General features: G+C 41.1%; 2 protein-coding genes across 3 annotated transcripts; one reads left to right on the top strand and one right to left on the bottom strand.

The window, feature by feature from the left end:
- Positions 1 to 17116: 17116 nt before the first annotated feature.
- DHRS9 (dehydrogenase/reductase 9) lies at positions 17117 to 33710 on the top strand. Of its 2 annotated transcripts, XM_004318249.4 has the most exons (6): positions 17117 to 17246; positions 19148 to 19456; positions 27121 to 27491; positions 28916 to 29174; positions 29514 to 29677; positions 32702 to 33710. In XM_004318249.4, exons 3-6 carry the CDS (start codon positions 27179 to 27181, stop codon positions 32932 to 32934), a joined length of 969 nt encoding a protein of 322 aa, XP_004318297.3. In that variant the 5' UTR covers positions 17117 to 17246; positions 19148 to 19456; positions 27121 to 27178; the 3' UTR covers positions 32935 to 33710. The 2 variants fall into 2 exon arrangements, with proteins under 2 accessions (XP_004318297.3, XP_073663708.1); XM_073807607.1 differs by lacking the exons at positions 17117 to 17246; positions 19148 to 19456 and adding an exon at positions 22010 to 22081.
- A 39330-nt stretch (positions 33711 to 73040) lies between these two features.
- On the bottom strand, positions 73041 to 271236 carry LRP2 (LDL receptor related protein 2). The gene is made up of 79 exons (XM_073806956.1): positions 270600 to 271236; positions 233980 to 234087; positions 231524 to 231646; positions 227894 to 228010; positions 216405 to 216515; positions 215989 to 216099; positions 214432 to 214551; positions 213128 to 213280; positions 211399 to 211518; positions 206241 to 206369; positions 204448 to 204617; positions 200148 to 200371; positions 198050 to 198256; positions 195367 to 195569; positions 193417 to 193557; positions 187120 to 187323; positions 180560 to 180752; positions 178168 to 178293; positions 177352 to 177482; positions 176536 to 176673; positions 175904 to 176185; positions 174627 to 174869; positions 173369 to 173488; positions 172644 to 172760; positions 170767 to 171144; positions 169366 to 169614; positions 168063 to 168274; positions 167001 to 167185; positions 165917 to 166145; positions 164947 to 165121; positions 163185 to 163307; positions 158471 to 158637; positions 157374 to 157517; positions 153032 to 153141; positions 150633 to 150810; positions 148377 to 148590; positions 146994 to 147230; positions 144854 to 145042; positions 142315 to 143235; positions 142017 to 142182; positions 141502 to 141660; positions 139949 to 140235; positions 139033 to 139236; positions 138218 to 138460; positions 134958 to 135083; positions 133696 to 133815; positions 130966 to 131097; positions 129291 to 129492; positions 128042 to 128337; positions 126059 to 126575; positions 122874 to 123026; positions 122196 to 122366; positions 116525 to 116751; positions 115188 to 115365; positions 113931 to 114127; positions 112958 to 113203; positions 112109 to 112237; positions 111045 to 111164; positions 110177 to 110293; positions 109304 to 109420; positions 108306 to 108443; positions 104516 to 104638; positions 100935 to 101063; positions 97359 to 97490; positions 96201 to 96332; positions 94364 to 94507; positions 92466 to 92631; positions 90706 to 90834; positions 89431 to 89651; positions 88478 to 88654; positions 85237 to 85356; positions 83569 to 83659; positions 82802 to 82869; positions 82527 to 82644; positions 81553 to 81682; positions 80405 to 80512; positions 78725 to 78832; positions 75258 to 75329; positions 73041 to 75080 (listed from the first exon to the last, which is right to left on the bottom strand). Exons 1-79 carry the CDS (start codon positions 271234 to 271236, stop codon positions 74919 to 74921), a joined length of 14514 nt encoding a protein of 4837 aa, XP_073663057.1. The 3' UTR covers positions 73041 to 74918.
- Between the last annotated feature and the right edge of the window lie 17122 nt (positions 271237 to 288358).

The following is a 288358-nucleotide window of genomic DNA, read 5'->3' as shown; positions in this document are numbered from 1 at the left end:
AATTATATTGAGGATCATTGTGGGCACTCACTATGGAAGAAAGAAAAGAAGTTACCATTACTTTCATTCCTTGAACCATTTAAGAACAAATTATTGAACATCTATTTGCAAGACACCATGTCAGGTGTTATGCTGATTTCCAACTTGTAAACATTAAGTTAGTGTCCCTGAGAATGTTCAAATCTTAAAGGGAAGATAAGGCTCCACATAAAAAGCAATTAAGGAAAACAAAAAAAGAGGAAACAACATCAAATGTCAAAATGTTCAAAGCATCTCAAGTATTTAAAATGTGACACATCAGTGGGGACAGGAATCATCAGAGAAAGAGTGTCAGAAGAGGGGAAATTTGAGTTATGTCTCAAAGTAGGAGAAGGTCCAGGTCAGAAATAAAGTGTGAGCAAGGTCATAGAACACATGCAGGCAGCATTGAGAAGGACCAGATGTCTACTGAGAGGAGAGACTAGAAAACGGTGTTTTGTTTGTTGGCAACAGTGGCATCTAGTTTGCTTAAATAGGGAAAGACCGGCAAAGAAGGATTTTGATTCCAGCAGGATGCATTGCAGCCAGTCTAAGACTGGAACTTCAGTCCAGGGAAACTTGCACATGTACAACAATGATGGGCTCTTTTGTTTGGTTATTACCACTTTGAAAATCAATATAAATTGCAAAAAGCCAACTTGAATCAGTTAACACATAACTGGCTACGTTTTTGTGGTATGGAGATTAATAGAGAGAAAAATGGCTAGATTAGGGCACCCTTGGGTAGCTCTGTGTTTTTTTTTTTTTTTTTTGCTGTACGCGGGCCTCTCACTGTTGTGGCCTCCCCCGTTGCGGAGCACAGGCTCCGGACGCGCAGGCTCAGCGGCCATGGCTCACGGGCCCAGCCGCTCCGCGGCATGTGGGATCTTCCCGGACCGGGGCACGAACCCGTGTCCCCTGCATCGGCAGGCGGACTCTCAACCACTGCGCCACCAGGGAAGCCCAGCTTTGTGTTTTTAAAGCCAACTGTGTGGAAGTGTACAATTTCTGTTTTTTCTTTTTTCTTTTATTTTTTTGGCTGTGCCATGCAGCTTGCAGGACCTCGGTTCCCCGACCAGGCATCAAACCTGTGCCCCATGCAGTGGAAGTGTGGAGTCCTGACCACTGGACCGCCAGGTAATTCCCCGGAAGGGTAAAATTTCTGTAGTTTAGTTCATTACAGAGGGAGGCAGAATGGTACTGTGAAAAAAGCACAGGTTTATGGAGCCACAAGAACTGGGCTGGTATTCTGGTTCTGCCACTTACTTGCGATGTGATTTAGTTAAGGTAATGAGACTTGTTAATGATACTTGGACTCCTATGAAGTCCAATGGGTCTTGAGTGAAGGAAAATTGGTGGCAGGGGAAGGTGCTCTGCTCCACAAGTCACTCAGGGGCCCAGGCTGACAGAGGTGCTGACATCCTCAACATGTGGCTTTCAAGGTCTCCTTGTACATTGGCATCTAGCCATCACACAAGGGAAGAGAAAATATGGAACATTATGTGTGGACAGTTTCCACAGCCAAACCTGAAAACAACATCCATCACTTCCACTGCATTCCACTGGCCAGGACTCTGTCACATGGTCACATCTACCTGCCAGAGAGACTGGGAGATGACGTCTAGCTGTGAGCACAGGAGATTTGGTTAAAAGCTAGCCAATCTCAAGAGATGGGCTTTGGAATCACAATGATTTGAGTTCACACACTAGCCAAGTGACTTTGGGCAGGTTATTTCATCTCCATTGGCCTTAGTTTCTTCATCTGTAAAATGGGAGTGATGTATAGGGTGATGAAGCCTGTCTGAACTTCCCTGTGCCATAGATCCTGAGCAAATATGCTGCACGTGGGAAAGAAAGTGTTTTGGATCTGGAGGCAGAGTAGTTTCTCCTCCAGCATGGGTATCACCAAGTTGATCTGACTCCTAGAGACAATTCCCTAAGATTAGGAAATTTTTGTTTAGAGTCTAAGATTTTAGTCTATCTGGATGGCACGTGGATGTACACACCAACATCCCCCAAGCCACCGATTAGACATCCTCCTTACTCACATCCTACAGCTGGCTCTGCCATGAAAAATATATGTTTAAAAAAAAATTTTAATGAAGTTTCTCGATCCCATTTTGTCTAGTCAAGGGTGCCCATGATGAGGTATCAATAGTCGTGGAGTAGAAGCCCTTCCCAAGAAGTCAATGAGATCTATGGCTGTGTGGGGATTATTGGAGATCAGTGTGGTAGGATAACACTGTGAACCAGTAATCCATGGATTTTTCCTCTTCTACTTTCTTTTATCTGGTGACTCACTCCCAGGCAGGAAGGGAGGTGAAACTTCTATCTACCTAAATTAGTATTTTCCTAATTTTGTTTTATAGATGTGTAAAAAAGACTAGCAGAAAATACATGAAAATATAAAAGTGATTATCTGTAGGTTATAAAAATGTGAAGGTGGGTGAGTTTTATTTTCTGCCTTGTGCTTTTCTGTGTCTGCTAAATTGGATACAATAAGAGAAAACTATCTCTTTCTGTAATATGCAGGTTATTACATAAAAAGAATAAAGTTCATGACAAATGGTAATGCCTAAAAGGATGCTTCATAAAATTTATACTAATAAGGATTTTTTTAATATATCTAGAGACTCTGGGCACTCTCCAAATACTAGCTGCAGTTCAGTCTTTGCTTTGCTTCCCTAAAGACTTTACCCTCTGCAGAAAAGATAGGGCCTTCATCTGGACATCACAGGCAAGGTTTCTGTGGATTCTAGGTCTTTGTCTTCATTGCAATGTTGGTTTATCCTAATGTAGACCGGCCAGTGTGGTGGTGTCTGAAGCTCCTACTCAGTGGTATGGCCCAATGGTCCCGAACCTGGAGGTAGCCCCAACTCCCTCTGCCCCTGACCCCACTTCTCCCACAAGCTGGTTCTAATCTGAACAGCCCTTGTGATCCCCTTTGGCCCCGTGGACAGTCTGTCCCAACCCTGTGCCATGAATGGCCTTGGCTCCTGGAACTCCTCCAGGCCCTACCTGTTTGACCATTTAGAGTAAAAGACGTGACACATACAACCCTTCATGATGGGCTTCAAATCATGCTTCCTTTAAGATGATCGTGGGAACCAAAGTTAAAAGTAGTGAGTTGAGGGCTTCCCAGGTGGCGCAGTGGTTGAGAGTCCGCCTGTCGGTGCAGGGGACATGGGTTTGTGCCCCGGTCCAGGAAGATCCCACATGCCGCGGAGCGGCTGTACCCGTGAGCCATGGCCACTGGGCCCGCGCATCCGGAGCCTGTGCTCCGCAACGGGAGGGGCCCCAGCAGTGAGAGGCCCGCGTATCGCAAAAAAAAAAAAAAAAAAAGTAGTGAGTTGAGTAACCTCAACATATTTTTAGATGCTTTATGCTCCCCCTTTAGAATTAACAATACCAAATAAGACTGTTTAATCACACTCTTAGCAAGTTGTAGCTTACAATTATCTGAATGAAATATTTTGAACTCCACAGCTATTTATCTTCTTCAGCACTCAGTACTTGGTCAGAATTTCTATTTTTGTTTTCCTCTCTAATGAGGAAAACCAGCCCAAAAATATACACACAGTTGCACACACAGTTATAAAAATTATGAGGGAACATCAATAATTGGAGAAGGGAGAGGAATAGGTGAAATTAATAAAGAAGAAGAAAATCAAAGAGACTCCTGATACAGAATAAAATTCATTAACAAGTGGTTGTGTCTTTGTAGCTGAGTCATCATTTGAACTGTCAAATGAATGTATTTCTCACTGGAGAGGGGCAGGCCTGCCTGAGGCCTTGGATGAATTGGCTTTGCTTGTCTCAGCTTCACGTGGGACACCTCCATTCTTAAAGTGATCTATCAGTCCTGGAAACATTCTTTTGCTGGGGTGGAAGAGGAGGCGGTAAGACATGGGTGGTTGTTCATCATCAGTCACAAGTTCACAGTAATCCATGCCATGTGGTTATAAATAGGGTGTGACAGGTTATCTACTACTCCCTAGCTTAAAGCAAGGCAATTTATTCTTAACTCAACATACATTGGCAACAAGGAACCAGTCTTACCAAATCAGTCCGTCATGCCTTTGGCCAGCAATCCAATAGCCACATATGACCAAGATCCAGTTCTCTACATAAGCTTGTCAATCCAGGTGGATGTTGGTAAACTAGTATTTTTAGCTTTGGGGAGAAAGAGCGAAGACAGACACATTATTTTTATTGCTATGTTGCAAATGGCTGTTGAGGGCTCCTCATTTCCACTCTTACTAACTCTAGGCAATGGCTTATGACACCAGGAAACTTAACTTGTGAAACAGTGCTGTAAAGGTGTGAGCTATCTAGACCTCATTCACTCATTCATGGCTTCTCGCTGACACTTGTCCAGGTGCATGTTTGAGAATGTCACGATTTTAAATAGCAATGATGAAGAGTGATTAAATAGGGGCCCCTGGTCATGAGCATCAAACCTCAAACTGACATACAGCAAAATATAGGACTTGCAGCCAAGTTCAACTTGCATGCAACTCTGACGGAGAAGTAGAGGCAGCTGTCCTAATACTAGAGACTCTCTTCCCATTCAGCCCAGGGGTTTCAGCAGACCTCGTGTCAGAGTCCACGCTCCTCTCTCCTGGGATGCAGTCAGGCATCCTTCCTTTAGACTACAGCCCATCCCACACTAGCTGGTTTGCCACATCCTCACTTCTTTATAGGGTATGGAAGGGTGGTTGCTTGCATTCTCAGGAATTCATTTCAAGATCTCACATGGTCCTTATGGGCATATTCTTTCTTTTTTTTTTAAATTTATGTATTTATTTTGGCTGCGTTGGGTCTTTGTTGCTGCATGTGGACTTTCTCTAGTTGCAGCGAGGGGGGCTACTCTTCATGGCGGTGCGCAGGCTTCTCATCGCGGTGGCTTCTTTTTGTTGCCGAGCACAGGCTCTAGGCGCGGGCTTCAGTAGTTGTGGCGCGTGGACTCTAGAGCTCAGGCTCAGTAGTTGTGGCACACGGGCTTAGTTGCTCTGTGGCATGTAGGATCTTCCCAGACCAGGGCTCAAACCCATGTCCCCTGCACTGGCAGAAGGATTCTTAACCATTGTGCCACCAGGGAAGTCCCCTTATGGGCATATTCTAAGGACAGTCACTAGTTCTTGTTCTTCCTCTGGACTGTTGTATATGCCTTTATTTTTAATATAAATGAATGTGTGTGTAGTGTGTGTATGTGTGTGTGTGCACATGCATGCCAAGCAGAAACAAAACTCACAATGTATCATATTCTAAGTTATGGTATTTCCCTCTAAGTCAGAATTTAAGAAATTTTGTCTGGGGGACTTCCCTAGTGGCACAGTGGTTAAGAATCCGTCTGCCAGTGCAGGAGACACAGGTTCGAGCCCTGGTCTGGGAAGATCCCACATGCCTCGGAGCAACTAAGCCCGTGCGCCACAACTAGTGAGCCTGCACTCTAGAGCCTGTGAGCCACAATTACTGAGCCTGCGTGCCACAACTACTGAAGCCTGCACCTAGAGCCCGTGCTCCACAACAAGAGAAGCTACCGCAATGAGAAGCCCGCGCACCGCAACGAAGAGTAGCCCCCGCTCACCACAACTAGAGAAAGCCTGTGCGCAGCAACGAAGACCCAATGCAGCCTAAATAAATAAATAAAACCTCATTTAGACAACAAAAAAAAAAGAAATTATGTCTGGTGATCATGAGGTGATGACATACTAAAAAATGAAGAGCCACATACTGAGGGCAGCAGGGTGGAGAGATAGAGTCTGGGTCCTGATGATATACTTGAACCACTGAACCAACCTGAAACCAAATACCTCCATATTTCATGTACTGTGAAATCACTGCTCTTATTATTTAAGCCACCATTACTAGGATATTCTTTCATAGGCAGCTAGGTATATGCTAACAGAAACTCTTTACATTCCTAGAAAGCTCCAGAAATTAAATTGCATTATTACTTTTCAAGGAGGGACACAGGTACACAATTTTATACATTCTGAAGATTTCATCATAGAGAATTCAGAAAATGGCACAAGAAAATAAGTAAGAAAAAAAAAGGAAGTGACAACTCAACTAAGTGACTCTGCAATGATTCATCTCAAATCTTCATTCCAACAACTTCTCGTGGCCTCTCTGAGTGATTCCCCCACCTAAGTGATTACTGACTTCCCTCTCTTCCTTCAGCCTGATTCCTGATGTGTCACTGCCAGCTCAGATCCACTGGTAAAACATTAAGCTCTGCTCTTCTCCGTACTTCTACTTCCCGGAACCCTTTCTTCTCATCAGCCTTGTAAAATACCTATACCTGATACAGTCAACCATCCAAGGTGACAATTTGTCCATAACCTCACTGAGAAGGCCCCGGTGCAAATAAATGCTGCCTAGATTAGCCACATCTTGGCATGACCTTGTGATTGAGCTGGTTTCTCCAACCTCTGCTAAGATTTCTACAACTACTTAGAGCCTGAAAAAATAATCAGTTGTGCTCAAACTGGTTGCTGTAAGTAGCTCACAGTTAAGGAAGCTGTGCTGAAGAGTTTGGTGGCCAGTGAGGCATGGTTGTGGCTTTATATCAGTGAGATCATAGGCAAGCCTGGTATTATTGACTATAATGTTTAAGGACCAGTCTTTAACACCTGATTATATTTGGTTTATTATTTGAGTGTTCTTGGACCATGTGTGATCAGACTGGTATCTGAATAAAATAACATAACGTATGATAAAAAATACTTACACCTTTTTCATGCATGAAACCCCATTTATCAATTCTAATATTTCCTATGATACCCTAAGTTTCAGAACATTCATATTTAGCTTTTATAATAAGGCTAAAATTCACAGCAATACTTAAGTTTATACATCTTTCCTCATAATTTCCAACGTTGCTTCTCAATTATCACCTTCAAATCTATAAGCCCCTGAACTACTTATAACTCCCAACACTGAGAAACCATTTCCTCTTGTCTTTACCCTCCTGCTGGATTCACATTTTTCAACTTCCCCTTGCAAGGGCCTGCAGCTGTGTTTTTTGACACAGCTGTTAGATTTTGTCGTAACTCCAATGACCTTTGCTCTCATTTTTATTTTACTCACATCATCATAACATTTCTGATAAATCCCTCTTTATAAACCTATGGCCTTTTGAACTTTTTAAACAATCTAATGGGTTTAAAAGGGGAAAGGTGGGGCAAGGGATAAATTAGGAGTTTGGGATTAACATATACACACTATATATAAAATAAATAACCAACAAGGACCTACTGTATAGCACAGGGAACTATAGTCAAAATTTTGTAATAACCTATAAGGGAAAAGAATCTGTAAAAGAATATTTTTATATATATACATCACTTTGCTGCATACCTGAAATTAACACAACATTGTAAATCAACTTCAATTGTAAATATCTCAATAAAAAAAACCTTTTTTTTTAATCTAATGGGTTTAGCTTCTCTCCTTCATGGTAATTCCTAGGTCAACTTGAGCGTAAAGAAGATTCCTCTCTTGCCCTTGGCTCATCTTGGCATTCAGTTCCTTCATCCCAGAGCAGTCTTTGAACAAAGTACATCATACTCCTGACACATATGAGGGGAAAGGGAAAGTAGGGGTTTACTCCCATTGCTGTAATGTGGACAGGTGCCCAAGAAATACTTAATACTGTTACCCCTTGGGAAAAATCACAATAGGACTGCTTCTGATCCCTAATCCACTCAATCTTTTATTTATTCATTCAACAAATATTCATTTATCAATGACTATTAGCTTAGCATCTCGATAGGCATTATGGATAGAGATGATGAGCAAAACAGGCGTGATCTCATGAAGTTTATAATCCAAAGGAGAACCAATAATAAATAATCACACAAGCATAGAAATGATGATAAAGGTCATAAAGTCTATTAAGGAAATGTTCAAGAGGCTATGGGAGAGTTGAGAACAGGGATTTAACTTAGATTGAGGATTTGGAGGAGGCTGGCCTGAGAAAGAGAGGGTGAAGGGATTGGCCAGGAAAAGAGTAGAAAGAAGAGGACAACAGTTAGGGGAAAATAGTTCATACAAAAGCCCTACGTCAGGAGAGAGCCTGTAGATTTGAATGACTAAAAGGACCCCACTGTGGCTGGAGAGTGATGAGAAAGGGAGAGAGTGGCACGGCCTGTGGCTGGACAGGTGGGTGGAAGGCTAATCACACAGGACCTTGAAAGCCACACTCACGAGTTACGATTCAGCAGAAGAGTAATGGGATCTGATTTTCATTATTAAACATTCACTCATGGCAGGGTGAGTCGAAGGGGGCAAGCATGGAAGCAGAGAAACAGGTAGAAGGCTATGGAGTAATACAGGCAAAATATGATATGGCAGCTTATCTTATGATGCTAATAGTGGAGTTGTCAAGAACTGGCCACTTTTAAGAAATATATATAGGGTTAATTATTACTTATTAATTATCAAAATTAATAGAATTTGTGGGTCAAGAGGAGTGGAGAGTCAAGGATGACTCCAAAATTTCTAGAATAAATGAATAGATGGATAGAACTGTCATTTACTAAGATGGGGAAGAACTGAGGAGAAAAATAATTGTAAGTGTAAGAACTAAGTGTTCAGTTTTTTATAAGTTTATTTTGAGATATTGTGAGATATTAAGGACAACTGTGAATAGCAGTTGGGTCTGGAATTCAGCAAGTAACCATGGACTGGAGATGTTAATTTTGGAGTCTTTGGAGTACCTGCAGTATTTATGAGTTTGGAAGAATATAAAATCCCCTTGGGCTTCCCCGGTGGCGCAGTGGTTGAGAGTCCGCCTGCCGATGCAGGGGACATGGGTTCGTGCCCTGGTCCGGGAAGATCCCACATGCCGCGGAGCAGCTAGGCCCATGAGCCATGGCCGCTGAGCCTGTGCGTCCGGAGCCTGTGCTCTGCAGTGGGAGAGGCCACAACAGTGAGAGGCCCGCATACCGCAAAAAAAAAAAAAAAAAAAAAAATCCCCTTGGAGAGTATAGAATGAAAAAAAATTTTTACAATTGATTCCTGAAGGACTCCATCATTTAAGGTTGGGCCAAAGGAGACTAAAAACTGACTTCTAGAAATGTTGATTAAAAACCAGAAGGGTCTATAGTAGTGGATTCTGTTAACTAAGTTTTCAGATAATCAAGCATCTTTTCAGCATTTATCAGAGAATCAGAAATTGAGCCAGAAAAAAAAAATCCTGCCATTATCCTCTATAATCATCAAAGAAGAAAGTATGTTAGACTGCAAAAGTTGTTTTTTTCACTGTTAACATTTGGCTGCTTATTATTCCAGTCCTTTTCTGTGCACTTAAAATTGATATGCATTTAAAAATAAACTTTATAAATATACACCGTATTTAATTTTATATCATCCTTTTCCACAGCACTGTAACAGTTTCCTATGTTATTACATATTCATCAAAAACAAGGTTTATAAAACCTGCATTATAGTCTCTGATATAGATTTAACACAATCCGTTTAACCACCATGCTCAACATAGATTATCGCACTTTTTTTTTTTTTTTTTTTATTGCGGTACGTCACTGCTGTGGCCTCTCCCGTTGCGGAGCACAGGCTCCGGACGTGCAGGCTCAGCGGCCGTGGCTCACGGGCCCAGCCACTCCGTGGCATGTGGGATCCTCCCGGACCGGGGCACGAACCCGTGTTCCCTGCATCGGCAGGCGGACTCTCAACCACTGCGCCACCAGGGAAGCCTCGATTATCGCACTTTTTAAAAAAGTTTGAATGTACTTTTAAGACGTATGAATGATGACAAGTAGATAAATATTTGATAAATGTTTGGCTGCAAATTTGATTATACCCTTAGGATAATTACTAAAAGGGGAATTACTGAGGCTCAGGACTCAAGCATTTTCAAGGTTCTAGAAATGCATTTTTTTCTTAGGAAAAAACACTGTTCACAGTTGCAGCAACACTGAATATTATCATTAAAACTTTAATTTTAATTACATTTTAATTAAATTTAAGATGTAATAGAAATAATATCTCATTCTGCTGTTTTTTTTTTAATTAAAGTGTAGTTGATTTGCAATATGGTGTTGGTTTCAAGTATACAGCAAGGTGATTCAGTTATGCATATATATATATTCTTTCTCAGATTCTTTTTCATTACAGGTTATTAAAAAGATATTGAATATATTTCCATACGCAATACAGAAAATCCTTGTTGTTTATCTATGTTATTTATAGTAGTGTGTATCTATTAATCCCATACTCTTAATTTATCCCTCCCCCCTACCTTTCCACTTCAGTAACCATGAGTTTGTTTTCTCTGTCTCTGCAGCATTTTATTTTATTTTTTTAATTTAATTTTTTTTATTGGAGTATAAATGCTTTGCAATGTTGTGTTAGTTTCTGCTGTACAATGAAGGGAATCAGCTATATGTATACCTATATCCCCTCCCTCTTGGACCTCCCTCCCACCCCACCTCCCACCCCCTGCCCCATCCCACCCATCTAGGTCGACACAGAGCACCGAGTCTGCTATCCAACTGGAGATATACAAAAGGGATTCAAGCGTCATCCAAGTGGACTGGTAACACCAATGAAGATGGCAGAATAGCGACCACAAGGGGCTTGTCCCTCTCCAGAAACATCAAATTATCTGGCAAAAACTGTAAGGATCAACCTTATTGGAACTCTGGAAAACAGACAAAGCTTTACAGCAACCAAGTAAACATTTAACCAGAAGAAGGCCACTAAAACATAGAGAACTCTGTGGCATTTTAACTTAGCCTTGCCCCGCCCTTCTCCCCACATGGTGGTCTTCAAGATAACAGTTTGAGTTCCAAGTACGAGTACCTGGTACTGGAGGGAGTAGAGAAAACCTTGTTCCCAAGGAATCACGTTTGTTTTGACGTGTCTATGGGTTCCTTGAAGAACAACACAAGAAGCCTGTCTTGCTTCACCTATCTTGGAATGCCCTCAGGGTGGAGGACGTTCCTCGAAAATATTGGCAGCCAAATGAACAAGCTGCTGCCACCTAGGACAAAAATCAACAGTTGAAGCAAACAATAGACGTGACAAAAGGAAGAAAAAGCTGGGGCATAAGATTCTGGGGAATAAAGGCTTTGCAAAACTTCTGAGTATACCAGGGAATCTAGAAAGCCATGCACATGCCCAGGGCATCATGAATGCTCAGAAAAGACTTAGAAAAGACTGTAAGCTTTCACTTTTTTGCTGGGGGCAGGGGCTTATCGCAGCATGCAGGATCTTAGTCCCCCAACCAGGGATCAAACCCATGCCCCCTAGAGTGGAAGCACAGAATCCTAACCACTGGACCGCCAGGGATTTCCCCACTTTTAGCTGAACTTTAGGCTCAGCGTAAGCAGGAAGTGAAGGCTAATTCAGAGTTGTAAATGGCCTGGCTAAGCACTGAGGATTGGCCCAACACAGAGCCAATCTGCAAAGACCTGGAGACAATTTTCTTTTCATTTCTTTTCTTTTTTTCTTGGTTCCAGTCACTTAAAGAAGTCACTATCAAACAACTAGCTGACTACTAAGCTAAAGAAATGGAGACTTCAGAGATCCAACAAAGAATACATTCTTTACAAAAATAGCTTAGAAAAGTCACTAAACAAACAACTACAACCCACAGCAAGGACCAACAACAGATTCTAGGAAGAAGAGTGTTTGATTTTCAGAGTTTTCTGTTTAGAAAGAATAGTTTTCTTTCAACAAAGGGCGCAGGAACAACTGGATATCCACACGCAAAAGAATAAAATTGGACTCCTACCTCACACCAAACACTAAAATTAACTCAAAATAGAACAAAGACCTAAATATAAGAGCAAAAATTATAAAACTTGGAAGAACATATATAAGCAAATCTTCACGACCTCAGTTTTGCTGCGGTGTCTTAAATATGATACCCAAAGCATAAGCAACAAAAGAAAAAATAGAAAAATTAGACTTTATCAAAATTAAAAACTTTTTTGCATCAAAGGACACTATCAAGAGAGTGAGATGACAATCCACAAAATGGGAGAAAATGTTTTCAAATCATATATCTGATATGGATCTAGTATCTAGAATATGTAAAGAACACTTGTAACTCAACAACAAAAAGATAAACAACCCAATTAAAAAGCAGGCAAGGGACTTGAATAGACATTTCTCCAAAGAAGAAACACAAATGGCCAGGTAGTACATGAAAAGATACTCAACATCTTTAGTCATTAGGGAAATGCAAATCAAAATCACAATGAGATACCACTTTACACCCACCAGGCTGGCTAAAATTAAAATGACAGGTAATAAAAAGTTCTCACAGGGGTGTGGAGAAATTAGAACCCTCATACATTGCTAGTGGAAATGTAAAATGGTGAAGCCATTGTAGAAAACAGTTCAGTGCTTCCTCAAAAGTTAAACATAGAATTACCATATGACCCAGAAATTCTACTCCTAGGTATATATATATTTTAAAAAACAATAGACATACAAAAAAAACTGTACAAGGATGTTCATAGTAGCTCTATTTATAATAGCCAAAAGCAACCCAAATATTCATCAACAGATGAATAGTTAGACAAAATGTGTTATAACCATACAATGGAACATTATTTGGCTACAAAAAGGAGTGAAGGGGCTTCCCTGGTGACGCAGTGGTTGAGAGTCTGCCTGGCGATGCAGGAGACACGGGTTCATGCCCCGGTCTGAGAGGATCCCACGTGCCGCGGAGCGGCTGGGTCCGTGAGCCATGGCCAATGGGCCTGTGCGTCCGGAGCCTGTGCTCCGCAGCGGGAGAGGCCACAACAGTGAGAGGCCCGTGTACCAAAAAAAAAAAAAAAAAAGAAACCGCCTGCCAATGCAGGGGACATGGGTTCAAGCCCTGGTCCGGGAAGATCCCACATGCCACGGAGCAATTAAGCCTGTGAGCCACAACTACTGAGCCTGTGCTCTAGAGCCCGTGCTCCACAACAAGCGAAGCCACCACAATGAGAAGCCTGCGCACCGCATCGAAGAGTAGCCAGCACTCCCTACGACTAGAGAAAGCCCGAGCTCAGCAACGAAGACCCAACAGAGCCAATACATAAATAAAAATTTAAAAAATTTTTAAAAATAAAAAGAAATACATGGGCCAGATTGGTTTTCTTGACTAATATCCAAAACACATGAATTGACGTTGGGTGCTGTTGTCTTGCAAATACAGGCTCAATTCCATAACCATAGGGAAAGCATTTGATGCACTTTATAAATAACAATGAGGCATCTTACTTTTTAGACATCATTATGGCAAAAGAACAGAGACAAATTGAAAGCATATTTAGAGTGTAAAACACCTACAGCAAAACTATACCTTCCATTAGGTAAGCAGTCTGTTCTTAACAAGATATTCATCTCAGGCACAGGTTATGAGACTGGAAGCTAATCTAGTATGGCCCCCTCTTCTGTAATGCTTTAATTCAGTTTTGAATTTTCATTCAGGAGAACATTGATAAAATAGATATGTTTAATATCTCAAAGTCAGTCTTTCTTTTTAATTTACGTAATTTCTTTAAAAAATTTGCAAAAAATTTTATATAAATAACAAAGTGTGGTTATATCATGTTTTAAGCTTTCTATAATGGAATATTTCAAGCATACATAAAAGTAGACAAATTAGTATCCTGAAGTCCCACGTACGCATCACCAGCCCAGCCACACTCTCATTCATTCCTCCCACTTCCATAGTATTTTGAAACAATTCCCAGACATCATATTTCATCCACTAACATTTCAGTAATTAACCTAAATGATAAGGACTCCTTTACTGATAACTCTAATACCATCATAATATCTGAAAAATTAACAAAAATTACTTAATGTAATCAACTATCCCAGTTAATTTGTTTATTTTTTGTTTATTTATTTTTGGCTGCATTGGGTCTTCATTGCTGCGCGTGGGCTTTCTCTAGTTGCAGGGAGCGGGGGCTACTCTTTGTTGCAGTGCGTGGGCTTCTCATTGCGGTGGCTTCTCTTGCTGCAGAGCACGGGCTCTAGGCACGCAGGCTTCAGTAATTGTGGCACATGGGCTCAGCAGTTGTGGCACACGGGCTTAGTTGCTCCGCGGCATGTGTGATCTTCCCTGACCAGGGCTCGAACCCGTGTCCCCTGCATTGGCAGGTGTATTCTTAACCACTGCGCCACCAGGGAAGCCTATCCCAGTTAATTTAAATTCCAGTCTCATAAAAATTGCCATAAATAGATTTATTGTTATTTTAAAGTATGTCCCCTCAGGATCCAGATAAGGTCTGCATACTGCAATTGGTTATATCTTTTAAGTCTCCTTTAATCGGTAGATTCCCTCTCCACTATTTTGTGTGTGTTCATTTTTACTGAATAAATCAAGTAGTTTGTCCTTAAGATTCCCTCATTGGTTTATTGATTATAACCCCCAAGATATAGTTTGACTTGTTTCCCCTATTCTCTATATTTCCTATAAATTGGTAATTGGATATAAAGGCTCTATGAGATTCAAGGGGTTTTTGGTGGCGGGGTTGGTGTTTGGTTTTTTGGGTGGTTGGGGATATGGCAGGACTTTTTCCTAGCTGGCACTGTGTTGGGTCATATCATTTTCATTGCAGTCTTTTTTTTTTAAATTATTTATTTAGTTTTGGCTGCGTTGGGTCTTCGCTGCTGCGTGCGGGCTTTCTCTAGTTGCAGTGAGTGGGGGCTACTCTTCTTTGCAGTGTGTGGGCTTCTCATTGCAGTGGATTCCCTTGTTGCAGAGCACAGGCTGTAGGCATGCAGGCTTCAGTAGTTGTGGCACATGGGCTCAGTAGTTGTGGCTCGCGGGCTTTAGAACCCAGGCTCAGTAGCTGTGGCACACGGGCTTAGTTGCTCCGCAGCGTGTGGGATCTTCCTGGACCAGGGCTCGAACCTGTGTTCCCTGCACTAGCAGGGATTCTTAACCACTTTGCCACCAGGAAAGTCCCCAGTGCAGTCTTTTAAAAATATCTTTTCCAGGAATTCCCTGGTGGTCAACTGGTTAGGACTCTGTGCTTTTGAGGGCCTGGGTTCAATCCCTGGTCAGGGAACTCCTGCAAGCCACACAGCACAGCCAAAAAAAAAAATCATATATATATATATATATATATATATATATATATATATATATGTATATATATATATATATACACACATACACACACACACACACACACACACACACATATATATACACATATATATGTATCTTTTCCTTTTTCTCTTGTTTCATCCTCTCTTTGTTTCACCTACACCACCCATCTACAAGTGACCCATATTAACAACCCAGGGCATATCCCTCCATAGTTTCTCCCTGTTCACTTAAATATCTTTACACACGTGCACATAGAGATTCCCTGTCTACTTTACAAAAGTGAGGTCATGGAAAGCCTTCCAAGCCAAGTGGTAGAGCTGTAATTTGTTCTATTTAATGGCTTTAAAATAATATTCCATGTACACATCTACCATGATTTACTCAGCCATCCCACTTTTGGTGGCAATCACTTTGCTCTTTGGCAATCCTGGATCTTGTTGCCACCTCTGGTTCATATGTACATGTATACTGGCTTTGTTTTTTTGGTTTTTTTTTGCAGTACGCGGCCCTCCCACTGTTGTGGCCTCTCCCGCTGCGAAGCACAGGCCCCGGACACGCAGGCTCAGCGGCCATGGCCCACGGGCCCAGCCGCTACGCGGCACATGGGATCCTCCCAGACCGGGGCACGAACCCACGTCCCCCGCATCGGCAGGCAGATTCCCAATCGCTGCGCCACCAGGGAAGCCCCTGGCTTTGTTTTTATAAAATGGATTTCCAGCAGTGGGATTGCTGGGTCAAAAAGTAATATGTATTTTTTATTTTAATAGATGTTTCCAGTTAGCTTTCAAAAAAAGGCTGTAGCGGTTCACATATCCACCAGCCAAGGATGAGATCACCCTTTCTCTGACAATATAAAACAGTCTCAAGGAGCAAAAAATAGTCACAGATGAGAGTCACATGTTGGGAGCCAGCAAGGGGCAGGGGTCATTCAAGGAGAGGAAAAAGCTCTGTGGACTTCCTTCATCAACAATTAATGAGCCAATGGTGAGTGATTCCTCAATAGGAAAGGCCCTACTTATTTATCCTTGCATCTCATGAGCCTAACACAGAGTGGCATAGAACAAACAGCTCAGAAGACCTTAAAACAGGGTCTGAAGACAGTTATCTCTAACTACCAAATGTTGTTTTTAACTCCTCTCCATTTCCTGATCCCAGTGAGTTCTTTCCTACTGGATGGCACTTGTATATCATCAAGCATCTGCTCATAATTTCCTTTGATTCTTTATCATCTCAGTTAAGATTCTGGGAAAAGGAAGTTGTCTTGGAAAGGAAGAAACCAGTAAACTTAGCAAGAGGATCATTCTTAAGCCAGGGGATAAAAAAATGTTTAATGCTCTACGTGTGTTGGTCACACCAGAAGGAGTAACCACCACCCTCCGTGAGAGTCACATTTTTCTTACTAAACCTCCACCCTTATTTCTCGCAAGTCTCCCTGTTGCTGAGAATCCCCAGTGTTTCTGATCTTTTCCCTCCATTCTCACCCACCTTCTCTTGCTCCATGTGCCTCGACGGGACAATGCTCACCAATATGATACTCCTCACCCCACCTTTCAAACCAAGACCTCTTGTTTGAGTAAGTTAAAATGACGTGTGTTCTGCAAATAAGAAGAATCTTTCTTCAAATAATCTACCAAATGTTCCCATGACTCAGTCCCTTATTATTATACCTAAGTATCTTACAGTGTAGGGGAACAAAAGATTAGCCCAGCTTCATCTTACAGCTGGGACAGTCAGGAAATGCCAAATGAATAACAAAGCTCCTGGTTTTGACCAAGCCTGGCTATGCATTTATGAACAGCATTTGCAATTCAGCTCCTCGCATGTCAGAGGCATTGTTGGTGTAGTCGGGGGAACCTTTATAGTGGAAATAAGAGAGCTGCCTGTTGACAAAGGAAGGAGGTAGAAATGACAGCCTGTACTGTTTTTACCAGGAAGCCATAAATCCAATTCATTATTTGTTATTCAGAGAAACGCACTCCACTGAGAGCGACCTTGGAGAGAGGACTATATTATTATGCCAGGAAGGAGGAAGTCAACACGCAAACTCCATAAACAGTCTTTTCTCTCTGGCAACCCTTACAAGAGTGACACCAGCCATACTCCAGGAATTGGATCCCCTACAGCCTGCAGTGCTGGGGTATGTGCTTTTTTCCATTTGACTCCCATTTTAAGAATACCTGTGGCTTGGACCACCCCAGCAGAGTGCCGTGACAAGGAAGTTGATGTATGTCCTCCGAGACAGTGTTGGATCCGGATATTCTCCTTGTGTTTTGGTGTCTGGAAAAGAGTGGAGAAGGCATCTTTGGGCAGAAATCAGAGGGAAATATGGGGGACATACACACTTACAAGAAAAAGGAGAGTCATGTTTAGTGTTTTTTCTATGGCAGTATCTAGACTTACCCCTGTATAATTACAGCCCAAGTATCAACATCGAAATTTACATTTGAATGAAATTCACAATACAATCTCTGTTTTAAAAAGGAACTAGGAAGAAAATGGAATTGCAATTTCATTCTTGATTTTTTACCTCACCTTGGATGACCAGGAGTCTAATGTAGGGAGAGTTCTGAACAAAAAAACACTTTCATATGTTGCCTTATTAAGGAATGGAAATGAAAGAAAGCTTAGCACTTAAGAAGTGAATTTGAATGCAGATATGTTAACAGTCCAGATAAGGCGCTGCTGACAAATGATTTCATTAACTGAACACCTAGATGGGATCATTTGGCAAAGGAAGCAAGTGTTCTAACCCTGGTGCCAGGGCTACTGAAGCTGAACTCCTAAATTGGGTCCACTGGAATTGAGGGATCCAGACACATGGCAAGAATTCTGGTTCTCAACATGCAGATCAGTCAAAACATCTGATTTTTTTTTTAAAGTCTACTTGGGAAAATTTTAAAACAGGGCACCAAACACGATTGCTGAGTCAGCAAAACCTACTGATGTTACAGCCTTTTCTTGGCCCTTTTCCCATCTCTACCCCATGACCACCCAGGTGTCTGTGGCTCTCTCCACCTCTCAGTGACAGTAACTTGCTTGCAGGAAAGGTCAGACAGTAATCATTTATACCTGTCTTCATGAGGATGTAAGTCAATGTATTATCTCTCAAAGAAGATTTCTATTTAAGCCTTACTCTGACATGTGAAATGTCAAAGGGGAAAAACTATATTTGGACATTTTGGACACACTAAATCTTTACCTGAGTAAATTTCAGTTTTGGTGTTTTGTTCTTTTGGAGAAAAAAGATCCCTGTGTAATTTAAAGAGTGATAGCAGTTGTCTAGACTCTACCTAGACAGATATGTTCATTCATCCACTCATCTCAGCTCAACCATAAGAAACTGCGTTTTTCAAAGAAGGGACACAGAAGCCTGGGAAATCTGAGACGTATAGCAACAAATCAGTATATAAAGAGACTGAAACTAAACAATCAGTGGCGTTTGTACCAGCTTGAGTGCCTAGGGTAAAGGTGACAGGCTTGGGGATGGGTGGGGCTGGTGTATCTATTAGCACCTGCAGCCTTGGTACTTTCCATTGCATCCCAGGATATGCCAGGTCAATTGTGATGACCCTAAAACAGACCAACTCTGGGCAGGGAGGGGGCGTCCTTTCCTCTTCCCAGTGGTCTCAGTTCTAGAGACCACTTCAGTAATATCTCCTTGTCATACCTTAAAACACAAATTAAGACTTATAAATAAGTCCACTCTCTCATTTCCTTAAAATGTTTTGATCTCCTTGCTCTCCAATGTATAACAACAACAACAACAAAAGTGGTAAAAATGAATCATCAGATACTGGTTTCCCCTACCTACACTCTTAGGAGGGAAGGAGTACTAAATCAGCAAAGGCGTGTTAACAGGGAGGAAAAAAATAACTAGAGATCATGAACAATAATCATAATTCAAAAATTAAATAATTAAAACAAGGCACTGGGCAAAAGAATGTCTCCATGTTAATTATTTCAGTACTCAGAGTGAAAGTGGTGTTATTGATCATTTGTAATTCCCTTCTAAACGTAATTACCTTTCATTTACTAAAGATACTGCTGATTCCTTTGGAAACACGTGACCCACAACTTCTTGGCTTCCTTCAACCGCAGAAGAGAGATTTAGTCATCACCCCGAGTCACAGCGAGGGTGACTCACAGAGCGAGGAGGGAACCTGAGGACTCCTCACACATTTAAGCACTTTGAGTCTGACAGGAGGCCAGGCACCTCCACACTAAGAGGATCTTCGACGTCAGGGTGGCACAACCCTTCTTTCCCCAGCACAGCGGGCAGATCGGGCAGATCACAAGCAGCCCAGCCAGTCCACACCAGCTTCTGTGTCCCCGTTCATCTTAAATAAGGTAACTGTCATTTATTCCTTCATTTCTCATGTCAGTCTTCAAACTGTTTTGTCTTACAAAATGAATCAAGTTGTCTTTCATGCTGCAGTCAACGGTTGCTATAAAAAAAAAAAAAGTGATATGTTAGGAGGCTGTAATGGGCCCTGGGTCCATCTAACCACAGAAATGATCTCAGTATCCCTCGAGACCTGGCCTTGAACTTCCCCAGGTTTCTCTTTGAATGTTCTTTAGCACCCTAGAGTTACAATTACATTTACATCTAGTGCATCTCTCTGTGCTTATCTGACACCATCTGTGAATCTTATAATTAATTGCAAACTGGAGTGGGAAGAGGCTCCAAAAAGAGTGGGAATCTTAGCTGAGTTTCTGATTGGAACAACAGATCTGCTACCGACTGCAGGTCAGGTCTGTTTGTCTACCTGCTTTGCCAATATTTTCAGATGTCAATTTAGGCAAATATTATATACACACACGCTAGCTGAGTGAGAAAGATGTTGTCTAGTCCAGAAGGAAGCAGGGAAATTCCTCAACCCACATTTGATCGCTGGACGCTGGGATGACAATAATAATATATTTATTCTCCACTTTATGATTCAGGTTGGGATTTTACCTGAAACTCCCAACATACAATGAGAAAGGGAGAAAGTCAGTTTAGTGGCTTCAAGGACAGCCCTTGTTAAAGGCTTTATGATGCAAACGGTAGTGTGGTGTCTCTCTCTCAGCGGGTTGATTTTTAGCAGCTGGGGAAAAAGTTTAAAGAAAACACACTTTTAAATTAAAATTCAATTTAGGGTTGTACAAATAGTTCTGAAATGTCCTGCTACACTATTAGCTCCAGGGTAAGGATTATGTTTTATTTAGCTTAGTAAGTGCTCTAAAAAAAATCCTTGGCTAGATACTGCATAAAATGCAAATTAAATGTTGTATCATCTTTGTTGTACTTTAGACATTCGAAAAGTGTGTCCAATTTTTAGGACAAAGCTCAATATTTAAATGCAAGGAAAGAATTATTATCTCATACATATCAAATGGAGAAAATGGGAATTCGTTCTAAAACCCTTATAAGGCATGTCACCTTCTCAAGGTACTGTCTTTAAAAACTCTGCTTCTGCTCAAAGATAACTGAGACTAAAAGAAATATACTGAAGATCTGAACATGCTTTCTGCATCTCTACATAACATTCTCTCTGTATTCTAAGCTTTCCTTGAAGCTTTGTAACTAAGCTATAATAAAATACAATATACAATGTCTTCCAATTAGCAACTTTTATTCAGCAACATAAGTAAGGTAACCATGGCTTTAACAACAATTCTTAACCTGCCAGTACTGTCAGGAAGCATATGGGCAAAATAATAAACCTAGGAGGGACTGGAAATATTAATTAATTTATTTATTATTATGGATGTTTTTATCAATTATAATTTAAAAGTTTTGAGAGAAAGCTAAAGAAAGAGATACTTTTTTCCTTAGAACTAAAGAATGCAAAACGTAAATTTGTCAGGTCTTCCCTACAAAAGAGTGGGCTGGCACACCTCTGCCAGGAGACTGAATGAGTCTGCAAAGAGGAACACCGCTCTCCATACCTCAATGTCCCACTCCACAGGGCACACTGGGTACCGTGGGCTGCCTCCCTCCTGCAGGAAGCAGGATGCAAGAGGAACATAACTGGTGGAGGAGCTTCTTCATCCCACTGAATGAGGGAACTTACAAGGATAAATACCATCTCAGCCGTATTATCAGGGACATCATAATCATTATCATTTTAATCAGACCCTCAAGGGACCGTTTGTTGCCTTATGTAAGGCTATTTCAGGTAAGGTCCCTCAGCTTCATTTTTAAAAATTTTTTTAGATTTCTGGGTGCCCAACTTGAACATTTTTTTCACAGGAACATCATTCATTAGTCATACGAATTAGTTTGTGTTATTAGGCGCAAGTGTCATTTTTCTTAAAGAAAAGTGCCACAGAAATCTCAGAAAGGGCAGTTAGGTTAAATAGTGACAGAATTCCTTGACTCAATGAAAAGGTAAAAATAAAAAGGAATTTGGTGTCAATTAACCAGGTTTACAATATTTAAACGTACAAAGGACATACACGTCCGGTCAGACTGCTGTCAACACTAAGAAAGCTTGTGCAAGAGAACCTCAGAAAGAAAATATTTTAGAAAACAATTGCTAAATGTTCTCTATTTGATGTATTTTGATAAAAACTTAGTTGTGGATTCAACTCAGGCCACGACTGCAACAAATTGAAAAAAAATAAAGATTCTACAAATCCCTTAACAATCAGTGTGATTGACTAGTCTCAGTATTGCTTTCTAAAACAAAGTCTTTTGTGAAGTTCTGTGGAAATAAAACCAAGTTGTATGGAAAGAATTCTACATTTGTTATAAAAAGTATACCTTGCAATGACATTGAAACGTTAAGACATTATTTTCCGTTTTGTTTCTTTTAAACTGTGTTATTTATTTTTAAAGGGCATAGGAAGATGACTAAGAGAAGTGATATCAAAGGATCTTTTTTTTTTTTTTTTTTTTTTTTTTTTTTTCAAAGGATCTTATTTTAGATATTTTACTAGGAAAAGAAACCCAGAGAGAGAAAATTAAAAGAAGCAGAAGTGGGCAAGGTCAGCAATCGAGTTGCAATATTTTCCTATAGCAGCAGCCAAGCAGTTACTCTTCAGCCCTTCACGTGCAGATGAAAGAAAAAATTAGTTCTCCTTTCTTGGTTCCTTTTGAGGCTTTGTGGCATGGTGGAGAATTCTGATAATGTATTTTCATTTTTCCTATTGACTGATAATGTGTTCATCTCTTTCTATTTTTCTTTTTACACAGTCTAGGAATTGAGATCAAAATTTTAGATCTAGCCGCTCTCTGGCAACCAACCTTATGTATGACATCTACCCTACTTAGCTCACAGAAGTATTCTGACAATTTAATGAGATAAAATTTTATTTGAACACTTTTCAAAAATGTTTAAAGTTATCTAAATTGGAAGTGTGACTAGATGACGATAATAATGATGTTGATGATGCCCTGATGATCTAGAGGGCTCAAAGATGAATCCAATTATCACTAGAACCCTGGTGTTCAAGTGGAAACTTCCTTCTCTCCCTCTCCTCCTTCTTTCCTTCCACATTTATTTACTTAATACCAACTATCCCACAATGCACAGGTGGTGTAGAGAGGTGTACACATAGCCCAGAGTGGCATGGGAATCCAGGTAGCAGTGGAGCAGAGGATTAAAGCATGGATGCTGGGATCGAGTGGCCTGCCTAGCAGTCCCCAGAGCAGCACAATTCTATCTTGAGCCAATTAACATGCATTTCTGAATTTGTTTCCTCATCTATAAAATACAGATCATTTTACTGTAAGGTTTGAATGAGAAAGATATTTCTAGATCCTAGCAGAGCACCTAGAATGTGGTAATACTCAATAAATCACAGAGTTATTATCATTTCTACCTGACTTGGTCAACTGGGAATCCCAAGGACCATGGCTTTCTAGGAGCATCCTCTGAATTCTGTAGTCAGCAGGCCACCCATCTGAAAGGTGCCCCAGAGGAGTCCAGAGAGGTCTAAACTCAAAGGGCTCAGCCAGCATTTAGGCCTCATAAAAGCTGTGAGTGCTCCTTTGGTAATTTGTAAATTCACAAATTGTATCACACATAAATGTGGCTTTGTTCACTGCCTCCTATCCTCCTGATGACAAAAAGGCAATTATTTTTTTGTAAACATAGAAATCGATGCTTACAGCAGCAGGGTATGAATAATATTTATAAATAACAAAACTTTTCTGGTAAGACCATAAAAAAATATGAACTCTTATCAATGTGGCACTACTGAGGAACCAACAACTGAGTTTCCAGAAAAGTTGTTCTGAGGCTGTACAGTTCTGGGCCCCCAAGACAAGGCAGTGCTAGGTCAGTGGTTCTCAAATGGGAGTGCTTTTATCCCCAGGGGCCATCTGGCAATGTCTGGAGACACTTTTGGTTTTTTGGTTGTCACAACTGGGGAGGGGGTCTACTGGCATCTAGACGATAGAGGCCAGGGGTGCTGCTAAACACCCTGTAATACACAGGACAAACCCCATAACAAAGAATTATCTGACCCAAAATTGCAGAAGTACTGAGGTTGAGAACCCAATCCAAAATATGGGCAATGCATAAAGCAGCCCCCTCACAAAGTGAAAGTGGTTGATCCTGCCATACGACAAGGTTCTTCCTGTGTAGCACGCCTAGTCACTTTATTTCACCAAGTACTCTTCAAGGTAGAAGTTATTATCTCCATATTACAGATAGAAAAATGGAGGTGAAGACAATAAAAGTAATTTACCCAAAGGCCTTCTGGTGGTAGAGGAACTGAGACTGAAACTTTACCGGCCTGATTCCAAGGCCTGGGCTCCTAAGCCCTGCTCTAATTGTTTTGTGTGTGTGTGTGTGTGTGTGTGTGTGTGTGTGTGTGTGTGTGTGTGTGTGTGTGTGTGTGAGAGAGACAGACCTTGGTCCTTGCTTTTCCAAATTTTATCTTGGCTTAAGAAAAATTTCCATGACCAGTTCAGAGGCCTTATATTCAGAATTGCACCCATCCTTTTGCACTGCACTGTAGGGGCTGCAGATCTGCTTTCTCTTACTTGGTGCTTGTCCTTGACGAGTCAAGGGGCTCACAGCCCCTGAGTGCTAGAAGGACTATTGCAGACCTAGGTGCTTCTTGCCAAGGGATTTGTACCCCTACCAAGCAGTTTGTGTGAGATAAATTGGAAAACACAACGGATAAGCAAACAACCCAAGCAACTAAAGTCAGTGTCCTGAGTCACTGAATTGCTGTCACCAGAGAACTATGTGGAGGTGACCACACCTGGCAGACTAAGGTTGAAGCAGACCTATTAGTTGCTGTTACTCATTTACTTCTCGGTGGTCAATGAACCAATCAGCCATCAATCAGCTTCTGTGTACAGGTCATGTTCCCAATGACTCTGACCGACCCAGGGTTGTTACTCAGAGGTGGCATCTTGGCTAAAATACTATTAGAGGACAAAGGTATGTGTTGGTTTGTGGCTGACTTGGTCCAATGACCTAGAGGAATGTGAACCTTAGGAACTGAAGAAGACCAGTATTTTGGGATGATAATCTTTGGGGAAAGGACAGGCTTTGCAAAACTCTAGGTCAAGGTTTGCTGTCCTCAAATTCGGGCTGCAGGCTGGGACACCAGCATCTGAAATGACCCTCAGCCCAGAGGGGTAACTAGTGAGGACAACACATTTGAACGTGAGCCCATCCCTAACAACTAAAACCTACTCTCTGTTTGCTTGTTATCAAGGAAAAATTGGTTTGGCTAGGGAAGGAGGAGGTTGAATGGGGTGTAGAGAAGGTGAGGAGAGAAGAGGGAGTTTGACTGCTTTGGTTTGAGTTTTTGTTTTTCTCCAGTGGTTATGAAGGTGAACTTGCCAAAGAGTAGAAGGCAGAAAAGTCAGTGTCCAAGGTCACTAGGTTCTGAAGTCCTGGGTATGAAATAGTTCTTACCTATTCTGTGCATGGAACTCAAAGCAGTCGAACACTTTTCTCAGGAAAAAAAAAAAAAAAGTTTTCTTTTCCTTTGCCAAATTTTTAACTTTTTTGTTTTGAATTAATTTCAAACTTATGGAAAAGTTGAAAGAATAGTACAACCCAGAATCCCCAGATATTGACATTGTACCACATTTACACTCTTATTCTCTCCTTAGAGAACAAATGTGTTCTTAATATATTTGTTTATATACATATTCTTATTATTTCCTAAACTGTTTGAGAGTAAGTTGAAGACATGGTGCTACTTAATCTTTAAATACTTCTGTGTGTATTTCCTAAAAAGCAGGACATTTTCTACATAATCATAGTAAATTATCAAAATTGAGAAATTGATATTCATGCAGTATTATTTATCAGAGCTTACTCAAATTTCACTTGTCAACCTAAAAATGTTCTTTTTGACAAAAGACAAAAATGATTTTCTGGTGCAAGATCACAAGTTGCATGGGGTTGTCACTCCTATTTAGTCTCCATTAATCAGGAACAGTCTTCAGTCCTTCTTTTCCTTCATTCATGCCTTTGACATTTTTGAAGAGTACAGGCCATACATTGTGTGGAATTGAAAGATGTGCCTTATGTATGATTAGCTTTCAGTTATGCACAGAAGTGCTGCTGTGTCCTTCTCAGTGGCTATACCAGGAGGGACATGATGTTGGTTTGTCCCATAACTAGTAGTGTTCATTTTTATCACTTGGTTAAAGTGGTATCTGTCAGGTTTCTCCACTGTGAAATTACTATTGCTCTCTTTTTAATTAGTACAAATCTTATGCAGAGATTCTTTGAGATTCTATGGTTATTGTTTCTCGTCAGAATTTCACCCACTAGTTTAAAATTGCCTAGAACAATTGTCACTATGTCAGTTGCCAAATGATGATTTGCTAATTCCATCATTCGTTTTATACTTATTAACTGGCATATTAATTCTCCTATAAAATGAGGCAGGTAATGTGCCCTCTCTAACTGAGAAAGCTGTTAAGAGGATCAAATGAGACCTATATGTAAATACAGTTCAGAATGCTTCATAAATGTAAGCCATTGTTTTACTATTGCTCACCTTATGCCTGCCATCGGCCAAACACAACGACACAGAAAATTTCCACTCTCTGCTCTAGGGCACGTTAAACCCCATGAGTATTTGCATTTTTCACAAAATTCCCTTGGGAGTTCGGATTGCAATAAAGGCTACAGAATCTATTCAGGGAATATAGTCAACATTTCATTATTTGACAATTATTTATCAAGACCAGGACTTGAACAAAACACTATACTAATTGAATGTATAAACATGAAATTTCCTCAAAATGTCTAAATATGAAATTTTGCAAGAGTTGGTTACACCACCCCACCCTCAAAATTATATATTTTTAATGTATTTATATATTTGAGAAGGGGAAATCCTGCTACATGGACATGATTTGCAACAATGAATAACTCCTACAGAGGGAAGATTGGGAGAAACTATACCAAATTTTTACACCACGATAGTCTAAAAACCTGACTGCTTTAGAAATAGTCACAGCTATATCACAAGAATCAACTAGTTTGCACAAACCTACCATTTACCTCTGACTTATGTTTATCAGTTAGTAATTCTTTTACTCTTTTTTTCTTTCTTTAGCTATAGATCTTTTGGCAGGAAAAAAAGATGAAAGCAGAGCCCAAATTTTCCATGATAAGTGAAGATATATTACACTATTTTTTATCTGAAACAATATGTTCCTTATAAAGCAACAGAAATAAAATTGTGTGTATGTGTGCACATGAGTGTGTGTGTGTACCATTCTATCTCTTTGTATGTTTGTATTCCTTATTAAGGAAAGACATATTTGCATATATATGCAGGAAATAAATGTCTTATCAACCCAATGACCTGTGTCAACTTTGCCATTACTTTTTCTACTACTTGGTTAGTTTTTGCATTACTTTAGAGGAGTGTTTTAGCACTTAAATGGCCATCTTCTCAACCAAATAAGAGTTATTGTATTTTTAACTATCTATTTATCCATTCAAATGCATTAAGATATCTTAAGTTCATCACTCCTGGGTTATAATGCCTTAATGGTTCTAATCTGAGTTTTCTTTCTAATTTTGAACACTCAGGACACCATCTTCTTTTACTGTTCAAGAAAGAAGTGTCTCTGTCATACACGGGGGGGAAATGCTCTTTTGGCTGTTAGCCCTCCTGATCCTTTGTGGTTTTCTATGGCATTATAAAGGACAGCTAAAGATCACAGACATCACTGATAAGTACATTTTCATCACCGGGTGTGACACTGGCTTTGGAAACTTGGCAGCCAGAACTTTTGATAAAAAAGGATTTCATGTAATTGCTGCCTGTCTGACTGAATCAGGATCAACAGCTTTAAAGGAAGAAACCTCAGAAAGGCTCCAAACGGTGCTTCTGGATGTAACTGACCCAGAAAGTGTCAAGAGGACTGCCCAGTGGGTGAAAAACCAAGCAGGGGAGAAAGGTGAGTGATGTGGGGATGGGAAGAATGAAAGGGGTGTTGAGAAGTTACCAAAGCTAAATAAAATGTGTTCTGATTTTAAATAGTTCCTCCAAAAAAATGTTTCCTAAATACCAGCTGTGTACTGGAGAAGACTGGAGAAATTTTAGAATAACCCCCTGAGTAGTTCTAAGTTGCAAGCTCTCTACGTGCATGAGAGACACAGCCCACGTTATCCTAAGTCCCAGTGGGTGAATTTAGAACTGAGATAGAGGTATTAACTTTTCCTGGTCTTTTCCTGTGAACTGTTATTCTAGCCCCCTGCACAGCAAAGAACTTGGGGCTAAAAGCCACAGGAGATCATGGGGGCAATCTCCAAATTGTCAGCTGGATTGGGACCCACTTCTCACTACAAAATGGTTCCAGAGCTCACACATTTTCACTGGGAAAGGAAGAAAATGGTCTGAGGATCTGAGCAAAGGTGTCTTAGATAGTCGTCATAGAGTAGTGAGTCGCTGGACCTCATTCTGCCTTAGATTCTGCAAAGATGGCAGCATTCTGAACTAGAATACTTTTATTGGCTTGGATCAAGTTTGAAATATTCTCATGAATGAAGATATTTGAGTCCACAAAGGAAAAAACAAATGTATGTGATTTTTCTCTATCACATCTTCATCATATAGTTGAGACTCTGAAACTTTCAAAAACAATGGTTTGATGAGGCTCCAGTTATTATTATTATTTTTTTTTGGCTGTACACAGGCCTCTCACTGCTGTGGCCTCTCCCGTGGCGGAGCACAGGCTTTGGAAGCACAGGCCCAACGGCCATGGCTCAGGGGCCGAGCCGCTCCGCGGCATGTGGGATCTTCCCGGACCGGGGCACGAACCTGCGTCCCCTGCATTGGCAGGCGGACTCCCAACCACTGCGCCACCAGGGAAGCCCTCCAGTTATTTTTTAGTGCTTGAATTCCAAACACCTTTAACAATATTAAATGCTCCCCACCATAAAATAAGCCAAGTGAATGACTGGATTTTTACCAAAAATAACTGGGAAATAGATCAATGTTGTTCTTTGTCTATAAAGAACTGTTTATAAATATTCTCTGGCTTTGCCATCTAGCACGGTAGGAAAAATCGACCAATTTACTCACATCTGAGATTAAAAAGCAAAAAGTCTCACTCAGACAGTATCAGTATTTGACATTCAGAAGCAGAAACAGAAGAATTGTGAGATTGGCTTCCAGTCACAGAACTTCAGCCATTTCAGTTTAGCCTCCCACCCTCTGTGCTCTCACTTCCCAAGACAGTAAAGCATTTCAAAGCAGGAAGGAGTATGACTAGGAGCAGGAAATGGCACCATCAGGTAAAGCAAGGGGCTGTATTTCCATCAAGGATGCCCATATAATGCCATCTTCTACCACTCCTCCTTCCCTTCCTCTCTGTTCTAGGTCTCTGGGGTCTGATCAACAATGCTGGTGTTCTCGGCGTGATGGCGCCCACCGACTGGCTGACAGTGGAGGACTACAGAGAACCTATTGAAGTGAACCTGTTTGGACTCATCAGTGTCACGTTAAATATGCTCCCCTTGGTCAAGAAAGCTCGAGGGAGGGTTATCAACGTCTCCAGCATTGGGGGTCGGCTTGCATTCAGCGGAGGGGGTTACGCTCCATCCAAGTATGCAGTAGAAGCCTTCAATGACAGCTTAAGGTAAAGCAAAGATGGGCATATTAGAAAATAATAGGTGCTAACATTCACTGAACATTTATTTATGTACCAGACACTATATGCTTGTCAACTTAATGAGACACTATCTTTTGGGGGAACACTGCCCTGGGGATGGGTCTACCCAGATCCCTTCCCTGTTCTGCCACTAAACCAGCCCTCACGTCACCACCCTGAACTTCAGTTTCCTCATCTGCAAACTGAGAGGGTAGAACAACATGCTCTTTCCCATGCACCCCATTCCATGATTCCATGAAAAGATTCATAAGCAAACATTCTCCAAGTAAGCCTGGATTAAACATCTTCTATGGGCTCTTTTCACAGGCGGGACATGAAAGCTTTTGATGTGCACGTCGCATGCATTGAACCAGGATTGTTCAAAACAGAACTGTCAGATCCAGTAAAGACCACCGAAAGAAAACTCACCATTTGGAAGCATCTGCCTCCAGACATCAAACAACAATACGGAGAAGGCTACATCGAAAAAAGTGAGTTTCTCGGTGGACCCAGGGTTCTCTGGTATTCATTGTCCTAGACAGCTTGAAGGAGACTCAAACATAATTGAAAAAATAAGGTTCTCATGGTAATACACCAATAGAGATCTCAAATATGGATCAGGGATCCTTATTAATTCCAGGGTCATCTCTTGCTCCTCCAAGTGTTTATAAACACTTACTGAGCATTTACTAAGTGCCAAGTTCTATACTAAGTGCCTTATAAATTATATCATTTATTCCTCAAAAGAACTATAGTAGTGAGCAGAGGCTTGGAAAGGGGAAATGTCCTACCCAAGCTTATACAACTCCCCCAGGCCGTGCCTGAACTGGAGCCCACGGTCATCACCTCTACCCAAACCTCCTCTTTTTGGTAATCACCGACCACTCATTCAACATTGTTCAAGGATTTATGGAGGTTACAAAATATAAAGACTCAGACTTTGACCCTTAACTAGCTTACAAGCTAGTTGACAACAAAATGTAAGCAGGTGAGACTGTACAACATGCAAGAAACTTGATCCTTTACTTCTGAGACACAACCCAACAGCCCAGAAGGGGTGCTAGATAGTATGCTGTCTAATTACCAAGAAATTCAGCACAGGATAAAAAGTACTGCTGGTTAAGAAGCCTTTATATGAAAGGTCAGGTTTGAATAAGCCTAAACAGGAAGAAATTATTTGGGTGGAAGTCTTCTGGAGCAGGAATGCATGGGAGATGGAGATGGAAGGAAAAGTAACATAAGTCAGACTGAGTCAGGGATAGAGGAATAATCATAAAGATTGGATAACAATGACGAACACATAGTGAACATTTACTATGTACTTGTCACCATCCTAAGTGCTTTACACAAACTCTTTCCTTTAAAATGCCCAAACAAACCCTCTGAATTTTATAGAAACAGAAACACAGGGATTTAACTTGCCCAAAGTGGCACAGCTAGTAAGTGGAAGAGCTAGATCTAAACCCAGACAGCCTGACTTCGCCATCTATTCTCGGGCCGTGCACTGCAACAGCGAAGAGGCATTGAAGAACTGCTGGAACTTCCTGTATGAAGGACCCACCTCCACGTCAAACGTCATGGCCCTGTTAGTTTATTTGCCATTCCTCGAACACTTACTAAGCTCCTGCTTTGAGCCAAACAGGGCCCCACCTAATTTTGTGTCACTCTAACCCCAGCTGTGACCTTACCTCTTCATCAGCAGGCTTGGTAAGACAGCCAACTGTGGCAAGGTTCAAGGTCAGGAGTTTTCAAGGTGGAGCCAAGAGCCTAGTCAGATCCGCCTGGGGAAGTTTGTAGACTGAGTTCCCCAGCCACCTCACCACACACACACACACACACACACACACACAAACACACACACACACGTCAACTAGAACATCTGGTTTGACAAACCTCCCAGTGCTGATATGTCACTATGTGTAGGGTTACAACCACTGCCATTAAACTCTGTTTCTCACTCACGTACCGCCTCTGAAGGTTCTAAGTAAGTTCGGAAACAAAATCCCTCATTGAAAAGAGCTTTCCCTGTTTGATGTTGACGTTGATACTTTCTAAGTGCCTGTGAATATATCATCAACTTCCATCTCAAAATTATTTTTGACTTGGCCCCTGGGTCAGGTGTCCTTTCTCAGAATTCCCAAAGGCTTAGAGCCCTATTTTGTCCTGGGTGCTCATTAGAGTTTTCTGAGCCAGGACCTCAAGATCAGCCAGACTCAGTTCCAAAGCAGACCACAAATTTAAGCTCACCTTGCTTCATTGCGCAAGGTGGAGTAGTAGGAGTTTAAAATTGACTAAGACTTACGAGCTAGCCTCAATTAGACTCTTTGAACAACTTTTGGCTACTGGCCCTGAAGTAGAAAGAAAGATTTAACACAATAGATTTTCCCTTGAGAAGACACAACGCAAGGTATGTTTTAAGAGCTTAGGAGGAATTCTCCAAGCCATCACCACTCCCTTGATAAAATACCTGCCTCTTTAAAGGTATCTTAGCTCGGGACTTCCCTGGTGGCGCAGTGGTTAAGAATCTGCCTGCCAGTGCAGGGGACATGGGTTTGAGCCCTGGTCTGGGAAGATCCCACATGCCGCGGAGCAACTAAGCCCGTGTGCCATAACTACCGAGGCTGCGCTCTAGAGCCGCAAGCCACAACTACTGAGCCCGTGTGCCACAGCTACTGAGCCCGCGTGCTGCTCTAGCTCACGCCCCTAGAGCCTATGCTCCACAATAAGAGAAGCCACCACAATGAGAGCACGTGCACCACAACAAAGAGTAGCCCCCGCTTGCCGTAAATAGAGAAAGCCCGTGCACAGCAACGAAGACCCAATGTAGCCATAAATAAATAAATAAATTTATTTATTAATTTTTTAAAAAAAGTATCTTAGCTCGTTACTCAAACACTTCATTTACCTGAGAAGCAGGATACCTTTAGCTTCCTGAGTCAGGACTTTGGGAGATAATTCTCTCTTTATTCACTGACTTATAGAGACACATGTTATATGAGTGTATGCACACACAGGCGCAAGCACTTGTGAACACTCACATTTCCTATAAACTTAGTACTCCCGTAAAACAAATACGGAATCAAACTACTAACTTCCTGGGTTCAGGAGTCTCCGAGACTTTGTGAAGTATCTTTCCTACATTGGTTTAAAGTAGCACTTCTCAAAGTTTGGTCCATGGACCAGCGCCATCAGCATCAGCTGGAAACTTGATAGAAGTGCAAATTCTTGGGCTCCACTTCACACTCACTGAGTCAGAAACTAGAGGTGGGACCTGGCTTTTAACAAGCCCTCTAGGAGATTCTGCTTCTCACTCAAGTTTGAGAGCCAGTGGTCTAAAGAAATCACTGTTGCATCCTTTTCTGAGGAATAGATAGAAACCCATCACAAGGGGACCCAGTTATAATGGCAAATTCAAAATAAATTCCCTCACTGCATCCTCTCCTTTGCAACCTAGGCTCACACTCCCCTATTCCTCTTCTTCCACAGAGCAAATGTACTTTTGTCTCTTTTTACAGGTCTAGACAAACTGAAAGGCTCTACATCCCTTGTGAACATGGACCTCTCCCTGGTGGTGGAATGCATGGACCACGCTCTCACAAGTCTCTTCCCTAAAACCCATTATGCTGCTGGAAAAGATGCCAAAACTTTCTGGATTCCTCTGTCTCACATGCCAGCAGTTTTGCAAGACTTTTTATTGTTGAAACAGAAAGTAAAGCTGGCTAATCCCAAGGCAGTGGGACTCAGCTGACCACAAACGCCTGCCCCAGGCTATGAGATTGGCTGATTCCAAGGACACATCTCCTTCTCCATCTCATTCTTTACCTAATCCAACCTGGACTCATTTAGATGATGCTTCTGTTGGTAAAAGAAGAGATCCCACCATCACTGATGATGTCCCAGGGTCCCTTTTCAAACTTTATTTGAAAAGATGGGCAGGTATGACACCTGCCCGACATTTAGGCTTTGCCTGCTTGGTATGATGTAAGGAAAATGGGAAGGCTTTCCCATCCAAAATGATCTCCACGCCTTGCCTGCCCCATGCTTCTAGTCCACAGCACTTAAAAGTAATTCCTGAATGTTAAATATTTGTCCCTTATCAAAACATTGAGAGATAAGTAGAATACTTTCATAAGTGGATTAGGTGTGTTATCTTGTTGAGAGTAAGGTTAGGAATAAGGATTAGAACTCAGTTCTGTGAGCCTTGATGGAGGCAAGAAAAGGAAGGGTAATGAAGCATTATGGAACTGGTATAAGCTAAGGGGCAGCAGAAAAGTACTAGGTAAGACTACAAGTAGGAGGGAAGGAAAAGGAGAAAAGGAATAGGAGGACTGAAAACAAGAAACAAGTGTAAAAGTAGAGGTAGGGAGATTCCAAGACAAGCCTGCCTATCCTAGAGGGAACTACAGAGGACGGACAGCTTCTTCAAGGCCACTGTGAACATTGATGCCCATACAGCTCTCTGTGGAAAGATGGTAACAACAGAGGAACCAGTCATTCCAAAAGAATAAAAATGTAGAGCATGTGTGTCTATTCTGGTTTATTGTAAATATAACAAGACATAGACTATCTGATACAATTACACCTGAGATGGTTGGAAATCCAATATTTGAAGGGGTCTCTGAAGCCCCATGAAAATACAGAGCTAAATTCAAAGACTCTCTTTCATCTACAGTTACAGTGAGAGCAGGTCTGCTCCTGGCTCATACCGTGGTTCTAAATTGGGTTGACTCTGGACCCACCCCCCCATCCAAAAGAAACAGCTACCTAAGCGCCCAGCCCAGTATCACTCACAGAGTTTGGCTGAATATCTACATGAAAAGCCCGAATTGTCAAAATTTAACATTTGTTGCAGATTAATGTAGGATGAAACAGCGGGAGAAATTATCTAGTGTGCATATTTGTGTGTACGCGCATACACACACTGAACTTACAGTGAAGAAACTATTTAATGTCTGCTGCTTGAAACCACGTCACTTAGAAGATATCAGTAATTCAATTCATTTACACTCACCTTTCAGGAAACATCTGCCTATGAGGTAGTTTCCTCCTTTCACATTTGCAACATACTGATGACTTTGCAAAATCAAATTTCCAATGGTGTCAGGTCCACCTGAACATATATTTCATTATTTTGAGAGTAGATACTCTCATCCTTTTCGCATGAAAATGAAGAAAATCACAGCAAGAATCAGACAGAAAAATTCTCGGGCAAAAGTTATCTCAACTATCATCACTACCTACTTATGAACTCATCTCCATCTTGGTCCTAGCCCCAGAGACCGTCCACCTATAGATTCCTGATTTCTTCTGGTTGCAACGAACCACCTGTGGGTTAGGTGACTGTCACTCGGCTTGTCCTTGGAGCTGAAGTTCATCCGCATTGTTTGCTGGGGCTCCTCCTTCTCACCTTGAATTCCTAGATCTTGGCTTCATTTCATTGCTTTAAAAACATCTAGCCTGCTGCTCCCTGACCTTCTGGGCCTCCAGGGCTTTAGAATCTGCAGGAACCTCCTTTGCTGAACTTTCCACCGTGTTGTTGGGCTTACCTAATGGTATTATTTCCTTTGTTTCACCTAGACCTGAGTTCTTTACTCATTTCTCCAAGTAGCTACAATTGGTAACTCCCTGTTTCACCAAACCAAAAAAATGCTGTACTTAAGTGAATGCTCTCAAATATGATATCACCTTAAAATGAAACCAAATATATTCATCCAAGCAACTTCTAAAGTTTTTCAACTAAATGAGAAGGTGGGGGCATTTGGAGTATAAAGGCATAGTCTCAACAAAAGCACAAGACCTGGGGGGGAGGGAGGGACTCAGTGGGGAGGGACATGGGAAGGTCACAGCACCAGGAGTCTGAACTATGGGCTCCTAGACGTCTCTCCATCGCACCATCACTTCTCATATTCTCTGTGCTCTTGGGGAAATACATTTTTATCAATAATATTTTGGTGGACATATGTGCTGGGCTTTCTGCTAAGCACTGGCCTACAGTCAGGAACAAAATGGATATGGTCCCTTCCTTCACAGAGCTTAAGGTAATCCAAAGGCTGAGGCTGCCACTCAGGATGCCTTAGAGGAGCTTCTCCAGGAATCTGTGGTCAAAATGAATTGAGATGTCGTCTTCTGCCACATTGAGCTTGGGAGGTCCTTCCCCACTTAGTTTGGAGGGACCAGGAGAACTTCCCAGATGTTCCCTCTGGTTCGATCTAAAAATCCAGCTGTGTCCGATATAGCTCTATCTGAACAATATATTCAAATCTGGAGTTTCTATCTCCCTCGCCCCACCTACCCTTTCCCAGTCCAGCACCAACTACTGTCAATTTTATCTCCTGAGGAGACCTCAAGTCCATCTACTTCTCTTCATGTCCAGCGCAACCATCTGTTCAAGCTTCCATAATCTCTTATCTCAACTATAGCATATTTACCCTGTGTAGCTTCAATGATTTCTCCTCACTGCAGTCAGATTGTTCAAAATTAAAATCTGATCATGCTGGTCTTCTCCCCTTTCCTAAACCCTTCAGTATGTTCCCATTGCACTTTGACTGGATTAAAATGCATAACATAAACCACGTTGTCCTGGCATGCCTCATGAGCCTCATTTTAGGCTACTATTCTCATTTTGCCATCTCAGGGCCTTTGATCATGCTTCTCCCTAGAACGTTCCGATTTTACCTGCTTATCTAGTTTCCTCATCCTACGATCTCAGCCCCTTCCTCAGGGAAGCGTGTACAATTCCAAAATCTGACCACCATCTTTTCATCCCAACTAGGTTCCCATCTTATACATTCTCACAGCATCCTATAATTTACTTCAGGGCACTTATCACAGTCTGTAATTATGTATTTGTGTGGCTGGTAAGTTAGCTAATATTGGTTTTCCCTATCAATTTTTTTTTCTTAACTTTTCATTGACATTGGCAAATTAAAATAGAATAAATTAACAAGTTGGTTTTTTGTTTGTTTGTTTTGCGGTACGCGGGCCTCTCACTGCTGTGGCCTCTCCCGTTGCAGAGCACAGGCTCCGGACGCACAGGCTCAGCGGCCATGGCTCACGGGCCCAGCCGCTCCGCGGCATGTGGGATCCTCCCGGACCGGGGCACGAACCTGTGTCCCCTGCATCGGCAGGCGGGCTCTCAACCACTGCGCCACCAGGGAAGCCCTAACAAGTATTTTTTCAAAAAAATGTTTTGTACAAAAATACTGTCAAATTTTCCTAAAAGGCTTTCAACACAGTAGTATCTTTTCATGTACTGAATATAACTATTAGCACGGTGTCAAAAATGTTGAAGAGAGAAACAAAATAAAAATCTGTGAAATGTTTGCCACTGATGACATTCCACACCCTATTATTGTCTGTACGTATGGGGGAGGGGGACAGCCACCTTGAGAGTGAACAGTATGACTCTCCCTATCAAATTTTAAGTTCCATGAAATCAGGAACCATGATGATTTGCTTATCTTCGTATTCCCTTGCCTAGCACATTACTGGCACATAGACCAGTGTTGAATAAATATTTGTGGAATAAATTCAGAAATCAGCCTGTATTAGCCGTTCTGACTAAGGCGCCGTCTATCACTTAAGATCAAGTTTGCCAGCCCCATTACTTGTGCTATCAGTGTGTCAGTTCAACAAAATCCTGTAACTTCCTTAAGCCTTTGAGTACTTCCACAAGGGCTCCCTACCTCTGGTTCTGCTATCAGCATTCCCTCAGAGATTAGTCAGTGTTGCCATAGTGATTTCCCATGACCTGTTGATCCAAAGATACTGTGAAGGAGCCTGCGTCTATGTTGAGACTTCCTGGGTCCGGCGGTCACAGAAAAAGAGAACATTAGAAATCATTTTGTCCAGGAAATTCCCTGGCAGTCCAGGGGTTAGGACTGCGTGTTTTCACTGCAGAGGGCCCGGGTTCAATCCCTGCTCAGGGAACTAAGATCCTGCAAGCCGCATGATGTGGCAAAAAAAAAAAAAAAAAATCATTTTGTCCATTTCTCTGACTGTAGGCAGGACATGTCCATGCCATCCAGGCTGAAGAGAATCTCTTCTATTTAAAATCTCTCCAGAAACTCCATAACTTCTGTGGGAAATCCAGCCCAGCATTTAATGAGGAAAACTTTCAGGAGCTTCTAAGAAAAGTGATCAATTTTGGCTCTTCTCCACCCTATTAATCCCAATAATTCTCAAGAACACAAGAGATAACAGTACCATCGGTGTGGAGGAAAGAGCTAAACATTCGTAAAATGAAAAGCTTTTTAATATTTACAAATTATTTGTGACAACTTAATCTTTGCCGCAGTTTATAAGGATAATACTGGCCAAAAGTTTCATGAATTTTTGCATGTTGAAAAATAAGACAATTCTGTTGATACTCAATTCAGACATTCTTCCTCAACTCTGTGATTCATTTTTAAAAAAACAATATGAGTAACATCCATTCTTCTATATGAGGCATTAAAATAGCCAGGGCTCTAATGCAGATTCTGGTTTAGCAAAGTTTCCAAGCTCTTTCTGCACACAGTACCTGCCTAGGAAAAAACCAGATCACAGCTCTTGCCTAATTCATTCCTGGAAATAAATAACACTCCAGCCTGAAACAGGTCATGCAAAGCAACATAACATTCTGTCACATTCTACACCAGCAACTGCCCTGAACAGTTCCATTTGAGTTCCTTTTGAGAAACTGGAGATGGAAAGCATTCTGCTATAGACACACAGCTTAAGCCCTGACAAAAACCATCCAGTCCCATGCCTAGGTAAAATATTTACTCTCAGCCCTCTGGGTCTGTTTTTTCCTCCTAGATATGACAAATAGAACTTGAGCATGATGCCACCCAATTAATGATGGTACCTTTGTTATGGATCAAGTAATCCAAGCAACCTGGCTTCTCACAGGTGTAATAAGAAAAATATAGTAACGGTTATTCAACACTCAGTACATGTCAGGTTCTTAATGCATTTGTACATTGCATGAATGATTTTACCTAACCCTAATCATATCTTAGGTATGGGGGCTTTTTGCTTTTCGTTTATCTTTAATGTGGTAGGAACACAACATTAAATCCACCCTCTTAACAAAGGAAGTGTACAATACGATATTGTAAACTATAGGTACAGTATTGTACAAAAGATCTCAGGAACTCAATCATCTTGCATAAATGAAATTTTACACCAGTTGAACAGCAGCTCCCCTTTTTCCTTTCCCCCCAGTCCCTGGCAACTACCATTCTACCCCCTGCTTCTATGAGTTTGACTATTTTACATGCCTGATATAAGTAGTAACATGCAATATTTGTCTTTTCGTGACTGGTTTCTTACTTTTTTTATATATTTATTTATTTATATTTATTTACTTGTTTGTTTGCACCGGGTCTTAGTTGTGGCAGGTGGGCTCCTTAGTTGTGGCATGAGAACTCTTAGTTGCAGCATGCATGTGGGATATAGTTCCCTGACCAGGGATCAAACCCAGGCCCCCTGCATTGGGAGCATGGAGTCTTCCACTGCTCCACCAGGGAAGTCCCTGTGACTGGTTTATTCCACTTAGCATAATGTCTTTTAGGTTCATCCATGTTGAGGCATATAGAAGGATTTCCTTCTTTGTTAAGGCTGAATAATATTCCAGTGTATGTATATACCACATTTTCTTAATCCATTCATCTGTTGCTCAACATTTAGATTGTTTCCATATTTTGGTTATTTTGAATAGTGCTACTATAAACATGGAAGTGCAAGTATCTCTTTGTGATTCTGATTTCAATTCTTTTGGATAAATGCCCAGAAGTGGGATTTGCTGGATCATATGGTATTTCTATTTTTAATTTTTTGAGGAACCTCCTTAATGTTTTCCATAGCAACTCCACCATTTTACATTCCCATCAACTATGCTTAAGCGTTCCAGTTTCTCTACATCCTCACCAACACTTATCTTTTGTTTTCTTGATAATAGCCATCCTAACAGGTGTAAGGTGACACTTCATTGTGGTTTTGATTTGCATTATTTGATGATTAGTGATTAGTGATATTGAGCATCTTTTCATGTACCTGTTGGTCATCTGCATATCTTCTTTGAAGAAGAGTCTATTCAAGTCCTTTGCCCATTTTTTAATCAGCTTATTTGGTTTTTTGCTATTAAGTTGGAGTAGTTCCTTATATATTTTGGATATTAGGTGTGCTTTTTAGAGACAGAGAAATGAAGTCACAGAGAGGTGAACAATTTGCCCAAGTATGGGCCAGGGTTCAAACCCAAGCAGGCTAATGCCAGAACTCACACTCAGAACCACTGTAGTATATAGAAATTGAGTCTTACAGAGTATTTTTCTAAACTTCAATACTGGGTCTATAGAAACAAAACCTTAATTAAATTAATCTAACATGAGTATTGTCTAGCTGATAATTATTATGCATAAGAGTAATGCATAATTTTGAGCATATATAAATATACACTCTGTTTTGTTTTCCTATATTCTATTTTAAAATTTTTCTCACTGGTGATAAAATAACAAAAGCACTTATACAACATTCCTCAGGTCCTTGAAGTTTTCTAACTGGATTTCTAGATTTCTTTTCTTTCTTTCTCTCTATCTTTTTTTCATTGTTGTCGTTGTTGATTTTATTTATTGTTATTATTGTTGTTAATCATTTCAGGAATTTATATGTAAATACTTTTTTCTAATCTCAATAAAAGCCTCAGATTATCTGTCCTGAACCAAGACCAACTCTTTGAATCTCTTAGCTTTTAAGACCAGAAAAAGGAAAAAGGAACAGCAGACTAAGATACTGCAAATACTATGTCCTTACGGCTGTATTTTTTTCAATGCAGAGAAGTGATGATGTAAGTACCACTGGGATGTGATGAGGCAGACTGTCCTAGTCATTGTGGCTGGCACTAGCCTGGGAAATACTAATGAGAAAAATGAGTGGATCTTAGCTGGGCCAAGGTAAGGTCTTCCTAGTGCTAACACCCTGCAATCAAAGATAATACTAGTAAGGTAGTTGGACATTCTGACTTGGCTGGAAGAGGACATGTAGCTTAGAATGTCTCACAGAGATGTTTCCACTAACGACATTCCCAGTACAACAAGTTTCTGCTCCAATACCACTGGAGAATGGGAAGCTCCCCACCTCTAATTACCTTGTTGACTGGCTCTAGTTAATAGAATGTTCTTTATTATTTTTGAGCCAAAATCTATAACAGTGGAGAGGAAAGAGGAGAGAAAGGTCTGTTATTTCTGCAACCATGCTATTTCTGCAATCATGACAATAATAGTGTGTTCATCGAGTCTTTCAAATGAGCCAAGGTTCACCCAGAGGACTGTTCATGCATTTTCTCTCATGTATAGTCTTTACAACTTTTACACAACACGTACTTTTATTGTCCCATCTTACAAATGAGGAGCCTGATATCCAAATTGCTTTTTTTTAACATCTTTATTGGAGTATAATTGCTTTATAATGGTGTGTTAGTTTCTGCTTTATAACAAAGTGAATCAGCTATACATATACATATATCCCCATATCTCCTCCCTCTTGCGTCTCCCTCCCACCCTCCCTATCCCACCCCTCTAGGTGGTCACAAAGCACTGAGCTGATCTCCCTGTGCTATGCAGCTGCTTCTCACTAGCTATCTATTTTACATTTGGTAGTGTATATATGTCCATGCCACTCTCTCACTTCGTCCCAGCTTACCCTTTCCCCAAGTTGCTTTTAACTCTAACAGTTCCTAAATTCCCTCTTGGTAAAAAAAAAGAGAGAGAGAGAAATCAGACAGTGGATTTAATCCCAAAATGTTTTCTTAAAGTTTTTTTCTGGAACCCTAGAGCCAGCATAAATGAAAAACTCTAAAGTTCTGAGTACTGAAAGCATAAGACTACCTCATGGCCAGTGATTCCCAGGCTCCTCCATGCTCTTGAACCCTTGAAAGAAATGATGGACAAGGGTATGCAGGCTCTTCTCATTTTCCTACTTACTCTCCACCCCTGCTGCTAACACCCCTCTAAGAAATACAGCTGTTTTCATGAGCAGAAATACAAACAGTTATTTCCACACTTTACAAATTCCAATGTTCATTCTGAATGAAATAAAGAGTCTGGTCAGGAATCTCTCCAAACACTCAAGTCTTCTTTATGTCCCCTCCCCCCACTGGCACCTCCTTCCCCTCCAAAGGGAACAGAATCTGATCCTACTTCTGCCCCAGAGAGGAGCACTTTTTACCATCAACTTAGATGAAGACACAGGGGCAGATTTGTCAACACACCAGGGGAAAAACATAAGATAGAATCAGGGTCTCATATGCTCTATGAGATCTAACTGTGGACTAACAAGACAAAATGATAAAGGGAAAGACACAGGGCTCTGCTGTGGTTCCAAAAAACAAGCGTGGGACTCAGAGCCACATTGTGGAAATGACTGATGCATTTTGTGCAATATCAGCTCAAAGTGAGCCAACAGTGTGATGTAATGATATGACGTAACCACCCTCCCCCTTCCCCTCCCCGCACAAGGAGAAAAAAAAAGTAAATGATGCTTTGATCTTTTTTAAACTTTAATTTTACAACATATAGAGTAAGGTTGGTGATGGCTGAAAAATTTTACCATTGCTCTGAGCACTGATGAAAGAAATTAAAGATGATACAAATAGATGGAGAGATATACCACGTTCTTGGATTGGAAGAAACAATACTGTGAAAATGACTATACTACACAAAGCAATCTACAGATTCAGTGCAATCCCTAACAAACTACCACTGGTATTTTTCACAGAACTAGAACAAAAAATTTCACAATTTGTATGGAAACACAAAAGACCCCAAATAGCCAAAGCAATCTTGAGAAAGAAAAACGGATCTGGAGGCTTCAGGCTCCCTGACTTCAGACTATACTACAAAGCTACAGTAATCAAGGCAGTATGGTACTGGCACAAAAACAGAAATATAGATCAATAGAACAGGATAGAAAGCCCAGAGAAAAACCCACGCACATATGGTCACTTTATATTTGATAAAGAAGGGAAGAATATACAATGTAGAAAAGACAGCCTCTTCAATAAGTGGTACTGGGAAAACTGGACAGCTACATGTAAAAAAATGAAATTAGAATGCTCCCTAACACCATACACAAAAATAAACTCAAAATGGATCAAAGACCTAAATGTAAGCCCAGACACTATCAAACTCTTAGAGGAAAACATAGGCAGAACACTCTATGACATAAATCACAGCAAGATCCTTTTGACCCACCTCCTAGAGAAATGGAAATAAAACCAAAAATAAACAAATGGGACCTAATGAAACTTAAAAGCTTTTGCACAGCAAAGGAAACCATAAACAAGATGAAAAGACAACCCTCAGAATGGGAAAACATATTTGCAAATGAAGCAACTGACAAAGGATTAATCTCCAAAATATACAGGCAGCTCATGCAGCTCAATATCAAAAAAACAAACAACCTAATCCAAAAATGGGCAGAAGATCTAAATAGACATTTCTCCAAAGAAGATATACAGATTGCCAACAAACACGTGAAAGGATGTTCAACATCACTAATCATTAGAGAAATGCAAATCAAAACTACAATGAGGTATCACCTCACACCAGTCAGAATGGCCATCATCAAAAAATCTACAAACAATAAATGCTGGAGAGGGTGTGGAGAAAAGGGAACCCTCTCTCACTGTTGGTGGGAATGTAAATTGATACAGCCACTATGGAGAACAGTATGGAGGGTCCTTCAAAAACTAAAAATAGAACTACCATACGACCCAGCAATCCCACTACTGGGCATACACCCTGAGAAAACCGTAATTCAGAGTCATGTACCACAATGTTCATTGCAGCTCTATTTACAATAGCCAGGACATGGAAGCAACCTAGATGTCCACCAACAGATGAATGGATAAAGAAGATATGGCACATATATACAATGGAATATTACTCAGCCATTAAAAGAAATGAAATTGAGTTATTTATAGTGAGGTGGATGGACCTACAGACTGTCATACAGAGTGAAGTAAGTCAGAAAGAGAAAAACAAATACCGCATGTTAACACATATATATGGAATCTAAGGGGAAAAAAGTTCATGAAGAACCTAGGGGTAAGACGGGAATAAAGACACAGACCTACTAGAGCATGTACTTGAGGACATGGGGAGGGGGAAGGGTAAGCTGGGACAAAGTGAGAGAGTGGCATGGACATATATACACTACCAAATGTAAAATAGATAGCTAGTGGGAAGCAGCTGCATAACACAGGGAGATCAGCTCAGTGATTTGTGACCACCTAGAGGGGTGGGATAGGGAGGGTGGGAGGGAGACGCAAGAGGGAGGAGATATGGGGATATATGTATACATATAGCTGATTGACTTTGTTATGAAGCAGAAACTAACACACCATTATAAAGCAATTATAATCCAATAAAGATGTTTAAAAAAAAAAAGAAAGAAATGGTAAAATTGTCCAGAAAAAGATCAAGTCTATGACCTAAAACTCCTTAAACAATAATTTTCAAGTTAACAAAGTAAAGTTGCTGAGAACCTCATACAAATTATCAAGTGGGATTCCGGGAAGTTACAGTAAACTCATTTCACCTTCTACTTTGAAATAGCTATGATTTTCAGTTTGTGAAATCTATGTTTTGATTTTTATGGAATCCTTTATTTTTACATTTCTCATTTCATGATGGGCAGTATCACATAGTTAGCATTATCCAAAATGTAGTAGTATAATGTCATAAGATTTCATTATGTAGCTAGCTAACAAAAATGATTTATAGAATCACTAGATTCTGAAAATAATGAATATAGCAGATACATTTTTCTGTAGAGACCTTAGTGTATTGGGTGTACTTTGAACTGGATTTTTTCACATCTACAGTTCTCTCTCTAATAAATGTCATCAAAACCCAAAAAACAAACAAACAAAAAAGAACATAATGCTATTTATCAACATTAGCAGTTACAGATGGAATCACTAATGCATTAATAAATAAGTCTGAAGGTAAGCTGCTCTTCTGTGAGAGGGTAATTAACTCTTTTAGGAAACCAATTAGAAAACAATACATTCTCTTTGGGGGATATCTAATTCCTAAATAGTGTCTGATTCACTGAGAGTCCATTCCATGTCATCAAGAGTCAAGGGCTCCTAAAAGTTAGACACTGACTGAAACCTTCCTTTTCTTCCTTTATTTCTTATTTTTGTAGATGAGAACCTAGAGACCAGCTTACTGGATTATTGGCTAAATGTAGCAAATGAGGTATTAACAAAGTTGCCCATTCCACTCCAAGAGCTAAACCTCCTGGGCAGCTCCTGTTAAGTAAACTACTTCCCTGATGACTCTTACTTCAAAATGACAGAGAGGGGGCTGTTATGGGTTGAATTGTGTCTCCCTGCAAAAAAGATATGCTGGAGTCCTAACCTCTGGTACCTCCAAACGTGACCTTATTTGGAGATAGGGTCTTTACAGAGGAAATCAACATAAAGTGAGGTCATTAGGGTGGGCCCTCATCCAATATGGCTGGTATCCTTATAAAAAGGGAAACTTGGGGGCTTCCCTGGTGGCACAGTGGTTAAGAATCCGCCTGCCAATGCAGAGGACGCGGGTTCGAAGCCCTGGTCCAGGAAGATCCCACATGCTGCGGAGCAACTAAGCCTGTGCACCACAACTACTGAGCCTGTGCTCTAGAGCCCACGAGGCACAACTACTGAGCCTGTATGCCACAACTACTGAAGCCCACACACCTAGAGCCCATGCTCCACAACAAGAGAAGCCACTGCAATGAGAAGCCCGTGCACCACAATGAAGAGTAGCCCCCGCTCACCGCAACTAGAAAAAGCCCGTGCACAGCAATGAAGACCCAACATAACCAAAAATAAATATTTATTTTTTTTAAAAAAAGGGAAACTTGGACACAGAGACCCACACATATAGAGGGAAAACAATGTAATGTGGAGAGACGCAGGGAGCAGACCACCATCTATAAGCCAAGGACAGAAGCCCGGAACAGATGCTTCCCTCACAGCCTTTGGGAGGAACCAACCCTGACTCCTGGCCTCTAGAACTGCGAGACAATAAATTTCTGTCATCTGTGCCACCCAGTTTGTCCTACTTCATTCCAGAACCATGTGATGGTACTAACATGGCATTGGTTTGGCAGAATCTTGGAGTGAAAGGAATCCTTAGAAACTCACCTGGTCCGGTTTCTTGCCTCTAAGCATCTTTCCCAGGTGAGTACCTTTAAAAACTTGTGACAAATCTGTCCAGAGGTGCTTCACAAGTGGTTAAGGACAAGGACTCTTGGATCAAGATGCTGGAGTCAAAACCAAGCTCTGCCCTTAGCACTGGCTTCACCACTGGCAGGATACTTAATTTCTCTACCTTAGTTTCCTCATCTGTAGACTGGGTGTAACCGTCCCTCAGACAGTTACAAGAATTAAATTAGTGAATGCATGGCAAAGCTTAGCATGGTGCTCAATAAATGTCAGCTATTGTTCATTCTATTGGCACCTTCTCAAATTGGCCTTGGTTCATGGCAGAACTTAGTGTAGGTCAGCCCCAACTCCGCCGGTTATCTGAATGCATTGGCAAGATCAATGTTCTGCCTTTTGTTTTTCCCAATTTTGTAAGTTAAGTGTGATAAGAAGGGATTGGATGCAGAGCAGAGCACTCAGAATAATGTAAGGGAAAAGAATCAAGACCTGTGAGAAAAAAATAGCCACACAAAATATCCTTTGGTCGCCGTTTTCTCAGCACCCACTTCGTGGAGAGTCCCACCCAAGGTTCTGTGACTACAGAGGAAGGGAGTCCAAGATGCAGGACGGAAAAAAAAAAAAGAGGCAGGACGGACCTGGCAAAGCCTTCAGCTACTAGAAGAGTGTTCGAATGGAGAGAGGCGGGGTTGCAAGGCCCTTCAGATCTCTGTTCAAAGAAAAGGGAACAGAGGCCCTGAAAGCAACATTATCTGTCAGAGTCACAACAGAATGGGGCTCAGATAAGAAATGGGCCACTTCTCCTGTGAGAAAGATAAGAGACCTCAAAGAGTGACTCAGTAGAAATCTAAGAGCTCCAACATCATCATCCCTGAAGAGCTGCTGAAATAAGATAACTAAGTTGATGTGATGATGATGGTAATGATGGTACCAAATATTGAGTGGCTACTACATGCACAGCAAGCACTGCGTTAATTGTTTTATATGCATGATTACCTCACTTAATCCTCACACAACAGCCCTTCGAGGCGGTTACAAAGAAGATGAAAGCTCAGATAGGATACTCAACTTCCGCAGCACCTAGAGCTGGTGGGTAGCGGTGAGGCCATCAGCTTCTACGTTGGACAGCCTCTTAGAGGCAGCCCCCTGCAACAGACGCTGCTAAGGGCCCTTCTTGCTCAGTGAGTATATATTTTTAGAACATCCAAGCCACAGCACTGAGTAATTATATCTCTTATCAGTGAAATCGATTTACTTGGTCTTCCATACAGAGTTTGGAACTGTGAAAATGATATCAAAAATAACCACCACATTCATCTTGGTGTAAGAATGGGCTCTCAGACAAAAATCTTCCATGGCATTTGGGTCTGGTATTGATTGCTTTTGCACTATCAGAAACTTGCCGAAATCACTGCTTTTCTCCTGAGTGACATAGCAGCATTTCCGCTTGTACTTTTCTAGCACAGTGTAATGACATGCAGTGGAAACCACAGGAAACTCTGTGGCTGGGTTTTTGTTTGTTTGTTTGTTTGCGGTACGCGGGCCTGTTGAGGCCACTGTTGTGGCCTCTCCCGTTGCGGAGCACAGGCTCCGGATGTGCAGGCTCAGCTGCCATGGCTCACGGGTCCAGCTGCTCCGCGGCATGTGGGATCTTCCCGGACCGGGGCATGAACCTGTGTCCCCTGCATCGGCAGGCGGACTCTCAACCACTGTGCCACCAGGGAAGCCCCATGTGGTTGGGTTTTGAACTTGAGCCATCATGCTCAATCCCAAAAGTCCGACAAGGGTACTGTGGAATAAAAACAAAGCGGGGGGTGTGACATAATTGGGAGGTCCTGTCCTTATTTAGGGGACAAGAGAAACATCATTTAGGGGACCTGACTTAAGGGTCTTGGTTATAAATGTCTCCATCTAAACCCAAACCAAGAGCAAACCAGGGGGACCCCACTTGGGACACCCCTCAACTCCCAGAAGCCGTGTGCTGGAGAGAGGGTACTTGAGGGGATGCTTGCATGTGTAAGTGCTGGTGTATTTCCTAGTTGGCACTGTACTTGGCTCCAAGTAGGTGACAAGCGTTTCCTGAACACGTTCTGTTTTCAGAGCCAAGTTGAGAGCTGCAGAATGTCCTGTTGCAGGATTGCATAGGATCTCCCTCTGCATCTAATCCCTAGATGGTTAAAAGAGCAACTGCGCTTCCATTTCAGCAGGAAGTAAAGTAAGACCACCTGTACTTCTGCAAATTGCCAAGGAAGCTTCCAAAAGGTACAAGCTGAACCCAAAGTCAGTTAAAGCAGAAAGAAAGTGAATGAATAATAGTAGATATACCATTTATGGAAGAATTTTTATGTGAATGTGGGCTACAATGCATTATCAGATATAATCTCAACAGCATTGTGGTAGGTGCTATTATGATGCCTCATTTTATAGACGAGAAAACTGGAGATTTGGGAGAGGTCGAGTGTCATGCCCAAGGGGACACACACACACACACACACACACACACACACACACGCACACCTCTGACTGTCCTGGAAGCCAATCCTGGTTCACCAGACACTTGTGCATGTCTCCATCTCTGCTGCCCCTTCCCCAACATATGGCAAGTTTTCAAAATGACCTATTCATGTGTTCTAATTTAGTCCCCTTTCTTTTAAGTAGTTAAGGCTATAGTCAGAGAAGGTACTCTGTAAAGAGTCCCAATTTACCTCACCTACCTAAGCTAAAAATAATCCCTCTTTCCTCCCTCCATAGTGAAAATGGGAGGCAGAAGAGTATTTTCTGATTAAATCCAGACTCTTCTGTGATAGAAAAGCTGCCCCAAATGAATTAAAGAGAGGAGAAAAATTAGAAGCGAAAAAGATTTGGGATTTGTTATGAAGACGTTCTGATATCACATTGGAGTGGGTCACTAGGAAAATCTATTCACGACTTCTAGTGAAGCCAGAGGCACTATATCAGCAAGACGAGAGTTTTGCTGCCTGGAGATACTATGCCAGAGCCTCCAGGGCGGCTCTAGTGGATTTCCTCATTGGCTGGCAGGCCGGACAAACTTGAAGGCTCAGCTGTGTCTCATAATTGTCAAAGTGCAATGGCCACATCTCAGGTGGAAATGGTTGCATGAGCTATTTCAGGGTCAAGTTTGAAGGAGACTGACTTCTAAAAATCGATTAAAGCAGCCCAAGACAAAAACCCACAAACCTTTATAATATTTTTACAAAGAAATAGTATATGCATGAAGCCAGCCCACATAGCTGTGCGTCAAGTGAATTGGACCCAGGAAGCTGTTTCAAATCTGGGATGAGGGACAGGCATGGGGAAAGGGGGCTGGGGTTTACTGAGAGGCAGCAGGAGTTTCACAAGTGTTGTCTCTGAAATACACTTATTCCTGCCACATTTTGAAGGCGGCTCCATCCAAAGGATTAAGTGCTTAGTCCAAGAAGTTAGGAGTTGAGCTCCAGTCTCTTTAATTCCCAACGTTAAGCTGTTTCCACTGCACGGACCTGGGCCCCTCATGGTGATACTGGGTAAGGATGCGCAGTCAGCTCTTTCTTCAAATGGTGTGGGTGCAGGAACTGCAGCTTCCAGGGGACTGGACAAGCCACTTCCTAACACCAGGCCCCTCCCTACTTCTATTCCTCCCCCCAACACCTCTGGCCCCAGGAAACAAATGGAGACAAATTGAGATTCCCCTCCTAAGTCCCCGTACCTGTGCTCCATTTTTGTTGGGATCAAAGCATGCAAGGCCAATACTGCCACTTGGACACTAGGGGGCTCTTGATGCTCATAAAAATCCCTGGGATTCCCAGGCAGGACCATGCAGTTCCTGTTCGATCTCATTGAGAAGGAACATAATCATTCCTTCTACCCCTAAGAAATATCACTTCTAACGGATTAAACTCTACCGTTTCAAGATGAACTCGTTTCTTTCTTTAATAGCTTTTCCTACTGGAGAAGTCTTCCTTTTAGACCATCTAAATCTGACATGATGTCAATGATGAATATAATAATGTTTTTTTTTAAAACAGGGGATCAAAAATACTACAAGGCATAAAAGAAAAATAACCACCATCTCCAAAGTCCTGCCCATCTCCTGAGCCCACAGCTCACTGTGCTTAACATGTCTTCACGGAGGAAGTGGTGCTGGACGGGTGACGTCAGCCCCTTGGAGAAGCTGTCTTTCTTTTCACCCGGGGAAGCCCAGAAAACAGCAGAAAGAAGGGGAGCGGCAGTGTGTTCTCAGTTCCTGAAGCCCCACGAAGAGGCCCCAGGTGCCCCTGACATACTGAGGCCTTTCGAAGCTGGACTCTTGGCAACAGCCTTTGAAATAACTGAGTGCTGGCGACCCAGGTTTGACATGAATATGCAAATCAGAATATTCAAGTCTCCCATTTCATGCTTTTGGATCCTTTTAAAAATCCAGTCACTAACCGTGACTAACAGAAAAGAAAGGAGAAAGAAAAAGTAGTCTGACCTTTGCTTGTTTTCTCCCACTGACCTCCTTGTGCTGGAGCCAAAGCACTTTTCAGACCAGAGAGAAAGATGGCTGAGGTCTTGACCACTAAGTGCCAAAGACATTTCACCTCCCCTTCTCACAGAAGCTTGGGAATGGATAAATGGGCGCTATGCAGTTCTGTCAATCAACTTCGGTTCTCTATTTTCGTTACTACTAACATGGTTACGAAGCTACTAAAGTTTGCCACAAAGGCCCCATCAACATATTCGGGGAAATCTTTAATGAGTAACGTTTGTAAACTTGCCAGGCTGCTAACTGTGCGTATCATTTCCTTACAGTCCCTCCATCTTGTCACTCTGGTCCCAATAACCACTATGGCCCCCATACTTCTTCCTTTGTTTGCCTGCTCCCCGGAGGAGGGCCTGGAGAGAGGCACTTCAGAGGCAGGCACAGCTCTATAACAAGATGTGACAACGAGTTTGGGAATTTGCCGGGCAAGCATAATTATAAAAAAGAATTTCCATCATTATCCACTGCTTTTCGGAGACACAAACGTGATGGTAAGGCTCTCTCACTCCTCCCTCTCTGAGGACTGGGGCAGGCACACAGCAGGTGCTGACTGATGAACCCAATGGCAAGTCCACCCTGCCCGTGGGGAAAGGGACACATTTCAATAAAGCCCGAATCGGCTGTCATACCAAACCAATATAAACAGCTGAACGGTAAAGAAACAAACAACGAAAAAAATGTTTAGTTCCTAGGAGATGAATTACACCCATGTTCAAAATTCCTGGCACTCTGTGAAAGGAATCAGAGTTTGTAGATGTTTCTTTGCCTCGGTGCTCTTGGGGAGCAGGGGAATTCAAGATTTTGCTGCAGGAGATGTAGGGTGGAGACCAGGCAAAGACTATGTTTTATGTGCTAGTGCAGAACCGGGAAGAAGTGGCCTTAGTATCGCATGGAACGTGACTGCTGCACTAACATGGATGAAAAGAAAGCCTCCAGCACCCACCTCTGCAGGCTGGTAGAAGATTACCGCCATCCCACACCCAACACCCACGCTCCCAACAATGTTCTCCAGCTCCTATAGCCCCTAAGGCTCCTGCTGTTTTTCATAACCCTTTGCCTTTTGTATGAAACACACTTATGCACCTGCTGCTCCTATGGCCACCACCCCTACATGGAACCTTCTCTGAGGTGTCAACGCCTTTTAACATTTCTTGGATTTTATCTCCTTATTGAGATGGGGGCAGGTATTAGGAGTCACATTTTTTAAGAAGGGAAAAAGTGAGGCTCAGGAACCACGAATCACCTTCCAGAGGCACAGAGCATCCGAGCAGCCCTGGAGCGTCAAGATCTCCTGCCAGCCCAGCGGCCGTGGGTATCTCCTAATTGAGCGGATGCACCCCTGTGTTTACTACCCTCGGCCTTTGTCCTTTCGCCTTCCCCGGCAGATCAACTGAATCCCCTCGGGGCCCTAGAGCCTCCACTGGGCAGTGGGCACCAAGCCGCTCTTTTCTGGCTACTCCTCTTGATGGGGTGACACCCAGGGTGGGTGAAGTGGAAACCACTTGCTAAGGTTGGGTTTAGGAGTTACCTTTTAACTTCTCTTATGCAATTTTGTTTCCCCTTCGCCTTACTTACTGAGGATAATTGACACAGGCTGGCATGTTTTTTGAAGCTAACCCAACAGTTTATGATCTGTGAAAAGAGCTGCAATGTTCTAGAGAAACACAACATCAAGATAGCAGCTGGACTCCTGGCTGCATTGGGTCAACCCCTGGTGTCCCATTTCTTTTGTTCTGATCCTTTGACAACAATTCCTAGCATTCTTACTGAGGGCAGGGAGAGGAGAAGGAGGCAGTAAGAAGCGATCTGGCTGCCCTTTGGGTGAAACTCCGTCCAATCAGTTTACCATAGCTAACAAGGGGAGGCAGGGAACTAACTGGAAACAACTCTACCTCATGTACTGTGCTTGGTACCATTAACAGATGGTACCATCTGACCGGCTCCTCCTCTCTCTTCCTCATTAGAGGGAAGGTGGGAGGAGACCCCAAGCTGAGATCCCTTCAAGTAAGTCCCCAGATTTCAAAAGTCGTGTATTCCAGAAGTTTCTTTATACATGTAGCTCCAGTTCTGACAGTAGCCAGGAAGGTTATATTCAGGCAGGGTGAGTGGGGCTCTGCATCTTTTTGGCAGCCAGGAGGCTGTGGATACCAATAGTCCTGCCAACTGCCCTCTTCCCAGCACCCGACATCCCCCGGTGACCAGGTCAGTCCTTGGCTACTGAAGAGTGATCTGGTCACCTTCCCCATTCAGACCTGACATGGCCCTGTCACTGCTCTCCCAGGTGAGGACCCCTCCCACCAGCATGATCAATCTTTGATGGGGTTCCTAAGAAAGGACTTTCTTCTCTGGGCGTCCTTAACACCCCTAGTGTTTCACATCTTCCCTCGGCCTTCTCTGCTCATTTCATGGGCGTCTCTCCCCCCACATGTGCCCCAGGCCCCCTTAGGAACCTGGCTAGGAGAAAATATGAACCCTTTGATGGCCCCTGTCAAGACGTTCCTTGAAAGTCAGCTAGCCTCCGGACCAGCTGGTGCACGGCTCTCTCTTCAAGTGGAATTCTTCCCCCACTAGAACACTTCCTAGCATGTCGAGGATGTTGAAGGGTGTTTGGCCTCCAGTTTGCACCCCTCCAATTTATTCAAGAATTTTCTGCCCTGGGACCGACTGTCAGCCCCAGAATTTGCCTGTGCTCTCCCCAGGGGCCTGTGAGGTCTCTAGTGTGCAAACAGAACTCTCCAATGGCCCCCACCAAAACCAAGCCCTAATTTTTCTGGATTCCAGGACAGAGCACAGAACGAGTTTCACTCTGATACCAAGGCCATTCATCATCTGTTTGGAATTGAGAATGAATTTCTCATAGAAACAATGTGGTGCAGGTCCCTCTCCAGCTAGCAAGGGACTGTGAACCCAAAACGTGGCTCAGCTGTAGAACCAACTGTACTAGGCTCCATTCTAAGAGAGAAGAATATAGAAAAAGGAAAAGGAAAAGGTCTTTCTGCTTTCCTGGCAACTTTCCTAAAACAAACCAAGGCCATTGCATCTTTGGCTCCCTGCCATTTTCCCCCTTCCCCAGCACCTAACAGCCTCTCCTCAAGCATTCCAGGACTCCCGCCATTTGAAATCCTTGGCAGTCCCCCATACCCACCCCAGGCTGGCCCACCCTCAGCAGGCTCCAGGCAACAACACTGGATCTGCTGCCCCAATCCCAGGGTCCCTCTGCATAGGTCTGCCATCTGCTGACTCACTGAAGGAAACCAGCCAATCAACTCGTGATCAGGTGTGAGGGCTGACTGCGCATTGGCGCTCCCGTGAGTATGCACAGGAGCTCCTGGCAGACGTTCAGCTCTGCAAGCATCAGGGTGTAGGGAAGCATCCCCAGCAGAAGAACAGCAGCTGTGTTGCTACAAGCATTGGCCGTAATCCAGGCCCTGTGCTACGTGGTTTGTCAAATATTTCAGCACCAAGAAGAATGACGTGAGCACTTGAACTATAGCACCAATGAAACAAATGTCCCTGTCCTCATGGAGTTTACATTCCCGTGCATTATCTCATTTAGTTTTCATAACAACCTAGGAGCATGCGAAGGTCATACTCCCAATTTCCTCAGTAAAAAACAAACAAACAAACAAAAAACCAAGCCTAAGGTGCCTGGAGATTAAATCACGCACTGCATGAATATGCTGGTTAAGTAATGAAACTAGGACTCCAAGCCAGGCTCCCTGTGATGCCTGAGTCCATGTCTTCAGCAGTGGGCCACCTGGGAGCCAGTGCTCTCCAGCTCCTGCCCCCTCCACAGACCGGGTCCCAAACCCAGGCTCAATGGCCCCGGGCTGTCTGTGCTTTTATCAGCCTCTTCCCTTCCTTGTCTTCTGAACTCACGGACTCTTAAGAGGTCTCACCTTTCCCCCAAGCTGAGGGGAGGGTAGAGGGGACAGGAAGTCTGGGAGCCCTGGCCCATATGTGAACGGGGAGGGTGCGGGCTGTCTTTATGACCACTGCCTCCATGGATCTAATTAGAGGTTTTCTCAAGCCTCCTTGAAGCCACAAGAACCCATAATTGTCAAACGGGTGAGTCATGTTATAGATCGTTCCATCTTGAAATATATATAGGTTGGGTGGGGTACGCGGGCCTCTCACTGCTGTGGCCTCTTCCGTTGCGGACGGAGCACAGGCTCCGGACGCGCAGGCTCAGCGGCCATGGCTCACGGGCCCAGCCGCTCCGCGGCATGTGGGATCTTCCCAGACCGGGGCACGAACCCATTTCCCCTGCATCGGCAGGCGGACTCTCAACCACTGCGCCACCAGGGAAGCCCAGTATTGGTATATTTTACGCAAAAAGAAAAAAAAATTAGAAAATATAAATTTCCTTTGCAATCCAGTATGAAACATGCACACTCACTAGTCAAAGAGCTAAAGAAGCAAGTAGACACCTAGAGGGACCAAGCTCCCCTGAGGTCTGAAAGTAGGCTCACTAACTCAAGGACAGCACAGTCTCACACCCCAGAACTTCCTAGAATTGAATATCTGTTTAGTTCTTTAGGGTGATTCATTGTCCTTCAAAGACAAAAACAAACAAACAAACCCAGGACACACCTCGTCTGCTAACATGTGACCTTAGAGAAACGCCCTTTACATCTACAAGATCAAAATGTCCCTCTTCTGCAAGATAGAACTTTTGGTGCCACCTAGCTCAGTTTTAAGTTCTAGGAAGGCAATTGGGCAACTCCTCCATTTAAAACAGCTATCATATGTGTAGTTCTGTCAGCAAAAGGATTCTGACCCAGAAGGAAGACTCCCATCCCCATCCCTGCCACCCAACCTGGAGGTGCAAGCCCCTTCCCACCCTGCCCCCTCAGCCTCCTTCTCCAAGGACCAACGGCACGCCCCTCAAAGGCTGCCTCTGACAGCTTAGCTGGAGAATAAAACTAAGAAGAGGGAAAGGGAAAGCAAGAAGGTGAGGACAGAGGGAGGAGGGTTAGGAACCTTCCTCCGGTGCTTATTCTTGGGTTGGCTGCTCTGCCAGGAGGTCTGGCAAATGGAGGGCCAGGCCATCTTTGTTTTCAGGCTGATTCATCCTTTGCTGACTGCAACACAGTCCTGGCTGGGAAATTTGTTCTACTTTATTCCATTCTGGCAAATCAAGTATGCAAGGATATGGTGACAGCATCAGATGAAAGTTAAAGACTATCTGGTACTCCTTCCGGATCCCTATTTGGGGCATCTGCACCCATCCCCCAGCTGCTCAGGGCTCAGGACTATGCCCTTTGATGGACTTGCCCTCAGCCAGTGTGCTGCCTCACACAAGCTTATGGGGCTGTGATAGACACTGAATGTTTGTGTCCCTCCAGAATTCATAGGTGGAACCCTAACCCCTAATGTGATGGTATTTGGAGGTGGGGCCTTTGAGAGGTGATTAGGTCATGAGGGTGGAGCCTTCATGAATGAGATTGTACTCTTGTAAAAGACACCTCAGAGAACTCCTTTATCCCTTCTTCCATGTGAGGTCTGTCTATGAAGCAAGAAGTGGGTTCTCACCAGACACTGAACCTGCAAGTGCCTTGATCTTGAACTTCCCCGGCCTCCAGAACTGAAATAAATAAATTTCTATTGTTTATAAGCCACTCAGTCTATGGCATTCTGTTATAGCAGCCTGAACAGACTAAAACAGAATGGTTGGTAGCCAATGCCGAACTGATGGAGAGACCAAAGGCTTGGCCCCACCCTCAATTAGGGATGACTCAGAAGGACCATTCCCAGCTCCAGAGCACCCTATGTCATTGGCTGAGGCCTCCATGGCAACTGCCTCAGAGTTGAGCTTCTCCCTCTCCCCAGCCTGCCTTCGTCCCACTCATCCTTATAGCTGTACACATAGCTTTCCACAGCATTCATGAGGTCCCATAATATTAATATTTAGTTTCGTAAAAGGATAGATCTAAGAATCATTCATATGTATAGGAGAGAGGATAATTTTTTCTAATTCCTTCAACTTATACATTAACTGAGCAGAAAGGTTATCAGTTTGCTATCAATTGGGACCTTTAAAGAAGTTCTGCTACCGCGGACGTCTCTCCAGAATGAATACAGTTATGCTGTCATCTGGCCTTGGGGTCACCCTGCTTGGAGACAGATGGGTATTAGTGGGTGGCACCAGAGCATTCCCTACTTCCCATGAATTACATCAGTGGGGGAAAACCACCTCCTAGCGTCCCGCCTTCAGTGAATCTCTCCAGCCGCCTTCACAAAGGAAAACCACTGGGTTGTGAAATTTCAGAAGCAGATGGGAGCTTAGAGGTCATGCCATCCAGCCCTTCCCAACCCAGAGTCTACAGACTTTTAAAGAGCAAAAATGGAGCTCTTCAAGTTATTTTCAATATTGTTAAAAGCCAAATTAATGGTGTGCTTAGTCTTCAATAGCCTCAGCTAACAGGCTTGTCAATACCTATAAGTCAGTTTATTCATTAGTCCAACAACTCATCGAGCAACTGTTAGGTGCTAGACCCTGAAGATACAGAGGAGAATAAGGCAGTGAGTTGCTGGCCCACACAGACGCTTACACTCTGGAGGGAGAGACAGACAAAACTGAGTAAAAAGATAGACTTACTACATAGAAAATGGTGGCTAAGACTAAGAAAAATAATCCATGATGGGACACAGGAAAACAGAAGGTGGAAACTAGGTGAAATGCACAAGCAGGACCTCACTGAAACTGAGTCAAACTCTAATTTGACTTCACTAATTCAAAATGGAAGACAAGGTAATTGCTACTCAACAAATACACTTCTTTTGATTAATGTTACTTTCAAAGCATGGGTCCCATGTAATTAATTAAAGAGGGTCTTCCTTGATGAAAGACTTTAAAGCAGTGATCTTTTTTTTAAAAAATTAATTTTTTTTCATTTTTTTTGTTGAAGTATAGTTGATTTACAATGTTTCAGGTATACAGCAAAGTGATTCCGTTATACATATATCCATATATACTCTTTTTCACACTCCTTTCCATTATAGGTTATCACAAGGTATTAAATACAGTTCCCTGTGCTATACAGTAAATCCTTGTTGTTCATCTACGTTATATACAGTAGTTTGTATCTGTTAATCTCATATTCCCAATTTATCCCTCCCCCACCTTCCCCTTTGGTAACCATAAGTTTGTTTTCTATGTCTGTGGGTTTCTTTCTGTTTTGTAAACAAGTTCATTTGTGTCACATTTTAGATTCTACATAGAAGCGACATCATATGATATTTGTCTTTGTCTGATTTACTTCACTTAGTATGATAATCTCTAGGTCCATCCATGTTGCTGCAATGGCATTATTTCATTCTTTTTTATGGCTGAGTAATATTTCATTGTATCTATGTACCATATCTTCTTTGTCCATTCATCTGTCAATGGATATTTAGGTTGTAAAGCAGTGATCTTCAATCTCCTTTTAAGAAACACAAAAAGCAGGCAACTTGTTGAGATCACATCGCTAAATTTTGGCCAACCTGGACTGAGACTTGGATCTCTTCCTCCCTGGAACAGGACTCTTTCCATTACATCGTGTCTCAGGTCATAGAGATGAACCAGGAAGCAGTTCTGACCCTGGTTAGAAACGTGCTCTGGGTCAAAGCTCCTGGGTTCAAGACCTGGCTCTGCCACTTCCTGGCTGAACGATCCTGAGCAGGCTGTTTTAATTCCGTGACTCAGTTTCCTCCTCCATAAAATGGGGATGCTAATAACAGTACCTCCCTCAGCTTGGTGCACCCCCTGAACGAGGGCCTCTGTACAGAACAGCATGTGCCAACTGCTCGGCGGACACCAGCTGTCGCAGGCCTAGGCTCCTAGCCAGCCTGGTTCTGTGAGTGGCTCTCCGCAGCCCTGTCTTATACACGAGCACTGGTAAGTTTTTTTTCACATCTTTATTGGGGTATAATTGCTTTACAATGGTGTGTTAGTTTCTGCTTTATAACAAAGTGAATCAGTTATACATATACATATGTTCCCATACGTCTTCCCTCTTGCATCTCCCTCCCTCCCACCCTCCCTATCCCACCCCTCCAGGCGGTCACAAAGCACCGAGCCGATATCCCTGTGCCATGCGGCTGCTTCCCACTAGCTATCTACCTTACGTTTGTTAGTGTGTATATGTCCATGACTCTCTCTCGCCCTGTCACAGCTCACCCTTCCCCCTCCCCATATCCTCAAGTCTGTTCTCCAGTAGGTCTGCGTCTTTATTCCTGTCTTACCCCTAGGTTCTTCATGACATTTTTTTTTCTTAAATTCCATATATATGTGTTAGCATACGGTATTTGTCTTTTTCTTTCTGACTTAACTTCACTCTGTATGACAGACTCTAGGTCTATCTACCTCATTACAAATAGCTCAATTTCGTTTCTTTTTATGGCTGAGTAATATTCCATTGTATATATGGAGCACTGGTAAGTTTTAGGGGCTGAGTGACACGGGAAGGGTGGAGCTTCCCTGCCTACCTCCAGGTGAGCTTTTAGTAATAGCTCATCTCCTCTCAGTCATCTTTCTGGAAGAGCATGAGGTTAACTCTTCAGATGTCTTTTTTTTAAAAATCGGGATATAGTTGCTTTACAATGTTGTGTTAGTTTCTGCTGTACAACAAAGTGAACCAGCTATATGTATACATACATCCCCTCCCTCTTGGACCTCCCTCCCCCCCATCCCACCCTTCCAGGTCATCACAGAACACCGAGCTGAGCTCCCTGTGCTATACAGCAGGTTCCCACTAGCTATCTACTTTACACATGGTAGTGAATATATGTTAATCCCAATCTCCCAATTCACCCCAACCCCCCTTTCCCCCACTGTGTCCACAAGTCCATTCTCTACGTATGCGTCTCTATTCCTCCCCTGCCAATAGGTTCATCTGTACCATTTTTCTGGATTCCACATATATGCTTTAATATACAATATTTGTTTTTCTCTTTCTGACTTACTTCACTCTGTCTGACAGACTGTAGGTCCATCCACGTCTCTACAAATGACCCATTTTCGTTCCTTTTTATGGCTGAGTAGTATTCCATTGTATCTATGTACCACTTCTTCTTTATCCACCTGTCGATGGACATTTAGGTTGCTTCCATGTCCTGGCTATTGTAAATAGTGCTGCTATGAACATTGGGGTGCATGTGTCTTTTTGAATTATGGTTTTCTCAGGGTATATGCCCACACATTTGACCATTCTATTCAATAAGAAGCCATGATGAGTCCCAGGAGCTTAGAAGAAAAAAGTCAAAGTACAAATTTAAATGGCACCTGATCGTGACCAAAGTCACCTGACACACATGAGCTCTGAACCATCCCGCGAGGTACACAGGATACGAACGTGCTCGTGAAATCATGCATCTTTCACTGGAGGCTCAGGATTTGATGGATTTCTTTCTTGCCTTAGCCTTTAACTTTTTTTCACTAATTTCCTTAACTAACATTTATTCAGCACTTATTAAGCGCCAGGTTCAATGTTAGGAGCTATGGAGAGAGGAGTGAAAGATGGTCACTGTCCCTGGCACATTGACACAGGGTTGGAGAGAGAGACAAGAAAAGGGATTATTAAAATGTATACCAGGACTAGAATGGAGGTGAGCTTAGAAGGTCCTGTGAGCGCAGAAAAAGGGTGTGAAACTCACTTGATTAAAGAAAGACACACACCACACACACACACACACACACACACTCACACAGCCTCCCTCCCTGCCCGGGAAATTACAAATAACATTTAGGGTAGGGTTAGCTGTCCTAGCTGTTTGACTCCACCATCCGTTTTGAGACAGAGCTCAGAAAAATCATTTCGCCTGCCTTTCACATTTTTCTGCCTCTTTTGTTTCTCAGAAATAAGAGCCTCACGGTCGGACACAGCAGGAGACACACTAGGAATATTCAGCCTGTCCTGGCAGATTTATTTCTCTGCAGAATAAATCAAGGCGTTGATTAATTATATACTTAAAGGCTAATGATTGCATGAAGAAAAGGTTAATGCTGGATGGCACAGGTGGGCTGGGCTGGCGTGGCCCTTCATAGGGAAAGAAGCCAGCACCCAACTGGGGAAGGAGCACCCAGGAGCCAGTCCAGCCCAAGGAGGTCCCTCATGTGACCAGAGCCCTCTCCTCCAAGGGTTCTTATTAAATCGCATTAGCATTAACTGAAGTCAAGACACTAACCCACAGGGGCCAGAAAGCATTGACCTGCCATCAGTAGAATACAAGTCACTGAAGGCTTCCTTTAGACAGGAAGTTTTGATAGGAGTTTGGAAAGGTTTTTAAGACTAGGAAGCTGTTGGACAGTCAGGGCAGAGTGGGAAGGGGATGGAGAGGGAGTTAAGTCGGGGCTGGGTAGGGCAGGATATTTCCTTGTCTGCCTATGTGAGGACTCAGTGTGGCACAATGGTGTGGAGTGTGGACCCAGGGACTAGACTGAGGTGGGGTCCCGGATCCAACACTTAATACCTATAAGACCTTGTGCAAGTTATTTAACCTCTCTTACCTCAGTCTCCTCATCTGTAAAATGGGGATAATAATAATAATCTACTTCCTAGAGCTGTTGGGAGGATTAAATGAGTTAATACTTGGAAAGTGCTTAGAAAGGGTCCTGGCACATAGGAAAGATACAGTGAAGATACTCTTATAGCTGTTGTTGCTGGACAGTATAGGTCATTAAGGATCCACAGAAATAAAATGGAGGAAGTAAAGGAAAATTTTTCCTAGGTCACGATCTTGTGCCAAAGCATGTTGTATTGTGTTTTGTAATTTACACAAAATTATAGAATTATTTTATAACTATAATTATCAGAATATAATTTCATGATTTTTTTAAAAAACAGCATCTTCCTATCTGTGGTCTCCCTCCGTTTTCTTTTCTTTTTTTAAAAATTTATTTATTTATTTTATTTATTTATTTTGGCTTTGTTGCTGCGCGCGGGCTTTCTCTAATTGCGGCAAGCGGAGGCTACTCTTCATTGCAGTGCGCGGGTTTCTCACTGCGGTGGATTCTCTTGCTGCAGAGCATGGGCTCTAGGCGTGTGGGCTTCAGTAGTTGCAGCACGTGGGCTCACTAGGTGTGGCTCACGGGCTCTAGAGCACAGGCTCAGTAGTTGTGGCGCACGAGCTTAGTTGCTCCGCGGCATGTGGGATCCTCCCGGACCAGGGATCGAACCCGTGTCCCCTGCACTGGCAGGCGGATTCTCAACCACTGCGCCACCAGGGAAGCCCCTCCCTCCATTTACTGATCTGTAAAATGGTACAAATAGTACTTCCAGTATAAATCTTCCAGAATTAAATGAGACACTTCACTTAAAGTGCTCAGGAAATGTTAGCTGTTACTACTTGATACTATTCCTTGGTACCTAGTAGATGCTCATTCAATATTTGTAGAATGAATTAATAAATACTATCCTCATGAGAGCCCTATGGAATTTATCTTCATTTTTTTTTTAGGTAAGAAACAGAAGTTTAGAGAAACTCAACAGTTTTTGCAAGGTCAGTCAGCTAGCTAGGGAAAGAGCCCTGGCTCCAACCCTACTTCACCTTCCCAGATGCCATGGCTGACTCCTAAACCAGGACGTGGGTGGCCATTTGCTTAAGTTATTAACTGGCGGCTTTGCACTATGAACACCCCAGCTCAACCCATTCTGAGAAGTTACTCATGTGGCCAACGTAGGTGACTAGGGCATTTCCTGCTGGCCTGGGCTGAGCTGTGTTTCCTGCTGTCTTTTCACGGGCTCTGACACAGTCAGAATATTAGAAGGAATACCATGCCTCAGTGATTTTCAAAGCCATTACAGGAAGCTTTCTAAGGCCGTCTTGGAAAAACAAACAAACAAAAAAAACAGCTCCAGATGTCAGACCAATGATTAAAAATCCAAATTTAAAATTTTACATTATGTGTATCTTACCACAATTGAAAAATAAATTCAAGTTTAACATTCAAAGAATTGGAAATCATGATTAGTTTATTTTAGTTCTAGGTTCATCTGTTCTTTAATCCAGAGCCCATTTATGGGCCTCGCATCTCATTAGAAGTCTGCAAGATGCCACTGGCTCTTCATAGATGACTTCCTGGTCCTCCAGCCAGCCTTACTCTCTGACTAGGGTCCCTTCATGTACCTTAGGAAACTCCTTATGGACCCGGGGTCCCATGAAAGGCCCCTGCAGCCTTGCCTCTATAAACGAAGTTTGTAGGAGTTTCCTGCAAAAATAAACCCCTCATGGCAACTTTCAGCCCTGAAACTGACAGGCAGGCTTTCAGATACTTCAAAAAAAAAAAAAAAAGATTTTCTAAAATGCATCTCTTTGATAACTCACCTAGAGAGAGACAGCATTTGAGGATAAAAACTAAGAAGTTATAATCGAATCTGTCTTCTTTGAAGTTGCTATAACAGGCTTAGAACTTACAGAAACAGCTGCAGTGATTTTGAATTGAACCAAATTCCAAATGAAGACTGAAGCAGAGAGAAATCGTCGAACTTGAATACTAAAGGAAAACGTAGCGATAACCTTGTCCAACCACTTCACTTTCCAGGTAAAGCTACTAACCAGCAGGGAGGTGAAACGACTTACCCAAGGTCACACGGCCACTTAGAGCTTCACTCTCTCCAGGAGAAGGGCTCCTTGCCCATGTGACTGAGGTCTGTGTCAGCCATTTGCACGAGGCCCTGGGCAAGGGCCAACGACAGAAAAATGGACTCCCCACAACCAAAGTCTAGGCACTACCTCCATAATGTGGGGAACCATTTTCTGTGCAGCAAATAAAGTCTCCATTGCCCTCCACTGAATGAATCTGGTCCCTTGAAGATTTGGAAAATGGTGGCAAAGCACTGTTGCCAAGAACAGCTCGAGGTTGCTTATCCTCTAAATTCTAAATTTGCAAAAAAGATAAAAACTCAACAAACGAAAACCTAGAAGCAATAAATATACAACTGCACTCTTGGAAATAGACTGCATCCTACCTGTCTTGCAGTAAAAGTCGTGTCAGGAAGGTTCAGGATGCTCCAGTCTCCTCCTCTTCCCAGGCCCCCAAAAGGCCTCCTGAGGAATTACAGCCACAATGAGGTTCAGGGAAACTAATAGAACATAATTAAAGTCCCTTGGTGTCTGGAACCATGGAAAGGGATAGAAGAACAAATTCCTCCATCAACCTGTTCTTTAATTCAGCGAAGGGCTGGGTGAGGGACACTGGGAATTTTGTGCAGGGTCCTACCCCTGGATTGTTGGAACAGGAAATGTGGGTCTGTTCCCCATGCTGTGACCTGAATATGCATTTTCCCTTTCTCAGCCTCAGGTTTCCCATCTTTCACATCAGGGGTCTTTATTGCCTTCTCATTACCCTTAAGTGACAATAAAATGAGACCCTACGTTTTATCATCTTCACTCCAGCCTCATTACAGACAAGATCTGTGCATTCTTCCAAAGGCCAGGAGAAAATCTTGACAACCCCCATAACATCCTTCATTTAAAAAAAAAGAAAATTAAAGAAGATTAGCCACTTCTATTTAGATTAGTTCTAACCCTCGCGTCATGTTAAAATCACCAAGGAGCTTTAAAAAATACATCTCCCTTTTTAAAAAAACCTCTTCCTTTCTCTTCCACTCAATAAATGATCATAATCATGGCTACTGCAGATTCAGAGCTTACTTTGTGCCGGGTAGTGGGCTGCATACACTCTTTTTTTCTTTACATCTTTATTGGAGTATAATTGCTTTACAATGGTGTGTCAGCTTCTGCTTTATAACAAAGTGAATCACTTATACATATACATATGTTCCCATATCTCTTCCCACTCGCGTCTCCCTCCCTCCCACCCTCCCTATCCCACCCCTCCAGGCAGTCACAAAGCACAGAGCTGATCTCCCTGTGCTATGCGGCTGCTTCCCACTACTTATATACCTTACGTTTCATAGTGTATATATGTCCATGCCTCTCTCTCATTTTGTCACAGCTTACCCTTCCCCCTCCCCATATCCTCAAGTCCTGTTTCTAGTAGGTCTGTGTCTTTATTCCTGTCTTACCCCTAGGTTCTTCATGACTTTTTTTTTTCTTAAATTCCATATATATGTGTTAGCATACGGTCTTTGTCTTTCTCTTTCTGACTTACTTCACTCAGTATGACAGACTCTAGGTCTATCCACCTCATTACAAATAGCTCAATTTCATTTCTTTTTATGGCTGAGTAATATTCCACTATATATATGTGCCACATATTCTTTATTCATTCCTCTGTTGATGGACATTTAGGTTGCTTCCATGTCCTGGCTATTGTAAATAGTGCTGCAATGAACATTGGGGTGCAAGTGTCTTTTTGAATTATGGTTTTCTCAGGATATATGCCCAGTAATGGGATTGCTGGGTCATATGGTAATTCTATTTTTAGTTTCTTAACTAAAGAAACTGTTCTCCATAGTGGCTGTATCAATTTACATTCCCACCAACAGTGCAAGAGTGTTCCCTTTTCTCCACACCCTCTCCAGCATTTATTGTTTCTAGATTTTTTGATGATGGCCATTCTGACTTGTGTGACATGATATCTTTGTAGTTTTGATTTGCATTTCTCTAATGATTAATGAAGTTGAGCATTCTTTCATGTGTTTGTTGGCAGTCTGTATATCTTCTTTGGGGAAATGTCTATTTAGGTCTTCTGCCCATTTTTGCACTGGATTGTTTGTTTTTTTGTTATTGAGCTGCATGAGCTGCTTATAAATTTTGGAGATTAATCCTTTGTCAGTTGCTTCATTTGCAAATATTTTCTGCTATTCTGAGGATTGTCTTTTCGTCTTGTTTATGGTTTCCTTTGCTGTGCAAAAGCTTTGAAGTTTCATTAGGTCCCATTTGTTTATTTTTGTTTTTATTTCCATTTCTCTAGGAGGTGGGTCAAAAAGGATCTCACTGTGATTTATGTCATAGAGTGTTCTGCCTATGTTTTCCTCTAAGAGTTTGATAGTTTCTGGCCTTACATTTAGGTCTTTAATCCATTTTGAGCTTATTTTTGTGTATGGTGTTAGGGAGTGATCTGATCTCATACTGTTACATGTACCTGTCCACTTTTGCCAGCACCACTTATTGAAGAGGCTGTCCTTTCTCCACTGTACATTTCTGCCTCCTTTATCAAAGATAAGGTGACCATATGTGTGTGGGTTTATCTCTGGGCTTTCTAACCTGTTCCATTGATCTTTCTATTTTTGTGCCAGTACCATGCTGTCTTGACTACTGTAGCTTTGTAGTATAGTCTGAGGTCAGGAAGCCTGATTCCTCCAGCTCCGTTTTTTGTTCTCAAGATTGCTTTGGCTATTCAGGGTGTTTTGTGTTTCCATATAAATTGTGAAATTTTTTGTTCTAGTTCTGTAAAAAATGCCACTGGTAGTTTGATAGGGATTGCATTGAATCTGTAGATTGCTTTGGGTAGTAGAGTCATTTTCACAATGTTGATGCTTCCAATCCAAGAACATGGTATATCTCTCCATCTTTAATTTCTTTCCATATATTTGGGTTTGCATCTTTAATTTCTTTCATCAGTGTCTTATAATTTTCTGTATACAGGTCTTTTGTCTCCTTAGTTAGGTTTATTCCTAGATATTTTATTCTTTTTGTTGCAGTGGTAAATGGGAGTGATTTCTTGATTTCACTTTCAGATTTTTCATCATTAGTGTATAGGAATCAAGAGATTTCTGTGCACTAATTTTGTATCCTGCTACTTTACCAAATTCATTGATTAGCTCTAGTAGTTTTCTAGTAGCATCTTTAGGATCCTCTATGTATAGTATCATGTCATCTGCAAACAGTGACAGCTTTACTTCTTCTTTTCCGATTTGGATTCCTTTTGTTTCTTCTTCTCTGATTGCTGTGGCTAAAACTTCCAAAACTGTTGAATAAGAGTGGTGAGAGTGGGCAACCTTGTCTTGCTCCTGATCTTAGTGGGAATGGTTTCAGTTTTTCACCATTGAGGACAATGTTAGTTGTGGGTTTGTCATATATGGCTTTTATTATGTTGAGGAAAGTTCCCTCTATGCCCACTTTCTGCAGGGTTTTTATCATAAATGGTTGTTGAATTTTGTTGAAAGCTTTCTCTGCATCTATTGAGATGATCATATGGTTTTTCTCCTTCAATTTGTTAATATGGTTTATCACATTGATTGTTTTGTGTATATTGAAGAATCCTTGCATTCCTGGAATAAACCCCACTTGATCATGGTGTATGATCCTTTTAATGTGCTGTTGGATTCTGTTTGCTAGTATTTTGTTGAGGATCTTTGCATCTATGTTCATCAGTGATATTGGCCTGTAGTTTTCTTTCTTTGTGATATCCTTGTCTGGTTTTTGTATCAAGGTGATGGTGGCCTCGTAGAATGAGTTTGGGAATGTTCCTCCCTCTGATATATTTTGGAAGAGTTTCAGAAGGATAGGTGTTAGCTCTTCTCTAAATGTTCGATAGAATTCGCCTGTGAAGCCATCTGGTCCTGGGCTTTTGTTTGTTGGAAGAATTTTAATCACAGTTTCAATTTCAGTGCTTGTGATTTGTCTGTTCATATCTTCTATTTTTTCCTGATTCAGTCTTGGCAGGTTGTGCATTTCTAAGAATTTGTCCATTTCTTCTAGATTGTCCATTTTATTGGCATATAGTGGCTTGTAGTAATCTCTCATGATCCTTTGTATTTCTGCAGTGTCAGTTGTTACTTCTCCTTTTTCATTTCTAATTCTATTGATTTGAGTCTTCTCCCTTTTTTTCTTGATGAGTCTGGCTAATGGTTTATCAATTTTGTTTATCTTCTCAAAGAACTAGCTTTTACTTTTATTGATCTTTGCTATCATTTCCTTCATTTCTTTTTCATTTATTTCTGATCTGATTTTTATGATTTCTTTCCTTCTGCTAACTTTGGGGTTTTTTTGTTCTTCTTTCTCTAATTGCTTTAGGTGCAAGGTTAGATTGTTTATTCGAGATGTTTCCTGTTTCTTAAGGTAGGATTGTATTGCTATAAACTTCCCTCTTAGAACTGCTTTTGCTGCATCCCATACATTTTGGGTTGTCGTGTCTCCATTGTCATTTGTTTCTAGGTATTTTTTTATTTCCTCTTTGATTTCTTCAGTGATCACTGCGTTATTAAGTAGTGTATTGTTTAGCCTCCATGTGTTTGTATTTTTTACAGATCTTTTCCTGTAATTGATATCTAGTCTCATAGCGTTGTTGTCAAAAAAGATACTTGAAACAATTTCAATGTTCTTAAATTTACCAAGGCTTGACTTGTGACCCAAGATATGATCTATCCTGGAGAATGTTCCACAAGCACTTGAGAAAAATGTGTATTCTGTTGGTTTTGGATGGAATGTCCTATAAATACCAATTAAGTCCATCTTGTTTAACGTATCATTTAAAGCTTGTGTTTCCTTATTTATTTTCATTTTGGATGATCTGTCCATTGGTGAAAGTGGGGTGTTAAAATCCCCTACTATGAATGTGTTACTGTAGATTTCCCCTTTTATGGCTGTTAGTATTTGTCTTATGTATTGAGGTGCTCCTATGTTGGGTGCATAAATATTTACAATTGTTATATCTTCTTCTTGGATCGATCCCTTGTTCTTTATGTAGTGTCCTTCTTTTGTCTCTTGTAATAGTCTTTATTTAAAGTCTATTTTGTCTGCTATGAGAATTGCTACTCCAGCTTTCTTTTGGTTTCCATTTGCATGAAATATCTTTTTCCATCCGCTTACTTTCAGTCTGTATGTGTCTCTAGGTCTGAAGTGAGTCTCTTGTAGACAGCAAATATATGGGTCTTGTTTTTGTATCCATTCAGCCAATCTGTGTCTTTTGGTGGGAGCATTTAGTCCGTTTACATTTAAGGTAATTATTGATATGTATGTTCCTAATCCCATTTTCTTGATTGTTTTGGGTTCGTTATTGTAGGTCTTTTCCTTCTCTTGTGTTTCTTGCCTAGAGAAGTTCCTTTAGCAGTTGTTGTAAAGCTGGTTTGGTAGTGCTGAACTCTCTCAGCTTTTGCTTGTCTGTAAAGGTTTTAATTTCTCCATCAAATCTGAATGAGATCCTTGCTGGGTAATCTTGGTGGCAGGTTTTCCCCTTTCATCACTTTAAATATGTCCTGCCAGTCCCTTCTGGCTTGCAGAGTTTCTGCTGAAAGATCAGCTGTTAACCTTATGGGGATTCCCTTGTGTGTTATTTGTTGTTATTCCCTTGCTGCTTTTAATATGTTTTCTTTGTATTTAATTTTTGACAGTTTGATTAATATGTGTCTTGGCATATTTCTCCTTGGATTTATCCTTTATGAGACTCTCTGTTCTTCCTGAACTTGATTAACTATTTCCTTTCCCATATTAGGGAAGTTTTCAACTATAATCTCTTCAAATATTTTCTCAGCCCCTTTCTTTTTCTCTTCTTCTTCTGGAACCCCTATAATTCGAATGTTGGTGCATTTAATGTTGTCCCAGAGGTCTCTGAGACTGTCCTCAGTTCTTTTCATTCTTTTTTCTTTATTCTCTTCTGCAGTAGTTATTTCCACTATTTTATCTTCCAGGTCACTTATCCGTTCTTCTGCCTCAGTTATTCTGCTACTGATCCCGTCTAGAGTATTTTTACTTTCATTTATTGTGTTGTTCATTGTTGTTTGTTTCATCTTTAGTTCTTCTAGGTCCTTTTTAAATGTTTCTTGCATTTTGTCTATTCTATTTCCAAGATTTTGGATCATCTTTACTATCATTATTCTGAATTCTTTTTCAGGTAGAGTGCCTATTTCCTCTTCATTTGTTAGGTCTGGTGGGATTTATCTTGCTCCTTCATCTGCTGTGTGTTTTTCTGTCTTCTCATTTTGCTCATCTTACTGTGTTTGGGGTCTCCTTTTTGAGGCTGCAGACTCGTAGTTCCTGTTGTTTTTGGTGTCTGTCCCCAGTGGCTAAGGTTGGTTCAGTGGGTTGTGTAGGCTTCCTGGTGGAGGGGACTAGTGCCTGTGTTCTGGTGGATGAGGCTGGATCTTGTCTTTCTGGTGGGCAGGTCCACGTCTGGTGGTGTGTTTTGGGGTGTCTGTGGACTTATTATGATTTTAGGCAGCCTCTCTGCTAATGGGTGGGGTTGTGTTCCTGTCTTGCTAGTTGTTTGGCATAGAGTGTCCAGCACTGTAGCTTGCTGGTCGTTGAGTGAAGCTGGGTGCTGGTGTTGAGATGGAGATCTCTGGGAGATTTTTGCCGTTTGATATGTGGAGCTGGGAGGTCTCTTGTGGACCAGTGTCCTGAAGTTGGCTCTCCCACCTCAGAGGAACAGCACTGACTCCTGGCTGTAGCACCAAGAGCCTTTCATCCACACGGCTCACAATAAAAGGGAGAAAAAGTAGAAAGAAAGAATTAGTAGAAGTAGAAAGAAAGAAAGAAAGAAAGAAAGAAAGGAGGGAGGGAGGGAGGAAGGAAGGAAGGAAGGAAGGAGGGAAGGAAGGAAAAAAAGAAAGAAAGACGATAAAGTAAAATAAAATAAAGTAAGATAAAACATAATTGTTATTAAAATAAAAAAATAATTAAGAAAAAAAAACAGAAAAAAACGGATGGATAGAACCCTAGGACAAATGGTGGAAGCAAAGCTATACAGCATAAATCTTGCTCTCAAAGACCACTTCCTCAATTTGGGATGATTCGTTGTCTATTCATGTATGCCACAGACATCAAGTTGATTGTGGAGCTTTAATCCGCTGCTTCTGAGGCTGTTGGGAGAGATTTCCCTTTCTCTTCTTTGTTCTCACAGCTCCCAGGGGCTCAGCTTTGGATTTGGCCCCACCTCTGCGTGTAGGTTCGCCGGAGGGCGTCTGTTCTTCGCTCAGACAGGACGGGGTTAAAGGAGCCGCTGATTCGCGGGCTCTGGCTCACTCAGGCCGGGAGGAGGGAGGGGCACAGAGTGCGCCGCGAGTCTGCGGCGGCAGAGGCCAGCAAGACGTTGCACCAGCCTGAGACGCGCCGTGCGTTCTTCCGGGGAAGTTGTCCCTGGATCCCGGGACCCTGGCAGTGGCGGGCTGCACTGGCTCCCCGGAAGGGAGGTGTGGAGAGTGACCTGTGCTCGCACACAGGCTTCTTGGTGGCAGCAGCAGCAGCCTTAGCGTCTCATGCCCGTCTCTGGGGTCCGCGCTTTTAGCCGCAGCTCGCGCTCGTCTCTGGAGCTCCTTTAGGCAGCGCTCTTAATCCCCTCCCCTCGCGCACCAGGAAACAAAGAGGGAAGAAAAAGTCTCTTGCCTCTTCGGCAGGTCCAGACTTTTCCCCGGACTCCCTCCCGGCTAGCCGTGGTGCACTAGCCCCCTCAGGCTGTGTTCACAAGGCCAACCCCAGTCCTCTCCCTGCGCTCCGACCGAAGCCGGAGCCTCAGCTCGCAGCCCCGCCCGCCCCGGCGGATGAGCAGACGAGCCTCTCGGGCTGGTGAGTGCTGGTCGGCCCTGATCCTCTGTGTGGGAATCTCTTCGCTTTGCCCTCCGCACCCCTGTTGCTGTGCTCTCCTCCGCGGCTCCGAAGCTTCCCCCCTCCACCACCCGCAGTCTCCGCCCGCGAAGCGGCTTCCTATTGTGTGGAAAACTTTCCTCCTTCACGGCTCCCTCCCACTGGTGCAGGTCCCGTCCCTATCCTTTTGTCTCTGTTTATTCTTTTCTGTTTTGCTCTACCCAGGTACGTGGGGGGTTTCTTGCCTTTTGGGAGGTCTGAGGTCTTCTGCCAGCGTTCAGTAGGTGTTCTGTAGGAGTTGTTCCACGTGTAAATGTATTTCTGGTGTATCTGTGGGGAGGAAGGTGATCTCCGGGTCTTACTCTTCCGCCATCTTCCCGGAAGCACTGCATACACTCTTTACATATGTTTTCACACTGGCCGTTCACAGCCCACCTCTCTATTTCATAGAAGGTGCAGCTGAGCTTCGGAGATTAGCAGCAGGCGCGTGACCCAGCTCCCGCGATGAAAGTAATTGGCTGGGAAACTGTGCTCTTGGCAAATGACTGTCATTAGGGGACTAATTATCAGAGGAACAGAAATATGAGCCCTTCCTCTCTGGTCTGCGTAAGGTGGGGACAGCATTCTATGACTGGTGATATTGTTAGCTAGGAGAACTCAATGACGTCGAATAGTTTCTAGAGACCTGTTTACTTTGTCTCCTATCACTTATTCCAGAATATCATGGACACAAAGTGAATGCAGAAGCTTGATTGATTTTCACACGAAATGCTCTGAATTCACTTCCAGGAAGAGGCACAGAATTGGTGTCACTAAAAGCCCTCAGCAAGGCCGGTAAAATTCAGGAGTTGACACACCCAGGTGATTTTTTTTTTTTTTTTTGATCCCCACCTTGCGATGGCCGTGGTTAGGGCCACCAGCAGAACGAGGCAATGCTCTCCAGAGCTGGCCTTCCTTTCCCAGGCTTTTCAGACCTTTCATATACGTCCAACCTCTTTTCATTGTAAATCAACTATACGCCAATATAAAATAAAAATTAAATTAAAAAAAAAGAAACACATAATCATATGTTATCCTCAGTATGACTGTGTGGCTTGTGACCTTGATGAATGCAGAGGGGAAGACTGAAGAGAGGCTGAGAGTTCAAAGGACGACCCAGGGCTACAGGCTGTGAGGCCAGGGCTCTCTCCAGAATGTGCAACTCTAACCAGCTTCCTCAGACTACTCCTTAACCCCAGGGCCTAACTAGCTCTCATCTTTGAGCCAGCCTGAGATACTCCACCTCAAAAATCAAATAATAGTGATCTTTTCCCAATTCAGGAAAAAAAAAAAAAGTTAATGGATGGAATTCTCCACTAAAAGTTCTCCTCTCACATATTTTCCTTAAACTCATGGTCTCTTATGTCTATATGTTTGCAACTGAATGCTGGTAAGAACACAGGCTAGTGAGTGAGTGAGTGAATCAATGAATGAAGGAAGAAAGGAATAAATAGTAAAAAAAAAAAAAATCAATGGGAAGCCCTGGACAGGTGACCAGTGTGATTTGACAGCTTCCTATGGACACACCTGCTCATGGTTGTGATCTTACACTGTGCAGTAATACACTTCTGCTAGTAAAATTGTTCCTGCTTCATGTGATGAGATGCTGAATAACATCAGCTTTTTCATCCTCTAAACAGCACCCTGTCTCCAGGTTACCCCCACCAACCTTGCACAACTTCCCACCAGCTGCTCCGACTGGAGAGAGTAAAGCAGGGGCAGGACCTGGGCTGGGAGAGCCGACCAGGCAGGGGCAACCCTCCCACTGACGCTCTGACCCGCAAGTGCCAGCTCACACGGGAGAGAACAGAAACGCAGCAGCAGGCTTTCTGATTCCTTTCTGGGGAGACCCACAAATGAAGCTAAGCAGGGAACTAATTCTCGTTCCTTAAATTCCCCAGAATAATTTCTTATTGCGCTTAAGGCCTGAGACAAATATCAAAGCTGGAAATCACAACCAGTTTTGAGCTCCCTTTTACTCTTGACTTCACACTTCATGGACTGATACGTCTCACGCACCGCACCCCACTGGAGCCCGAATCCCAGGGTGAACAAAACCCTCTCCAGCCGTGACCGTGCTCGCTGCTCTCCCATCACAGTTAGATCCGAAATGGGAAACTGGCTGAGGGCCTAGGGTGTGAGGAAGGAAAAAGGTAGGGGGAAATGGGTGACTCTGAAAGGCAATTAAGGGGACCGCCCGACCAGAGTTCAGGTGGAAACCTAGTTTGTTTTCTTTTTTTAAGATTTTTTTGATGTGGATCATTTTTAAAGTCTTTATTGAATTTGTTACAGTATTGCTTCTGTTTCATGTTTTTTGATTTTTTAGCCACGAGGCATGTGGGAATCTTAGCTCCCCGACCAGGGATCGAACCCGCACCCCCTGCATTGGAAGGTGAAGTCTCGACCACCGGACCGCCAGGGAAGTCCCAGAAACCTACAGTTTACTCTCCTGAGCTCACCCCGCCAGGCCTGTTAGGGCTGTGTGAGCTGTGGATTCCTCCTCCTCTTCCCCCCCACCCCCCCCAAACCCTGGGCATTCCTGGTTCCCCAGCTGCCTAGCACTCAAAGCCCAAAGCTCTCTGCACAGCAAAATACAACTGATTCGGGCTTCCCTGGTGGCGCAGTGGTTGAGAGTCCGCCTGCCGATGCAGGGGACACGGGTTCGTGCCCCGGTCCGGGAAGATCCGCGTCTGGGCCCGTGAGCCATGGCCGCTGAGCCTGCGTGTCTGGAGCCTGTGCTCCGCAACGGGAGAGGCCACAACAGTGAGAGGCCCGCGTACCAAAAAAAAAAAAAAAAAAAAAATACAACTGATTCATGACCCGGGCTTATGAAACACACAGAACAAGTCTGATAAAATACACATTTATTAGAAATTTTTCAGCAGCATCATTTCCATTTGCTTTCTAATCAAAGTACACGTCAAAGTAATTTACAATAAGCACTCAAAATATGAACAAAAAATATTTTGAGAACTCGGGAATAAAATCATCAGTAGTACATGTTTCACCCATCCATCCATCCATCCATTCATACACTCATTCATTCATTGTTTTAAAGATGTGCCATATTAGCACAGAAAGCCAGGAATCCTACCTACTTAGTGTGGAAACTGTGTGTTCCTGCCACGGTTCCCGCTGTGGAGACTACAGCCGCTATTCAAGAGGAGGGCTACGCTCCTCAAAATGAACGATTTTGCCAAGGACCTAAAAAAGGCTCAATAAGAACGGTTTCCCTTTCTATTCATGTTCAACTGAGGAAATAAATAGTATAAGGAAATTTTCACACACAGAAACACAAACCCAGCTGAGGCTTTGCTTAACCGGTATTTGTTTTGCACCTTCCTTTATGAAGACACAGATTTACTTTCAGTTAATTCAGCTCCTGAGCTCCAGTTTCTAGGGTAGGTGACCACCTGAGATGCCAGGCAAGGGTGTCAATCACCCTATGGTCCATCAAATGAAATTTCATGCGATTAGATACAAACTCTTTGCAGGACACTTACACTTAATGACATGGGACTTTCTCAGACATTAAAATAAAAGTGTTGGCTTGGCGGCGAGCCAAGGAGACGCACAGGAGACAGTGTTCTGGTTAGACAACGCAAACATGCACAAGGGTGGGACTGAATTGCTTTTCTACCTACTGCGTTATCTGCATCTCTATCATTACGCTATTCATCAGGTTACATATAATACTGAACATTAAGTGCTGATGTGTGAAAACGGACCCAGGAGTGGCCTGGATTCCCTTCCTTGATAATTCTATAGGGACTATGAATGGTGCCTCCTCTTTTGACATGTCTAAAGGCCCCAAGTCAATTCCTTTCTTCAATGGATCATTTTCTTTTTTTTAATTAATTTATTTTATTTTTGGCTGCGTTGGGTCTTCGTTACTGTGCGTGGGCTTTCTCTAGTTGCGGCGAGCAGGGGCTACTCTTCATTGCAGTGCACGGGTTTCTCATTGCGGTGGCCTCTCCCGTTGCGGAGCACGGGCTGTAGGCGCGTGGGTTCAGTAGTTGTGGCGCACGGGCTTAGTTGCTCCGCGGCATGTGGGATCTTCCCGGACCAGGGCTCGAACCCGTGTCCCCTGCATTGGCAGGCGGATTCTCAACCACTGTGCCACCAGGGAAGTCCCAATGGATCATTTAATGTAATGATCACCAACCAATTCAGCAATTCAACCAATTTCCAGGGCCTCCAGGAAACGGAGGTCTCAAAACTGAAGAACCCAATTCCAATTCAGCAGATACTTTCATTAGCAAATTTAATGATGTGATAATCTTTCCAAAATTTACAAATATACAATATATTTATAGCATTACCTTCAGATAGCTTCAGTGCAAAGATATACATATAGTACATTGTGATAATTATTTGTAAAAATATGAGATGAGTAAAAAAGACACACAAGGTATTGTTTCCACAAATATTTCCAACTACAGGAGTACAGGGGAAAAAATATCTTTTTAATAAAGTACTGAATGTTAATTTTTTTCATCTGTTTGTAAAAAATATATGTGCAAAAGTGTGTTTCTAATTATTCCCTAAATAGCTGGCACAGCTATGCCTCAGAGTCTTCTCTAACGAGATTTGCGGTGTCTTTAAATGTGTCTTCTGTTGCACTGTAGGTTGGACTTGGGCCTTTCTTCCAAGAAATCTTATCAGGGGGAGAAGGTGATGGAGGTGGGGTCACAGCAGCACCAACCTTTGGTTCACTCTCCATCTAAGGCCACAAAGAAACAGGAATCAGCCATTTATTCCCCCGACGTGATGGGAAATGGTTTTGTGTGAAGAAGACAAATCTTGGCCAATTTGCTCAGAATCATCTGAGTGTATGCCTGATTTAGCAAGTTAATACTAAGAAAGAATGCCTGGGCTGAGAAAAATTGTTAAAAATTACCTCGGAATAGAATGGATTTTCAAAGTTGGCATTTTGTTTCGGTTTTCGTTTGAAGATATTCCACTTTGTTGCCTAAGTGAAAAGAGGAAAGAGAAAACCTTCAGTAATGGAATTTTTTGGTGGGTTTCTTCCTTCTGCTTAGGTTTTAAAATTTCTTCTTACAGAGGGAGAAAGCAATTTGGGACCTGGGACCATGTGACCTGGCCCATGCAGTAAGTTGTTCAGTTCTTCCTCGGCTGGGCCCTGAACAGTAACTGAAACTCTTTGGGCTCTTTTTATCTAATAATTTCAAAAAAAATTCTTGATCTGAAGTGTACAGTTTACAGAATCTGTGCCCAGAGTATCTAGAAGCTTTGACAGAGCCAGGCAAGAGATTTCTTCAGGGGCTGCCCGAAAATTTAAGGAACAAGCCAGATTGTAACTCCCATTTCCTAAAACGATGTCTTGATCCTCGGTCAACTCAAACATGTTCTGTCTCGCTCCATCATTTCCTCCTGTAATCAATAATAATAATGGCAACAAAAACAACTAACATTTATTGAGTGCTTACTATGTGTCGCGGACTATTCCAAGAGCTTTACAAGTTTCTGATGTAATCTTCCCAAGGACTCTGTGAGGTAGATGCTCTTTTGCAGAGGAGGAAAGGCAGTCACAGCAAACTTACTTAACTAAATGGTAGATAGAGGAGTAGGCAGGGCCTCCAGGAAATGGAGGTCTCAAAACTGAAGAACCCAAAGAGAAATCACCCCAGTCTATGATAAGTGGCCCCTGTCTGGCTGAAAAGCTGCCTGTGGCAGCAGTGCTGGCCACGGCCCTGCTGCCAGATGTAAGGAGACAAGAGAACAGGAGATGAGGAAACAGCCTCCTCCCACAGAGCTAAGGTAGCCCATGTGTTTTATTGATTGTCTCTTGCTCTGTGAAAGTAGGCGGCCAACATGTGAAGGAGTGGGGAGCATGTGAATACAGGAGAAGTAGAAGAAGCCATTCACCCACATTTAAGTGAGCACCTGCTTGGCACAAGGGCAAGATGGAGACACTCAGGTCAGAGCCCGGCCTCTGGAAACCTACACTTCAATAGGGAAGGCCAAAACTCATTGCTTCGGTATGGAATGGCCACATGGAGCTGAGTAACTACTAACAAGAGAAGTGTGGGTGATTTTCATTGTCATCTCCTTGGGAAATCCAATGCATGTCGACACGACTTTTGAAAATGACAGGACTAAGCCACAGGACTTCACGTTCTTTGAGTCCTTTGAGCAGATTTATTGATGAAAGAGAAAACTGTGAGCCTCTCTGGCATATTAAGGTCAACCTAGGGTCATCCTAACCAAAGGCTTCTACTGCTTTAAGCCTCCCTGGCTGTTCTCTCAGTTCCCAAAGGCAAAGGTCATAGAAAAATCTCTGGATGTACCATGGAGGACAGACCTTAGAGGGTCTCAGCCTCAACTGATTAAAAAAAAGGAAGAAGAGCCAATGTACTGCAAAGATGGAGATGCGAAAGAAAAGGACTATAATTGGTAAACATTCGCTCTCACTTGAAAGACTCTCTCAGTGTTTTTGTTTGTTTGTTTTTTTGTTTTGGGGGTTTTATTGTTGTTGTTTTTTTTGCGGTACGCGGGCCTCTCACTGCTGTGGCCTCTCCCGCTGCGGAGCACAGGCTCCAGACGCGCAGGCTCAGCGGCCATGGCTCAGGGGCCTAGCCGCTCCGCAGCATGTGGGATCCTCCTGGACCGGGGCACGAACCCGTGTCCCCTGCATCGGCAGGCGGACTCTCAACCACTGCGCCACCAGGGAAGCCCGTCTCTCAGTGTTTTTGATGACTGATGTGCAGGTCAGAGGTTGCAGCATCTCCATCACACTCCCCTTCCTGCTCAGCTGGGAGAGAACTCTGCCTAGGGAAGATCACTAGACTCGAAATGGACTGAGAAAAAATGTTGAGAATATAAAATAGATCTGGCACTGCTGTGGAGTTGAGTCAGACTTGGAGAACCAAATATGTGACATTCAAGTATTCTGGTGTCTGTGGAAAATTAGTGTTCGAAATAAACTTTTCAATGTAGCTTAAGGAAAAAAAAAATTCAGTCCCTTGAAAATATGAAATATGCAAAATATGAAACTGGAAATTCCTTTCTAAGACAACATTCATGTGTGTGTGTGTGTGTGTGTGTGTGTGAGAGAAGGAATTAGTAAATGGAATATGAAAAGGTGGACAAAGTGACCTTTGTTATAAGCTCTCCTCATTAGCATCAATTTAGTTCAACTTCTATTTTGACGCTAACAAGCAGAACAGGATCCAATTTGTGAGGTGCTGAAAATCCAACATGACTTTGCAGATACCAATTTTGCTTATAGACTATGCAATTTGAGAATAGGGATTGTAAAAAGTGGTAAGATTTCTAACTACCTTTGGGCTTTTGTTTCTTTATATTACTTCACAGAAGTCATAGAACCTTAAAACTGAGACATTCCAGATCCTATTGTTCTCAACTGGGAGAGCATGTTCGGGGGGCCAGGGGCTGGGGAGGGAGTGATTTCTGGGATCACAATGCATTGGGTAAAACACTACTGGCACTTAGTGGACAGGGGCCAGGAATATTAAAATGTCCTGCAATGTATAGGATAGTTTTGTACCAAAAAGAACTGCCCCTCCCAATAAGCCAATAGTGCCCCCAATGAGAAACATTAAGACTCTAGTGCTCAGAGGTAAAATAGTTGCCCAGAATCAAACAGCTATATCTGAGATAGCTTCCTATGTGTCTGTTAGAACTAATGATATATTATCTATTATGTTTTGTATCAAGTTTATTTACTGAATTTCTCTCTGTAGACAAGATAGTTTACAAATTTCAAAGGCCCTGCAAACAAGATAGAGAAGCTCCATCTAGTGGACTTCTTTTCTTTTAATCTTCTGTATTAAACACTGTGCCCGGCACATTGAGGGCAGTAATGTTCGCTGGATGGTTAGATGGAAGATGGACAGACAGATAGATGAAGAGAGTGTAAATCAGTGCCATCTAGTGGTCAACATTGGTAACAAGAGTAGAGCTAAAAACAACATACATTATTAAGGGAACAAAGATATACACTGTAGAAAAATTGTATTGCACGGGAAAGGAAAAGGTCCTCTATGTGCATCACTGACACAGTGAGGTCTTTATTCATACTAAGTTGTTATCTCAAATTAAACGCCTCTGATTTGAAGAGGCTGCGTCCAGAAGTCAGCTGCCCTCCTTTTCTGCTTTACCTCCCATGTCACAAGGAACATCATTACCAACGCAGTGCTAGAATGTAGCTTTACTCAGTGGAAAGTCTTTCAGTTTATGATAAAATTATCTTTACTAACTGCCGATACATCTTGGGCTTTATGAGCCTATCAGGGTCTCTCTAGTTTGCCTAGGATTAATAAACCCAGCAATTCCAAAGTCCTTCCCAAATCCCATATCATTTCAGTAGTCAGTCACTGTTACCTGAGTTTCATCAGCACTTGGGGAAGTTGGCTTTGTGTCTGGAGCTAATTCAGCAGGGTTTATGGCACTTCCATAGTTTTCGTTATACACGTTTCCAGATTCGGTTACCTGTGTGCATGTTGAAGGCCATTATTCAGTTTTGAAAGAATTTTTGCTATAAAGTTTCTTATCAGCTCTTTGGTTCTGTTTATCACCTTGCTCTCCCACAAACATGAACAGGCACCATATTATGTGAGACCAACCCTGTGGTCCAGGAATAAACACCACTCTCGTCTCCCCAAAATCAGGAGCACCAACTACTAAGTTGTCTATCTGATGCCTTAATCTTGGGAGGCAAATACACCCATCAATGGTCACACTCTCATGTAGTAATAGCAACTTCTACGGTGTTCTCTAGGGCCCCTTACTCCCACTGTTGACCATAGTTTTGGATAAAGGATACTCTGGTTGTATATTGGCAGCCAAATCCTAATAGAACAGTACGAATTATTTCCAAACGCATTACGTTTGGATATTTAGAATAAAATTATTAATTTCAGAGGACTGCTTAAAAGAGGTTGAATTTTTAAAACAAGAGGCATAATGACATTAATACCCCTCTAGATATTTTCTGTAACATTCATGTGATTCCGAGGTTCCCTCTTAAAGCACAAATTACCATGGATATATAATTAATAAGTTACAGGGTAGAAATTCACCCCTTTTCCTATATTTCTACATTCACCACTTTATTTCTTCTCTAACTTGGAAATGTATTGGTAAACATGGCTTCGTTTTATTTCAAGGGACAATGCCAAAAATCTATTTTATCATGTGATTAAAGCTTTGCTATCTGGATATTAAAGGATCAGGCAAAATGCTTTCAAGATTCAAATATTGCTGATCTCAAGAAAGTTATTCATAAAATACACATTTCTGTCTTAACATTAAAATGTACTATACCTTGTGAGTTCAAAAGAAGTTCAGGTGTTAACGGTGAAACTGTATTTTGCCGAGGCCCTAGCTGTTTTGACAAAGGAAAGACAGGCTACCTAACAGTTGACAGGCACCGGCAGTGACGCTGGGGCTATTGATCCAGCCCTCATGAAGAGTTCTGTTCCTTCATCCATACGTCTATCTCATCTCCCTGTTCCTCTAAAAGACGAGTGAGTAATAGGGCCTCATCAAAGGAAATTTACGTATCTGCCTATCAACTTCGAAGACCTTTGTACTTTCCAGAAAAGTATGACAAGGGCAAGCAGGGAGGTCACCTCAAATCACACCCTTGTGATACCAGTGAGAACCCAGAGAGTGTGCCCAGTACCCCAAACCTCTGTATAATGACCTGACGACCATCCACTCATTCAGTTCACAGATATTTACAGAGAGCCCGTGTGTGTGTGTCAGGCACGGTGTTTGCCGAGCCTCTGAACATGCACTCAGACCTCCCGCTCTGACCACTCAGGATGAAAAGGCTCTTGGTCTGGGTGCCAAAGAATGGCTGCCCAAACCCAGGATTCTGACTGTCTTCAGGCCTTCTGTCCTTGGGTCAGTCCTGTTACTGCAGGGAGTGAGGCTGAGGAAGCGACCAGTGTGCTTCCTTCCATGGAGGGAGGGTTGGGAGGACCCTAAAGGCACATTATTCCAAAGAACAAGATCCAGCAACAGCCAAACCTGACAGCACGGACTGTGATTTCTCACCGGGGTTGTTGTTGGCTGAGCCACTTTGACAGCAGTGTCCCTGGAGGTGTATGTCGGGTTTTCAAATATTATGGGCGGCTTCCCCAGGTCCATGGCAAAATGTTCACTCTGATGGAGGGAAAGAAAAAAGAAAAAAAAAAAAAAGATCATACCGTGCTGATCTGATTCATACACAGAGGAGGATGTGCTCTTCACACCTGGAGGGACGCTAGGTGCTACGTCCAACTGACCCAGAAAGAACTTGCCCCCCCACCTCCAACAAAAGCCAACGGAGACACAAGGCCTCCACGAGGCAAACTGTTATGTAAAGTAATGTAAATGCACTAACTCCTCAGGTCAGGAGAACAGAAACCCTCTTCCCTTATCCGAGTTCTCTATGGCTCCTTAAGGCAAATAACTCACTTGGTGATTGGCTTTGGACATAGAGAAAAGGGTGGGGGTCTGGAAGAGGAGCAAAGAGAAGAGGGAGAGGGGGAAAGAAGACAGGAGGGATAATATTGTACCTTTAGGCAGGAACAAAAAGGAAAGATTGGTGGGGAGGCGGAATACTGGGAATGATTTCCCAACACTGACGGTAGACTTCAGAGTGGATACTAGTCCATTCATAAAGTATTTGGTCCTCACAGGAGGGATTATTTTACAGATGGGGACAGAGTGATCAAGCTCCATCCCTACTATTACATACCTAGCAGGTGGCAGAGTTGTGATTTGAACCAACCACTGACTCTAAAACCACTGTTTATCCCAACACTACACACTGGTGGGAAAATATGTGAGACTAGGAAACATGTTATTTCCCTGCCTCTTCCTTTAAACATACAAAAAGTCATCGAATAAAAACAGAATATCATGGTCCCTCTCCCCTGTTTCCCAAAAAACATAGATTGTTTAAGACTCCAATTAAACTTAAAACTGTTCATGATTCCAGTTCAACCTTGTGGCTTAGATCAGGGGTTAATTTCAATTTCATTACTAATGTTTTTAGACACATTTCTACAACAAACCTAATGTTTCCTAACTTGGTATAGTGAGGGGGCATACAGTATTTCATTTTTTTCTAGGTGAATTTTATTCTTTATAAAAAGTGTTTCTTTGATAAAACAGTAAAAATGATAACCTTCAAATAGTCACTTTGAAACCAAACTCACCATCGCCATTGATCTGTCAATAGCAGACTCGGGCCCCAAACCAGATACTCCAATATCCATGTTAACGTCATCCCCTGATCTGAAGGTCACCCCATTTCCATTTTCAGAGGATTTGCTAAGACTGCTTAAGCTGAAAAGAAGTAATCAGTGTCTTATTATTTTTAAAAAACAATCGTTTGCACTAGGATTCTTTCTTTGTACCTTTTCCTAGCTCTTCCTTAAATGAAAGGCTCGATTCCCACTTCCCATTTACACATCACGTATGGGAATAAATTCCCTTAGTGACCTGGAAATGTTCGAGCACATTCCCGAATGCTTGAGAATGAGGAGAGGACCAGCTGGGCACTTGCAGAAAGAAAGCCTGGTGGGCTTCCCTGGTGGCGCAGTGGTTGGGAGTCCGCCTGCCAATGCAGGGGACATGGGTTCAAGCCCTGGTCTGGGAGGATCCCACATGCTGTGGAGCAACTGGGCCCGTGAGCCACAACTACTGAGCCCACGTGCCACAGCTACTGAAGCCCGCATGCCTAGAGCCCGTGCTCCACAACAGGGGAAGCCACCGTGATGAGAAGCCTGCACACTGCAGCGAGGAGCGGCCCCTGCTCGCCACAACTAGAGAAAGCCCGCACGCAGCAACGAAGACCCAACGCAGCCAAAAATAAATAAATAAATAAATATATTAAAAAAAAAAAAAAAAAAGAAAGCCTGGTCCCTCAAACAGCCGACGCCGTTCTCCAGTGTAACCTCAACGTACAACCCTTTAGACTCTAAAATGTGGTTTGTACTCAGGCTTCAGAGAAGCAATCAGTTAAGACATTGTGATCTGAAGTGACTGCTTTAAGTTCAGTATTTTTTGTTTCCGCAGAATAGGTGAACAGCCTAGGATGCTTTTTTAACTTAAAAGAAAAACTAAATTATTTACGTGGTTGCAGATCACACAGACGTCTAAAATCAATGTTCCACCTAATGAAACTGACCTTGACAGCTTGGGCAGAGAAGGCAAAAGGGAGCCAGTTTTCCTATAGTGGAAAAATCCTAAAGTCGCTAAAGCTCCAATTATGATGATCAGGATGATTGTCAACAGCACGGCCGCTGCTGTCAAAGAGGGAAGAAGAAGCAAACATATGAACATGAGGAGAAGGAAAAGAGCCAGCAGTCTTAGCAATAGGGACTGGAGTTAAACAGAATATAGACAACACTCAGTTTAGTTACCATGATGCATTCCCATGTCCCTCGTATCCTTAAAACTTACTTGTTCCGGGAGGAATGCCTTTTGAAAGCCCTATTTCACAATATTCTCCCACGTAGGCACTAGGACATCTGAAAGGAAAAGAAGAATCATTCACAAGCTGTTGATTTCTTGGGCTCTGATTGTAATCTGACTGTGGAAATTCACTTTTGAGGGAATACCTGTGGCATCTACAGAATCAGCCTCAACAAATAAACCTATTGGTGTCTTCTCTAATCTATGGAATTCCTCCTTGGAGAGTGGAACTGGAAACCTTCATTGTGTTCTTTCCTTTGACGTGCTTTCATTAAATATCATCTTGCTCCATGTTAAGAGCTCTCTTGATAATTCTCTGCTCTCCAAATCTTCAGCCCAGTCTCTGCCCCTCGTGAGCGCCTAGCACTGTAACAGCTCTGCTGACAGTTGCTCTCCCACAATCCAATTATAATTAGTAATCTGAGGTGAGTAGGAAAATGAGGTTGTCACTTCTCTAACTCCTCGCTCCCCAAAGCGTGGCCCACAGTTCTGTGGCATCTCCCCGGGAGCTTGTCAGAAATGCAGAATCCCTGTAAATGAGATGGGCATTTTTTTCCAGAGCCCCAGGTGATTCTCACGCACATTATAGTTTGCGAAGCACTGCCTTAGCTCTCTGTGGACTCCCCCATTGGAGGGCAAGCTGGTTATGATGTGAAAATTAGCGAACTGGCAAGGTTCTTGTACTTGTTTTATTGGCTACTTTGAGGTCTCAAATTGCCCCCAGAAGATGCAAGACCTACAGCATTCAGACTTACTTGCATTTGGGGAGGTCATTCTCGTCAAAATAGCAGTTTCCTCCGTTCATACACCTGCATGGAGGGGGCATGATGATAGGACTTTCGATCGCTGCAGAAAGGGAAAGCCACGCAGGTGTTAGTCAGCGGCGCTCAGCAGAGACCCCTACCATGCAAACCTGCTTCAGCCCAGGGCTGGAGTGGGGAACCCATGTGGTGGGGCAGCTAATTAGTCTCCCTTTTAAATGTCACCTTCCCCTTAAGTCAGATGAATTTCTTTATCAATAAGGTCTTGGGGAGTAACATACATTTGGTAGGGAAAAAAAGGCAGTTATATAGCATCTCCCCCCCCCCCCCCCCCCCCCCGCAAAACAGTGGTGAGATACTAGACTCCAGAATATATACTAATAGTTAAAAAGAACATTGTGGTAAAGGAAATCTCTCAGGACATTGACGTTTTCTTTTGAAGTTTTCAGAATTCTTCTCTTTGAACCTAGTTAAAATCAAGAATTCAACTTAGGCACACCCCGAAACTTCCACTAAAGGCTCCGAAGCATCAGCAATCCATTCATCAATAAACGGACACGTAGACAGATAAACAGACGCTTAATGGACAGCTGGTTGGAGATCTCCTCATTTTTTAACACCTTCAAAATTGCCCTTGCTAAAGATTGTAATCTTGCCAATATTGCCCCAGTAGCATTGGGATAAGAGCGGGGATAGGGGAAGGGGAAGGGGAGGGGGCAGTTTTTACTTGCTGAGTTCGTGCTCTAAACCTGCCAACTTTTCAGCCTGGTTGGGAAGTCAACAGGAGGTGCCTTGTTTAACCGCTTGCGCCTCCTGGTGGCAGAACATGGTTACGCCTCTTCATTTCCCCATCAGCTAAAGCAGGGGGAAGGGCCCAAGGATGTGAGCCATAAAATGGGCCACTAGTGAATTGCAGGATGATTTTCTAACACCCTTATCAAGCATTGGATACTAGTTAGGGACACTAACTAGTTACTCCCTATGGCTTATTAACTCCTTAATTTAAAAGAGGCACTGAAGAAAGGTCTTGCCAAGAATAGATCATCTATAGCATTTGGGATGAGAATTAAACCACTGTTTACTTCCTTCCTTCCTTCCAGCTTCCATCTCCCAAGAGCATAAGGTACATTTTAAAACGTGGCCCTTTTTCAGTTGTCCAAACTTTGAAATGAGCATGTGGGAAAACCAGTGAACCTCCTCTAGGCCTCCCCTCTGTACTGGATAAGCGCCCCCGTCCCACCTCAGGAGCCTGGTTCTCCACCTTGAGGAGCTCCCGTTAAGACTGAATAGATTCAGGGGCGATTGGGATCCAGTATGGGGTGGAGAAAGGAGGAAGAGGCCTTATAGGAAACTCACTCTTCAAAATGTCTTTATAGACAACACAACAGTCGATTTAGGGGCACTGGATCTAAATCTCTGCAGATCTTGGCAAATAATTCTCAGAAATCATTGGAACACCAGATCTGTTTGGCCCCTGAAGTCCCACTCAGCTCTGTTCATATTTTCCACATCTCCCATCCCTCTTTCTAGCCAGCCCCACTCTATTCTGCAAGAGGCCAGTAAACAGGGATTCTTCATACTCCTGAAAAAGGTGAAGCAGGGTAAGGGAACCTACTAACGAAGGCAAAGGAGCTCTCCCAGGCCCCCAGGCAGTGTCCCTACCTGCATCACACTCGGTGACGCTTCCTTCTATAAATCTGGAGCCTTGGGGACAGGCACAGGTGTATCCCTCAGGTCTCAGAAGGCAAAGGTGGCTGCAGACCTTTTTACAGCGGTTGGGCACTGGGAAGCAGAAGAGAACAGTGGTTAGTTTCCAAGGAGGGAACGAATACCCCAACCAAGGACATGCCCATACACTGAGTTGTGGCCAGGTGACCTCAGAGCCCAGGCAGCATACCAACACCTTTAAGCCGCGTGCCACCTGGCAACTCACGCTCCTTTACGCTACCTTCCCCTGCCACCCCACCAAAGTGCCACAGTCCCTCCCCGTGCTCTCCATCCCACTGCTGTACCCCTCCCATTTTCTTCTGGCAGCATTTATCTCCCCTATGGCTCTGGCAGGTTTGGAAGATAGGTGTCTGTCTGGTTCACTGCATGACCTCAAAAACCAATCAGCACTAAGCAATTTGAGATATTTCTAAAAGGTCAGTAAGACCCCATTATTACATCAAGATTTGTCATCACCCAAATTTGGATAGATCATAAAGTGTGGTCCAGCCAAAGCATACATTGGATGTGATTTCCACCCCTGCTCTCCACGGAGAACTTCCTTCTGGGCTGCAGTTTCATTATTTGCAAGATTAGGGAATTTAGAGCTATGATTATCAGAATCACCTGGGAGCTATTCACAATGATTGATGCCCTGTCACAGAAATCCAGATTTAAATCGCTCTGGGATGGAACTCAAGTATTACCATTAAAAGCGCCTCAGGTAATTCTGAAACTAGCTTAGCATATATTATGATTTATCCAAGGATTAGGTCGTCTCTAAATTCTTTCTCAGACTAACATTCTATAATCCTGATTCTCTGTCATGCAAAAACGTGACCATGGACGAGGCATGGCTGTAAAAAGCCTCACTGAAAACCTGTCCCATGGGCTTCCCTGGTGGCGCAGTGGTTGGGGGGTCCGCCTGCCGATGCGGGGGACACGGGTTCGTGCCCCGGTCCGCGAAGATCCCACATGCCGCGGAGCGGCTGGGCCCGTGAGCCATGGCCGCTGAGCCTGCGCGTCCGGAGCCTGTGCTCCGCAGCGGGAGGGGCCACAGCAGTGAGAGGCCCGCGTGCCGCAAAGAAAACAACAACAACAACACAAAAAACCTGTCCCATGACCATTTCTTCAGCTCTCTAGAGCACGCTTTCAAATTTTAATGTCGTACAAATAACCTGGGGAATCGGATTCAAGAGGGCTGGGGTAGGCCTGAGGGTCTGCACTTCCAACTGGCCCCCGTATTGTACCAATGCTCCTGGTCCCTGGCCCACCCTTTGAGTAGAGCAGGGATTCTCACAATGTTGTTCCTGACCCAGCAACATCAGCATCACCTGGGAACTTGTCAGAAATGCAAATTCTTAGGCCACCTCAGGCCTATTAAGTCAGAAACCCCTCAGGTGGGACCCAGCAAGGCGTGTTCAACAAGCCCTCTAGACGTTTCTGACACGTGCTAAATTGGAGAGCTATTGGTCCAGAGTAAATGCTAATCTGGCACAGCTGGGCTGAGCCTCTGGCCTACTCATCAATCAACACTTTGCAAAGGAGGCTCAGAGTATCAGCTGGCTGAGATGCTTTTCAGGGAAAGTCTCCAGATTTTCCTCTGTCTGACCCCTGGGCTGTCCTCTCTACAGGGGCCAGAGGGGGCTCCGCAGGTATACTGGGCTCTCCCCTCCTGCCCTTGAAACTGCCAAACATAAGAGCTGCAGGAGCATTTAGGACACAAGAGCTATTATATCAGTGGGGTCTGGAATGTTTTGGAGAAGGTCTGAAGAAGGGTGATCACTACCAGCAACACAAGGGGGCTAATCCCTAGAAAAGGCATTTGCCGCCAGTGTAATCTCCTGGGAGCCTCCGTTCTGCACTTCAGTTTGTCAAGACTGATTCAGGCTCTCAGAGTATCAGAGAACTCGGGGGACCTCAGGCTCCACATCTGTTTCACATGCAGGGATCGGAAGGGAGGTGACTTGTCAAAGGCCACACAGCCACAGAATGCAATCTGGAATTGGGTACACTGATAGCTGGACCAGAACAGAAAGGTGCTGAGCTTTTGGGTGAATGGCATTGAGTTTAAAAAACATTTCTGGGTTTAAAGCTTATCCGCTGGTTGTGTAACTTGGGCGCACCAGTTACTAAATCTTTCCTATTGTCAGTTTCCTTACTTGTGAGATGAAAATTAAACCTCTTTATAAGTTTGGGAGAAGATTAATTGAAGAAGCAGATGTCTGGGTTAATCCTGAAGAGAGAATCTGACATACAGAACTTAATAAAAGTCTATTTCCTTTCCTCACTTCAAAAATGTCCTTTCCCCACTATACATTATTGATACTCTCTAAAATAGACAACTGATGGGAACATACTGTATAGCACAGGGAACTCTACCTAATACACTGTGGTAACCTAAATGGGAAGGAAGTCCAAAAGGGAGGGGATATCTGTATGAGGATGGCTGATTCATTTTGTTGTGCAGTGGAGGCTAACACAACATGGTAAAGCAACCATACTCCAATAAAAATTAATTTTAAAAAAAGGAAGATATTTCCCAAAAAAAGATTTGATAGAATATTTTGATATATAATTACCTATGTCTGAAATAAAAATCATTAAAGACATCAGTGAATAAAAATGTGCCCACGGGAAAAAGATAACGTCCTTTCCCTTTCACATTATTCCACACAATGATGAAGGATGAATGAGAACACAGGTAACCTGAGGAAGCAGGACCAAGAACTCAGAAAATGAGAAAGAAGGGAGGATGTAGAAATGCATCCTTTAAGCTTTAAACTAAGGCTCGCATAGCTCAGGATGACTTGACTAGCCCGGCCTTGCAATTGCTAGAGTGGGTAAGACTTCTGATGTCCACGAAGCCTATTACGTGACTTGGCAACCCAACTCACATTTAGCAGGGGATCTGACACCTACTGGATTCTGTGGCCTAAGAGTACAACCCCACAACTCCAAGCAGCAACAAGGACTGAAGTATTTTTACTCCATATCTGCTGGTGGTGTGCATCATTTCATTCGACCTCCAATTTTATCTTCTTTGGTCAAAATGGTTAAAATACACACAGACACAGACACACACACACACACACACACACACATGTTTCAGGCACAGGGAGATCAGCCTATTATTATCCACCACCATTTTCCAAAAGAAATATAGCCATTAATTTGAAATAAAGTTGGTGACTACCTGACTGATTATATCTCCATTGATGGAATATTCGAACTTGCGTGAGCCAAGGGTTCACTATCAGCAATTTCTCTTTCTCGTCTCGCCCAAATTTATCTTGGATCCATACTTCTCCCTTATCCTTAGATGTCCAGTATAACTGGCTCTCGAAGATGTCCAGACTATAAGGGGTCATTGCTGTTCACCCACAGGGGAAAAGCAAAACAAAACAAGGTTACTGAAAAGAAGATACCTGAGTCCCACTTTTATGTCAGAAGTCAAACCGCTTGGATCAATCTCTTAGGCAACACCTTAAAATTCCAGCAACATTCAGGCAGACTCTCTGTACACACGACCATGAAAGTGTGCTGCACCAGGAGATCAAGATGACAGAAATTAAAATAGATCAATGCCTACCGAATGACACCAATTATAGGGGACTCGCTCACTTTCAAGTTGCTGATTTGATTTTATTTTTAGAAAACAATCTGTAGGGCAGAGATCTTTTTTTTTCTATGAACATAAGACACCACTTATCAGAAAAACCTGTTACGTGCTGGATTGTAGTAGTTCTGTAGAGTCTAGATAAGAAAACAAAATGCTTCTCTCCTAGATGTTTCCAGTTGTGCATAAAAATCAATCTAGCACATTAAAAACTAATGTACCTAGAAGTGGTTAGACACGGATTACCATTGGAACACATGATGGCCATCTCTATCAGAGCAACCCAACAAGAAACGGTTATTTCAACATCTGCTGCTGACAGCAAGTGTTTTTAATTATACAAAAAGGACTTAATAATTGCTAATAGATTCATTTGCATTTAAATCAGCAGCTGGGAGCTGGGCAGAGTGGTATCTAATAAACTATAAAAAGCATCTCCTAAGATTAGGGTTCCTTCTTACGAAAATGGGCAAAGAGACTGGAAATACATTAATTATTTAATATATGAAATTCTAAGTGAAATTTCTAACCTGCAATTGCAACAATTCTCCTATCGGTCCCATCATATTTGATGGTTTCAATATTGTCCTCCTTGAGGTCACTCCAGTAGATCCGGTCACCATTCACATAATCTATACAAAGGCCGGTTGGCCAACCGAGGTCCTCCTGAACCAGGACTTTCCGACGCTGCCCATCCATCCAAGCAGACTCGATTTTAGGTTCTTTGCCCCAGTCAGTCCAGTACATAAACCTGTAACAGAAGGTTTCCTCATGGCAGCATTTCATCTAGTGGAGAAATCAACTGGTTTTCAAAGAGCCTTGGGTCCTAAATGATGCTATTTTTATACTTTACACAGGACAGGGAGAAAAAGGGGGGAGCCTGTGCATCTGTGATCTATCCTTCCTGAGAACTGCATTTTCCCAATAGAAACTGGCCAGCCCTGTCCAAAGATATGTATCCAGACCTTTTAAAATATATAATCACAAAAGCTGTTCATTCTTCAAAAAATATTTCTTGAATGCCTGCTGTGTGAGAAGCTACTATCCTGTATTTGGAACGTATCAGGGAACACAACAGATTCCTTCCCTCATGGAGCTTACATTCTAACTCTTTGAAAAGGTATTACTTTGCATGCAATTAATACTTAATTGTAGAAGAACTGAGCAGACCAGGGACTGTACCCTTTAAACATCTAGAAAGGATCAGGCAGGCAAGATAAATGGGTGGAACAGGGCAGTTATGAATGTAGGGTGATGGGCAAACACCGCATCAAGCAAAGCCCTGTCTAAGAGTTCCAGGCAATACCGTGTCAAGGAAGGCATACCTACCTAACTTTACCAGTTCTTCTGATTTTTCAAGCCAAAAATACAAATATTTATTTTTAATTTAAATGTTATCTACTAAGTTTACAAAAAAAAAAAATCTTAAAGCTCTGTGAAGTTCAAGTCCAATAAGTGTATGGGCCATATTTAGCCCATCAGCCACCACTTTGCAATGTCTAGTCTAAACCAATCATCAGGTGTTGCTCAATCCTTAAATTCTGTTGAGAAATGTGTGGGTTTTAGACAAACTGGGCTGTGGAAAAAGTGTGGCCTTCCCCTGACACAGTGTCCATCTTCTGAAGCCTGTTTTGTCCTAAGTGATCTTTAGGGCATATTATAATTCTTGAAAATAGTCATAGGTGCCACTCAAAAAAGTCCAAGGACAATTTCAGTACAATTAGGAAAAGATAATTGAAGATATAATTTTTTGGAGAATCTAGTGGAAAATATCTAGAACATTAAGGACTCCTTCAAGTACTTACCCTAGTTTGGGATTCACAACTATTGCAGCTGGTTGATCCAGTTGAGTGGAAATCAGCCACTTTCTGTACCTTCCATCAAGTTCAGCCACCTCGATCCGCTGACTCCTGGCATCTGACCAGTAAATATGCCTGAATTTAGAGAGACAAAGTTAAACAACTGAAAAGTCTAGACTGGACTTCTGGGGAAGAGGTGTGAAGATGAGAGCATTTAGTTTGGAAGTTCTGGCCAACAAGACAGCTACTCAGACACCAGTGATGATGAGAGCACAGCCTCCCTCTCCCAGGAACGCCCCAATCTCTACAGCCAAGGGGACATCTGTAGAAAGTTACAAGTGATGGGGTGTCGGATGAAGGGGATATTCAGCCAAAGCAGCTGTATCAGCCAGGATTGGTAATGATGATGAACCTCACATCCGGCACTATCATGAGACAATTGCTTCTAGATAGGAGTTGTGAGACACTGTTGGCCTTTCATTCTGACTGCCTGTGAGTTGGCTTCTTCCTCAGCCAAGAACCCATTGGAATCACTAGGAATCTGGCATCAGCTCCAAGGATGAGTGGAAATAGCCATCCAAAATAACAAACCCAGCAAAGCCATCCTGCTCTTATTCCATCCCTAAGGCTTCAGGTCTCAGTCTCTAACAAGGAGAAAGAGTTCCAGCAGTTGCTTACATTTACTCATTCATTAAGGCTGAGAAGAGGTAAAATTTCAAACAAGAAGACAGATCTTGGTTGGTTGGTTTGAAGAAGGAAGTGGTTGGTTTGAAGAAGGAAGCGCGAAAGCCTAGAGTTTCCAGTTCATGACTCTCTGAGGTCTTGTTTCCTGACAGAAGTTGCTGAAATGAGTCTCCTGTTACGCTGCAGGCACAGTGGGACCTACTTAACTTCTGCAGAGATGCTCAAGTCTTCCAAGAGCACCAGACAAGTGAGCGAAAAGGTGAAAATTAATTAATACTACAAAGGATTCTCTGTTCTCCCAGAGTGCAGCAAACATTTTCCTTTATTAGTTCATTTCAAGGACATAAGAGGTTCTACAAATGCTTGAATTCTGATTGTAATGTAATTACTTTCCCACAAACGTCATTCCAACCCAAGGCTCTTCCTTGAAGAAGGAGCTTATTAATTCTTCCACATCAGTTTGCCTCTCATGCATGTATCTGACGACAAACCTACTTAAGGTTCTTATTTAGGTATCGTCCAAAATGTCTGGCTCTGGTCCCTGAAGTTCTAGAAGGTGTAGAAGAGCAGATCAAAGCTAACAGCTCTATTAACTCAAACCCAAAGATTAAACAGGGAAGTCAAATTTCCAATCTGTTCAGACAACATAGCCTCCTGAAAACACAACATGTGGATTGTTCCTCCTCAAAAAAATACCATAAAGAAACATGTTTCATCTCAACTGCTTTGCTGGTAGAATGTAAGGCTGTCCCATTTCTTCACAAAATGAACAGCGTTGCCATACTGAAAGTTCATTTTGGAATCCAGAACTCTGTTGGCAAGAATGCTCTCCTAGATAAAATATAAAATCTTGACCTTGGGGCTTTCCCAAAATTTTCATGGCACACATAGAATATAGGAAGTGAAGATGTTTATATGACACAATGGGGAAGCCGAGGTAGTTGCTGAGGCTACAGGAAGCCCAGGCATCACCCAGCTGCCCCTGAGGCTGAGTGTGCCCATAATCTGGGCCAGTTTAACTCATGTGCCATGGTGAGCAGAGGGGAGCTCTGGCCAGGAAAATAGAATGAGGCTAAACTTACCTTCCAACCCAGTCCACTGCTAATCCATCTGGCTGCACTATGTATTTCAGATCCAGGTTAATTTCCTTCACAGGATTATTGCTGCCAGATTCAAAGTTGGGGATGTAGGCACGTTTGATAGCACCAAAATTAGAGCCATGCCCTAGCACAGTGTAATATACAACACCTGCGGAGGCAAGACACACAGGTGAGTTTCCTGTTAGGAGCACCAGGTAAGGGAGGAACTGGGTCTAATCAGGTGAAGTACTGTTCATTCATTGACACATCTACCTCTTCGGTGTTCCTATAATACTAATAATTCAATTTAACCAGTATGATCAAACCTCAAAATGTATCATACTTGAGCTATTAGCTACAAATGCTTCAACTGATAACTTATTGATACTTAGTCCTCTCTATTTGAAGGTAATCCATTAAAATATATTTCAGCCTATTTACCCCCATTAGGATCACGTTCTAGTTTCCAAAACAGAACATATAGATAAACCAGGGCCAAATTGTTAAGAGTTTGAGTCCATACTAGCAATAAAGGAGCTGTATAGATGAGAAGTCTTATTTTATGTATAGACTAAAGGATACTGGACAGCAGGCATTTTAAAAAGCATAGGAAGAAGGAGACGCAAGGGGGAGGGGATATGGGGATATATGTATACGTATAGCTGATTCACTTTGCTATACAGCAGAAACTAACACAACATTGTAAAGCAATTATACTCCGATAAAGATGTTAAAAAAAAAAAGCATAGGAAGACTGACTTTCAAGGCACATACTTTCCTAGGTATGAACCATTCTTTTTTTTATTTTTTAAGATTTTTTTTTGATGTGGACCACTTTTAAAGTCTTTACTGAATTTATTATGATACTGCTTCTGTTTTATGTTTTGGTTTTTTGGCCGCGAGGCATGTGGGATCTTAGCTCCCTGACCAGGGATCAAACCCATACCCCCTGCACTGGAAAGCGAAGTTTTAACCACTGGACCGCCAGGGAAGCTCCCTGAACCATTCTTGAAAATTTCATTGTATTGTATAATGAAATGTGAAAACACAACAGCAATAAATCTTACATAGTTAGTTTGCAAAGCATTTTCATATCTGTCATCTCACTTGGTTTTACAAACAACTCTCAGAGGGAGGCAGGCCGAACAAGATTACTGCTTTTATTTTACAGATAAGAAATGGAGATCCAGAGAATTGTTACAATTATTTAAGGTCATAAAGCTAGTAGATGAGGGAGACAGGCGTAGAACACAAGTTTTCCTGCCCCACTACCGTCTCCCACACGCCAGAGCCATGAGAGACTCCACAGTAAGCATCATTCATTTTTCCTTCATTGAACACCCACCACACACACTGTACTAGATCCTGGGTCAGATGCCAGGCATGTAGAGGTGAATTCAATTAAGTCTCTGTCTCCAAAGAGCACACAGTTAAGATGTAGGGAGAAAAATACGCGGACAATTAGCTGTAATTCAACATAACATGTGCTTTAGTAGAAGCGTGTATAAAATGCTACAGGCTCCCAGAACTGTGCCAGGAGGGATTATCAAAGACATCAGAGGGGAGGTGACTTTGAACTGAGTCTTTGAGTAGAAATTTTCCAAGCGTACAACGGTGGGGAAGGCAAGGGCAAAGACAAGGAGATAGTAAACAAAGGGACATGAGGTGATCCTGAAAGGATAGTCCCCAGAAATGGGAGAAGGTTCCATGAGAAGGTGGGAAACACTGGCTGGGACGCACGGCCACAGCTAAATTGTCTGGAGCACGCTGGGCGGGGGGAGCATCCTCTTCCACTGAGGCAACAACATTCACTCATGAGAAATAAATTCCCCAAAGTTCAACACTTTATAATTCAATGTATTCAACTGCTATCAGTGACCAATGCCACAGTTCATACTCACTGAGGCCTGTGCCCTCTGGATCCCAGTCGTAATCCATAGCCTGAATGCGTTCCTGGTCTTCAAGGTACTCTGAGAACTTCTCAGATGAGAGATTGTATTTTCGAATTCGCACGTTTTCGGGCAGTAGCAGCAAAGGAGGGTAACCTGTAAACACATGAAGGGCTGATTAATCTGTTTGAATGCTACCTGAACTTTTGTTTATAACAGTAGGATATAAAACAGCAGATATCCTCCCTGCCCTTAAAAAACAAAACAAAACAAAAACGAATTTTTCTAGAAATTGATCTCTGTTAATGAATAGAGCGGACCATCAACGGGGTTGCAAAATCTGTGACTGTCGACATCCTTGTCTCCATTTCAGGTAGAAAGCTAACATTTCTGTTAGGGATATTATCAGTTCTTTATCTTTGGGCAACAGTTTAAAGCTAAGCAAAGACTGAGACCCCTGGATAGCTACTTCTTTTTCACTGATTTTTTTTTTCAATGACAGTAAAACAGACCAGATTGTAGACATTCAGTCTCACAGAAGAAATACAATATGTAGAGTCATACTAAAAGTTTACCCGGAAGTCCTCATTTCCCATTCTTTACTGACAGATTTTAATGATTCTTTTAGCAGGCAATCAGCTCTATGACCCAATTTAGCTTCTAGCTAATGACAAAAAACAGCTTGTTCTTGGTTTAAAAAAAGTTTTCTTTACTTCAAGCAGCTATGGAAATGGTGACTCATTCCAAGAGGCACTGCCTGGAATTTGTAAAATTTAATTGACTTGCATAATGTCAGTCGAATCTAACTTAAGTAACTTTTGAAAGTTCATTTTATATATTTCCTTTATCTTGACATAATGTTTTATATAAATATTCTAATTTATTTCAGTCATCTCGTTAGTTAAGAGTTAAACATTTTCTAATTTGCTGCTTAACTACCACACCAACTGTTCAAATGCCTTTATCCTAGTTTTCCTTCAGTGTCAAAAATGCTTGGAGGGTAAAATATTTAAGTATGCTAGTCAAATGGGTGCTTTAAAAGCCCAATTTGTATGAAGAAATTGAAAAGCCATTTCACCCTTCATTTGCAAAATAAAAATGCTATTTTCTTATCAAGTCCTTAAACTCATTTACAAACTTTAAATTCAAATCTATAAGATCATAAAGACCCCTTAACCGAGATATGCTGATTTAGATCAGACCTCTGGAAATCTGGACTATGATACTTCTGACTTTTATTGTCATTTCTATCTAGTATTTATTACTGCTTTCACTCAGGCCTGATTCTCAAATATTGGCATTAACCTAAAATGTAGAGCTAATGATTGAAGTCGCAAATAAGCCAGATGCTTTCTGTCTGTCATCAGTAGTCCATGAACAATAAAAAGACATTTCTCAACAGAATGTCCCTGATTTGCCCCAACTGACTGCGACCCATTGAATGGAATGTTTTTTGTGACCCGCGTTGGATTACTGGGCCTCAAACCTTGACCTCAGTGGACTGGGAGCTTTTGGTGACCACCATCCTACAGGGAAGCACTTGTTGTTTGAATCCTCTGGAGAGTGACATCTTGTCCACTTTCTGAAGTTTTTATCCAGGTGGACCAGAGGCTAAATCCAGAATAATAGGTAACCCCTGACTCTTGTTTTAACTCCTATGTATTTGTTGGGGGGCTGTAGTTAGTGTTTTAATTTGGCAGGGGAGGAGAGAGGAGAAGAGGGTGGATGGGTGTTGGAAGAGAAGTAGCTGGTGAATTTACAAAATAAGACTCTAAAGTTTATTTCCTGGTACACTGTACTCATCAGCATTGCTGAGTACATCAGTTAATCCCGAGGTCAATCGTCCTACCGTCAGCTGCACACCGTCCTCCGTGGCTGTCAGTCACGGACCTGAACCCTTCGGCGCAGGAACACTCGTAACTTCCTTTGGTGTTGAGGCAGTTCTGGGGACAAACTCCAAATTGCTCACATTCGTTGACGTCTGTAGGCAAAATAAAACCAAGTGGGCAACATCTGCTCCCACCCATTCCTTAGAGACCCTGCTTCTGTTTAAAGCCATATTCACGAGCAATAAGGATGAGAAGGGTGCAGATGAACATAAGCGATGATGCCAATGTGTGCGGAACACTGACCAAGTTTCAGACACCGTTTCACATGCTTTTCATGTTTTTTCCTCATTTAATCTTTCAACAAGACTCTCTGAGGTAGGGACTATTATTGAACCCAAAACCCCAAAGACCAGATTTAAACGGAAGCAGTCTGACTCTGTACAACAACAGAATAAGATTTTCCCTTTGGGGAAGCAGCTGTTGTGCTGTTGATGTTTGGTACCACTTCCCTCCTGCTAATTGGCTTCAGAAAGGGAAGTCATTGATTGGTTTTTTCGATTGAGGTCTTAAGCTTCAGCCCTTAAAAGAACGATTCTAATCATCTGCGTGTGGCACATCGTGAGATAGGCACAGTAAATTCAAATGATCAAATACACCTAAAATCATACTTGATATTTACCATTCTTGATAAGCTCCCTGAGGACTCCGCACCTGGGAACTCATTTCCGTCTGACGTAAGGAGGTATGTAATACATACGTGTTGTTTGAAGAAAGTAAGGCTTGTGTTGTATAGCTGATTCACTTTGTTATACGGCAGAAACTAACACAACATTGTAAAGCAATTATACTCCAGTAAAGATGTTAAAAAGAAAAAAAAGAAAATTTGATCTCAGACACTGGTACAGTAAGTAGCCATCATCACTCAGGTCTTCATTAATCATATCAGTTTCACAGACATTACTGAAGATGAGCTATGGCCCGATGCTCTGCAAGGCACCAGTAAGATAGCCTGGGGAAAAAGCAACTGGCATCCTTGAGTCATGGTCCTAGCTCATGAGCTAGGACCATGAGCTTAGCCCCACGAAGGGAATTAAACCATGTTTAGTAAAAAGGAATGAATGGAGAATCTAAAAAGTACAAGGTTCTCCCTAATAGGAAGTGGAGGAAATATACTCTACCTTCACAGGAGTTTCTGTCAAAACTACTGGCTTCGAACCCAGGTCTACAGGAGCAGATGAATCCTCCTTCACTTAATTGGGTACAGTTGTGTTCACATAGATTTTCAGCACATGACCTCTCTTTTCCTGTATCTGAAAAACAAAATCCCAGCATTACAAATGAAAAGTACAAAGCACATCAGCCACAAATGAAGAGTCAAGTGGTGTATCAGAAGAACACCTACAGATAGCCAATTATAGAACACCTTGAGAGGACCCCGTTCCATAAGCTTTGCAGAGTACCAGAGACCTCTGTATAGGGATATCTGATAATGGCTTGAAAACCATTTGTACAAATACATGTAATGTCAGATCCTTGAGGCAATTTTCCGATTATACTCAGCACTGCCAGGCTCATTCTCAGAGCATCCAGTTCTGGACAGAATCACAGCCAGGGACTCTTTACAACTGTAACCACCTGCTCCACTATCTTAATATTATATAATTATATTTATATATAAATAATGTTTACATATAAATAGATACATCTCAAATGTGTGTATACATGTATATATATACACACACGTATAAATAAAAGACACTGATACAGGTATCTCCTGACTCAATTCTTTTAAATAAAAATAGATTTGTATCTATTTGTCTTCTATAGTAGGCAATGAAGTGAACTTAGCCACTTCTCAGGGTCCCTCAAGGCAGGGGTCCCCCACCCTCAGGCCGCAGACCACTACTGGTCCACAGCCTGTTAGGAACAGGGCCGCACAGCAGGCAGTGAGCAGCGAGTGAGCAAGCGAAGCTTCATCTGCCGCTCCCCACTGCTCCCCATCGCTCCCCACTGCTCCCCATCGCTCCCCATCGATCCCCACTGCTCCCCATCGCTCCCCACCGCTCCCCACTATTTCCCATCGCTCCCCATCGCTCCCCATTGCTCGCATTACCGCCTGAACCATCACCCCACCTCCAGCTCCCATCCGTGGAAAAATTGTCTTCCTGGTGCCAAAAGGTTGGGGACCGCTGCCTTAAGGTACAATGACCATGGGTATATGTGGTTTGAATAAACTAAAAACATTCAGTTTCAAAAACACAAAATAAAGCACAATAACCTTCAATGGAATGCTGCCCTTGGATTTCATACTGGAAAGCTTTATGCGTGAAACTCTTATAATAAAGGTCTACTCTGAGCTCTTAACAATGACACATTGCTAAATAGGTCTGTTCAGATTTTCTATTTCTTCCTGAGGCAGTTTTAGCATTTTTTGTCTAAGAATTTATCCATTTCACCTAAGTTGTCTAATGCGTTGGCATGAAGTTTCTCATAGTATTTCTCTATTACCTTTTAAATTTCTGTAAGGTGGGTAAGTAATGTCTCCACAGCATTGCTCAATAAATGTGACCCTATTTTTATCAACATGAATAGCCTTGAGCCAGTCACATAACCTCTCTGAGTCTCAAGTGCACCATGAGGCTCTGTGATTTCCTCCCCAGCTCTAAAATCTACAATGTGATTAGGGATCCCAGGAGGTAAAAATTTCTGGACCAAGTGTTCCCTTGAGTGAGTTATACTCTTGTGAAGCAAGAGTCTTTAACGAGAGCAGAACCCTCTAACATTATGAGATTCATCCTCAAATGTAAAGACCTTCCTGTAACTTTTTTCATTTGAAAACAATCACCATTTTAATTCATAATACAAGAGATCTCCCCCAACCCAGATATATGACACTCTATTTCGGAAGTAGACACTCTATTTTCCATTTTATGAAGAAGGAATAAGAACTACCAGACAGAGAAATAGCAGGTCAATCTATCTCTGTAATCACATAAACAATATTTGCAACCTGAGGTTAACTTCTTTTCTTTATCCCTCAATGGTGTGAGCAAAATGTTAATGTCTTTCCTTTCATGATTTTAAAATGTTTTTAAAAAAGAAAACACATGTCCAAAACACTTCAGTGATCCTGTTTAAAAGAAAAGGAGGAGGAAGAGGAGAAGAAAGGAAAAGAAAAGGAAAGCAAGTGGATTAGGAGCATCAAAGAACTGGTGTTTTAAATAAGAATTCTATGTCTTAGTCAAATTAGCCCACTGCAGTAAGACTGAATTCCATATCACAGATCCGCTTAATATCTGAAAAGAAATGCTGCTTCCATACCATATTAATGCCTGTGATACCTATTTCCTTTAAATAAACCCTGCTTTTAATTAAATGTCATTTGAATTAAAAGTACTGAGGTTAATTTTAAGGCTTTTAATTGGCACAGGTAACTAAAAGAGAAACCAATGTTTGACCTGAGCCTAACTTGGAAATATTCCAAAGTCCTGGAACCATTCACATATCAGTCTCTAGGCAGCAGAACCCAAATCTACCTTCGGGTTTTACAAATTCCATCATGTTTACGCTTTTTAAATATTTAATCAAGTCACATTATTATGTCAAAAACTCCAGGCCCCATTGAGAAAGTGTGTGAAACGAATGGCAAATCAACTCAATATGGCTGATTCTTCATCTCCTTTTGTAACCCACACAGGAGACAATTTGCCAGGAAATCTTTGGGGCGCCTCAGAAAAAGGCGATTAAAGCCCACAAAATGGAAAGCATGTGCAGCTAACTAAGGTGACTAAGTCCAGACTTGTAGGGTTTGAAGAACTCCCTCCTTTTTCCTAAGAAGAAATCGAGGCCTGACGAAGTCAGTGTGTACTCCAAGTGGCACAGCTGGTTGCAGAGGAGCTAGAAGCCGGCTCTTCCAGACTGCAGTCCCAGGACTGTTCAAATTCTGCCTCTGCCACTCTGTGTGACCTCAAGCAAGTTACTTAAGCTCTCTGAGCTTTATTATATCGTTAGACATAATAGCAGTAATCCCCTGGAGCTATCTTGAGTGACAAATTAGAGAATGTATGTGAAAGCATACATAAATAAATGCTATAAAGGACTACCAAAGTGCGAATAATTAGCATGCCCTTCCAAGATTTCCATCACAATATTAAGCTAGAATCATCCCCTGATTGCATACATCACCCTTTCCCTACACAAAATCCTCTCTTAAAAATAAGTGGTCCTTCCAAGGTCCCCTGTGACATCTCCATTCTCACCGACCACTCTTCCCCTATGTGCCAAAGATACTGCATTTGGCTTAAGATGAAAAAATGTACAAACTAAGAAACAAAATTAATAGCTTCAAGGTGCTGAGAGGCACCTAACGAACTGGGAAGAGGATACGCCCTGCAGTTAAACAGATCAGAGTTCAAATCCTGACTCAGTTTCTTAATGACAGGAAGACATAGCCAATTTATTTAACCTGTAAGCTGGTTTCCTCACTCGTATAAAAGAGAGAAACAGAAAGACAGACCATACCTAACTCACAGGATTGTTACAGGGATGAAATGAAATAATCCATGTACTGTTTAGCACAATGTCTGGTATTGAATAAGTGTTCAATAACAGGTGGCTATGGGCTTGACTGCAGTTCAGAACACAATGTGTAAGTTAAAGAGAAACACGGTTATCGTCTACTTTATGTTATTGCATGCTTCCAGTAGGTTAACCTGAGTTACTACAATGAAGTATAAAAATAAGTATTTACTTACTGCATCCCGTCTCATCAAAATGGTCACCACAGTCATTGACATCATCACATACCAGGTGCTGTGAAATGCAACGTCCATTGCTACACTTAAATTCATCTGCTGTACAAGGTCTAGGAGTCGGTTCTACACCTAAAATTTAAGAATAAGATAAAGTCAAAACTTTTTCTTCTGTGAAACATGACGCTTCCTTCTGTGGCAGAGGCAGTATCTCCACAAATAAGCTCATGCGCTTCCCTACAATTCCTCATCTCCCTTGCAGTTAGGTTGGGACCATGTGTCTAGTTCAGGCCAATGGACTATGAGTTGGAGGTGACACGTGTCACTTCTGAGCTGAAGCTATTAAAGCCCATGTGCCTCCCTGCTCAGCAACCCAGGGACCATGTGTATCAGGTGGCCTCGCGTCAAGATGGAGAAGGGCGTGCAACCTGCACCGGCCTTTACGTGAGTGAGAAATAAGCCTTGGCTACGTCACACCACTGAGAGTTTGCGATTTGTTGGTTGCGGTCCCTAGTATTAATTACCCTAAATGATATAGAAGTAGGGCACTTCCATAACAAAACCTAAAATATTCGGCATTGGCGTCAGTCAGGAGGCAGGCAACGAGGAAAGTGATCCCAAAGGAGGGAAAGATGGAGGCCTGTGTTACGCAGTGGCAAAGGATTTGTAAAGTTGTCACCTTGGAAAAACTGGAAGGTGGACCACATGTTTACTGAACTTGTCAATCTGGGCAAAGAGGTTAGAAAATGGAATGTTAATAATGTGCACGGGTTGCCATTACCTGAGTTTGGCAAGAAAGAGATGAGCTCGGGGAAGAACTAGTTGATTTACAAGCAGAAATCCATGAAAATAAAGTCCAGAAATCTGCAGTTTGCAGAGAACCTACTGCATTTAGATGACACAAGACTCTGAAGTTTAAAAAGGACCAGTCAACTCTCTTAGTTGAATTAAATGACTGCCCATCTACTTTTCTGGCCTGAATATAACTGACAAAGTTGACCCAAAGGTGCGTGAGGGAAACTAAGCAAAGAAATGCAACAAATTCAAGAACTGTGTCTCAAAAAAAAAAAAAAAACCCAAACCAAAACAAACAAACAAACAAAAACACTGAGTAAGGTTATTGACACTTAGAACTAACTGAAAGCAAGCAGATCAAAAACCAACATACGACCAAATAAACCAAAACACTGTGACTGAGGTGACAAAACTCTTGGGCCCCCAAGCTTCTACAAGCAGGGAGTGGCTGGGAAAGCTGTACTGCCCCTAAGGAGGGCATACTCCCCTGTTCCCTCTTCATTTGAAGAGGGATATAGACAAGCAACCACTCCCAAAGGGTGGAGGCAGAGACAATGAAGAAAAATGGGCATAGGTGTTCCTCTGAGAGCAGAGTCTTGACCTCATCAATGAATCTCCTCCGATCCCCACTATATAAGGGCCTTCACAATGTCTGCACAGGGTAAACATACAATTTACTCTCCAAGTCGATATGCTTGTGAGAGGGAAAGGAGCTCTATTAACAATTCCACTAGGGCAACAGACGTACATCAGGACTGTCCTGGGCCAACATGTGCCACCATGGCCCAGTGGCATTTCAGAATTGCTACAGAACAGGGACGGCAAGGAGTCTCTCATTCCTTCTTTCCCAATGAGGATGTTTATTTCCATTATGCTCCCCCTGTTCTACCACTATCTACTGGGGGCAGGAGACACAAATAAAACTAGTGTCTTAGTTTATGGGCCTCCAGACCAAGAGGAAACACATCTGGAATTGATGGCATGACTAGTGCCTGTCACCTGGAGCTCCTGGATTTCATTTACTGAGAGGGACTCTGGGTTATGTCCCTGGGGGAGGGGTTAAGAGTGTTCTACGCATGGAAAGAAAAGTGCACAGGGAATTTTAGTGACACTAGGGTACACTGTGGTAGAAACAAATGGTGTTCACTAAATATCCATGCACTTCCCTGCATTTCCCAGTCCCCCTTGCAGTTAGATTGGGACCACGTGACTACTGCCAACCAATGGACTGTGAGTATGCGTGACACCTGTCACTTCCAGGCCCAGGAACTTAGGAAACTGTCTCCTCCATTTCTCACTTCTCCTGCCTCAGCAACCTTGAAGGCTATGTGTTCCAGATGGCATAATTACAGGATGGAGGGAGCTGCCTGACCTTCATCAAACTTTAGTCCTCTGCTGTTTTAAGCTATTGAAATGTTGCAGTTCGCCTACCGTGATGGCTAGCAGTGATTCCTCTAACTTCCTGCTCCACAAGAAGAATGTTAGTTTACTACCCCTTTTTTTCCCACTCTGGGATTTGACCACATGCTACAAATGTCTGGCTCCACTGAAAAATGGCATGATTGATAGGGAAAATGGAAAGAGAAGAGGGAAAGGGGTAAACCTGCTCCAATTTTTTAAAAAGGTTTTATTTCTGGGTTTTCATTCTTTTGTGCTATGCTTCAAACAAACATATTAACAATGTTATAACCACAGGTTCATCTCTGCCCCGAAAAGGTGAGGGAGAGGGAGGGTACAAACTTGCACACGGCAATAGTATCAAAGTGCCCCTGACACCCAGTCCCCGGGATGGCCATCTGGGATGGCAGCTGACAGTAAGCATTCTAAGCCCACATCAATATAAGGAATAGAAAATAGAAAAGTTAAGCATTTATCTAAACTTTCCCAGATAATATCCTTTTAGGAAAAAAAGTAATTCGACTCAGGAGAAATAATTTTCCTCACTGACTTTTTCTAGGTAAATTAAATTGCCCAGAAAATTAATCAGCTCTCTCCTTCAATGGATAGATTTAAAACAGTCTCAAAATGTACAAGCACAGATTTTTCAATATCTAAAATATTAAATGCAGCCAGTTTGAAACTTATCTCTTAAAATAATCTATCATCTTTCTCTTCTGGGAAATACATTTTCATTTTAAAGAAGGATATTAGATAAGCTCTGTGAACATCAGAGCTGCCTTATTTAACATGATCTTTTCAGTGGGGCATTGAGAATTTCCCATGCCTAGATTGGCAGTTAGAAACTCTAGGCTGAAGAGTGACCAAACCTCATCTTTGAAAAGAGAGAAACCATTAGTTTGTCAAATGTGACTCAAACACTATTTAGTGTTTGTTCTCACTTTCTTAAGGAACTTGCCAACATCTGGTTCAAATGAAATAGGAAGAAGCAGGGAAGGGTTGCATCTGAGTAATGCGTGTTTATAGGGTCTTGCAAACAATAATGTCCATGGAGGTCTGCACTCACAGGTGCAGCTCAAGCCTCTACAGAACAAACTGAAATCCCTGAGGTACATTTTGCAAACTGCAAGAAATTGGGGGCCCTTCTTTTTCCCTTCTCCTTTTTTTTTTTGCGGTATGCGGGCCTCTCACTGCTGTGGCCTCTCCCGTTGCAGAGCACAGGCTCCGGACGCACAGGCTCAGCGGCCATGGCTCACGAGCCCAGCCACTCCGCGGCATGTGGGATCCTCCCGGACCAGGGCACGAACCCGTGTCCCCTGCATCGGCAGGTGGACTCTCAACCACTGCGCCACCAGGGAAACCCTCCCTTCTCCCTTTTGACTTTTGCTTACAGTTCTCCTTCTTCTCATCACTTCCATCTCCACAGTCATCCTCATGGTTGCACAGCTCGTGACGATAAATGCAGCGATTGTTGTCACACCGGAAACGGTGTGGTGAATCACAGGGAACACTCACTAAAACACAAGACGGAAAAGCAAAAGTACAGGTTAAGAGCAAAACATAAGGGTCAGGATCTAAAAACACTCCTGTGCCAGCGCCAGGCTTGCCTGATTCATCCTTTCATTGGCTTGCTCGATTAACCAATCGACAAATAGCTCTTGAGTGTCTAGTTGACACCGTGGCGCTGTGCCGGGCATCAGATTCAATTGGGAAAAAGAAAGATACAATCCTTATCCTCATGGGATGTTTATTGTAGCAGGAGAAGAGACTTTACAAATTAACCATTCAACTACAACTGTGATAAGAGCCACAAAGGAAACATGCTATGAAAGCATCTACTGTGGAGATATGATATAGTTCTGGGGGAGGAGGGGTCAGAAGAGGCTTCACATGGAAAAATTCTGAGTCAGGAAGGCAGGCTTCTGGACCTGAATAAAAGGTCTCTGGGCTGAAGCATGGAGTGAGGAGGACAATGGTGGCCAGGAGGCTGGAGAGGCCAGCAGGACCATACTTGAGCCAAGAGGCCACTGTTTGTCCCTCTGACTGGAGTTATCATTGAGCCTCTAGAACACAAAGTCTTTTCTTTAAAGTTTTACACCATGATGGACTTTCCTACCTGAATTCCCTCACCTATTGCACTTAAAGTTGATATTTCATAAGCAAACCCTGACTCACTTTATTATCCAGAATTAGACCTCTGGCTCATGCTTGTGTCCCTGTGAGGAACCTACAGGTAGAACCCAGGTCCCTTAGTTGCTACAGGGAAACGGTCCTCTATGCATGTACCAGGAATTCAGTGAACTCAACACACATGTCTTCTTTCCCATGGAGGACTTGAGCTGTTTGATTTTCCTTCTGACTTGGTACCACAAACAGGGAGCAAGAGGAGAGACTTGTAATGAGGTTGGGGAGAAAAAATTCAGCTCTGAGGGCTTCCCTGGTGGCGCAGTGGTTGAGAGTCCGCCTGCCAATGCAGGGGACACGGGTTCGTGCCCCAGTCCAGGAAGATCCCACATGCCGCGGAGTGGCTGGGCCCATGAGCTATGGCCGCTGAGCCTGCGTGTCTGGAGCCTGTGCTCCGCAACGGGAGAGGCCACAGCAGTGAGAGGCCCGCATACCGCAAAAAGAAAAAAAAAAAAAAAAATCAGCTCTGAGAACTGGTTCTTGGAAGTATCGTTAATAGAACTTTGCAAGAATTATTTGCTGTGAAATGCAACATTATAAAACAGTGTTGGTCACTTTTTCATGTGGCTATATGTCTCTGCCTCCGCAAAGTTTAATTTTACTACCTATGGGCACTTTATCCTTTAGAGGTAAGCAACTTCCTGAGGACTTCTTCTTTGAAAGTTACACATGCCTAAGATGTTTTTCAAGATTCATCAAGTGAAAAACAAAACAAAACATGGTTAGTTCCTTATACAAAACTAAGATGTGGCAAGGAAAGTGTTGGGATGCCACTGGGAAAATATAATGTATGTTAATTCAAAGTTCTCTGGGGGGAAGGAATACTCTGATATATCATTTTCTAGAGTCAAATCCCTGGGCTAAAAATGAATTGTTTTCGAAGGCCACAAAGTGTTTAAAACTATGGATGCTTGCCCAACTTTCTCATGTCCCAAGTAGAGAACTAAGCAGGAAAGTGAAAGCACACTGATGCAGATGAATCTAGGAAACTGACTGGAATAGGTGATGAGAACCCCAGAAGCAAGCTGCAGCTAAGTCAGACTAGGAGTTAACCAAGAGTTCCAGAAGTAACGTTTCTGGGAGTGTCTTCTCCTGTGTTGGGGGCTTTTACTTACATGAAATGCTTAAGCTTTAGCTTGCATCAGGATCACCTGGAGGGCTTATTAATGCAGAGAGTGCTAGGTCTCCCTGCCAGAGATTCGGATCGGGTAGATCTGGGGTGGGCCCATGAATCTGTATTTCTAACACGTTCCCAGGTAATACTGACTCTCCTAGTACAGAGATGACACTCTGAGAACTACTGCCCTCAAGTCTCTCCAATGACTCAAAGCATGGAGCAAAATGACCAAAACAAACTCTATTTTCATTCACTTTGCTAAAATCAGTAGTTCTCAACCAGGAGACTAAATTAAAAGCTAAGGAGCTTTCTCAATATACGTTTTGCCCAGGCCTGGCATGTCCTTGGACATTCTGGTTCAATAGGTCTAAGCCTAGGGTGGGACCAGAGCGTGTGCTTTTGAAACACCTCTCCCCAGGTGATTCTGATGGGTACCCAAATTGAGACTCACTGGTTTAAAAAATAAATAGAAGCAGGAGGGAAGAGATATGGGGATATATGTATATGTATAACTGATTCACTTTGTTATACAGCAGAAACTAACACACCATTATATAGCAATTATACTCCAATAAAGATGTTAAAAACAAAACAAAACAAAAACAAATAAATGCTGGAGAGGGTGTGGAGAAAAGGCAACCCTCTTGCACTGTTGGTGGGAATGTAAATTGATACAGCCACTATGGAGAACAGTATGGAGGTTCCTTAAGAAACAAAATAGAACTATCATATGACCAAGCAATCCCACTACTGGGCATATACCCTGAGAAAACCATAATTCAAAAAGTGTTATGTACCACAATGTTCATTGCAGCTCTATTTACAATAGCCAGGACATGGAAGCAACCTAAGTGTCCATCAACAGATGAATGGATAAAGAAGATGTGGCACATATATACAATGGAATATTACTCAGCCATAAAAAGAAATGAAATTGAGTTATTTGTAGCAAGGTGGATGCACCTAGAGTCTGTCATACAGAGTGAAGCAAGTCAGAAAGAGAAAAACAAATACCGTATGCTAACACATATATATGGAATCCAAGAAAAAAAAAAAGGTCATAAAGTACCTAGGGGTAAGACGGGACTAAAGACACAGATCTACTAGAGCATGGACTTGAAGATATGGGGAGGGGGAAGGGTAAGCTGGGACGAAGTGAGAGAGAGGCATGGACATATATACACTACCAAATGTAAAATAGATAGCTAGTGGGAAGCAGCCGCATAGCACAGGGAGATCAGCTCGGTGCTTTGTGACCACCTAGAGGGGTGGCATAGGGAGGGTGGGAGGGAGGGAGACGCAAGAGGGAAGAGATATGGGAACATATGTATATGTATAGCTGATTCACTTTGTTATACAGCAGAAACTAACTCACCATTGTAAAACAATTATACTCCAATAAAGATGTTTTAAAAAAAAAAAAGATGTTTAAATAAATAAATAAATATGTATCATACAACAGAAAAGAATTAGATGGGCTTGAATTATGATGTAACGTGAAGTGACTAAGGACTAACTAGTTTTAAAATGTCCTAAAGGTGTTCTCTGAAGCTCGGGGGGTTTAGCAGAAGTACTCTGAGAGGCACTGAAAGTAGGATGGAGCAGGAGAGATGCACAGCCCCACCCTACCTCAGACTTCAACCACAACAGTTCTGCCGCTATTTATGCCAATTGCCTTTGAAGGCCACAAAATGCTTAACACTATGGATGCTTGCCCAACTTTCTCATGTTCCACGTAGAGAACTAAGCAGGAAGGCCAAGTGAAAGCACACTAATGCAGAGCATGTGTCCAGTACTCAAAAATTGTACAACCGCCCTCCTGGATCACAGGCTGCACGTAAGAAACATTGACAACACCAGCCCCAGTCTCTCTCACTCACAGCACAGATGAAGTTCTTCATCGGAACCATCGCCACAGTCGTTATCACCATCACACTTCCAAGATGACTGGATACAAACATGATTTTTACATTCGAACATAGTAGCTGGGCAGTATGCCCCATTGGGAAAGCGAGTGGCTGTTGGTGGGGAGGAGACATAGTCAAATTATTAGAAAAAGATACTTTTTGGAAAGCTATCCGGCTATTTCTCCTTTACAGAAAGAGCTCTCCTAATGGAAAGAGTTCCATTATAGCGTGCTCTTCATGATTCAACCAGATGTTCTGTGGCTTTAAACTGTCTGAAATTCTGATGGAATGTTTCTTAAGGATAGATGACCAAGCCCAGTATTCAATGACGTGAGTCATTCTGTGGACAGCACTGCACTTTTTCATTATAGGCAAGTGCAACCCTTCAGTGGTGTCAGCACTGGCTTTTCCTATCATCCATTTATACAGTCTCTCGGAAACCAGGTTTTAAGATGCGGCAACCGCATTATCAACAAAATCCATCATAGACAATCATCAACAGTTAATATTTATTCAGTGATTCAAAAAGACTAAAATGCAAATGATCATATCAGCTTTATACTTTTAAACAATTTTATATGCCATTATTCAATTCAGAAAACGTTTAATGCTAGGACTTCATTATGTTTGAATACCCTTTTATTCATTGCTTGAATATTCTTTTACCTGCCAAGTTTTTATCCAATTAACGATTTGTAGAGTAGCTGACAACATATAAATACTTTCGTTAGCACACTTAATATATTCTCTATTTGAAATATTATTAATGAAATGCACTTGAATGGCTACTGTGAAATATATGGACATGGTGACTCAGGCCCCAGGTAAACTGATAATTATCAATGAACGCTGAATAGAAAATATCTATGGTCTTTTAATATAAGAAGTGGTGGCTGATGGGAAAGGTTGGGTCTAAACTGCCATATCCATACATTTCAGACAAACGGTGCCACGGGTGTCTAGAAACTTACGACAAGCGGCTTCATCAGAGGCATCGTGACAATCGGCAAACCCGTCGCATTTCATTTGGTCAGGAACGCAGTGCCCGCTATCACACTGAAAATATCCAGGATGGCAGGTCATCATCTCTGAAGAGAAAAGACTGTCATTTCCAGGACGCCTTGGCATTCTCAGACAACTGTTAGTTCCGTGGAGGGTAGTAAGTCTTCCATCACATTCCTATCCATACCCGGTGACTGGCTCACAACAAACCCACGCCTGGTGGTTAGCGAGTAAATCAACTCTCAAAGGTACACCTTCCCCGTTCAAAATATGGAGATGGAAGTAGCAATCTCTCCTCTATTAAATATCTCTAGCTCTTAAACTTTTCCTCAAAACCCTGAACTCCCCAACTTTTACTGTTTTGCACGCTGATTTTTCTCAGACTCGACCCTTAATCAGTAAGAGCTATAAAACTACTTGGGGTTTATGATTCCTATTCTAACATCTGACCTCTACACCAGGGAGCTACAGCCGTATATATCTTAGGGCCACTTTCTGGAGAACAGTAGGAAGACCAATGTTTTTATTTGTTTATAAGGTCCATGCAGATTAAAGTCTGCTCCTAGCGGAGGTTTAAGTTAAAATGAGATTTTTAAAACTCTCTTGAGATTTTCCCCTATTATTATTGATCTAGACTGCTATAAGGTAATCATAAACATAGAAAATATATATAAAGCAGAAGGTACTGTAATGCTAAGGTTTATATATTACATAAATTACACAGAAATCATTTAAGTCTAAAAAACCTTCCAAACACACATGTGAAGCCCCTACTTCTGACCAATATGCTGACCCTAGTACAAGACTCTCTGGAAAGCCCCTTAAAGAGCTGTGACAGTTACCGCAGTCCCGCTCATCTGAGTTGTCCCCACAGTCATTGTTTTGGTCACAGATCCATCGCGAAGGAATGCAGCTCTGATCATCACACCGAAACTCGCTCTCTGTGCATTCCCGGGGGGCTGAAAAAGAAAGCCACGTGGCCATCAGAGGGCACCAGGAATCATACATAGGAGACAGGCTTGTGGACTGGCCTAAGTGTCCTCTGTGCCTAACACCCTCCTGTGTCCCAAGTCCCAGACTGTCCAGCCTCCAAAAATAGACTTTCCATCTCAATTGTAAGTCTGTAAAGAATGGCTTTGTCAAAAAGTTTGTCCAAAGGTGATTTAATCTTAAGATAATTTTTCATTTCCTGAAACTCCAGATAACCTCCTATAGGATTCAACATGAACTTTCTTATGAACAATAAAATGCCAATTGGATCACCCTTTTGTGTAAGAAGTTTTTACTCAATTGATAATTGCAGGGGTAACCAGCATCCTGATTCTCTCAACTGCCTATACCTTCTTACTTCCAAAAGGAGACTAAAGTCAGAATGTATTTCATGTTAATCTGAAATCGATATATATCATAAGGCAATGATATATTGTAAGTCACCTCAAGTTCTTTTTGAAAAAAAAATAATAAACTTGAGTGTAAATAAATAAATAAGAGACAAAAGATATACTTGGGTAAATATTCTTCTCCCAGAGCTTGATTACAAGCAGCTGAGAAGGAGATGAAAAAGTAGTAATGTACCAGTCAGAAAACAAGAGATCAGGTAGCCGTCCTCCTACCCTTTGAGGATGAACGGCATAGACAGTTGAATTACAGACAAAGAGCAGACATCACCACTCCAGTGGCACGTAAGGATGAAGGACCCTGAACACTCACTACAGTTTTCCTCATCTGAATGGTCTCCACAGTCATTGTGCCCATCACATCTCCAGCGAAGAGGGATGCAGTGGTGATTTGTACAGCGAAATTCCCCAGAAGGTTTGCATGCCATCGACTCTGCAAAGCACAGTCATTGCAAATACTTCAGAAACCCATGGTCAAGAAATGTCGAAGTAGTCCTGGCTTTCTTGTGAGATGGTCTGAGGCTTACGCTACCATATCCTCAAAGCTCCCAGAAAGAGGAATGCCAGGCACATTCACTGTCACTATTCCTCTCTAGGCTAAACTGAATCTATCCTACTGTTAGAAACTAGATCCATTCTCTTCTGTAGAAACTGTTCAAAAAATGATTTGGTCCCTGGCTTGCAATTTGCAATGAAGGCCTGGAAAGGAAAATTAAGTGATGCCACCAGCAAACAAAACACGTCCATCACATTGTCTTTATTTGATTAGACTCAGTGTTATTAAAATAACCCAATATCTTCCTTACCTCTCTTCCAACTAAACCTAACACACACACACACACACACACACACACACAGACATTGTTTTCAAGTTAGAGTATACGCCTAATCTTGGCAAATTCCATTCATTCATTTGGCCTTTTGTCCATAAATTTTCTACGTTGCCAGACACAGAGGATGTGGAAAGTCAGAGGGAGATTCAGAATATGAAAATCTCCAAATAAGAAATATTCTGATTTTGAAATATCCTTTTTAGAGATAGATACCAAATCTTTTCTCTACTCCCCCTTTCATTCCTTTCAATCAATCTCTAAGATTAGACAGACAGTTTAAACTTGTCAAGCGTAAATAGGAACTCTGCATTTGGGAGAAATTACACAAATTCCTAATATCTTCACAAGGTCTTCCCCAAGTATAGTATCCTTTGAGACACATTTCCTTTAAGACGTATAAAGTAAACTCCCAATATCCCTGTAAAATACTACAAAAATGTAACATGTTATTAGAGGCGAACAAAGGAAGGATGATGTGGGAAATCTGCTCTCATCTCCTGCTAAGTTGTTTGTCCCTCCCTCCTCCCCTGCAGCCCCTCCCTACCACAGTCCTGCTCATCGCTGTTGTCCCGGCAGTCATCGAAACCATTGCACACAGCCCACAGCAGGATGCAGCGGTAGTTTGTTTTACAGTCGAATTCCGTATAGTTGTCACAGCGGTAGGCAGGGCTCACTGAAAAGAGAAGAAGGGGCAAGGTCAGAACTGAAGTCTCGGTCCTGACAGGAAACCAAAGACACCTTTCCATTGTCTTATTTAAGATGCGGTGCTGATGAGTAAGGGTGACCGTGTTACCAACCAAACGGACTCTGGCAACTGTGTCTCTTTTAGGTGTGATCTGTTCACCCAAAGCAGAAAGACAGAGTCCTTAAGTTTTCTCACCGTTTCATTACCACTCATTTATGTTGCAGTCAAACTTTGGGGGGAGTGGGGTGGGGTGGGGGGAAGAACTGGGTTTGAAGTAAAAAAAAAAAAACCAGGTTGAAGTGTTAGCTCTGGCACGAAGTAGAAAAGTGACCAGCCACCTAACATGAAGTTCAGGCTCCTCACTTGTAAAATGAGAGTTGGTAACACCCACTTTCCCTACCTCACCATGTTTCTCTGAGGCTCAAAAGAGAAAGTGCTAGATAGACAAAGTGTAAGCCCTTGTTATCATATTCGGGACAGTTAGACATTCGTGTATGGAGAGCAGGAATCAGCCACTTGAGAACAGGGGGCGTGGTTCAACCCGCAGGCTGTGCGCGCGGCTCTCCTTTGCCTTGCGCTGCCGGAAGAGCCGCGGGGAAGAGCCAAGAGGGGGCACCCCATGGGGCTGCAGCAGGGGCTGCACACCCTCTCTCCATCCATCTTGTTCCCTGCTCCCGGTCAGGCCGGGTCCCTCTCACAGGAACTTACAGCATTCCTGGAGGGGCTCGTCTGAGTAGTCTCCACAGTCATTGTCTACATCACACTTCCAGCTCTGAGGGATGCAGTGGCCATTGGCACACTTAAAATAGCCCGGCCGGCAGGTCCTGCTGGCACAGTGGGAACTGTCTTCGTCCGAGTTATCTCCGCAGTCGTCCTCCATGTCACACTGCCAGGATTCTGGGATGCAACGTTTGTTGGCGCACTGCCATTCGTTGGACTCACACTGGTGATGCTCTGCAAGCGGGGACATTTGGTTATCAGCTTGGAAGGTGTCAGGAACGAAAGCTCCTAATTTACACTAATGGATCCTGGAGAACTCGATTCTAATTTCTTCTTAGAGGACTTATGCCCTAATGCACTTATTATTAACCAGTACCACCACGTGAGCAGTCAGTCCTTTGACTATTACTGTCTCCTAAATTCTTAAATATCTTTTTCTTGCATGCAGAATTAGGGGATAAGGACTGAATCGCTGACAGCCTACTAAATTCACCTTCTCCTGTACCTGTTGCCCTAATGGACAAAGGTTTTCAAACTTTCTGTTTGTTGCTATTGTTTATGTGTTGATTTTGGTTTGGAGAGTTGTTTTTTTGGGGTTTTGATGGGGCTCTTTAAAAATGGAAACATAAATAAATATTACAACTGAGAGTCCCTGTTTAAAATGTGGGAATCCCTCATTTCACCCTCAATGTTAGCTCTCAAAGGAGATTCTATGCACAGCATACAGTAAAGAACCATCAATATAGACAACTTAGTATCTACCTCAACCATCTTCCTTGTAGAGACCTGGGATTTTTTTTAAACTTTATAAAAATAGATATAGGATGGACTCTGAGTGTTTTTTTTTTTCCCCTAGGATTTTGGACCAGTTTTTGGATTATGACATTCAGAAAATCCCTACAGAACCATGGGCGATCAACTATAGAAGTGGGCAGAGAAGGTAGAAAGCAGTTCAACACACCACAAAGAACCGAGTCTTCATCAGACCCATCAGGGCAATCCTGATGAGCATTGCATATGAAGTGTGGGCTGGTACAGTTGCCATCCATGCACTGGTACTGTCCTAACCGGCAGTAGCGCTGCGGGCAAGTGATGGGCTCGTCGGAACCATCCAAGCAGTCTCTCTGCCCATCACATTTCCACCAGATGGGAATACACCTACACAGAGAAAACAGAGCACTTCTCCTAGCAAAACACCAAGTGGTTAGAGGAGCAGGCAACGACTATCCAGAGAGAAGCAGGGAAAATGGAATTCCAAGGAATGATACACACGAGTTCTCTCACGGCCCAAGAAGAGGATCAATTAAACCTTAGCTACTGTGGAATATTTTCAGAGAAAACATGACAAGGTGACATAGACCAGGTTTGTTAAGACCCAACACACACTGAAAAAATGCTTTGAGTATGATGATTAAATTCCTGCCACGACAAAGAGTGGAGTGTGTGTTTGGAGCTGGGGTTCTGGAAACAGGGATTGGTTGGGACCGTCAGCCAGAGGGATATATGACATTTGGGTACTGGCTGGAAAGCTGGAGGCGCTGACATTTTTTGAGAGTCTATGTCATGATGGGTGTATGCTAGATTCTTAACCTAGGATACCTTATTCAATCGTCAAAATAATCTGCCACTGAATCTCAGATGTTATGATTTGCATTAACATCTCCTCTTGACCTCACTCTCTGACTCAGCCCCTAGTCATCAGGCCTGTGGCCATTGTGAGGGAAATAAGCTGTGACCGTGTTTCATAACAAATACAAATCATCAAACATGGATTTGAATGTGTGACCCTGGATCCGCTGGCACAGTCCTCTAAGAAGCTAGGCCAGCATATGTTTGAAAAAGATGGAGAAATTCTATCACTCCTGAGGGCTATTTTTCAGTGTACACTTATATACATTCTTGGCCCTGAGACTCTGGACAATTCCTTAGAAATTAAAAAAACACACAGTTTGCTTCCTTGCTACAGAAACAAAAACTTGCATGCATGGGCGTAACCATTTGGTTCACAAATTCCTTCTTTCATGGACGAAATTATCGAAGTTAGAGAAAGTTGGACGGTTGGAGATCCAACTTTCCTGGTCTTGGTGCATCCCAAATGAGCCACGTTAATTAGCCAAAATCTTGGTTCATTGGAAAACTCCCATCCCCTGGAGCCTTGAAGTTCAATGTGTGTCCAAGGGCTGGAGAGGCAATGGGGAGAGGGAGAAGAGAGCCTTACATTTCACTGTTGGCACACAGGAATTGGGTGCTAGAGCACATGGGCAGGCACTGGGTGCTGTAACTATGCCGGACAGTATGGAAGTTATCTGGACACTCGCAAGTGAACCCACTGCCTCCTTCTTTGATGAGGCAGAGATGAGAACAGCCACCATTGTTGGTACTGCAGGGATTAGTCACTAGTGAAAGAAGGAAGAAAATATATGTTCATTCACTTAAAGAGAGTATCAAGCACAGACGCGCTGATTACCAGCCACATAAAACTCATCACCTCTTAGTAAAAAAAAACGTTATCCTAGATTCATGCTTTGTGCAAAAGTGCATAAAGAGTACATATGGTAGAGCTGTTTTAGCAACCCTGTTGCTAGTACAGAAAATTGATTTATGTGCTACCAGAAGTGAGGCTTACTCACTGGTGTTGGGCTAGAAAAACTGTGTCTCCCAAAGTTCTTGGAGAGCAGGTGGGAAATTTAGTTTACATCCATGTGCCCACAATCTAAGTTAAAGTTTTCATTTTCAGCAGCTGCTATATTCTCTCATCCTAAGGATATAGGCAACTGAAGTTGCACAAGAATCAGGTGGATGGATAAACTGAGCAACAACTATACTACCTTTCTGGGCCGCAACTCAGAGGTAAAGATGAATTTGAACTTCTGCTAAATAATATGAAGAATATATAGAAAAAAATATTTTGCCAATTCTCATTTTTCCTAACTTCCAAGTTTATCGTATGTTTTAACAAGACACCACGACAAAGCGGGCCCACAAAATCCATTCTATCCCCAAAGAATACTCCAGAACTTGGCTAGATATCAAGTGCAAACAGACATTTAATAAATGATGTTTTATAGTTACTATAACTTTCTTTTAAGCATTTCTTTTAAACTAATCATTTCAGTAGATTGATATTGTAAAGAAATGATTGTTATAAATGCATCCATGTTATTACAATACATCTCTTAGGTGTTACAATTTATTGTGGTTATACAGGAAATGTCCGTGTTTTCCAGAGGTGCTTTCTTAAGTATTTAGGGCTGAAATGTCAAAAGGCAACATAACAACTGTTGATTCTTATCAAAAAGAAAGCCCAGACTGATCTTTAAGAATAGAGCAGGTGCTATGAAAAAGAATTGTAAGCAGACTTTTCCAGGAATAGGGGAATAAATTCTAAAGATATTTCCATCCCCTCAACTCTCAGCATTTGCTTTGTAGAAAACATTAGCAAGTAACACCATTCCCAGTATAAATCATGATATTTATGCTTAAAAAACAAAAACAAGAATGGAATGCACAAGACCCTAAAGCAACTGTGCAAAAACTTCCAAATCACTTACTCACCAATTGGCTGCCTGTAGGGATGATACACACGGATGTCATATGGTCTGTGTGTTGTGTTCACCAGCGCCACCCTATTTGACCCATTGTATTTGTTTCCCTTTTCAACTGTCTTTGTGTTCCAATCTGTCCAATAAATGGTGTCTTCAAAAACAGTTATAGCAAAGGGATGAGGCAGTGTCCCGGTTTCGTACACCGTGTGCCGATGGTGGCCCTCCAAATCAGAGTACCTGGAGTCGGAGGAAGGAAGAGTCACTCAGTGAACATAATGCCCCTCCTCTAATGCCTTTAAGGATAGAGGCTGACAAATCAATGAATAAAGTTCTACCTTCTAGAGGTAACTGAAGTTCAGATCTTCCTCAAAACTTTTAGTCTTCAATTAAAACAAAAACTAAATTTAAAGTTTATTTGGACTGAATGAAAAATGTAAAAGTTGCAAAAGCAATGCCTTAAAAATAGGAATAACCTTTCTCAAGTGCTCATGGAATATTCTCAAGGATAGATCATATCTTGGGTTACAAATCAAGCCTTGGTAACTTTAAGAAACTTGAAATCGTATCAAGGATCTTTTCCAACCACAACGCTATGAGACTAGATATCAATTACAGGAAAAAATCTGTAAAAACTACAAACACATGGAGGCTAAACAATACACTATTTAATAACCAAGATATCACTGAAGAAATCAAAGAGGAAATAAAAAAATACCTAGAAACAAATGACAATGAAAACACAACGACCCAAAACCTATGGGATGCAGCAAAAGCAGTTCTATGAGGGAAGTTTATAGCAATACAATCCTACCTTAAGAAACAGGAAACATCTCAAATAAACAACCTAAACTTACACCTAAAGCAATTAGAGAAAGAACAACAAAAAAACCTCAAAGTTAGCAGAAGGAAACAAATCATAAATATCAGATCACAAATAAATGAAAAAGAAATGAAGGAAATAAGAGCAAAGATCAATAAAACTAAAAGCTGGTTCTTTGAGAAGATAAACAAAATTGATAAACCATTAGCCAGACTCATCAAGAAAAAAAGGGAGAAGACTCAAATCAATAGAATTAGAAATGAAAAAGGAGAAGTAACAACTGACACTGCAGAAATACAAAGGATCATGAGAGATTTTATTGGCAACTCTATGCCAATAAAATGGACAACGTGGAAGAAATGGAAAAATTCTTAGGAATGCACAACCTCCTGAGACTGAACCAGGAAGAAATAGAAAATATGAACAGACCAATCACAAGCACTGAAATTGAAACTGTGACTAAAAATCTTCCAACAAACAAAAGCCCAGGACCAGATGGCTTCACAGGAGAATTTTATCAAACATTTAGAGAAGAGCTAACACCTATCCTTCTGAAACTCTTCCAAAATATAGCAGAGGAAGGAACACTCCCAAACTCATTCTACGAGGCCACCATCACCCTGATACCAAAACCAGACAAAGATGTCACAAAGAAAGAAAACTACAGGCCAATAACACTGATGAACATAGATGAAAAGATCCTCAACAAAATACTAGCAAATAGAATCCAACAGCACATTAAAAGGATCATACACCATGATCAAGTGGGGTTTATCCTAGGAATGCAAGGATCCTTCAATATACGCAAATCAATCAATGTGATACACCATATTAACAAATTAAAGGAGAAAAACCATATAATCATCTCAATAGATGCAGAGAAAGCTTTTGACAAAATTCAACACCCATTTATGATAAAAACCCTCCAGAAAGTAAGCATAGAGGGAACTTTCCTCAACATAATAAAGGCCATATATGACAAACCCACAGCCAACATCATCCTCAATGGTGAAAACCTGAAACCATTTCCACTAAGATCAGGAGCAAGACAAGGTTGCCCACTCTCACCACTCTTATTCAACATAGTTTTGAAAGTTTTAGCCGCAGCAATCAGAGAAGAAAAAGAAATAAAAGGAATCCAAATCGGAAAAGAAGAAGTAAAGCTGTCACTGTTTGCAGATGACATGATACTATACGTAGAGAATCCTGAAGATGCTACCAGAAAACTACTAGAGCTAATCAATGAATTTGGTAAAGTAGCAGGACACAAAATTAATGCACAGAAATCTCTTGCATTCCTATACACTAAAGATGAAAAATCTGAAAGTGAAATTAAGGAAACACTCCCATTTACCACAGCAATAAATAGAATAAAATACCTAGGAATAAACCTACCTAAGAAGAAAAAAGAACTGTAGGCAGAAAACTATAAGACACTGATGAAAGAAATTAAAGATGATACAAATAGATGGAGAGATATACCATGTTCTTGGATTGGAAGAATCAACATTGTGAAAATGACTCTACTACCCAAAGCAATCTACAGATTCAATGCAATCCCTATCAAACTACCAGTGGCATTTTTCACAGAACTAGAACAAAAAATTTCACAATTTATATGGAAACACAAAACACCCCGAATAGCCAAAGCAATCTTGAGAAGGAAAAACGGACCTGGAGGAATCAGGCTCCCTGACTTCAGACTATACTACAAAGCTACAGTAATCAAGACAGTATGGTACTGGCACAAAAACAGAAATATAGATCAATGGAACAGGATAGAAAGCCCAGAGATAAACCCATGCACATATGGTCACCTTATCTTTGATAAAGGAGGCAAGAATATACAGTGGAGAAAAGACAGCCTCTTCAAAAAGTGGTGCTGGGAAAACTGGACAGCTACATGTAAAAGAATGAAATTAGAACACTTCTTAACACCATACACAAAAATAAACTCAAAATGGATTAAAGACCTAAATGTAAGGCCAGACACTATCAAACTCTTAGAGGAAAACATAGGCAGAACACTCTGTGACATAAATCACAGCAAGATCCTTTTTGACCCACCTCCTAGAGAAATCGAAATTAAAAACAAAAATAAACAAATGGGACCTAATGAAACTTAAAAGCTTTTGCACAGCAAAGGAAACCATAAACAAGATGAAAAGACAACCCTCAGAATGGGAGAAAATATTTGCAAATGAAGTAACTGACAAAGGATTAATCTCCAAAATTTACAAGCAGCTCATGCAGCTCAATATCAAAAAAACAAACAACCCAGTCGAGAAAAATGGGCAGATGACCTAAATAGTCATTTCTCCAAAGAAGATATACAGATTGCCCACAAACACATGAAAGAATGCTCAACATCATTAATCATTACAGAAATGCAAATCAAAACTACAATGAGATATCATCTCACACCTGTCAGAGTGGCCATCATCAAAAAATCTATAAACAATAAATGCTGGAGAGGGTGTGGAGAAAAGGGAACCCTCTTGCACTGTTGGTGGGAATGTAAATTGATACGGCCACTATGGAGAACAGTATGGACGTTCCTTAAAAAGCTAAATATAGGGGCTTCCCTGGTGGCGCAGTGGTTGAGAGTCCGCCTGCCGATGCAGGGGACACGGGTTTGTGCCCCGGGCCGGGAAGATCCCACATGCCTCGGAGCGGCTGGGTCCGTGAGCCATGGCCGCTGAGCCTGCACGTCCGCAGCCTGTGCTCCGCAACGGGAGAGGCCACAGCAGTGAGAGGCCTGCATACAGCAAAAAAAAAAAAAAAAAAAAAAAAAAAGCTAAAACTAGTACTACCATATGACCCAGCAATCCCTCTACTGGGCCTGTACCTGAGAAAATCATAATTCAAAAAGAGTCATGTACCAAAATATTCATTGCCGCTCTATTTACAATAGCCAGGACATGGAAGCAACCTAAGTGTCCATCGATAGATGAATGGATAAAGAAGATGTTGCACATAAATACAAGGGAATATTACTCAGCCATAAAAAGAAATGAAATTGAGTTATTTGTAGTGAGGTCGATGGACCTAGAGTCTGTCACACAGAGTGAAGTAAGTCAGAAAGAGAAAAACAAATACCGTATGCTAACACATATACATGGAATATAAAAAAAAAAAAATGGTCATGAAGAACCTAGGGGTAAGATGGGAAAAAAGACGCAGACCTACTAGAGAATGGACTTGAGGATATGGGGAAGGGGACGGGTAAGCTGGGACAAAGTGAGAGAGTGGCATGGACATATATACACTACCAAACTTAAAATAGATAGCTAGTGGGAAGCAGCCGCATAGCACAGGGAGATCAGCTCAGTGCTTTGTGACCACCTGGAGGGGTGGGATAGGGAGGGGGGAGGGAGGGAGACGCAAAAGGGAAGAGATATGGGGACATATGTATACGTATAAGTGATTCACTTTGTTATAAAGCAGAAACTACACACCATTGTAAAGCAATTATACTCTAATAAAGATGTTAAAAAAAAATCAAAACAAAAAAAAATAGGAATAACCAGAGGAGTTTAAAGATCACTAATTCCTAACCACAGCTGCTTTCCTGCTGATGCAGCTGGTTCAGCTCTTGAAGGTTTATAATCTCTTATGTTGATGTTCTCCATGAAGCATTCTTTCAATATCCTGGGATGAACACTGTTTCCTAAGCCATCAGAGGAAAGCAATCTAAAGCTGGACTTTTGTCTCCTCAGGAAGACAAGGGAAGAAGCAGTTTTCAGAGACAGCTTGATTCTCAGTATAACCTGAGCGGGATAGACTAGCTGAGTTAACCTAGAGGCCAGCAGGGTTAGCTTTGTACACACTGGTAGCACATGTATTATTAATCATGACCCAGACATTATTAGTGAATCTAGGTCTCATTCATTCCTCTGAACCTATGTCAGAATACTGATATTTTAATATTTAAAAAACTGGGAGCAGACCCTAAAACTCACAAGAGGTGGAATGAGCTAGCAACTAAAGAAGTTGATAACATTAGCCGTGTGATGTTAGAAATTTTTTCCAAAATATCATAATTTATGGAAACTTAAAGAAGGTATAGGAAAACCTGAATATCTTCTTGACCTCTGTTAATAAGACTGCAGATAAATGACCAGAACTTAGTCATTATCTGTTTCTTTAAAAAGGTCATAAACCAGAAAGCAGTCTTGTCTTCTCCTTCAGTTCTTGCATGATCTCTATATAAAGACCTCAGATACTTTTATGGGTATTTTTTGTCAAGTGTAATTTTTTTCAAAATAAATTTAATAGAATGACAGGATTTTTTAAACCTTTAAAATAGCTCTAGTGAATTAACAACAATTCCCTGCTTTTGCATGCAACAGGCTGTGTATCTGGGTACTAGTTCATAAATGCCCAGAAGACATTACCATAGTCCAACTGGGCCATAATTAGCAATGCCCCGAAATACACATGTACTGCTTGGCTAATAATTTGTATTATCTTTTTTACAAGGAGTACTTTTCATTGAACAGTATAATTTTTCCAAGTCTATTAATCATATATTTGGGAGGGTAGGGTAAAGTAAAGGGATAAGGGCATTAAGATGAGTTGAGTACTAAGTTGACTACCATAGGGGAGAGATTACTAGCTGCTTTTTTAGGAGGATAAGAAGTAAAAGCACCAAGACAATATCCTGATCTGTATGACTTCAGAGTTCATGCTCTTTCTCTTGCACCATACCATAGAGCTTGGCACCTATAGGCACTTTAGCTAGAAGTGACTTCCAACAAACAGGCCAGTTAGAAGCTGCCTGGGAAAAATGCACTGGCAACACAAGCACTGGTGTTTAGAATCAGCAGTCACCCAGTTTGCTTTATTCTTTTCTACGTACTCAATGTAACCCAGGTGGGCATCTGTCCAGTATAGTAGATCATTGGTGTAATCAATGGTGAGGCCATTGGGCCACTTGATCTTGGTAGAAATAATCACAGACTTATGGGTTCCGTCCATGCCTACTCTCCCAATGTATGCTCGGTCAGCCCAGTCTCCCCAATAGACATGCCTGTTGGAGCAAACACAAAGGGTCAGTCCCTGAAGCCAAAAGAACTCAGTGGCAAAGACATAAGCTTTCTCCAATTAGAGAAATGGAGTTTACATCCTACAGAGCCTTTCACAAAGGAAAGAGAACAGAAAATAATCTAACAGGGCATGATGCACAGGAAATGCTCAGGAATGAACATGATTAACTGGGGATTTCAGTGGATTGGACATGGAAAGTCCAGTAAAGGTGGGTTGTTGTTTTTTTAAACCATAAATTACTTGCATGCAGCCAAATGTGACTTTGAAAGTGAAATGGTGTGTCATGGCAAAGAAAATAGAATAGCCGATGAATAGCATTTGAACAAGCCATGCTTCTACCCATTATACTAAGCCATTTACCAGGTAGGAAAAGCAGAAGACAAACTCCAACAAGACACTGGCCTTGATATCACTACGTGAACAGCCTTTGTGGTAACAGAGGTGGAAGAAGGGCATGAAAGAAGAGCCCAAGATTACAGGGAGACAATACCCATATCGAGGGTGAAGGGCAATTCCTCTGGGATTCTCAATGCAGAAGGTGTTGTTGGCATCCACACAGTGCTCGGCCAGCTTGCGGCGGTATCGACCATTGAGGTCAGAGACAGAAAGGCAATTCAGGTGGGAATCCACCCAATACAGCTTTCTGAAAATGGAGAACCAGGAGTTATAGCCATTTTACTTGAGAAAAAAGGCACATTTAGCCACACAATTTCCGATCCAAGCACTTTTCCCCCAGGCAAACAAGGACAAGGGGAAACACAGTTGACCTTCCTGCCCTGAGGCAACGGAAGATGCAAGAATGTGTGCTACTCTTCCTGATGTCACCTTACAACAGGAAATTCTGGGGTCACACTTCACACAAGGATTCTAGCTTTACTTGCTTCGTGCAGCAAAAGGCATCTTCCCCAAGCAATGTTCCAGGCTTTAGAGGAGCAGGGAAGCGGAAGTGAGAGTGATCAATGAGTATCATGAACTACAGTTTAAATGGTGGAGTCAAGGAAACAAACTTGTCTAAGTGCTATCATTGAGACTGCACAAGGGAACTCTGAATCATGGCATCCTTCAGATAAAGAAAAACCTGACCCCCTCCCTGGCCCCGTCCCAGTAGGCTGGCAAAATGAGTTTCTTACCCTGTGCCAAGTTTTACTTAAACTCAAAAAGCTTTAGAAACTTATTAGAATCTCTTACCTCAAGGATATTTCAGTTCTGAATATATTGCTATTCAATAAAATCCATTTATTTTCTATAAGGCAGGGTTCTTAATCTGGGGTTCTTAATCTGACACCAGGGTAGCCTAGGCTCTGGGGGCGGGGGGTGTACCTTCTAAAACTGATGCAAAATTGTATAAGCATAAATTTGTTAAGTGGCTTTATCCAGCAAGGGGTCTGTGGGTATCACCAGAGTCTTAAAGTATCCATAACCTTCCAAAGGGTTCAAAACTCCTAGAATGAGTGTCATTTGAGATCTGATAGTCAATTCCTACTGAAACGATTTCTCTTCCAAAAGACCCCAATGTCTCCTTGCCAGAGGCAAGCCTGATCCAACCATGCGAGGTGTCAGAATATTTAACTGTTAGGACAGTAGCATCTTTTTAGGCTTGGGGATGAGGGAATGAGTATGCATAAATGCACAAGCCTTGCTATTTAATTCAGTTGGGTAAATCCTGATGTATGAGATGGCCACAATTTTAGATTCCAACATTGTAGAGGGTAATAATAGCAATAATAATAGCAAACATCTATTAAATGCCAAGCCCTGGGCTAAGGACTTTTTTTAATAGTATATTATTTAATATCTTATTCCTGTTTTCTTTTTTTTTTTTTGCAGTACGCGGGCCTCTCACTGCTGTGGCCTCTCCCGTTGCGGATCACAGGCTCTGGACGCGCAGGCTCAGCGGCCATGGCTCACGGGCCCAGCCGCTCCGCGGCATGTAGGATCTTCCCAGACCGGGGCACGAACCCGTGTCCCCTGCATCGGCAGGCGGACTCTCAACCACTGCGCCACCAGGGAAGCCCATTATTCCTGTTTTCCTGATGAGGCTGCTGAGGCCCAGAGGTTGCTGATTAGTAAGAGCTAGAGCAGGAATTCAAGACTGGCTCCACCACAGGGCACTCCACTCTGTGGAGCTTCCTGCCAACTCGTTAATTTCTCTTTATTCCACAGTCAAAACGCTGACCCAGTGAACAGAATATGGAGAAGACACTCCATGCACGCTCCAAGAAAAATTAAGAGGACTGAGAACCGGCACAATTTTCCACTGTGCATAATGGTGCTTTGAAAAACTTGTATATCAAGTTTAAGGGCCTTGGAAACCAAACATCCTTGAGTTCGCTATGAACATCTTTATTGATATTGGGGAAATGGTTTCAAATTTCAATGTAATTAGTATCTTAGAACTGTCCCCTACAAACTTAAATGTGACTGGGTTCTATCCTGCCTTGTGTTTTAAGGAATGTTTAGCCTGGCTGTACTCCTTCTTGAACATTTGAGAAAATGCTTCGGTCATGAGATATTTTATCCTACCCTCACCCTAGACGTTTTTGCTCCATCTTTCTCAGTACCACATATGTACCTAATTCTTTCCCCTGGTCAAGAACATGCCTAGAATGACAGGAAAGTAGCTGAAATCCAGGGGAAAATCTCATCCTACCAGTTTTGGGGAGAGAGGGCTGAATGACAATATCAAGGCTAAAATATTACCTTTTCTTGCATTGCAGCAAAGGATGAGATAGGAGCAGTACCACAATTAGTTCTGTTCCTGCAAATCATTAATCACTATGCTTTTTGACACACAAAAGAGCCACTATATATAAAATACTTGTATTCACATGATCAAGATTTTATTCATTTTTCTGTAGGCAGTCCTTGAGCACCTATGGCAGGCCAGTTACTATTCAGGTAGAACTAGGGGGCCAATTCTCCATTCCCCATCTTAGGACCTTTACCCTTAAGATGGTCAAACAGAGAAGACGTGGAAGAGTCCTCTGTAGGTCTGAGGTGACTGAAGCAATAATATTTGCAGGCTAAGTGCCTCCAGCTTCATGTCAACCACAAAGCCAAATATCTGATTGATTCGATATGCAGTAGAGATGTGAAGAAGTGTGGTTGAGCTGGTGGACTTGAATTAAAGTATCACCATCTCCCTTAAAGATGCTCAGAGTTTCAAGTCGGCCATTCTCCATTTTACAACCAGCCCAGGCTGTGAATAAATAGCATTGCAAGCAGCCTGTGAACGCCAGGAAAGCAGGGGCTGTGTCTGTCTTGTTGACCTCTAGACCCCAGTTCCTAGCATAGCACTGCATGCAGGAGGCACTTAGGCAACAGCTTTCGATGACTGAATGCACCAACAAATGCATGCATCATCCCTTCACAACACCTCCAGTTCACTGAATGGCCAGTAATAACAGAGCTCTTTCCTCCTTTGTGATGCCCCTCCCCATGAAATTGATATCATAAATTCTTAAAATCACTAGATTTTAGGTTCTGTGGTATCCCATTTGATTATTAGGTACATAGCAGAAAAAAACAAAAACATGCAGAAGCATTAAAATGTATCCACCCATTAACCCAAGTTGGAAAAGATCAGCTCTCTGTTAGGATGGAAACACGGTTTGAATACTTTTTTAAAAGCAAAACGCCTTTTAACTCTTAAAAAGCTCCTCAGCTTTTTCTTACCTGGTAACCCAGTCGACAGCCAGACTTTCTGTACCCGGTAGATTGTACTTTATGACTGTCTCCCTGTTTGTCTTGTTCAGAAACATTCTCTCAATGACTTTATTCTCTATATCAAGCCAGTACAATCTCTTTTCTACTCGGTCAAAATCCACTGCCACAGCATTACCCAGTCCTTGCAAGATGAGGGAGTATAAATGGCCATCGATAGTTAGATTTCTCAAATAGTAACGGTTGCTAAAAATGAGATCGGGCTCGATGTTGCTGTTCTGCCGGCAGGTCTTTCCATCTGGCTCACGAATGTAGCCTGGGGCACACTTGCAGATGTAAGAGCCCAGTACGTTCTCACACTTCTGGCTACAGACAAAGGGCGTCTCCTTGCATTCATCAATATCAACACAAGTCCGCTTGTCAGACAACAGCTTGTAACCAGGGTTACAAGAACAATAGAAACTGGTTAAAGTGTCTGTGCAATTGTGGTCGCAGCCACTGAGTGAAGGGTCATTGCATTCATTAACACCTGTAGGTAAAAGACAGTTATCAGAGAACCTAAGTTGACAGCAACGGATCCACCATAGTGGTCCAAAGTCAACCTTCCCACTGGACAGACCCAATCCTTTTTGTTTCATTTTGTTTTGCTTCGTTTGGACAGACCCAATTCTTAATGAATCATGCTAAAAAAAGACAGATAAGAAGGGATTTCTAAAGGCCCTACATTATTCAAAAGTCACTCTTACTCAACTTCCTCCCAACTTGATCCTTCACCAGTGGTTTTAACAACTAATACAACCAACAAGTTTGACTTCTAATCCTATACCTGCCAATCTTCTTTTAATCGATAAATTTAGAAGTGAAATAGCAGGAGAGAGAAGAAAGAAGAGCAGAAGAGCCCACACAGTGGTGTGCTGGTAAAACAGGTCTGGGGTGTGGGGTGGGATGGGGGGAGGGGGGAGCTCTAATTTGTAGCCTCTTCCATTTCAATGGTGCCACGACTCACACCATGGCCAATTTCAGGCTCGCAGTGTGACATCCCTGAACATGGAGATGGGAAGAGAAGTGCTCACTTGACTGAGTCTCACAAATGGGATGAGCCACCCAGCACCCCAGGAGGGTACCTCTGGCTGGTCCTGTGACACATGGCCATTCTCATTCAAAAACTAACTACACAGCGCGGGAGAACACTTCCTTAAGATTCTGTACTTTATAAATTCTAGACGGGTTTACTTGTGGGAGTTTGGTGGGGGGCGGGGGGGAGGGGCTGCCAATTAAACTCTCCCCTTTAGTCACCTGAGGATGAAAATTAAGAACAGGCTAAGGGGACTTCTCTGGTGGCGCAGTGATTAAGAATCCGCCTGCCAATGCAGGAGACACGGGTTCGAGCCCTGGTCCGGGAAGATCCCACATGCCGCAGAGCAACTAAGCCCACGAGCCACAACTACTGAGCCCGCAAGCCACAACTACTGAAGCCCGCGCGCCCAGAGCCCATGCTGCACAACAAGAGAAGCCACCGCAATGAGAAGCCCGCGCACCGCAACGAAGAATAGCCCCCGCTCCCCGCAATTAGAGAAAGCCTGCGTGCAGCAACAAAGACCCAATACAGCCAAAAATAAAAATAAATAAAATAAATAAATTTATTAAAAAAAAAACAAAACAGGCTAAGGAATCCTAGCAGAGAGGCAGTGAAGGAAACAAGTCATTGCAAGAGGCCAAAGAGAATCAACACTCTCTGCTGTTAGATACCGTTGGCCTGAATTTGTTCATCTCCTGTTCTCTGTAATGACTGCCTAACTCATGAATTAGTCCACAAAATGTTTGTGACTGACCTTAGATACCAAGAAATCCTTGCTTTCTGCTAGACAAGCAATGGTAATTTTCTGGCAATATTCTACTTAGAGAACCAACTGACAAGTCCTGCTAAGTCATGAAGGGTTGAAAATCCACATTGTCCCCCTGGTTTCCTTTTCCCCGATCTTCTGTTATACTCACCACATCCTTTCTCATCACTGTTGTCTAAACAGTCATCTAGGTGGTTGCAGACTTTCACCATCTCGATGCAGTTCCCATTGTCACACCTGAACTGATGAGGGGGACACGTGGTCTCCGGGGTGTGACACAGGTGTTCCAGCTCATCTGAGTCATCTCCACAGTCATTTTCCCCATCACAGACGAAGGCCTTATAAATGCAGAGCCCATTCTGACAGGTAAAATGGACCTTGTCACAGGCAGGGTACACGCAGTCCCTCTCATCACTGTAGTCACCACAGTCGTTGCGCCGGTCACACCTGTGTCATGAAACCCAGTACCACTCTTGAGAGGGTTTTTTTTAATATGTTTCCAGCATTTAAAATCGGAATATTTCAGGTGAAAATCCAGATTCGCAATTTCCCTCCACACAAATGACGCTGACTAGTGTCTGCGTCTCTTAGCTGGAACACTTGCCCAAGGTCCACCTCACCTGCCCCTCACTGTTGCCTGGTTGACCCTGAGCCGCAGCGCCCAGACCCATTTATCATCATGCTCACACCGTTATTCTTCTTACAGCAGAGAGAAGAGAATGAAGTATTTCTTGTACCCATGCCTCTACTCCAAGTGGAAAACCAAGAGCCTCAGCTACCTCAAGAAAGAACTTTCTTCTAGCAAGCCCACTTCATTCATCTCTCTGACCCTCCGTGCAAGGTCACGTTATGACCTTCATGGACCCTAGGCACTTTTGCCTTCATGGGCCCCTTCCTCCATAAAAATATTTATTTATTTCCCTAGAATAGTCAAATTCATAGAGTCAGAAAGTACATTGGTAGATGCCAGGGGCTGGGGGTTAAGGGGAGTGGGGAGGGCGAATGGAGAGTTAGTGTTTAAAGAGGACAGAGTTTCGGTTTAGGAAGGTGAAAAATTGCAGAGATGGATGATGGTAAGAGTTGCACAGCAATGTGAATATACTTAGTGCCACTGAACTGTACACTTAAATGTGGTTAAAATAGTATGTTTTATATTATGTGACTTTTACCACCATAAAAAACATTTATAATTAAGGACCACATTGGTATAAAGCCAGATATATTAATATTATTTGGTATTATAATACTTTCTTTGACCTAAAATTTCTTTTTTTTTTCTTTTGATTTTAAAAGAAATCCAAACATTTTCATAGACCACTAAAAGTAGCATGGGCTCCAGGCCCCAGTCCTGCCTCATGGAAGTTTAGGTTTGTTGGTAGATTGTTTAATCCCCAATTCACCTGAACCAGTCAGGGATACACAGTCCATTACTACAGGTGAACTCCGTTTCAGAGCAGGATCTCCTGGTGCAGTTCTGGTGCTCATCGTAGGCATCAGAGCAATCCGCATCGCCATCACAAACCCAAGATTGAGGGATGCACCTCCTGGATGGAGACACGCTACTTACACAGAGAAACTCAGAACTTGAGCAGCTGTGACTCTCTGAAACCAAAGCACATGAGAATCAGAAATCACATGAGAGCTCATTCTAGAAGTCAAATTCATTCTGAAGCATTATTTATCTTGCTTGACATTACATAATAGTCTGAGGGATGAAAGGAAATGAAGGGAAAATAGGTAGACAAACTACGCTCCCAAATTTTCATTTTAATTGCTTTGGATCTTTGATTTTTTTTCAGAAGTAAAAAGTAAAGGTAGGGCTTCCCTGGTGGTGCAGTGGTTGAGAGTCTGCCTGCCGATGCAGGGGACATGGGTTCATGCCCCGGTCCGGGAAGATCCCACATGCCGCGGAGCGGCTGGGCCCGTGAGCCATGGCCGCTGAGCCTGCGCGTCCGGAGCCTGTGCTCCGCAACGGGAGAGGCCACAACAGTGAGAGGCCCACGTACCGCAAAAAAAAAAAACACACACACACACACAAAACAAACAAACAAACAAACAAAAAAACTACTCACATTTTATTAATTGGATACCAAAAATCCCTTACATTTGGTAACATTTTTTAGTTTACAAAGTATAATCACTCAAACACAATGTGAGATAGGCATTTTTATGCCAGTTCTACAGATGAGAAAACTGAAGCTCGCAATGGTTGACTAGATAGCTCAAAGTCATAAAATTTTCCAAAAAGCTAGGGCTTCTTTCCTAGGTGTATAGGAGCTGTGTATGTCAATAAGAGTTGTCAGAAACCAAGACACTGTTAGGAAAGAGCTAAGATGCTAACATGTAATCATGAAAGCCTGCAGAATAAAATACAGGTATTTTATCCAATCTCACTGAGGGTAAAGAGGAGACAAGAGGAAGGGAGTCTTGGTGAGGAGATATGGGAGAAAAGTATATCTACAGTCCATGTTTGTGCAGCTGCCAACCACCCATTTCATAGAATATATGTAGAACCATGGACTACCACCAAAGTCATGGACATATGAGGTAACAATCAAATGCAGACATCATGGAGTCATTGTTTTTATTATTCTACCATGGAAAGACACTCTTCCAAGACACCTTAGCTAAGAGTTCTATGCTCTGTTGGTAATGGGAGATGGTGTTCCATAGTTTGTTCCATAATTCACTTAAAAGGAATGACCCCCCCACCCCCTAACAGCTCTAGGGTAATGGATAAAACTGGAGGCACAGTTAATTGCAACACTATTAAAACTGCTATTAAGAGTGGCCAACTGAGTTCTCTTTATATGCTCTAGAAATGTAGGACATTATTTCCATTACCTAAATGCAACAGAAAAAAAGTAAACATTAAAATCATTTTTCATCATTTTAAAGCATTTAAGTGAATGATATCAAACATTCTTGGGCCTAAAAATAAAGGTAACATTCTATCTGTGTGCATTCAACAAAGAGGAACCTCTCTGACAACCACATATTCCAAAGACAGAAAAATAAATCTACTGAGTTTCCCTAGAATGTGACAATGCAGAGGAATTGATTGTTTGCACTTACCACAGTGGTGTCTTTCATCCTCATCACTCATGTCCCCACAGTCATTATCACCATCACAGACCCACTCTACTTGGATGCACCTGTTATTGTCACACCTGAATTCATCACTGAAGCATGTTGGCTCAGAAAACTCTGAAAAAATATAAAAAGCAGTCTTGGTGAGAAGAGTGGTTTGCAGTCCAGGAATCTTGAGAGAAGCCTACTACAGCATGGGCTTTCTAGAACACCAATTAGAGTTCTTTAATCATATCCCACATGTCAACGAATCAAGTTGTCATATGCCAATAAACCCAGAGACCCCTCAAAATTAGCCTAGGGCTAAAGAAAATTTAATTTTAACCACTAAAAATACAGCACAATAATAACAGTAAGGAGAAACATGACCTTTCATAAGCTGGTAAGAAAAGAGTACATATCAATACAGTCTTTGAAAGAAACATATCCCCTTTGACACAGGAATGCTAGTCCTAGAGATCTAGCCTATAAGAATCTTCCCACATATGCAGGATGTTCATGCTAGCATTATGTCTTATAGTGAAAAAATGGAAACAACCTAAATATCCATCAGCTGGGAAAGGGATAAAAACACATGGAACACCCATACTTTACAGCAATATTCAGCAGTGCAAAGGAATCAGATAGAGCTGCACTTTCTAAGTGACAAGCTACTGTTAGGCTAAAAAAAAAAGTGGGGGGGGGGAAATTGCAGAAAAAATATAGGTAGTAAGATCCTATTTGTGTTTTAAAAACTACATGTCAGGATATATAGATAAAGATAAGAAGAATTCACACTTAATAGTGATTATGTCTAGGGAGGGAGGGGACCGTAGGAGGGTGAAGGAATGGGGATTTTACTCTTTTATATACATCTTATTATCTCTTTAAAATAATATCTGTGTATTGGATGTGCACCAAACTCATTGTGGTAATCATTTCATGATGTGTGTAAATCATGCTCTATACCTTAAACTTACACAGTGCTGTATGTCAATTATATCTCAATAAAACTAGAAAAAAATATCTCTGCATATTATGAGAATGCATTCATATTAGATTGCGTGTTTACTTCTATTTAAATATGTCAGACAGTTGGTACTAATTGCTATTACTATGACTTTGGTTCCCATGGAAAAGTCTGGAAACTATATTTATTCTTCATATATTTGAACCAATAGTTCATATATTTAAACCAATCTCTAAGACTATTCTACCCACCTAACAGTTACTAATTATTTCCTTTACAGATCCTCAAAACTCTATGTGCCCTTTGTTTTCTCAAAACTCTTAGTGTTGGGGAAAAAGAAATTGGCAAAGAGCTTCTAATACCATTTTCTATTAGCCACAGAATTTGAACCTGAGGGAAGATAGGAATAGAAAATAGTCTGAATTCAGCTGCAAAACTAGGCTAATGGTCTTAAGAAAATACCCCTCCAGGGACTTCCCTGGTGTCGCAGTCGTTGGGAATCTGCCTGCCAATGCAGGGGACACAGGTTCGAGCCCTGGTCCGGGAAGATCCCACATTGCCATGGAGCAACTAAGCCCGTGTGCCACAACTACTGAGCCTGTGTGCCACAACTACTGAAGCCCGCGCGCCCTAGAGCCCGTGCTCTGCAACAAGAGAAGCCACCACTGTGAGAAGCCCGTGCACCGCAACTAGAGAAAGCCTGCGCGCAGCAACGAAGACCCAATGCAGCCAAAATAAATAAATAAATTTATAAAAAGAAAAAAGAAAATACCACTCCAAAAAAAAGCTTTATATGTGATGGTACTTACTGCAGTGATATTTATAATACAGGAAAAAAATAAAGCAATCTAAATGCTTAAAATAGAGGCAGTTAATTCAATGATCATATAACCACTCAATGGAATATCACACAGCCATTAAACAGGAGTATGAAGACTTTGTAACAGGGGTCAGCAAACTCTCTCTTAACCAGACAGTATATATTTTAGGCTCACAGGCTATATGTTCTCTGTCGCGCCTACTTGACACTGCCATTGTAGCAAAAAGGCAGCCATAGCCAGGATGTGGCTGCATTCTAATGAAACTTTATTTATAAAGACAAGCAGCTGGCCCATGGCCATAGTTTGCTGACCCCTATACAGCAATATTGACAGACAAAAAAGCAATGTATTTGATTTTACCTTCATATTTTTTTAATTATGTAAAAAAAAATTGTGCGTGGATATAGATTAGGACTTGCAAAGGTAAATAGCAGCCTTCAAACACAAGCAACACACAACTGCCTCTAAGAATATGACTAGAAGGTCCTTGGAACATCTCAGGAAGCTCAGATGGCCATGGACCCTACCTCCTCAGCTGGCACACAGAACAGAAAGAAATATGTGCCCCTCATATGCCCCCTCCACCTATATATGATGATTTCAATCACTCTTGGATCCTCCCACAGTCTTATGGGTCAGAACTCAGCCAAGTTCAGAAATTCCAACTCAGAGTCAATTACAATTAATTGAGTTCTACAAGCCAGGCAGGTACCAGGTGCATCACCAACATAATCTCTTTTCATCTGCATCGATCAGCAGCCTCCATATCCTGATCAGCAACCCACCCAGTGCCCTGCATGAATAGGTTTTTAATGAATGTCTGCTGAGTGGTTTCAGTAAGGAGTGCAAACATCCCGCAGCCAGAATCGTAGTCTATATTTGAAGTAGTCGGAAGAGGGTCTCCAGCCGCATTACAATGCTTTTCATGCTTGTTTACTCTCTTACCACAAGTGTCAGGTTCATCAGAGCCATCAGAACAATCTCTTTCGTGATCACAAAACCAAAAGCTAGGAATACAGGATCCAGATGTGCAGTGGAACTCATCGCTCTTACACGACTTAGAGACTGCAGGAGGCAAAGAAGATAAAACCCATGAGCAACACACAAGCTTGTTCCTAATAACCTGCCTGTATCTCTGATCTGGATACGAGTTGCCAAGAAAGGAAGGCTGAGGCCTGGGAAATGAGTTTTTGTGTAAGTTTTCCATTGGGAGGGAAGAGTATGGGAGAGCAATACCACTCCAGTTTCCCAGAATTTTTTTCCAAATTCCAGAAGTTCAAAAATGGATTGCATTTGCTAGAAATACCAAAAGACTATTTTTTTGACACATGAAATCACAAATTATAGATAAAAGAAAACTTGGTTCTACGTTTTCTGCCATAACATAAAATAAAATAAATGCTACTGAAAAGCAAAAACAACAATATAACCAAATCTGAGTTCACCCTACACACAATCTTTTAGCCATCTTAGACCATGATTCTAGAGAGTTATCAAAGTTCTGCTCTTAATCATCCTTATAATTCATTTGAGTAAATGACTCTGCCTACACGTGAACATTGATTCTTTTCTCACATAACCTGAGGTAGTTCTGGTCTAATGTGTTTTCTAGATTTTCTGCCACCTCTTGCTGCTGTTTTTACAACTGACTCCTGCTCTTGGACTGTAACCTGGCCTGGTGACAATCACTAAGTTCTTAAAGGATGCATCTATTTACACCAATAGTCTCAAAATCATCGTGCTTAAGAAAGGCCTTTTAGTTTAATAGATACAGGAAATTATTTGATTAAACCAAATGGCTAAATATGAAATTAAGGTTTCTGAAAGTCAAACATATGAAAAAGAGAGAAAAATCCTTTCAGTTACTAATGGCTACTACAAATGTATTGAGAGCAAATACAAGGGCTCAATGTGCAAATTCTGCCTGGAGTTCCTGAAGACAAAAGGTCTTTAATTGTAGAAAGATAGGCATTAGAGCTGGTCTCTGGAAGAAATATTTGGAGTCAGGCATCCAGCCAGGGAACAGAGAGAAGGGGCTTCTTATGCCCCTACAATTACATCCTAAAGTAACTGCCTACTGAATCTACTTACAAGGTCAATTTGAGATGACAAATTGAAATTAGCCCAAACACCCAGGCGATGTATCTTTGTATTAGCTCAAGACATGCATCCCTGGAACCACAGAAGGAAACGCAGTTTTATCTTACCACAGAAAATGGGGTTTTCATCACTCATATCTCCACAGTCGTTGTCTCCATCACACAAGAAAAGATGAGGAATACAAACAGTTGAATTCATACATTTTACGTATCCAGGCTGGCACGTGCGATCAGCTTGAAAAAGACAACCAGATAAACATTTGGAACTTACCCACCACATACACATCATACACGTCCACGCTAACAGATCTATTGCAGAATCAAACCACCAGAAGGGAAGGATGTTCAAAGCTATCACAGAGGCATGATCCATGACACTTATGGGATGCCATACATTCTACAGTAAAAAGAGATATTTCCAGCTGATACCGGAGGCCATGGAGGTGAGGGGAGGCTGCTTTATAGTTTTAATTGTCTGTTTTCATTATTTAATAGCATCAGCATGAATCCCCACTCTTGGTTAAATAAATGATGGCATATCCACACAATGGAGTAATATGTAGCTGTAAAAAGGAATGAAGATCTCTGTATATTGATAAGGAATGATGGTATGATCTCCAGGATATATCAACAGTAAGAAAGCAGAGGGCTTCCCTGGTGGCGCAGTGATTGAGAGTCCGCCTGCCAATGCAGGGGACACGGGTTCATGCCCCGGTCCGGGAAGATCCCACATGCCGTGGAGCGGCTGGGCCCGTGAGCCATGGCCGCTGAGCCTGCACGTCCAGAGCCTGTGCTCCACAGCGGGAGAGGTCATAACAGTGAGAGGCCCGCGTACCGAAAAAAAAAAAAAAAAAAAAAGCAGAACACTAGGCTATCTTTTGTGTAAGAAAAATGATGGCAGTGTGTATGTCTAGCAAGAAAGAAATGCTTACACTAAAAACAACAACGATGAAAAGATAAAACTAATGAAAATTGTAACCCCTATGAACAGATTGAGAATAGTATGGAGGGAGCAGGGTGGAGAGGACAAGGAAGAAGGACTTCTGTGAATGCACCTTGTCATATAATTTTGACTATGAAACCATGCACATTATTTTGTATAAATAAACATAATGAAATAAAAATAGATAAAGAAAAGCAATTCCTAAAATTTGGAAACAGTAACAAATGACTGCATATTCCTAGTAACAAATGTAACAAACATTTATTTGTAACAAACATTTTCCAAATGTAACAAACATTTTCCAAACAAAATTTGGAAACAGTAACAAATGACTGCATATTCCTAGTGGGAAATAATCTAAGAACAAGAAGGACCTAAAATCTTTAATTATATTTGTGTGGTTACGTTGAAATTCTTATAGGCATGTTGAAATTATTATAGAATAAAGCAAATAAGTGACTATGTTAATGTCACTTATTACAAACCAAGATTTTTAAGTAAAACAGACATGATTATAAAATCCAAGAGGTAAAAAACCTGTTATCCCAAATTAAAATGGAAAATACCAATATCATTCTTTTTCCCCTTAAGAATTGTATTTCCTAGCTCTGTCCAATAAAAAGGCCTAGAAGCAATAAAAGCCAAATAGGAATGGGTAATGCAACACTGTGGTAATTTTTAAATACCACAAAAGGAATGAGGCCAATTCCAGGTCTGAGACAGGAAATGTACAAGTCTGAGCTATGGAAGACTGAATGGGGTCAAGTCAAAATAACAGAGAACCCAACTTTACCAGGGTTCCTGCTGGCCGAAGATAGAACAATTAAGCACCGAAACCAGTAACTTACTTCACTGCATTTAAACTCAAAAATGTAAAAATCCATGAGTTTAACACAATAGTAAAAACAAAACAAAGCAAAAACTTAGTGCTCATTGGTCACCAACTCATTACTCTCAAAAATGACAAAGGAAAGGAATCAGACATTTACCCTGCAGAATTTTATTTCAGGATAACAAAATAGTTAATAAGGGAAATTTCTTCTTTATGGAACGTCAGCTAATAAATGTGCAAGGAACGACAAAATTTTAAAATGCCTATTTTGTAACCCTTAAAGTAATAATGAATTTATGGAACAACCATCCATGGATGCTAAAACCACTGGGTGAAAGGTTGATGGGAACTTCCTAAGGGAAGATTCAGGCTGACTTCTAAATTCACTAATTAATTTCATCCTCACTTAAAGCGGAACAATCAAGCATTATGTGCTTCATTATGTGATACGACAAGAAATAACTCCACCTATGAAGTGTTCTTGCCCAAAGAATTGAGTCTAATGTAATCAAATCACTAGGCCTCAATTCCAGCCTAAATCAATGTGTAGACCTTGCCTGAATCATAATTTGAACAGAGCAACTGTTGACATTTGGGGACAAGTGATAAAATTTGAATATGGACTGAGTACTAGAGGATATTAAATAAGTATTGTTGATTTTGTTGGGCATAATACTGGCATAGTAGTTGTTTTTCAGAAGGTCTTTATCAGTGATATGTATGTCTGGGAGTTGCATTAAAATACTCAAAATAAAGTTTGGGGGCTTCCCTGGTGGCGCAGTGGTTGAGAGTCCGCCTGCCGATGCAGGGGACACGGGTTCGTGCCCCTGGTCCAGGAGGATCCCACATGCCGCGGAGCGGCTGGGCCCGTGAGCCATGGCTGCTGAGCCTGCGCGTCCAGAGCCTGTGCTCCACAACGGGAGAGGCCACGGCAGTGAGAGGCCCAAGTACCGCCAAAAAAAAAAAAAAAAAAGTTTGGGGAGATAGATGAAACAGATTGGCCACTTGTTGATTAAAAAAAAAAAAAAAAGGCACACCTGAATAAATATTGTGTTTAAGTGCCTACAAAAGCAATGGAACATGTAGATATACCCAAACTAAAAATACATTTGTGCTCACGCTCCGCCCTTTTGTTTTCTCAAGATTCTAAAGTGCAAATCCCAGAAATTTTGGAAAACCAATTCACTAAAAAGCAATTTATCAGAAAAACTAAAGAGACAAATCATTTCAGTCAACACTGTACTACATACCTTTTTGCACAACAAACATTAAACACAACACATTAATCAATCATTTTTGTCAGTAACCACTGGTAGAGCTTTCAAACCGTCAGATGTATAAACCAAGGAGAAAATACTGAACGTTAAATAGTGAATGGTTGTACAGATCCATAAATTTAGGTGAATAATTCAAATACTAGGTAGAATAGTTTTTAAAAAATCGCTTAGTAGACTGTATTAAAATGAAATGTATGTTTTAGATGAATACGATGGGGTTTTTTCTCAGAAAATGCATTGTCTTTATATAAAAATTTCATCTCCCAAGCTCTAAGACTTCAAGACTCCAAAGCACAAGTACTGAAGATGAACTTACAGCAATTTTTCTCATCTGAAGCATTGTGATCATGGCAGTGGTCCATTCCATCACAGACTAGGTGAAGCGGGATGCACTTTCCATTACTGCAAGTAAATTCCGTGGTTTCGTTACAAGCCCTGAACAGGCACCCTGCCTCATCACTGTTGTCACCACAGTCATTGTAGTGATCACAACGATAACGATACTGGACACATCGCCCGTTGGCACAGGTGAAGCTCGTCAAAGGGCAGGTGTGATAGGCTAAGAGGAGGGGAAAAAAAACATTGAAGAAGCTTCTGGATTAAAGCATCATCCCATTTTCTAAAAAAGATACAAGCAAATAAAATAAGACACTTTGGGTTTACCTTCCAAGGCAAAACGCACTGCATGCAAAGTGAGATGACACTTTAAATTAGTTAGATTAAGCAAATATTTTGTATGCTTCTTTTAGCAAATGAAGTATTTTAAGCAAATGGCAAAGTCACTCCATTTCTCTGCCATCTCACTGTATAAGTTTATCTCAATCACATTAAACTTAATCACGTTAAGTTTTCAGACACAATGCTTTAATGTGATCGAGGCTCAGAGAGGTTAAGTAACTTTCCCAGGGCTCTACAGACTGTAAATGGCATCCAGCACCTTTGCTCTTAACCACTATAGAGGTGCTTCCTAATAAAGCATCATACACTACTTCACAGCACATATATCAGCTTATGTGCGATTTAAGCAAAGTGCAAGTCTAGATTCTCAGAGTAAATGTTTTTCACTTCTAAAAGGACCAAACACTTGGCACATTGTGAGTTCTTAACAAAAGTTCCAAGAGTCCAACTCACCACAGAGAGTTTCCAGCTCGTCACTGCTGTCACCACAGTCATCGATGTCGTTACATTTCCACTGCTCTGGGATGCAGTTCCCATTGAGGCAGGTGAACTTGGAACTATGGCACCTTGTACCATTATCCCGGATGCAGTACTTATTGTTGTTGGCCAGGTACCAGTGGCCCTCGTGTGGACACTGGCACTCAGGGCCATTTGGACCTGAAGAAAGGTAGGCCCAGGAAAAGCTAAAGATTTGTGTAGCAAACATTCATATTTTCTCCTCCAGAAGAGCATTGGCCACAGCTTCTATATTAAACACGCTATAAGACAAGCCATGGAAACTCTACTCTGAGTCATTTTTCCATCAATAAGAACCACCACCAATTTCTAATAAATGTGGCTACTTCACCTTAATCTTTAAACCACTATCTCTTGTCTTCACTGAAACGTTAGCAATGATTCTACCTTCTCAGCAAAATCTGCAAAGCAACAGTCTCAAAAGGCACGTCTTCCTATGAATTTGTTGTTCTCTATAAAACACACTTCTGAAGCACACACCACACTCTAAAATATCCACTATAAACTGTACCTCCTAAGTGAAAGAATTAAATCCTTTTATAAGGAACGTTAGCTCATTGATGAAATTTCTATTCAAGACATGAGATGCAGCAGCCTAATCTGCACGTTTCTTTCTACCTCCATCAAGCTTGAATTAAAAACGTCTTTGTAAGAAGGCTCCATATGGAATACAAAAGAAACCTTTCAAAGTCTTCTTCTCAACATACAAACCCTGAAATCTATTTTAAAAGTTACTCTGAAAACAAAGAGAATTTTTTCTCCTATTAGAGCTGAATATTCCCTCAGCCTTCCTTACTAGTGGTCATCATTATTATTACTCTCCATGAGTCTATCTTCATGGCCAGTGCCTTACCTGGTGCACAAATATGGCTGCAGCCCCCATTAAACTGATCGCAAGGATTGTGACACTGCTGTTGGTCCTTCACGACAGCACGAATACCCTTAGGCAGGAAGGGAAGAGTCGTGGTCATTGCAGTCTGACTTGACCCATCATATTTGTTTGCTCGGTAAATTTTTTTATTGAACCAGTCAGTCCAGTAAACATACTGGCCATAGACAGCCAAACCAAAAGGATTATTGGCTCTGCTGACAATGACCTCCCGCTCCAGGCCCTGTAGAGTGATGCGCTCAATCTTCTGCCTAAAACGAAGATGGGGGAAAAAAAAAAAAAAGCTGGAATCCAGAAAGAATAAGTTTCTCAACTGGTACCCAATGCCTGAGCCCAACCATGGCTTTACACAAGCCCCCAACTTTCAAGTGCAGCATATGGCAGCAAGAAATGTTTCTTCTGGTAACGGGAGAACTTCATCTGCTTATCAAACAATGGCCTATATAAATCATTGATTTCCACATATTAATATAACCCACAAGTAATCCTACAAAGGGAACCAGACTAACATTTGAAAACGGGAGAGCATTATGAAATAATACATGTAATTGCATGGTACTTGGTGTTTAGTACAAAGTAGTCACTCAATAAAATGTGAATTACATGGCACTTCCCTGGTGGTCCAGTGGCTAAGGCTCCGCACTCCTAATGCGGGGGACCTGGGTTCAATCCCTGGTCAGAGAACTAGATCCCACATGCTGCAACTAAAGATTCCCGCATGCTGCAACTAAGACCCGATGCAGCCAAATAAATAAATATTTTTTTTAAAAATGTGAATTACTTTTCCCTTCCCACTCCCTTAATGATTTTTTCCATTTGTCATTTACTTTGAGATATTTACCTAGAATGATCCAAATTTAGACACAAAACATCACTGCTTTGTTTTCAAGCGAGAAAATAAAGATGAAGTTGTTAGGTGCTCAGTGGCACAAGACCAAAATCATAAGAAAATAAGCAAGAAAAGTTAAGATTCCCACCATGTAGACACCAGCCATAATAAACAAAATCATCTCATCTCTTCAATCATTCGGATGATTGGAATGTGAGTAATTTCAGGAGTACTTGGAGAGTTACATATAAAATTAGAGCTGACAGAAGTTTATAAGCAAAACACTATGAAATTGAGAAGAAGCTGGCACAGAAGAAAGAACTTTTTTGAGAAGACAACGAAAAGACAAAGACTGAAGGAAAATGTTTTTACAAGATACTGAATGCTAAAGCCCAGAGAAAACTTACTATCAGTGTGCATTGAAAAGCCATTCATGTTTTATGGTACTTACATGGGGCCCGTAAATTATAAATTGAATGACTACATTTGTAATTATAGTTGAAATTAACTTGTCTAGTAATGCATCTTTAGATGCCTTCAGTTCACAATTATTCAATCTCATGATATACATCAATTTTCACAGGTGTATTCACCAATATTTCATCACATTATGCATATCCCTCTTTTTCTGAAGAGGGAGGAAGAAATCTTCTCATCAACACCCGCAGGAATAACCAAAGACACATACAGATTAGCATCTGCCCAGTAGAGAAAGCCTTCTTCATAGTCCAGAGTGAGCCCGTTGGGCCAGACCAGGTCACTGTTCACGATGGATTCCCGGAAGTTTCCTCCCAGTGTGGCTCTCTCAATTTGGGCATTAGTACTCCAGTCGGTCCAATACATGTACCTAGTGATCCAAAAGGAGTCATAATTCATCACAAAGAACCTCACTCTTTTTACTTAAGAAAGATGGCAGCATTCTTTAACTGTAAATTGACACCAATATGGCAAAATGAAACCCTACTCCATTCCCATCCATACAACTTGCCCAATGTGGATTTACTGAGTCAGAGCATTAATTTGCTAGTATGCTGCCAATTTTCCTAGCATCAACGGGAGTTCCTTCCCAGGTAGAGTCACTCATGCTCTTTCACCCTTGAATCTGTAGCTACAGTGCTACAAGCCCACAAAACACTGACTCTCTATGAGCATAAAATAATTTCAGACCCCACTCCCTCCAGAAATAAGCAGACCATGGCATACCCTTGGCAAGGATCTAACACAATTGCTCTTGGCTTTGTAACTCGGGCTATCACAGTGTGCTTAGACCCATCCGTGGCAATGGACTTAATTGTCTGGTTGGTGTAGTCACTGTAATAAATTCTTCTATTGATCCAGTCAAAGGCAATGCCCTCAGGATTCCCTATGCCTGGACATACACCAACAAAAACACAAAAAGAAGTTAGAGTCTCAATATGCATTTTAGAACCCCTGGGTTATCCATGTGTGTTGACCCCATTGTGTCTCCTTCCAAGATAAGCTACACTTAGTGTGCACTTACCCGAAACAACAACGGTGGGAGAACTGCTCCTTGAATTCAGGTTGACATAGGAAATCTGGCCTTTTCCAGATTGTAAAATTTGTGTGAAGTAGATTCTGTTATCTATGCTGTCATAGTCTAGGGCCACGGCAATTCTTTCCACGCTTATTGCTGTGAAAGGTTGACTATAGTCCTCAGGGTCAAAGTGTAAGCTCCTCAAGGAATCATCCAAGGCAAAGATGAGGAAATTTTCTGATGAAATGGCACAGCTCTTGCCATCACCTTGCAGGGTCCCAAAGGCACAGCCACATTTTGGGGTGTGCAATTTAGGCAGAGCAAAGCAGAAATGGGTGCATCCTCCATTATCCTCCAAGCAAGGGTTGTTGTCAACCTCTGCTGGTGACCGGGGCTGAGCATTCTGGTCAAAGATGGTCACATCTCTTAGCCAGTCGATATTGTCCCTTATAACTGTTGGTGGATCTGTTTTATATGGCTCCTTGCTAGCTTGGAAGATTTTTTTTAAATTCCTGTCTACCCATATGATGGAATTTCCTAATATAGTGATGGCATATGGAGCAGGGTAACGACTGCCAAAACGAATTACTTCAGATTCCCCTCCATCAATGCTGACCCTTGCAATTAAATCTAAAGCATCATCAACCCAATAAACGTAGCCATTGCTAAGGTCCAATGCCAAGCCCCGTGGCGTGGCAACGATGTTTGATACAAGCACAGTTCGATTGGTACAGTCAAGAAAAGAACGTTCAATCTTTGGGTTTTGTCCATAGTCAGACCAGAAGAGGTATCTGTTCTTGGGGTCTACAACAATATCCCTGGGCATATCCACTGTGGTTTTAAGGAGAACACGGCGATGAGTGGTATTGATCCTTAGAACTTCTATCAGTGTTTCAGACCTAAAAGCATTGGTGAAATAAAGATTTCCTGCAGAAAAATGAAAGAGCATGCTGATGAATGGAAAAACAAGAAGGAAGAAGAAGATACCGTTTGTAAGATTGAGGTTTGGGTCAGTATATGTTGTCTTTTCCAGGATGATAGATTAATATCTCAGTTTAGACTTAGAAAAATAAATATTTACTCTTAGGAACTAAATAGATTGTTTCTTCACATTTAAAGAGAATGTAACTCTCTTCAGCTTCTAAAGCAGATCCGAATTCATAGCAAACATCATAACCCACTTTCTACTGAAAGGTGTATTTTCCAGAATGTCCTTCCTCTTCTACCTGAATCTTCAAAGACTCATTATCATGACATACCTTCTACTCCAACATGATGAAAGGAGCAAAGAGTGAGAGCCAGCAATATCTCAGGTTGTTACCTATGTCATCAAAAGCTCTTTCTGTTTGGCATTAACGCGAGATCTTTTCTTGCCTTTCTAAGTAGTGTAGAGGTTTTCATCCCAAGGACCTTCTAAAGTCACCAAAACAAAAGGCCATTTGCCTTTGGGCATTAAAGAACAATGTAAATGCTAGAATAAAAAGCATGGCAGGAAGATAGTTTAAGGAATAGAGAGGGAGCCCGCATTGATTCCATGTAGTCAGAAGTCTGTTGTACTGCTACTAAGGGTTGGCAAGCTTTTTCTGTAAGGGGCCAAACAGTAAATATTTTAGGCTTTGCAGAGTATACAGTACACTCTACTCTGCCACAGTAACATGAAAGCAATCATAGACAATACATAAATGAATGGGCATAGCTGTGTTTTATCTATATCCTCAGAAATAATGTAGTAAATTTGTAATCAAGAATGGAATTTAAGAACCAAATTAAAGCTTTACCTAACCATATTACCATGTTTACTACTGGCAATTAATTATTATAGTATCTAGATTTTCATAATATATTTTAATATTTCTAAGTAATATCTATTTGCCAAGCTTGATAACACACAGTGATACCTATTTTGATATAACGGGATTATATTCTAGAAGTACAATACATTTGTTTGTCAGTGTATCATTAAAATTCAGTGGTAATCCAAAATTAAGTACATGAATCAGTATAGCTAAGTTAATGTAATATTGGGTCAGGCATTTCAATTTAACTACAATAAAGTACCTAATAATCAAAACGGTTTTCATACATTAACATGAGGAAGCAATTAAGAATTCGGCAAGTAAAATTGCTAACCTTTAAAGTAAATGTCATATTTCATGGTTTACATTATATTTTGATATCCCTTTCTCTGTGAAAATTTAGACATTTCTAATTTAGAAATTAGACGCTCATTTAAGTGTGAAATAAACCTACATAATTAAATATTTCTATCCATTTTGCCTACAGTTTGATCCTGTTAATAATAGAAGCAAATGAGATAATCTCTAATGAATCTGTCAACTGAAACACCTTATCATTAACAGACACAAGTCTGTGACGTTTATTCTAAAAACACAATTCAATCTATTTTAAGTAATCTCAATAAACATTCAGAAAAACAGATCTGTCGCACTTATGTTAAACTTTATAGCATAAATAAGATGATAAATAAATAAGAAATGCAAACATGAAAAGCCTTTTCAATAAAATCACTATATAGCTTACCCACCTGCTACCCAATCCACTGCAATACCCCGGACTCCATTTTCTCCTATCCCATCTGTAATGATGTTTGTAAAGCTAGACCCATCTGGTCTGATTCTACGGATTGCATTATTAGATGGCACAGAGTTGCTAAAATCACACCAATAAATAAAGCCAGAAGATACGTCCACATCCACGTGCAGTGCATTTCGCCCTAGAATATTTAAGAAAAGATCATTAAACAATACTCTAGCTTGAACTAGAAGTTTTAAAAATGTCTGCCCTTCCTCTCAAACTCTCATTCCCAACCCCCTCTGCTCCAACCATGCCCCCATTATGAAATAAAACTATTTATTTCCCAGTTGCAATGAGCACATTTACCCCCAGATCTTAGTTTCTAAAAACCACTTCCCACAGTAAAGAGCACTGGCTCCTGGGAGAAATGGCTAATTATAGGTTTGGGAAGGGAAGGTACAAGGTGAGCCTGGAACATATTTATTAGACCAAGAAACAAGGAAGCACTCAAACACTAATGGGATCATGTCGAAAAAATACAGGCAGTCACTTTGAGAGGCTCTCTCCTGCCAAAATGGATTGCCTGGAGCATCAAAAGAATAATTATGCTAAATGATTCTACACTGAATTAAAAAAATAAAAACTTGAGTGCATGTGACAGTAAAAAGGAGAGCTCTCCTTTATAGAAGAATGAACGTAGGGACTTCCCTGGTGGTGCAGTGGCTAAGAATCCGCCTGCCAATGCTGGAGACACGGGTTCGATCCCTGGTCCGGGAAGATCCCACAAGCCACAGAACAACTAAGCCTGTGCGCCACGACTACTGAGCCCGCATGCCACGACTACTGAGCCCGCATGCCACAATTACTGAAGCCTGAGCACCTAGAGCCCGTGCTCCGGAACAAGAGAAGCCACCGCGATGAGAAGCCCACACACCACAACAAAGAGTAGCCCCTGCTCGCCGCAACTAGAGAAAGCCCGCGCACAGCAGCAGAGACCCAACGCAGACAAAAATTAATTATTTTTTTAAAAGAATGAATGTAGAAGGAATGATAGAACAAGAAAAATCACCATTTTGCAATGCCCAATTAAATAATCATTTCAGACAAGGATCATCAATGGCTCAAACCAATGAATAAAAGGTGCTTAGGGAAAAACATATTCATGGGTACCAAAGTGTGACCCCAAAGATTTCATACAAATTACAAAGGGGGAAAATAAGCAGAGACTTCACGGTGACCACCTTAACCAAGTGATCAAGCTTAAGCATTACTAAGAGGGGCACAAGCTGACATTATGTCCTTTTTAATGAGGTTCTGTATCAGGGACACAGCTTCATCTGTGAAGGATTCTTCTCAAGTGTGTTCAACCCCAATCTAATCAAGCAATTAGACCTAACTTTCATTTCATGGGAAATCAGGGTATAAATTGAATGACAAGTTAAACGACACTATGAGGAAGTAATCAGACATCCTCAATGTGAGATGCTAAAAAGACAATAGGTTTGTCTCTTCAAAAAAATCACTGTCATAACAAAATACTGGGGTAACTACTACAGATCAAAAGACACAAAACAGACATTCCAAATACGATGCATGAATCTTGATTAGATCTTGGCTGGAACAAATCCACAGTTATAAAAATATTATGAGGCCAACAGGAAAAAATACGAATTAGATGATAATGCCCTTCAAGCTGCATGCTAAGTAGACAGGGGTGAAGTGTCATGATATCTGCAATATATCTTCGAAAGGTTCATTCAAAATATATGTATATGTATGTATACACACATAAACACACAGAGAGATTGAAGGCTCAAATGTGGTGAAATGTTAAGAACGGTTGAATCTAGCGGGTATGAGGATGTTCTCTATACCTTTTTTTCAACTTTTCTGCATTTGATATTTTTCAAAATGAAAAATTGGTTGAAAAACTTAGTGACTTTATTTACAAGATGGTAACTTAGATCCATGACTTTTTAGAGATAAGAAAAGAGAGATGAGTCATGAGGACATGTGAATATGGTTATCAAGCAGGAGAAACAAGCTTCCTTATGTACCAAATCCAGATGTGGAGAAATGCTTTATGGTACCAAGGACTTCAACATGGCACCAGATGGAGTCAGATGTGACTTATACTGGAGTTGGCATACCTTGGCCTGCCACTGGCACCATGGCTTCTGAATGATCTGACAATTCCAAGCTAAAGCCCCTGATTGCCCACAGCGTGGAAACAACAATGAAAGAGTGATATGGGGAGCAGGTCCGGTTATCAGGACTGAGTTTAAATCCGGTGGCACAGGCACACGAGAACAGTCTTCCTGGTACAGGCAGGCAAATTTGCTGACAGGCATTCACGTTGTTGCTACAGCCATTTGAGGATTCGGAGCCTAAATGAAATCAAAATTAGTCTGTAACTTTTCACCCCACCTACTTGCCACTCCATGTCAAATTTTTCAACTGAGTCACCAAATAAGTCATTATAAAATTAAGTAACAAAATATGGAATCTGAGTTAACCTAAAAACAATATTGGAGAGCCTACTGCTTATAGAACTAACATGTACAGAGGTTTAAAACAGGACCACAACTATATAATGGTTATATAGCTTATATATTATATAATAATAGAGAATGGAGCACCAATTTTTTTCTTCCACAAATCATTCAAGAATTAGAGGAATTAGGGAGGTCAGTCAACAAATTCTAATTTTTTTTTTTTTGCCCTCTTGACCTATGTACTGGCATTTTAAATTATATCCGTTTTAATTACATGATCAACACTGTGATGAGCATTTGATTTAAAGTATATTAAATAAGAATATTTGAGGGTTTTTTGAACATGCAATCAAATAATACCAAGTAACAAACCTAGGTTATAGGACAGCAAACAAATCTTTGGCTAGCTATAAAATATTTCAAAATTATAAAAAAATAATCTCCAGAACATAATGTTAATATAAAGGGGCAAGTCAGAAGTTAGATTATCTCTGGGAAAAAAATCTATTGAAAAAGGCAACATCTAAGAGTATTCCTTTTAAGATTAAAAAAATTCTATCGTGTTAATCACTTTCCCAGCAGATATCCAACAAATACTTACTGAGCACCTCCAATGCTCCAGCAACTATTCTAGTTACTGGGGAGAGAGTAAGAAACAAGACAGACAAAATACCTGTCCTTACGGAGGTTACCTTCCAATGAAGAACCCAGATGATAAACACATACGTAATATGTCAGGGAGTACGATAAAATAAAAGCAAAGTAAGGAGTTTAAAGTGCCGTGGAAAGAATGGGAGTAAGTTTACTCTGCAGTCAATCTGGCCTTTCAGATGCCAGCTTAGTCTTCGACACTTAGCCATGCTTAAGACATGGTTATAATTTTTTAAATATCTTGGGGTAATTTCAGTTTGCATGCATGTGTATGCACACCGTTTTGTGCGTATGTGGGTCTGTTGTGTGGGCATGTCAGTGTGCAGACACCCATGGATAAATATATATACACCCATGAATATGTATGTTTCAGTGACAAATACTCACCATGTCTTTGATAAATTTGAAGGCCCCTGAGATTTGGGACATTATCTCTCAAGACTATTTTGTTGGCCCCAGTAGCCTTGTCAACCTTTTCAATGACCTCATATTCTTCATCGGTATAATAAAGGAAGGGGCCGTAGACAGCAAGTCCCCAGGGGTAGGAAAGATGGTTTACCAGGATCATTCGATTTGTACCATCCACGTTTCCTCTTTCAATCTGAAAGATCAAAATTTTCATTATTGACTGTTTCATGGTGCAATGAGGAAAATGTTTGAAACCAATATTCTCTTAATAATGTTTCACATGTATATAGCACTCTCTCCTTTCCAGGGATTTCTGACTGTATTTCTGACTATATTTGATAGTCACATCTACGTAGGTGAGACAAACGTCATTGTGCCCATTTCACTGACGATGAAGCTGAAATCCAAATAAGCCAATCAACTTTCTCAGATGGCATGGTGACGAATAGGGGACTAATGCCTGCATGTGATCTTCTGGTCAAGGATAATACACATTTAATGTCTAACTGGCCCTGCGTTTAACATCTTCACCAACTATTTCTGCAACGGAGATAGGAAACGTGCTCGACACACTCACAGCAAGACAGCAAGATAGCGCTGTTATATCAGCACAGTAACGAGCTTGAGTCAAAATGACTCTGATGAACTAGGAAAGAACTCAAGAATGAAGTTCCTAACGGGAAGTGACAAGCATTCTGCTCTGGAAGAAAAACAAAATGTAGACATAGCTGGTTTGATTTCATTCCAGAAACTTGTCTCAAGTGCCTCCTCTGCGCCAGGATCTGAGCTGAGTGCTGGTAAAGAGAAACGGGGTGTGGCTCCTGCCTTCCTGGACAAGGGAACCCAGCAGTTATGAGAGCAGGTTATGCCCTAGAAAGAGACAGAGGTTCTGGAAGGGTAGAGGACAGAGGAGATAAGCTCTGAGGGGAGCTGCTGAGGAAGTGACCAGGACCAGATGAGCTGACCACGCTTGGCTGAAGTATCTGGAGCTACTTATCTGGGCCAGGGTTCCAGGGTTCCTTGTGGTTTTATGAAGACCACATGCCTCCATCACTAAAACAGGTTCATTAGTGAGGGTCGTGCTCTCGTCAAGGCTAGAGAGAAGTGGCCCAGAATGGTGGAAGTGGCAGAAAAAGGCTGGACCTGAGAGAAGAGGCATGGGGACAAGCTGCCAGGATTTTGTGATGATTAAATAAGGATGTGGTTATTAGACTGAAGGAGGAACATGTGGGTTCTAGCCTAGGAGAAAGGATGCAGAGTCATACCGCCAACCAGCTCACAGATTCCAGAGAGCGGAGCAGATGTGGAAACAGGAAGGGGAGGGGCCTGGGGAGTCTGGTCTGGGACACACTAATTTGTAAGCAGAAGCCACACCATGTGGCACGAGCTTCTGCAAAGTGCTTTCACACACATCACCTACTTCTTTTTCAACATTATAAACACATATCAGGAGTGAAATGAGTACTCGGCGAGCGGTCATGAACTGAAAACCAAACCTACCGGACAATTTTATGGAGAGCACCCATGTCAAAGACAGCTCTGAAATCACTCCTGTTCTTTAAAGCAAGGAAGAGACTAGCACACACTCAACATCCAAAACAATATTTTAGTTGAGCAATAATTATTACTGAGCACCTTCTATGTGCCCAGTCCCAGCTCAGCTGCATAAGCACAGTAGTGAAGATCAAATGTTATTTCTGTCAATGAATGGAATTTATAGTTCCTGCTTCTTACGGCAGAATGTAATGAACTCCACCTTCGAGTTTAAAATTACCAGGAAAGGGAGTTTTCACACATCCATCTACCATGTTAGGACATTAGAGCGTCATATGTAGCTGTGAGGGGACACTGAGCTCAGAAGCTTGCTATTTTTTTTTTTTTCTTAGTCTCTGCAATCGGAGAGCCTTTGAGAACTTGCAAAGAAAAGCACTGAAATCACTGAAACATGAAAGAAAGGGCTCTTAAAGGACAAACACAAAATGAGAAATGGAATTATTTTATCTTGAAGAAAAAGAAAGAATGAGGGAAAAAATAAACATTCTGTAAGGAACCATGCACACCCTATAAAGAACTGGACTTCAGGGAAAGAAGTTATTGAGAGAAAGGGCAATAAAACACTGGTACAAATGGCCAAGTGAGATTTCTTGAGAACCACTGCCAGACAACTCAGAACAATCAATGTCAGCTGTGCAAGCTTGGCGACAAAGAACAGCAGACTAGAAAGTGTGCTCATACCACTCCCGTGCTGCTGACTGCCCAGTAGAGTTTCTGCTCCTCAATATCGAGGGTGATAAACGCCACATTATCAAGGCTCCCAGTAAAGAGAGTTTTTCGAGATGTACCATCCATGTTGGCGCTGGCAATCTTGGGGGGAATGCCACTGTCGGTTCCTCGGTCTGACCAGTACAGTTTCCTACAACCAGGAAAAACAAAGGCATTAGTGAAACAGATGCTTTCACTACATATTGAAATCTTGGGGGGAATGCCACTGTCGGTTCCTCGGTCTGACCAGTACAGTTTCCTACAACCAGGAAAAACAAAGGCATTAGTGAAACAGATGCTTTCACTACATACTTAAATGAAAAACATGTCTTTCTTGTCCTCAAGATGCACACCATTCAAGGCAGGAAGTCTGAAACGTTAATATCTTGTTACATCCAATGTGGAGGAGTCCTTAATCAGTGTTCTGTAATGTCTGTATACTTCTTAGTTATTATTGGGGGAGAGGCCATTTAAAATGGTATCTGATACAGGATACCATTTTCCATTGGTGGGCAATCCTTTAGCTTGGCCACACAGGAAGTTCACGGACTAAGAAGAGCCTGTATCAACAGTCGATCCTTTTCAAAGACTCAGTATGCCCAGCACACTAGGAAGGACAAAGCTAATGTAAATGTGGTCAAGTACCTCCCTGATCACCTCTCAGCCCTCTTATTTAATTCTTTTCCACATCATCTACCACAAGACCAGCTACTTTATTTTCTGATTTTCGTGATGGAAAATGCAGTGTGTACACATGAACCCTAATCAGCACACAGAATTACCAAATCCGTGATCCATGAAACTTCATTAAAATATACGAGGGTTGCTTTCCATTTACAGTGAGGACATAACTTCTAGACTCGAATCCAAGTTTTCATTCCTTTCTATCTCACCTCCTGCTATAGCCTCAACAGACAACCCTCTCACACTCTTTCCCTATAAGTCCTCGAAACACTTAATTCCCATCATCTTTATATGCATACCTCTTTCACCACCAATCCAAGATACCCATCGCATGAACCTCCTCTTCAATTCTAAACTTCTCTACCTCTAAGTTCTCAGACTCTAAAATTCCCTGCTTCAACCCAACTCTTCCATCTCTTCCTTGCTCCTATTTTATTTCTTCCATTGAACCTGTTCTTTGCACTTAAAACTTGTCTGAGCTCTCAATCCTTCAGGCCCTCTATGCCTGGACCTCATACCATTGTAACCATTTTAACAATATTCTGATTTATTCTCATGATCTCCCATTGTGCCTACCTTGCTAACTACTAACCCTGAGTTCCTGTCATTCTCTTCTTTCTCCTTTCCCATGCCAGGCTGCCAGAAGTTTTCTGGACAGAGTCACAAAACTCTTGTGAATTCTGAGTTCACTAAAAATTTAAGCTACCGAAACTTAGCTAAGAACTCTCATCCCTGACTGAACATTTTCTTCCTTCCCCTGACCCTTTCCACTCCAGTTCTGATCAATCTTTCTAAAATACAGATTAGGTTCTATCATTCCCTTCCTCCAAATTCCCTGCTGGCTCCTTATTTCTCAAAAAAAATACAGTGCAACTCCTTAGCATGACATTAAAGTCCTTCCCTAGACTTCCCTGGTGGCCCAGTGGCTAAGACTCCGCACTCCCAATGCAGGGGGCCCGGATTCGACCCCTGGTCAGGGAACTAGATCCCACATGCCACAACTAAGAGTTCGCATGCCACAACTAAAAGATCCCTCATACCACAACTAAAGATCCCGCACGAGGCAAGAAGATCCCATGTGCTGCAACTAATACCCGGTGCAGCCAAATAAATAAATAAATATTAAAAAAATAAATAAAGACCCTCTCTGATTTGTCCCCAAATGACTTTAGCTGCTGTATCTCCCATCTAGTCAATTGCCCCCTACTCGAAGTCTCTGGTTCCAGCCCTCTACACAATCATGTTAAATGCCACCATGTCTCTGGGCCTTCACTGCTCTTTGGCCTCAAGTACCACTTCTCAGCTGCAACCCATCCTGCACCTGCTGGAAGCCTTCTCATCCTTCAAGGTCCATTTCAAGTGTTTCTCCACCCCCTTAAAACTTTCCACATTCATTCAAAGTCAAAATGCATTATTGTTCATTCTTATAATTCTATTTTAAAATGCCTGAAATTTTTATTTGTTTGGAATTAATTTTAAGTTCAATGTTATTAATTTGAAAAACAGAACACAATACACATTAAATATAACAGAGTTATTTCTTTCTTACTGAGATCTAAATTTTTCAAATGTCAGCATATAAAATCAGAAAAGGCCCTACGTTTGAAATCTTCCATTTTATTAGACCATAATATTAACAAGGGTGGTGCTGTATAGAAGACAGACACTACTTATGAATGAATTCTCACCCATTAACAGGATCAATAGTTATGCCAACCGGAAAACCAACTCCAAGATTCGTCCCATCATTGGTAATCAGTGTTTTTCCGTATCTGACATCTCCTCGGAGTGTCAAAACCTATATAAGGGGAAAATAAAGAAAGTTATGATGAAGGAGAACTTAAACACACAACGAATTCAAAGCATGACTGTGGTGAATGGGAGGGTTTGCGTGATATTCAGATAATCCCTAATTGCATTTCAGGGCTATGAGAAAATCAGCTCAATAGAAAATGGGAGTAAGAAAACAAAAATCACCTCTCAAATTTCTATTTTCAATTCACCTAAAGTTCCAGGAGAGGATATTTATACGGAAAAAAGAAAGATTCAAATGAGTGAACATACAGAATCATTGCCTGAGCAAAACTACAGAAAAAGATGAGAAAACTCTGGAAGACCAGTGAGAACCCCCCAGGTCTCCTGTACCCCAGTGACTGGGCCATAGCATGCAGTGGCCCATCACTGCAAACACAGTTGATCAAACAGTCCAAATTTACACAGAGTTAAAGTGAATTCTGTGCCAAGTTAACAGCCTGAGTGCAAATCCTGATCCGGCCAGATCTGACTATAGGACCTGAGGCAAGTAAGTCCACCTCTCTGAACTTTATCAGTAAATGTGGATGACAAATTCCCTTCTGCATAGAGGTGCCAGGAACGTGAGACAATGCATGTAAAGTGCTTCGCACAGCACCCAGCACAACTGTATTCAATATTTTTTATTGATCCATTTATTGGGACCTCACTATGTAGCAGGCCTTATACTAAGCATTATCGGATTTGATCCTCACAGTAATTTTGTGAGATAGGTGGCATTATTATGCTCATATAATGTGATGAAAAAGAGGCCTAGAGAGGATTTGTGGTTTTCCCAATGTTATGTTTTTAAGTCATCTTGCTAGAATTGTTATAACCACAGTGTTAGAACACTGTGAAACACCACAGAGGGGTATGGATTACTGGACTGGACGCAGTTTCTTATAGAAACAAGGCTATTTTGGTATGCACTTCAGACAGTCTGAGATGAGAAAAACTCGTAAGAAATAAGAAAATACCTTTTGATTTCCATGAAGGCTTTTCTATAAAATTACATTTCAACACAAACTGATGATTTGTGTTTGTTTCTATCTCTGCCTCTCTATCTACATACATCTCTCTCTCTCTCTCTCTCTCTCTCACACACACACACACACACACACACACACACACACACACACACCACACACACACCCTTCTCTCCCTCACTCTTCTCTCTATATTTTCTCTCTCCTGTGTGGTACGTTTCTCTCCTATTTGGACTAAAATAATTTTTCTCTTTTCAATTTGCCTCTTCCTGCTGCAATTTCTCTCCTTTCCCTAAGGATGGCTTTGGTTCAAAGGGAAGTCCGTCTCCTTGTGGGTTTTTTTTTTTCTCTCATTTTTTTAAAAAATTTTACATCTTTATTGGAGTATAATTGCTTTACAATGGTGTCTTAGTTTCTGCTTTATAACAAAGTGAATCAGTTATACATATACATATGTCCCCATATTTCTTCCCTCTTGCATCTCCCTCCCTCCCACCCTCCCTATCCCACCCCTCTAGGTGGTCACAAAGCACCGAGCTGATCTCCCTGTGCTATACGGCTGCTTCCCACTAGCTATCTGTTTTACATTTGGTAGCGTATATATGTCCACGCCACTCTCTCACTGTGTCACAGCTTACCCTTCCCCCTCCCCATATCCTCAAGTCTCCTTGTGTTTTGGCAGAGATGGAGCTCTCTCACACACGGCCATGCTGTAGGGTTCACTCTTCAGCTACAGAATTGCTTTTAGTGCGTGAGCACACAGCTACCCCTAGCGGAGGAGCTGGAATTAAATGTGAGTTTCTCCTACTCTGGAACGGATATCATACAGGAAAACAGTACTTGGACACAATTTCTGTTTCTTTAATCAATCTAACATTCATCTGGAAGAGTCACAATTGATACCACCAAAGGAAAAAACCGATAAAAACACTAAAGGGGCAATTTACCTTTATGGATAGTCTAAATATATTGATGATTTGAGGGAAACGGGGCTCTGTATTCGCAGGATACCTTAGCGTCAAGTACTTTTACTTACTGAACTATTAACCCCATTTTATGGATAAGGAAGTACAGACTCAGAGAAGTTATATAATTTGTCCAAGGTCAAACAGCCTGTGAGTAAACACCGTGCTTAGTCACAAAATGCATTTTCATATCTCAGGGTCTTTATTCAAGTGTTTTTTTTTTTCCCCCTACTTCTTCATCATGCAGAAATAAAGGATGGTCATCCTTCAAGACTCAGCTCTCAAGTAACCTCTTGGGGGAAGCCCACCGTTCTCTCCCCACACACTTACTTCTGTCCTTAATCACTCTCTTTATATTCAATGCACATATCGCACTTACACTGGAGCAAAGATATTTGTTTAGGTGTCTAGCTCTCAGATGTGTGAGCTACTTTAAAGCAGGAAAAACAAATGTTTGATTCATCCTTGACTATCCAGGACTAACCATGGCACCAATCCATGGAAAGCCTTTCCTAGTGCTTATTGAATGAATGCATAAAGGAGCAAGCAAGCCAGACTCGAAGCCAGGACTCCAAAGCAGGTTCTCTCTCCTCTGGACCTCACTGCCTTTGGAGCACAATTACCAACTTCAGGTTTCCGTGGTTCAAGTGGCCTCACCAATACACACACATGCACACGCACATACTCAGTTCTTCAACTGGTGCTTTTCTGTTGTATCTAACCCTGATGGAGGAGACATGTGCCCTGTTCTTGGAAGAGTATCAGTCCAAAAGAGAAGACCCAGGAGACACAAGAGGGAAGACATATGGGAATATATGTATATGTATAACTGATTCACTTTGTTATAAAGCAGAAACTAACACACCATTGTAAAGCAATTATACCCCAATAAAGATGTAAAAAAAAAAAACAGAAGAGAAGACCCCACTTACAAAGCAGGAGCAGATTAACTGCCATTTGGAATGAAGACAGTTTTCTACTGAGTGGAATCTAGAGAGATGTGAGTTTGGTATTAAAGGTCTTGGGCAGTAAATATTGCCTGCGTTTTGATGGGTCAGTGATATTTTTCGTTGAGGTTGTGCAAAATACCTTCTGTCACTGTCAAAGGGGGTTGAAGCAGGCTAGACTGCCGAACTTGTGGTTTACAACAAGGCAAAGTTAGACCACCCACCTCCCCCAGAATCAGGGCAGTGAAGCTGACTGTTTAAGCCAGTTTCTTAGCTTCTGTGGGCTTCAGATTTTCATCTCACAAACAGCTTGAACCAGATGAGGCTCCAAGGTTCCCTTCATGTTAGGAGCTGCTGATTCTACCCAGCTTGAGATGAGCATATTGCATGTGTACTGCAAATGTCCCCATCACTGTGACCGTTTCCTACACTTGCCTGCCCTCCGGAATGCTGTAAGGATTGGATGAGATGATGTTTGTGGAAGACCTTTATAAACCGTAAAGCACTGTTCTGACTATCGAATAAGCACTCCTCCTAGCAAATCTGCTCTAAATTAGCCACTTAGCTGCTGTGTGTCTTCCTCATCTTTAGCATTCATCTTTCTGAACGCCCCAAAGAGAACCAGCTTACTAACTGTGCCTCATCCTGAGCAGTGGACTGTCACCCTACTGTCTCTCTCCCAAGACCACCCCTTTGCCCTAGGAATTCTCACTCTCAAAATTACTCTGAATGAATAATCCATCACATGTTTTAACCTTGTCCCAGAGTGGAGCAAACCAGTACTAGTCAAGTTACCTCTGATTTACTTCATGTGATTTCATACCTGTGCCCCTATAGAATTTCTTCTGGGAATTAGAGTAAAAAAAACACTTATCTCAAAAAAGGAAAGCATCAAAGGAATCAGAATCAAGTTTCTACTTTCTGTTTCACTGTTGGAGCCATAGAAAGATTTCCATCTAAGAACAGAGGTAACCTATAAATTTGGTTTAGAACTGAAATAGTATTGAATACTTGATGAGGAAAGATAATGAAAATGCCTTGCCTACTATAAGCTTCCCTTTATGTTGAACTCCTTACATAATTTTTTATTTACCTTTGTATATATCTTAATAAACTATCTAACATCCTTTTATATGAACAAGTTACCCTTTATACTTAGGAGGAGACAAAGTAGGGCAGTAGAAAGTTCCAATTTTTAGGTTTCTCCTTGGCTTCAGAGACTTTGATAGTTAATATTAATATCCCTTGTGCTTCCTCCATATAACAGCATTTCCTGAGAACAGATTTTATGTGACTAAGAAACCAGTGTTTGTGTCAATAGTATTATGGAATCATTACCTTAATTGACTGAGTTCCACGATTGGTATAATAAAGGTTTCTTGATAGCCAATCTAAGGCCAGGCTCGTAGAAGCCCCCAAACTTGATAGAGGAACAAACACTGTCCTGTTGGTGCCATCTGTCTTCACTCTGTGAATTTCACCCTGGTGAGAAAGACGAGGAGGGGTGAGCTGTTTCAAGGCCACAGCTTCACTGCAGCTACTGCCAGCTACCGTGTTTCTTTAACACGCCTCACACGTGGAAGAAAGGCAAAGTTTCAGGGCCACTGGCTGGGGTTACCGTGTATAACGCTAACGCCAGCAACACTGAAAACACTGATTTTCAAGTGCATCACAGGAATATACAAGGCTTACCATTCAGGCTCCCTCTGATATCGGCTACAGAAATTTATTCCTTAACCACCACAGGCCAAAGAGTCATAAAAATAATCAAAGTTACAGGTGTGAATCAGGAGGCCAGGAGTATATTTTTCCACAGAGGTGACAAGCATCAACTACAAAGGTCTTCCCTCTCTTCCTCATTTGTATTTTTCTTGCCCCTTCCCCATCCTCACAGGTTTCGTCCCTAAAGGGTGAGGAAAGGGTCCCAGTGGGAAGGAAATTGGAGGAGTGTTCTTTTTTATCCTAGAGGCAAAGATTCTGAGTGAAGCCCACAGCGGCCACATCAGATGCTTTCCTGGAATTCCCTTAGGGAACTACTGCTTTCGGTCTTGAGCGATGATCATTTTTATGTTAGTCTAATATCCTCATTTTTATGTTCGTCTAATAGACTAAAGCTCCTTAGGAGCAAGCTTTGTTACTGCTTCCTCTTGGCATGTACTCTGCAGTTGGAAGCAGTGAGTTCAGTGCAGGGAGAAGAGTAGTCACTTAATACTTGTTGAATGGATAAGTATACCCAATAGCTTAAACGTGCTTATTATCGGGTCTTTGCTCCAGGCCAACTTCCCATTAACATCCCTCACTAAATTAAAAAATGCTTAGTGGTAAATCTATTTATGTCTGGGCCACTTGACACCCAGCAAAAATATAAGAAGGCCTCAGTGCAGGTAGGCTCTTCAAGAACAAGTTGCATACTTTGAATGTTATTCGAAACTTACTGGATTTTCAAGCCAATAGATGAATTGCTCTGAGTAATCAACTGCAACGTCATAACCATTCTGTATCCCTGATATGGGCACCATAGCATCAAAGGTCTTCACCTCAGGGTTAAGGGAGATTCCAAAAATTATACTGTGTCTTACAACTATTAGGAACGCTTCATCACCTGTGAAAATAACAGAATATCTCTCAAAATTATATCCCAGACATTTAGAGTAACAGAAGGTAGTGGATTGGTACCATATGATGGGACAAAATGCCACTGCAGAACTGCTGCAATAACTATAATGCATGATAGATATTTCACCAGATAATCCAGGGCCTTCCATTGGGTTTCAATGGGTTGCTGCGTCACCAGACCATCAACTTCACACATAAGACCTCTGGAATTACCCAAAGTAGATCAGCATTTATCATACTCTTCATTAATTCCTTACTCATGCTGCTAAACTATCCAAGTTTGCTAAGAGTCACAGACAAGAAGTTCTTCCATTTCTATACACAGAATAACTCAGAGAAAGGAGAGTTGGATTTTGCCCCAAAATGTGAAAGAAAATTTATAGACTCTTCTTGGTGAATGGCAGTTCATTTGTTTTAATTATGTTCAGAAAATAACACCACACGGTGTTGCCTAGTGTTTATGAGAGACTTTAATTACTAAGTAAATCTAATTTATAATCCCACCAATTGTTGTTTGACTAATGTCGACCTTCCACATTAGATTCTAACTCCCAAAGGGCAGTGACCCTATCTGATTTACTCACTATTATGTCCCCAGAGCTTGGTTTATAATAGTTGTCTAATAAATATTTGCTAACTGAATGACCCCATAAATGAATAAATGGATGGATACATAAGTAAATATGTAAAGAGTGCCTTCTAAAGTTCTCAAAAGTATCTGTACATTGCAACTTAAACATCTTCATAATGCCTTATTTAAGCTACCAGTTCAAGTAGGCTCTTTAATAGATAATGAGGTCCATTTTAAAAGATGACCTTCATCCAAACTATAGTCCCTTTATCAAAAAATTAATGAAGTTCACGAGTAGGGTTTTATTATCATTCCTCTGTGAGAAAAGGAAAACTTTGGAATGTGAGTTTTGTGTTATTAAGATATATAAGATATAGCACCTATTAAGACACTATATAAAATGATTAATCATTGCATACTCTTCGTGGGCTAAAAATGGTGTTTGCATTATTTTGATCATCAGGGAAGCTTTACATCTTCAGCAGGATTATTCTGACAATTTTTTCTTTACTTACTTTCATGTCCGATTAGTTTTTCCTTGTTCCTGGCATTTCCACTACGGAGAAATGACTCAATTTATTAACCTGGTACAAATCTAAAATAAAATTTGCAACTCTTCATGCTTAATACTTTCCAAAGTATTACAATATATAGCATTTAGTCTTTCACAGCAACCCTGCAAAGTTGTTTTCAGAAACAACTGAGGCCAAGGAGCTTCCCACAGCTTTGCAGCTTCCACAGGAAACAAGGCAATGAGATTAACTCCCAAGTCTTGACTCTCTCAGCTGCTCCACTATGCCTCTCTTCTGAACAACTGCAATAACCATAATAATCGTCGCCACTTATTGAGAAGACATGCTACACAGCATGCAGCAAATAAGTACTACTTCATTTAATTTCTCTTCCTGAAGCCTCATAACCCTGCTTGTTAGATAGTTATCTCCCTCCCCCAAATTTCAAATGAGGCACAAAGAAATTAGCATATCTAACCCAGGTCACCGCAAGGTTGCTTGAACTCTCCAAAACCTATGTTCTTAATCACTCCTCTGCAAAAAGTGCAGGCCGGGTACTACTTATCGAATATCAGATCACCACTCAATTCATTTGATTTAACTGCAGAAATTAAACATTATGAGTTTAAGATGTACCCTGAATATGCTGAGATGATATTTAATGATATATTAATTATATGTTATAAATGTTCATTGGTTCAGAGAAACAAGAAATATTTCCCAGTTTCACAGGGGAACTATTACTTACTCAAAACCTGATTCTGTTCTTTTTAATGGGTAATTTTTCTTTTGCTTAATTGGAAGAATTTCAACCAAAGCACTGTTAAAGACCTAAAAAACTGCATTTCTCATCCATCAAACATGGACCTTCCTGACTCCTCTAACAAGCTCTTCCCTTGAGAGCACCCAGCACTACTCCTTCAGCCATTACTCTTCCCTGGGGATGGGTCTCAGGACCTCCATCATCAGGTCACTGCAGGTGTGTTTGAAAGGGTTTACAGCCCGTGAACATTTGTGGGCCACAGACCAGAGATGGGGTATCATTTAATGCTGCAGTGGCAGAAGTGACCACTGAGTCAGCAGGTGGCATAGGAAGGTGCATGAAAAGTGCTCCATGGGAAAGAAAACAGGAGTGATTTTATGACTATACACATCTATAAAGGAATGAGCAGGTGAAAAACAGGAATGGAGAAGAAGCAAAAAGGGATATTGGAGGGTTTGTCATTCACTCAACATTTACTGAGTGCCACTGTGTGCCGCAGGCAAAAAGCATACATCAAGGAATCAGGTAGAGGATTTATTCCCAAGGAACTTAGAGTCGGGAGGGCCAGACAAAGTATATGGACCATGACAATGAAAGAGTAGGCACAGCCGCACCTAGGGTTGGCTGGAAAGGAGTTCAGGAGGTCTTAGTCTTTTGAAATGACACAACATTTCTTCATTTTCTATCTTTCATGTCATGATCCTATTAAGATTAGTGTTAGCAGAGCAAAGAAGTGAAAAACAACAGTCAGGAATGGGAAATTTATGTTGTCATTAAGAGGTGACATTTATGACTCCCAAGCCTAGCTCCTCCCAAAGTATGACCTTGAACAGCCCTGGATTTGCAGTTGTTCATTTTAGGGGGTGCTGGGAAGATGTTCTGGTTTGAGTTTTGGGGGTTTCTTTGGCATTGTGGGGAACATATTTTCTAAACAATAAAAAACTATTTCATACAGAGAAAGCTCTCCCTTTAAAATTTTATAGCATAAAATTAGGAAAAAATAGAAATATCCCATAATCCCCCTTCCCAACTGTAAGCATTATTGGCACTTGTGTATCTTGTCCTCCAGATTTTTTTAATGCATGATTTTACATAGCCAATATTAAACCATCTCTGCTTTTTCACTTGATCTTATCACATAAGCACTTCCAAAGATATTTTAGACACTTTGCAGACAAAATTTTAGAGGCAATCGGACATTTAAATCAAGTAAAATGTTTTCATCTATGAATGTTAACAGTCTTCTAAGCTTCCTGCTGGAAAAAAAAAATGCAACGTTTTTTTAGTTCACATATATTAGCACTCAGTTACCCAGCTGGTGCTCAGAAGCCGGTTGGAAACTATTGAAAAGGTTCCACCTCAGTAAAGTCAGTCCATGGGAAAACCACTAGTGGAATTATTTGTGAAACAACAAAAGGTACTATTTAGAGTTTACACTTATCAGTCACCATCAGATAGTAATACAGATTACACCAATCCCCAATGCACAGTTCAACAATCTTTGTGTGGTGAAAGAATGCTTTGTATGCAGAATGTCTATAGCCCAGTTTAATCTTCTGCTGAAAGACTCTGAGGACACACTAAATTAAACAATGTCAACAAGGATTAGGTTTATAATAAAGCTCTGAAGAAAAATGGCAAATGCCAATCCCTTTGTAGGCATTACCAATAATTAAAATCTTTCATCACAAAAGTATCATTGCAAAATATCACATGTCGGTGGAATTTGATTTTCAGTAACCTTACATCCTCATAACCTGTAAACACCATAAATTTCCTGGATTCAGGAATATACTTTCCATTTGAAAACTAAATTTCCCTCTAGATTGACTCTACTTTTCTCTTAATTTAGCAATTTTTTCCCATTAACCATTTCACTTTAACTGGTCTATAGCCATTTTTTATCAGTATCAAAACACATTTACTCCTCTTCACCGAGTAATGAAAGAAACTTGAGTTTAGACTACCTCTTTAGATTTTTAAGCAAAGGCAAATGATTTCTTAGAAATCTCCTTTGTGGACTGACTACATCTTGTCCTTCCTTTCTTGCTCCCTAAAGTACTTAGTATAGCTCTCCACATACTCTTCAATCAACCCAGTAAGATATCTAGAATGAGATGAAGAATAAATTATTCAAATAATGCCTTTAAATATTTCATACAGAGAAAACTTTCATTTTTAAAGTACCATACAGTAATAGTAAAGGTACTGAAACTGGAGTCAGAAGACCCAGACTATAACACTCATTATTGACTATTGGTTATGAGAATAAAGATGAGATCAGGAACCTACAAAATGAAGCTATCCACAAATATCAAGGATTTTTACTTCTAAATGCAGAATCTGGAACTTCCCATTATCCTAGCTTGCCTGACTATAACCAGGTAAGAGAAAATGTGAGGTTAAAGATCGTTGAATTACATGCACACATAATATTAGCTGCATGTACAGAAACTACATTACAATTACAACTCAGTTGTAATACAGTTTCTGCATATGGTCAATTGGAATACAGTTTCTGTAAATGGTGCTCAGTTAACACCCCATATAGCACACACTCTACAGATACCTGCTGATCGGAGGGAACACAGCACACACTCCATCACCAAGTGGCTTAGAGCTCACACAGCTTTGTACAAACTGTGGCAAGCTCCACCTTCAGGGCATACTTAAAGGACATACTGTACCTCTCACGCAAGTCACAGAATCACGAGAGAGACGCCACCCTGAAGGACAAGCACAGGAGTAAAGCCTCTCTGAGGAAAGCAAGCATAGATGGCTGCATTGGGCATGGACGCATGGATTTGTGGCTGTAATACAAAGAGAAGAGAAGAAAACATTGGTGAATGGAAAACCGCCCACTTTAAAGTGCACGGGATGAATGGATAAAGACATGGTATGTATATATACACATATAATCGAATATTATTCGGCCCGCAGAAAAGGAAATCCTCCATTTGCGACACACGGATGGACCTGGAGGGTATTATGCTAAGTGAAATAAGTCAGACAGAGAAAGACAGATACTATATGAGATCACTTTTAATAATCTAAATTTTGAATCTAAATTTAAAAAATAATGAACTGAGAGAACAGACTGGTGCTTGTCAGAAGCAGAGAATGCAGGGAGGCAAAATGTGTGAAGGTGGTCAACAGGTACAGACTTCCAGTTACAAGGTAAATAAGTCTTGGGGATGTAATGTACAGCATGATGACTATAGTAAAGAGTCAATCTTAAAAGTTTTCAGCACGGAAAAAAGAATGTGTGGTAATAGATGTTCACTGAACTTATTATAGTGATCATTTCACAATACATACATATATCAAATCATTATGTTGTACACCTAACACTAATACAATGTTATGTGTCAATTATATCTCAATTAATAAATTGTCCTTCCAGAAGCCCCCAATATTTGGAGACACAATACATTAAGTTACTTTGGCTGGTTTGGTATTTGCCCTAAACTACTTTACCCTTCCCCAACATCAGTCTTTCAACATAGAATTCATAAGAGGCATAAGAGGGAGGAGTGACTTTCCCAAGGTCACAGATCAATCCAGTCTATAAACAGAACAAACACCGCTGAGTAATCCAGAGCTCAGTAATAGAAATTTGATGCTACATAAGATGTGTCTCCTTGGCTGACCCCAAAGAGATCTTTTCACATTAAACGAAACCAAGTTGTGTGTTCCCTATGTGACCTTGACATTTACCCACTGTTGTCCAAGTTTTGGTTAGATAATAATCTTTTATTTTTCTATTGATGACATCTTTGTGTGTTTCTGCTCCTTGAAGTAGAGGGATCCTGTGCGCATCCTGTGCTCATAGGATGTTCTCTAGGTCCTATATATTCTTATTACATGCACCTTGTTAGATGCAGTAATGCATTTGTTTACTCAAAAACTAGCAAGCCTTCACTATGTACCAAACACCACTCTAAGCACTGGGAATACTGTAAACATGAGGCAGATAGTCTAACAAAGGGAGATAAAACTAAACTCATAAGTTGTGTGACTTTAGAACATGAGAGTAAAGAGCAAAAGAATTATGAGAGGCGGTGCCATTTTCGATAGGATGGTCGAGGCCCACAAGGAGCACCTAAGAGAATTCTAAATAACGTGAAGCAGCAACTCAGGCAGACATCTGGATGAGGGGCGTCCCAGGGCAGAAGGAAGAGCCAGTGCAGACGTTCAGAGATGGTAAGTAGCCTCGTGTGCTTCTGTACGAAAATGAAGTCCAGTGAAGTCCAGTGTGGCAAAAGAAAGTGGCAGAAAAGACCAGGGAGACTTGAGTATGTAAAGACATACGAGATTTGACTTTTCCATGGTAAACAGAGGTCATGGAAGTGTACTGTCCAAACAAACGGGTCTGCAACGTTATACATTTTACATTCCCCAGATCAATGTTTTCCAAGCTATACCATGCAGGATATCTCTATCACTTACAAGCTGGTTGTTTTGCAGGATGAACCACAACAATTCCAAGGGGCTGGTGAAGAGACAGTACTACTGATTGGTTCCCCCCATGCCACTTGTTGGCTTTCATAACCTCATGAGTAGCACGGTCACTCCAGTACACGGAATCTTCAAAGAGACTTAGGGAGTAGGGATGCCGCAGAGTCTGTGAAGCAGAAGAGAACAATGAGACCTAGAAATGAAAATGAAGATGAACAAAGTAGAAAAGGATACCTCCCCAAGAAGATGGTTTCCTTTAGCATTAACTTAATAAAGACATAGTGAAATCATTGGTCAAGAGACAGAAAAAATATATACTTCTTGACCTATATCCCACTTACCAACCAAAATACTTTCATGTACCTGTGTCACTTAGCCTTCATTTTTACTCTGGTAATTACACTGGGCATCCATCTTATAAACAAAAGCAAAACGGAAGTGCAGAAAGTAGGGTGACTTATGTAGATCACCTGTCTAGTTACAGGAGAGATCTCCCAGGGCCTCTTCAAGCCACAGAACTATGAACAATCACAATCTTAAATAGAAGTCAATAACAGCTTTTTGGTAAAATACATATTTTCTCATTTAACTTGTGACAATAAATTCACCAGAATTTCCTGAATAAAAATATATAACAGGTTATGATTTCATGGAGGGAATCTACATATAATTAAATCATTATTTACATGGACTTAGAGAAGCAACGGATTAGCATCCACAGATCAACTAAGTCACACGAGCTATTAATCCTTCCTGGACGCGGCACAATCTGACCACGAACTAGAATATTGATTTTCTGTCAGTAATAAAAGATAGGTTGACCCTTCCTCCTGTTGATATTTCCTCGATGGACCTTGTAATGTCTACGACACAACAGTGAATTTCTTAGCTTTCTTGTTACTCTATCTGCTTCCTACTAAACCATTATTGTCTTAGTTTCCTTTCCTCACTACCAACTTACCAAATCACTGGCTATCACCTGCCGCCGATTGCTTCCATCATATTCACAATAGTCTATGTAATCAAGATAGCCATCCACGAAGTACAGCAGCCTGTTGGGGTAGTCAATAGCTAAGCCATTGGGCCAGAAAACCTTCTCCTGGATAATGACGGTGCGCAGACTGCCATCCATGCTAGCTCGCTCAATGCGAGGGTGATGGCCCCAGTCAGACCAGAACATCACAGAGGCACTGTGAAAAGAAACTAGTTACCGATTGGATGGGACATATTTCAAAATGGAAAATAACTGTCATTTTAAGTGACAGAATATCATGTTTAAGCTCTGCTTAAAATAACTCATATCCAGGTCAGAATATATGCACAGAGATTACTATTTCCTCTGAGAGTCACAAAGTAAAACCGTAATCATAATTCAATCACAAGCCATCTGGGTGTTTTTATAATGTTCAGAAAACATGCAGTATACTGTGACACTGAAATGTCTCAAGGCCGATTCATGTTTCTGTACAATCCACAAATAGTTGATCTAGAAAAGTTCATCTGTTCCTGTTTATCTACCCTGTCGTTTTTAAGATAAGTCAATTTATTCATCCTCAGAGATTTATCATGAATTTCACGGGCGTGAAATTTACTTTACAATATCTAGGAAATCTGCATTGCATTGAACATAATTTGCCTAAGTCATCTTCCTGCAGAAAAGAATCTAAGAGAATCTAAGGAAATTCGAGGAAAGAAGCCTTCAAAGTTTTCTAAGCACATGGGAGAATTTCTTCTTCTTCCCTTTAGGGCCAGCAGGCCAAAACTTCCTTACATGACATAAAAGGAAGTTCTAGTAAATATGAAACTGAAGCAGGAAAATCTGGCTGTTTTGTTGCATAACCATGAGGTACACGTGGCACAAATACCATGGCCCGTCTATGGAATATTACTGCATGCATTCATTAGACTTAATCATATATTGCCAAGCTAATAAATCAATGTGTAAATTTTGTGATATGAATATTAGCCACAGCATGTCATGTTATTTTTCCCTCATACAATGTTAAGGCAACATCACTTAAAAAAAAAAAAAAAAGAAGTCTTACGTAGTTCTGGGATCTAACACTAGTCCCCTTGGATTTGTTATGTTTTCACTAAGCAGCACAGTCCTGTGACTCCCATCCAGTTTAGAGACTTCAATTGTTTGCAGAGAAAAGTCTGTCCAGTAAAGATTGCGTCCTACCCAATCTACTGCAATACTTTCAGTCATGGTGATACCACTGTCAAGCGTCTAAAGACAAAAGTGAATAACGAGTGAATTCTAAAGGGAATAAATGAATGCAAACATGGAAATTATATGAAAATTGAGAATAAGGCATCTAATTTGTCCTATGATTGCTTATGAAGATTAGAAAACTTTGTCTTCCCATGGAGAAACAGTAGGGTTTTCTGGAAAAATATACAAGATTGTGTAGAACTGAATACTCTACTGTTGGATTAGTATGTAGTTTCATTTTGGTTTCAGAATTTTTTCAGTTAAACAAAAGCTGTATCCGTTTGCTAAGCTGGCAACCCTATGAAACTTTACAGTGTTCACATGGCAAAAGTAATACCTTTATTGATTGAGTGCCAACAATTACAAAATAAATTTCTAAGGGGCAGAGGAAACATAACCATCAAGGATCAAGAAACTGAAACTCCGGGAGATTGATCAAGAAACATAACTGAATTAAAGCTAAGAAAAGCAACCTCAACAGCAAGGTCCTACTGTATAGCATGGGGAACTATAGTCAGTATCCTGTAATAAACCATAATGGCAAAGAAAAGGATAAATTTTAAAAACATTTTTAAAAGACGAAAGAAAAGCAACCTCCCCTGTGTTTCCCTTATCTCTCATCCACTAGGAAAAAAATTTGCAGAAGGGACCTCCAAGATGCTGTGAGGTCTCTGCATCATATGACCTGCAATTCAGAGCCATGCATCTCCCTTCAGATCCCATCAAGTAGGAGTTAGGAACATCGGGGTCCCTTGGGTGTGATGTGGCCCAGAGGAAAACATGAGAACCACCTAAGATGAGGTAGGGCTTTCTCTCACTGGTGAGTAACAACAGCAAATAGACCCAAGACAGGGGAACTAGTCAGGTCAAAGGCCAGTAGACATGTACTTACTAGTTTTCTATCTGTTCCATTTTGAAACGCACTCCAGATTTTACCCTGAGTTCCATCCGACCAAAAGATATGACCACTGACTGAATCAAAATCAACAGCCACAATGTGAGAACCATCCTGGACAAGGGCGTGGATAGAGTGCTCCTGCCTGGAGATGTTGTCAGCAACAAGCTGGTTCTGACTCGCCACAAGTAACAGCAGACTTTCAGATGCTGTCCAAGAAGAAAATACAAGTGTCAACGATTCTGGGAGAAAAAACACTCAATATTTGATGTAATACCTTTGGTAACAGAAAGAAGATGTCATTCCACACTAGAGTAATGGGAAAAACAAACAAAAATTCCTATAAGAATGATGTTACCTTAACAGTTAGCTGGTTTTCATGAGCGTTGAAAGTAAGCTTTTTCGAAATATCTTTCTTCCTTGAATTACACTTTAGTGTTTATCTAAATATCAACCTGGAGTGAACTCTACTTGCATTCTTCCTGTTACTATAGTTACCTTTGTACTTGCTTATTTTGTACTTTGCACTCAGCTGTGGCAGAGACTTCTAATCATCCCCATGTCCCTCTCCTCTTCTTCCTTTCTAGTAATAAATTATGCCACTTTTTAGCACAGCACAGGGCCTACCAGCTAGAGACATTTCCCCATTTCCATTTCAGTTTGGAGTGACCATATGACTAAGTTTTGAACAATAAAATGTGAACACAGACGATGTGTCAAATTCTAGGTGCCATCCTTAAAAGGAAGCTACTTGCCCCTTTCCTACTTTCTGGGAGCAGGCAAAGACTGGAGCAAAACAATGGATCCCGAGATGGAAGCCACACCAGCTTTTACCCCCTGAACCGTCTGCCCTCCAGACTGCTGCCCGAAAAAGAAAGAAACTGCCTACTTTGTTTTAGCATTCTTTATCTGGTCACTTCTATTTATTTATTTTTTTAACATCTTTATTGGAGTATAATTGCTTTACAATGTTGTGTTAGTTTCTACTGTACAACAAAGTGAATCAGCTACACATATACATATATATCTCATCTCCGTATCCCCGCCCTCTTGTGTCTCCCTCCCACCCTCCCTATCCCACCCCTCTAGGTGGTCACTATATGGTCACTTTTAAAGCAGCCAAAGCAATACCCTAACACATAGTACAAATACTTTCACGTAGTAGAAACTGAATTAATACCGGTTGAATAGAATTCATTAAACATTATATAAAGATGGTGAAATTTGTTAAACGTGACATTTAATCTTAAGCTCTGGAGTGTGCTTGGTAAACTGGCTGGAGTTAGTTCACTTTCATTACCTGTAGCTTTGCAGGTCCTCTGGTCAGCGTCTAACCTGTATTCCGGATCACACCAGCACCGAAAAGAACCTCTCGTATTGTAACAGTGCTGGCTACAAAAGCCTGGAATACGACATTCATCTATGTCTTCACAGGTCTTAGAGTCATTGGCAAGCAGGTATCCCAATGGACACTGGCATTGAGCCCCATAGGGCCCTTGAATACACTGGTGAGTACAACCACCATTGGAATCTGAGCAGCTCTCCTGGTCTAGAATAAAGAAAAAGAATCACAGAGTGGGAAAGTCAGGAATCTTTGTTTCTTTGGTTCACTCAGTTGCATTATGTGTCATACAGTCTCAGGTCACCTTCAACACAATACCCAGGTAAGAGCTATGAGCAGAATCCACCTGGATGAGGTCCACAGGCTGTTCAGTGCTCCGATTTACCTGAGGATTTACCATCTTTCACGTCCACTGGACTTGGACCACTTTCTTCACTACAGCCTTCTATTATAACTCCATTTAGTGCAATGAGAGAAACTTGGGGAAATATGGTGGACATCAAGAAACACAACTATCATTGGTAAAGCATGCAAAGAGACCTAAATTACTTGCCATTTGCTTCCTGTCATTCTTCTACCTACACAGAAATGGAAGATAAGACTTTGACACTGAAGAGCAGAGCTGGAAGGTCAATAAAGGAGAAAGGCAATTGGAAGACTACAGGGCACAGGTGCACTGATATGCCATCATCCTTACTTTCAGGGCTAAGACGGCAATGCCTGAAGCACCCAAAGATAGTTCATCTACCTGAGGATGCAAATGCCCTCTATTTCCATGTGTACTCTTATTTATAAGAGTCATGATATGAAACATGCACTAGAAGGGGAAGTAAGTCAAAATGATTAGGACATTTTCAGCACAAACGCAATGCGTTTAAAATCATAAGAATCTAAAATACTTTGCAATCATACCTGGCTGGGTATCATCTGAGAGTGAGCATTGATTAAAGAAGAAATAAAGAAAGGACAGTAATTAGGATTACATGCCAATCACAGGATTTTAATCATAGCAAACACAAATCCCCAGACTTCATTTGTTTTGTGGCAAGTTCTGATTGAAATCAGAAAATATTAAAGTTAGAAAAACTTATGAGCGCATTACCAACAGAACCAAATTTAATTTGACGATCTAATGAAGCAAAAACACAGAACCAGGTGCAAAGGATTTAATGAGAAATATTATCCAGTGATGATTTATTTGAATTCCATGATGGCTATCCGGATCTACACAGATCTAAATTCAGAGAGGAACTGAGATCCCTTCCTCAAAAGCTACATGGTGACTGTGACAATGATGATGTACAGCCGGCCACTGCTCAGGATGAATTTATGGCAGTAAACTGTGGTCAGGAAACTTACTGCAAAGTGGTGACTCATCTGTCCCACTGGGGCAGTCAGGGTTGCCATCACATACTGCACTCAGATTCACACAGATGCTATAACTGGGGCATTGCCATTGCCAACTGGGACACTGAAAGGCCTGCGTAGGGCAGTCCTTCTCATCGCTCATGTCCCTGCAGTCATTATCCCCATCACAGAGCCACTCTCTGTAGATGCAGTTTCCATTGTCACAGAGGAAATGAGATGAAGGGCAAGTCTTGGGGGCACAGCCATTGTGCTCATCAGATCCATGGAGGCAGTCTGGGTGGCCATCACACTCCCAGATCTTCGGAATGCAGATACCATCTGCTTGGCACTGAAATTCATCTTGGTGGCACATACCAGGAGGCCTGGTTGCTGAGAGAACGAAATGGGGAGAATGGGCTTGTGAAGGCAATCCATAACCCCTTTTATATAATTCCTAGATTCAGAGGAAATGATTTTGGATCAATGGTAGGTTTATAATAATGACTATGACAAATGTAATATTAAAATCTAAAATGACACGAGTCTTCTCTGACATTGTGGCACGTAGAGATCTTTATGCGTCAGATTAGTGGATCTGACCACAAAGGATGTACAACTCTTGGATAGAAGATAAGTCCCTGGGTCAAAAGAAAATTCTATTTCCTGTGTTTCTAATTATGGATTAAATAATAAAGAATCACCAGAGCATTTAAATAGAGCTTAAATAGCTACGGTGAATTGGAATTCATGGGTTTAATGTCATATATTTGGATGTTATCATTTTCCCTCAAGTGAATTATATCAGATGAAACCAGCACACATTAAGTAAACAAAAGATGACTGTAAATCCTCAATTCTTTGCAAACTTTCCACTATTCACCAAGCAATCCTTACGAGATAAGTAAGAATTGCTTGCCTATTTCACAGGAGTAAACCCAAACTCCCTCCTAGGAACTTTTTAAGGCAATAGCAAATCAGGGGCAATGGAACTTTAACCTCAGATCACCACAGAAGAATTCCACGTTTTCAATGTGAGACAGGAAATTCAGTGATTAAGAATTTCTGGGTGTTGTACACACCTATACAGTAAGCAAGCATTTAACTTTTCCTTTTGATCCATAGATTTAAACACTTCTTTTCTGATTAGGGAGGAGAATTGATAGAAACCTACTATTTGTGGTTCAAAATACCATTATTCAAACAAATGACCACCTCACCTCATTTAATATAAAACGTGGGGAATAACAAATCCTGTCGATTATAGGTCTACAGCTTGTGGAGATTATAGGCCCAACAGATTTATAGTCCGTGAAGTCCTCCTTGAATCCTCTGAAAAAATTTCTTTGCTCTGAACCTTCATAGAATTTTTATCTGTATTGTTTCTATAAGGCCCTTGTAACTATCTACCTTACTTTGTTTCTTACTTTCGATAATTTCTCTTACCAGACTCTCAGGACAAAGACCATATGTAACATGTTAGCAGATACTAAACAAATGATTTGCTTGATTTCACCTCCCTATTGAGATTTAAAAGAAACCATTAAAATATCTTTATAAATAGTAAACCTCAAAAATTTGAAACCCACTAATTTGGTATGCCCTAGGAAAAATTAATAGTGAGAACAAAAATATCTGAGAAATATTTAACCTACTCAGGAGACAATTTGAAAGTGCCCATTTACAACCCCTCGATTCACAAATTATAAGTCGCTGTTTGGTAATGTCAAGTCGATTTTATTATATGTTCAATACTGTGTTCCTTTGACAATGCTTTGTAATTCAGGCTGCCTTCTCTCTAGTTTGTCTAAGAGAAAATCTGTGGTAATATCAATACTGGTAAACATGAAATGACCCCTTCACCTGAAACATGCTAGGTATATGGTACTTACGACAATCTGTCTCATCAGAGTGGTCATTGCAGTCAAAAACACCATCACAGCGATATGTGTTGCTAATACAATTACCATTACTGACACATTTGAATTGAGAAGCAGTGCAATTAATTACTGAAAATGAGAGAGAAAAGTATTAGAAATTAAGCCAAGGAGCAAACAACTAAACATTGAGATTTTTCTAAACATCATGAATAAAAATAAAGCATTATTTACAATAGCCAAGATATGTAAGCAACCTAAGTGCCCATCAACAGATGAATGGATAAAAAAGATGTGGCATATATATATATAATGGAGTACTACTCAGTCATAAAAAAGAATGAAATTTTGCCACTTGCAACAACATAGATGGACATGGAGGGTATTATGCTTAATGAAATAAGTCAGAGAAAGACAAATACCGTATAATATCACTTACATGTGGAATCTAAAAAATAAAACAAATTAGTGAAAGTAACCAAAAAGAAACAGACTCACAGATATAGAGAACACACTAGTGGTTAACAATCGGCAGAAGGAAGGGGGCAGGGCAAGATAGGGATAAGCTACAGGAATATATTATACAACAAAGGAATATAGCCAATATTTTATAATTATAAATGGAGTTAACCTTTAAAATTGTGAATCAGTATGTTATCCACCTGAAACATATAATATTGTAAATCAACTAGACTTCAATGGATTGATTAATTAATTTAAAAATAAAACAATGTACTTACTACAAGCACTCTCATCAGACCCATCAGCACAGTCGTCGGTCCCATCACAGACAAAAGATAGGTCAATACATCGATGATTGGGGCAATGAAACTGACTAGGTGAGCATGTCTCTGTATGATCTAATGTCATCCAAAAACAAAACCAAGTTACAGTTTATTTCTTGTTCAGTGTGTACCAGAGCCAAACTGTAAAACGCTAAGGAAATACGTAAGTTATCTCAGTTGTATGTGTGCTCAAAATTCCTTCAAGTCAGCCAGATTGCCAAAGTCAGCCCATCCAGAGCCCAGCTAGGACACTTTTTGGAAAGAGGAAGAAAAATATTACAGGGCAGAGTCAGAAACTGTGATTACACCTTGAAAAACAGACCACACTTAGAAAGTAAGCATCATGGCCTTGGACTGGCCTACACCTCCTGAATGCTATGAAGTCCAAGACTGCACCAAAGCTAAGCAATGGAGCCCAGCAAGGCAACATGGTCCGCATGACCACAATGCCCAGTAGCAACAGTGTAGAGACAGATCATGATAACTGGATTTAATCCAATATCTAAGCAGAACGATCCTCAAAACCAGGGTCCTAGCTGGCTGAAGAGACACAGCCTTAGAGTCAGATGCGCTGCCTCCCCCTACCCGAAACGTGAAGTCATAGTAAATATAGTCTCACAGAATGTGAAAGCTGGAGGGGATCTTAAAGCTCATCTAGTCCTGAGAAAAAGCGAATTGCCTAATCATGCAACCAAGACAGGAATTTAGTCCAGGGAACTTTGCTCCACCTTAAACTATGACTGCTGATATGAAAACAAACAACGACCTAGAGGAAATCAGAACTTGCAAGATGAAAAGCAGGTGGGTGAGATTAATGAAATTTAAATGTCCTGTGCCTCTTTATTCTGTTGCCTTTTTGCCTGTATAAATGAAAAGGAAAACCAATAGCCAAATGTCTGGATGTGTTTATATGATTTATAAAGAAAAATTGTTTTAAATATCTGAATAGTTAGTTGAGGGATTTTATTTTCCAGTTTCTATCCGGGTTTAGACATCAGAGACAGTCCTTGTTTTGCTTGCATAGGAAATATTTAGGAAGACTTCCCACGTCTTTGCTCCTATAGCCTATTAATACAGGGATTGACAGATGAAGAGAAGTAGCTAAGATACAACGAAAATTATGTAAGCCTTCAAGGAAAGTGCACAAGGCCTACTGACTGTTCAAATCTATTCACTAGGCTGACCAACCAAGAGAAATCAGTTCAAAACTTACCGCATGACTTTTCATCAGATCCATCCCCGCAATCATTATCTGTGTCACAGACCCAGCTCTTTGGGATACACAAGCTATTATCACAGGTGAAGAAGTCTGCACGACAGGAAGTGGGTGCTCGGGTGGGGCAGTTCTGCTCATCACTGCCATCCACACAGTCATTTTGGTTGTCACAGCGCCAGTATGAAGGAATGCACTGTCCTCCGTGGCCACACGCAAACGCTGAAGGTGCACAGGAAGTATCTACAACAGAAACGAATTGGTCATAAAGACATCTGTTTTTACCGCCTTTTAAATGAGATCTTACCTTGTAAAGGCCCATTTCTTCTCCTTTTTCAATGGGAGCGTTATACAAAATGTGCAAGTTTATTCAGCAACTATCATACGCCAGGCACTTTTCTAAGTGTTTACATTTTTTTGTCTCTCTTAATCCTCACAAGAATACTGTCAGGTACATATAATTATCTGCATTTTATAGATGAGGAAATTGAGGCTTTGAGAGCTTAGGAATCTGCCCAAGACCAAAACTCTAGTTGGTGTGACTCTAAGGCCCGTCCTTTACTTCTAAGCTATGCTTCCTCTGATCACATGGGTCATTGGAAATTGATAAAACATTCATGTAAAATCTGCACTTTTAAAAACAAAAAGATATACACAAAATAAAACTTTAGAAATCTCAAAAATGTATAAATGAGCACTTTCATTTTTAAATGTCACTTTTCTTTCTATTAATGTTTCCTTGATAGAAATTTCTGAGATTTCAACTGTCCTCTATCTTTTTGTCTTCTGCAATAGCATTTATTATAAACTGGATTGCCATCAAAAGAAGAATGTAAAGGTTAAAACCACCATTTCACCCATAATTCATTTTACACCAACAGGAGGAAAAAGGAATATTATAGCACATGAGATTTTCAAAAGCTATTATTGCAAGCACCTATTCTGTGATATTGTTCTCTCCAATACTAAAGATTAGATCCAGTTTGTTTTGTTGACTTTTTGAGGACTATGCCAAGATGCAATGACTCTGCATTGATCCAAACAGCCAATGTCAGAAAGAAATTTTGTTGAAGATAGCCCAAATCAATGCTAGAAATTACCTGCAACATTATCTATGAATGATATTCATCGCCTAGCTTCCTAAAAGCCTTTGGAGTACATATTAACAATCCGAAAGGAATATTCTTTCCTATAGAGATAACCCAAGCCTTTTTTTTTAAGCCCCCTCTCTCTGTTCTATTCATCCTAGGAAGTATTGCTAGTGTATAGCTACTTACTAAATGTGCCACATTGAACCTCATCACTGTTATCATGACAGTCATCAATTCCATCACAGCGGTAGTGAATGGGCACACATCTGCCATTGTTACAGGGGAAGGAAAAGGCACCACACTGCTCCAACGGTGGCTCACGGGATGGGTCTTCCACGCATGTCAAACGATCGGAAGTCAGACTCATTCCATAGGGGCAACCACACACCCGCTGGAAATTTGGCACTGGGAAGCAGAAGTGGCTGCAGTCACCGTTCGGATTGGTGGGTCGGTTACAGGCGTTAGACCCTGAAAAAGCAACGCCCCTAGATAAGTGAGTCAAGCACATTTCCTTTAGGTTGATTGATCACAGGTTTGGTTGTCAGACCCAATATTAAAAACTCGATTCCTCTTGGAAATCAACGTGCCAAATAGCACATTCAATATAAATACAGGAAAGTGCTGAAACGTGTTTTTCTCAAACACAGGTTTAAAGTTAGCCGAGTCGAACAGAAATTCTAAATCTTACACTTTAAAACTATCTGAGTGACAGGAAGATAAAACTATCAGGAGTTATATTAAATAATAAAGCACTTAAAGAGAAAAGGAGCCACTATATTAAACACATCCCTATGAAAGAAGCTGGCAACATCACTCACCGGTCTGGATTCTGGTATCATATACCTTCACACGCATTACAACACCAACGCCACTTCGGAGGACCACCAGTTGTCCACCATCTGTTTTCCTGACTCGAACAATACCACGCAGTCTCCAGTCAGTAAAATACACGTAGTCTAAGAAGGAACACAGTGATTAGTATTCTCGCCACAGTTCACTTACAAATCACTTGGGAAAATGCAATATGTTTGTAATGCTTCTTCCAAATGTGGGAAGCTTCCTCCATAAATATCTGTAATATGTTTCTGTAATCATTTTCCATGACTTGTTCGTCTCTAGAAATGATTCTTTAGAAGCCCATATATATATATTTTTTTCTTTTTTTTTCTTAAATAAAACATTTATTTATTGACTTTTGAGCTTCTGAAGCTAAGGATCCCGTATAAAACAAAAGAGTTGCAAGAATACTTCCTGATACAAATTTTTCCTGCACCAGTAGAGGTGAAAATTCTATGACTTGGAGAGAAAGGGAAGAGCTCTAGAGGAGTGTAATATAACCAGGGAATAAAAACAATAGGAGTTGATGGTATGGATCTCTGAGAGAGACCCTACCTCTTAGAAGCCTTTTTTTAAAATTTATTTATTTATTTATTTTCTCAAACAAAATTTCTCAAACAAAAAATAAAAGTTAAATACTCAGTCAACTAACCAAATGTTTTATTTATACATAAAAGCACAATTTCAATTAAAAAAGTGACCAGCTTTTCTGGAATTGTGAGATTGCCAAATGAGGATGAGTTTTATACAACTTGTACAGTATAAATAAAACACACTTCTTTTGCTTCAAAACGTACCTTCAAAGACGGCAAGTCCAAACGGATGTGTTATCTGCTGTATACTGGCCAGGACTTTTCTATCTAACCCATCAAAGGTACTGTGCTCAATTTTATCAAAAAAGGCATCTACCCAGTACAATCGTGAAGAGCTAAAATAATAAAATACTTGGTTATTGGTTATCCAGAAACTAGCAAAGCACACTTTATACTAAGGGCATTCAAAAATAGCACGTTCAGTTGACACATTTATTAAGCAAAGTTTAATAGTTTCATGCTCTCCAGAAAGACAAAACAACTTTTATGAAGTGATTTCCAATTGTCTTAGAAAACTTGAAATGTTATTATCTTCAAGCTAGGAATTTTACTTTTCTCCTTATTAAATCCACAAGTTAGGAAAAATATTCGTAGTAACTGATGTTTAAAAGGTTAAACACGTTTCTTCCTTTTTTCTCCTATAAACTGCTTTTGCATTTGAGGTCTGTAAGCTTATCTACCCTGTTACCTTTTCCTATACTCCTTGACAGATTAATTTCTTAAAATTTAAATCTCATATTCCAAAAATCCTCCCACGGTGTATATAGGCAAATACACATTTGTTGACACAATTTCCTATCCTCAAGATGCCCCCTGTAAAAACTGCACATGACCTGTACTTCATCAAATCCCTGTTCTACTTCTAGTGGGGTTTAGGTCTTGCCCTATTCTGCTTCCTCTAGCAATTTCCTCAGAATATTCATTACTACATATGTTTTCATCCCAGCAGAAGCTGGCCAACTATGTATATGTCTTCCATAGTAAGTGGGAACTCAGCAATTTGGGATGATTCCTACTTACCTCCAATCAATGGCCAACCCATTGGGCCACCCAAGAGTAGTGTTTACTATAGGCAAAAGGTTAGATCCATCACTCCATGCTCTCAGAATTTTAGCGGGACGGTACCAATCAGTGAAGAATATATACCTAGAAAAGGAGGTAATAAATCAAAGATGTTAACATTGGGACAAACTACATGACTTAGAGAGATTTAGCACAAACACAGATTCTCCAGAGACTTGCTGCAAATTAATTTCATTTTCTGTATGCTATTGGGTTTATACAGAAAAATATATCGAAAATACAAATGGTATTAAAATGGGCATCCAAAGCAGAGAACCACTGTGCTAGACTTCAGGACCTAAAACTATTGTCACCAAGTAGATTCTTTAAAAAGACACAGTTCAGGTTACATTTTAAATACTTCATGCTCTTGAAATAAACTATGAGCAAGAAAACAGATTTTAATCTCTCACTTTCTTTCTGGATTAAACATCCAGGATCCACTAGATCACTCTTTAGTCATCTTCCACAAGGAATTAAATTTGCAGGAAAGCATTTCATCCCTGATGAAAAATGCATCCAAATAAACGTAACTCTTAAATGATCTTACCCAAGAGGTCTTTTTTTAACCCGAGGAGTGGCAAAAAGATAAGTGTAGGGAAAAAATCTTTTCTCTTTCATATGAGCCTTAAAAACTAAAATTAGTCTTTCCAAAAGGTAACTTTCTGAAACGTGACTTCATATTGTTTTAAATTAAGGACAGGGACTTCCCTGGTGGCACAGTGGTTAAGAATCCGCCTGCCAATGCAGGGGACACGGGTTCGAGCCTTGGTCCGGGAAGATCCCACATGCCACGGAGGAACTAAGCCTGTGTGCCACAACTACTGAGTCTGTGCCACAACTACTGAGCCCGCATGGCACAACTACTGAAGCCCGCGTGCCTACAGCCCGTGATCTGCAACAAGACAAGCAACCGCAATGGGAAGCCCGTGCACTGCAACGAAGAGCAGCCCCCTCTTGCCACAACTAGAGAAAGCCCACGCGCAGCAACAAAGACCCAACACAGCCAAAAATAAAAATAAATACATTTATAAAAATAAATATATGAAGGATAAATATATGAAGGATACATCAGGAAAGGAATTTAACGCCTTTTCAAAACCCAATGCCAAAGATTTAGCTTAAGATAAATTCACTAGAAAATCAACTGTTTAACTGTCTATCGGGCAATAAAATTTCTTATCAATAACATCATCAGTTTTAAAATATGTTAGACACACAGGCTTTGCAGTCAGACAGGCCTGGAATTTGAATACTAACTATTGCTTAATAGCTGTGGGTCCTTGAGCAAGTTACTTTATCTCTCTGAGCCTCAGATTCTTTTTTTTATTTTATAAATTTATTTATTTATTTTTGGCTGTGTTGGGTCTTCGTTGCTGTGTGAGGGCTTTCTCCAGTTGCAGCAAGCAGGGGCCACTCTTCATCACAGTGCGCGGGCCTCTCACTGTCGCGGCCTCTCGTTGCAGAGCACGGCTCCAGACGCGCAGGCTCAGCAGTTGTGGCTCACGGGCCCAGTCTCTCCGCGGCATGTGGGATCCTCCCAGACCAGAGCTCGAACCCGTGTCCCCTGCATTAGCAGGCGGATTCTCAACCACTGCGCCACCAGGGAAGCCCATGCGCCACCAGGGAAGCCCCTCAGATTCTTTATCTCCAAAACAGGTCTTGTATATACCTCACTCACAAACCAGCTTTTGGATTAGATGAGATTATGTACTACGTAAAGTGTTTGCTATGTACCCTCAATCAGGCTTTAGTGAATTACCAGTCATCTTTTTTTTTTAACTACTCTATTGAAACACAACTGCCTATCTCAGACTTTATGTTAGCTATCAAGCATATTTAAATAAGAAAGGTAAGAACAAAAAGGCATGGCGTGAAATGCTCTGTCTCTTCTTGTCTGACTCCACCAATAATGCAATGGTTAAACATGAAACTTTGTCTGTGGTCTGAAAGACTTTTTATTCTGAAAACTACTGAATGATTAAGCAAGTTTTGGTAAGCTTTATATCAATACATTAAAGCAGGGAAAGAACTTGAGCTTTTCCTGATAATTCTGCTGCATATTCATTCCTTCTCCACAGAATCTGTGTCTCATTGTTTGGTCCTCCGCGACTGTGAAAAAAAAACCACACTCCAGTGAAGACTGAAAAGCCAAAGCTTAGGAGAAAGTTTTTGGAAGGAGATAAAGTGATCACTTCAGCATATGCTAAAAGGACACAATCTAAGGTGATTTCAATTTACATGGTTCAATCTTGTATTTACTGAATTTGCCAAATACCTATGGCATCACTTTGCAATGACTGTACAAGACATAAGTTTCAAGCTCTTAGGAAAACATGAACACACTTACCCAGCAATAGGATGAACTACGATTGATCGTGGGTTATTTAAATTCTGGACTATTGTGCGCCTCGATTTATCAGCTAGCCTTATGACACTGACACTCCTATAAGAAGCATCTGTCCAATAAAGATTCTTTGAAATCCAGTCAAAACTCAAACTTTCAACACTTGGCACTCTGTTAGCTGTGATAATTTCTCTTCCTGTAAATTAAAATATGGACATGGTTTAAAGTAAGCATATTTTACATGACATACATTTTCCTACCACTGCATATTTAAACTTTGTGTGAGAACTAGAGAATATTTCAGTAATGTGGAATTCTTTTAAAAAATAAAGCAATGGTAAAGCAACTGCAAAGCAACACATGAGATAAACCTAAAATCTATCCATCTCCAAAAGTTTGGATCTCAAAGAATAGATATGACTGATAAATAGAACCAGGAGAGGTATGGCCTGGATATACTCCCTTGTTCAATCTTCCAGAAAAAATTTCTCAGTACAGAACATCTGAAGAAGAGATACCTGAGTTCACATACTCACAACCACCACCCACAGACAGCGCTGATAAGCTGACACCGCCAGGTACGACTGGGGGTATCTATGAGATATTCCCGCCCAACTTTCTCATCAACAGTCTTTCATAGCCACAGAGTTGCCAAGTTTGGAAAAGACCAGGAACCAGAAAGGAAATCAGAACTGGGTACAAGAAGAAAAAAGACCACTTTCTTCTTGTGAATTTTTTATGACTTTTCCCCTCCTTTTTCTTTTTTTACTAAAGAAAATGTGAATCACAGGAAACTCTGCTCAACCTAAATGTAACAACCTAAATGGGAAAATGTATAACTGAATCACTTTGCTGTACACCTGAAACTATCACAACAAAATATTCTTTAAAAAAAAAAAGTGAATCAGAGTAAACAATCACAGCTCTTTCCTTTGAAGGAAGAAAAACAATCCTGGTGCTTTTTCCATTCATTCATTCAGCAAATTGTAAAAAGAAAGTCCTCTGTGTGCTAGACACCATATTAGACATTGAAGAAACATGATATTGCTAATAGTATTAATCATAATAGCTTATACTGAGCACTTGCTATGAGCCTGGAACTGGCCCAAGTACTTTACATGAATTCATCCATCCTCACAACAGCTCAACAGTAGGAATTATTATTATCCCTATTTTGCACATGAGGAAACAGAGTCATAGAAAAGTGAAGCATTTTGAAAGAAATGTGGACGCTGTCTTCAAGGTATCTTCAAGGTAATGAAGTGGGAGAGGTGGGGGGAGGCAATTAGGCCAAGAGGGAAAACAACAGAAGAGTAACAGGTGCTGTGATGGAGGTATGCACAGGATGGTATGGAAACCGAGGCAAAGTGCAGGTGTGGAGAGGTTTCCCAAAGGAAGTGGTGAACGGGGGGCTGCAGGAAAGCAAAGACGTGGAAGTGGGAGGGAGAGAGACAGGATTCCACACGCTCCAAAGCATGGCTGGAGGTTAATAAGTTAATGGTAGAGGCTGAAAGAAAGGAAGAAGTTTGGGTGACCACCAGATTTGGTGGGCAGGGGGAGAGGTGGTGCCCTTCCCCTAAGGCAGGGGTCTGGAGAAGTGGAATAAAGGTAGACATTTAGACATATTGGTTTGGAGGTGGTTTGTGGGATATCCAGGTGAGACATCCAAAAGGCAGTTGGCTCTATGGGTCTAAACCCCAGAGAGAGAGTTTGGATGGAGATTTTCATCACCTCCTGTAAGAAGCCTTACCTGACCTTTCCCCTCATTCTCCAGGTGAGGAGGAAAAACATTCAGGAAATGGCCTATTATAAGTCTCCTCACACTGATTTATAACTACTACATAGATGGTAACGAAAGATACGGAAGGCGCAAAATTATGCAGAAGAAAATGCAGAATAAGAAAAGACCGGACTTCGCTGGTGGCGCAGTGGTTAAGGATCTGCCTGCCAATGCAGGGGACACGGGTTCAAGCCCTGGTCCGGGAAGATCCCACATGCCACGGAGCAGCTAAGCCCGTGCGCCACAACTACTGAGCCTGCACCCTAGAGCCCGCGAGCCACAACTACTGAAGCCCGCGCGCCTAGAGTCCGTGCTCCACAACAAAGACAAGCCACCACAGTGAGAAGCCCGTGTACCACAACGAAGAGTAGCCCCCACTCCCCGCAACTAGAGAAAGCCCGCGCGCAGCGACGAAGACCCAACGCAGCCAAAAATAAATACACAAATTAAAAAATAAAAATAAATTAAAAAATAAAAGGAGGACCAATGTTGAACACTAGAGATCACAGTTGTGTACAGGACAGGCAAAGAAGAAAAGACGTGTAAGGAACACTAGAAAGAATGGTCAAGAAATAGAAGGAAATTCATGAGTGTGTTGTCAAGGGGGAAAAAGCATTTTAAAGAAGACGACTAAGGCGCCAAAGATAAGGATAAAGTTTATAACAAAGGGACTGGAGGTGACCAGGATAAGGGGTCTCAAGTGACATAGTGTGAAGAGGTGACAAATGTGAAAGTAGGGCCAGGAAAGTGTAGACCAAACTTTTAAGGTGCTTGTTCATGAACTTGAGGAGAGAGGGCTGCAACTAGAGAGGAACGTGGAGTGAAGGGTGGGTTGAAGGTTTTTTAGTATGGGAGAGACTTGAGCATATCTGATGGGGAAAAGTCAGTAGAACAAGAGAAGTTGGAGGAGAGAAGGGATCATTGATGGAGCAAGTTCCCTGAGGGCTTCATTCAGCCCATCTTGACTTCAATTTGATTTCTGACCATTCAGTTTTTGCATATAAACTCATTGACACTTAACCTGCTCACTCGGAAAAACAGGGCAATGTACAAAAATACATCCTTCACCGGAGCACAAGCAGTTTAACCACTAACTATAAGAAACTTTGTAAAGGCAATTTGCTCAGCATGTGGACTTGAAATTGATTTAAAAAAACAAAAAAACCCATGATGAGAATTGCAGTTGCCAAAGCAGAAGGAAGCTGACCTGTGGAAGCATCTACAGGAGACTTAGCCTGTGTGTAGCTCAGCAGACCTAATTCTAGTCCTCAGAAAAGATGCATTCTGGTTCAAAATAACAGATTGACCACTGTGTTTAACTCCTCTTCCTTCCAAACTCCTTTTAATAATGACAGTGAAAGAACAGCAGATGAAAGATTTCCACAGAGTTTGGAAGAGAAAGAGACTTCTCCAAAGTAACTCACTAAGTGAAAGGAGAGACGTGCCGGCAGTGGGGAGCGCCAACACCCACACACACAGAGCCTCAGCGTGTCTGCACGCAGAAGCACCGGCTCTGAAAAAGGTAGGGGCAGGACGCTAAGGGGCCTAGTTAAAAGTTGGCATCGGAAGCGACTGGACCCAGAGGTTCCTCTCAGACCCTGAGCATGTATGACACTCCTCTCCGTCTACCTCCTCTAACAGACCAGAGATTTTCTTCTCTGGGGGACCTCAAGCAGAGAGGCTGTGGGCTGAGGACACATTGCATAATGGAGGGCTGGGATCGGCACAGACTGAGCACAGGAGGGTTATATATGTGAACACTGAACTGAACGGGCCTCAGCTCCCTGTCCTCCGTACTGCTCCCCAAACAGAGACTAGCTTCCCCCCTCTTACTCCTCTCACTCCAACAGGGAGAATGGAAGCAGCTACTAAGGAGAAACTGACTATCTCCAGAGAGGATTTTCTGATACTGACATTTGGAAGCTTCCCAACAAAACAGCTGCCTTATCACCAGCTGATGAGGCCCATTCATACCAACAGCCTTCTGATCAGTGTTTCATAGCTTTGCTCTTAATATCAAACAAGGCTCAGAGAAGTTTGAAGAAAGCTTCCTTCATGAAGGAGAAAGTTGAAACAAACCAAAAGGAAAAAGGAACCCGAGGAAAATTAATTTTTTAATGTAATTAATATCTTCATAGAATAAGAAAAGATTGAACTTATGAAGCAAGAACAGGCTTTATTTTTAAAAAAGGAATAATCAGAGAGCAAGAAGGGGATCTTCAACATTGAAAATATAAGAGAAATTAAATATTCGATAGAAAGGCTAAAACTAAAATGCCAAAAAGTCTCACAGAAAGTAGAACAAAATGATAGAGATGAAAACCAGGAAAGAAAAGATAAGAAAAAGTAGATGATTAATCTAACATTCTCGAATAGAAAAAGCAGAGGCAAGAAAACTCCCAGAATAGGACAGAAATCTCAAGATGAATGGGATAACCAAAAGATTCTAAAAGTTTCCAGAAAGGAACAAAAACAACCTCCCCCCAAAAAGGTTGTACACACTGAAATGCTACTCTGGATGGCATAGGACTCTCAACACTGGCTACTAGAAGAGAGTGCAGCAATGTCTTCAAATTTCTGAGGTAAAATTGCTTTCATCCTACACCTAGTCAAATGATCAAGTTGGAGGGCAAAATGAAAACACCTTTAGACTCGAAATATGTACCACCAACTCATTCTTCTTAAGAAGCTACTATATAATGTGTTTCAGCAAAATAAGGAAATCAGTCTGGAAAGAGAAACAAGTGGCTTGCCAGTAACAGGAAAACCAGCACAGGAAAGTGGCCGAGGGAAATCGGAAGACAAGAGTTGTGTACCAGATCCAATTGAACAGCAGAGGGGGAAAAAATTATAGATTGTTCACATTTGATAGATACATAGATACACAGACAAGCATTTGATAGATCTGTTGGAGCATTTGGGGAAAATATAATAGCTACATAGAAAACTAAGTAAATGAAGATGGAGCAATTGTTAACTGCAGGAAAAAAAAAAATCAAAATTTGTTCAAGAAATGTTATCATGGAATACTACTTGACTTAGCAGCGAACAAAAATTACAATCTAGCTTTTTAGGGAGAACAGGGGGAGAGGGAGGTTGGTAGAGGGGAATGTAAGAGCTAAATCCCTATCTATAACAATGAAATTAAATGTCTAATATGCAAATCAAGAAGTAGTACTGCAACAGAGAAGAACAAACCTGACTCCATACTGAATCTATTCCTTTAGCTCTAACCTTTGTGCTCTGTTGCCTGTGCTTAGTCATGCTGGCTGTGCACCTTTTGTAAAGGAACGTTGCCTATGGCCTGAAATACACAGGAGAGCCCATTCTCAAGGCTCTGACCTTTAAAGGTGTACGACTTTTCCATTCACATAGAGATAAAAAGTTGCAGAACAGAGAATAACATTTGTCTTGTTAGTGGTTTATAAGAACACAGTGACCAGATGTACATGGACAGCTGCAAGAACAAAGGATTCCAGCACCAAGAAGTTTGCAACAACCAACCACACCCTCTCCCCTCTTAGTATAAAAGAGGCCTGAATTCTAACCCGGGTAAGATGGTTCTTTGGGACGCTAATCCACCATCTTCTCAGTCTGCTGGCTTTCCGAATAAAGTCGCTATTCCCTGCCCCAACACCTCATCTCTAGATTTACTGGCCTGTCATGCAGCGAGCAGTACAAACTTGGACTCAGTAACAGTGTAAGCAAAATATTTAGAAACACGGAGACAAATAATAGAACAAACAGGTAAAAGAATGGTAAGGAATTACCTCTAGCGAGCAGGTCTGAGTTGGGGGCAGGGTGGGGCAGAGCAATAGAGTTTTTCATTGAGAACAGCTTCAATAATAGCTAACATTTACTGAATTTTTACTATTTTCCAGGCATTATTCTAGGTGTTTTACATGTATTAGCCTAAAATTCTCTCAACAACGTTATGAGCTATGTAGTACCTCTATTATTATTATTATTATTCCTATTTCACAGATTTAGGAAACTGAGGTACAAAGAAAGTAACTTCCCCAAGATTACATAACTAGGAAATGTGAGGAGCCAGGATTCAAAACTAGGCACTTTAGCTCCTGAGCTGGCCCCTCTTAGTTGCTACGTTATACTGGCTACTGATTTGTTTTTCAAACTTCAGGTTTCGACCCATTAGTGGATTCTAAAATCAAAGTACTGGATCAGGCCAACATCCAATAAAGTACCCAAATGGTAAGGTATGACTGACTATAATTTATCTTTCTGTGAGGATTATGAAGATTTTAACAGAATTCCAATCAACTGAAAACTGACAATAAATCCATATTTACATATAATTCATGTCTTTTAAAAATAAATATTATTATTCCAAGCCCAGCATTTATGTAGTGCAGCATTCCTATAGGGAGGTCATTCCATTGGCTCAGTCTGGCTACTTGAATATAGGGAACAGTCTCTAGTTAATTAACCCATTAACAGCTTTCATACATATGACACTCCTATTATGGAGTGTCCATAGGTTAATATTTGTCAATATTGATATTCTTAATTGTCCAATTACAACAATATTTGTTTTAAAATGCACTCTCATTTGTAAGTTATTTTGAAAATAAAGGAATTGTTCACTTAAACTTAATTCAAAAGAAAAGCAATAGATTTCTTTTCCCAATCTAAAAGTATTTAGCAAGTTTAGTAAAAGACCCTGCTTAAGAAGTGAATGCAAGGTTTTAGTGAAAAAATTATTAGTATTATTACTGAAGACAGACAAAATATGCAAAAACAAACCCTTTAAACCCCTTCTCACCTGTGCCATCGATCTTTTGCTTACAAATCATGTCTTTTGTTGTATCTGAAAAAAAGATAGCCTTCTCCTGGGCATCAAAATCAATCCCAACAAAGACGGAAGCGCCTCCTGTCACTGGAAGGATGACATCTGCCTGGTGAGAGAGGGTGAGCGGGATGCCACGAACAGCCACGTCAGATGAAAAGAACAGAAATCGCTCAGCAGCTGTAGAAAGAGGGACACACACAGTCAGCCACAGCATAGTTCTCGCGTTCTCCCAATTCCAGAGAAATTACTTACACACCCATAAAGTACATGTTATAATTCTGAAATAAACATAAAAATAAATAAATCTGTAGAAAACATAGTTGGAAATAATGGAAAGAAGGGAAGAAGAAAATACTGTGAAGGCAAAACAATCTTGAATTGAAGTATTACAATCTTACTTTTCCCTGAGAAATTTATCCTTAAGATTTATTTATATAAAACATGGTGTCCCAGCAAGATCCTTTCTGACCCACCTCCTAGAGAAATGGAAATAAAAACAAAAACAAATGGGACCTAATGAAACTTAAAAGCTTTTGCACAGCAAAGGAAACCATAAACAAGACGAAAAGACAACCCTCAGAATAGGAAAAGATATTTGCAAATGAATCAACTGACAAAGGATTAATATCCAAAATATACAAGCAGCTCATGCAGTTAACTATCAAAAAAATAAACAACCCAACCAAAAATGGGCAGAAGACCTAAACAGACAATTCTCCAAAGAACATATACAGATTGCCAACAAACACATGAAAGGATGCTCAACATCACTAATTATTAGAGAAATGCAAGTCAAAACTACAATGAGGTATCACCTCACACCAGTCAGAATGGCCATCATCAAAAAATCTACAAACAATAAATGCTGGAGAGCGTGTGGAGAAAAGGGAACTCTCTAGCACTGTTGGTGGGAATGTAAATTGATACAGCCACTATGGAGAACAGTATGGAGGTTCCTTAAAAAACTAAAAACAGACCTACCATATGACCCAGCAATCCCACTACTGGGCATATACCCTGAGAAAACCATAATTCAGAAAGAGTCATGTACCACAATGTTCATTGCAGCTCTATTTACAATAGCCAGGACATGGAAGCAACCTAAGTGTCCATCAACAGATGAATGGATAAAGAAGATGTGGCACATATATACAATGGAATATTACTCAGCCATAAAAAGAAACAAACTTGAGTTATTTGTAGTGAGATGGATGGACCTAGAATCTGTCATACAGAGTGAAGTAAGTCAGAAAGAGAAAAACAAATACCGTATGCTAAAAAATGATTCTGAAGAACCTAGGGGCAGGACAGGAATAAAGATGCAGACATAGAGAATGGACTTAAGGAAACAGGGAGGGGGAAGGGTAAGCTGGAATGAAGTGAGAGAGTGTCATTGACATATATACACTACCAAACGTAAAATAGATAGCTAGTGGGAAGCAGCCGCATAGCACAGGGAGATCAGCTCGGTGCTTTGTGACCACCTAGAGGGGTGGGATAGGGAGGGTGGGAGGGAGACGCAAGAGGGAAGGGATATGGGGATATATATATACGTATAGCTGATTCACTTTGTTATACAACAGCAACTAACACAACAATGTAAAGCAATTATACTCCAATAAAGATGTTTAAAAAAAAAATGGTGTCCATATGCTTAATTTCTAAATTGGTATTAACTGCATAATAATAATCCCATCAAAATTCTCAAGTTACATTAACTTTTGTATAGAGATCTATATCAAAAATCCTATTGCAGTTTGGGGGATATTAAGACCAGCAAAAAAGAAGTTTGACAGCCACCAGGTAAGTTCTTTAGAAAGAAATGAAGGAAGGAAAGAAGAAGGGGAGTGGAGGAATGGAGGAAACAGGAAGAAGGAGTGATGTGTAAGATCAAAGAAGGAGACAGTGACAGTATCCCAGGAAATCAAAAAGAAACACATGGTTTTTTAAACAAGGGTGATTTTTATCTGAATCTAGGGTTACCTACAAAGTGAACAAATCTGTTTGAGTTAAAATAAGAGAATTTACATACTAAGCCAGAAAGAAGCAGCACCATCTAGGGAGTAAGAATTTGCCACAGGCATTAAAAAGGAGAGTTATCAAAGGGAACATAAGAGAAACAAATATTGTAGGAGTGCATTTCATCATCAGCTGAAGCCAAGGCAGTAGCCTATTTTAATTGTGAGTAGATGTGCAGGTGACCAAAGAGGAGGACAGGAAGCATTTAGGGTAAGAATGAAACCCAGAGCATAGAGGCAGAAATAAAGAGAAAATCTGAATTGAGGAGTAAACACTAGATGAAGAAATGAGCCACCCAACACTTAGGAGTTTAGTTTGGAATACAGCAGTAAAGCCAGGTGGGATCAAGATGTGATTACTTGACTTAGGCAAAATTGGTGACCTAAGAGAGGTCAATAAAAGTGATGGGAAGTGCTCCCCATTAGAGTTAAGACTAACATCTAAAGTGGAAAAGATATACACATGGTAGAGAAAAGAACTCAAAATTAAATACTACAGAATTTCAAGAGCATAGTTTGAAAAAGAGACAGAGCTGGTACTTTGAAAAGATAAACAAAATTGATAAACCATTAGCCAGACTCATCAAGAAAAAAAGGGAGAAGACTCAAATTAATAGAATAAGAAATGAAAAAGGAGAAGTAACAACTGACACTACAGAAATACAAAGGATCATGAGACATTACTACAAGCAACTATATGCCAATAAAATGGACAACCTGGAAGAAATGGACAAATTTTTAGAAATGCACAACCTTCTGAGACTGAATCAGGAAGAAACAGAAAATATGAACAGACCAATCACAAGCACTGAAATTGAGACTGTGATTTAAAATCTTCTAAAAAACAAAGCCCAGGACCCGATGGCTTCACAGGCGAATTCTATCAAATATTTAGAGAAGAGCTAACACCTATCCTTCTCAAACTCTTCCAAAATATAGCAGAGGGAGGAACACTCCCAAACTCATTCTACGAGGCCACCATCACCCTGATACCAACACCAGACAAAAATGTCACAAAGAAAGAAAACTACAGGCCAATATCACTGATGAACATAGATGCAAAGATCCTCAACAAAATACTAGCAAACAGAATCCAACAGCACATTAAACGGATCATACACCATGATCAAGTGGGGTTTATCCCAGGAATGCAAGGATTCTTCAGTATATGCAAATCAATGTGATACACCATATTAACAAACTGAAGAATAAAAACCATATGATCATCTCAACAGATGCAGAAAAAGCTTTTGACAAAATTCAACACCCATTTATTATTAAAACCCTCCAGAAAGTAGGCATAGACGGAACTTACCTCAACATAATAAAGGCCATATATGACAAACCCACAGCCAACATCCTCCTCAATGGTGAAAAACTGAAACCATTTCCTCTAAGATCAGGAACAAGACAAGGTTGTCCACTCTCACCACTATTATTCAACATAGTTTTGGAAGTTTTAGCCGCAGCAATCAGAGAAGAAAAAGAAATAAAAGGAATCCAAATCAGAAAAGAAGAAGTAAAGCTGTCACTGTTTGCAGATGACATGATACTATACATAGAGAATCCTAAAGATGCTACCAGAAAACTACTAGAGCTAATCAATGAATTTGGTAAAGTAGCAGGATACAAAATTAATGCACAGAAATCTCTGGCATTCCTATACACTAATGATGAAAAATCTGAAAGTGAAATCAAGAAAACACTCCCATTTACCACTGCAACAAAAAGAATAAAATATCTAGGAATAAACCTACGTAGGGAGACAAAAGACCTGTATGCAGAAAACTATCAGACATTGATGAAAGAAATTAAAGATGATACAAATAGATGGAGAGATATACCATGTTCTTGGATTGGAAGAATCAACATTGTGAAAATGACTCTACTACCCAAAGCAATCTACAGATTCAATGCAATCCCTATCAAACTACCACTGGCATTTTTCACAGAACTAGAACAAAAAATTTCACAATTTATATGGAAACACAAAACACCCCGAATAGCCAAAGCAATCTAGAGAACAAAAAACGGAGCTGGAGGAATCAGGCTCCCTGACTTCAGACTATACTACAAGGTACAGTAATCAAGACAGTATGGGGCTTCCCTGGTGGCGCAGTGGTTAAGAATCTGCCTGCCAATGCTGGAGACACGGGTTCGAGCCCTGGTCTGGGAAGATCCCACATGCCGCGGAGCAACTAAGCCCGTGCACCACAACTACTGAGCCTGTGCTCTAGAGCCCGTGAGCCACAACTACTGAACCTGTGTGCCACAACTACTGAACCCATGTGGCTAGAGCCTGTGATCTGCAACAAGAGAAGCCACCACAATGAGAAGCCTGTGCACCACAATGAAGAGTAGCCCCTGCTCGCTGCATCCAGAGAAAAGCCCACGTGCAGCAATGAAGACATAACACAGCCAAAAATAAAAAATAAATTAATTAATTTAAAAAAAGACGGTATGGTACTAGCACAAAAACAGAAATATAGATCAATGCAACAGGATAGAAAGCCCAGCGATAAACCCATGCACATATGGTCACCTTACCTTTGATAAAGGAGGCAGGAATATACAGTGGAGAAAAGACAGCCTCTTCAATAAGTGGTGCTGGGAAAACTGGACAGCTACATGTAAAAGAATGAAATTAGAGCACTCCCTAATACCATACACAAGAATAAACTCAAGATGGATTAAAGATCTAAATGTAAGGCCAGACACTCTAAAACTCTTAGAGGAAAACATAGGCAGGACACTCTATGACATAAATCACTGCAAGATCCTTTTTGACCCACCTCCTAGAGAAATGGAAATAAAAACAAAAATAAACAAATGGGACCTAATGAAACTTCAAAGCTTTTGCACAGCAAAGGAAACCATAAACAAGACAAAAAGACAACCCTCAGAATGGGAGAAAATATTTGCAAATGAAGCAACTGGCAAAGGATTATCTCCAAATTTATAAGCAGCTCATGCAGCTGAATATCAAAAAAACAAACAACGCAATCCAAAAATGGGCAGAAGACCTAAATAGACGTTTCCCCAAAGAAGATATACAGTTGCCAATAAACACACGAAAGAATGCTCAACGTCATTAATCATTAGAGAAATGCAAATCAAAACTACAGTGAGATATCATCTCACACCAGTCAGAATGGCCATCATCAAAAAATCTAGAAACAATAAATGCTGGAGAGCGTGTGGAGAAAAGGGAACCCTCTAGCACTGTTGGGAATTTAAAGTGATACAGCCACTATGGAGAATAGTATGGAGGTTCCTTAAGCAACTGAAAATAGAACTATCATACGACCCAGCAATCCCACTACTGGGCATATACCCTAAGAAAACCATAATTCAGAAAGAGTCATGTACCACAATGTTCACTGCAGCTCTATTTACAATAGCCAGGACATGGAAGCAACCTAAGAGTCCATCAACAGATGAATGGATAAAGAAGATGTGGCACATATATACAATGGAATATTACTCAGCCATAAGAAGAAACGAAATTGAGTTATTTGTAGTGAGGTAGATGGACCTAGAGTCTGTCATACAGAGTGATGTAAGTCAGAAAGAGAAAAACAAATACTGTATGCTAACACATATATATGGAATCTAAAAAAAAAAAAATGGTCATGAAGAACCTAGGGGCAGGACGGGAATAAAGACGCAGACCTACTAGAGAATGGACTTGGGGATATAGTGAGGGGGAAGGGTAAGCTGGGACAAAGTGAGAGAGTGGCATGGACATATATACACTACCAAATGTAAAATAGATAGCTAGCGGGAAGCAGCCACATAGCACAGGGAGATCAACTCGGTGCTCTGTGACCACCTAGCGGGGTGGGATAGGCTGGGTGGGAGGGAGGGAAACGCCAGAGGGAGGAGATATGGGGATATATGTATATGTATAGCTGATTTACTTTGTTATAAAGCAGAAACCAACATACCATTGTAAAGCAGTTATACTCCAATAAAGATGTTAAAAAAAATTAAAAAGAGACAGAGATTTCAGGAAGGAAATAAAGGGAAAGGGGAGCCCAAGGAAACCCTAGATGTGTCCCAAAGGACAGAAATTTACATCTTCAAACACAGCTCTTTGTACAAAGGGAAAGGTGCCTACCAAGGAAGATGCCTGTGGGCTACCAAAAGCTTATTTCCTGTGAAGAAGTGCTACAGGGAGCTGGCCCAGTCCAAGAGCAGCACATACCCCTGTGCTGACCGTCAGAAAGACAGTCCAAAAGTGATTTCTTACCAACGCAGTGGTAGTCATCCATATCCGGAATGTAGCCGAGCCTGCATTTGCAACGGTAGCCCAAACCACCATTAAATGTTCTGTGGCTGAGGACACAGATGTGTTGACAGCCCCCATTGTTATCTGCACATGGATTGCTAGCTGGAGGGGAAAATGCACATGGTTAAATCTCAATTAGAAATGCATATGTATCCAAGACATGCGAAGCCATTTTGAGACCTGTGGTGAAATGGGTTTGAAACTCCTTGGAGACATCATTACTGGTTGCTACTGAATACATCCACATTTAGCTGCTCCCAATGTCATCGTTGCTCTCGAATCTACTCTCAAACTGATGGTGGCAAAAAAAAAAAGACAAGATTCCTGCAACTGGATAACCTTGGGGGATCTTTTCCCCCCATAACTGTAACATACTCTGTCTGCTAGCCTCAGTGACTAAAATATAACTGCCCCCCAAATAACCTTAGTATTATTTTTTACCATTCAAAAAATAGAGTAAATAACTATAACTCACTGGATGCTTATTTTGTAGGACAACTTAACAATCAATGCCTCTAAGAGGTAAATATTATCGCAATTTTACAAAAAAGGAAACCAAAGTTCCAAAAGGTGAGACAACTTGCTCAAGATTATTCGGTGGTTAAATAGCTAAACTAGAATTCAAATCCAGATCTCATTCCAAAACCCTGCATGTCTGAAACACAAACCAGTTTATACTTCCAAAAACCATTCTCAAAGCAGTGACATCAGGAAGTTCACTGTACACAAGGCTGTCAGAGCTAAAAATGTCTGCTTTTGAAATTGTCTTCTTAGCCTTTGAGTTATTCTTTAAAATAGTCTCTTCACCTTCTCGGGTAGATTAATTTTGAGAAACACAGGCAGGTATAATTCTGAAGCAAATAATAGAAATAATTTAGATAATAAAACTGGGTAATATTTTTGGTCAAGGGCAGATGTGAATTTAGTAGCTCATGAACTGATTATTCCAAATAGGTATTTTCTAATACAGTATATACTTTCAGGTACAGTATATATTTTCCAATGAAGTATTTGTTTCCTAGGATGACGACATTGAAGGGTAGTCATCTGAATCTATCAGTTTAGTGGTTGGTTGGTTTGAGTTTTTTTAATCAACCTAATTACTTTATAGTCTCTCTCCATCCTAGCCAGACCTATCACTTAGCATTACAGTTTTAAAGTGAAATCTGTCTTTCTCTGAATTACTGTTCACTGATATTAAGCTTTCTTCCAATGTAGTCTATTTTATTGTGTTTCTTTTCTTTGATGCATGAGCAAATACAGAAGGGAGCTGTGTACACAGTCTAAACAGTCATGTCAATTTAAAACCTTGAAACAAACAAAACTTACTGTAAAACAACATAAGTAACGTAAGTACTATAAAATAACATTCAGTGTCTGAATCAAAATATTTCTTTTCTTTGATAAGTGACCAGCCTGAGAGATAACCAAACCCAGCTGACCTATGACAGAAACAATGCAAACCAAACAACAGGTGTCATAAATATACAACAGAGAAGAAGGGAAAAAAAGCTCTGACACTACCTAAAATGACCATTTAGTCGAGTTTCCTCGACTGCAATATTAGAAGTTTGAATTGGGAGATTCCTCCCGTAGAATAAGGATGGGTATTTTAGTTTGCTTTGTTTGCTGCTCTTTCTCCAGCCTGTAGACAGGATCTGGTATACTGCAGGTGCGAATAAATATCTGTTAAATACACCTGTAAGTTCTTTGTAGATTGGGCATTTTAACTCTGAAATACATCAAGTTCTCCAGAATGCCAACAATCTGCAAAGCCAATTTCAGAGGGTTGAACTCTCTAGATAACCCATCATATATCTCAGAATGCCACCCAAATCTCATGAGAACCTTGAGAAAACCTTTCTACCAAGGCCAGTACCAAGCATGGTTTTCCACTGCTGAGGGGCCTACCATAGGGCTGCCTGAGGGCATGGTAAACAGTCACTCCAAAAGGCCTCAGGGAAGACCGGTAGTACAGTTGTGGGTCAGTCTCCGTGAACTTGTTTGCCTTCATTACAGCCATCTTTGTCCAATCGGTAAAGAACACATGATCTTCAAACAAACTTATTGCAAAGGGATGAGGAATGTTTGAGCCTCCATGAATTACTGTCTTCCTGTTACAAAAGATATATAGCATACAATTTTGATTAAAGGTGGAATTAGTTCCAAAAAAACAAAAGGTGGAATTAGTTCACGTAAATGCTTAAAAAGCTAAAAACTTTCTTGCTACAAATATAGAAATATATAGTCAAGATACATTTTAAGATGCAGGTGTATTTCTGTCTATAACATTTTAAGACGCAGGTGTATTTCCGTCTATACTCGCTAGAAGGATTTTCCTATTGTCTCTTCGAAAAGAGCCTTGGCACTTAAATTCCAGTCTCCGTCTTTGCTTGTTCTAGATCTTTTGAAAAATTACTGTTTTCCCACCTGCTCTTCATTCTTTTAAGGTTGCTCCACATATAAAAGGTCTAAGATGTGACATATCATTTTGACATTTGTAGGGGAAAGAGTGTAACAAGGGACTGGAAGTCTGGTAGACAACTTCAACACTTACTCCACGCTGCACCACTGACCATTTCTCAGCAATTAGGGAGCAAGACAGTGAGCTGGAGAATTCAACCCACAGCAAACACACAGACTCATTCCTGATGTCACTCCAGGGAGGGGAAAAAGCAGGGCTACCACTGGTATGCCTCTGCCTGACGAAACCGTCAGCTGAGCATATTTGTAGTGGAGGCAGAGTGCCCAGAGCCACTAAAATGGAAGACAACACAGGTAAGAGGTGCTAGGCAAGGGGAAGAAATCAATACTGCTGCCATGACTGCATCTACAGAAACAGTAATTCACTGAGGCCACATAAGTAAAGTGAGGTAGAGGACGGTACGTGAACAAACCTCTTTTCTTTTGGCATAGGAGAAAGACCTCAAAGAAAAATCTCAGCAGCCCTGAAAAACTAAAGAGCACAATAGAGCTTTAAGAAAAGACTTGAAGATACTAACCCTGGGAATCACACTGCACGTGAAAAAAACAAAGAAACCCAAGATGGCAAGTGAGTGCAAACTTTGAAACACTCAATAGTGACATGGTACATTAAAATTAATGGGTTTCTTTTTTTCATTTAGCAAATTCCAGAAGTCTAGAAGACTTCCCTGGTGGCACAGTGGTTAAAGAATCCGCCTGCCAATGCAGGGGACACGGGTTTGATCCCTGGTGCAGGAAGATCCCACATGCCGCAGAGCAACTGAGCCCATGTGCCACAACTGCTGAGCCTGTGTGCCACGACTACCGAAGCCCGCAAGCCTAGAGCCCGTGCTCTGCAACAAGAGAAGCCACCGCAATGAGAAGCCCACGAACCACAACAAAGAAGTAGCCCCCGCTCGCCACAACTAGAGAAAGCCCGCACACAGCAATGAAGACACAAAGCAGCCAAAAAATAATAATAATAATAATAAATTCCATAAATCTAAATGCCACCTGCTGGTAAAGCAAGAGGCAATGACTTTATGATTTTAGCTGTACTCGTGAGTTCTAGTATCTCCTCCATGTTTCTCCACAGCCAGCAAACCACTCGAATCTTTCTGAAATTCCATTGATTTTTATGTTTTACTTTAACCATAGCATAAAAATATTTAGACTATAAAATTAATGCTGAAAAAAATAGGCAATTTCTCAATTGTTTTTATATGACTTATATGATTATTTTTTCATTAAATTAATTCCTATCCTCACTATGGGAACCAGTTTCAGTGACAATACGTCATAGCCTTAATACCCAATCACTTCATTTAACCAAGTAGAGATTGTTCTAAGAATATAAAATCCAGTGGCAAACTGTGATACCATCCTTACAAAATAGAGACAAAGGAGAAACCAAAACTAGAATATTCTTTTCATTGAGAAAACAATAAAATCACATCATTTGGAAAAGTCAAATTGGCTAGAGTAATTTTTCTTGGTCAAAATTTAAAGACCATGTTTTAACCAGTTTTTGAAAATACCAAAAGAAGAGGATCTAAAATAGGTAACAATTTAATTAATTTATAGTGAGCTCTAATCCGACTAAGATGAAGGAAAAAGGCATGCCATACTCTGCGTTCAAATATTGTTTAAATGTCTTTTAAGTGTATCAGGTAAAGTCAGAATTTCTCATTAAGATTTGAAATATATATAAAAGCAGTATAAAACCCAATTAATTCCCACCAGATAATGTTAAAAAAAATAATAAAACTTATTTACTGGAGGGAAGATAGAAAGCTAAAAGATAAAGTGATCTTTGGAAACAAACCATAAGGGACCCAAACAAATAAATGGACTCGGAAGTTAATGAAAATAATGTGCTTCATCTGGGAGTGAGAGAGGGCTTGGAGAAGAGAAATCAAAGAACAAATGCTGTAGGTAATATTTAATGAGTGTTAATATGGAACACAAGCTAATACTCAGAGCAGGTCACAACGTGCAATGTCAACACAAAGATCATTCAAGTTATGTCAACCAACAAAGCAATCTTTTAATTCTAGTCCTTCAGTTTCTCTCTCCATAAATTTTATGTATTTCCCCAAAACTTATAAAGATATAAAAAAATACTTCTTACCTTTGAATTCCATCATAAGTTACAGTCTCAATGTAATCAAACCGGGAGTCAACCCAGTAAACACGCTTTGATACCAAATCCAGGGTTATCCCAGCAGGCCATCCCAGCTTTCTTGTCACCAAGTCTTTACGGTTGGAGCCATCCATGAAAGCCCTTTCTATCTTAGGTGTCCCAGAAAAGCTCTGCCAGTCTGAGAAAAATAAATAACTACAAAAGAAAACCAAAAGATGAAAGAATCAGTTATTTTACAAGTTTACCTAGAAAATATTTTTTGAGATTGTATGTTTGGATCAATGGCAATTTCCTCTAGCTGATTAGAGAACCATGGGGGTTTAAAACAATAGAGAAATTTTAAAGTATTAAAAATCAGAAATTGTGAGGGCCAATCAGGAGAGTCAACAACTCCAAATAGCAACTATTAAAATGCACTAACTGACAGGCAAAAAAAAAAAAAAAAAAAAATGCATATCTACCTTCTTAACTTCTTAATATTCTCCCCTGATCCCTGGCTCCATCCTTCACTTCTCTTTTTTACAGCCTGTAAAGGCTGTAATAAAGAAAAAACTATCAAGCCATTTCCCTCCTTAATTCCTCACTCTAAGGCATAGTCTAGAGAACATATACATCATTTTCAAGGAAGGACAGCTGAAATCATGAAACAGAAATGAATAATCACCATTCACCAACACTTAAGTAGCCTCAAGTTCATCCAAGGCTCCTAAGACCCAACTGTGAAAATCTAGGAGAAAGTTAGTCTCCCATAACTGGCCTCAAATGTGAAGATCAGGAAAATTTTAATTTACACCTGGAGAAAAGTAAGCATTATCACTCTTGCTGGACTGATTCACAGTTGAACAACTTGTGATGAGGTGTTAACACTGACATCTCAACCCCAGTCTCTAACAAGAAATCACTAAAAGGGATAGATCTGATAGGGGATAGAGTAGGGTAATCAAATAGTTAGCTTAGAAACCACATTAGGGGACTGCAGATAGAGAGGGAACTTTAGGGGGCTTTGGGAGACCACAGTAAGTTAATGATCACTCAAGAAAGTAATGGAAAAATCCTGAAACAATGTGGGCTTGCTTGACTCATAAAGCAGAGCAAGTCGCTTAGCATCAAAGCCAGGCTGGCTTGCTTAACAACAAAACCGAGCCAACTTGCTTACCAACAAAACCATGCAACAGAAGCATGAGACACGCCCCAAAACAATAAAACAACAGTGGAAAATAAGGTCTACAATCTGCCCAGTGATGTCAACAAGTGAATGACCCCTAGGACATTCTCTTTGCACACACGCAAAAACAATAACTTATGGAAAGGTGATATTTCAAAGTGAAAGACCCTCATTGTACTGAGACCTGAAATAATTTCTCCATAGTGCTGTGACAGTCCCGGAGACACCATGTAGGTTCAAAAACTCCCCCGCCCAACGTATAGGAGGAGTTAATGATGGAAGACTCAAAGAATGAAAAAGAAGGTGGTCTTCTCCCCCTCCCCTCTCTTCCTTTGATTATAAAAACGTAACCCGCTAAGTGCTCGGGGCAACACAACACTCGCCTGCCCGCTTGTAAGCCTCACAAGCATCCTATTCTAATGAATCACTTCTTACCTATCACTTTGCCTCTCGCTGAATTCTCTCTGCGCTGAGACACAAAGAATATTCAGAGCCCCTCGCAACGCCACCTAGTGGTTTCAGATCTATCCCCTCTTTAAAACAACTTCACAACTTACGTTAGAGTGATCATGTTAATAATGGTTTAGTTGTGACAATACTATTAAAGTCAGAAAACAGAATCCAATTTCTCAGCCAGGAGAATGTGGCAAACACTAAGAATAGAACTCATACCCCCAAAATATCACATATTTTTAGGACACCAGTAGGTGTGTTTGGACTGCATATCCTCAAATTGGATTATATCTAGCCAACTCCTTTAAAGCTTCTATGAAAAGAGATATGAAATAAACATGGATTCTAGAGTACAGAACCTAAAAGAAGTCAGGATTAACCTTCAGTTATGCCAATGGATGTTTTGTGTACAGGGGGAGAAATAAAACTCCAAAAATGCTGGAATCAGTATGTTTTCACATAACTTACCCAACAGTTGGGTCCACGGCAATTCCTCTAGGATGTCCCAAATGTTCACTTATAATGGTAATCCGTTGGCTTCCATCCAAATTTACCATATCTATGCAGTTGACATTGGTCTCTACAACATAAAGTTTATTATTTACCCAGTCCACAGCCAGATTCTCTGGGTCTTCAACAGAAACATTGAGAACTTCTTGGATATCTAAACCATTAATGTCAACTGAAAAAACCTGAAAGAAAAACCAAAATTATTACACTTCTTAAGCATAATTCACTGGGAGCAGTTTTCCTATACTTCATTCCAGGGACCTATCTTTGTTGCACAAATCAGTCATTTGGATTTTAAAAAAAAAGAATTCATATATGGCCTTTCTTATGTTGAGGTAGTTTCCCTCTATGCCCATTTTCTGGAGAGTTTTTATCATAAATGGGTGTTGAATTTTGTCAAAAGCTTTCTCTGCATCTGTTGAGATGATCATATGGTTTTTCTTCTTCAATTTGTTAATATGGTGTATCACATTGATTGATTTACGTATATTGAAAAATCCTTGCATTCCTGGAATAAACCCCACTTGATCACAGTGTACAATCCTTTTAATGTGCTGTTGGATTCTGTTTGCTAGTATTTTGTTCAGGATTTTTGCATCTATGTTCATCAGTGATATTGGTCTATAATTTTCTTTTTTTGTGATGTCGTTTTCTGGTTTTGGTATCAGGGTGATCATGGCTTCATACAATGAATTTGGGAGTGTTTCTCCCTCTGCAATTTTTTGGAAGAGTTTGAGATGGATCAGTGTTAGCTCTTCTCTAAATGTTTGATAGAATTCTCCTGTGAAGCCATGTGGTCCTGGACTTTTGTTTGTTGGAAGATTTTTAATTATGGTTTCAATTTCATTACCTGTGATAGGTCTGTTTATTTATTTTCTAATTCTTCCTGGCTCAGTCTTGGAAAATTGTACGTTTCCAAGAATTTGTCCATTTCTTTGTGGTTGTCCATTTTATTGGCATATAGTTGTTTGTAGTAGTCTCTTATAACCTTTTGTATTTCTGCGGTGTCAGTTGTGATTTCTCCTTTTTCATTTCTAATTTTATTGATGTGCGTCCTCTCCCTTTCTTCCTTGATGAGTCTGGCTAAGGGTTTATCAATTTTGTTTATTTTCTCAAAGAACCAGCTTTTAGTTTTATTGATCTTTGCTATTGTTTTCTTCGTTTCTATTTATTTCTGCTCTGATCTTTATGATTTCTTTCCTTCTCCTGACTTTGGGTTTTGTTTGTTCTTCTTTCTCTAGTTGTTTTAAGTGTAGGGTCAGATTGTTTATTTGAGATTTTTCTTGTTTCTTGAGGTGAGATTAAATTGCTGTAAGCTTCCTCCTTAGAACTGCTTTTGCTGCGTCCCATAGGTTTTGGGTCATCATGTTTTCATTGTCATTTGTTTCTATTTATTTTTTTATTTCTTCTTTGATTTCTTCAGTGATCTCTTGGTTATTTAGTAGCACACTGTTTAGCCTCCATGTGTTTGTGTTTTTTACAGTTTTTTTCCTGTAACTGATTTCCAATCTCATAGCGTTGTGGTCAGAGAAGATGCTTGATACAATTTCAATTTTCTTAAATTTTCCGAGGCTTGATTTGTGACCCAAGATGGAATCTATCCTGGAGAATGTTCCATGTGCACTTGAGAAGAAAGTGTATTCTTCCACTTTTGGGTGGAATGTTCTAAAAATATCAGTTAAGTCTATCTGGTCTACTGTGTCATTTAAAGCTTGTGTTTCCTTATTTATTTTCTGTTTGGATGATCTGTCCATTGGTGTAAGTGGGGTGTTAAAGTCCCCTACTATTATTGTGTTACTGTCAATTTTCCCTTTCACAGTTGTTAGCATTTGCCTTATGTATTGAGGTGTTCCTATGTTGGGTGCATAAACATTTATAATTGTTATATCTTCTTCTTGGATTGATCCCTTGATCATTATGTAGTGTCCCTCCTTATCTCTTGTAACAGTCTTTATTTTAAAGTCTATTTTATCTGATACGAGTATTGCTACTCCAGCTTTCTTTTGATTTCCATTTTCATGGAATATCTTTTTCCATCCCTTCACTTTCAGTCTGTATGTGTCCCTAGGTCTGAAGTCGGTCTGTTGTAGACAGCATACATATGGGTCTTGTTTTTGTATCCATTCAGCCCGTCTGTGGAGCTCAATATCAAAAAAACAAACAATCCAATTTAAAAATGGGTGGAAGAGGGCTTCCCTGGTGGTGCAGTGGTTGAGAGTCCGCCAGCTGATGCAGGGGACATGGGTTTGTGCCCCGGTCCGGGAGGATCCCACATGCCGCGGAGCGGCTGGGCCCGTGAGCCATGGCCGCTGAGCCTGTGCATCCGGGAGAGGCCACAACGGTGAGAGGCCCGCGTACCGCAAAAAAAAAAAAAAAAAAAAAAAAAAATGGGTGGAAGAACTAAATAGACATTTCACCAAGGAAGACATACAGATGGTCAAGAGGCACATGAAAAGATGCTCAACATCACTAATTATTAGAGAAATGCAAATCAAAACTGCAATGAGGTATCACCTCATGCCAGTCAGAATGGCCATTATCAAAAAAGCTAGAAACAGTAAATGCTGGAAGGGGTGTGGTGAAAAGGGAACCCTCCTGCACTGCTGGTGGGAATGTAAATTGATACCACCACTATGGAAAAGAGCACGGAGGTTCCTTAAAAAACTAAAAATAGAACTATCATACGACCCAGCAATCCCACTACTGGGCATATACCCTAAGAAAGCCATAATTCAAAAAGAGACATGTATCACAATGTTCATTGCAGCTCTATTTACAATAGCCAGGACATGGAAGCAACCTAAGTGTCCATTGACAGATGAATGGATAAAGAAGATGTGGCACATATATACAGTGGAATATTACCCAGCCATAAAAAGAAACAAAATTGAGTTATTTGTAGTGAGATGGATGGACCTAGAGTCTGTCATGCAGAGTGAAGTAAGTCAAAAAGAGAAAAACAAATACTCTATGCTAACACATATATATGGAATCTAAAAAAAAAAAACTAAAAAATGGTACTGATGAACCTAGTTGCAGGGCAGGAATAAAGATGTAGACACAGAGAATGGACTTGAGGACACGGGGTGGGAGGGGGAAGCTGGGGCGAAGTGAGAGTGGCACGGACATATATACACTACCGAATATAAAATAGTTAGCTAGTGGGAAGCAGCAGCATAGCACAGGGAGATCAGCTCGGTGCTTTGCGATGACCTAGAGGGGTGGGATAGGGAGGATGGGAGGGAAGCTCAGGAGGGAGGGGATATGGGGACATATGTATGCATATGGCTGATTCACTTTGATGTACAACAGAAACTAACACAGTATTGTGAAGCAATTATACTCCAATAAAGATCTATTAAAAAAAAAAAGAATTCACTGGAGACTTGTTATTTTACATCACGGGTTACTGGGGGCAGGGAGTTTCTTTGAAAGCATATGAGGCATATATAAAAAGTTGGGTTTACAAAAAAAAGCCTGCATTTCTAATTCTTCGTAGTTAGAGAAAGTTTAATTCAATGTGGATTTCTTGGTGGAGAAGGTGGTAGTGGTTTGTTTTGATTTCTAGCTGTCATTAAGTCAGATCTGCTTATAATCCGAAGTCTCAATTTTTAGAAATTTTATGCAAATTATCAGTTAATTGAATTAAAATTTTATTAATGGTACAAGGAAATGTAAGGGAAGAAATAAAACTCTATAACTCTTTAGGAGTCTCTAAAATTTATGTTTCAACAATCTCCGTTGCATTACTCAAAGTTGAAATCAGATCCATCACACTTTCCAAATAAGACAGCATAATGCAATTTTGGCTGTTAAACAAAATACTGTCAATATTTGTTACCCAATCCTCAATTACTGTTCCATTTAGAAGATGCAGGTAAAAATCTGATTTTTATCATACAGGAAAGCAGAATACTTTTTACATTTTAAATGATCAAGTTTCAAAAATTACTACCAAATATCTACCCAGTTTTGAAAGAATGTCTACTATTTCTTTTAATTAGGCTTTTGGACTCCATTTCGAATAAAATTAAAAGTTGCTCAAGGCTAATCCATATAATAGAGTGCTTTGTTTAATAGGTCACATGTAATACTATAGCTGTAAAAGGTGCTGATTAACATAAAATATCTCAAGGGCCTTTTTTGTTAGAAAACAAAGGAACTTTCCCCTCTACTCCCCTAAAAATGAAAAGCTATCAACACTTTGTGCTTGGAGTTCTATCAGCTCCCAAGCTACACTCCAGAAATTTCTATTTACCTTATCTTGCACAATGTCAGTCCAAAAGACTCTGTGTAGGTGATAGTGAAAATCCACACCCACAGCCGATCCACGATGTTGAGATTCTACCAGGATCTCAAAGGTGTTTCCATGAATATCACCCCTTAGCAAATCCCGACCATTGGAGAAGATCACAGAGGCCTCACCAACTAAATGTGAAGAAGGAAGGCATTATCAGTCTTTCACGTGAACAAAGATGATGAAGCAACTTACAACTATGTTTTCTTATTTGGTTTTAAACCTTCTGAGGCACACATATATGTCATTCTATCCATTTTCCAGATGGGCAAATTGAGGCACAAAGAGGCTTAATGAAATGTCCAAAATCACAGTAAGTTAGGAACAGAGTCTGCCAAGAACTCGAATGTCCTGATTGCTAGTTCAATGACACTGAGGTATCATCGAGAATCTTTGATGATGTGGGCACCTTACCCCAGGTGCAACCTTAGATTGTGTAAAACACAAAACACATTTTAAGGATTAGTGGGAAACCACTCTGTGAAAAACATGGCAATGGTGGATCCAAATTTGCTATACTCGTATACTCACAAGAATGCAAAATGAATAAGGTTATTCACTGAAGTCTTGTTTGCAATATCAGAGGGTAAGAAATAATATGAAAGTCCATAAGTAAAGGACTAGTTAAATAAATTATATACAACCAAAAAAATGGATTTTGCCACTATTAAAAAAAAACTGTACACCTGGAACACTGGAAATCAACTATAATTCAATTTAAAAATACAACAAAATTTTTTTAAAAATGAAAAAAAGCTGTCTGTGTTGATATGGAAAGCCCTTGAAAATATAGTATGCAACTTTAGGAAGATGAAGAACTGTATGTATAGTTTACCACCATATATGTAAAAATAGGGTTGTGTCTATATTTGTATATTCTTATTTATGCATTTAACAATCTCTAGAATTAAAATAAACAGTGATTATCCATAGGAGAGGAGAAGTGGGAAACTAGGCAGAGGGGAACAGAGATGGTGGGGGGATGTCATATATCTTCTAAATAATTTTAAATTTTGAAAATATGAGTATAATGTCTATTCAAAAATAAATAAATGGTAAAAATCAGTTGTAAAAATCTAAAAGTTCGTCCACAGCATATCAGTATTTCAACACAAAAACAACTAGAAAATGGTCAATTCATAGATCATGTGTGCAGATAAGTTTCAGAAAGCCCCCAAAGGCACCTTAAACAGGTGTGAAATAAACAATTGGAAAAAAAGAGTAAAGATCTTATTACCCAGAAATCCATGGTGACAAAAATGCTTTGGGAGGCCCAATTTTTTTAAAACAAATTTTCATGACTTTTCTCTGCCACAGTACTGTTAGAATGAGGGCATTTTCACAAACTAATCCAAATTTAGCAGGTCCATTATGAACCACTTCTAAATTTTGCACAAACAATACCTATTGGTACTCGTCACCATATGGTAGTACAGTAATTAAAAGTAGGTCAAATGTACTCATAAAATTTATGTGATAGATGACATAATATTCCAGTCCCAAAGTGAACAAGCAACCAATAAAAATTTTAAAAAAACAAAAAAAACCTGTTAATCCACAAGTTGGTCCCTAATAACCGAAGTATGAAATTAATGTTGACCTATTCTTCCAACAGCAGGAGCCGCTCCTGATTTGTGGTAATAAAACCTTGCCATCCGCATCAATGCTGATATTTTTTTTGTCATCTGCTATGGAAAGAGGATAGTCATCAAAAGTTTACTGTTCAGAAACACAAGTGTCTTTAATTTACTCACAAGAAGAATTAGCTTTACAGCGCTGCTGGTGCTCCAAGATATACCCGTCTACACAGTGGCACTGGTGATGGCCAATTCGGTCTTCACATATCTGGTCACAAACTCCCCACATCTGGCAATCATCAAAATCTACCATATAGGAAATAACCGTTTGTAATCATGTTTAACAGCATTTCTGAAAAAAATCTTAGACAAGCTATACAGGAATACGGTGATGCCCCTGCCTAAGTAAGTACCCTCTAGGGGGAAAAAAATAGGCATCATCATACTAGGGAAAACCCAAGGTTTTTTCAAATCTATGTAAAGGATAACTTTGCAGGTGATGCACAACACCGCTTGGACACATTGCCTTTGCATTTCATTTGTTAATGTTGGCTTACAAAATATCTGACTTTTAGTGTAAATGCATCCCTTTAAAACTGTGCTTTCCAATATGGTAGCCACTGCCCTCTGCAGCTTCTCAAATTTATATTTAGATTAACTAAAATAAAATAAATTTAATGATTCAATTTCCAAGTCACACTTGCCCCCTTTCAAATGCTACATATGATTAGTGTTTACCATACTGGAAGACACAGACATTCCCATCACTGCAGAAAGAACTGCCTTATATCCAGTGGCTCAGTAAGACACAAATCTGTGCCTGCAATAAAGTATCTGCAAAGGTCTGTTTACCCAGCTGCCTTTTCTCTGATGTCAAAAATCGTAACCAAAATTAAAATCATTTTTAAGACATGAAAAATATAATCTCTTCTGATTATTCATTAGTATTATTCATTCATTTAATAAGCGCTTATTGAAAATCCATAACACAATAGAGCTCTGTTCAATGCCATAACAGTCTCAGTTCTACCGTGTAAGAAGAGTTTCAATATAATTGACATATAAACAATACAGTATGCGGGGGAAAGAAAGTGTCTTTCTCAAAGATTATAAAGCTTGAGGGGCACAGAAATTGTCTATCTTTGGTCCACCGGTGCCAAATATTTCATTTGACCCCCCAAGCTCACATCCACTCTTCACCCTCCTTCACCCTGCTCTCTTCCCTTGGAGAATGACCTCCACAGCCTAAACCAACAATGTTCCCACCCCCCAGGGCTTCAGGAAATTCTCAAGTAAATTATAATTTCTGAGACCCTCAGGTCTAGGATTCTCCGGAATTTCTAGGATCCGATCACAGTTGCAGAGTTGTGAGTTGAGTTCTACCACACCTGTTGGATGGCCCACCATCTTGTGACTCCCCAGCAAGAAAGACCAAGAAAGTCCTGGGATCAAGTTCCCATTTACCCTCCAGACCAAGTATAACAAAACATTGACCAGCATATCTTTCATTCCAAGGACCGTGACGAAGAAAAAATTAATCCAGTTTGGACATGACAAGATAAAAGGCCATGTGGGTAAAAATAAAAGGCCCACATTTGATCTATGTCTCCTGTGCCCTCGCCTCAGCCCTAAGAAAGCACCACGTGAGGCTTCGCTTCAGCAGGAATAAAAGTACAGGACATTCGCCCTCAAACTCCCAGGGTGTCATGACCTCATTCTGAATGCAAGACACTATGACTATGTCTAAGGGTCTGGAGTCACCCTGGGAGCAGTTCTCATGTCAAAAAGAGGGTGAAGTCATAACTAGGAATTCTTGGGTGCAAATGCCCTTCCTATCACCTGGGCTACAAATACTTTACAGGTTTAAATAAGTGTATAAACACTGTCAATTTTAATGACTGAATAAGATTCTATTCTCCATTATGAAGAAGAATGAAGCCTAATTAGTATCCATTGTCAGCCAAAGGGAAGACAAGAAAAATGAAAGGAGACCTGAGGTTTTCAAGAGACTAGAAAAGGTAGTAGAAACTGTAAAAAACACTAAAATGCTGCTTTACAATACTCCAGCCCATTACCTTGATCTACTTTCCTTTTTATTCTTTGTCCCCGCCTACCAACAAATACTGCTTTGAAAGTAATTCAAAAAATGTTTTTTACCATAGACCCCCTTGGACACCCTCTGATCCACCTGGCTGTGTGAAATCCCACCATGCTGAATGACCTTCCTGCTCTAACTCTGCACCACGATGTCATTCCCTCAACAAACAGCATGTCCTGTCAATAAGAAACAATCACCCCGGTAAACTGCTCCGGCAGCATGCCTCAGAGGCTCCGCTGCCAGGGCAAGGCTACCAGGAGCAGATGAACGGAAGGACAAAAAAATTTCTTGTCAGGATTATTCCATTTTATTCTTGATGACCACTGAGGCATTCACTGGGGAGCCAGATCTAAGATGGTAAATGTTGTATAGGTTTCCAACACCTGAAGCCTCTGTGATGAGTCAGCCATGCAGAGGATTACAGCCATAAAGAGAGTATTCGCTGAACTTGAAAGACTTGAAACGCTTGAAAGAGCAGACCTAAACATTTCCCCTAAAAGTTCAGCTGAAACAAGTGTAACTGGTTTTGTCGTGTCATGTATTGAAACTAATGAGTTCTCTTTACAAAGAGGGCAAAATATAGCCTTCTTTGAAAGAAATGTGAAATCATTGTTAACCAAGCTTCAAAACTCAGAGGCAAAGGGTGCCTTTGCCTAACTCCTCTTTGGGGCTGAGAGGAAAAACAGAAAAGCTAGTGTAATACTGAGAACGTGGCTTCTGGTATCTCTACTGGAATTCCTTTTCTACTAAGAGAAAGCAGAGAGGCCTAGAAAACTAAGAGACTGGAAATCGGATTGGCAGCTGGGTGGCAATAAAGGGGGTGGAGAAGCCTGACATTTGGCAAAAACACACGAGCAGCCTTATACCTACAGATGAGCACCACTCCGAGAAAAAAGGGATGCAGCCCTCGCAGTGATGCCAGGAAGCATAAGCAGGGGTTCCAAAGTCAGAAAACCACCTAACACATGAGGACATTTGTGTGAAAAGTCTTTTTAAATGACTTGAATGAATCTGCAGTGTTACGATAATGATAATGATAATAATAAAACACAAAAAGTGTCCTATAATATCACTTAATGGTCACTGCAGATCATAAATGTTTTATTTATAAAACGTTCTGAGACGATTAGAAATTTGGGGGCTTTCTTCAATAGTTCAAAGTTCTCCCTGAGTCTTCAGGATCTCTCAGGCTGATTTGCATAAAGCATTTAATCTTAACATGTCTTGTCGAATAGAGTTACTTAAGAGGAGCAATCAGATCCAGGGCAAACTTTGGGACACGGTCCTGATATTAGAAATCTAAAATTACCTACTTTGAACACCACAAGAACAACCTCAACTGGATTGCTTTACCGGATATAAAAATCTTGGCATACAACAGGTAAATGAGCGAGCCCCATTACAATAGTTCTCAGTAACACTGAGGAATAGACTTTCTCAAGAGTTTGTAAACCAGAGTCTTTCTTTTTTTCTTTTTTCTTTTCTTTTCTTTTTTGGCCGTGCCACATGGCTTGTGGGATCTTAGTTCCCTGACCAGGGATCGAACCCAGGCCCTCAGCAGTGAAACAGAGACCTAACCACTGGACCACCAGGGAACCCCCCAGAGTCTTTCTGACATTAAAATTTTTTCTGACTATGAGGAAATTATTAAGATCCACCATAATTAAGTTGGAAGCCATGAGCTGAGACTAAAGACTGAATAATTTCATTAAGTTTATCCAAATTCAATATTTTGGGCCAAATTATATTAATATTTTAGAAATTATTTCAGAAGAAATACTTTTCTAAAAGTATTTCGTATGTGTGCCATGTTTGTTTTCATCCAAAAAACCCTAAAGAATCTCAAATTTCTACGGAGTATCAAAAGAACACAGATATCCTGGTAAAATTCTGAATCATCTATCTTTTGAAGATCCATAGATGAATACTTCATAGTAATGAATTGTTTCAGTTGCCTTCCAGATGCCTTTTCCCAACACCAGTAAAAACCCCTGTGGTCACTTTCTGCTAGTATGTCTGTTGTTCATATAACAAAAGTTAGAAAGAAGGAAAAAGAAATCAGAGCATTAAAAATTCATTGTTCAAACCCTAAAAAACTGAAAATTGATGATACTTGGCCATGTCTAATTCTCCCATCATAAGAACCCCTTCCTAATCACAGTGGGGTGCAAAGCTGGCTTACATCAAAATCAAAACTTTCCCAGTAGGAGAAATCATTCTTATCTTTCAGATAGGAAAGATGTCAGAAATATTTAGTGTACTGGTGTCTAATTCAATGCCAGCCACTGGATGGAAATAACATGATAGAGTTTGTTCTTCTTTAGTATTAGCTTCGAAAATCAATGGGATTAACAACCAGCACAGCGTGGGCACTGACTGGCCAGTGTGGTCAGTGGATCAGTGACCTGGTGACCCTCTGTTGTGTTGGGTGACCACTCTCTAGTTCCTGGAATCTGGGAAGGTTTGGACATCCTGGGAAGAGGCCAGAGGAGCAGGGTAAGGTACTTGATGGATTCAAGACAGCAGCTATTTACCAACTACATGGAAGTATTTCAGTACAGTCGACCCTTGGCATTCTACGGGGGTCGGTTCCAGGACCCCCCAGGATACCAAAATCCAAAGATGGTCAAGTCCCTTATATTAAATGGTGTAGTGTTTACATATAACCTAGGCACATCCTCCTATATACTTTAAATCATCCCTAGATTACTTATAATGCCTAATATCAATACAATGTAAATGCTATGTAAATAGTTACAAATACAATTTAAGTGCTATATAAATAGTTGCCTGCACACAGAAAGTTCAAGTTTTGCTTTTTGGAACTTTCTGCCTTTTTTTTTTTTTTTTAATCCCCAGTTGATTTGAATCTGAAGTTGTGGAATTCACGGATAGGGAGGGCTAACTGTATTTAACAAGTATGGCTATATCATTTCTGCTTCCAAGTACATAATACACAAAACACCAAAAGACTACCTCCATCATCGGGTGGTAGAAAGATATACGCATCGCTAGTCAACTCACTCATCACACAACCACTCTTTCGCCTTGGGTGCCTCACAAAAGCTTCTCAGAGTTAAAACTTCATACTGTCATGTTTTCGGTGAGGACTGTGTTTCTCTTTGTTAATAGACATTCCTATCCACAAGTACAAACTCCGTGATGTTAGAGGGCATGGATCCCACCAATGGCGCAAGCACCGTGATGAAAGACCAGGCCCTCCCACCTGTCACTTACCGACACAGTTATGGGTGCTATTTTCGTTGACAATAAAACCTGAGGGACAGTAACACATCCCTCCAGCTGGTGACTTGTGGCATTGGTACTCACAGCCTAAGAACGGACACAAATCCACATCTAAACAGAGAAAAACACTTGGTGAAATGAACGGTGACCTCTGGACAAGGCTGATTTACAAGAAGTAAGAACTTCTTCTTTCAAAAGTAAAAGCTCAGTAAGCATGCAGCAGCCACAGGAAATCTGTCACCATTCAAGCCTTCCTGCAATACAATGCAAGAGAAAGCTCGGGAGGAGATATGGAGATATAGGTGTACGTATAGCTGATTCACTTTGTTATAAAGTAGAAACTAACATACCATTGTAAAGCAATTATACTCCAATAAAGATGTAAAAAAATTAATAATAATAATTTTTAAAAGCTCAGCACATATTTTTAACAAGTTGTAACTAAGTGTAAGCAAATCCATCAGAAGTGCTGTTTATGGAAAAATCTAGTCATAAGTCTATCTTTGTGTCAACATCATAGAAGGAAATTCCCAAGAATTCCCAAGTCACTGGACACTAAACACTAAACTCTTAACTTTTAACACTAAAAAGTTAATTAATCATGGCTAGCTTCAAGTGGTGGAATTTCAGGTGACTATATTTTTCTGTTAATTTTAGTTTTCTAACTTTTGTACTATGACTATTTAAAAGGGTCCCCAAATGAAATGCCAAAAAGAAGCCATAGAAGTCTCTTTTTTCCAGGGAAAAAAATCCCCAAAACTTTAGGGTTATAGTTAATGGCCACTGCTAGGCAACTACTAGATAATTTAGAGAGAGTGCTATTGATAAAATCAAGGTCATGAATTATATTTTCTTACAGGAAAGTCAGTTGTCCACAGAATTGATGGTTGATGGTGGGGGAATATTCTACAGCCACAGGAGGAAAAAAGAAACACTGACTCAAAAGTACATATCCCTGAAACCAGAAGCTTCTTGGAGTATATCCAGACAACACTTTTTCCATAGGTATAAGCCAGGGAATAAAATCTCCAGAACACTTTAGAGTCATCACAATTACCATTAAATCCATTCTTCCTGGGAAGGGGGAGAGGGGAGTCACAAATATTTTTAAGCTCCTCCCATCAAGAGATGGAGTCTATTTCTTCAATCCATCGAATCTGGGCTTGCTGTGACTTGTTTTGGCCAATAGAACACTAGGCAAACATGACATAAGCAGAGGCTTAAAAGAGTTTGTAGGGCTTCCCTGGGGCGCAGTGGTTGAGAGTCTGCCTGCCAATGCAGGGGACATGGGTTCGTGCCCCGGTCCGGGAAGATCCCACGTGCCGCGGAACGGCTGCGCCCGTGAGCCATGGCCGCTGAGCCTGCGCGTCCGGAGCCTGTGCTCCGCGACGGGAGAGGCCACAGCAGTGAGAGGCCCACGTATAGCAAAAAAAAAAAAAAAAAAAAAAAAAAAGAGCTTGTACACTGGGGTTTGCCCTTTCCACCACCATGCAAACAAGCCTGGACTAGCCATGCTTTTACTGCAGCATCCTGAGATGTGAGTGAGCTAGCCAACCCACAGAACTGTGAGAAATAATAAATGTTCGCTGGTTAAAGCCACTAAGTCGTGGGACTGTTCGTTCTGCAAACACCAACTGACAGTCTCTGTATTTGGCAATCTGTTATAGAGAAACAGACACACCTTCACCTGAAAGATGCCCAGATAAATTTCCATACTCACCACAGTGTTGTCCTACAGTGATATTGCTTTCATCTTCTCCTTCCGGACAATCTGAAGTCCCATCACAAACTTTAGTAATTGGGATGCATTTTCCAGACTTCGGACAAGCCCATTCATTTGGGTAACATTCATAAGTACGGTTAATTCTGCTTTCTGTGGGGGAAAAAGAGAGTTACTACAGGTCACATTAGAGGCAGAGCCAACTCTTTTTCAATACATGGTTAAGAGAGGATAGAGATCAGGTAGACAAGAAGTCTACAAATGACCTATATTTCACGGTAAACTAGTAGTTTCTAACTCTACGACTGACCTTTTATTGAGATGCTAAGCAGTGGCAAATGGCATTAAGTTCCACTCTTTCTAGGGGAAGCAACTCCCAGCCAGATAAGAGGAGGAAGCAGAAATGGGCCTGAATTATCAACAAACTAGATGAATAATCCATAGGAGAACATTTAGTTAATTAAATCATGAACAATAGAACTATAGGGCTATCAAGGTAATGCCAGGATTCCTATGTTTGTTTTTATGTGTGTGTGTGTGTCATTTTGAGTTGTTCAGTTTTTGTTTCGTTTCTTTAGTGAAATGTCAACAGTGTAAGAAACACCCAAATGTAGGAAAACAACTTCTTGGATCACTGAAACATGAAACAAATGGATGTTCCCAGAACAAGCATCATTCTTAATATAAAAATCTTACAGAAAAAGCTGAACGAACTTTTTGGCCAACCCAATACCTGGGGCTAGACCCACAAAGGTGACGTGCTTTATTCATGGTGTCAGCAACTTCTGAACTCTTGGAGGTACTACTGCTGATGATAACAGCATGGTGAAGGGGGCAAATATCACTGACAATCTCCTTCTCACTTCCCTGGAGAGTGGCCTTTCCCACAACTAACAATCTCCAGCTCTAAGTCATTTTTCAAGGTTATAAGGTCTTGAGACAAATCACATTTTCCCTCCTTCCCCAGCCTACTTATTTTTATATAGATACATCTAATTAAAATAAGAGTCTTAAAGGGAAAACCTTGGATAGGGCTATAGACAGGGGAGAGACTGTCCTACCTATTTGGCCTTAGTATTGGCAGGAAAGGATTATAATTTATGTTATATTTGAGTTTGGGGTCTTTTTAGGAAAAGCTAGTGGAATCACCTCTTTCCTCCCCATCCACTAATTCCCCTTAAGCCCAGCCAATCCAGAAACTTGCATGTCACACAGATAATTTGTAACAAGGAAAGTAGGAAAAACAAGTTCTGGAAAACACTTTAAGAAAACACTTTCCAATCAGAAGCTCTTCCCCTCCTTACCGCATCCGTCTTCATCGGCATTATCTACACAGTCACCTTCTCCATCACAAACCCAATTTTGATTAATGCAGAAGCCGTTGGGGCAAGTGAATTCGTTACCTTTGCAGGTCTGATAAGAACCTGGAAGAAAATGACAGCTGCACTCCAAAGATACAAACCACTCAGGAAAAATCAAAGTGCTCATCTTGCCACCTAAACTGAGCTCCTAGAAACTGAAATTTCTGTGCCCGTTTAGTTCCTTAACTATCTTGACAAAAATGAAAAAGAGGAGGAAGAGAAGGAGAGAGAAGAGGAGAAGGAGGAGAAGAAAACAGCAGCTTTGGGTCCAGGACATGAACTCAGGTGCATCAAGATTAAAAACAAGACAGTTATGTTATATGTTGTCACAGAACAGAGAACACAGACTGACAAAGATGCTATAGACACGCCAATGGCCAACATTCTCTTACTTGACCACAAGCACAGTCATTGCTATCTAGGACCTAATGATTCTGAGTAACTCCTTCCACGATGTCACATTCTTCTCAATACAGTCCCTGAAACAAGCACAGGCGCCAGAAAAGAAATCAGGCATGGCTCACAGAAAATTAGAGTGATACTGAAAATATTTAACAACTTCTAAGGCATGGTTACCCACCAATCAAAATGTGTGTGTAGAAAATCCTTCATTCTGGTAAATAAGTGACCACCAGAAAAAAAAAAAAAAAAAAAAAACCTGTCAATTTATTGGAATTTATAAAACTCTCTCATGGAGATTTCATATTCTAATAAAATGAGTCCGGAGGTGGCAACAATGAGAGCGTTCGTGTGCATTGCAGGCAATATCATGGAAAGAAAAGGAGGGTCAGAGTGAAAATGTGGAGGTAACAAAAGCCACCTGCGGGGCTTCCCTGGTGGCGCAGTGGTTGAGAGTCCGCCTGCCGATGCAGGGGACACGGGTTCGTGCCCCGGTCTGGGAAGATCCCACATGCCGTGGAGCGGCTGGGCCCGTGAGCCATGGCCGCTGAGCCTGCGCGTCCGGAGCCTGTGCTCCGCAACAGGAGAGGCCACAACAGTGAGAGGCCCGCACACCGCAAAAAAAAAAAAAAAAAAAAGCCACCTGCAACCATACTGAAACTTTCCCGACTCGTGATTTTAATGTGGTAAGAATTTCAAAGTAAAGAGGAGAGTTAGGGCCGTTACTATTAGGGACCTTGTCTCCCTTTCTAAGCCCTTCTCTCACTCTGTGAAGGTTATTAGACCCATTCCTGAGATATGAGTAATTTGAGAGTCCAGTGATACAATACACTCTGTATCTTTGTAGCCTAAGGAAAGAATGCAAACTGTCCATCAGCAACCCTTCAACTCTACACAGATCCTTGGAAATTAAAGAAGTCCAAGTTCAGCAACACTGCTGAGACTCATGCCATGGGCCCTAAATGACAGTCTGGCTCCCTTTGCCATCAGACATAGTGACTCTGTGATTTAAAAAAAGTAGCACATTGGTAGGGAGAAAAAAGAAAAAACACAAAAACACTCCTAACAGCATGACCCAACGTAAGGAAATCAACGTACTGCAAGAACGTTCATCACTGCCATCTTCACAGTCAAGGTCATGGTCGCAGACGTAGGTTTTATAAATGCACTCCCCACTGTCACACTGAAACTCACTGCGCAAGCATCGGTGAGCTGGGACACAAGGTTAAGAAGGGAAAGAAAAGAGAGAATTTCAATTCCACTGTAGCCACTTAATTTCATAGGAAGATTCTGTCTCAAGTTTAAAGAGATATTCTTACTATGCAGTAGTGTTCTGGTAAATGTTTAATAACCAGTTCTCCAGGAACATAAAAGTCCTCACCTGTAGTATCTGCCAATTTCCATGGTGTAAATACTCCACCGTGGCTGACTTCAAGCTACCAACATGAATTCACTGAACACAAACTTGGAAATGTGCATAACTGGCCAGTATAAACCAGCTTCACCATATTACTTACTGCAGTTGAGTTCATCAGAGGCGTCTCTGCAATCCGTTTCCCCATCACACTTCTGACTGGTGTTATAGCAGGCTCCATTGGCACAAGTTTTCTGCTCACATATTGGGTATCCTGAAAGAACAGAAAGAGAACGCAAACCTTAAATGAACACGTTGCTTTAGCAATCACTTCTTGAGTGACTACTATATTCTAGACACTAACTGCTAAGCATACATTGGTAAACAAAAGATACATTCTCTGGATAACCTAAGAATGACACAAACAGCAAATTACAAACTGGATTACATGCTAAATGTGGGAAGTACAGAGTGCCGAAAGAGTGCATAGTAGGAGTAGGAATGGGAGCCCAGGGAAGTCTCCTCTGAAGTGACTTGCGAGCTTCGAGCTGAAGAATGAGAAGAAATTCAACTTATTTCAAAATGGAACCTTCGTTTACATAATACAAATAACATCCCAGGAAAGTAATGTACCACCACATATGCTTTGGGAAACGAAGGGCCAGTTCTTTGGCTAGAGGGTCATAGAAAGAAAACAGGCCTAGAAGCCAGGAAACCTGGGACCTGGGGTACCACTCAGTATCTATTTACTCTTACTCAAGTTGTTCATCCTCTTTGTGTCACCACTTCCCCATCCACACATTTGGATAAGTTCCTTCACAGGGTACAGGGACCTCAAAGGACAATGTCTAGTAAAGCTTTTTGAAAAGCCTGAATAACTGCTACCACATTATGCACATATGGTCACTTCACTGCTATTAACCAGATGCTTAACTCTGGTTTTTGAGATCTCACTGGAAAAATCAGCATGCCCCTTGAAGAAAAAAGGTACTGTCAGTCTCTCCCCTGTGCTTCCCCACACTTGGAACATGTATCTCTCATGATCCCTAAGTGTAGGCTTCATCCTATTGGTTGATTATCTGTTTCCCCCATGACATCATGAAACCCTCTGAGATCAAGGATCCTGTCTTACTCATTTTTAAATCCCCATCACTCAGTACAGGGACTGGGTCATTACTCACTGTGCTCCAGAACTGCTTGGTATTGCTAGAGTTATCACTTAAAAAAGCTTTTAAAAATAGTTTGAATGTCTGCCTTTTATGATCTTTTAATAGCCTCCCTCTCACAAGTATGATATCTTTCTTGGTCCATTCTTTCTTTCATTAAAGATTGTTTTCACAATGATTCTCAGATTCTCTTCTGATTTCTTTTTAAGTAAGAAAAGGGTATGTCTCCAACACCAGAGAGCACAGTCCCATTTTGTGAAGTCCCCCAATAAAGGAATAAGCACAAATATTCTCATCTCCAGAAGTTCAAAACTAGTCTGTTAAGTGTCTTTAAATACTTTAACTGCCAAAGTTACATGTAGTCAATCATATACTAAAATGGAAGGCATTTAATAACTGATTAAAATTTCTAATTTTTCTGAATTTTATTTTATTTATTTCTATTTTTTAAACCCCACACTTGTTTATGCATTTATTTTTGTCTGTGTTGGGTCTTTGTTTCTGTGTGAGGGCTTTCTCTAGTTGTGGCAAGCGGGGGCCACTCTTCATCGCGGTGCGCAGGCCTCTCACTATCACGGCCTCTCTTGTTGCGGAGCACAGGCTCCAGACGCACAGGCTCAGTAGTTGTGGCTCACGGGCCTTGTTGCTCCGTGGCATATGGGATCTCCCCAGACCAGGGCTCGAACCCGTGTCCCCTGCATTAGCAGGCAGATTCTCAACCACTGCGCCACCAGGGAAGCCCCTATTTTATTTTTTAATAGCCCAAGAACCAGCTAGTGTTTAGGGTTATTGATGTCTTTTCATCACTGAGATGGTGCACATTGCAGATGCACCTTCAAAGGGTCACACAGCTCAGTTAAGTAATTCTGCCTTCAAGAGATACCTAGAAGCCAGCTGAGTCCAGCAAGCGATTCCTTTCCCCCATGTGCCGGATAGCGTTTAGGGTCAGTATGCCATCTAGCCTTTCAAGAGAGCAGCAGGCAGGAAAGAAATCTTAGAAAACCCAACTCTTTGCAATAGAGAAGTTATCCATCAGGAGGAAAATTTATTTGGGCTTGGACTGTGACTCTTTCATTTAAGGTGATTATTGTAGATATGAAGGATCTGAGACAAATATGCTGGGCAGATCTCTTGTTCTCCCTGTCCGTCTTTTTGAGAACCAGTCCCATAAAATGGAAAACCAGTATCCACTAACAAGACTAAAAGTTTGCTGACATGGCTCATTCCCCCAACAAACAAGGCCAGCTTGATGTCATCAGAGAGGGTATTGGAATGGTTAGAGGTCAGCAGTTTGACACTTGGAATGAAGAATGAACAGCTTTCTTGTCTCTGTCCACGCTGATAATGAATCTCTGTCAATCAGCTAAGGACTTGCCTCAACCCCTGTACACCTTCTGGTCTCTTCTGTGTATGATTAAGTGGAGGGGTATGCCCATAGTAAAGACTGCACAGAACCAAGACACAAAATACACAAAAGATTTGGAAAACTGTTTCCAAAAGGTTTTCCCCCTTTGGATACACACACAGAGGGAACAGGTCCAAGTTGTAAACTAAGCAAAGTAAGAAATGAACAGATTCTACTCCCTTTAAAGATTTCTACTGCTAACAGTATTAATTAATGGGTTTCAATCTACCCCAGAAAAGAGGAAGTCACAATACTTTGTGATAGGGGATCTCTAAAGTCTTACTTCTTGGTTTATTTGCCTGGAGAGTCTGAGTCTAACCTTGTAAACTTTTTCCCATGGAGCAAATCCATCATGTAGCTGAAATGTCCTACAGGACTTAAAGTAAAGGGGAAGTGTAGTAAGAGAAGAGACACTGCACAAGAACACCAGAGAAACTCATCCTGCTGAGTTTTGTTTTAATGGAAAGATGGACAAACGCCTATTAACTAAGGCCCAGACCTCTAAAGTTTGTCTGATACAAAAATGCAAGAACGTCCTCATTGAACATTGTGGTACATGACTCTTTTTGAATTATGGTTTTCTCAGGGTATATGCTCAGTAGCGGGATTGCTGGGTCGTATGGTAGTTCTATTTTTAGTTTTTTAAGGAAGCTCCATACTGTTTTGCAGCTCTATTTACAATAGCCAGGACATGGAAGCAACCTAAGTGTCCATCGACAGATGAATGGATAAAGAAGATGTGGCACATACATACAATGGAACATTACTCAGCCATAAAAAAGGAACGAAATTGGGTCATTTGTAGAGACATGAATGCATCTAGAGACTGTCATACAGAGTGAAGTAAGTCAGAAAGAGAAAAACAAATACCATATGCTAACATGTATATATGGAGTCTAAGAAAAAAAAAAAGTTCATGAAGAACCTAGGGGCAAGATGGGAATAAAGACACAGACCTACTAGAGAATGGACTTGAGGACATGGGGAGGGGGAAGGGTAAGCTGGGACGAAGTGAGAGAGTGGCATGGACATATATACACTACCAAATGTAAAGTAGATAGCTAGTGGGAAGCAGCCGTATAGCACAGGGAGATCAGCTCGGTGCTTTGTGACCACCTAGAGGAGTAGGAGAGGGAGGGTGGGAGGGAGGGAGACACAAGAGGGAAGAGATATGGGAACATATGTATACATATAACCGATTCACTTTGTTATAAAGCAGAAACTAACACACCATTGTAAAGCAATTATACTCCAATAAAGATGTTAAAAAAATTTTAAAGAAGAATGTCCTCATTCACACCACCTTTTCCCTCTCCCTTCCTTTCTCCAACTTCCAAACGATACATGTCCATGTTTGCTCCTCGAAATTGGGAGCTGTCTCCAAATATACATGTCAGATTGGTGCTTGAAGACTTTTTTAATGTTTTCTCTGCTAATGATTTGGCTTGAAGCAAGAAATTTCCATGCTATAGTTCTGTTTACATAATCAAGGAGGAAGATGTGGTTTGAGAAACTCGTAGGCCTCCCAGAATGGAAATCATTCACAGCAGGGTAAGACACACATATTAGGCACTACTCTTTATTATCTTGACGGGAAGGCTATAAATACATTCTGTTCTCAGATTTTGACAAAATAGCCAAAAAGAAGACAAATTGATTCTAAAGAAAGAGAGGGCCTCTTAAAGGTATATTATGACACTTAAGCCAAGATTAAAAGGAAAACAAGAAGTTACTGATATAAGTCCTGCCCAGACACCTGGGACTTTTCAAGGTCTTGAAGTCATCCTTTATAAGTTACTTTATGTTAGCCTGGTTCCAAGGCAGGATAATCCAGTCAGAGTAATGATTTGCCAGAAGAAGTTTACTAGTTTGGCCACCAGCACTTAGCTGCAAGTACCATCCGCGAAGTTAAATAAGCAAAAACAATAATAATCATCAATAACACGTATTGAAAACTATGTGCCAGAAGCCTGTTCAAGTACTCAATGTGTATGAACTCATTTTGTTCCTATAACAACCCAATGAGGTAGTTACGCTATTGTTTCCATTTTAGAGATCTTACATACATGCCTCTCTGAGGTACAGAGAGGTTAGACAATTTGAAAAAGGTCATACGACTGGTCAGCTGGAGAACCTGAACTCAAATTCAGCAACCTGGCCCCACTACGCTTGTTCCTAACCACTATAATAGGTATTGCTACCACTTACAGGCTTCAGAGTAATAGGAAGAGAAAATTACAGGAGGAAGAATGAAATTGAATGAAAGGAAATAATCTTTAAAAGATAGCATGAAAAGAAAGAGAAGAAGCAACGCAAGGGAAAGTTTTTCTTTCTTCCTTTCAGTTTCTCATTCCACTTTGGGAAGTCTGGAGAAGTCAGGCCAAATCTAAATTTCATCAAATTATGGCATATTCTACTAAGGACTTCAATCTGGTATAATCTAAGAAATCCAGGAAACCCTATGCTAGGAAACAGAGCTTTCCAAGAGTACCAGGACAAACAAGAGAGTCCATACCAAAAAAAAAAACAGACCACAAAGCAGCAGGAGACCAACTTATTCCTCTCTGACCCCCCACCTCCTGTGTCAGTCAACTTCAAGTCCCTGAAGTGACTGTCATCACGGACTAGCATCTAGGGAGTGCAGTAATATGCAAGAGGACAACAGAGAAGCATTTCCTGCCTCTTTCCAAAAAAAAAAAAAATATATATATATATATATATATATATGTGGTTTTTTTTGCGGTACGTGGGCCTCTCACTGTTGTGGCCTCTCCCGTTGCGGAGCACAGGCTCCGGACACGCAGGCTCAGCGGCCATGGCTCATGGGCCCAGCCGCTCCGCAGCATGTGGGATCTTCCAGGACCGGGGCACAAACCCGTGTCCCCTGCATCGGCAGGTGGACTCTCAACCACTGTGCCACCAGGGAAGCCCTCCAAAAATAATTTGAGGAGCCTTTCAATGAAAAGCATATACATAATATTTATAAAGTGTGAATAACAATTCAGTACCTTGGAAAGAGAAAGTAAATATGGTCTTCCCACGGGCTACTAGAATTGGACTAACATCAAGTTTAGTCTGAGCAGCTTTCAGGAGCCTGAAGCCAAAAAGGGAAAGACATTCACTTATATAGTTTCCCTTACCGCCCTCGCTTTGAACTACTGGGTCTGAAGTCCTAAATCCCTATCTGGTCTCTATCCATGGTGACCTGATCTCAGACCTAAGTTTAAAAAGCACCCAAAAGGCCTGTTCTGAAGAGTTTGGATCTGCAGTACCTCTTTCTTCACATACACAGAACTATCACCAAAATCTGCAAAGGAGGTTAAGACTGACATAGTTCTAATTTTTTGAAAAATAATAAAAATCTCACATGAGCCCTAGCAATGGAGTCACTGAGCCACAGGATGGAACACTGTGCCTCAAATGCTCCAGGGAATAATGCAACATATATTTATTGAAATCCACCTTCCTAGACACCATGCTAAGAACTGGATAAAGGGATTATAAATGAAATTATAGGTGAAGTAACACAGCTTTTTAAAACTATTTCATTCAACAGATAGTAACGGGACTGCTAAGTACTAGAGAAAGTGATGAACTTCATAAAATCCCTGCTCTCATGGAACTTACATTCTATTTAGGAGGGTGGAAGAACAGAGTGAAATAAATGAGAAAGAGTAACAGTGAGGAGTAGCTCTCTGATAAGGTGATGTTTGAACAAGAACTATTAGGGCTATCAACATGGAGGTCACTGGTGACACTGACAAGAATGTTTTTGGGAGATCTGGAGATGGACTGTTTTCAATGAGTTCAAGAAAGAAAGAAGGAGAGGAAATGGAGATAGACAACGATTAAAGACAATTCTATGTAACTTTGCTGTGAAAGGGAGCAGAGAAGTAGGGTAACAGCTGAGAGGGATCTTAGGGTCTTTTAAAAGATGGGAGATATTTATAATGTGCTTGTAAGATGAAGACTAAATAAGAGATTTTTCTCTTTCCTCAAGGTTTCAGGGCTCTGAATCCTATCTCAAACTGCTAAAAAAAAAAAAAAAAAAGGTCCGTCTGTGACGTTATATGTAAGATGCGGTCAGTCTGCTTCTTCCTTCTCACCTCGAGTAGAGAGAATAGTAAGAGCGAGGCACAGTGGGGCTGAGTTTGATGAACATGTCCGTCACCAGGCATCACTGTCCAAAGAATGACTTATCCCTCCTCTTCACTCCCTCCCAGTTATGCCCCCAGTTGGAGTTTCAACAGTTAGAAATATAAAGTTAGATATACAAAATTCTAAAGAACAGAAGGTCAGTAGAAATAAAACTTCAGAGACGAAGCCGCCCCCGTGGCAGGCAGACCAAATACTGCTGATTACCGGCAAGAAAGCCTTCATTGTAACAAGCATTTGACCCTTTCTTTGGCATTCCTAAGTAACAAAAGAGAAGTGCTGCAAACCAATGATAATTAGCAATAGTTTTACTCACACCAAAAGCATGCTAATATGGTACTTGATAAAGATGAAATAATCTGTTTACTTAGCTAAGAAAAAATTATACTATTTTTGAGCAATGGAAAGTCAGTGCAACATTATTAATTGAATGACCCATAATTGCTGCATTGTTCCGATGTTTATCTTAGACTCTGAGTGAGTGGGTTTTCCTTGATGCTAATCCCATTAAAAGCAAAATGGATGGCAGTTTCAACTCTCTGTTCCTTAAAAAATAGTGATAATTGACAAACTGTTTAATAGCAGGTGTCATTTTACAGATGGCCAGACTGAAGAGCAAAATAACTTAGGAAAAATGAACTTTTACCTGTTTCATAGCTGTACACACACACACACACACACACACACACACACACACAAACACACACATATTTTCAGAAAGTCCTCAAACAGTAGAATAACCAAAAATATCTTATGCCTTATGCATATAGGAACACAGCAGACAAAAAGACCAAATATGATACGAAACTATTTATTTCAAGGATAATCTTTTTATTGGGACCTTAATACCCTTGCCTTTCTTGCCATCTCACCCATTCTTTTCCCTCCCTTCTCCCTGCTTCCCTGAGTGGACCCTTACACACCATTCATTGTTATATAAAAGGAGTGCTTGGAATGGACACAAGGTGCTCTGTCTTGGAGCTCAAGACCTTGATCTTAGAAGCTTGAAAGAGTAAGAACTATATCCTAGGGGTCTGATCTGACAGGCGGGACTATGAACTACCGAGTCAAGCTTCGGTAGTCAAGCTTCACTGTCAAATGACAGTGTCATTTGACACTGTCTAGAGACATTTTTGGCCATCACAATTGGGAGGTGCTGCTGGCTTCTAGTGGATAGAGGCCAAGGATACTGATAGCTATTCTACAATGCACAGGACAGCTCCCCACAATAAAGAATGATTTGGACCCAAATGTCATTATTTCCGAGATGGAAAAACCTTACTCTAGATCTCGCTACCAATTTCTAGGAAATACAGGGGACAGAAGAACATGTTAAAGGACATCAGAGGGTGGGTGCAATGAGCAAAACCCAGACTATGGGAAACTCCAGAACAAGCCACTTGCTAACTCCAACATATAGATTTTCTTTGGATTTTTATTTAAATGACACTGTAAAAAAATAATAAGCCAATTGAAGAATTTTTAAAACTGAATGGATATCTGATTACTTTAAAGAACAGTTATAAACTTTTAGGTGTGATCATGATACTGTAATGTTTCAGTCCTTATATTTTAGCAATATAGATACTGAATTATTTAAAGACAAACTTATATGATATCTGAGAACTGCTTCAAAATAATGGAGAGAAGAGATATAGGTAAGACAAAATTAGCTATGAGTTGATGTAATCACTCTGCTTTTGATTATGTTTAAAACCTTCCATAATGAAAAGCTTTAAACAATCATTTTAATAATAAAATAGCTAAGTAACCTATAGGCAAAAATGCTCTGTAAACTTCTTATACAAAAGTAAAGTATTCCAAGAGCATGGGCACAGGGTTTAGACCTAGGTTAATATCCTGGTTCGTCTACCCTTACCTCTTGATCTCTGTAAAGTGGAGATGGTCCTCACACCTACTTTGTAGTACCGATTAATGCGTATATGTGGAATCTAGAAAAATGGTACCGATGAAACGATTTGCAAAGCAGAAATAGAGACACAGATGTAGAGAACAAACGTATGGACACCAAGCGGGGAGAGGGAAGGTGGGATGAATTGGGAGATTGCAATTGCTATATATACACTACTATGTATAAAACAGATAACTAGTGAGAACCTACTGTATAGCACAAGGAATTCTACTCGGTGCTCTGTGGCGACCTAGGTGGGAAGGAAATCCAGGAGGGAGGGGATATATGTATACGTATGGCTGATTCACTTTGCTGTACAGCAGAAACTAACACACCATTGTAAAGCAACTATACTCCAATTAAAAAAAAAATTGAATATGATAGTGATTGATGCCCTGGGAGTGACACTCCCCTTTTCCCATTTCTCACAAGAGCTCCAAACAAAGACGGAAAATAAAATGAGGCAAATCCTCCCCCCAGTACTGGCACTTTTTAAAGACTTTGATCCAGGTCATTCATTTCCTTCCTGTACAAATCTGGCTGTGGCCAGGAGATCAAAGCACTAACAAGGAAGTATGAGGATTCTTTTTTAATTTCCTCTGATTTGCTTTTTGTTTTTACACTCTTCCTTACAGAACACATAGCAATAAATAAATGAGGTAGAGAGAAATAGGAAAAAATACCTCATTGTAAAACCTCCTTACACGTGTGAGATTCACTTTAGGGCCATGAACCCTGAAGGATTCATGACTTGTATGATTCCAGAAACAATGAGGTTTAACTCTGGTTCAACAATTACTTGTATGTACTTAAAAAAATGAACAAAATCTTGATTAAGGATTCCTGCCCAGATATTTTACAAAGCTCACTTCCTTTCCTTCATTCCTTTCTATAAGAGCCGCTTGAATGCTTGTACCCTGCCAGCTTTTTTCCAGAAGGTCCGTCGGCAAAGTCATGAGGCAGCTGTATTGGTGACTTGAGACTTGGCTGCAGGGTGTTCACATGGAATAAATCCAAACAGTCTGTTTTGGCTGCCTTTTATTTTCCCTAAAATAGCATTTCCTGCAGTACCATTGCATTTGCAATAAAGCACTCATTTTTATCCACTTGTAAATAAGGGATAAAGACACAGACTGTTGGCTGGTGGCACAGGCCTCTGGTTCTGTTCTTGCACAAGGTAGGACTTCCTCCTTCTGTAAATAAAGTCCTTCATGAACACTAATCATCAGACTTGGACCAGAGGACGAGCTGAGCTCTAGCTCTGCCACACACCATTTAACCCTGAACAAGCCACTCCATCCTTTGCTGGTTCAGTTACCTTATTCGTAAGACAGTATTATAATACTGGCCCTAATGTCCTCAGTCAGGGGTCTAATAACAATAACCACTGGAATTTACATAACACTTTGAAGTTTACACAATACTGCAAAATATAATGTATGATTTGTCTCTATTATTAATCAAAACTATTTTCTTCACTTGCCACAATAAAGAATTTATTGTTTGCTTTACAAAGTACTCAAAGGGGAGTCCTTGACTCTGGACTTGCTATCTGTGACCTCCAGACACACACTACCATCTCTAAAACTGCCGGTACCAAGTCTAAATTCTCCGTAACTTTTCCAAAGTTAAAGAAGACCCAACCTAGAGGCCACACAATCTCTTTCAAAAGAAAACATGTAAGTTAGAAATTACAACAGAACTATATCAGAAATTCTGCTAGGAAATGGAAACACAAAGGCAAATAGCACAGACTCCTCTCAAAGGAAAATAACATACAAGGGAAGAAAGCATTGGAGAAGTTTTTGGTTTTGTTTTAATGTACTGTGTGATGACAGTGAGGCTGCAGCATGAATCTGGACACACATACGAGTATTTCTTCCATTAAGAGCACAATCTGAACACTACAGTAAATAGGAACAATTTGCTCATAACCAGTTTATGTTAGCTCCCACCCTCGGCATAGAGCCATATCGGGAAGTGTAGCAAGATGGCTCTTTCATTAAGCATACAATATACCAAAGGAAGGGATTTAGAAACAGTCCAGAGAGCTAAAATCCTATCAAAATGATCAAAAATTAAAAGAGTTGTCCCATGAGAAGAGACTAAAACCTAAATCTTTAGTTGGAAACATAATAACCAAGAAGTTTATGATCAAGGTTTCTAAGGTACACAAAATCTATCCACCGATTATTAGAATACTAGAATATTAAAATAACTCCTTGAAGTCTGAAATGCAGTATGCCAGAAAGAATGCCAGGGAAAGATATATAAAAACTCAAAGAAGCTCTGGGTAAATTCATAAATGATAGACCTATAAGCGCTTTTGAGAGAAAATGGGTATGTCTGAGACTAAAGACAGAGTTAGATGGACCAGAGGACGGACACAGCAGCATAATTAGTATATTCTTGTATTCTAACAATTCTATACAAACCTCAAGAGAGGCAGATTACTCTTTACTCGTTTGTAAGAAGTGATTGCACTTTCTTATTTTGCTTATGGTCATATTTAAACATTATACATAGAATACTGTGACTTGTAGGCTTTATCTTGTGGTGATCAGTTACAAATTGATATAGTATTCTTCCATTACACAGAGAGCCATTTTCAAAATGTAACACGTTTCCAAGGGTAATCTGGAAAACACTGAGTCCGTAAGAGCAAAAAAACTGAGACATTTGACCTAGAAGCTTACCATGGTAACGTACTAAAAGTTAAAATTGACCAAACTGGATTTTGTACTCATTGACTTTTTGTGATTCTGTGTTAAAGTTAAAAGTTTCTTACTTCAAGACATACAGAAACTTGATGTGCTAAGGCAGGACAGACTCAGAATGTCTTGCTAAAAATAGACTCCTATCAGAACATCACCTCTAATCCACAAAAGAATCCGCCAAGAGATTTCAATAACAAGAGGCATATTGTAGGCATTTCTGTCCATCAACAAATTGATTAAAATGCCAAAGGGACAAAGGTGAAACCAAATACAGTGCAAAGACTGTAAGGGACTCACGGCAGTTTTTCTCATCAGTTCCATCCAAGCAGTCTGTGGAATGGTCACATCTGAATTCTGCTGGGATACATTCACCGTTGTCGCACGTAAACTGATGGCTTGAGCATGTTCTCCCAGCTGTGAAAGGAAAAAAATATTACTTTGTAATTACTGAAAAATACAGACCAACTAACAAATATGACAGTAACATTAACCCAGCTACTCTAAGGTAGACATCTTACAATGTGAAAGCAGAAGTGTTATTATCAGGATACTATCAAAATGCCCAGAATCATATCAACATTCAAGGTTGTGAGTGTAGACAATTATATTATCAACATGTGTTGAGAATACAATATAGCTTGAAAACCTATACAGTAAAAAGGATGAATGAAATAAGAATTTTGCAGGTATAGGTATTAATCAAGGATCAGTAAGGTCCCCCTCATTGAAATCCTTGTTTAAACAAGAAGGAAACATGCCAAAGAGTAAACAGTGGTTATTTCTGAGTATTAGGAATGTGGGTGATTTTTTTTTCTTTAGAGTTTTCTCTACTATATAAGCTTTCCACATTGAATACCTGTCAATTTCATAAACATAAATTTAAGCTAGCTTGATTTTATCCTAAGTTGATTAGGGTAGGTGAGAGCAGAGCACCAGTAGTTTATCAAATTTGCCTCTGGATAAAACAGACAAAATCAAATGAATCAATATTCCAAGCATCATGTGAATTCTATTCTGTGAGTCTGAGGCAGGAATTTTTTTTTAATTTATTTATTTTTATTTATTTATTTTTGGCCGCATTGGGTCTTCGTTGCTGCACGTGGGCTTTCTCTAGTTGCGGCGAGGGGGGCTACTCTTCGTTGTGGTGCGTGGGTTTCTCATTGTGGTGGCTTCTCTTGCTGCGGAGCATGGGCTCTACGCACACGGGCTTCAGTAGTTGTTGCGCAAGGGCTTAAGTGTTTGTGGTTCGTGGGCTCTAGAGCACAGGCTCACGAGTTGTGGCGCATGGGCTTAGTTGCTCCGCAGCATGTGGGATCTTCCCAGACCAGGGCTCGAACCCGTGTCCCCTGCATCGGCAGGCAGATTCTTAACCACTGTGCCACCAGGGAAGCCCTGAGGCAGGAATTATGATGGGACTTTTTAATTGTCCACATAAGAGAGAAGCATTTGGGGAAAAGATGATCTAATAAAAAAATAATGTAAAATTTAAAATGCAAGAGTTACCTTATAAAATCCATACTCATTTAAAATAGTATGGAACATTGCTCATAAATTACTGCTGTAAAGTTATTTCCAGTCTCCCCAAGCAGTTGCCCTTGGTAGTTCCCATCCCCTCTATGTAGTATTATTATCAAGGGGTCATCCACCACACACTGCATCACAATCTACAGCTCAGCTTTCTTCCTACTCCGTGTGGGGAGCAAGGGAAAATGGAACCAAATGGCACATCTAGCCAAAAGATAAATAACCCACCATTCATTCATTCAGAACCTACTATCAAGAACCTACTATCTGCTAGACAGAATACCAAGCCTTAGGGATACAAGCTGAACAAAGCACAGTCACTGCTCTCCAGAGCTTCACGATCTAGCACTGAGTACCTACTAGGTCACCCTTTTCCTCTAGGACCTTTGAGAGGCCAGCCAGAAACATCAGAGCCCAGAACAGATTTCCTAGAAACAAGGATTTCTGCCTGCTCCTTACTATGCCTGGTACTTTTCCTTCCTCCCTTCAGTCCTTCTGAACTAGTGTCCCCCACCTCCCTCCCTTTTTGCCACTCCACCTCAGATCCGGATGCACGTAACTGGACCTGATGTAGATATGCCGTGCTCCTATCTGGCCTTGACTAGCTCCTGTCTGTGCCCTCCTCAAGACTGCCATTTGTCACCACCACCACCCTCCCCAGCCCTACATAGTTTGCTGGTTTCCCCTGAACCACTCTGTCCCAAGGATCACCATCTCTTTGTTGCTGGCAGACCTCATGACCAGCACTGACAAGCCCTAACAGATTGTTTAATTATACAGTCTACATTTTACCTTTACACCAAAGTATTGAGAATTTCCATTATCTTCCTCAAAAGAAGGCTTCTAGTGGCTCGACTGAAGAGAGTTCATACTCCCACTGCTGGACTCAAAATTCCTGGACTTAATTCTAATTTTTTATAAATACATCCAGAACCTATTGAAGCCCACAGCATCTCCACTGCTAGTCACCTAACAAACAAGTTCCCACATGACGTAGCCATCAAAAATATCTGTTTCTTCTTTGATCTTTGTGGACAATGTCCATGTGAAAATGCCAACAGGATCTTGGCTATCTCAAAACCAACACACAGTGATGATAGATGTCCATGATTTGTGGGATGTGCATTTAATGAAACAGAATGTGGGGAAGTTTAAAGGTGAATGCTACACAGTGATCAGAGCTGGACTTTTCCAGAGGACAATTGAGGTCAAGAGCCTGAGGTGGTTCATTACAGTCTTGTATCTTCTCTCCAATTTCCATCTCAGTCCAACTTAGACTCGCTATAAGGTTTTAGTTTGGGGTTTTTTGTTGTTTTTTTTTCTTTTGTCTTATAAAAACACAGGGAAAAGATGTTGATGTTTTCTCTTCTAGATATTGAAATTTGAATTATGGGAATGTAAAAGTCAGGACTTCTGCGGCTTTCATGCAATCATGAAAAGCCAATAGGCTAAAAAGACGGCAGGGCAGGGCAGAATAGTGGAAGAAACCTGGATGATGTCACTGATCCAAGGAATTGAGATTTTCCATTATCTTCCAATCAATTCTGGAACAATGCTACATTTAGGCTTCTTGGGTGAGATAATAAATTCCCTTTTTGCTTAACTTTTTTGAGTTGTGTTTTTCACTCATTGCAGCCAAAAACATCCCCATTGATACAAGAATAATTTTAAATTATACAAATATCCTTAAGAGAAAGGAATGCTACAGATGACAGACATCTTTCTCACATGTTGCCATCTTAAATTCACCCAAGATTATGCTCTTGTCCAAAATTGTTTAAGCCCAATAAAACAGTCTTTTCCAGTTCCATCCCAAAGAAATCAGAATGGAAGTGTCTCTTCCAGGTTACTGCCCTGAACCCCCTCAATGTCCAGGAATCAGCAGTCGCCAACGTCCTCTTCCTTGCTACTATTTGCTTTCTGGTTCCAGCTCATCCTACGACGGCTCTAGCAGCTGTCACTGAAGTGCCTCCGACAGACCTCCACTTCCGCTCAGTCAGAAAGAAGAGAGTTTAATAGTGGGGCAGAAGGGGTGGAAGGTTTTGCCTGCACAGTGTGCTCCAGGAGCATGTGGACCCATCCAACTGCCAAGCAGACAAATGAAGACCTCCACATACAGATACCAATAGGTGTTTTGTTTCTTTCTTAAGCATAACATAACCTGAGTTAAATACTGGGAATCTATCCCATGTCCAAATCACTGGCTATATTGATAATTCTTCAGCACATTCACACTTTCAGTATCATCCAACCCCTGAGTGAGACAGCTGGCACAGGTTCCCTTGTCCTTCAAGGCCCAACTCTGCATTTATAAAGATTCATTCCATTGTGTTTTGTATTTGTAACAGGTTGGAATTTAAGGTGTCCAAAGGGCCAAAACAAGATTCCTCTACAAGCACTTACGGCAATGCCGCCGTTCATCTGAGCCATCGATACAATCTTCTTCCTCGTCACACACCCAGTGGACAGGGATGCATAGCTCCTCACTCTGACACAGGAACTGGTTGGAACGGCAAGTAGGGTGAGCTAAAATAAACCGGAAAAAAACTCATTATGTCTAACATCCACCCTATTATACCAACAAACGATGCTCGTTTCAAAAGAAGTATGTCAACTCCTGCTCAATATATTTGATAGCAAATATAAAAAACCTTAGAGCCTGTGGAGTTTAACCAGTGTTCACTGTCAAGTAATCTCAGCAATGGCATCACAACAAAATGCTGATCCAAAGCAATACAAAATACAGAGAATAAAACAAACAGCCCAAACACACATTCATACGAAGTTATGACCAAAAAAATATTAAATTTTTAATTTCAATAAAATCAACCATGAGTTTATAATTATTAAATTATTTGAAGTGTTTTGTAATAACTAATAGTAAAACATCATGATAAATTGTAAAATCCATGAGATTTGGAAAACAAGACCCAAAATCAAATAATTTATTATTTCCACAATTTACTTGCTTTACAATCTTCATCAGGTTCTCTGAATCGCAATGTATGCATCATAAAATGGGGACTATATTTTTCTCACGGTGTGCTATAAAAAATAAGTAGAATGGAATATTACTCAGCCATAAAATGAAACGAAATTGAGTTATTTGTAGTGAGGTGGATGGACCTAGAGTGTGTCATACAGAGTGAAGTAAGTCAGAAAGAGAAAATCAAATACCATATGCTAACACATATATATGGAATCTAAAAAAAAAAAAAAATGGTTCTGATGAATCTAGGGGCAGGACAGGAATAAAGATGCAGATGTAGAGAATGGACTTGAGGACACGGGAAGGGGGAAGGGTAAGCTGGGACGAAGTGAGAGAGTGGCAGGGACATATATACACTACCAAATGTAAAATAGATAGCTAGTGGGAAGCAGTTGCATGGCACGGGGAGATCAGCTTGGTGCTTTGTGACCACCTAGAGGGGTGGGATAGGGAGGGTGGGAGGGAGGGAGACGCAAGAGGGAGGGGATGTGGGGATATATGTATATGTATAGCTGATTCACTTTGTTGTACAGCAGAAACTAACACACCATTGTAAAGCAATTATACTCCAATAAAGATGTTAAAAAAAAAATAAGTAGAGTAACATATGTGAAAGTACCATGTAAATAAGTTGCGAGTGATTGTCATTGGTATGTTTTTATCATCATCGTTATGGGACATTGGTAAATTGTTGGTATGACTGCTCAATTATTCCTTTATCTCAGAACACACTGTTCCTGACTTTCTGCTCCTAGTGTTTAACCTAAAATGAACTCAGTAAGCCCAGAGGAAGCAAATAGATAGCACTTGATCATATCTCTACAAATAGAACTACTCCCTTACTCAAAGTGTGGTTTCCAGACTAGCAGCATCAGCATTACCTGGGAGCTTGCAGAAATGCAGAATCTCAGGTCCCACCTCAAACATATGGAACTAAGCCCTACACTTTAACAACCTCCCCAGGTGATCCATTTCTGCTTGAAAGTTTGAGAAGCGCCTTATAGGACCTAATCCCCACACTTCTCCCATTTTCAAAAGCATCGTCATCCAAACAATACACCAAAGTTTGTCCTGTTGTGCCACAGGATGGCCAACGATTCAAAACAAATTTTCACCTGCTTTCTTGGTTTTTGGATGATAACCCTTGCCTGTTCACCTGTCAGAATGAATGAAATTGCAGTAGTGTGATGGATCACCTATGGCAAGGTGGGAGAGCAATGGACATAAGGGTTGGGATTAGTGCACCAACTGGGAAGCCTTTAATAAATAATTTAGCTTCTCTATGCCTCAGTTTCCTCATCTGAAACCTACCTCAGAGTATTGTTGAGAGAAGTAAATGAAGAAATATGTGTAAGTGATTTTATAATTCTTCTAAAGCGTTAAATTGGGGGTTTATAATATTATCATGTTTTTAACTATTATTTAAAAAACATAAACCACACTAGCCCCTTCTGTGACCTCTTGATAGTAATGCACACAAGTTCTACTACATCCTTTTTATAAAAACAGACTCTTCCTTGAATTACAAATCACAGCAGTACAGACAACATTATTTTTTTATTCTTGTTAGTGCACAAAATTTGCAGACTGAATAATCTGAAATAATCGTTTATAGGCTTCAGAAAACAGCTCAGAAAGTTGGTTCCATACCAAGGTCATGGGATAAGAGTAAGATAGAAACAGATGTGAATTGAACCTCGTGATCAAAAGGGACTGAATTCTTAATGCCACCAGTTCTCCATCTCAAAAGATTGGCGCTCAGTCCAATCTACTACTAAAGGCACAACTCTTTCTCTTTGTTACAGCTGAAATGACCATGAAGCACTTCTGCTACTCAGAACAGAGCTTAGCCCCACCGCTCTTCACTTACGGCAGCCAATTTCATCCGAGCCATTCGCGCAGTCTCTGGTCCCATCACACCGCCAGGACGCAATGATACAAACCCCAGGTTGGCACTGAAACTCATCACTGTGACATTCTGTAATCCCACAAGCAAGAGAAAGCCAGTTTAAAAAGTTACGCACACAGATATTTCAAAAAAAATACAAATTTTTGATGAAAACAAAAAATTATTCAACTAATTAGTAATCAAAGAATGTAAATTATTTATACAATTAGGAAAACATTTTTATGATTATATTCTGTGTCAGGGTCTGCAGGAAAGTCATTTTCACACACAGCTGACTAGAGTGCACCTTGAGGTAACCAATCTGGAAAGCAGTTTGACAAAAGGTATCCTGCTTTTTAAAAGTGCTTATTCTTTAACTTAATACTTTTACCTCTAGGTAATTTTTTTTCCCCTTAAGGAACTAAGCAGAGAATTAAAGATTTATGTGTAGAGGTTTTCATCATAGTATAATTTATAATAAAGGAAATTGCAAACCTTGTAAATGTCCAATAATATGAAAATGAATAAATTTTCTTATATCTATATATATCATATTAGGAACTCATTAAAATAGTTATGAAGAACTTCTAAATGATTTGGAGAAATATTTGTAATATTTCATTACACGTTATAACAAAGACAAGGACGCCAAATTTTACCTGTAACAGAGTCATATGTAGCAGAAAAAAAGCACAGAAAAGGCCAGAAAGTTAAGGGTGGTTATCCCTGATACCATCATGAGTAACTTTTCATTTGTGGGACTGTGCTTTTTTCAGTTTCCCACCCTACAGTCTTTTTAAGTGCCTTTTTATTACTAAATCATATACAGCAATTTATGTTTCTTCATTCTTAGATACAAGACCAATATTATGGCTTTTTGCTTGTAACTTATTTGTAAGATGCCAGGTACGGCTCTTCTCTGCCAACAAACAAAAGCCAAAAAACAAACAAACAAAAATCTCGGCAGCCAATCAGAGTGCACAAACTTGGCATCAAACTAGCCACACTTCCAAGGGGCAGTGATATCCCCTAGTGATACCAGAAAGTGAATATAACTTAAACAAGTACATTTAATTCAACGAGTATATCCTGCAGTTTTCCTAGTTCTCCCCAGGGGACTAACTTGGCAGTTAGCGATCCTCTGAGTTTCCCCAAATATCTGACCAGCAACCTCCCCATACATTATGTGCCAAGTACGAATTTTATTTTTAAGAGAGCAGCCAACACCAGCCCAACGTGGAGAAGACTCAAAATTATTCTTTCACAAACCCATGGTGGTAGAGGAATAATTCGGGGGGGTTGGAAGAATAATTATACTTTCCCCATGTATTTAAGCAATCATGCTAAATTACCCATTTCAGTGTTTGACTAATTAAACTGAAATTAAGGGAATATACAGATCAATTACCTACTCCTAAAATAAATAAACAATGTGCTATCCTGTCTTGTGTAAATGCAGGCCTATCATGAGCATGACATAAACACAGTTAAGTGATCTATTCCTAGGGGATATAGGTTACTTTGTTCATGGAATGTTCAAATCTGATTGTCTGGTAGTGACATACTGATTTATAATGTATGCTGCAAATGGTCAGAAACTTTCCTTGGCTAAATGGTGGTACCGAGTGGTACAGGAATACGTACACCCAAATACCTTCTATAGACTAATGCATGATGGTGGTTGGTGGTGCAGGTCTGGGGTTGGTGGTGCAGGTCTCTTATCAACTACCTTTAAAACACAACAACCTCCCTTGCAAAAATGCCCCTAAGGAATGTACAAATTCACTCTGGAATCCCAGAACTTCTCATTGGATTTTGTTCTACAAAGCAATATTTCCATGAGAGATTAGAAGCTTTGGAGGTTTAGCTATTAACACAACATATATTAAATCACTTTTATCAATTAGGTCTATTGTTAGAAATCCAACATAATACATTTGTAAATTCAGTACATTTGTTTCCCTTAGTATCTAATAATTTCTGGTTGAAAAATTATAACAATCTAAAGGTCAGTCTACTTACAAAGAGCTTCCTCTTGCTGGAAAAATCATACACTTAGAAACTGAGCATACTGAAGCAAATTCTCAGAATAATATACTGCCTGTTTTTAAATATATGTATAATTAGTGTTATTTCTTAAGCAACATTTTTGTTTATTTTTTTTTCTTTTTTCATTTCTTAAGCATTTTTATTACAAGTCAAATTTTGAGTTTGTTTTTGCTAAAATATGAAGTTAAGCACATCATGAAAAGAACACAAAATAGATACCCGAAAGTCATTTTTTAAGCACTTCAAAGTCAATTATTTAAAAATCACACATTAGGGCTTCCCTGGTGGCTCAGTGGTTAAGAATCCACCTGACGATGCAGGCGACGCGGGTTCGTGCCCCGGTCCGGGAAGATCCCACATGCCACAGAGCAACTAAGCCCTTGCACCACAACTACTAAGCCTGCGCTCTAGAGCCCACAAGCCACAACTACTGAGCCCATGTGCCACAACTATTGAAGCCCACGCGCCTAGAGCCCGTGCTCCACAAGAGAAGCCACCACAATGAGAAGCCCGCTCACCGCAACGAAGAGTAGCCACTGTTCGCGGCAACAAAGACCCAATGCAGCCAAAAATAAATAAATGAATTTATTAAAAAAAAAAATTCCAATGCTAAGCCCAGCAGCTGGCATTATAGGGAAAAAAAAAATCACATATTAAAAAAAAAAATTTAAACTGATAGGGGAAGTTTTACAATTATGTAACTCTTTCTAGTTAGTATTTTTCACATTTGACCTCCCAAATACTCAGTTATCTAAAGTAATATATCAAGCCCAATTCACTCAACTTATCAACAGATCCATGGTAATTCATTTGTCAAGTTCATCTTTTCAATATTAACTTCCATGCCTGTTATAACTCCCAAATGACTATTGTTTGGAAACATCTCTGCAGAAGAACAAATTATCATTTGCTGGGTGGCATCTTAGTAATCAACCAAATGCTCCACTAGTGTCAGAAGACTGTCATCCATTCTATTACAAAGGAAATGTGTTGTTGAAAAACAAACTGCCAGTATAGCACAGGGAACTCTATTCCATAATTTGTAATAACCTATATGGGAAAAGCATCTGAAAACGAATAGATATATGTAGATATATAACACAATCACTTTGCTGTACACCTAACACAACATTGTAAATCAACTATTCCCCAATATAAAATACATTTTTTTAACAATAATAAAATAGAAATCAAACAAAAATAATAATAAAGTTCCAAAACAGGCAAAAATAAAAAATAAATTTAAAAAAACACACACTGTTAGTGAAAAGGTCTAGATCAAGTTTGATAACAATTTCAGCTGCCCCTGATTTCAATTGGTTTGTATGCACTTTATTTTCTGAGAGTTTTTTTTTGCACAGGCTCCGGACGCGCAGGCTCAGCGGCCATGGCTCACAGGCCCAGCCGCTCCGCGGCATGTGGGATCTTCCCGGACCGGGGCACGAACCCGTGTCCCCTGAATCGGCAGGCGGACTCTCAACCACTGCGCCACCAGGGAAGTCCTGAGAGTTTTTTTTTAAATAAGTAGCCTTTACTCATAACCCCTCCAAAGGTTACTACATATTATCTATACTTCATTGTTTAATAATTTGAAGTCCAAAGAAGATGGGAGTGGGGGAATTTCATACTTTGGAGCTAAACATAGTTTATGAAAGAAAAAAATCTAAATAGAGCAAAATTTAACACTTCTTTCAACAAATGGTCTCTAAACATCCATATTCAACCAATCCATTTTTAACCAAGAGGTAATTTTGCAAACAATCTTTTATAACTTTAAAAGTCTCCCTCTAATAAAAACCAAAGAGGAAAACATCATAATCCACACTGAAATAAAAACCTATTGTTAAGAACCGGCAGTCACTGACAAGGAACCATTAGAACCAAAGGGACACCCTACTTTCCCAGGCTGGCCCTGCCTTTCCCAAAAATCAAAATAGATGGTACAAAGATGAAAAAACTATTTGTGTGGTACTTAAATGGTATGCACCATTCTAAGTACTTTGTAAACTTTTTGTAAACTTTGTCATTTAACCTTCATAACAACCCTACAAGATAGACGTCATTATCATGCATATTTTACAAATAAAGAAACTGAGACACAGAGCAATTCAGTAACTTGCCCAAGATCAAATAGCAAACATGTGCAAAGCAAGATCTGAATCTGACAATTCTGGTCCAGCATCTGTGCTGTACTACCAGTGCTCTATGTTCTCTTCAAACCAGAAAAAAAAAAAAAAAAATTCCACCAAAAAAATGAATGTAAAAATTTGATTATTTTCCAAAGTTGCTATCAACATTCACTGGATTCATTAACTGGACTGGTGTGGAATCCACACCACACCATATGCTCATACAATACAATTGCAGAAGAGTAGTCTACTTAGCAACAAACATTGCACATAAAAACAAAGGAAAATTTGCAACAAGCAAAAGCAATGCAAGGAGGGAGGGGTGTGGGGGAGGGATGTATTGGGAGTTTGGGGTTAGCAGATGCAAGCTATTATACAGAGAATGGAAAACAAGTTCTCACTGCATAGCACAGGGAACTATATGAAATATTCTGTGATAAACATAATGGAAAAGAATATGAAAAAAATGTATATATATATGTATAACTGAATCACTTTGCTGTACAGTAGAAATTAACACAACATTGTAAATCAACTACATTTCAATAAAATAAATTTTTTTAGAAAGAGCAATGCTGGAAAAAAAAAAAGAAAAGAAAAAAAAGCAATGCAGGGAAATCAAAAAGAGTTTCAATCTCTTCAAGAAAAATTACAATAGACATAGGGATAAACTTGGTTTTCAACGTTATAGAGCCCCAAGCTGGAGAAAAACAAGAGTAATCTTTTCTTCATAAATAGCCATAGCCCAAGCTTCCTGGTTTAAGTGTTGGACTAAGAATGTGTTAAGATAAGATACTGGAGTAACAGATAATGCCTAGAGGAGGGAAGAAGTTTGTTTTTCCAGAAGGGGCACAGCACGGAATGGAGAGCACCACTTCTGTATCCTTTACAAACTCTGGCACAGTGCTAGGCACATGTGGGACAGAAAACACGTATTCACCAGGTAATGAAGATTTCTCTTTGTAAAATTACATATCAGAGATTCATAAAACCATCAAGGCAAACAATGAGTCTTTTATTTGGAGTTTACTATCTTAAATCTATAGAAAGAAAAATGAAACCTGGTATAATTTGAAATAGGAGGACTATCTAAACGTTTTAAAAAGAGAAAAATATTGAGTCATACTAATGTTTCATTCTTTTTTGAATTTTTTTAAACTTATTTATTTTGTTTTATTTTTGGCTGCACTGGCTCTTCGTTGCTGCGCTGGGGGCTACTCTTCATTGCGGTGCGTGGGCCTATTGCAGTAGCTTCTCCTGTTGCGGAGCACAGGCTCTAGGCATGCAGGCTTCAGTAGTTGTGGCATGCAGGCTCTATGGTGCAGGCTCAGTAGTTGTGGCGTACAGGCTTAGCTGCTCGGCGGCATGTGGGATCTTCCCGGACCAGGGCTCAAACCCGTGTCCCCTGCATTGGCAGGCGGATTCTTAACCGCCGCACCACCAGGGAGACCCCCTAATGTTTCATTCTTTTGCCCTTTCCTTATAAGAGTTTCTTTTTCCTCTCATGAATTCTCTTATTAGAAGAAAAAGGCAAGTCGTAGTCAATGGAACGTTGTCCAAAGTTAACAGAGTAAGGTAATTTCTGTGGCAAATCCTACTTTCCGGCTAGATCCTCTAACATGTGCTGGTCTTTCCAGACACTTTTGGTCTACCTGAGGAGGCACATGTGCTCTTTTTAAAAACATGTAACACTGCGTGGCACTTTAATAGTCTTACCTCTACTGAACTCAAAGAAATACATTCCTTAATTCACCCATAATTTTTACTTCACTTTTTCGGTACTTTGTTTTTACTCCCTTGGTATTGACAGACATACTTGTGATGTTTATAAGCTGGGTGATGGTTTACTACAATTCTCACACCTTGTCCACACCAACAAGGCCAGTCCCCTTTTGAAGATTTAAAGTCACTTGCTGATTTCCAAACTTGACACTGCAGCCATGACAGCCAAGGGTAACAAACTGTCTGGAGACCCTGCCCTGCCTAATGTCAACCGGTGGAATAGCCACCAACTCAACTGATGGAACTGAAACAAGACGGGTACAGCAAACCAGGCTGCTACTCTTTCTGTACAACATTTTAGCTGCCTGGTTTTCAGAACAGTTCACCAAATAGGTGGCCAGAATTATTCTTTTTTTTTTTCAATCCAGTTTACAAACAACTAAGTTGACTGCTTTTTCCAAATTATTGTTTCAGAGCCCTGATGTTTTGATAGAGGAAAACAATATTGATATTGAGAGGACATTTCAAGAAGTCAAAGACTTTGAGGGAAACCCACAAGCCAGCTGATGTGTGATCATGTACACACATCACTTAAATGATTCAATAAAGCCACACACGAAAAAAAATCATACCCACTGTGTGCAAAACTTTGTTCAAGGTTTGTGGAAGAAACAAAGAATAAGATATGATCCTTTGTTTTAATAGAACTTACAAATTTATTGGGGACAAAAGTTATTTATGCATTATAAATTAAATAGCCATGTAACAACAATAGCTGCTATTTGTTGAGCATCTACTATGTGTTGGACAATATAGAAAGCTTTATACACATCCACTTTTTCTTCTAGAGATTTAATTTTATTTATTTTTGTCTGTTTTGGGTCTTTGTTGCTGTGCGTGGGCTCTCTCTAGTTGTGGAGAACTGGGGCTACTCTTCATTGCGGTGCGCGGGCTTCTCATTGCGGTGGCTTCTCTTGTTGCGGAGCACGGGCTCTAGGCGCATGGGCTTCAGTAGTTGTGGCACGCGGGCTCAGTAGTTGTGGAGCACAGGCTTAGTTGCTCTGCGACATGTGGGATCTTCCCAGACCAGGGCTCGAACCCATGTCCCCTGCATTGGCAGGTGGATTCTTAACCACTGCGCCGCCAGGGATGTCCCTATACATATCTATTGGATCCTCTTAGAAATATGTGAAGTGAGATTTATATTTATTTAATAGAAGGGGAACTTGAATCTCAAGGGCATTAATCAAATTCCCACAGATGCAGAAAATGTCAAAGTTTGATTCAGACCCAGGGCCTGTGTGATTTCAGAGCCTGTGCTCTATTCCTCAACCCCCATCCCACAAAACAAATGACAGCTTTCAATCACCCAGAATTTATTAAGTGCCAGCAGTGTTTTAAGTGTTTCCCATAGATTATCTCACTTATCCTCGCAACAATCCTATGAGATGGTACTAATAGCCCCATTTCATAGATGAGAAAACTGAGGCTTGACCAAATCTCACAACTGGTAGGTGGGGAAGCAGGGATTCACACCTAGGTAGTATGACTCCAAAGTTGTGCCATATGACAGTAGATGATTTCGTTCCAAATAAGCAGCAGAGGTAATAAGAACCAATTGTCTCAGGGAGAAAAAAATGAATACCACAAGATGATGCAATGAGAGAGGCTTCATGAAGGAGAATAAGACTGCCCTGGGCCTGTGTGAAAGAGCAGGACTTGGCGGGGCGGGGGTGGTGGTGAAGGAGGGACCGTGTTTTGTGCAAGGGCCCAAACAACTTCAGGGAGGCCCAGCATGGGTAAGGGGGGAATAAGCAGGCCTCCATGGCCCAAGTGCAGGGAATCTCTTCTAAAGTGGGGGACAACCAAGCTGGGGAGATGGGGAAGAAAGGGCCTTGAATGCCAAGAACAGAGTGACATGATCAAATGGGTTGAGAGTGAGAAAGCTTAGAAATCTCTAGTGCCAGTAACTATATTAAAACTAAAAGTCGCTCTGGGTGGATGCAAATCTGAATGAGGATATAGACTTTGGCCATGAGAAGGGCTTGGGCTCCTCAGAACCCTGCCCAGAGCATGAGCTCAGTGAACAGGCCGGTGGGTGGTTCACCAAGAGGCTCTGGCAGGGATGGGGCTCACCCTGCAGCCCCTGCAGTTGCCCCAGGCCCGATCCAAAGCAACTCCAATGCATGGCAAATGGCCAACAGTTTCCGCAGGTGCCACCCAAGGCCTTCTAGTGTCCTGTTCTCTCCAAGTTGAATGCATGTGTCTGAGCATCCAGCATGAGGAATTCAGCCAGACCTCGAGAGACAGAGGATCTCAAAGACTGCTGAAATATTTGCTTAATAATTTTAAAGTGCCTTTTCAATGATCCAAAGCCGGCAGCATAATATGATGCACTATCAGAGAAGCCTCTCAATTCTGAGAAGTGGGAAGTTACATTTCCACCTTTCCTAACTGAGCTATTCCTCACGCATTTTGTTTAAACACTAGCTACCTGCCTTTCTCCCCTTTCCCCATCTCTTCCACATCACTTCTTTTTCACCGAGCACCTCCTCGACCTACAACCCGATGGTTCATCAGCACTGAAGTGCATTATAAATAAAACCATGCTTCTCAGGGGTTCCTGACAGGACGTGATAGGCATGTAGGATGGGATAATTATTCAACTGCCGTGGGCAAAGCAGGATGTCTAGCGTCCCTGGCCCCTGACATGCGGAATGCCAGCAGTGCCCATCCCCCGTCCCTGTGACATACATGTCCAAACACCCCTTGAGAGTGGTGGTACCACCCCCAGTTGAGAACAACTTAGAACCTCTAAGCAGCATGGACATTCAGAGCTCAAAATGTCTTAACCCACATGAAAGAGATCATCTACGAAACCCCCTGTAAATAAAAAAATTCTTCCCTCCTAAAGACAATAAAATTTCTTAAGCGGCAATCGCACTCCCTCCCACCCATCAATGAGAGGGCCTGAGATTGGGCAATATCATGCCGCAGCTGCTAGTACTAGCACCTTGAAATGAACTCCCCTGGGAGTGTGGTAAAGCATCTCAGTTCCAGGGAGGCCTGCTTCACCCTGGAGAGCTCCACGGGGCATCCACAGGCTTACCCATTCAAGGGTGGGGGGAGTCACACAAAAAAACAAGCCCCAAATCTGAAGTCCTCAAGCAGTTCTTCACTAATGGAAAAGGTCATTGCTATGAAAAACAGTCATAAACACACCTGCCCATGGTGCAACGTTTTCCCGTCTGTGTAGTTATCAGAACAAAAGGAAAAGCTTTTTTCCAATGTCCTCTCTCCACCCCTGCCACATAGACTCACAAAAAAATAAAGATATGAATTGACAATCATCTAAGTGCCTAAAACATTTGAAAGAATCTCTGAGTTTTGTCCAAGAACACTCAGCAACGAAAACTTTCTGCCAGCCATTACCAAACACTGAAATTGTGTTTGTATTAGTCTTTCCTGTATTTCCTCATATAATCCATGCAGTGTTTTCTCTAACAGCTGAATCACTGAGGTTCCTATAGGTGGACTCCTCCTCCACATGGGAGAAAACTAAGTCCAAGACCTTTGTCCCCACTCCCCCGCAAGGAACTAACTGGTTATCTGATGGCCAAAGAGCTACATTTATAGGATGCTGAAAAGACCACTATCCAAACAGAAGAAAATTTAAGATAGTCTGCCTGCTCTGGTTAATAAGAACCCAATGAATCAAATTCCATGAGAAAAGAGTACAACACCCTTCAACGCAATGTTTTAACATGACTTGTACAAAAACTATAAATCCCCCCATTTAAGAGCTGATTTCCAACCCCAACCGCCCAGAGTATTCCTATACAGCTTACTGATTTGCAGGATAAATTATTGGAAGATGGCTGAACAGAATCAAAAGCTAAAAAGGAAAATCACACACATGTGAGAATAAGTGACTACACAGATCTCCAGATAGGCAGCTTTCCTGCTTAAGGCTTATTACATAGGGTGTGATAGACCCACTCTCAATCCTAACACAGAGTTTATAAATAGCACCAAACCAGGGTTTTTCTGATTAATTAGTCCCAAGTGTTGAACCATACGTCACATCAACACAGGTGTGTTAAACCTGCAAGCATCACTGCTGTTTTGGTCACCTTAACAAGCAAATTAGATCACCAGGTTATCAAGTGAACAATGGCTTGATACCAGAAGTTATGACAATAGCAGCAGAAGCAGAAGAAATTGACTCCCAACTGGTGGATTTGGGGATGATTCTCTATAGTCACAGGGCAAATCATTTGTAACTACTAAACGGATCTTCTGGATTGAATCATACAAACACCTTTTTGTTCTGATCTTGTTTTAGTTTTTCTTTAACTTTTATTATTGACTTTATTGAAGTATAGTTGACTGACAATATTATATTAGTTTCAGGTGTACAACACAGTGATTCAATATTTTTATAGATTATACTCCATTTAAAGTTATTACAAAATAATGGCTGTATTTCCTTGTGCTGTACAATTTTTCCTTGTTTTCATTTAACAAACACTTTGCTGTATTCTTTATCCCTTACTCTATGTTATTTCATTCTTTTTTTTTTTAATTGATTTATTTATTTCTGGCTGTGTTGGTTCTTCATTGCTGTGTGCGGGCTTTCTCTAGTTGCGGCGAGTGGGGGCTACTCTTCGTTGTGGTGCGCAGACTTCTCACTGTGGTGACTTCTCTTGTTGCAAAGCACGGGCTCTAGGTGAGCGGGCTTCAGTAGTTGTGGCACGCGGGCTCAGTAGCTGTGGCTCACAGGCTCTAGAGCGCAGGCTCAGTAGTTGTGGCGCACGGGCTTAGTTGCTCCACAGCATGTGGGATCTTCCCGGGCCAGGGATCCAACCCGTGTCCACTGCATTGGCAGGCAGATTCTTAACCACTGCACCACCTGGGAAGCCCTGTTATTTAGTTCTTGACCATTCACAATAGTTACACCAATAGGCTCTCAAGACATGAAAAGGGAGAAGAGGCAGAAATAGAGGAAGAAAGAGAAAAAGGGAAAGAGGAAGAGAGAGGGGGAGGAAAGGAGAGATATCGAGGTCAACAATTAGCATCCAAACACTAAATTTAATGAGACCTTGCATCTTGCACCCTAACCACAATTTGATACAAAATGGGAACTCATTCTTATCTAGCTATGGCCCAAATCCAGGCTGGAACAGTTTGTAATTGGTAAGTGGGTTTATGAGTCACAAATCTCAGCTAGGAACTAAATAAGCTCTCATTCTAAATGTGTATATTTTCAGAAAGTAGAGATCAGATATATTTTTATATATAATATATATAATTTCATATATGTGTATGAAATTTACTCTGAAACAACAAATACTTACGCATCCATAAGCAAGTCTGATGACAACTCTGACCAGAAATGTTGATCATGGCAGGACTTATGGTGGCTTATCACAGTGTTTACACACTGACTTTTATCAATTTGTTAGGAGACTAGTTGAGGTGAGCACACATGCATGACTCAGCCTTGATGATTTAGTTATGGCCATGTATGGCTTCTGCCAACAACAAATTTTCCTAAGCTCTTAAGAAATACTGTGCAGCAACAATGTGAAAATATTTCCACCAATAAGTTTAAAAGCCTGTTCCTGGGCAATAAGTACTGATAACCAATCATCTGGTAAACTGAAGTCAACATGTTTAATACATATGTATTACATCATTAACTTTTTTAAAGAAAACTGGTTTTGTTGTTTTACAGTGTTTTTGTATTTTTTCCCTTCTAGTGGTGTTCTATCTCAGAAAGGATTTTATAAGCAGAAGCTCAAAATTCTTCCACCATGACCTGATATATGAAAAATAAAGAACAGAAAAAGTAAATGAGATTAAGAGACCAAAAGAAGAGTGATAGTAAGATGGCAAGAATTTATTATGATTCTACCAATAACAGAGCATTATTCTAAAGTGTGAGCTCCTAAAAGCAGGAATAAATACCTCTGTAATCCCAGTGCCTAGCACAGAACGTCCTAGTACCCAGATGACCCTCAATAACTAAACGATATATGATGCATTGTAATATAGGGGTGAAGTTGATTTCCAAAAGGTGATAAAGTCATGAGATCATGATGACTTGTGTACTTTTTTAATAGATCCTGCTGTTTAGAGCCACTGTTTCTTCCAATCTAATTACCAACTGAACAATTATCTTCCATACTGACCCTCATGAGAGTCCAGAAAGACTCTTAAGAAGTCAACTCCAAATCCTTAGGAACCTATTTATATGTCCAGGTCATTCTCTGCTATTTCAATAAAGAATGGGACTGCCCCTCCCCCCCCGCCCCACCCATATTATACAAAACATTTATATCCAGCATTACTCTGTAGTAGAGAGTACTCTATACCTTCCCCCACAAAAAATAGGAGGGAGAAAAAGAAAGCTACCGGAGAATATCTAATTCCACAAATCAAAATCTGTAATTTTTATTGTAAGCAATTTGCTAACATAAGCACGACTTTAGTTTCCCTATAGAGTCAAAGGTAAAGCTGATTTTGTTAACTTGAGAGTCTATAAAATAGGATTTATTACATTTACAAAGATTTTCATGGTAAAATGACACGAAATTTCCTGTGTCTCCTCTACTATACTGATTTTAGCAATTGAGCAAAAAGAACTTCAGGACATGCCTCACCAGCAGGTTATCTGTTAAACCAGGAGTTCTTTGGCCCCGGTTTGTTATGCCTGGGCTTAAACAACATTTACGGGTCTCCAAATGACTTCCAGGCTCTATAAATGTCATCACTTCATGTTATAATGTGAAACTCAATAGCTTGTTGACACAGAATCAACAATATTATATGTCACCCACTGATACCCAATGTGTAATGAAATGGTGTTTGGGTTTCCGACTATATATGGTGAATTTATAATTCCCCCAATATTAAGAGCAGCTTAAATAAAATTACAGTTTATCTGCAATGACTGTCAAAAGCAGGAAGAAAAAAGGTAGCATATATTTCCTAAGATTTCACCTAATCTGTATTTTAAGTATCAATAAGTAGTGACAGTAAGAACTTATTGTCACAATAAATAGAAACTGTTAACCATGCATTAAAATAGAATCTTAGAATTCTAATGCTGGAAAAATGTAATCGTTTCAGTAATAAACTATACTAGGAAGTACATACAATAAAATCTCTATTAACTGACACAAACAAATTAAAACAATTGTTCACTGGAATCTTGTCTGCATTACACTTTTTAAAAAAGTAATTACAAGAAAATAAACTGATATGAGGGATTTGGTCAAGAACAGAGTTTTCAGTGGCTGTCTTAAGTCTGGAAATTGGGCATCTAGAATTATACAGTGCTGACTTAGACAATGAATGAATGAACTGATATTCAGAATATAGGTTCTTAGGTATTATAATAAAGACAATTTAAATCAAGTCCAGTAAGAAATTCAGATTTCTCAATAAGTGCTGAAATAAGAAGATAGTGATGGAGAAAATACTAGACTAAGAACCAGGACACATGGGTAGCACTGACTACTGTCTCCATACCATTCAAAAAGTTCCATGAGGGCAGGAACTGTTTGTCTTATTCAACATTAAATCTTCAGTCAGTAAGTATTTGTTGCTTAACTGACTTGGCTTGGTGAACTGGGATTTAAACTCTGATACACAGTTTCCTTACCGGCAAAGTTTCTGACCCGCAAAACCAGGTTCTGGTGAGGATTAAAGAGGTCCCTGTAAACCACTAGCATAAAGCCTGAAGTACAGCAGTCCCTCCATGAAGGGTGGTTCCCTCCTGGGCACACCCACTTCTCATCCATCTCAAACATTCTAACAGCCTAGGAAGGAAAATATTTGGGGACCAATGTCTTCACCAGATAAGACCTGTTTGTCCCCTTAATAATTAAATGAGAGAAAACTCCCAAAGCCTGAGCCACCTTGCCTGTGGGAGGCTCAGCATTTAGAGGAAGGATGGATGGTGGTTGCCTGTCCATGAACAAAGTAGCCACTGGCCCAGTCTGAGGTCAAGGGCAAGACTGAAAATCAAGATTTATCCTAGGACACACAGGTCAAGCTAGGGCCAACACCAAGCTTGCCACTGGTTTCCTATTTTCTCCTTTATGCATTTTCCTATTTTCCTACAAGAAGCATTTTTATTCTTTGTCTATTTTAAATCACTCGATCTCAGGTGAGCCTCTGGAGTCTTCATGTGGAATACCGTAAGTGTATAATTTCAACACACACACACAAAATTCGATGATAAATACAGAGGCTTTCCCAGAGTGGACTTTAAATCATTATACTGCACGTTAAACTTGGACACGGTGACCTTTTGATGGTCATAAAAGTATTCCCATTGACCTCAGTGCTCGCCTCAACATATGGCACAGAACTGAGGACATAAAGAAATCCAGGATTTTAATCAACTGAAGCTAAGCTAAAAAGCTCTTCATTTAGAAAGCTCATAAATTCTCCAGGGCGTAGGTTCAAAACAATGAAATTTCAAATTCTTCCTTAAAATGCTAAGATATTCATTATCCTGGTTTCTAAACGTTCTCTTACATAATAGAAAAATGCTACAAATGCACACATTCTTTGACTAAAATCATTTGTGATTATGCCTTGCAGTACATTCGAAGGAAAACTTGATTATCGCCTTCAGTTATTACCTTCTCTCTGGTTGAATAAGAATGGATTTACGTGAACCTAGACACCCAACCCTTCCAAAAGGAGGAATAAAATATCCCATCATTGCCATGACCCCAGCATCAGGCTTCCCTCGTAATGAAACAGAGAGATCTCGCCACCCTCCTAAACAGTCTCCACCTCACAGAGCAAAGGCTCCAAACTCAATTCAATCCAACAGCATGTTGAGGCTCTGGAAGACCATTTATCTATGCGCTCTCAAGGAGACAGAATAACAACTGTCAGGTGACTCCGGTAAAGACAGCAAACACACGACAACTTTGGCTGTCCTCCTGCAAGCCCACACAGCCAGCCCACCTCCTGCCAGAAACTAAGTGAAGCCAGCTCTTCCCCTAGAAGGACCATGGTCACTCTGTTTACTAAGAGCACTCAACAGCTCACTAAGCTTGGTCGGTAAAGTTACAAAGAGGCAAAAGCAGCTTAAATCTAAAAGGCTCTTCTGATAGTCCAGGAATGAGGCGATTAGGGCCTTATCTAGTTAAAGGGTCCTACCTCTGCTTCATTTCCCTCACCCTTGTCTAAAAATCCTTTCCTCTCTCTCCCTTAGATCCCCATAACGTGGCCAGAGTTTTCACGGCTCTCGACCCTGAGCCCCCAAATCTGCACCCAGATGAACTTATTCACAAGAAAGTTTGAGTTTTAAAGCCTTTATGGATACTGGTACTTTCAGCAGAAAACAGGAGGCCCTCAAAGAAGTGAATTTTCTAATTGTGGCATTTTAGGCATTTCTAATGCCCAAATACCTTCCTCGCCAGATTGATGGCACAGATTCTAGGGGGATAGTGGACCTTATCAGGGCTTCTAATGTGGTACGTGATCAACTGTCTTTGCTGACACCAGAAGCCTCATCGGCAGTGAGACAGCATTTTTCCATAAAAGCACAGGCCATTGAAAATACAGTCCAAGGGTTTCCCAGGAGAACTGGTGACATCTCAAATCAGTGTAATGTGTCTTAAATTAATCTGGGCTGAAGAAAAGGGCCCTAAGGAAATATTGCAAAAGGAATGACTCCAAAGGCCTAGAGAATCAAGTAACAAATGAACATGATTTATTGAAACACTGTAGTATTGGTTCTTTTGTAAACTGAAACCCCTTATCTACGTAACTCAAAGAACTCCTTCCATTGGAAATACAAGATTCACCGGCTCCACCCAATGTGTATGTGTGTATCTGTGTATATATGCATGTACACAGATACACACACACACACACATACACACACACACACACACACACACACACACACACACACACACAACCATGGAAGCCCAACATTTCAAAGCTTGCTGACTAAGGAATGGACTTGATATGTTTTCCTGGAGGTGTACTTTCCATCACACCTGTAGGAATGCATCTCAAGTATAGGAGTCTATATTTCCCTTCTTCCATTCAGCCCAGCATGTCTAAAGCTTTTCTACAGAAGTTTAAGAGACAAAGTCTGAATAACCAGATGGCTGAATGCTTGATATACTACTCTAAGACTGGGGGGTGAGGAAAGGGAGGGAAGAGGAAAGGCTGCTCAGAAACCCAAGTAAATTTCCAGAGAGAAGCCCCTGAAATCTACACCTGGGTTCAAACTCCAGCTCCACCTCTTCCTAACACTATGGTGAGTGAGCATGTTATTTAATTTCCTTGCCTCTGTTTCCTCATCTAAAAATGAGGATAATAAGAGCTCCTACTCATAATGTTAAAATGGAAATAGTGTAAGAAGTATGGGCCTGACACATAAGGACATGGTCAACGAACGTTAGCTATTGTTACTATTTTTAGGCAGGTGTTTTCTGATCCTTTAAACTCTGTATATGGTCCCCCTTTGAATTTTTCAGGGTTTTGTTTGTTTGTTTAATATATATTTGCTTATATTCTAGCACTTCTGTATTCATAATCTGCAACCCAGTTTGAAGATCTTTTTAAATTACCCTAATTAGAATTATAGCTTATTGCCCCAAAAAAGCTGATTTAATACAGAAATTTCATATTATCTAATTACTAAATTATCGCTTCTATTTTAAATTATACTCTCTCCTTAACTATTTCTTATATCTGAGGTTCACAAAAGAAAAACATCTATATTCAAAATGAAACTGAACTAGAAAAATAGAACTTAATTCACAAAGATAGGCAAGTTTTCAGGTACACATCTATGCAGTTTCAAAAATAAATCACTATTCAGTGAGATAAATTAACTCTGCTAGTTTATTTCTCTGGCTGATAATGCCTCTGTTTTTAAGACATTACAGCAACTACATTTCAGATGTTTAAAATGTTTAGTAATAATTTAAAAGAATTCATGTTTAACTAAATAACATTAACCAGTTGCCTAAGCACAGATATCTTAGTGCAAAATTGATAGTGACAATATTTATTGAATTACTAAGTTAGACAATATGGAATTTTTAAGCCCTGATATTAGTATCTACAACCTAGGAATTCTCCTCACTTCAGCCTGAGTGTGGAAACTGTTTCTGACTCTCGATGACATTTTGAAAATGACCAAGCATAAAGGAGACAGAGCCCACACCTCACAGAAGGAAAAGTCCTGAGCTTTTCAAAATATAAACTGCCAATGCAGTAGCACCACTACAGCAACCACTGAGAAAAGGGGATTCTGATAACAAAGCAACTATAGAACAAGCAATATTTCTAACCTCAAAATCAGACTCACAGATGCATGTATATAGTATACATCTCTATAAGGTCAAAGGTTAAAAGAGACATTAAAGTCAAACTCCAGCCTTCTCTTGGTGCAGGCTATGTGCCTACAATTCCCTTCTTATCCTTTAGAATCATTAAAAATAGGCCTTATCCTTCTTCCATGTGATGGTCCTTTGAATATCGGAAGAGAGAGCTAGCCATTGTTCCCTGATTCTTCTCTTCTCCAAAAGAAACATCCCCAGTTTTTCTATCATTCCTCCCGTAACATGGTTTCTGGCTCTCTCATCATCCTTTTTTCTGTCCTCCAAATTCAGTTCAAATGTCTTTACAAAGATGTGGTCCTCAAAGTGTAACAAATGCCCACTGTCACCTGACCATCTATGGCCAGGACCACAACAGTCTACCACAATATTCATTCCCCTTCCTCTTCAGACACAGAATCCCAGTTTTATTCAGGTGAACAGTGTGTGCAGCCAAAAGGCTATATTTCCCAGACTTCAGCTAAGTATGGTCACCGGAGTAAGTCTTGATCAATGAGATGAAATGCAAGCAATAGGGTTACGTAGGACTTCTGGGAAGTGTCCTTTAAAGAGCGAAGGCATGCCCTTCTTTTTCCTCCTCCGCACCAAGCATGGAGCAGAAGTAGCTATGGCTACAGAACTATTTTGGACAATGAGGTGACCTTAAGGATGGAAGCCACCAGCAGAGGATGGTGGAGCAAGAAGATAGGTACCTAGGTCCCTGATGATACCATGGAAGTACCAAGCCAGCCTCCTATTGCTGGTTACGTTAGGGAGAAACAAAGCCAAACAAAATCCTCTCTGCAACAGCGATCCACAGTAGAGCATGCCTATCACCTCCCCTGGGGGACAGAGTTGCTTTACTACAACTCATGGAGTTCTTAAAAGAACTTTCCTCTAAACAAAGATTTCTTGAGCTCCTGCTTACACGTGGCTCTGTGCCAGACACAGGATACCAGAGGAAGCATGCATAACTCTTAGCATCAGTGGTCCTATTCTAGAGGAAGAGATAAAATACATACATAAATAATTGTAATTCATGGTGTGATGATAAGTGCTGTGAGAGAGGCTCAGATAACATTCAGTGGAGATCAAGAAAGGCCCTGTGGAGGAAGGTGCTTTTAAGCTACGATATGGGGGTCTGAGGGGAGGGTGTGCCTGGCAGAAGGAACAAACTGGAACTGGCAGGAAAGTGTAGGGCATGACCAAGAAGGAGGCACATTCTTCATCCTATGTCACGGACACATGCCTTCAAATGACCAAGACTGTGCTTGAAGCAGGTTTCCTTTTATGTGAAGTAAAAAATAAATTTGTAAGATCCTGGCACCCTCTGAAGCCACGGAGTGCCTCCATGGAGTCCGTTCAATTCACCACGCATTTATGGAGCACCAACTGTTTTGCTGTCAAATGAGAGTTTCTCCCAATCCATAATGCCACCCTATTTTTTTTTTAATGTCACCAAATATTTTCCATATTTTAAAAAATACTGGAAGGTGATGCTTTGCCAATATTCTCTGGAACTGGAAGAAATGTTTCCTGGAGGTGGATCCTGAGATTTGATTAACTGCAAGTGCACAAAGAAAATGTTTTTCTCCTTTTCCGCTTATACTTGTGAATTAAAGTTAAATATGCAAGATCCAGGGCTTCCCTGGTGGCGCAGTGGTTGAGAGTCCGCCTGCCGATGCAGGGGACACGGGTTCGTGCCCCGGTCCGGCAAGATCCCACATGCTGTGGGGCGGCTGGGCCCGTGAGCCATAGCCGCTGGGCCTGCGCGTCCGGAGCCTGTGCTCCGCAACGGGAGAGGCCACAACAGTGAGAGGCCCGCATATCACAAAAAAAAAAAAAAAAAATGCAAGATCCAGAGATAGTCCTCCACTCCGGCTCAGTTTGCACATTTGTAAAATGGGGACTAAATGCTATAATTCTGGTGACTATATCCCAGACACATAATAAGTTTCAACAAATGTCAGCCCTTATTACCAGTATTTATTCCTTCCTGCCTCTTTGTCCACTCCGTATCAACCAATATGGGCCCTTGGTTGACAGAAGAAATATTGGCATTTGGGACTGGACGATTCCTTGTAGTGTGGAACTGTCCTGTGTGTTGCAGCTGGTTTAACATCCTTGTCTGCCCTCTAGATGTTAGCAGTGGCAACCAGGGACTGTGACAGCCCCAAAAATGCCCCTACACATTTCCAGATACTCTGCAAGGAAGCTGTACCAACTAGGAATCAATGAACAAAACCAAGGAAAACATCACTTGCCATACCCAATATGCTAGAACTTTTTCAGATAAGGGGATTCAAGATAATACCATCAAGTATTTATGAATGTACATTGAAAACACATGTCTAATATTCCCATAAATAACACGTATGAACTTATAAAACAAATAATGGGGGCTTCCCTGGTGGCGCAGTGGTTGAGAGTCCGCCTGCCGATGCAGGGGACACGGGTTCGTGCCCCGGTTGGGGAAGATCCCACATGCCGCAGAGCGGCTGGGCCCGTGAGCCATGGCCACTGAGCCTGCGCGTCCGGAGCCTGTGCTCCGCAACGGGAGACGCCACAGCAGTGAGAGGCCCGCGTACCGCAAAAAAATAAAAAATAAAAAAAATAATGGGAATTATCAAAAACAGCAACAAATAAAAGCTTTTTCTGTATTCCACAATGACTCTTTCTCCCTCTGGTCACCTTCAGGTCCACAAGTTTAGTTCGACCCTTATCATCTGTCTCTCAGATAATTACAGTAATTCTCTAATTTAACTGGTTGATCTGCTTTGCCTCATGGCGAAAGCATTATCTTCAAAAAAAAAAAAAAAAAAATCTAAGTCTAACCATTGTGCTTCCCAGCTTACATTTTTTTCAAAGGCACCAAACTGCTTAGCTTGACACACAAAGTCCTCTAGTCTCACCAGAGTCAGCTCTCCCAGCTCCATCTCCTGCCAACACACCCTCCTCAAGACTCTGTTCAATAAATAAAATAAAATTCAAAAAATAAAAAAATAAAGTAGTGGACTGGTTAGCTTAGCATACGTATACATTTGATATAGGGAGTCAATTTCTGAACTACATCTAAATCCACACTGGGAAACAAAAATATTTCTTCAATTAGGATGGCTGCTCTTTTGATTAGAATTAAAAAAAAAAAAGACTGTTCAAATAGCAAATCAGGCACTCTTCCCTGGCTCTTGGCCCCCTCAGGTCCACTTGACTTCACTCCCTTCCCTGTGCTCCCAAACCTCTATGACAACACCTCTCACCTTGTAGCACAACTGTTTGTGTACATGTCTTATTCATCTTTGTGTCTTCAGTTCTGGACCCAATAGGCTCTCAGTAAATGTGGAATAAATACGTCAATGTATTCACTGTAATTATGAACCAAATCTGGATTGACTGATAGCTTTTCACCTCTTAAACTTCTCACTGACTCTTTTCTATTTTTACGGAATAATAAGGAACTGTTATAACATTGACTATGATTTTTACGTGGTCTGATTAAAACTTCTCACAAAGCCAAGTGTTCATCTTTTAACGTACTCTTCCCTCTGGAGAGCTTTCTCCTTGACCAGAGGGCACACCTGAGCTCTACTTAGACCCATGCTTCTATCATTCTTGTTCTCAGAGTTACAGAGACATCACCAGTAAACTCTGCAGAGGACCAGGTTTACAGGAAGTAGGTACAGGACACACGAAATGGAAACACTGAGTCCATTGAGAAGTTTGAAATACTACGTCACGTGACATTTGGGGTCTGTGCTTTCAAGCCCTAAAGGTGAAAGTCCAAGTAAATGTTCTTGGGGGGTAGAAAGGCAAGATACAACGCCTGTCTTCTAATGCTTCCTTGTTTGACAGTTCCCCCTCCTAAAAAAAAAAAAAAAAAAAAAAAAAACCTGTATTTTTTCCTCAACAATTTCTATGGATAGAGAATGTGACAAGTGATTCCTTTATTTCAAAAGACACAGCATGGTGGCTGCTCTGCTGCATTGACCTAACCAAGAGCTGGTCAACTATGAATGATTTAGCATCAGGTTCCCTGTGGGGTTAAATGTTTACTGAAGGCTCACCAAGTGCCAGGACCTTGCATGCTCACAAGGTCCTTTAAATATTCCCAGGAACCTGTGGAGTAGAAATTACTAAGTAGTCCAGGAGACTGAAGCTCAGAGAGGTCAAATAGCCCAGAGGGGCACATCTGGAACGTGACAGAGCTAAATCTCCAAAACTCCAACAACACCAGGCAGCGCCCCAGACCAGGAAGGTTTGGCCACAGGTGAACTACATCCAGGGAAGACCCTTGAGATTGAGGATCCTTGGGTAGGTGGAGAAGGGGGCAGAGGGCGTGGCCAGAGAGCTTCCATAATAGTAGGAAGACCCCAAAATTTTGCTTAGCAGTCAGAGATGTAAATTTACATCACTGGTTTCAGCTCATTCCCACAATTGAGGCTGCCTTCTATACCTTCAAGAAAACTGTAGGAATTTTCTCTTTATAAAATGGAGTGATCTTAGCATTGAATTTTTGCAAATATGTAAATATATTGTAGCTCCTCAAAAGTTATTCAAGATGCCAAATATTCCTTCTAGAAGGAATCCTAAATAACCCTATAGCATCTGTCTCACAATGCAAATCCCCTGAGTGTTCAATGCCTTTCAGAAAATGCAATGGCATATTTGAGGGCATGGGGGACAGGTGGGTAATGTTCCAGCTCACATGTTTCATTGGAGACCAAGACATAATCATGTAAGCAGGGAAGGGAATTTTCAATTATAAAGATTCTAAAAAGTAAGAACATTCTAGTTGTATATTTGCATGGCATTTTAAACCTGCAATCAAGCTTTACTGACTAATGCAATCACTATATCCCAACATTTTGATAAATTCCTTCTAAATAGAACACCTAATTATCCATTAAAATTTATTTCTAGCTCAAAGCCGAATTGTCTCATGTTATTATATCCCTCATTCACTTTTCACTTAGAAAAAAGAAAGAAAATAAAACATTAAAAACTTCATAGTAAAAAGCTTATCCTGGAGTGAGTTTCATCATTACTTGCTACCTCCATTCTCCCTTAATGTTGCTATGTACATACTTCTTAAGTTTCATTCCCCTAAATCTTTTAAAATGTGCTGAGATGAAGGAGCAAAAGTGTCCTTTAGCCTGACTTTTCCTTAAAACCACATATTAAAAGGTACTCTGGTGTGTTCCTCTCGAACTATAACCAGCTAGTTCTCATTTGTCAGGTTGGCAGGAAGGGAATGAGATGAGGAGAAAAATCTCTAATTTGTCATCAATAAAATAAATCAGGAAATAAAGCCTTTAATCTTAAGAATATAATTTACTGATTTAGTCATTTATTTACAAAATTGATGGAAATTGTTAACAAGGAGTTAATTAATTTAAGTCACCTGATTACCACAGTTAATTAACCACACTGACTTAATCTTCTTTGAAAACATCAACTAATCATTTCCCAGGTGTCAAGGGGTAAATCGTTAAATAAAAAATAAACCTCTGTCCTCCTCTTCAAGGGAGATTTCTTGCGTGTGTTTTCTTTGCAGATTCCAATCTAGCAACAAGCCAAGTTTAGGCAATTTTTTTCCTATATGGCTATACTGAAAGAGCTTCCATCTTTCCAGTTTTTTCCTCCATACAATAAGGGGAAACCAGCCTTGCAAACTTACCATTCACCCATGTCATTTTGAATTACTTCAGAAATGAGCTAGAAACACTTCCTGAATTAAAATGAACAAATGAAAGGCAGAAATTGAGGCTTTCATGTGGGAAAGTGAGTTTTCAGAAAAAGAACTTAGAAACTTTATTTGGAGGGTGTGACTACAAAGGAATAGCATAAGGGAATCGAGGGAGTGGCGGGTTATTAAACTGTTCTAATCCCAATTGCGGTGCTGGTTACATGAATATATACACGTATGAAAATTTATAGAACTATACACACACCATTTTAGTCTACGTTAAATTTTTTTTTTTTCTTTTTTTTTTTGCGGTACACGGGCCTCTCTCTCACTGTTGTGGCCTCTCCCATTGCGGAGCACAGGCTCCAGACGCGCAGGCTCAGCGGCCATGGCTCACAGGCCCAGCCGCTCCGCCGCATGTGGGATCTTCCCAGACCAGGTCATGAACCCGTGTCCCCTGCATCGGCAGGCGGGCTCTCAACCACTGCGCCACCAGGGAAGCCCTACGTTAATTTTTTAAATAATAAAATAAAGCACTTCATTAAGGCTAATATTCAAGCCCACCCGTATGAAAGCTGTAAAATCTTATTCCCTTTTACACAGATAGAAAAATTAAGGCCAATTACTTGCCCCCCACCTCGAAAAAAGTGGAGGAGGTAGGGAGACTAAGGAAACCAGCCCTGTTAGAGAAAATCAGAAAGAATCCATCCCATGTGTCTCGTGTCAGTCCACTTCTCAATTAGTATATCCACTGCTTCTTGGCAAGAAAATAGAACCAGTTGTCTTTGATCTACCAATGCAACCCCAGCGCAAGAAGGCCCTGAAGGGAACCAAAGCCCCAGGTCACAGTGACAAACCACACTTGGACCTCCTAGAGAAAAAGAGGGCTAAAGGGCCTCAATCCAATACCGTTCCTCTTCCCTTCACTTTCTCATTCCTTCAATCAAAGCAAAATGCTTGAAAAATAAATCTGGATTACAGTGGGATTTTGTTGCACATATTCACAATCAGCAACAACTATTAAAGACCTCTTTGATTTCCCTTACAGGGAAGTGAAAGTGTTCAATACACTATGCATCCTTCTTAGCTCAAGTCCCATGTTCTCTCCTGTCTGCCCTGCTGGGTTTAATTATTTACAGCAAGAAGCATCTAATTTTTGCTGTCTCCGAGTTAGTACATTCAATTTTTAAACCATGCATTTTGTTTTTCACTAGAATCTTAGCTTCCAGTGATTACTTAGCAAATTCTTTCAACACCTCGCTGCACCAAATATTAGGGGAGAAGTAAATTTTTATGCCAGAAGTGAACTGGAAAAATAATTCAAAGTGGTGGTACATAAAAATTAACCATTTAGCAACAGATTTGGGAAATGTGTGGATTTCACTTTATTCATTTGCAAACTGTTTTTTTTATTGCATACTAACTAAGGAAGAACACTGGATTTCCTATCAATAGTCATCATTATGGTCTAGAAAAATTATAACTTCCATTTACACTAAATCCAAAAGCTTCCTCTCAACCTTACCTGATGCCGATGAATCCCGAAGGAATGATTGATAGAGTGCTGCAACTTTGTTGCTTTTAGGATCAACCTTTCCTTTTGTTCTAACAATTGTATTTCAGCTAAGCTAATTAGAGGAAGGAGAGCCTTACTAGAAAGTAAGAAGTGCTATCTTTGATATCCTTTTGACAGATTCACAGCAGAAGCTCCCCATAATGTCACCCTAAGGGAAAAGCACAAGCAATAATATCTTTTTTCCCCAGAAAAGCTGATTTAGGCAAAATAATTAGGAGATGAGGTTGGTCCCTTTCAGGACTCACCTTCTGGTGCCTTCTTCCCTTCTTTCGCACCACCACCGCAACAAACCATCAGCTTTGCGTCTCATTCTTTCTGAACCTCACGCTGACAAATGTTTACTGTGCGTTATTATCTCAACGAACTACTTTACCAGACGGGGTAAACATGTCTCACTTTAACCAGAGTTTCGGGGGGAAGAGTGTCTTACTCTAAAGAACTGGCTCTAATGGTGACAGAGCAGACATCTTTGGCCAGGGTGAGAGATGCTTTGGAGCCAAGAGATGTTTCAGCACTTCCAGCCCTTCCCGCCCTTCCGGCCCACAGGCAAACGCCTTCCCCATCTCCACACGATTAAACTTCTCAGCTGTAAAGAGTCTCAGTTCTCATTTGGTTGTTCATTACTTTCTTCTAGGACTTTGAATAAGAGAACTTAGTAGGAATTTTTCCATCAGTATTAAGCAACAGCAGACTTTAAAAATCTGTACATCACCGCCATCCCAAAGAAGAAGTTAGAATAGAACTCTCTGATTGGGGAAGGGTCTTCTGAATTAAAAGATGTGTAACTATAGAGAAGAGGACATTCCTAGATAAAGGAATGGTAGTATAGGAGAAAGTCAGCAAGCAGGAATCAGCCAGTACCAAAAGAGTATAGAGGGAAAACTAGGTTAAAATGGAAATGTACTCTTCAAGAGTAAGCTGTTTTGGATAGGCCCATGTGGCAGGAATCTCTCTGTCCTCTGTTGTACCCAGTTACACATGCCAAAGCATGATATAGTCTCCATTGACATGTAATGAATGAACGAATGAATGACTGCCAAAAGTAGCACAAAAATGCCCAAGAGTTGAGTTGCAAAGGTACCAGCTTCTGAAATGAGGTCACCTGATCATAATATGAGCCATTAAATGAGGGTTTGTTTGATTGATACAGAGGCGCTATCTTGCACTTGCTCCTACTTACCCACAGTGATAACACATAAGATTAAGGACTCTGGGTTCAAATCTTGGTTCCACCACTTAATAACTAGATGGCTGTGGGCAAATGACCTCACCTGTCTTTGCCTTGCTCCTTTATCCATAAAGTTCAAACTGTTAATAAAGAAGTGGGTAAAGTTACGCCTGTAAAACACTTAGGACTGTATCAGGCACATAGAAAGCACTCAAATTTTTTAGCAGTAGTTATGTCAGGTCATTCTCCCAACTTCTTCACCCATACATGCATGTCACTGAGTCACTCCTCTGCCTCTCACCTATTTGGTCACGGTTGCATTATGAAGTTATCAAAAGAATGGGGTCTAGGGACTTCCCTGGTGGTCCAGTGGTTAAGAATCCACCTTCCATTGTAGGGGACATGGGTTCGATCCCTGGTCAGGGAACTAAGATCCCACATGTTGTGGGGCAACTAAGCCCGCATGCCACAACTAGAGAGCCCATGTGCTGTAACGAAAGATCCCACATGCTGCAACTAAGACCCGACACAGCCAAATTAAAAAACAAAACAAAAAAAAAAGAATGGGGTCTAAAGTGAGAAAGATTGTGCCTACGGACAAGCAGCCACAGGCATTTTTCAGCAGTCTGGCCCTCTTCAGTTGGGCCCATTTTTGGTTCATTCATCAGGAACAAGACCCATGAATGTCCTGACTTGACATGTGATGTTCTTTCCTCCATAGTCTACGCCGCCTCCCCAAGTTGAGAAGCCACTCCCCTCTTCAAAGAGGGCCTTTTGTCTGATCAAGGCTGTTTTCACTGTGCCACGGTCTCAGACAGATTTCTTTTGTGTTCTGTTTAAACACAGAATGACAGTCCACTAACATAAAGTCTAAAAACTTTGGCTTATCTTTTTGTAGAAGCAACTGTATCAAATCTGTCCCTAAAATAGCCCCATTCTGTATGTACAGGGGATCCTCACAGGGTAACCAAGTGTCTGGGGTAGAAGTGAAAAAGGCTGATGCAGAATCCGCTACTATCAAATGCACTGGGATTCATCAGTAGTTGGGGGGCAGTGAGGCAGAGGAAGGGGGAGAGTCAAATGGAGAGAAACAGCGTTGCTAAGCCACTTGTTTCGATAGAGACAGCAATTTTCTTTTTTCCCCATCAGGACCTTGATGAGGCCTCCAGAAGCCCGGCAGAATTAAGGGCTGGCAATACCAAGGACGTGGTGATGAGCTTAGGCTGCCCTTCTTGGTTTTAGCACTCACGGTGACATCTATCCATCATTCATTCAACTTGTATGTATTTAGTTAGCCCTATTATGGACACTAGGGATAAGTCAATGAATAAGACAGAAAAATACCTGCCCTCTTGGAATTCATATCTTAGGGAAGAGACAACAAAGTAAATTAAAAAAAACAAATAAATTATGTCCATCATGTCAGAGGGTGTTAAGTGCAATGAAGAAAGTAAGAGAAAAAAATCAGAGAAGGTGACACTGAGAAAGTGACATATAAGCAGTGACCTATCGAAGGTGAGGGACAAGTCATACACAGTCTGAGGCAAGAATGTTCAGGAAGAGAGAAAGCCAGTATTTAGGCCTTAAGGTGCTCACTGCGTTGGGGAAAAAGCAAGAATATCATTGCACCTAGAGCAACGTGAGTGGGAGAGAGAAGGAGATAGTTCAGGGAGGTGATGTGCAGGCCAGATGGTTAGGGTCTACTTGGACACTGACTCTTTATGAGCTGGGAAGCAATGATAGACAGGTAGATGAGGAGATGTACCACCCAGATTCCCCTTCAAGGAAGGACCAGCTGCAGGGAAGGACTTTCTACCTACACTGAGCTCCTCTGAGGTCCATCTCAGTTGTAGAATAAGGTACCTTGCCAGGGCAGGCCACATCTAGCAACTGAGGGAGGCCATTTCAGCCTGACACATAGAACACTCTCTCTGCCAACTGTAGCTCCAGAACTCCCCACTGGGTCAAGCAAGACCTTGTTACAGTTCAGTTTCTTCCTCTGCCTATTTCTGCTTCCTCCCCTTCCCTTCACAGACACTGATCTGAATAAATATCTTGCATTCCAAACTCCATCTCAGTGTCTGTTTCTGGAAAACCCACCTAGTGTGGGACAAAAGCCATTGGAGCTTTTGAGCAGAGGAGTGACAGGATCTGACTGGTTTCTAAAAGGGGGTTGAGAGTTGACAGAAGGGGGACAGAAGGGAAGCAGGTGATCAGTAGGGAAGCTATTGCAATAATCCAGGTAAGACGTGACCATGACTTGGATCAATGCAGTAGTGGTAAAGACGAAAAGTGGTTGGATTCTACATGTATTCTGATGATCGAAACAATGGGATTGTCTGACGTATTGGATGTGAGGTATAAAAGAAAAAGAGGAGTCAGAGCAGAGTCCAAGGTTTGGAGTCTGAACAAGGATGGAGAAGCCACTTACTAATATGGGGAAATCTATGGAGAAAGCAGGTTTGGGGCATTAGTGGAGATCAGGAGTTCAGTTTTTGGACATAAGTCTGAAATGACTATATTGCACAACCAGGTGGATATATCAAATAAGCAGTTGGACATATAGGACTAGAGTTTAGGGTAGGGTCTGGATTACACTCATAAATTTGTAAGTTGTCTGCATACAGATGGTATTTAAAGAGACAGGATGAGGCAACCAAAGTAATGTAGATAGAGATGAAAAGTAATCAGGAAGGTGGATGAGAACAAGCATGAGAAACCAAGGAGAGGCCAGCAAGGAAGGAAGGAAACTAGGAGAATGTGGTTTCATGGAGGAAGGCAGGACACACTGTGTGCAACGTTGCTAATCAGCTAAACAAGATGAGAGCTGAGAATGGATCTTTGGATTTAACAACATGGAGGTCATCGGTGACCTTGGCCAAAGACATACCTGTTGGGGGGGGGGGCGCGGAAAAAACTTGAATGGCATGGATTTGAGAACAACTGACGCGAAACTACAGTGGATAAAGACAAATCTGCCTGGTGGTCCCAGTGGTTGGGACTCTGTGCTCTCACTGCCAAGGGTCTGGGCTCAGTCCCTGGTTGGGGAGCTGGGATTTGCAAGCTGTGTGGCACAGCCAAAAAAAAAAAAAAAAAAAGACAAATCTGCCAAGGGATTTTTGCCAAGAAACAGAGAAAATAGGTGATAGCAAGAAGGAATGTGTGGAAAAGAAGATTTCATGAAAGGAGACAAATGGTGAGAGGTGAGAGAGAATGTGATCTAGAACATGAATGAACTGGTTGCACTACAGAGCATGGAAAGTTCATCCAGAGTAACAGGAGGAAAGACAAAATACACAGGCTGAAGCTCAAGTGATGATGGCTGAGCTACGGGAGTTTGTGGAGTTCTGTTGATTGCGTCTATTTTCACGTTTATAAGAAGCAACGTTGTCTGAGCAGGTGGTGTTGGATGGAGGTTTGAGAAAAGAGGACCAGACTGCTGAGGGTGGAGGCAAGGAAGTGATGCTAACGATGGGCCATAAAATACAAGCTGAGGAAGTGAATAACTGAGGAATTTGAAGGGCAGTGAAGAGGTGGCAGGAGCAATGGACTATAAGTACCAGTGGGATCAACAAAGAGTTGGGCTTAGGATATAAAGTGAATGAGCTACAAGGTTTTCCAATACTCCCATACCAAACATAGACGGCTGCTTTAGATTCCAATGAGTTCTGCCCGGGATTCTCTTGAGATGAATCCCTGACTTGGGTGGAAAAGGGTAAGAAGACCTCCAACAGTAGTTGGAAGTAGTAGCTCAAAGAATCTCAGGTTCTTAGAGTGGGAGGAAGGGCATCAAGGGTGTCCAGGGAAAGAACAAAGAATCTAATTAAGACACAAATAGTAGCTACAGGGAGGGACTGTCATGTTGGCCAGGAAAGGAGACCGCCAGGAATGGGGGCAGTACTTCATATCACCCTCAGATATAAAAGAGAAGTTTTCCTCCTTACTCTAACTACCTTTTAACATCCCCACCCAAAAGAAAGAACAGATTTAACAGAGTATACTTCACTGCTACTGGAAGGAATTTGCCATGGCAAATTAGTTTCAGTTTACAAAACTAAAATCAGACAGGTTACCCAGATCAGTTTTTCCCAAATTGTCTGACTCTCAGAATTACTCAACAAAACAGATTCCATACTTCTTATTTAGTAAGTGTGGGTTTTGGCCTAAGAATCTACATACCATTTAAAACTCCCCATGTGATTTTGATGATATGCCAAATGTAGGAAGCTAGGTGATTTCCATCTAGGGACCCTAGAGATTATAGCATTCTATAAATCATGATGAAATAACGCTTTTGAGAACATAGCTGAAATCTTCTCAAAGTTGAATTGTTCTTAGATAGGATCAAGAAAACATGTAGCCCCATTTGTCCTGGCAGCTATAATATAACAATATGGGAAGCCAGGCTGAAAACAAAGCTGAAACCTAGAGGGGAGTAGAGTCAATAAAAATACAAAGAGAGAGAACTGGAGCCATGACTGCACCTCACCTGAACCCCGCTATGACTCAGACGTTTTTACTTACATGAGCCAATAAATACCCTTAATTGTTTAAGCCAATTTGAGGTGGGTTTTCTGTTTCTTGCAACAAAAAGTATCCTCCACACCCTTCCCACATCAAAATCAAACCTGTGTGGAAGTACACACTAGCATTTTCTCCTCCCCTTTAGTGAGATTAAAAGGTAGGTAAGATTGACATATGAAAAAGATTTCTATCCTTAAATTCAATTTTATTTGAGGATTTCCCTATTGAAATAATGAATTTCGATTTTTCAGCCTTTACTGAGAAAAACTTCTCCTTGTTAATGAGATTAAAAACCAAAGAACTGGACCCAAGGTGACAAGCAAATCTCTGACACTATAAGACAGGATGTTTTTATATGAGAATCCAAGAAAGTCTAGCATAACAGAATTGTAGCTGCGGTCTTCTTCCCCTTTATTGGGTTTCCTCAACACCCGCTGGACACTCAAAAGTAGGTATGCTATTACTTAATGTGAATCAGTGAGTAAAGCCTTATTTTAAAAGTTACTAAGAATCTGCATGAGGCTGATGGTACATAAACTTAAAGGAGAGCTCTGGTATTGCTTCCAAACTTGGGATCTCAAGATCTGGACGATAAACAAGCCATTGTATCCATGGTAACAGTGGCTTAACTTTTCAATGCACAGAATGGTAATTACATTTCCTGCTTTCATTCATTTCTCACTGTTTCCAATAACCTTGGGGGTTAGGCATGATCTGAGGGCTAATGACCAAAAGCATAGAGATTTTAACATGAAACTTCACATTGTCTAATCTGTCATTTTCTTGAAGAGACTTATATTTCCAGGAAACTGATGTTTCCAGTTTCTTGGTACATGATATTAGAAATAAGACTTAAAGACCAGCAAAATAACCATCGGCATAGAGTGCAAATGTTTGGCATTTCTGAATTAATCCGGTGAAGTGTGAAAGACAACTATTCTACCATTTATAGAAGAAGACCCTAGGGTATATGCTAAGGACTCTTAGATTTGCACCAAGGTGCATTTTGTCTCCATAGAAGCATCTTAATATGTCTCCAAACCCTTCTTCTCTCTTCTTTCTCTCTACCTCTTTCTCACAGCCAAGGTCTAGTGCCTGGAAAAGGGACAACATCTTGGGAATAAAAACAAATGAAGTAAGTTGGAAAAGGAGCAAGGACCTAGGACTCACTGAAAAATGAAATCCTACAATGGACTCAAGAGCTCCTTGCTTTGATCTCTCAGCTCATTTTATAGAACATTCCTGTCCATCACAAAGTTCTGCTCCAAATAAGAATCCTTTAGGCTACAAGCAAATCTTCTAGTTGCAACATGACCACACAAACACAGCACCATGTCTTTTGCCTTAAATGTTTCCAATACTTTTCCCCCTTCAATTATTGAGTTACCCCAGGACTGCCTGCTCTTGAGAAATTTCTACAGCCTTTTCAAGTCTGTCTTCATACATAACGTGGAAAAATGGTTTTATCTGATAAGGTGTTCTAGACGCATGTTGTTTTTGCAGCCCTACATCTGTTCACAATTCTCCTGGGAGCCTTACCCAATTTTCCCTCTGGGGTCTAGCCTTAGTCTATGACTCCAGGGACCAAGCATGTGACTCAAGTCTAAGCTATAGGCACACTTCACATCCCTGGATACAGTGATTGGTTCTCCGATAAGCTTATGACCTAAGCAGAGCCCCTGAAATGCAACTGAGACTTTTGCAGAGAACAATTAAGACAGAAACTCTTGCTCTTTCCCATTGGACATGACATGAAAGGATGTGGCTCCAGAAGCCATTAACAGCCATCTTATAACACCAGAGAAGAACACGCTAGAGAACAGAGTCATCTCAGGGCCAGAAGATAGAAAGAGAATCCAGATCAGCATGACATATGCTGAGCCCCCATTTGTACTAGGTTGAACCAAGTGAAGTTGCCATATTTGACTATTTCTGACCTAGAAAAACAGCAAAATCCCATATGGTTCAGCCTAACGGCTCTACCTTTTCAATTCCATATTTCAATAAACTTCCCTTTTGGCTTCAAGCAGTTTAACTTAGGTTTCTGTCATTCACAAACATGAGAATTTAGACTACTATGTAAAGTTGTTGTAGTCACTAAAGCACTATGTCAAACATGCCCAGGAATATCACTCAAAGGATCGGTTGTATTAAAAAAATAAAAATAAAAAAAGGATACCAAGATACAATATCTTCTCCTCAAGTTTGGAAAAAGTTAGATCCTTGAAGAAGGCAGTAATGATGGATAGAAGAATATATGAGACCTCACAGTGTAAAGAACACTTCACACGCACCTCAGTTAATTGGCATAGCCACCCTATCAGGTAGACATATGCCTGTTTTACAGATAAAACCAAGCCAGAGCAGTTGAGTACACTGTAATGAATTTCCCAGATAGCAAACGGCAGGGGCAAGTTTCAAACCCAGATCCCCTAACCCCAAAATCTCACACTCTTCCTACTTTGTCTCACAATGCTAAGACTGTCAAGAAATCAATTAGGAAACATTTGCACAGACCCCTATAGAAACATGGGGAGCATCAAAGAAATGTCTCTGACATTTCAAAACATCTACCAACCTGATCATTCTAAAGAAGCAGCCCAAAACACGGAGGCTGGAACATGTCAAATCTTTCTAATATTGGTGAGATCATAGCCAGAGTTATTAGGAACTAGAGAATGACGATCTCAGAATCTTAAAGGCAAAGTTGCAGACCATTTTAATTGTGAAACCTAGATTCCTCTTTTCAGTTCTCATCCTCCTTAACCTTTCTGCAGTGTTGATACTGCTGACTCACTAGCACACTGTGGATACTTATTAATAAATGTTTGTGGAATGCCACAGTGGTGACAATTTTTTTTAATTCCTCAAGATCACAAAGTTAATAGAATATGATATAACTATTTGAGTTATACCAACTCTTTTCAATTCAACAAACTGCTGTAAGCACCTCAACTTTCTACATACCTTGTTCTAGCTACTAGGACTTAGCAGAAACCCCAAAGACAACATTGCAATGTGCTTCTAGTCACATGGGAAATACATTTAAGTTCTTGATATCATTATTTTAAAATGATTTCTTTAACTTTTAATTTACATTTTTTGAAACCTGTCAGTGTTCTTAGAGCACATGACTAAAGAACATGGACAGTGATTAACCATGACCGAATAATTACCTTGAATAAGACTAAAAATCTAGTCATGTAGCAGCCTTCACTACAAAACCCAGAGACCTTCAGGAATATGCTCTGATGGCCCAAGGTTTTGAAAAATGGATCCAGAGGCAGAGACTTTGGGAGTTGGGGTGCTGACATGGCATAAGTTCTGGACCAAGCTAAAAACACATGGTTATCATAAGATTCAGCTTAGGCCTGAGACAGGTGACCCAGCCAACTGAAGATTCGCCAAGATCAAATCTCTTCATCATACTTTGCCTCATCTGATAAGTCAGGATCAACAAAAAAGGAATCTAGAAATTTCCTCAACCTGGGGACATTTAGAGGACATGTCTCTAAAAAAGGTCCTGTAGAATGAGGAGAGGAGACTCAGGTTCAGATCCTGGCTCTATCACAGGTCATATGCCCTTAGGCAAGGCACTTAATCCCCACCCTTTCACTCCCTTTCAGTCTCCCTCCAGGGTTTAGTTACTTATCTATAAAATAATGCAAGAAGACCAGTTGATATCTAAGGTTATTAAAGTTTCTATTAAAACAGGACAAGCACACTGTTGAAGGGAGTTTAAGCAGAAGCCCCAAAGACTGGCAAGGAAGAACTTCAATTAGAGAAAGAGAAGCCAACTGCTGTGAAATGAAAGCAGAAGCAGGTATCAGAGATGTGATGGAACCAAAATGTTGCCTGTTTGTTGTTGGCCACACAATCCTTTTAACCATATAAACTGCACCCAAAGATGTAATTGTCATAAAAGCTGATACCAGTAAGGGCACAACCAAACTTCTGTTGGATGAAAGAATATCATTGTCCTGAGAATCAATACCATTTTCTCAAAAAACTTCAAATCACATCCTGGAATCTGGGAATTCCTCAAAGAAATGTTAAATGGAAAATGCTTAAAGACTTTCCTATGTGCATTTGGAAATTAGAAATATGAGTAGTAAGCAAAAAAAAAAAGTAACATTTATTGTTGATCAATATAATAAAAAGAGCTGCTAGTTTATTTATGAAAACTGTCTACCATGCCTTACACCACACTAAGCACATTTATCTCTTTATGTTCGTAAAATGTCATGGAATAGATTCTCTCATCAGCATACCAATTTTACAGATAAGCAATCTGAGCCATGAAAAGTTAAATGACTTCCCCAAGGTCACACAGCTAGAAAGTAGTGAAGCCATTGATGGAGTTCAGGCCCTCCCACATTTTTTTTTTCTTAAACAGCATTATACAAAATAGAGGACAATGCAAATAATTTTTAGCTACAGATATGTGATTTTTTTGAAAGACTAACTATGACACTCTTTCCAACTTCTAATGATACAAAGTTTGCAGTAAGATCTTACCTGAAATATTTTATGCTAAAATAAGGGCATTTACACTGTCATCATACTTTACTTCATCTAAATCAAAAATCAATACAACAGGAATCTAGAAATCTTCTTAAACACCCAGGCTGAGGACATTCAGGGGACATGTATGTAAAAATGATCAAGGAGGACTGGGAGTGAGGATAGTAGGATTCAGGTGATAGAAACCAGAAAAGAGTTTCTGAAAATATCTAGTTATGAGCAGTAAGCAGATTTTACATTATGTGGCAAAAACTTGCAAAATGCCCCTCAGTTTCCTTAGTAATTTCACATGCGGACAGTAACTTAGGGGGCATGACATTTTTGGTACAAAAGAGATAGAGAGCCACATACAGTAGGAGTTAAATTATAGCCTCTGGAGTCAGAATCTCTTGGATTTGCCTCACAGCTCTGTGATTTCCTAGCAGCATGACCTTGGGCAAGTTAATTGCTCTATGCCTCCATTTCCCATCTGTAAAACTGAAATAGTAAGAGTACTTACTTCAAAGTGGTATGGTAAAGATTAAATGTCAAGAAGTGTAAAATATTTAGAACAGGGCCTGCCACATATATAAGTATATGATATGTTACTATTACTATACATATTATTATTATGTTATTATTATTATAGAATGAAAGATGGATGGGTCTAAACTACCAAGAAGAGTAAGTACAGGTTATTTGGTGACTAAACCATCACTCCAGGGAAGAGAACATCTGTTTTGGTTGTATGCGGACAACCCAGATGTATCCCAGTTGAATCCGGACAACATTTCCTTTTGCCAGGCACTGACAGGAACATACAGTAAATCCTATGGCTATATTTAGGACACGAGATATATATAACCCTAAGCACTGCAGTAAACCCTCCACAATAATAATAAATCCTCTTTCTGTGTTACCAACAGTGAGAAAAGGTGTTCAAAGTTAGAATTATTGACGTTCTCCCCCTGCCTCCCCTCCTTTTCCAAAGATTTTTACACAACCAGTGGGATTTGTTGGCGTTTCCAAACTTCTTCCCAGGAAGTCTGCAATGGGTACTGCTAGGAGTTGCTGTATAATTACTTAGTTGATTCCTTCTAAGGAGCTTACGCTAAGAATTGAGGAAAGAAAGCAAATTAACCATTTGAATACATGCCACGGCCCATCCACAAGCCCTCCCCTCTCTCCGTCATCAATGGGGGCTTCTGCAGTCCCCACCCGTCAATCCCAATATGTGATCCAGGGAAATCAATTTATTGCTTTGGCTAATCCTACAACAATAGGGGTTTCATTTTCATTGTAGGGCAATTAAGTTGTCCGAGCAGGAGGGGAAGGGGGGGTCTCCCATTCCCCACAGACAGATTAGTCCCCGTGGAGGCAGCAGAGTTCGCTCTGTCTGTCTGGCGGTCGGTCACACGCAGCTCTTGGCTGCTACCTAGCAACGCAAAGCCAGGGAGAGAGCTCGCTGCTTCCCCTGCCTCCTCGCCCTTCCCATTCATCCCTAGCTTCCTCTCTCTCTCCCTCTCTCCCTCTCTCTCTCCCTCTCCCTCTCTCTCCCCGCTCTCTCTTTCCCCTCCTTCTCTCCCTTTTACTCTCTACTTGCTTGTCTTCTCTCCTTTTCATCTATTTTTATTCTCTCCACTACTTGCTCCTCCTCTTTCCCTCGCCTGTTTCTGTAAAAAAACGAAAACTCCCCGACGACTTGAGAGAAGTTTACAGCTCTTCATAGCAGAAACTTTCTCCATTCGAGCCCTCAAAACTCTGGCCGCGCAGACGGGCCCATTCATCAACACAAAAGCCCCCCCCTCCCGGGTGGAAAGGGAAACCCTTCAAGAAAACGCTGCAGCACATCAGCCGCTCTCTCGACCAATCCCACCTCCCGGCCTTATCTTGGCTCGTAAATGATCTTTATCGAAATACGGTCTCTTGGGGGTCACGGCGAGACCAAGTTTCGCTGCTGAAGAGAGGCGGGGTGCTCGAGCCCGCAGCCTGGGCGCGCGAAGGGACTCGCGGGCCGGGCGCTGCAGGTGGAAAACTGCGCACCGAGCAGCGCCAAGGACCGCTCGGCCCCGGAGAGAGTAAACCAGCGGGGGGAGCAGGCTGCGGACTCGCGGGGAGAACCGCAAAGTGCCTTCCAGAAGGGTTGGGACAAACCCCGATGGGAACAAAGGCGGGGTCCCCGTGGGGTGCGCTGTCACCGAAACCGGAGGGGCTGCTTTCTCAAGTTTGCGACAGCTCACTTCCCGGGCGGGCGAAAGAGGGGCGCTCCCGCTCTGCCAGCGCTGGGCAACCTGAGCGCCCCAGGGGGAGCCGCCGCGCCGCCGCCCGCTCCTGGCCTCTGCCGGCCGCGGTCCCCTCCGCCTGTCCGCGGACCCGACCCTGCCCCAGGCGGGGAAGTCCGGCGCTCCGCGCGGAACTCCGGCCGGTGAGCTCTTACCTCGGCCCCTGGCCGGCGCCAGGCAGGCGGCGAAAGCCAGCAGCAGCGTGCACGCCGCCGACGCCCTACGCTCCATCCCCGCGACGGTCCGGGTCCCCGGCCTCGCCGTTCCTTCCCCGGGAGGTGGGCGCGCGTCGCACTCAGCACTGCAGCGCCTCCACTGGAGAGCGCTCCTTCAGGCCCGCACCTCGGCGGGCTCCCAGTGGCAGAAAGCCGGGCCCCGCGCCCGAGGCATCCCGTTTTCTACCCGCGCCAGTCCCCACCCTCCAGACAGTGCATAAAGCCGTTTAGACCCGCCCGCCCCGGAACTAGCATGCGGGAATCCCGCGGGGCAGGCCCCCTGCCGCCCGGCCCGCCCCCTGCACTTTGCAGCTCCGAGAGGAGCGGGGACCCGAACACACGCGTGCACACTCACGCATGCACTCCTACAGAAATAGCCTCGCGCACACAGAGGCACATACTCCTCACACGCAGTCTCATACGCTCCCTCGCGCGCACACACGCACACGTGCACTTACACTTCCCAGGTACACGCGGTCATTCATACGCGCACACACGCCCCTAACAGTCACACACTCACACTGACACACTCACACGCGGGCAGGATTGGCCTCCGCACTGAAGTCCGCTAGGCGGTCCACGCGGATATCTGCCACCTATACAGTTTTTGAAAAGGGGGGGGGGGGGGAAATAAGAGAAGGAAGAGAAGGGAAGGGGAAAGAGAAGTAAAGAGGCTGTTGGAGAGGTTTGAGACCATTCTCTAGTCTGCAATCCTCAGGCTCCCTCGGACACTTCGGTTTCCCCCTTAGGGCGCTGAGATGGGGTTTTTACAAGTTATGGGGGGAGTTGGATCAATATTGGGGGCAGAGGGGCGCCTCGGATCCTTGTTTAGTTTTCTTAAGCACCACGTCTACAGGTGTCACAGCCAAATCGCACTTTGTACAAATCTGTCCATTTTGAAGCAAAATTGAAAGAATGGACGTCTTCTCGATGATGCTGGTGCCCCTTTATGTGAGGGAGAAACGTAAGGGGTTCAGAGGACCCCGCAGTTCCTTTCTTTGGGGCAGCGTTAGCCAGGGTGGCGAGGGCGGGGGGTGGGCGGCCACCAAAAGCACTGTGAGCTAACCTTACAGCTCACCCGATATGTGACTCCAGTGCCCACAGAAAGAAGGAGGGTTGGTGCAACCTCTTTCCTGGCCACTGGGAGCCCTGTGTGAGGAGGGGCCGTTTCCGGGCCAGGGGTCACCCCAGAATTTCCTGCCCCAGGAGCCAGGCCCTGGTCCAGGGAGTCAGCAGCCCATTCCCTCAGCCAGAGGGGCCATGGACGTGAAGGCGGCAGCCCAACACCCACGTAGTCCCCCGAGCATGGATCTTGTGGGACTCTGCTGACCCCCAACAGTCGGAATTTAGTGGTTGGTGAAGCTTTGCGGGGAGGTGAAAGGGAGAGATAGGTATTATTTTTGAAAGACAAGACGAGAGAAATAGCCACAGATAGAGAAAACTTCGCCTTAAAAAGAGTAGGGTGCGAGAAGGGGCGGGAGAGATTCTGTGGCTTTCTTTTCGAGGACTGGGAATCCAGAGTTCTCTGCTCTGACCAAAGTCACTGGAACGCTATGTGCCTCCCTGCACAGAGTCTGGCGCTGGGCGGCGCCGAGGAGGAGGCAGGATTGGGGACCCGAGGGGCAGGGGGGCTGGGAAGTAAGGGGGACGAGGCGAGTGGGAGGAGGGAAGGGGCGAGGGGGCAAGAAGCTGCACTTTAGTCTCAGCGGGTGATTTATGCCGGTTCCGGGCGGCCGGGGCGATGGTACGAGACCGCGCCGGGGTCAAGCCGCTCCGACGCCCGCCGGAGCCGCGCTGCATAGTCAATGAGCGTCCCCGCACCACCGAGTTACAAAGAGCTGCGACGGGCGCGGGAGGCGCGCGCCTTCAGCGGCGCGCGGGCGGGGGCACAGCAGGCGCGGGAGGGGCTGCGTCCCTCCCAGGGCGCGCGTGGGCTCGCGGAGGTGCGGGAGGGTGAGCGCAGGCGCGATGGGGGGGGGGGTGGTTGTGTCCTTTCACTGTAGCAGCCCCCGCTCCAAACATTCCTTTCTGCACTGAAGGGTTTCCCTCATTGTTGTTGTCTTTGTGCTCCAGTGTTGCCAACTTACTGGAATTCCTGACGTGGTTGCACAGCAGGGCTCAGGCTGACCGTACGAACCAGCTGCGTTTGTGTATGGGGCCGACCCCGCCGTTAATCCCAGAATAACGCCGGAGAAGGGGGGAAGAATGGAGGGGGGTGGGAGGGAGTGGAGCAGATAAAGGGGTGGGGATGGAGGATGAGGGACCAATAACGAAGCACGGCCCATCATTCCCAACACTGTATGTAAACTCACACATCCACACTCTTTTCCACTAGAAAACCCCATTTTTTCAATACAGTTCCAAACTCGTGCCACTTAAAACCAAGCGTCTTTTACAGCCTGCACCGTGCGCATGTCTTTATCTCCACATCTATACCTGAGAATGCCTGTTGCTAGATTTGGAGGATTACAACTAAGGACCAGCATCCGGCAAAGCACAGGCTAACGCAGTTGTGATTTATGCCAGCATTGTTTCTACGTAATGCAAACGTGTAATTTCTTTATGTTCCACATTTCTCTCTACATCTATGCATCTATACATTACAGCGCAGTTAACCAAAAGAGACAGGAAAGTACGGAAAAGTGAAATTTATACTAGTAAATTTGTGTTCATTGATTTCCTAAAATTTATTTTTGACTTGTCTATGTTATTATGCATCTCAACGCCAAATTACTAGAAATATTTTCAGAGCATTTGCTCCTATCCTGATCCAACTTCTGCTTCCTGCAGTGGACATGAAGTTGTAAAATCTCCTTGAGTATGATCCAACTTCGGCTTGCTAATAATCTAACCCAGATTTGCCTCCTGAGCGCCACAGAGCTAACTGCCCACTGGACAGTTCCAAGCCAATGTCCCTAAGAGTTCGAACTCAACATGATGGAGCCTGAACCATAAACCTTCAGTGTTTCTTGTCTCAGTAGGGGGCACCACCATCCACCCCACAGGCCAAGGCCGAAATTGTCATTCTTGACTCCTCTCTCTTCCCCACTCCATATGCAAGTTCCTCAATCCACTCACTTCTCTCTCAAACTCACCCATTTCTCTCAATCTCACTGCCAGTAGCCACCAACCTCTCTCACCCGAACTATGGCCAGAACCTTATCATGGGCTCCTGGCTGTCAGTCTGCCCTCTCACATCTATTTTCCATTCTGCAAACAGATGATCAAAGTGATATTTCCACCAGACTAGTGCTTTCAAACAAAGGTAATTAACTATTAGAGGGTTATGAAATCAAGGTAGTAGGTCAGACAAGACTTATTTTCAAATAAAACAGAGCAGAATAGAAACTAAAATAACTTTCATATGGAAAGAGCATGAGTTGTTTCACAAAGCTCTTGTGAAACAGGCATTCCACTATGTAAAATGTATTTCTTATTATGCATCTCAGTCAAAAAAGTTTGAGGTACCTCCCCACAAATTCCTCGTTAATTAGAGAAAATAGTAACTTTAAGTGGAGAAACTGGCAGGTGTTTTAATGGGTTTTATTATTACTTAGGTATGGTAAGGCCAACAGATCAGGAAATGATGGCCACTGAAAAGACAGTTTATTATACTCACAGAGTAAAACAAGTCAGGACATCGGGAGCCACACAGGCAACCATCAGAGTCATAACTCAGAGAGGAAAAGGGGGAAATTGTGGGCAAGCACCTTTATTGTGATTTCCATGGGAAGGAACAGGGAACAGACGGGCAGGGTAAGCACGTTTAGGATTGGATAGTTAGTATTTGAACATAACTCCCCCCACCCCAAAACTCTGGAGGAGGCAGGAGGTCAAGGCAAGGTGACTCAGGTATATTATCAGGACAAGGTGTGTCTAGCATATGCATGCAGGGCAGATGCATCAGGATTACCGAAGCTAGACACATGGTAAACAAAGCAGATACCACAAGGTATACCTACACAAATGCATAACACAATCATGAGAAAGCATCAGAAGAATCCAAACAGAGGGACATTCTATAAAATAATCAACCTGTACACTTCAGGTTGGCAAGGTCACAAAAGACAAAGAAAGGCTGAGGGACTTTTTAGAGATAAGACAACTAAATGCAATGCACAGCCTTGGGTTGGACTTGGACTGGGGAGAGAAATAGCTTTAAAGGGTATTATTGGGAAAAAATAGAGGTATTTTAATATGGACTGTAGATTGAATAATAATATCCTATAATGTATGATATTGGTTGTGAACGAGAATGTCCTTGTTTTTTAGGAAATACATCCTGAAGTATTTGAAGGTTCAGAAACGGGAATTCCCTAGCCATCCAGTGGTTAGGAGTCCGTGCTTTCACTGCCGGGGCTGGGGTTCAATCCCTGGTCTGGGAACTAAGATCCTGCCCATGTGGCACAGCCGATAAATAAATAAATAGAGGTTCAGGAACATGAGTTCATAATTTATCGATTAGGAAGACAGAAAGAGAACAAATGGGCAAAGGGCGTATGGGAGTCTCTTGCACTATTCTTGCAACTTTTCTGTGAGATTAAAATTATGTTAAAATAATTTTTTTTTAAGTTTAAGAAACTTTGCATCAAGTCATAAGCTCCACAAGGACAATTCTTCTCTTGTCTCCCAGGGTTTTCTCCTATTATTCCCTCTGTCTAGAATATTATTCTCCTCCCAATGCGTCCCTTCATCTGGTTAATTCCTATTCAACTTTCCAGTCTCATTTAAAATATCTCTTCTTCCAGGAAGCCTTCCCTAACCACTGCTACTGACTTAAGAGGATATGCCCTCATAGCTCTCTTGATTTCCCCCAGCCCAGCTCTTGTCACACTTGTTGTGTTCCCTTGGCCTCCTGAAATCTTCTCCCTCTGAAGCCAGAGTAACTTTTTTCAGTCATCCAGACCATATCAGTCACCTGGTCTTAACACTTCAGTAGTTTCCTCATTTATTCCTGGAATAAAATTCAAAAATTTTAGCACGGCTACAAGCTCTTGAATGATCTGGAGTGAAGGTTCACACTGACCATCTTGTGAACCTCATATGACTATCCAGACACACTGGCCTCCACCTGGTTCCTCAAACATACTGTCTGCTTTCCCAGCCTTGAGGGTGGAGATATAGACAGAGTCTCATGGGGCTGATGAAATTCCTGACTGCACTCCAGGTCTAGTTTCTAACCTAGATTATCCTTACAATCATCCTCCTTTTTCTTGAGTGAGTTTGAATGGATCTCTGCCCCTTGTAAAACAGAGCCAGACTGAAACCATAAAAAATTGCCGAAAAGACATCATAAGGTATCTCACCTACCAGGCAGCCCCAGTGTGCTTCTGATGTAATAACAACTGCCATTCACAAGGAAAGAACATTTTTTTGTTGTTTTTTTTTTTCCAGCTTCTGACTTGCCAGCCTCAGGACCAGGTCCTGAGCCGTAAGTCAGCTGCCTGTTCCTGGTGGGTAGCCAGGCCTGGAAAAGCCACAGCCACAGCTAAAAGAACAACCAAGGGAGCAGCCACATTTTCCAAACCAAAAACGGAGACACCAGGTGTAATATGACAAGGGAATCCTCCTTCTTTGTAAATATAGTCACAGGGAACATCTTGGCAGAGGTTTAAAGAAACAGTAGAGAATCTAATGAGTCTCACTAACTGCAAAAAAAGAGTTCAATAAAATTAGGACTTGCCTGAAAAACTTAGGACTTAAAGACAGGATGGCAGGAAGCCCTGGGAGTCAGGCGGGCCTAAGGCAGGCACACGTGTTCAGATGGTGACGCCACCACAAGCCCCAGTCAAGAGTCTGTGCAGGGCCACTTGATAGTGCATCATGAGGAAGGCTAGGAATACAGTAGCAGGGTCAACGTGGTGAGCCTCCTGCTTTCAAATTCCTCTCTCTTAGGAGCAATTTCTGTAGGCAAAGGTCAGTGAAAACATCTGCCTGGATAATGACTCTTGAGAGCCAGAAGACCAATCCAATCCCTTCAGTCCCACAGTCCATCTCTTATCTCAGGGGCTGTGAGAGGGCTGGAGGTTGTAGAAAGGTATGTGATAAGGAGCAGTACGTGCATGAAGAAAGGGCCTACGTAAAGTCAGGATCCATATATGATCCTCCAGGTGAAATCAATTAGGACAACTATCTCAGTACCACCATTAGACATAACTCCAGTCTTTGATGTCTGACTTTGTTTGGGGACTTGCATCAGAATTCAGCCAGGCTCCCTATCAAAGGAGTTGGGTCTGTCTTATTCAACACCAAATTCTCAGAACTTGGCATGGGGCCTGATACATGGCAAACCCTCAGTAAATGTTTGCAGAACGAATAAATGAACGAATGAAATAAAACAGTATAAACTCTGCATTTGGCTTCTGGCATTTCACCCATATCAGACCTCACAAGATGCAACTTACTGTAAAGAGATCTTGAGATCTTGTATACTGTGGGAAATATCCTAAAGGGATTTCAGAGTTTTAACCTTTCCTTAGCTCTCCTTGACTTTAGGGCCTACAATTAACATTGCAATCTGAGTTATAAAAGGAGCATTATTTCTCTAATGTCCCATGGGGATATCTGGCAATATTTGGAGACCTTTTTGGTTGTTGTGACTGGGGGTTGTACTGTCATCTAGTGGGTAGAGACCAGGGATGTTGCTAAACAACCTACAATGAACAGGACAAACCTCTCCACCCACTCCATCCCCCACCCCATCCCATAACAAAGAATTATCTGCCCTCAAATTTCACTAATTCAAGAATGAGAAACCCTGAAACTGCAATCAAAAGGTTTGTGACAGGGCTTCCCTGGTGGCGCAGTGGTTGAGAGTCCGCCTGCCGATGCAGGGGACACGGGTTCGTGACCCGGTCCGGGAAGATCCCACCTGCCACGGAGCGGCTGGGCCCGTGAGCCATGGCCACTGAGCCTCTGCGTCCGGAGCCTGTGCTCCGCAACAGGAGAGGCCACAACAGTGGGAGGCCCGCGTACCGCAAAAAAAAAAGGTTTGTGACAACTAAATCTTGAAGATGGAATTCAGACCTTTAGAGCAAGAACAGAATCATAAAATCCATTTAAAAACCACTTCTGCTAATATCTTCCTAGTAATTGGATAATGCAGTAGGCAAAGGACTATAAGAGTTCAGTCCAGAGAAACAGACGTTAAGATGGGGCAGGCCAAGAAGCACTTCAAAATGTAGAAGATGCATCTCGGTTCTTGGGTTTCAGCAATGTTTAAGTAAATGCAAGCTAAACAAGAAAAGTAATTGTTGACCAACTGCTATTTTTTCCTCAAGCCTCAGCTCAAATATTTTCCCCTTTGTGGTAAGAGCTCCTCTACCTCTCCCAGAGAGTCTCTTTCTTTTCTGTAATCCCATCCCACCAACCACTTACCTACATTAAGATACTCAGTACATGGGGCTTCCCTGGTGGCACAGTGGTTAAGAATCCGCCTGCCAATGCAGAGGACACAGGTTCGAGCCCTGGTCGGGGAAGATCCCACATGCCATGGAGCAACTAAGCCTGTGAGCCACAACTATTGAGCCTGCGCTCTAGAGCCCGCAAGCCACAACTACTGAGCCCGTCATGCCACAACTACTGAAGCCCGCGCACCTGGAGCCCATGTTCCAGAACAAGAGAAGCCACAGCAATGAGAAGCCTGCGCACCGCAACGAAGAGTAGCCCGCCGCTCGTCACAACTAGAGAAAGCCCGCTCACAGCAACGAAGACCCAACGCAGCCAAAATCAATCAATTAATTAATTAATTTTTTTAGAAAAAATTCTCACTATGTAGTATAAGTTCTTTGATTACATTCATATCTGCTGCAATATACTTTGTACTCTTCAAAGTCTTTTTTTTTTTTTTTTTTTTGCGGTACATGGGCCTCTCACTGTTGTGGTCTCTCCCGTTGCGGAGCACAGGATCCGGACGCGCAGGCCCAGCAGCCATGGCTCACAGGCCCAGCCGCTCCGCGGCATGTGGGATCTTCCCGGACCGGGGCACGAACCCGTGTCCCCTGCATCGGCAGGCGGACTCTCAACCACTGTGCCACCAGGGAAGCCCCTCAAAGTCTTCTTTTTTGAAAAAACTTTTTAATTGTAGAATAGATTTACATAAAAGTCGCAAAGATAGTACAGAGGGCTCCCATATATCCTCCAACCATTTTAGCATATTATTAACAATTCACATCAGTATGGTATATTTGTAACAATCAATGAGCCATTATTGATACATTATTATGAACTAAAGTCCATACTTATTCAATTTTCTTAACTTTTACCTAATGCCCTCTTTCTGTTCCAGGATCCCATCAAGGATCCTGCATTATATTTAGTCATCATGTCCCCTTAAGCGCCTGTTGGCTGTGACAGTTTTTCAGACATTATTTGTTTTGGTGACTTTGACTGTTCTGAAGTCACTCTGTACAATGCCCCTCAATTCAGATTGTCTAATTTTTTTCTCATGATTGGACTGGGGTTATTTGGGGGCAAGACTACAGAGGTAAAGGGCCATAATCCTCACATCATGTCAAGAGTACGTACTGTCAACATGACTTACCAGGTTGATGTTAATATTGACCACCTGGGGGCTTCCCTGGTGGCACAGTGGTTGAGAGTCCGCCTGCGTACAGCAAAAAAAAAAAAAAAAAATATTGACCACCTGGCTGTAGTCATGTGTGTCACGTTGCTACACAGCAATCACTCCTTTCCCTGCTTTTCGTTCTGTCCTCTTTATAAGGAAGTATATATGCACAGCCCACACTCCACTTCCTTAAGGGCAAAGTAAGAAAATTCTTCCACATGAATAGATTTATCTATTTGTCCCTAATTATTTTTTTACTCAATACTTTATTTATATCACTATGGAATTATGGATATTTATTTTATAGTTTGGGTTATACGCCAATACTGCATTATTTTATTGCTCAAATTGTTCAAGCTTTGGTCACTGGGAACTCTTTCATTTGGTTCCTATGTCCCTTTAACATACCCCCATCTTCGTGGGATTTTTTTGTGGGTTTTTTTGTTTTGAGCACTTCCTTACTTTCCAGCACTACAGGGTGATCCAGGCTCATCTTGTATACTCCCTGCCCTAGTCCTAGAATCAGTCAAGATCTTCTTTTTATTTTGTTTTATGAAGAATAAAACTAGTAACTAAAATTTGATGAATATTCACTTATGTGCCAGATATGAGCTAAGAATCTTACATGCATATGAAAACTTGCTGACATCAAGCAAGTTTCCAGCTAACTAGCATGCAAATACTGATACACCTTGTTTTTAATGAATTGTCTGGGGAAATTATTTCTATTACATTTTATTTTTATAATATTAGAATGGGAAAGCCTAATATTACAAAGCACAAAGCCTACAATAGAGAATGGAAAGAATTGATAGTTTTATCTATAAAAATAAAATGATTTTGTAAGCAAAAAAACACAATAAACAATTTGAAGACAAATTGGAAAATACTCTTTACACCTATGACCAAAAAAGTTAATATTTAATATTACAGAAATGTTCCTAGAAACTAATAAAATGAAAAAATGATCCTTGGACAAGTAATAGCTAACATTTATGTAGTGCTTACTATATGCTAGACACAGTTCAAAGTGCTTTATGAATATCAACTTATTTAATCCTCACAGCAACCCTATGAAGTAGATACTATAATTATTCCTGTTATCTAAAAAAGGAAACTGAGCCCAGAGAAGTTAAGTGATTTTCTGAACATCACAAGATAGTTAGCAGACCTAGAATTTGAACCCAGTCTGATCAGCTCCAGAGTACCTAAGCTTGTACTTCCCCTGAAAGCAGAGTCCTGAAACAAACACTTGAGTGCCTGTCATTTATTTGAGAAATAACTCCAAGCAGCAATATTGGGGCACCAGATAGAATGAGACAGGGAAGGAGGAAAGCTATATAGGGGTGCTATATCAATGTCACCACTGTGGTACCTGGCACTTAGTTTTCCCAAAGGCTTCTAAGGAGAGTAGAGAATGCTTTTCAGAATTATCCACCTGACTATCAACCGGGAGAAGTAATCATCCATCAGCTCCCATCCACTATTGGTAAAGAGTTATCTTCATGAGCATTACCTTCCCCATAACCTGGGGTATGCATGTACGCTTGCTGAGCCCCCCATGTCTGCAGCAGTGGAGAAGTTCCAGGGCAAAAAGTAAAAGATATGCTGCAGCAGGCACCCGGAGCGTAATGCTTCCAGCATAAGGTGAGTTGAAGCCTGTATGAGGAGCCTACTGACCAGGCAGCTGTCATACCTAAATGTCCTGTGGAACTTTTATTGTGTCCCCCAGTGGAATCATTATGCCTACGAACAAGAACCTCTAAACCAGCAGAGCCTAAATTACATTTCTGTCATTTAGCAAATTCTTGAGATGATGGTGAGAGGCACCAATTGTTCTTCCACTTCTTAGGGACAGAGCATTATATATCTGCTACATACTACATCCCAGAAGACAGCATCCCAATCCCATGGTTTTGTTGTTGAGCTGGTCATTTAAACGAGAATTTAATAGATCATTTCATTGTTCCATTAGGGTGGCTCCTTCTGGGTTATGAAGTACATAATAGGATGAAGGCATTGCAAGGTCAAACACCCAGTATTAAACCTCCTTCACTACAAATAGGTTGCTGTTCTGGGGCAACACGATTCAAGATTCCATGTTAGTGAATCAGGCATTTTGTAAGCCTTCAAATGATGGTGCCGGCAGAGGCACTGTGGGAAGGGAAAACAAACCCATATTACAGGATCTGTTGATTCTAAGAAGGACAAATCACTTCTTCCTCCACATGAAAAAGGTCCATTGTAATCAACATGGCACCAAGAGGCTGACTTTTCTTTTTCTCAGGTCAGTGTTAGCAATTTGTGCTTTTCTAGGAATTTTTCCATTTAATTCAAAATTTTAAATGTATTGGCATAAATTTGTTCATCATATCCTCGTATTACCTTTTTGGAATCTGCATGATTTTTTGTATGATCTCTCTTTTCATTACTGCATTGGTTATTTGCTATCTTTTCTCTTTTTTTTCCTTATCAATTTTGTTGGTCTTTTCAAAGAACGACCTTTGGCTTTGTTTTTGTTGTTGTTGCTGTTTATAGATTTATTTATTTTATTTATTTTATTTTTGACTGCGTTGGGTCTTCATTGCGGTGCACAGGCTTCTCATTGCAGTGGCTTCTCTTGCGGAGCACAGGCTCTAGGCACGCAGGCTTCAGTAGTTGTGGCACACGGGCTCAGCAGTTGTGGCTCACGGGCTCTAGAGCGCAGGCTCAGTAGTTGTGGCGCAGGGGCCTAGTTGCTCCACGGCATGTGCGATCTTCCCGGACCAGGGCTCGAACCTGTGTCCCCTGCATTGGCAGATGGATTCTTAACCACTGCACCACCAGGGAAGCCCAATGGATTTGTTTTTAATTAATTATATTTTTGTTTTCAGGGATGGATGGAATCATCCTAGCTCCTGGTATGCCTGGCAAATTTTTATTGAATACTTTATATTGAGTATGAAAAATTGTGTAGGCTATAGATGATGCCACCTTCTCCCAAGAGGATTTATTTTCCATCAGGCAGGCAGTTAGAATAGGGGTAAATCCTTGATCCAGTCAAATTGAGGTGTATCAAGACTGGATTTAAGTCATCTTGAAAGCTGAACTGGGACTTCCCTGGTGGCGCAGTGGTTGGGGGTCCGCCTGCCGATGCAGGAGACGCGGGTTCGTGCCCCGGCCCAGGAGGGTCCCTCATGCCACGGAGCGGCTAGGCCCGTGGGCCGTGGCCGCTGGACTACTTATGTGACTCCTTCTAATAAAACCCCTACTATTTGTCTAATTGGAAAATTGGAGGCACTGTATAACACAATCTTTAGAAGAGAGACTTGCAATTTTTTTTCTTCCAGCACAGCCCATTCCAGTGCGTGGATAAAGATAAGTGTATCTTCCATATCTGTGTGCCTTTGCCTCTGCATCCTCAGAGTTGACTGATTTTCATCTGGTCTAATATCTGGTCAGGGAACTAAGATCCCACGTACCATGTGGTGCAGAAAAAAAAAAAAAAAAAAAAAAACCAATGTGGAGAAAGTGGAACAATTGTGCATTGATGGTGGTAATGTAAAATGGTGCAGCCACTGTGGAAAGCAGTTTGGTGTTTTCTCAAAATGTTAAACATAAAATTACAATATGATCCAGCAATTCCAGTTCTGGGTATATAATCAAAAGAACTGAAAATATATGAATGGAAAGACAAAATGTGGTATATACACACAATGGAATACTATTCAGCCATTAAAAGGAATACAGTTTTGATACATGCTATAACATGGATGAACCTTGAAAACATTATGCTTAGTGAAAAAGTCAGACACAAAAGTACAAATATTGTATGATTTCACTTAAATGTGGTACCTACAGTGGTCAAATTCCTAGAGACAGAAATGAATAAGAATAATGGTTACTCGGATTTGTGGGGAGAAAGAAATGGGGAAATATTGCTTAATAGGTACAGAGTTTCTGTTTGGGAAGATGAAAAATTCTGGAGATGAATAGTGGTGATGGTTACACAACATTGTGAATGTACTTAATGTCACACCACTAAACTGTATACTTTAAAATTATTAAAATGGCAAATTTTACATTAAGTATATTTTACCATAAGCAAAAAATTCAGACAATAAGAGAAAAAGAAATGGAAGTCAACAATAGCCAGCCTTACCCTACTTTCTTTTTGTAGAAAATCCATTTGGTAATCAACATACACTGAAAAGTACCTTCAGACCTTCTTATGTTTTTGTCCTTCTTAGGGGCTTCAGAATGTCTTACTCTTTTTCTGCTCACTAATACAAACCCCTACTCACCCCCGTTTCAAAAGCAATGTGTAATTTAAAACATTTACACTCCAAATGAACTCAGAAGGGTTCTTTTTGTAAAACTCCAGGTAAAGTGGTGGCTACATTATTCATTAGGCTCTTCACGTGGCAGTAGCATTTTAATGGCTTAATTCTGCTTATGTAAAGTTGCACAAACAAAATCCATCACTTTTTTCGTGTCTCCAAACTTCCTTGCCGTTGAAAGAATAAATGAAACGACCATAAACCACTCAAGTTTTCTGATTTTGTTCAATGATACAGATATGTCTTCTTTTTATTGCCCATTAATTCAACAAATAACATTGATTTGGCTAAAGGTTTTGTGGCAGGCATATAAAATAGACACAAAGTTGTCTGACATGTGGCTCTTGCCTTCTGTGGATTAATAGTCTTGAAGAGAGTTCAAACTGCAAAGCCAAATCCACCAGATACCTATTTTTGTATAGCCTACAAGCTAAGGATAGTTTTTACAATTTTATATGGTTGAAAAAATTCAAAAGAAGAATAGTATTTCATTACATGAAAATTATGTGAAATTCAAGTTTGTGTCCAAAAATTGTTTTATTAGAACCCAGTTATACTAATTCACTTACACAGTGACTAAGGATGATCTCACACAACAGCAGATTTGAATAGTTACAACAGAGAGCATATAGTCCACACAGCTTAAAATATTTACTATGTGGCCATTTATAGAAAAAGTTTGCCAGCCCTTGATCTAGCAGGTGAAGTGAAATGCATATGGAAATAACAGCAAATCCAGATAGGATGAGGTAAACATAGTGTGAGTGACACCCACCCAGTGCTGAATCCTGGGAGACTGCAGAGGAGAGCAGGGCAATCAAAGAAGGCATCATGGAAGAAGCAGCATTCAAACTGGTCATCAAAGGACAACAAGGGTTTCAATATGTGACAATTCAGAAGATTCTGAACAAAGGGACAAGTTTGCACAGAGAGAGGGGAAGGAAAAGTATAAGCCAAAAAAGGCTTTGGGGAGAAGACACTCCAATGCTACAATCAAAAGGAATTATTGGGAACAAAAAAAGTGAATAACTTAGTGGTTGCTCCCTCTTAACTACATGCTAAAAATCATTAATAATCACAAACATCAAATTTTAAATATAGTAATATATTAATTCTTACTCAACACTCTCATCTGGAATTCAGTGCATTGCAAGAACTATTGATCAAAGTGTGTTAAAAAAATTGTATAGTCTGATAAATAGAAGACACTTGGATTGGTCATAGCCACACTGTCAGTGATTTGAATAAAATGGACAGAAGCTTGTATAACTTTAGTCTTCAGATGTGCCACTCTACCCAAAAAATACCCCAGCATTTTATGACTGTATTTTAATATGTCAGGTCTACATTTGCATGTCTGGTGGCTTAACAGGCAGTTAATAAAAGTGTGCCAGTTCCCAGAAATCCTAGATGACTGCCAAAGCAGATGAACTGTGTCAGTAATCCAAAGGTCCTGAGCCTCCTGGATTAAGAGTCACTAAATAGTCAATTTTTTACTCTTTTGCCAAGGTGTTTTCTTAGTTAGAAACCTTCCCAGAAAGTCATCTCTTAGGAAAAAGCAAAGTTCCAACTCTTGGACCTTGAGATGATTAAGGTAACTGTTTTACTTGATAAACCCTGGGGGAGGTTAGAAAAGGAAATGTTTAGCTCTTGTTGCTGCCTTTGTACACATTCAATGCATAAGGAGTTTCATGGGCAAACTTGGCTGGGCAACACTGCCAACATCAGGGCTGGCAGCACTTCCCGGGGGAGCATTGCTGGTATTACAGGAAGACGGTATTTTCAGCAAGTTCCCCCCAGATCCTCCCAATAATAAAGAAGATGAGCCTAACACAGGCAACGTCATAATTAAGAGCCTGAGCTCAAATCCCAACTCTACTTCCTCTATGCAGCTACGTAACCTTGGCAACACAACCTCAGCTTGTAACTTCCCTGTGACTCAGTCTCTTCATCTGCAAAGTGGGACTAATTAGAGTGCTTACCCCATACAGTTTTTGTGAGGATTAATGTTCAGTAAGTATCAGTTATTATTATTGACAGCTCCAACGTACAAGTCCTCTAGAAAATCAAGATACCTACTGCTCTTCTCTTCCTGTCACAGAATCCTCAGTCTTTCTAAGAGTCCATTCTACTAATGACCCTCCATTTTTCACCATGTAGTATAAACCTCCATTGGTGTGCACCCTGATTTCTTACCATGATTCATCAGACCCCACTGTGGTTCTTTATGAGATCTAATAACTTCAGCTTCAGACAGGCCAGTCTTTTTAATTTGCAAGAAAGATAAACAGGCTAGAACTCTACTGTTAGAAGTATCTATATTACTGGATAATAGAGCTAGAGACCAACTGAATTGTATCATGTTGATATTTACAGCTGAGGTCTCCACAGCTGAGAGTAAGGCCATAGAAGCCCTTAGATCGTCCAAGGGTCCCCCCAAATCTATAAGCACTTCTTGACTAAAGATATTCTTCTGGCTTAAGAACTAGGTATGTGACTATTAGAATAAGAATCAATGGGAAAAGCACTAATCTTTAGTACTCAAAAAGTCTCATAAAAACAACGCTTAAGGGCTTCCCTGGTGGCGCAGTGGTTGAGAGTCCGCCTGCTAATGCAGGGCACGTGGGTTCGTGCCCCGGTCCGGGAGGATCCCACATGCCGTGGAGCTGCTGGGCCCGTGGGCCATGGCCACTGGGCCTGCGCATCCGGAGCCTGTGCTCCGCAACGGGAGAGGCCACAGCAGTGAGAGGCCCGCGTACCGCAAAAAAAAAAAAAAAAAAAAAATTAAAATTAAAACAATGCTTAAAAGATGGGGTGGAGGGGTGCTGTTGAAGAATTGTCTGTGAAAAGTCAGCTGTTTCAAAGGACCTTCATTAAAGATTGAAGTTTTGTCTTTACCTATCAAAGACCTGATACGGTGTCTAATTTCAAACCTCTTCAGTGAAGGTATCACTTTTTATTTTTTTGGATCTATGAAGTGTCAAGACCCATTTAAGTCAATGGATTAATTTTGATGAAAAGAGAAGCTCCCAGAAAGCAGTCTCACTTGCTTTGAAAGCTTTCTAGCACTGTACCAAAATGGACTATAAATAATTAATTTGTGTCTTTGAGGCTGCTGTGAATTCATCAACAAAAAAGAAAAAGAATGTTCCTTTCCCTTTTCCCATTCAAGAAATCCAGCCAGGTCCTTATGTCTAAGTTTTGGGTTCTTTTGCCTCAGGGAAGATAATAGTGTTTTATGTGTTTCCTAAGCTTTCTTTTGGGAAGGCTCAGCCCATGCGAGGAAAGGAGACAGCTTGCCTGGACCCCCAAGTATTGCTGGATCCCTGAAAGACTGGGAGAGGAGAGAGATGGGGTTCTATAAGGAAGGGAAGCCTCCAATAGCTTTCCCACAGTGAACCTGAATGTTGAATGGCACAGAGATGCCTATGGAGGACAACAGCCTTGGGAACACCAATGGGACTCTCCATGGCCAAGCTTGCAGAAATTAGAAAGGACCTCGGGGAAGAATTTCTCTGTAGTCTACCTGGAGTGGAACAGTGAATGATATGGGTGTGACAGGACATCATGTAGCTGGAGGAGTGGATTGATAACAGTGACCACCATAGTTCAAAGACACAGCCCTCCCATCCTGTCCTTAAGACCAGAGTTCTTGCAAGCCAATGGCAGGTGAGTGATTTATATTGAATTGTTTATTGACCTTGGCAAACAAGAATTCAGAAATAGGTTCAATTTTATTTCAAAAATTAAAACAATGTGTCAAGTTGTTATGGAAAAATTCAAACCTGTTATAGATCCCTCCATTTTCCCATAAAGTGGGAATATTAATAACATCAACTTCAGAGGTTGTTGATATGATCAAATGAGATATACTGTGTAAAGTACAAAGTGCACTTCAAATGTTTCTTATACTATTATAGATACCCTTAGACATGTTTAGCATGGACTTTCCTTCCCTTGCTGGAGTGTTGACTAACCACTTCCTCCAATGTCATCCCTCTCTCCCCTTTGTTTTCCGTTTTGTTTTTTTTTAATTTATTTTTATTTTTTGGCTGCACTGGGTATTCATTGCTACACGTGGGCTCTCTCTAGTTGCAGCAAGCGGGGGCTACTGTTCATTGTGGTGCGCGGGCTTCTCATCGAGGTGTCTTCTCTTTGTTGTGCAGCACCGGCTCTAGACGCGCAGGCTTTAGTACTTGTGGCACTCAGGCTCCGTAGTTGTGGCTTGTGGGCTCTAGAGCACAGGCTCAGTA

The sequence above is a fragment of the Tursiops truncatus genome, chromosome 7, assembly GCF_011762595.2.
Source record: "Tursiops truncatus isolate mTurTru1 chromosome 7, mTurTru1.mat.Y, whole genome shotgun sequence".
Lineage (NCBI taxonomy): Eukaryota > Metazoa > Chordata > Mammalia > Artiodactyla > Delphinidae > Tursiops > Tursiops truncatus.
This window is presented reverse-complemented; position numbering and strand designations above follow the sequence as displayed.

Coding starts and splice junctions, on each gene's coding strand:
- DHRS9 (XM_004318249.4), top strand. CDS start 27,179: ATGCTCTTTTGGCTGTTAGCCCTCCTGATCCTTTGTGGTTTTCTATGG. Junction 27,492..28,915: donor AAACCAAGCAGGGGAGAAAG/GTGAGTGATGTG, acceptor TCTCTGTTCTAG/GTCTCTGGGGTCTGATCAAC. Junction 29,678..32,701: donor AGAAGGCTACATCGAAAAAA/GTGAGTTTCTCG, acceptor CTCTTTTTACAG/GTCTAGACAAACTGAAAGGC.
- LRP2 (XM_073806956.1), bottom strand. CDS start 271,236: ATGGAGCGTAGGGCGTCGGCGGCGTGCACGCTGCTGCTGGCTTTCGCC. Junction 180,753..187,119: donor GCAAAAGATCGATGGCACAG/GTGAGAAGGGGT, acceptor TTTAATTTACAG/GAAGAGAAATTATCACAGCT. Junction 80,513..81,552: donor TTGACAGATCAATGGCGATG/GTGAGTTTGGTT, acceptor TCCCTCCATCAG/AGTGAACATTTTGCCATGGA.